Below are 288,358 nucleotides of genomic sequence, written 5' to 3' on the forward strand. Positions count from 1 at the left end.
GGGACACCAGCTGTCGGTATAAAAGGCACTGTTGACTTACCATGAAAGGTAGGAATGATTTTTATATAAATCTGAGAAATGTCCAGTTATGGTCAGGTAGGTCAATAAGTTTGTATATAAGACCATCATGCCATAAGCTATCAAAAGCTTTATGAACATCTCTGGTGGCAATTAGGGCAAGATTGCCCTGATGTTTCAGACTCGCTACAGTATCAAAAATAATAATTATTGCATGATGGGTACCTCTATGTGTCCTAAAGCCAAACTGTTTTTCAGTAAAAAGGTGGTTAAACTCCATATAGTAGTTCAGTCTGTTGGAAATGATCTTCTCAAGAACCTTCCCAGTGACTTCAAGTTCCCTGGTTGATGCATGTCTTTATTGGGTTTAGCAAGAAAGATCATCCTAGCAGTCTTAAAAACCACTGGAAAATGTTCGGAGGCCAAGATGGCATTAAAGATATTAACCAAAGACTGTTTACAATTTCTGGGTAGGAACTTTATTTGTTTCATTGTTATTCCAGAGAGACCAGGGGCTCTATTTCGCATTCTTCCAATAACTTGACTCATCTCAAGTAGTGTGATAGGTCTAGTAAGCGGGTGTGCCTCTTCAAGAGTTGATGTATCGATGGAAGGTAGTGGTTGTAGATCAGCTAAGTTCTCATCTCTTCATTCATTGACCAACTAATAGTGATTATTATTAAATCGACGACTGTTATTGTGAGAGAGAATTTTCTCCCATACATGACCTATCAAATTAGCCTGGTCTTGTGGATCATCAAATTCAATCTCAACCTCTTCATCATCATCATCAGTGAAGGTATGAATTAGGTAGCTAGGAGCCTTGTGCTTTGCACCTAAAAGTTTCCGAATCTTACTCCAAAATTTTGCAGGGAGATTCGAACCGGGTAAGAACCAGAAATAATGGATTTAAGTTAGATCAATTTAGATTTATAAAGGACATAGGTAAGTAATGATTTTCTAACAGAGTTGTGGATGTGTGGAACAATCTTCCCATTAGAGTGATAGAGGCTAGGACCTTGGGTAGCTTTAAGAAGAGATTGGACAAATATATGAGTGGGAGGGGCTAGGTTTGATTGGTGTCATTAGGTACGGGAGTTAATTTTTGGGTTGCTTTGGGTAGAGGTCGTTTTGATAAAGACCTGCCTTGTATGGGCCAGTAGGCCTTCTGCAGTGTTGCTCCATTCTTATGTTCTTATGTCAGCTAGGCCTGTATATCTTGTAAATGTACCTGTAGTGAATAAAGACATTATATTAACTCCGACTAGGATGAAGTTATTCCCCAGACACCGGGAGGCAGGACTCAGTACTGTGTGAGCTCTCGGTGGCCCTATAAACCACAACAAGAGGACTAGTGTTTCTACAAACGGCGAGCAGTTATTGGGACTTGTGTTGCCAGTGCCCTGATAAACCCAACAAAGAAGGGTTTATCCTTCTTTGACGGGCAGTTACCCAGATAAACTCAACAAAAAAAGAAAGAACGGGCAGTTAGTAAGTGTATTTAGGTGCAGGTACACGTACAGTTACACAAATTATCGTACATATGTGTAAATTACATAGGATAACCTAAAAGAGTCAAAATGACTTATATTCATATTCATATAGTTTATTTGAACATGATAAATAGTTGTACAATGAATTATAGTAGTTGGGTGAACATGTCAAAAGCCCCTTGTATGCAGAGCATTATGGGCAGGCTTAAAATTAACTTAAATTAACAAGCAATAAAAGGTTCAGTGTTGAAAATTACAGTAAACAATTTACAATATGAAGTACAGTTGAGTATTTGAAACAATGAAATTTGAGCATATCGATACTGAAGCATTACAGTTGTATAAATTTGTCGCATTACAATGTATAACAAAAGATGATCAGTTTGCTATATGTTGTCTTGAATTTTTAAGATTTAAGTAATTGGGAGAATTATTGGTAATGTTAAATATTGAGTGTTGGTTATTTAGTCCTGGGCGAGTAAGTGGTTTTTTAGAAGAGTCTTAAATTAATTTTCAGTAAGTTTATTTAGTCACAGGTACACATAAATACAATTATCATACATAATGCAATAGGAAACCCGAAAAAGTCAGACAAACTTACTTATTTCCATTGTGGTCCTTGTTAAATAAGTTAATTGGGGTACAATTACACACAAGTACAATTTAAACAGGTTTTGTGTGGTAACGTGTTCATAAATTACCTAGTATAACCCACAGAGTGAAAGTGACATGTCCATTAGGGTCATTGCTATTAGATACAGTAAATCCCTATGGGTTTAGCACTCCCCTGTGATTATAATAATAATATTAGATACAGTAGAAATCAGTCATGAATTATTACAGTGCAAATAAAATAAACTAATAAATCAAGTGCATAAAATCAGTTACAATAAGTAAATAGTAGTTTACATGAACATTAGATAAAGTCAGCTCAGTATACTATAACAGGTACTCGAATGTTAACTATACAATAAATAATTTTCCTCCCTTAAGATGTAAACAAACAGGTTGTGAGGTTTTTAAACCTCTAAGAAAACAACGTATCTTTTTAAGCACATATTTGACTTTAAATTTTGTCAAATACGTAATGCAAAACTAATATTCTGTGTTGAAGGCTGATCTTCAGCAAAACTTGGGACAATTTATTTTTTTATGTTATGAACAACACAAAATAAATTATTTCTTGTGCAAATTATTATTTGAACGTGGCACAGTCCACTTAATACTGGCCATCTTGAATCATAGTTTATTGCCAAAATATGCAGAGGAGCAACATTTAATTACCATCTTGCACACAAGGTTTAAACATATAGTTGATATCAGTTACCCTGTAATTTACTGGCTATTAATGGCAACAGTACTTTATATTCCAGAAGATACACTAGTTACAATCATAGGGTAATAGTGTATTTCTTAAAAGTATAAGCCTTTAGTTATGCATAGCACTTAGACTTAGCATTTTACACATAGCTGGTGATATAATAAGATTTTGTTCGGATTTTTAACCCCAGAGGGTTAACCACCCAAAATAACCCAAGAAAATCAGTGGGTCATCAAGACCTGTCTTTCTTATTTCCATTGTCCCCCAAGATGCAACTCACACCAGTCGACTAATACCCAGGTACCTACTTGCTTGGTAGGTATGCCCAACGTTTCCACCTGGCCGAAGATTAAACTACAGACACTCGGTGTGTGTTTAGTGCCTTTTCATGAGTAACATTTTTAAAAAACGTGCTATACCTTTAGGTTAAACACTTAAGTGTAACTAAAGCCTAACTCAGTGCATCTGATGGAAAAATCAGATTGTCTTTAAATAAATGTTGCCACTACCTTCTTTGTTTCTATGCTATGATGTCACAAGCAACTTCACTTCTGCTGTTCTCTAATTACAGCTGTAGCAAGAGTGTTGCTTGTTAATTCACTATCATTATACAGTATTACCATAATGTTAAGCAATATTGACAAGTAGGTGAGTAAGACACCACTGCAGTATTCCTCAATTCTTATGATCTTTCTTCCATGAGTGTCCTGCTTCCTGTGATGCCATCTTAAACTCTTGCACCTCACTTCTGGTTCTGGTATAAAAGGCTCCATTCTTATGCCTAAGCCTCACATTGATTGAGGAGCTGAACACTTTCTAGGGCTGAATAACAAAAAGGCAGCAAAATACCATGACTGGAACAATACACAAATAAATTAGACACATGTGCAACTCTTGGGTATCTTTATTGAGGAAACGTTTAGCCACACAGTGGCTTCATCAGTCCACACAAAGGAGAAACTTGAAGAACAGGAGGAGAATGAGGTAATCAGTCCCTGAACCTTGAGTCGATGTGATCAGTCCATCAAGATTGATGGACTGACCACATCGACTCAAGGTTGAGGGACACATGTGTCTAATTTATCAACATGTCGGTTCTCTGAACCATTCATCTACAATACGCAAATAACCCGCACATAGGAGAGGGGAGCTTAAGATGACATTTCAGTCCAACTTGGACCATTAGTCCAAGTCAGACCAAAACATCATTGTAAGCTCCCCTCTCCAGTGTGCAAGGCTGAATGATTGACCACCTCAAAATTACTACTGTACTTCAAGACTGAGGGATTGATCACCTCATTTACCTTGCCATTGCTTTTGTTGTCTCCAGTATTTAAGTCACCTTCATATTCAACTGAAGAAGCCTGCTGAGCAGGTTGATAGGTTTTGACAATAAAAATGCCCAATTCTTGTACACATCTTTCTCATCTATCTATTAATTCACTGTACCAGTTCAGTAGTCACACACTAAAAATATAAACATAGCTATAGAAATGATAGCCAGTGCAAAAGTAAAGATACAGTATTTTTTAAATACATTTTTATCATTGCTTGTTTTCAGTTCATTTTTTTTTTTTTTGATCTCCAGTACTATCATTTATCACCTAGTTAATAAGCACAAGAATTACAATAAATAGTAAAGATTTTAGTAATAATAGGTGCTCTATTATATTTGGTAAAAAATAAATATGATAATTTTTCTCTTTCAAACAAATTTTCCAACCCAGTAAATGATGGATGCTACAGACACAGAAGAATTTTCTGATGCTGACAGTGCAGGGGGAGGAGATGTCCGAAATCGTTCCCTAAGTATGTCAGAGAGTCACTGTTCAGATTTTTCTGATGCAGATAATACAGACTCCCGAGATGTAAGTGACTCACAGTCTACTCCTCTTGGCAGTGATCCTCTTGCCCAACTTTTGGCAACTCCAGAACATGCAGGTATTATATAAATACAGTATGATAGTAAAGTATATTAATAAGGTAGTAATACTTTACATTGTAATAAAACAGGAGCTTTCAAAGAATTCAACAATAATTTTATGACTAATTAATTATACATTAATACACGTGGCTTTTCATTATACTGCATTGTATTGTGTGTTTGATTTCTATCTTAATTTAGGCAGAGATAGTACAACACCTGGAAGAGATACTTGTACACCAGGTCAAGATAGCACCCCTCCAGGTAAGTGTCACATAGTGGTACTGGAAGTTTATTTGTAAAGTATCATCAAATGCTTGTTTGTAACCTCCCTGATTATTATTTATTAATGAATGTACCATAATGCCATAAAATACTCAAGAGCACAGGGGTGGCACAAAATGAACTGAACATCGGTAGGTTATTTGCATGTATCCCTTCCTTAGCAACATTAAGGAAAAGCAAATAGATTTCAAATTATGCAAAATGTTAATGGCAACAAAAATCCATTCAGTATCTTGGGAATTTTTGTGATATGGCTGCACATACTACGTACTAGTCTAGTCACTGTCATGACCACATCCTACCAAAGTACACTGTGTCTTCATCATGGTTGCCTGGTGGTGATGTGACTTCCTTCATACCCTTCTCTGTAAAAAATAACTAAGCTTTCTTAATATATAGACCATTTGCACATTTTACTTTGCATTCGATATCTAAAAGACTGATGAGTGCAAATGCTAACTAGCCCTGACCTAAAGCTTTTTTTAGAGCTGTAATAGAGCACAGGCACAATATGCAAATAAGAGAGAAATACATTACTGTGTTACACTAGGAATACATACTGGAGGTTTAGTTCTCCATCGTAGGAACCTTTTTTTTACCATGATACAATACTTATTATTAGTTTTTGTGCAAGCTGTTGCAAGTGAATTACCTTAGTGAACTGCAAATGGTAATAGCAGTGAATTCACTAATTGCTTACCTAGACAGCAAGTAAAAGGAAAACAGTATTAGCCAATAAATCTGGTACATTTAGTATTAACTTAATAACTACAATTTGTGATGTAATTCCAAGTTTGTTGCAAATTTTTGACTATAATAACATGTTGAACTGTTATTTTTGCTAGTGATTGGAGGTTATACTAGTACTGATTCACCATGGCTTCCTATGTAACAATAATAGGGCTAATTATTATACCCTACTTTATGTTGATGTTATGACTAATTTTTTTAAGGCAAAGATTGGACACCAGGGAGGGAAACAGATGTTGATGTTGAGGAGAGTGGAGATATTTTGCTTCCAAAACCAGCCACACCACAACCTGGTTACAATAAAACTGACCGCAAGAAAGAAGGCAAAAGCAAACGGGAGCAAGAAGAAGAGGAAAGAGAACGAATGCAGTCAGTAACAAATTATAAGTTCTCTGTTAACTATATTTCACTTCTGTTTTGAAAGGTTGAGAGAATGTCTTTATGTCTTTAAAGTGGTCCTGACAATAATGGTTGTAAAATTGTGAAAATATGTATAATAGTTTATTTAGCTATACATGTACGTATTACTGGTTGACCATGTTTACTATATTTCTGAGTGATTTTTTAAGATAATTATACTTTAATATCTTTAATTTCAAAAAATATCATAAATTATATAAGACCTTAATATGTGATATGCCCTGTTCATGTTTGTGATACGTACATCCATTCCTTGGTTTGGATTTATAGTGTTTATGCACATCATACTACATATATATAATTTTTTTTTTTTGACGAGTCGGCCGTCTCCCACCGAAGCAGTGACCTAAAAAGAAAGAAAATTTCCAAAAAGAAAATACTTTCATCATCATTCAACACTTTCACCTTACTCACACATAATCACTGTTTTTGCAGAGGTGCTCAGAATACAACAGTTTAGAAGCATATACGTATAAAGATACACAACATATCCCTCCAAACTGCCAATATCCCAAACACCTCCTTTAAAGTGCAGGCAATGTACTTCCCATTTCCAGTACTCAAGTCCAGCTATATAAAAATAACCAGTTTCCCTGAATTCCTTCACTAAATATTACCCTGCTCGCACTCCAACAGCTCGTCAGGTCCCAAATATTATTCGTTTCCATTCACTCCTATCTAACAACCTCACGCATGCTTGCTGGAAGTCCAAGCCCCTCGCCCACAAAACCTCCTTTACCCTCTCCCTCCAACCTTTTCGAGGACGACCCCTACCCCGCCATCCTTCCCCTACAGATTTATATGCTCTCCATGTCATTCTACTTCAATTCATTCTCTCTAAATTACCAAAGCACCTCAACAACCCCTCTTCAGCCCTCTAATACTTTTATTAACTCCACACCTCCTAATTTCCACACTCCAAATTCTCTGCATAATATTTACACCACACATTTCCCTTAGACAGGACATCTCCACTGCCTCCAACCGCCTCCTCGCTGCAGCATTTACAACCCAAGCTTCACACCTATATAAGAGTGTTGGTACCACTATACTTTCATACATTCCCTTCTTTTCCTCCATAGATAATGTTTTTTTGTCTCCACATATACCTCAATGCACCTCTCACCTTTTTTCCTTCATCAATTCTATGATTAACCTCATCCTTCATACATCCATCCGCTGACACATCAACTCCCAAATATCTGAAAACATTCACTTCTACCATACTACCGGTCTCCAATTTGATATCCAATTTTTCTTTATCTAAATCATTTGATACCCTCATCACCTTACTCTTTTCTATGTTCACTTTCAACTTTCTACCTTTACACACACTCCCAAACTCATCCACTAACCTTTGCAATTTTTCTTTAGAATCTCCCATAAGCATAGTATCATCAGCAAAAATTAACTGTGTCAATTCCCATTTTTTATTTGATTCCCTATAATTTAATAAGAACATAACATAACATAAGAAAGAAGGAACACTGCAACAGGCCTACTGACCCATGTGAAGAAGGTCCATGCCACCCACGGCCTAGAATAATGACCCATAGTCAGGTCACTTCCACTTAAGAAAGGAGCACGGCACCAGACCTGGTAGCCCAAGCTAGTCAGATCCAACTCACACCCACCCACACCCACTCATGTATTTATCCAACCTATTTTTAAAACTACACAAGGTCTTAGCTTCTTTGACTGTACTCGGGAGTTTGTTCCACTCATACACAACTCCCACCCCTCTCCCCAACACCCTAGCATTTACTTCTTTTACAGCCCCATCAATAAATATATTAAACATCCATGGTGACATTACACATCCCTGTCTAAAACCTACTTTTACCGGGAAGTAATCTCCCTCTCTTCTACACACCCTAACCTGAGGCTCACTATCCTCATAAAAATTCTTTACAGCATTTAGTAACTTACCACCTATTCCATATACTTGCAACATCTGCCATATTGCTCCCCTATCCACTCTATCATATGCCTTTTCTAAATCCATAAATGCAATGAAAACTTCCCTACCTTTATCGAAATACTGTTCACATATATGCTTCAGTATAAACACTTGATCTACACATTCCCTACCCACTCTAAAACCCTCTTGCTTATCTGAAATGCTACATTCTGTCTTACCTTTTATTCTTTCAGTAATAACCCTACCGTACACTATTCCTGGTATACACAGTAAACTAATTCCTCTATAATTTTTACAATCTCTTTTGCCCCCCTTCCCTTTATATAAAGGAACTATACATGCTCTCTGCCAATCACTAGGTACCTTCCCCTCTTTCATACATTTATTAAACAAAAATACCAACCACTCTAACACTATATCCCCCCCTGCTTTTAACATTTCTGTCATGTTCTCGTCAGTTCCAGCTGCTTTACCCCCTTTCATTCTTCATAATGCCTCATGCACCTCCCCCACACTCACATCCTGCTCTTCCTCACTCCTAAAAGATACCTTCCTGGCCAATGCATGAAATTACCACCTCCCTTTCTTCATCGACATTTAAATGTTCCTCAAAATATTCCCGCCATCTACCCAATCTAGTAACAACCCTACTCTGTTTTTAACTGACAAATTCATTTGTTCCCTAGGCTTTCTTAACTTGTTTAACTCCAAAAAATTTTCTTACTTTCATTAAAATTTCCTGACAGTGCCTCTCCCAATCTATCATCTGCTCTCCTTTTGCACTCTCTCACCACTCTCTTCACCTTTCTTTTACTCTCCATATACTCTGCTCTTCTTATAACACTTCTGCTTTGTAAAAACCTCTCATAAGCTATCTTTTTGTCTTTTATCACACCCTTTACCTCATCATTCCACCAGTCACTCCTCTTTTCTCCTGCACCCACCCTCCTATAACCACAAACTTCTGCCCCACATTCTAATACTGCATTTCTAAAACTATTCAAACCCTCTTCAACCCCCCCACAACTCATACTTGCACTAGCCTGCCTTTCTGCCGATAGTTGCTTATATCTCACCTGAACTTCCTCCTCCCTTTGTTTATATACTTGCACATCTCTCTTATGTGTTGTTGACATTTTCCTTTGTCCCATCTACCTCTTACTCTAACTGTAGCTACAACTAAATAATGATCCGATATATCAGTTGCCCCTCTATAAACATGTACATCCTGGAGCCTAACCATCAACCTTTTATCCACCAATACATAATCTAACAAACTACTTTCATTATGTGTTACATCATACCTTGTATATTTATTTATCCTCTTTTTCATAAAATATGTATTACTTATTACCAAACCTCTTTCTACACATAGCTCAATTAAAGACTCCCCATTTTCATTTACCCCTGGCACCCAAAATTAACCTACTACTCCCTCCACAACATTTTTACCCACTTTAGCATTGAAATCCCCAACCACAAGTACTCTCACACTTGGTTCAAAACTCGCCACGCATTCACTCAGCATTTCCCAAAATCTCTCTCTCTCTCTCTCTCTCTCTCTTCTATGCTTCTCTCTTCTCCAGGTGCATATACACTTACTATAACCTACTTTTCACATCCAACCTTTATTTTACTCCACATAATCCTTGAATTACTTTTCCTGCCATAGCTTATCCTTCAACATTGTTGCTACTCCTTCTTTAGCTCTTGCTCTATTTAAAACCCCTGACCTAATCCCATTTATTTCTCTCCACTGAAACTCTCCCACCCCCTTCAGCTTTGTTTCACTTAAAGCCAGAACATCCAGCTTCTTCTCATTCATAACATCCACAATCATCTCTTTCTTATCATTCGCACAACATCCACGCACATTCAGACTTCCCACTTTGACAATTTTCTTCTTATTCTTTTTAGTAATCATTGGAAACATAAACACATATGCAGTATAATGTGATCCTTTATTGACAATGTTTCACCCACACAGTGGGCTTTTTCAAGTCACACACAGATCTGTGTGTGACTTGAAAAAGCCCACTGTGTGGGTGAAACGTTGTCAATAAAGGATCACATTATACTGCATATGTGTTTATGTTTCCACTGTGTCGGTATTTGATACCATTTATTTCCTTAGTAATCATTACAGGAAAACGGGGTTACTAGCCCATTGTTAGCAGCATATTAATTAATTACAGCACTTTCGTGTTTAAAAAATATTTTCGGGTGTCTGAAATCAGACTAAATGGATATAGATAGATATATATATATATATCCATATATATATACATGTATATATATGTACTCAAGTTAGAGTACATAGGAAAGAGGGAAATTATTTCCCAGTAAAAGTAGGCCTTAGACAAGGATGTGTGATGTCACCGTGGTTGTTTAATATATTTATAGATGGGGTTATAAGAGAAGTAAATGCGAGGGTCTTGACAAGAGGCGTGGAGTTAAAAGATAAAGAATCACACATAAAGTGGGAGTTGTCACAGTTGCTCTTTGCTGATGACACTGTGCTCTTGGGAGATTCTGAAGAGAAGTTGCAGAGATTGGTGGATGAATTTGGTAGGGTGTGCAAAAGAAGAAAATTAAAAGTGAATACAGGAAAGAGTAAGGTTATGAGGATAACAAAAATATTAGGTGATGAAAGATTGGATATCAGATTGGAGGGAGAGAGTATGGAGGAGGTGAATGTATTCAGATATTTGGGAGTGGACGTGTCAGCGGATGGGTCTATGAAGGATGAGGTGAATCATAGAATTGATGAGGGGAAAAGGGTGAGTGGTGCACTTAGGAGTCTGTGGAGACAAAGAACTTTGTCCTTGGAGGCAAAGAGGGGAATGTATGAGAGTATAGTTTTACCAACACACTTATATGGGTGTGAAGCATGGGTGATGAATGTTGCAGCGAGGAGAAGACTGGAGGCAGTGGAGATGTCATGTCTGAGGGCAATGTGTGGTGTGAATATAATGCAGAGAATTCGTAGTTTGGAAGTTAGAAGGAGGTGCGGGATTACCAAAACTGTTGTCCAGAGGGCTGAGGAAGGGTTGTTGAGGTGGTTCGGACATGTAGAGAGAATGGAGCGAAACAGAATGACTTCAAGAGTGTATCAGTCTGTAGTGGAAGGAAGGCGGGCTAGGGGTCGGCCTAGGAAAGGTTGGAGGGACGGGGTAAAGGAGGTTTTGTGTGCGAGGGGCTTGGACTTCCAGCAGGCGTGCGTGAGCGTGTTTGATAGGAGTGAATGGAGACGAATGGTTTTTAATACTTGACGTGCTGTTGGAGTGTGAGCAAAGTAACATTTATGAAGGGGTTCAGGGAAACCGGCAGGCCGGACTTGAGTCCTGGAGATGGGAAGTACAGTGCCTGCACTCTGAAGGAGGGGTGTTAATGTTGCAGTTTAAAAACTGTAGTGTAAAGCACCCTTCTGGCAAGACAGTGATGGAGTGAATGATGGTGAAAGTTTTTCTTTTTCGGGCCACCCTGCCTTGGTGGGAATCGGCCAGTGTGATAAAAATATATATATATATATATATATATATATATATATAATATATATATATATATATATATATATATATATATATATATATATATATTATATATATATATATATATATATATATATAAGAAGAAAATTAAAGGTGAATACAGGAAAGAGTAAGGTTATGAGGATAACAAAAAGATTAGGTGATGAAAGATTGAATATCAGATTGGAGGGAGAGAGTATGGAGGAGGTGAACGTATTCAGATATTTGGGAGTGGACGTGTCAGCGGATGGGTCTATGAAAGATGAGGTGAATCATAGAATTGATGAGGGAAAAAGAGTGAGTGGTGCACTTAGGAGTCTGTGGAGACAAAGAACTTTGTCCTTGGAGGCAAAGAGGGGAATGTATGAGAGTATAGTTTTACCAACGCTCTTATATGGGTGTGAAGCGTGGGTGATGAATGTTGCAGCGAGGAGAAGGCTGGAGGCAGTGGAGATGTCATGTCTGAGGGCAATGTGTGGTGTGAATATAATGCAGAGAATTCGTAGTTTGGAAGTTAGGAGGAGGTGCGGGATTACCAAAACTGTTGTCCAGAGGGCTGAGGAAGGGTTGTTGAGGTGGTTCGGACATGTAGAGAGAATGGAGCGAAACAGAATGACTTCAAGAGTGTATCAGTCTGTAGTGGAAGGAAGGCGGGGTAGGGGTCGGCCTAGGAAGGGTTGGAGGGAGGGGGTAAAGGAGGTTTTGTGTGCGAGGGGCTTGGACTTCCAGCAGGCATGCGTGAGCGTGTTTGATAGGAGTGAATGGAGACAAATGGTTTTTTAATACTTGACGTGCTGTTGGAGTGTGAGCAAAGTAACATTTATGAAGGGATTCAGGGAAACCGGCAGGCCGGACTTGAGTTCTGGAGATGGGAAGTACAGTGCCTGCACTCTGAAGGAGGGGTGTTAATGTTGCAGTTTAAAAACTGTAGTGTAAAGCACCCTTCTGGCAAGACAGTGATGGAGTGAATGATGGTGAAAGTTTTTCTTTTTCGGGCCACCCTGCCTTGGTGGGAATCGGCCGGTGTGATAATAAAAAAAATAAAAAAAAATAATAATTAATAATAATATATATTTATATATATATAAATATATATATATATATATATATATATATATATATATATATATATATATATATATATATATATCCATCCATTTAGTCTGATTTCAGACACCCGAAAATATTTTTTAAATACGAAAGTGCTGTAATTAATTAATATGCTGCTAACAATGGGCTAGTAACCCCTTTTTCCTGTAATGATTACTAAAAAGAATAAGAAGAAAATTGTCAAAGTGGGATGTCTGAATGTGCGTGGATGTTTTGCGAATGATAAGAAAGAGATGATTGTGGATGTTATGAATGAGAAAAAGCTGGATGTCCTGGCTTTAAGTGAAACAAAGCTGAAGGGGGTGGGAGAGTTTCAGTGGAGAGAAATAAATGGGATTAAGTCAGGGGGGCAGGAGGAAAGAGGAGTGATTGGTGGAATGATGAAGTAAAGGGTGTGATAAAAGAGAAAAAGGTAGCTTACGAGAGGTTTTTACAAAGCAGAAGTGTTATAAGAAGAGCAGAGTATATGGAGAGTAAAAGAAAGGTGAAGAGAGTGGTGAGAGAGTGCAATAGGAGAGCAGATGAAAGAGTGGGAGAGGCACTGTCAAGAAATTTTAATGAAAATAAGAAAAAATTTTGGAGTGAGTTAAACAAGTTAAGAAAGCCTAGGGAAAGTATGGATTTGTCCATTAAAAACAGAGTAGGGGAGTTAGTAGATGGGGAGAGGGAGGTATTAGGTAGATGGCGAGAATATTTTGAGGAACTTTTAAATGTTGAGGAAGAAAGGGAGGCGGTAATTTCATGCACTGGCCAGGGAGGTATACCATCTTTTAGGAGTGAAGAAGAGCAGAATGTAAGTGTGGTGGAGGTACATGAGGCATTACGTAGAATGAAAGGGGGTAAAGCAGCTGGAACTGATGGGATCATGACAGAAATGTTAAAAGCAGGGGGGGATATAGTGTTGGAGTGGTTGGTACTTTTGTTTAATAAATGTATGGAAGAGGGGAAGGTACCTAAGGATTGGCGGAGAGCATGTATAGTCCCTTTATATAAAGGGAAAGGGGACAAAAGAGATTGTAAAAATTATAGAGGAATAAGTTTACTGAGTATACCAGGAAAAGTATACGGTAGAGTTATAATTGAAAGAATTAGAGGTAAGACAGAATGTAGAATTGCGGATGAGCAAGGAGGCTTCAGAGTGGGTAGGGGATGTGTAGATCAAGTGTTTACATTGAAGCATATATGTGAACAGTATTTGGATAAAGGTAGGGAAGTTTTTATTGCATTTATGGATTTAGAAAAGGCATATGATAGAGTGGATAGAGGAGCAATGTGGCAGATGTTGCAAGTTTATGGAATAGGTGGTAAGTTACTAAATGCTGTAAAGAGCTTTTATGAGCATAGTGAGGCTCAGGTTAGGGTGTGTAGAAGAGAGGGAGAATACTTCCCGGTAAAAGTAGGTCTTAGACAGGGATGTGTAATGTCACCATGGTTGTTTAATATATTTATAGATGGGGTTGTAAAAGAAGTAAATGCTAGGGTGTTCGGGAGAGGGGTGGGATTAAATTATGGAGAATCAAATTCAAAATGGGAATTGACACAGTTACTTTTTGCAGATGATACTGTGCTTATGGGAGATTCTAAAGAAAAATTGCAAAGGTTAGTGGATGAGTTTGAGAATGTGTGTAAAGGTAGAAAGTTGAAAGTGAACATAGAAAAGAGTAAGGTGATGAGGGTATCAAATGATTTAGATAAAGAAAAATTGGATATCAAATTGGGGAGGAGGAGTATGGAAGAACTGAATGTTTTCAGATACTTGGGAGTTGACGTGTCGGCGGATGGATTTATGAAGGATGAGGTTAATCATAGAATTGATGAGGGAAAAAAGGTGAGTGGTGCGTTGAAGTATATGTGGAGTCAAAAAACGTTATCTATGGAGGCAAAGAAGGGAATGTATGAAAGTATAGTAGTACCAACACTCTTATATGGATGTGAAGCTTGGGTGGTAAATGCAGCAGCGAGGAGACAGTTGGAGGCAGTGGAGATGTCCTGTCTAAGGGCAATGTGTGGTGTAAATATTATGCAGAAAATTCGAAGTGTGGAAATTAGGAGAAGGTGTGGAGTTAATAAAAGCATTAGTCAGAGGGCAGAAGAGGGGTTGTTGAGGTGGTTTGGTCATTTAGAGAGAATGGATCAAAGTAGAATGACATGGAAAGCATATAAATCTATAGGGGAAGGAAAGAGGGGTAGGGGTCGTCCTCGAAAGGGTTGGAAAGAGGGGGTAAAGGAGGTTTTGTGGGCGAGGGGCTTGGACTTCCAGCAAGCGTGCATGAGCGTGTTAGATAGGAGTGAATGGAGACGAATGATACTTGGGACCTGACGATCTGTTGGAGTGTGAGCAGGGTAATATTTAGTGAAGGGATTCAGGGAGACCGGTTATTTTCATATAGTCAGACTTGAGTCCTGGAAATGGGAAGTACAATGCCTGCACTTTAAAGGAGGGGTTTGGGATATTGGCAGTTTGGAGGGATATGTTGTGTATCTTTATATGTATATGCTTCTAAACTGTTGTATTCTGAGCACCTCTGCAAAAGCAGTGATAATGTGTGCGTGTGGTGAAAGTGTTGAATGATGATGAAAGTATTTTCTTTTTGGGGATTTTCTTTCTTTTTTGGGTCACCCTGCCTCGGTGGGAGACGACCGACTTGTTGAAAAAAAAAAAAAAAAAAATTCATGGAAACCGGTTATTTTCATATAGTCGGACTTGCGTCCTGGAAATGGAAAGTACAATGCCTGCACTTTAAAGGAGGGGTTTGGGATATTGGTAGTTTGGAGGGATATGTTGTGTATCTTTATACGTGTATGCTTCTAAACTGTTGTATTCTGAGCACCTCTGCAAAAACAGTGATAATGTGTGAGTGTGGTGAAAGTTTTGAATGATGATGAAAGCATTTTCTTTTGGGGGATTTTCTTTCTTTTTTGGGTCACCCTGCTTCGGTGGGAGACGGCGACTTGTTGGAAAAAAAAAAAAAAAATATATATAAAAAAAAAAAAAATATATATATATATATATATATATATATATATATATATATATATATATATATATATATATATATATATATATATATATATATATTTATTTATTTATTTATTTATTTATTTCTCCATGGGGAAGTGGAACAGAATTCTTCCTCTGTAAGCCATGCGTGTTGTAAGAGGCGACTAAAATGCCGGGAGCAAGGGGCTAGTAACCCCTTCTCCTGTATATATTACTAAATGTAAAAGGAGAAACTTTCGTTTTTCATTTTGGGCCACCCCGCCTCGGTGGGATACGGCCGGTTTGTTGAAAGAAGAATATATATATTATAGGTAGTAGGTTGGTAGACAGCAACCGCCCAGGAAGGTACTACCGTCCTGCCAGGTGTGTGTAAAACGAAAGCCTGTAATTTTTTACGTGATGGGAGGATTGCTGGTGTCCATTTTTCTGTCTCATAAACATGCAAAGTTTTAGGTACGTCTTGCTACTCTGCTTACACTTAGGTCACACTACACATACATGTATGGGCATGTATGTACACACCCCTCTGGGTTTTCTTCTATTTTCTTACTAGTTCTTGTTCTTGTTTATTTCCTCTTATCTCCATGGGGAAGTAGAACAGAATTCTTCCTCTGTAAGCTATGCGTGTTGTAAGAGGCGACTAAAATGCCAGGAGCAAGGGGCTAGTAACCCCTTCTCCTATATAAATTACTAAATTTAAAAAGAGAAACTTTCATTTTTCTTTTTGGGCCACCCTGCCTCAGTGGGATACGGCCGGTTTGTTGAAAGAAAGAAGAATATATATATATTATAGATAGTGGGTTGGTAGACAGCAACTGCCCAGGGAGGTACTACCGTCCTGCCAGGTGAGTGTAAAACGAAAGCCTGTAATTGTTTTATATGCTGGTAGGATTGCTGGTGTCTTTTGTCTGTCTCACAAACATGCAAGATTTCAGGTATGTCTTGCTACTTCAACTTACACTTAGGTCACACTACACATACATGTACAAGCATATATGTACACACCCCTTTGGGTTTTTTTCTATTTTCTTAATAGTTCTTGTTCTTGTTTATTTCCTCTTATCTCCATGGGGAAGTTGAACAGAATTCTTCCTCCGTAAGCCATGCATGTTGTAAGAGGCGACTAAAATGCCTGGAGCAAGGGGCTAGTAACCCCTTTTCCTGTATACATTACTAAATTTAAAAGGAGAAATTTTTGTTTTTCCTTTTGGGCCACCCCACCTCAGTGGGATACGGCCGGTGTGTTGAAATAAAGAATATATATATATTATAGGTAGTGGGATGCTAGACAGCAAGTGCCCCTGGAGGTACTACCGTCCTGCCAGGTGAGTGTAAAATGAAAGCCTGTAATTGTTTTACATGATGGCAGGATTGCTGGTGTCCATTTTTCTGTCTCATAAACATGCAAGGTTTCAGGTATGTTTTGCTACTTCTGCTTACACTTAGGTCACACTACACATACATGTACAAGCATATATATACACACCCCTCTGGGTTCTCGTCTATTTTCTTTCTAGTTCTTGTTCTTGTTTATTTCCTCTTATCTCCATGGGGAAGTGGAACAGAATTCTTCCTCTGTAAGCCATGTGTGTTGTAAGAGGCGACTAAAATGCCATGAGCAAGGGGCTAGTAACCCCTTCTGTACATATTACTAAATGTAAAAAGAGAAACTTTCGTTTTTTCCTTTTGGGCCACCCCGCCTTGGTGGGATACTGCCGGCGTGTTGAAAGAAGAAAGATATATACATACATACATACATTATAAAATTATTCTAAAATTTCAGAGTTCTTGTGTCCAATTTTACTGAAGAACAACTGGACCGTTATGAGATGTTTCGTAGATCAGCCTTTCCAAAAGCAGCAATAAAACGAGTAAGTATTGTACAGTGCCTGTAATTCTATACTGTTTTTACCAGTCTGCCAACATCTCTAGTGATCTTAAGATGGACACATTGCCCATGGTTTATGGTGGGTCCCTCCATTTTGCCCAATAAAGAAATTTTGCAGTTGAATTTTGAACAGCTAGACCATCTTGGCTTTGACAGGTAGACTGTTCCATAGATTATAGTAATATTATCAGGCAGGAGAAAAAACTTGCAAATTTGACTGCAGCTCCTTCTTGCATGTGTCACTTTGGGCCACTTTAGGAGGTGGTTGGAGAAAATGCTGTTTGATTTGTTCAGTATCTTAAATGATTTGTGAGATTATTCCTCTCATGCCTTGTTTAAAGACTTAGCTGTCCAATAGCTCTCAGCCTAGACTGGTAAACAGGGTGACTTTTTTTTCAGTGCCCTATGTTAAACCTTTTCCAGTGATATACATTAATTTTTTTCTGCAGGTGTGGTATCCATGGTTGAATACAGTAAGAATGACAGCATGTAAGGATTTATGTTACAATGAAAGTCTTGCTGTATATATTGTATTTTTCATCTTCAGGCTCACTGTTAGCAAAGAGTTGCTGATCTTTTCTACAAATGTATTTTTACAAGGATTTGTAAAAGTATTGTCAGTCACTTTGCAGGAAATCCTTTTAGCCAAGTAGAAACTGTTTGGTGTATGGAATGAAGCCACATTAATATTTTCATTCTTAAGTTTTGCAAATGGAGGTGGGGAAAAGAAATCAAGGCTTCTGAGACCATAAACTGCAGAAACTCTCACTCTTTACTGATGTTAAACATTGTTATGGAAGAGTACTGTTTGTATATTGAATTGTTTCTACACTGAGGAAGAGGGATTGTCTGTAAAAAAAAATCTACTAAAATGCATGTAATTTTCTATGTGTGTGTTAGACATAACTGATGAAAGTATATCAGTGGTTGATATAGAACTCTGGGGAAAAATGTGTAAGGATAAATGGTCAGGAATAAATTAAATGCATAAAAGAGCAAGGTGATATATATTAGTAAAAGTACAGTGAATAAAAGAGTAATATTTCAGATTTGAAGAAAAGAGCATCCATACACTGGATTCTGATACAGTACCTTGAGTGGATATATCGGTAAACGTGTTGCTGAAGGATGAGGCACTAAGTTAATCACAATGAAAAAAATTTGAAGGAGCATTCAAGAATCTTTGGGAGCAATTAAGTATGGTAATGGATGTGAAACGGGGAGTATGTACATCAGAGCACAGTGCTGGCTCTTCTACCATTAATATGTTAACATTATTTGTGTCTTATTAATTTTTGTAGCTTATAGTGATTCTTTCACCAGTATTGTCACTGTTTCCTCTCATACTCTGTCCCTTTTCCATACTGAGTAGTTTCCTTTCATCTTGAAACTTGGAGACAGGAAGTAGTGCCTGCACCCTGAAGGAAGGGGGAGGAGGATGGAGCAGTTTAGAGAGTCATTTGAATTATGTCTACACATATGTCTAAATATAAATAAGAATAAGGTAATGAGGGTATCAAACAATTTAGGTAAAGAAAAGTTGGATATCACATTGGAGGGATGGAATATGGAAGAAGTAAATGTGTACAGATATTTGGGAGTTGACTTGTCAGCAGATGGGTTCATGAAGGATAAGGTTAACCATACAACTGATGAAGGAAAAAAGGTGAGTGGTGCCTTGAGGTATCTGTAGAGACAAAAAATGTTATCCATGGAGGCAAAGAAAGGAATGTACAAAAGTATAGTGTTTGCAACACTCTTATAGAGGTGTGAAGCATAGGATATAAATGCTGCAGCAAGGGAAAGGCTAGAGGCAGTGGAAATATCATGTCTAAAGGCAATGTATGATCTAAATATTATGCAGAGAATTCGAAGTGTGGAAATTAGGAGGAGGTATAGAGTTACTAAAAGTATTAGAGGGCTGAAGAGGGGTTGTTGAGGTGGTGTGATCATTTTAGGAGGATGGAACAAAGTATAATGACTTGGAAGCATATAAATCTGTAATAGAAGGAAGACGGGGTAAGGGTTGTCCAAGGAAAGGTTGAAGGGAGGGGGTAAAGGAGGTTTTGCATGAGAGGGGACTTGGACTTCCAGCAAGCATGTGTGAGAGTGAATGTAGATGAATGGTTTTTGGGACCTGACAAGCTGTTGTAATGTGAGCAGGGTAATATTTTGTGAAGGGATTCAGGGAAACTGGTTAGCTGGACTTGAATCCTGGAGATGGGAAGTACAATGCCTGCACTTTAAAGGAGGGGTTTGGGATATTGGTTGTTTGGACTGACATCTAAATTGTCTTATCTAAACACCTCTGCAAAGACAGTGACTATGTATGAATGATGGTGAAATTGTTGAATGATGAAAGTTTTTTCTTTCTTTTTTGGGTCACCCTGCCTTGGTGGGAAACGGCTGACATGTTTAACCCTTTCAGGGTCCAAGGCCCAAATCTGGAGTCACGCACCAGTGTCCAAGAATTTTCAAAAAAAAAAATTTGTTATTTTTTTTATGAAATCGTAGAGAATCTTTCTGTGAAGGTAATAAAACAAAAAGTACGAAATTTGGTGGAAAATTGACGAAATTATGCTCTCGTGAATTTTGATGTGTCAGCGATATTTACGAATCGGCGATTTTGCCGACTTTGACTCCCATTTTAGGCCAATTACATTATTCCAATCAACCAAATTCTTAGCTATTTCACTAGTATTACTTCTATTCTATCGATTGAGCACAAGAAATCGCCAAGTCAACTGTTTCAACTACAAAATAAAGTGATCGGAAATTGTTAATTTGGCCAATTTAACACAAAGTTCAAATTATTCCAATTTCAAAATAGGGTCCAGAATGAACAATGTAGGCATTCCTGGCACTAAACTAACATTTCCTCTGTTCATTAGTTATGTTTTGAGGCTTTACAAATAAATTCCATTTTGATTTTTTATTCACATAATGAATTTTTATTCACACCAAAAAATAGAAGATTTACTCTTATGCAATACTGTAATAATTGTATAAATATCATCACCATATTTGTGAATGTATATTAGACCCACCAGCTGACGTGTATTAGATGTGTGAGGTCGTTTGTTTACTCTTGAATATCGGCAAAAATTTAACATTTCCGCTACTTTGAGCTCAGTTTCAAGCCATTTCCAATGCTAAAACTAATCAAAATCATCTCTATTTCTGTAATATGTCTTCCATTCTATCAAATGAGACCAAGAAATCGCAAATACAACTATAAAAAACATACGAAAAAACACTGCAAAGTTGCTGTTTTAATCGAAAAATCATGATTTCATTTTTTTTCTCTCATTATACACAGTGTGCTGCAGGATCTGTTTTATGTGGTGCACACATACCACATAGATGTATTCTCTCATATCTAGGCCCAAATGTACCACTCACAGTTTATCAGAGTGAGCTGAGCTCATGGCGTAGATCTACGGTTTGGACCCTGAACGTAAAGCCGTAGATCTACGGGACGGACCCTGAAAGGGTTAAAAGACAAAAAATTGTTTTGATAAGATGGCTATTGAATGAATGATGGTAATTTTTTTCACATCATCCTATCTTGATAGGAGGTGGCCAGTGTGGTAAAAAAAATTATATTAAAAAGTGTCTTAACATTTTAAATAATTAAACAAATTATTTTAACCGCAAAGCACTTGACAAATGACAGAAAGGCAAAATATTATTTTAGTTACCATTGCTTTTAATAAAAATATATTTCTAGCTGTTATTAACAATATGCTAATCCAAGAATTTAACAATCACTAGGTCATGCAGACCATCACTGGATGCTCAGTGTCACAGAATGTCGTCATTGCCATGTCTGGTATAGCTAAGGTCTTTGTGGGAGAGGTCCTTGAAGAAGGTAATTTATTTTAGTTTTCTCTGTATGTATATATTTATATTACTCTTGCTTTTATTTGTTATGCTCTAGTTATTTTTAATTAAGAAGTCATTTAGTTGTACTGCCTTGAAGATCTCAAATTCCCTTTCCTGCTGTTAATTAGGAGCAATAACAATAATAGCAGTAGCCACCCTGGGAGGTACTGCCGTCTTGCCAAGTGAGTGTAGAGTGTACAAAGGATTTGTTTTACATGGTAGGATTGCTGGTGTCTTTTTTTTTTTTTTCTGTCTCATAAACATGCAAGATTTCAGGTACGTCTTGCTACTTCTACTTACACTTAGGTCACACTACACATATTTGTACACATTTATGTAAACGCACTCATCTGAGTTTTCTTTGATTTTGTCTTAATAGTTCTTGTTCTTATTGCTTTTTCTTTTATATCGATGGGGAAGTGGAATAAGAATCTCTCCTCTGTAAGCCAAGCGCGTTGTAAAAGTCAACTAAAATGCCAGGAACAATGGGCTAGTAACCCCTTTTCCCATATAGCCTACTAAAAAGAAAAAGAAGAAAACCATCAAAGTGGGATGTTTGAATGTGCCTGGATGTTGTGCGAGTGATAAAGAGATGATTGTGGATGTTATGAATGAGAAGAAGCTGGCTGTCCTGGCTTTAAGTGAAACAAAGCTGAAGGGGGCAGGAGAGAGTTTCAGTGGGGAGAAATAAATGGGATTAGGTCAGTGGTTTCAAATAGAGTTAGAGCTAAAGGAGGAGGAGCAATAATTTGGAAGGATAAGTTATGGCAGGAAAAGAAGGAATATAAATGTATAAATTCAAGGATTATGTGGAGTAAAATAAGGGTTGGATGTGAAAGTGGGTTATAAATGTTTATGCACCTGGAGAAGAGAGAAGTGTAGAGGAGACAGATTTTGGGAAATGTTGAGTGAGTGCATAGAGAGTTTCGAACCTAGTGAGAGAGTACTTGTGGTTGGGGATCTCAATACTAAAGTGGGTAAAAATGTTGTGGAGAGAGTAGTAGGTAAATTTGGGGTGCCAGGGGTAAATGAAAATGGAGAGCCTTTAACCCTTTCAGGGTCGAGAGGCCTTCTCCCAAACTTGCTCTCAGGGTCAAAAATTTTTTGGAAAAAAAAAAAAATTTCTTATGAGAAGATAGAGAATCTTTTCCTGATCATAGTGACACCAAAAGTATGAAATTCAATGGAAAATTTAAGGAATTATGCTCTCACAAAGTTAGCAGTCTCGACGATGCTTACGCATCGGCGATTTTGCCCACTTTGAGCCCTATTTTCGGCCAATTCCAGTGTACTAGTCAACGGAAATCATAACTATTTTGCTAGAACTCCATTTTTTCTATCGAATGAGTACAAGAAACCACTCATTTACCGATTTCAACTATCCAATAAAGTGGTCAAAAATTATCAATTTTGCCAATTTCACACAAATTTCAAAAGATGCCAATTTCCAAATAGGGTCCAGAATAAACAAGACAGACATTCCTGGTACTAAAATAGCATTTCTTCTATTCATTAGTCACGTCCCCAGGCCCCTCTTACATTTCTTTTGCTTTCCACTTTGAATTTTTATTCTCAGGAAAAATAGAAGATTTACTGTTATGCAGACTACTGCATTAGTGTAGAAATGGTATAAATAATATCAGCGCACTTGTGAAAGAATATTAGACTCACCAGTTGATGTTTATTGGACGCGTGGCATGATTTGTTTACTTTTGAACTTTAGCAAAAATCTAACATTTCTGCTACTTTGAGCTCAATTTCAAGGTACTTTTCATTGTGAAACCAATCAAAATCATCTCAATTTCTGTAAAATGTCTTCCATACTATAAAATGAGACCAGGAAAACTAGAATACAACCAAAATTACCATACGAAAATACAGTGCAAAGTCGCTGTTTTAAACCAAAAGCACGATCAAAGTTTTTTTTTCTCATTACGCACTGTGTGCTGCAGGATTTTCTTTATACTGTGCACAGTGACCACATAGACTCATTCTTTCATGTGTAGGCCTACCAGCTTTCTCTCGCTAGATTTGAAGGCGCTAGAATTTAGGCGTACTAGTATGTCAATAACCCTGGTGCATAAGCCGTACTAGTACGTTGGAAACCCTGAAAGGGTTAACTGAGCTATGTGTAGAAAGAGGTTTGGTAATAAGTAATACATATTTTATGAAAAAGAGGATAAGTAAGTATACAAAGTATGATATAGCAAGTAATGAAAGTAGTTTGTTAGATTATGTATTGGTGGATAAAAGGTTGATGGGTAGGCTTCAGGATGTACATGTTTATAGAGGGGCAACAGATATATCGGATCATTATTTAGTCGTAGCTACAGTTAGAGTAAGAGGTAGATGGGACAAAAGGAAAATGGCAACAGCAAGTAAGAGAGAGGTGACAGTGTATAAACTAAGGGAGGAGGAAGTTAGGGTGAGATATAAGCAACTATTGGCAGAAAGATGGGGGGGGGGGCTTGAAGAGGGTTAGAATAGTTTTAAAATTGCAGTATTAGAATGGGGTGCAGAAGTTTGTGGTTATAGGAGGGTGGATGCAGGAGGAAAGAGGAGTGATTGGTGGAATGATGAAGTAAAGGGTGTGATAAAAGAGAAAAAGTTAGCTTATGAGAGGTTTTTACAAAGCAGAAGTGTTATAAGAAGAGAAGAGTATATGGAGAGTAAAAGAAAGGTGAAAAGAGTGGTGAGAGAGTGCAAAAGGAGAGCAGATGATAGAGTGGGAGAGGCACTCTCAAGAAATTTTGATGAAAATAAGAAAACATTTTGGAGTGTGATAAACAGGTTAAGAAAACCTAGGGAACAAATAGATTTGTCAGTTAAAAACAGAGTAGGGGAGTTAGTAGATAGGGAGCTGGAGGTATTGGGTAGATGGCAGGAATGTCTTCAGGAACTTTTCAGTGTCGATGAAGAAAGGGAGGCGGTAATTTCATGCACAGGCTAGGGAGGTATAATATCTTTTAGGAGTGAAGAAGAGCAGGATGTGAGTGTCGGGGAGGTGCATGAGGTATTACGTAGAATGAAAGGGGGTAAAGCAGCTGGAACTGATGGGTTCATGACAGAAATGTTAAAAGCAGCGGGGGAATATAGTGTTGGAGTGGTTGGTATTTTTGTTTAATGTATGAAAGAGGGGAAGGTACCTTGGGATTGGCAGAGAGCATGTATAGTTCCTTTATTTAAAGGGAAGGGGGTCAAAAGAGATTGTAAAAATTATAGGGGAATAAGTAGTAGTAGGTTGGTAGACAGCAACCACCCAGGGAAGTACTACCGTCCTGCCAGATGACTGTGAAACAGAAACCTGTAACTGTTTTGCATGATGGTAGGATTGCTGGTTTCTTTTTCTGTCTCATAAACACACTAGATAACAGGGATATCTTGCTACTCCCACTTACACTTTGGTCACACTTCACGGACACGTACATGCATATATATATATATATGTATACATACATTCTAGGTAGTAGGTTGGTAGACAGCAACCGCCCAGGGAGGTACTACCGTCCTGCCAAGTGAGTGTAAAACTGAAGCCTGTAATTGTTTTACACGATGGTAAGATTGCTGGTGTCTTTTTTTATCTGTCTCATACACATGCAAGATTTCAGGTATGTCTTGCTACTTCTACTTACATTTAGGTCACACTACACATACATGTACAAGCATATATATACACACCCCTTTGGGTTTTCTTCTATTTTCTTTCTAGTTCTTGTTCTTGTTTATTTCCTCTTACCTACATGGGGAAGTGGAACAGAATTCTTCCTCCGTAAGCCATGCGTGTTGTAAGAGGCGACTAAAATGCCGGGAGCAAGGAGCTAGTAACCCCTTCTCCTGTATATATTACTAAATGTAAAAGGAGAAACTTTCGTTTTTCCTTTTGGGCCACCCCGCCTCGGTGGGATACGGCCGGTGTGTTGAAAGAAAGAAAGATATACATACATCTAGGTTTTTCTCCTTTTTCTAAATAGCTCTTGTTCTTTATTTCTTCTATTGTCCATGGGGAAGTGGAAAAGAATCTTTCCTCCGTAAGCCATGCGTGTCGTATGAGGCGACTAAAATGCTGGGAGCAATGGGCTAGTAACCCCTTCTCCTGTAGACATTTACTAAAAAAGAGAAGAAGAAAAACTTTATAAAACTGTGATGCTTGAATGTGCGTGGATGTAGTGCGGATGACAAGAAACAGATGATTGCTGATGTTATGAATGAAAAGAAGTTGGATGTCCTGGCCCTAAGTGAAACAAAGCTGAAGGGGGTAGGGGAGTTTCGGTGGGGGGAAATAAATGGGATTAAATCCGGACTATCTGAGAGAGTTAGAGCAAAGGAAGGGGTAGCAGTAATGTTGAAGGATCAGTTATGGAAGGAGAAAAGAGAATATGAATGTGTAAATTCAAGAATTATGTGGATTAAAGTAAAGGTTGGATGCGAAAAGTGGGTCATAATAAGCGTGTAGGCACCTGGAGAAGACAGGAATGTAGAGGAGAGAGAGAGATTTTGGGTGATGTTAAGTGAATGTATAGGAGCCTTTGAACCAAGTGAGAGAGTAATTGTGGTAGGGGACCTGAATGCTAAAGTAGGAGAAACTTTTAGAGAGGGTGTGGTAGGTAAGTTTGGGGTGCCAGGTGTAAATGATAATGGGAGCCCTTTGAACTTTGTATAGAAAGGGGTTTAGTTATAGGTAATACATATTTTAAGAAAAAGAGGATAAATAAGTATACAAGATATGATGTATGGCAAAATGACAGTAGTTTGTTGGATTATGTATTGGTAGATAAAAGACTGTTGAGTAGACTTCAGGATGTACATGTTTATAGAGGGGCCACAGATATATCAGATCACTTTTTAGTTGTAGCTACACTAAGAGTAAAAGGTAAATGGGATACAAGGAGAATAGAAGCATCAGGGAAGAGAGACGTGAAGGTTTATAAACTAAAAGAGGAGGCAGTTAGGGTAAAATATAAACAGCTATTGGAGGATAGAAGGGCTAATGAGAGCATAGGCAATGGGGTTGAAGAGGTATGGGGTAGGTTTAAAAATGTAGTGTTGGAGTGTTCAGCAGAAGTTTGTGGTTACAGGAAGGTGGGTGTGGGAGGGAAGAGGAGCGATTGGTGGAATGATGATGTAAAGAGAGTAGTAAGGGAGAAAAAGTTAGCATATGAGAAGTTTTTACAAAGTAGAAGTGATGCAAGGAGGGAAGAGTATATGGAGAAAAAGAGAGAGGTTAAGAGAGTGGTGAAGCAATGTAAAAAGAGAGCAAATGAGAGAGTGGGTGAGATGTTATCAACAAATTTTGTTGAAAATAAGAAAAAGTTTTGGAGTGAGATTAACAAGTTAAGGAAGCCTAGAGAACAAATGGATTTGTCAGTTAAAAATAGGAGAGGAGAGTCACCGTGGTTGTTTAATATATTTATAGATGGGGTTGTAAGAGAAGTAAATGCGAGGGTCTTGGCAAGAGGCGTGGAGTTAAAAGATAAAGAATCACACATAAAGTGGGAGTTGTCACAGTTGCTCTTTGCTGATGACACTGTGCTCTTGGGAGATTCTGAAGAGAAGTTGCAGAGATTGGTGGATGAATTTGGTAGGGTATGCAAAAGAAGAAAATTAAAAGTGAATACAGGAAAGAGTAAGGTTATGAGGATAACAAAAAGATTAGGTGATGAAAGATTGGATATCAGATTGGAGGGAGAGGGTATGGAGGAGGTGAATGTATTCAGATATTTGGGAGTGGACGTGTCAGCAGATGGGTCTACGAAAGATGAGGTGAATCATAGAATTGATGAGGGGAAAAGGGTGAGTGGTGCACTTAGGAGTCTGTGGAGACAAAGAACTTTGTCCTTGGAGGCAAAGAGGGGAATGTATGAGAGTATAGTTTTACCAACACTCTTATATGGGTGTGAAGCATGGGTGATGAATGTTGCAGCGAGGAGAAGGCTGGAGGCAGTGGAGATGTCATGTCTGAGGGCAATGTGTGGTGTGAATATAATGCAGAGAATTCGTAGTTTGGAAGTTAGGAGGAGGTGCGGGATTACCAAAACTGTTGTCCAGAGGGCTGAGGAAGGGTTGTTGAGGTGGTTCGGGCATGTAGAGAGAATGGAGCGAAACAGAATGACTTCAAGAGTATATCAGTCTGTAGTGGAAGGAAGGCGGGGTAGGGGTCGGCCTAGGAAAGGTTGGAGGGAGGGGGTAAAGGAGGTTTTGTGTACGAGGGGCTTGGACTTCCAGCAGGCATGCGTGAGTGTGTTTGATAGGAGTGAATGGAGACAAATGGTTTTTAATACTTGACGTGCTGTTGGAGTGTGAGCAAAGTAACATTTTTGAAGGGGTTCAGGGAAACCGGCAGGCCAGACTTGAGTCCTGGAGATGGGAAGTACAGTGCCTGCACTCTGAAGGAGGGGTGTTAATGTTGCAGTTTAAAAACTGTAGTGTAAAGCACCCTTCTGGCAAGACAGTGATGGAGTGAATGATGGTGAAAGTTTTTCTTTTATGGGCCACCCTGCCTTGATGGGAATCGGCCAGTGTGATAATAAAAAAAAAAGTTTATTAAGTATACCAGGAAAAGTGTAAATATGTTGGGATTATTATTGAGAGAATTAGAGGTAAGACAGAGAGTAGGATTGCAGATGAGCAAGGAGGCTTTAGAGTGGGTAGGGGATGTGTAGATCAAGTGTTTACATTGAAGCATATATGTGAACAGTATTTAGATAGAGGTAGGGAAGTTTTCATTGCATTTATGGATTTAGAAAAGGCATATGATAGTGGATAGGGGAGCAATGTGGCAGATGTTGCAAGTGTATGGAATAGGTGGTAAGTTACTAAATGCTGTAAAGAGTTTTTATGAGGATAGTAGGGCAGGTTAGGGTGTGTAGGAGAGAGGGAGATTACTTCCTGGTAAAAGTAGGTCTTAGACAGGGATGTGTAATGTCACCATGGTTGTTTAATATATTTGTAGATGGGGTTGTGAAAGAAGTAAATGCTAGGGTGTTGGGGAGAGGGGTGGGATTAAATTATGGGGAATAATGTACAAAATGGGAATTGACACAGTTACTTTTTGTTGATGATACTGTACTTATGGGAGATTCTAAAGAAAAGTTGCAAAGGTTAGTAGACGACTTTTGGAGGGTGTAGAAAGTTAAAAGTGAACATAGAAAAGAGTAAGGTGATGAGGGTATCAAATAATTTAGATAAAGATAAATTGGATATCACATTGGAGACTGGGAGTATGGAAGAAGTGAATGTTTTCAGATATTTGGGAGTTGACATGTCAGCGGATGGGTTTATGAAGGATGAGGTTAACCACAGAATTGATGATGGAAAAAAGGTGAGTGGTGCATTGAGGTATATGTGGAGACAAAAAAACATTATCTATGGAGGCAAAGAAGGTAATGTATGAAAATATAGTGGTACCAGCACTCTTATATGGGTGTGAAGCTTGGGTTGTAAATGCTGCAGCGAGGAGGCAGTTGGAGGCAGTGGAGATATCCTGTCTAAAGGAAATGTGTGCTGTAAATATTATGCAGAGAATTCGGAGTGTGGAAATTAGGAGAAGGTGTGGAGTTAATAAAAGTATTAGTCAGAGGGCTGAAGAGGGGTTGTTGAGGTGGTTTGGTCATTTAGAGAGAATGGATCAAAGTAGAATGGCATGGAGAGTGTATAAATCTGTAGGGGAAGGAAAGTGGGGTAGGGGTCATCCTCGAAAAGGTTGGAGGGAAGGGGTAAAGGAGGTTTTGTGGGCGAGGGGCTTGGACTTGCAGCAAACGTGCGTTAGCATGTTAGAAAGGAGTGAATGGAGACGAATGTTTTTTGGGACCTGACGTGCTGTTGGAGTGTGAGCAGGGTAATATTTATTGAAGGACTTCAGGGAAACCGGTTATTTTTATATAGCTGAACTTGAGTACTGGAAATGAGAAGTACAATGCCTGCACTTTAAAGGAGAGGTTTGGGATATTGGCAGTTTGGAGGAGTATTATATATCTTTATATATGCTTCTAAATTGTTGTATCTGGGCACCTCTGCAAAGACAGTGATTATGTATGAGTGAGGTGAAAGTGTTGAATGATGATGAAAGTATTTTCATTTTGGGGATTTTCTTTTTGGGTCACTCTGCCTCAGTGGGAGACGGCCAACTTGTTGAAAAAAGAAAAAGCAATAATAGACCCTAAAATACTATCTTTCAGATAATGTGTTTTTCTTATTGTTTATAATTGTTACCATTATACATATCAGACAAATTAAAAAACCTAAGTTCTTAGTTTTTTAATGGATTTGTAATTGTTGTAAATTTTCTAGCCAAATTGTGTAAAATTCTTTAGTTGCTTTATAGAAATTGTTAGTTATAATAGTGTGGAAAGTTAGGAAATAGTGTGGTAAGTTTTTTGTGTGCTTTTCATTAACATCTGAGTTGCACCTTAACCATTGCTATAGCCAGTACATGAGCAAGAGCAGCAGCTACTGCAGCCCAGCTGATCAACTTAATTATTTAATTGACAGTTCTTAACCAATCTCTACCAAAAAACATGAATTCTGTTTTTTTTTTTTTTTCATCAAACCGGCCATATCCCACCGAGGCAGGGTGGCCCAAAAAGAAAAACAAAAGTTTCTCTTTTTTAAATTTAGTAATTTATACAGGAGAAGGGGTTACTAACCCCTTGCTCCCGGCATTTTAGCCGCCTCTTACAACATGCATGGCTTACGGAGGAAGAATTCTGTTCCCCTTTCCCATGGAGGTAAGAGGAAATAAACAAGAACAAAAACTAGAAAGAAAATAGAAGAAAACCCAGAGGGGTGTGTATGTATATGCTTGTACATGTATGTGTAGTGTGACCTAAGTGTAAGTAGAAGTAGCAAGATGTACCTGAAACCTTGCATGTTTATGAGACAGAATAAAAAGACACTAGCAATCCTTCCATCATGTAAAACAATTACAGGCTTCCATTTTACACTCACTAGGCAGGAAGGTAGTCTCCCCCCTGGGTGGTTGCTGTCCATCAACCTACTACCTATATGACCTCTATACACATGCATAAAAAAAAAAGATGGAGTACACAAAATATGAATGCATTTGGTGCATTCATATTTTTCTGTCTCATAAACATGCTGGATAACAGGTATATCTTGCTACTTCTACTTACACTTTTGTCACACTACACAAGTATGCACATCATATATATACATACACACAACTAGGTTTTTTCTTCTTTTTCTTAATACAGTGGACCCCCGGTATTCGATGGCATCGGTATTCGATAAATCCGGTATTCGATACATTTTATCACAAAAATTTTTCCTCGGTATTCGATTGAAAACCCGGTATTCGATACGAGACGTGTCCACGTGTGGCCTTAACTGCCCCTTGTGTGCCAGTGTTTACAAGCCAGCCAGTGTGCGCGCATCTAAGGATACATTCGGTACATTCCATATTATCCATATTATCACTGTGTTTGGTGCTTGTTTCTGCAAAATAAGTCACCATGGGCCCCAAGAAAGCTTCTAGTGCCAACCCTTCAAGAAAAAAGTCGCTAATGACTTATGAAATGAAGAAAGAGATAATTGCAAAGTACGAAAGTGGAGTGCATGTGTCAGAGCTGGTTAGGTTGTATAATAAACCCCAATCAACCATCTCTACTATAGTGACCAGGAAAACGGCAATCAAGGAAGCTGTTCTTGCAAAAGGTGCAACTGTGATTACGAAACAGCGACCGCAAGTGTTAGAAAATGCTGAGATATTGTTATTGGTGTGGATAAATGAAAAACAAATAGCAGGAGATAGCATCTCTCAAGCGATCATTTGTAAAAAGGCTAGGCAGTTGCATGACGATTTTGTAAAGAAATTGCCTGCAAATAGTGGTGATGTGAGTGAATTTAAGGCCAGCAAAGGTTGGTTTGAAAGATTTAAGAATCGTAGTGGCATACATAGTGTGATTAGGCATGGTGAGGCTGCCAGTTCAGACCAAAAAGCAGCTGAAAAATATGTGAAGGAATTCAAGGATTACATAGACAGTGAAGACTTGAAACCTGAACAAGTGTTTAATTGCGACGAAACAGGCCTGTTTTGGAAGAAAATGCCAAGCAGGACCTACATTACTCAGGAGGAAAAGGCACTCCCAGGACATAAGCCTATGAAAGACAGGCTTACTCTGTTGATGTGTGCCAATGCTAGTGGTGATTGCAAAGTGAAGCCTTTATTGGTGTATCACTCTGAAACTCCCAGAGTGTTCAGGAAAAACAATGTCCTCAAGGCTAATTTGTGTGTGCTGTGGAGGGCAAACAGTAAGGCATGGGTCACTAGGGACTTTTTCTATGACTGGTTACACCATGCATTTGCCCCCACTGTGAAAAATTACCTAACTGAAAAGAAATTAGACCTTAAGTGCCTCCTGGTATTAGACAATGCCCCTGGTCATCCTACAGACTTGTCAGAGAGACTTTCTGGGGACATGAGCTTCATTAAGGTCAAGTTTTTGCCTCCTAATACCACTCCTCTCCTGCAGCCCATGGACCAGCAGGTCATTTCCAACTTCAAGAAACTGTACACAAAAGCTATGTTTCAAAAGTGCTTTATAGTGACCACAGAAACTCAACTGACTCTAAAAGAGTTTTGGAAGGATCACTTTAATATCCTCAATTGTATAAACCTGATAGGTACGGCTTGGGAGGGAGTGACTAAGAGGACCTTGAACTCTGCTTGGAAAAAACTGTGGCCAGAATGTGTAGACAAAAGGGATTGTGAAGGATTTGAGTCTAACCCTGAGAATCCTATGCCAGTTGAGGAATCCATTGTGGCATTGGGGAAGTCCTTGGGGTTGGAGGTTAGTGGGGAGGATGTGGAAGAGTTGGTGAAGGAGGACAGTGAAAAACTAACCACTGATGAGCTGATAGATCATCTTGAACAGCAAGAGGGCAGACCTGAGGAAACTGCTTCGGAGGAGGGGATAGAGAAATTGAAGAAGTTGCCTACTTCAAAGATTAAGGAAATGTGTGCAATGTGGCTTGAAGTGCAAACCTTTTTTGATGACAATCACCCTAACACAGCTATTGCAAGCCATGCTGGTGACTATTACACTAACAATGTTGTGAAACACTTTAGGGATGTCATAAAGGAACGGGAGGTACAGGCCACTATGGACAGATATGTTGTGTGACAGAAATCCAGTGACTCTAAAACTGGTCCTAGTGGCATTAAAAGAAGAAGGGAAGTAACCCCGAAAAAGGACTTGCTACCTCAAGTCCTAATGGAAGGGGATTCCCCTTCTAAACACTAACACCTCTCCCCTCCTCCCATCCCATCAATCATCACCAGATCTTCATTAAAGGTAAGTGTCAATTATTTTATTATTATTCTATTGCATTAAACTTAATATTCCATGTAGTAAAAATTTTTTTTTCATACTTTTGGGTCTCTTGCACGGATTAATTTGATTTCCATTATTTCTTATGAGGAAAATTGATTCGGTTTTCGATATTATCGGTATTCGATGAGCTCTCAGGAACGGATTAATATCGAATACCAGGGGTCCACTGTACGTAGTTCTTGTTCTTATTTCCCCCCCTCTATTGTCCATGGGGAAGCGAAAAAGAATCTTTCCTCCATAAGCCATACGTGTAGTATGAGGCGACTGAAATGCCGCGAGCAATGGGCTAGTAACCCCTTCTGTACACACTTACTGAAAATGAGAGGAAGGAAAACTTTATAAAACTGGGACGCTTGAATGTGCATGGATGTATTGCGGATGATAAGAAACAGATGATTGCTGATGTTATGAATGAAAAGAAATTGGATGTCCTGGCCCTAAGCGAAACGAAGCTGAAGGGGGTAGGCAAATTTTAGTGGGGAAAATTAGTGGGATTAAGTCACAAGTATCTGAGAGAGTTAGAGCTAAGGAAGGGGTAGCATTAATGTTGAAGGATCAGTTATGGAAGGAGAAGAGGGAATATAAATGTGTAAATTCAAGGATTATGTGGATTAACCCTTTGAGGGTCGACAGCCCCTCTCCGAAACTCGTTCTCAGGGTCGGCCAAATTTAAAAAAAAAAAAAAATTATTTTCTCTTATGAAAAGATAGAGAATCTTTTCCCGATCATAACAACACCAAAAGTTTGAAATTTGATAGAAAACTTACGGAATTATGCTCTCGCAAAGTTAGCGGTCTCGGCGATGTTTACGGATCGGCGATTTTGCCCACTTTGAGCCCCATTTTCGGCCAATTTCACTGTACTAGTCGACAAAAAACATGAATATTTCGCTAGAACTCCATTTTTTCTATCGAATGGGTGCAAGAAACCACCCATTTATAAATTCAACTATCCAGTACAGTGGTCAGAATTTAGCAATTTTGCCAATTTCACACAAATTTCAAAAGATGCCAATTTCGGAATAGGGTCCAGAATAAACAAGAAAGACATTCCTGGCACTAAAATGACATTTCCTCTAGTCATTAGTCACGTCTCAAGGCCCCTCTTATATTCTTTTGCTTTCCACTTTGAATTTTTATTCTCACAAAAAATATAAGATTTACTGTTATGCAGACTACTGCATTAGTGTAAAAAATGGTATAAATATTATTGGTGCACTTGTGAAAGAATATTAGACTCACCAGTTGACGTGTATTGCACGCTTGGCACGATTTGTTTACTTTTGAAGTTTGGTAAAAATCGAACATTTCTGCTACTTTGAGCTCAATTTCAAGGCACCTTTCATTGTAAAACCAGTCAAAATCATCTCAATTTCAGTAATATGTCTTCCATTCTATAAAATGAGACCAAGAAAACTAGAATACAACAATAAATACTATACGAAAATACACTGCAAAGTCGCTGATTTATTAAAAAAAAATGGAAAAAGTTTTTTTTTTCTCATTATGCACCGTGTGCTGCAGGATTTTTTTTAGACTGTGCACACTGACCACATAGACCCATTCTTTCATATGAAGGCCTACCAGCTTTCTCCCACTAGATTTGAGGTCGCTAGAATTTATGAGTACTAGTACGTCAAAAACCCCTACGCGTAAGACGTACTAGTACGACGAAAACCCTCAAAGGGTTAAAATAAGGGTCAGATGTGGAAAGTGGGTCATAATAAGCGTGTATGCACCAGGAGAAGAGAGGAGTGTAGAGGAGAGAGAGAGATTTTGGGAGATGTTAAGCGAATGCATAGGAACCTTCGAACCAAGTGAGAGAGTAATTGTGGTAGGGGACCTAAATGCCAAAGTAGGAGAAACATTTAGAGAGGGTGTGGTAGGTAAGTTTAGGGTGCCAGGTGTACATGATAATGGCCTTTGATTGAACTTTGTATAGAAAGGGGTTTAGTTATAGGTAATACGTATTTCAAGAAAAAGAGGATAAATAAGTATACAAGATTTGATGTAGGGCGAAATGACAGTAGTCTGTTGGACTATGTATTGGTATATAAAAGACTGTTTAGTAGACTGCAGGATGCACATGTTTTTAGAGGGGGCCACAGATATATCAGATCACTTTTTAGTTGTAGCTACAGTGAGAGTAAAAGGTAGATGGGACACAAGGAAAATAGAAGCAGCAAGTAAGAGAGAGCTGAAGGTGTATAAACTAAAAGAGGAGGCAGTTAGGGTAAGATATAAACAACTAATGGAGGATAGATGGGCTAGTGAGAATACAGGTAATGGGATTGAAGATGTATGGGGTAGGTTTAAGAATGTAGTGTTAGAGTGTTCAGCAGAAGTTTGTGGTTACAGGAAAGTGGGTGCGGGAGGGAAGAAGAGCGATTGGTACAATGATGATGTAAAGAGAGTAGTAAGGGAGAAAAAGTTAGCATATGAGAGATTTTTACAAAGTAGAAGTGATGCAAGGAGGGAAGAGTATATGGAGAGAAAAAGAGAGGTTAAGAGAGTGGTGAAGCAATGTAAAAAGAGAACAAATGAGAGAGTGGGTGAGATGTTATCAACAAATTTTATTGAAAATAAGAAAAAGTTTTGGAGTGTGATTAATACGTTGAGGAAGCCTAGGGAACAAATGGATTTGACAGTTAAAAATAGGAGAGGAGAGTTATTAAATGGAGAGTTAGAGGTATCAAGAAGATGGAGCGAATATTTTAAGGAATTGTTAAATGTTGATGAAGATAGGGAAGCTGTGATTTCGTGTATAGGGCAAGGAGGAATAACATCTTGTAGGAGTGAGGAAGAGCCAGTTATGAGTGTGGGGGAAGTTCATGAGGCACTGGGAAGAATGAAAGGGGGTAAGGCAGCTGGGATTGATGGGATAAAGATAGAAATGTTGAAAGCAGGAGGGGATATAGTTTTGGAGTGGTTGGTGCCATTATTTAATAAATGTATGGAAGAAGGTAAAGTAACTAGGGATTGGCAGAGAGCATGCATTGTTCCTTTGTATAAAAGCAAAGGGGATAAAAGAGAGTGCAAAAATTATAGGGGAATAAGTCTGTTGAGTATACCTGGTAAAGTGTATAGTAGAGTTGCTATTGAAAGAATTAAGAGTAAGACAGAGATTAGGATAGCAGATGAACAAGAAGGCTTTAGGAAAGGTAGGGGGTGTGTAGACCAAGTGTTTACAGTGAAACATATAGGTGAACAGTTTTTAGATAAGGGTAAAGAGGTTTTTGTGGCATTTATGTATTTGGAAAAGACATATGACAAGGTGGATAGGGGGGCAATGTGGCAGATGTTGCAGGTGTGTGGTATAGGAGGTAGGCTACTGAAAGCAGTGAAGAGTTTTTACGAGGATAGTGAGGCTCAGGAGAGAGGAGAGAGAGATGATTTCCCACTAAAAGTAGGCCTTAGACAAGGATGTGTGATCGACTGAGTCTCCGAAAATTTTCGGCAAGGATTGCCCGTGGCTGTTCAATATATTTATAGATGGGGTTGTAAGAGAAGTGAATGCTCGGGTGTTAGCAAGAGGTGTGGAGTTAAAAGATAAAGAATCAAACACCAAGTGGGAGTTGTCACAGTTGCTCTTTGCTGATGACACTGTGCTTTTGGGAGATTCTGAAGAGAAATTGCAGAGGTTGATATCAGACTGAGGGAGAGAGTATGGAGGAGGTGAATGTATTCAGATATTTAGGAGTGGACTTGTCAGCAGATGGATCTATGAAGAATGAGGTGAATCATAGAATTGATGAGGGAAAAAGGGTGAGTGGTGCACTTAGGAGTCTGTGGAGACAAAGAACTTTGTCTGTGGAAGCAAAGAGGGGACTGTATGAGAGTATAGTTATACCAATACTCATATATGGTTGTGAGGCATGGGCGATGAATGTTGCAGCGAGGAGAAGGCTGGAGGCAGTGGAGATGTCGTGTCTGAGGGCAATGTGTGGTGTGAATATAATGCAGAGAATTCATAGTTTGGGAATTAGGAGGTGCGAGATTACCAAAACTACTATCCAGAGGGCTGAGGAGGGGTTGTTGAGGTGGTTCGGACATGTAGAGAGACTGGAACAAAACAGAATGACTTCCAGAGTGTATATATCTATAGTGGAGGGAAGGCAGGGTAGGGGTCGACCTAGGAAAGGTTGGAGGGAGGGGGTAAAGGAGGTTTTGTGTGAGAGGGGCTTGGACTTCCAGCAACCATGCGTGAGCATATTTGATAGGAGTGAATGGAGGCAAATGGTTTTTAATACTTGACGTGCTGTTGGAGTGTGAACAAAGTAATATTTATGAAGGGATTCAGGGAAACTGGCAGGCCGGACTTGAGTCCTGGAGATGGGAAGTACAGTGTCTGCACTCTGAAGGAGGGGTGTTAATGTTGCAGTTTCATAACTGCAGTGTAAAGCACTCCTCTGGCAAGAGTGATGGAGTGAATGATGAGGAAAGTTTTTCTTTTTCGGGCCACCCTGCCTTGGTGGAAATCGGCTGATGTGTTAATAAAAAAATAATGAAAAAACGCTGAAAAAAAAAGTAATTTAGCATTTAAAAAAAAAATTAAATATCAAATCTACAGCTCCTGACCAATCTCAACAGAACAAACATCAGTTCTCTATACATGCATAAAATGAACATACATAAAGTATGAATACATTTGGTAAAAGAAATTTAAATTTTTTTAACAAAAAAAAAAAACTTGAAATTTATCTAAATATTAGATTTTCAATTACCATAAATCCAGATCAGTGTTAAGTAAGTAAGTTTATTCAGGTATTCACAAATACAGTTACATAGATTATCATACATAGCAGCATATGTGTAGAGACCCTAGGATAACCCAAAAAAGTCAGAGTGACTTATTCCATTGGGGTCCTTAAAAATTTGTTCTAAAGTGCTAGTATCATAAGTGAAGATCATCATATGTCAGGGCCCTACGTTTTATACTATATTACTCCATATTAGTCATATTACCATAAAAAAATTTGTTTATCTTGTTTTTGTGTGTTTTATAGCATTGGATGTAATGGAAACGCAAGGAGAAACAGGACCAGTACAACCAAAGCACCTTCGTGAAGCTATTCGCCGGATACGTCGCCATCCAGGCCAGCACATACCAACAATGAAACAACATCGAGCACTATTTCTGATATAGCCTTGGTAAAGGAGATACTTAGTCACTTGGGCTGCAGATGTGTTTTTGCAAAGTTAAAAATTGCAAGAAGTATCCTAGCTTGAATTAATTTATTGGGAAAAGGCTTGAATAAGAATGCTTCTAAAAAAAACTAATTCTTGTATCTTTATTTTGCTTAGTTTTCCCTTACAGTACTGTACAGTACATTAAAAAATGTTGCACAATTGATATTAGTTAAATCAAAAAGTTCACTTTTGAACTGATACTCGGATATGTATGATTGTGAAATACTGTTCCCTTAATTTGCAGTGCTGTAGTAAGGAAATGACCTGTGTATTATAGTACTGTACTGTATTTTAGCCAAAAGGTGTTTTCTCTCTACACTCTGATTTTTCTCTTATTAAAGATTAATCTGTACTTGAATTTCTAAGCCAGAAAATTTTGAGGGGTTGAAATTGGAAAAATGTATTTTTTTCAGCAGTATGTTTTCCATATTAAAAATATGAATTTTCATTCTTAATTTGGAAAATGAATGTGTTAGCATGCAGTGCCCAGAAACGGTACTCTATCAGCACATGTTTCTTCTCTGGGGTATAATTTTATTCAGTAAAACCAATGTTAGAAGAATTCTTTCTCTGTAAACCATGCATGTCATTAAGAGGCAACTAAAATGCCGAGAGCAAGGGGCTAGTGACCCCTTTGCCTGTATAAATTACTGAATGTAAAAAGAAGTGTCTCTTCTTTTTCAGGTCACCCTACCTCAGTGGGAGATCGCCAGTGTGATAAAAAAAAAAGTTCTAAGTATAATGCAGATTACTATGATACATTTCAAAGAGGATCCAGATATGGGTCTACTATTTTTATACACTTAGTTTCAATGTCATGGCTATCTGGAATACAGTGACACCAGAATTTTCTGCTGTCATGATAACCATTTTGTTACCAAGGAGCATTACCATTAGTCATATTTAAGCAAATAAATCTTTCTGAGCACTTTATGCTGTTCCTTCTAAATGAAAATTTACACCAGCCATAGAATGTTCCATAAATAACATCTGTTAACACTGTGGGGAAAATTGGAAACCTGTATTATTTATCTTCCACAAAGTTATATGTTGTCAAAGCCAATTCAGTATTAATCTCACTTCAAGCTTTAAACATTTACCATAAAAAAATATTTTCCCTACATACGTATTTGTAATTCTTACAGTAAGCAAGTTGTTTCTTTTTCCAAAGAACATTACACTCTTTGTGCCTTCGGATAGCCAAGATTGAATTGTGCATCTGGTAATATAATAGCATAAACATTGCAAAACAGTGGCAGAATAGACACCATAAAGACATTTTCCTTGGAGATAAAGGTTTTTCAAGTCTATAGTGAATACATGGGAAACGTAGGTATATACATCCTCTCCTCACTTAGCGACGTACTCGTTTACTGATGCCTCGGACTTATGACGGGCTATCTGACCAGTATTCATACTTAAATAATGTATATTAGAGCTGATTTCCTCTATTCTGTTTATTTCAATACAGTAGGGCCCCACTTATATGGCAGGTTAGGTTCCAGGCTACCGCCGTTAAGTGGAAATCGCCGTAAAGTGGAACACCCTTTTTTTCCCCTTATAAATGCATACAAATACTAGATAACAAGTTTACACTAACAAATATTAAGTTAGCAATAGAACTAGGCATCGAACAACAATAAAAAAGTACAATACACACATAGTGCACTCATTACTTACCTTAAAATATTTATAGTCTTAATTTAGGGTGAGACAAGTAGTATTTATAGTAAGAAATCAAGTGTGGTATGTATGGTAGTCAGCCGGGCTACCATACCAGGCCACCTCACCTACACATAATATTCTATTACATTTAAGCATCCCAGAGTGATAAAATGCATATACAGTTTACTCATTACTTTTTTTTTTTTTTTTTTCAACAAGTCGGTCGTCTCCCACCGAGGCAGGGTGACCCAAAAAAAGAAAGAAAATCCCCATAAAGAAAATACTTTCATCATTATTCAACACTTTCACCACACTCACACATTATCACTGCTTTTGCAGAGGTGCCCAGAATACAGCAGTTTAGAAGCATATACGTATAAAGATACACAACATATCCCTCCAAACTGCCAATATTGGCTCATTACTTACCTTAAAATATTTGTAGTCTTAATCTAGGGTGAGATGAGTAGTATTTATTGTAAGAAATCAAGTGTGGTATGTATGGTAGTCAGCCGGGCTACCATACCAGGCCACCCCACCCACACATACTATTCTATGATATGTAAGTATCCCAGAGCGATAAAATGCATATAGAGTTCACTCATTACTTACCTTAAAATATTTGTAGTCTTAATGTAGGGTCAGGGGTGAGTAATCAAGATAAAACGAATAAATTAGAGAGAGAACAGGCGCAGAGTTATGTAAACAAACCAGACGAAAGTATGTTTTGTAAACAAACAAAGTGTACACGTCTGGTTTGTGTACAAGTTGTCTCTACATTGATATGGTAGAATAAATAAAGAAGAACACTCCCATTCTCATGTAACACCAGTTTTAGAAGAAATGACACTCTGAGTGAAGGCAATGGAAATAAGTCACTCTGGCTTTTTTGGGTTATCCTAGGTTCTCTACACATATGCTGTTATGTATGATAATCTATGTAACTGTATGTGTGTATACCTGAATAAACTTACTTACATATGAAAGGAATAATTTTCTACAGTTACCCCAGTAACACATTTTGTCTTATGTTAGACTAGAGAAAATGTTATTCTTGCCATCACTTGTACAAGTTATCTGGCTACCACATCTCATATTTATGTTTATTTATTCTATTGTGGGGTGTATTTATCATCTTTATATGTTATGTATCATGTTTATTATATAATTTTGAAAAAAAGTCATGGATGGATTAATGAAAATGTGTATATTAACATAATGTACGACATTTAACCCTTTGAGGGTTTCGGACGTACTAGTACAGCTTACGACCCAGGGTTTTTGACGTACTAGTACGCCTAAATTCTAGCGCCCTCAAATCTAGTGGGAGAAAGCTGGTAGGCCTCCATATGAAAGAATGGGTCTATGTGGTCAGTGTGCACGGTATAAAAAAAATCCTGCAGCACACAGTGCATAATGAGAAAAAAAAACTGACCGTTTTTTGGAATAAAACAGCGACTTTGCACTGTATTTTCGTATGGTATTTATTGGCAGTTTGGAGGGATATGTTGTGTATCTTTATACGTATATGCTTCTAAGCTGTTGTATTCTGAGCACCTCTGCAAAAGCAGTGATAATGTGTGAGTGTGGTGAAAGTGTTGAATGATGATGAAAGTATTTTCTTTTTGGGGATTTTCTTTCTTTTTTGGGTCACCCTGCCTCGGTGGGAGACGACCGACTTGTTGAAAAAAAAAAAAAATTTATTGTTGTATTCTCGTTTTCTTGGTCTCATTTTATAGAATGGAAGGCATATCATGAGATGATTTTGACTGGTTTTACAATGAAAAGTACCTTGAAATTGAGCTCAAAGTAGCAGAAATGTTTGATTTTTACCAAAGTTCAAAAGTAAACAAATCATGCCAAGCGTCCAATACACTTCAACTGGTGAGTCTAATATTCTTTTGCAAGTGCGCCAATATGATTCATACCATTTTTTACACTAATGCAGTAGTCTGCATAACAGTAAATCTTCTATTTTTTGTGAGAATAAAAATTCAAAGTGGAAAGCAAAAGAATGTAAGAGGGGCCTTGAGACGTGACTAATGAACAGATGAAATGTCATTTTAGTGCCAGGAATGTATTTCTTGTTTGTTCTGGACCCTATTCGGAAATTGGCATCTTTTGAAATTTGTGTGAAATTGGCAAAATTGCTAAATTCTGACCACTGTACTGGATAGTTGAAATTGGTAAATGGGTGGTTTCTTGCACTCATTCAATAGAAAAAATGTAGTTCTAGCGAAATATTCATGTTTTTTGTTGACTAGTACAGAGGAACTGGCCGAAAATGGGGCTCAAAGTGGGCAAAATTGCCGATCCGTAAACATCACCGAGACCGCTAACTTCACGAGAGCATAATTCCGTAAGTTTTCCATCAAATTTCATATTTTTGGTGTCATTATGATCAGGAAAAAATTCTCTATCTTTTCATAAGAAAAAAATATTTTTTTTTTTAAATTTGGCCGACCCTGAGAACGAGTCTCGGAGAGGGCCTGTCGACCCTCGAAGGGTTAATGAGACTCGGTGATTATTATTATTATCATTTCTAATATGGCGTCGTTTGTGCAAGTCGTCTGGCTTCCCGCATCTCATATTTACATGTATGTTTATTTATTCTACTGTGGGGTGTATTTATCATCTTTATATGTTATGCATCGTGTTTATTATATAATTTTGAAAAAAATATCATAGATGGATTAATGAAAATGTGTATATTAACATAATATACGACATTTAAATGAGACTCGGTGATTATTATCATTACTTGTATGAAGTCTCGAGACATAAGACACACTTACTGATATTAATGTGTACCTGCATGCCAGCACAGTATGTAAGTTTATTTAGGTACAGGTATACATAAGTATAATTATCAGAGTATACATAAATATGAAATAACTTTTAAAAAACACTTGAAATTTTGGAGTTTCCAGACATAATGGAGAGATTTAGTGCTTACGGATCTCACAGAGAATGTAAACAAACCGGGTGGGGCACGGTGACCGTATTAGAAAGTCAGGTGGGGGGAGCTGTATAGCGAGTTTTGGTCATAATTTGAAATGGCCGTAAAGCAAAACGCCGTAAAGCGGGGCCCTACTGTATACAGTACATTACTCTATAAACATTTAAAAATATACCTAAAATGTTATAAATGGTGCGAAGGTAACATTAAAACAATATCAAAGATGGTTGACACAAACTCACTACCATTATAGTATGTACCTCACTTAGCAACAAATTAATTTAACAACGTGGTCTCAAGAACAGAACTCCATCATTAAGTGAGGAGAGGCTGTATAGACAGATTGAGGACTGTAGGAGAGTTTAAGGTGACCAGAGTATGTGATGAACTGCCAAGGTCCAGTCAAGGAGTTTGCCAAGGAAGGGGAATTTGGGAAGTTGCAAATTCCTGGTCACTGTATTTGTATGGTGGTGTCCATGATGAAGATTAAAAGTTGAAACTACAGTCTCTCTTCACTTAACGATGTACTCATTTACCAATGCCTCAGACTTATGATGGGCTCTCTGACCAGTATTCACACCTAAATAATGTATATTAGAGCTGATTTCTTGTATTCTGTTTATTTCAGTATACAGTACACTATTATATAAACATTTAAAAATATACCAGAAATGTTATAAATGGTGTAAAGGTGACATTAAAACAATGTCAAAGATGCTCGACACAAACTCATTACCATTATAGTATGCTCCTCACTTAGTGACGAATTCATTTAACGATGCTGTCTTAATAACGGAACTTTGTCGTTAAGTGAGGAGAGACTGTAATAGGAGCAAGAGGTTAGCTCTAGTTTGAACAGCTGGAAACTCCAACAACCATTGGAAGGACATACCACAGATTAGCTTCATGGTACACCACGAACCCCTTCACACAGTTCCAAGAAAGTTTCTAGCAGTCTTGACTCATGAAAAAGGATTTTGTGAATAAACTCTGGAACAGGAACACAGCTGAAAATCATCGCAGTATTTTCAGCACTGCCTGTTCTAAGGATTAATTGTAAAATTACTGCTCTATATTCTGTAGCCATTGAAAGGGCAGTGAGACCAGCAGTCATTAGTTTCAATTTTAACCTTCATTGCAGACACAATCATACAAATACACAGATAAAGGAATTTTCAGCTTGCTAAATCCCTCTTCCTTGACAAACTCCTTGACCTTTACAGTTTTTCACATGCTCAGGTTACCCACACCTCTCCTTATGTCCATGCTCTTCCTATATATACCTCCACATAAACCATAAACTTTTTATAGACTGGCAAAAGCTTAAGTCTCCAAGGAAAAGTGTCTCAATACAGTGTCTGTTCTGTTTTGGAATATTTCTTCTGCAATTTGTCAGTATTTATACCTCTTATGCCCAGCATGAACATTATTGCAGTACAGGTACAACAAAATTACAGTATTTTTAAATTTGAAGTGCTTGCACACTTATATAATAAGCAACAGCTGTGGAACTGCTCTTCTAAACACTTGTTTAGAATTTCTGTGAAGTTGCTAATTTTTATCTATAGTGTTTACCAATATTTTCAGGAAGAAATGTAAGAGAATTTTTAATAAACTTTTATTATAATGATACCCTTAATTTTGCTTCCTCCTACCATGATATTCACTGTGATAATTACTGTTTGTGATGGTTGCACAGCACGTATTTATACAAGGAATGATTTTTGGTTAGCCTACTGGCCTCAGTTAGTTACTGTAATTAGTTTTGCCAGGAAATCCCTTTCCAGTAGAATTATAAGTACTTGGCTTGTCGAGGGAGGCATCTTGATGCCAGTAAGGGGCTCTTGATCCATGGAAATTAATTTATTCATCCTGAATGTCTCCGAGTTAGCCAGGTTATATAACAAACCCCATTCAACCATCACTACTATCTTGGCCAACAAAAAGGCAATCAAGGAAGCTGCTGTTGCAAAAGGTGCAAGTATGCTTACAAAACAGAGATCACAAATACTCAAAGATGTGGAGAGATTGTTGTTGGTGTGGATCAATGAGAAACAATTATCAGGGGATAGGGTTTCTCAGTCAATAATATGTGAAAAGGCAAGGCAGTTGCATGATGATCTAATTAAGAAAATGCCTGAAACTAGTGCTGATGTTAGTGAATTTAATGCCAGCAAAGGTTGGTCTGAGAGATTTAAGAAGCGTAGTGGCATACACAGTGTGATAAGGCATGGTGAGGCTGCCAGTTCTGACAAAAAAGCGGCTGAACAATATGTGCTGGACTTTAAGGGGTACATAGAGGCTGAAAAATTAAAACCTCAACAAGTGTTCAATTGTGACGAAACAGGCCTGTTTCGGAAGAAAATGCCACACAGGACCTACATTACTCAGGAGGAAAAGGCACTCCCAGGACACAAGCCTATGAAAAACAGGCTAACTCTCATGTTTTGTAGTAATGCTAGTGGGGATTGCAAAGTGAAGTCTTTACTGGTGTATCACTCTGAAACTCCCAGGGTGTTCAAGAAAAACAGTGTTGTCAAGCCTAATTTATGTGATGTGGAGGGCAAACAGTAAGGCATGGGTCACTAGGGACATTTTCCACAATTGGTTCTATCAAGCGTTTGGCCCCAGTGTGAAAAAATACCTCCTGGAAACTGGAAAATAAATTGGATCTCAAGTGCCTCCTGGTATTAGACAATGCTCCTGCTCATCCTCCAGACTTGCAAGAGCGAATTGTGGGGGAGTTTAGTTTCATAAAAGTCAAGTTTTTACCTCCTAACACCACTCCTCTCCTCCAGCCCATAGACTAGCAGGTCATTTCAAATTTCAAAAAACTGTACACCAAAGCAGTGTTTCAGAAGGGCTTTGAAGTGACCTTAGATACTGAATTTACCTTAAGAGAGCTCTGGAAACATCACTTCAGTATCCTCACTTGCATAAATAAATCTTATAGGTAGGCTTGGGAGGAAGTGACTTGCAGGGCTTGCATAGGGAGAGATAGACATGAGGGATATCAAAGAGTGTTCTGTGTTGTATTGTAGTTGTGTGTTCTGTTGCAGCTGTCAAGGCAAAGTTTAAGAGGAGGGTATATATTAGAGTGCAGTGACCTATGTATGTAGTAGGCACAATAAAAAGTGTGGGTGTTTTGTATACAGCCTCTCCTCACTTAGCGACGTACTCGTTTACCAATGACTCGGACTTACAACTGGCTCTCTGACCAGCATGCATACCTAAATAATGTATATTAGAGCTGATTTCCTTTATTCTCTTTATTACAATATACAGTACACTACTGTATAAACATTTAAAAATATACTAAAAATGTTATAAATGGTGCAAGGGTGACATTAATTAAAATAATATCAAAGATGATTGACATAAACCCACTACCATTATAGTATGCTCCTCGTTTAGCGACGAATTCATTTATTGATGAGGTATTAGGAACAAAACTCTGTCGTTAAGTGAGGAGAGGCTGTATTCAGTAAGTTAATACTCTTGAATAGTGGCGGAGTATGCTGTCTCGAGTTGGAATTTGTTATCACTCGGACTACCGTTTTTTGCTGGGTTATTAAGGGTCTGAGGTGATTTACTGTAGTTGAGCCACATGCACAGACTCCATAGGTGAGGTAGGGGTAAATGAGCGAGTGATACAGAGCAAGGAGAGCTGAGTGCGGTACATAGTACTGTATCTTTGATAGACTGCCTACTGTCTTAGAAACTGTCTTAGAAATTTGCTGTATGTGTGTCTGGAATTTGAGACTGCTGTCAAGGTGGAGTCCTGGAAATTTACCCTGAAGGAGGTTCCTCGATGCTGGTGAGGGGCTCTTGATCTAGGGAATTGTATCTGTGCTCCAGTTCCCTAAATTAAGCCTGAATACCTTCCATCCCCTCCCCCACAGGCGCTGTATAATCCTATGGGTTTGGCGCTTCCCTATTATGATAATAATATAACATAATAACATAAAAATATGTATAGTAATACTATAATAACAAGTGAGCTTCAGAATGCCACCACTAGATGGCACAGTGAAGACCAAAACAATGCTCATCATCACTAGTGCAGTTAGCCTCATAAACACTCCATTTTCTCTTATAATAACACCTCAGAAGGGTAAGCATGGGAAAATGTTTTCAGAGCGGGAGAAGGAATGGCCGCCACTACTTGTCACATAATGACATATTTTATTCATTCTAGAGTATATATCAGGTTTCTATGTTATTTATATTGTTTATTATGTCATATTAGATGAATTGTGATAGATAAATAACCCGTAGACTTGATATTAGCATTATACTGAAGTATTTGTCCTGCCTCCTGAGAACAGGAATTCTGCTGGAACAGATTAATGGCATTTCAATTAATTTAAATGAAGAAAATTGACTCAGCATACGAACAGATCGGGCTACAAGCAATGTTACGGAACGGATTAAACTTGTGGAAAATTTTGTACATTTTCCAAAAATTATAGTGTATAATTTTTAATACTGTAATTTGTGCATTAAAATGATGTTGATTTGATTCTTGGAAAATCTGAGCCTGCACCAGGGGAGAGGGTAGACGCTGAGTTGAAATTTAGAGTGTGAGACCTGGTCGGAAATTTGTACCAGAACCTAGGCGTTTCCAGAGGCCTAATGGGAAACACCGGCCTCAGTTCATAATAGGAAGTATATTGTAAATGTCCCCTGCGTAAAATATGGGACAAGATATTAACGAAACTACCATAATTAGGTGGTGAGAATGGACAAATAGCGTCAAGTAATAAATCCTAACTAGTCATAAGTTTGCCTATGATACTCCAATATAGACACCTTGTATTGTGCCAAAACAAAAGCAATCACATTGCTAAACTCACAAATTATGATGTAGTCACTTAGCCTTAATACCATAATCTGTAAGGATTTAATGTTAAGATTTAATCTAAGTCTGCTCGAAATGCCTAGCCATGCTAGGTGTCCTAGTGGCCCCCTCTGTAATTAGTATTTTATAACATGTAAACCACACAATACCCAAAATCTGTAAACCCCACACTGTAACCCTTATAGAGAATAAACTTGAATTGAATTGAATTGAAAAAAAGTGGGAGAGAGACGCCAGCTTGGAGAGTGTGAAGGCAGGTGATAACAACCCATCGAATTAAATCAAGCTTCATCAAAGACAAATTGTGGTGAAATGGCCTCAGATGAGCAACAAATAATGCGATGATGCACTACACTGTGAACTGTGAAGAAATTAGTGAAGAAACCACTAAACCAAAAAGGATATATGGTGAAATAAGGAGTTCACCATAGTGACACACTGGAATGCAACCGCATGGTAATTTCGCATTAATTTTCGATGGTTCCGAGGGTTTAATGGGGCTCACACCTCCCAAAGAGGAATAAAGCAAATCAGAAATATCATAAGAACATAAGAACATAAGAATGTAGGAACACTGCAGAAGGCCTACTGGCCCATACGAGGCAGGTCCTTATCAAAACGATCTCTACCTACAGCCACCCAAGAAATAACTCCCGTACCCAATGACACCAATCAAACCCAGCCCCTCCCACTCATATATTTGTCCAGTCTCTTCTTAAAGCTACACAAGGTCCTAGCCTCTATCACCCCACTGGGAAGACTGTTCCACGCATCTACAACTCTGTTAGAAAACCAGTACTTACCTATGTCCTTTCTAAATCTAAATTTATCCAACTTAAATCCATTATTCCTGGTTCTTACCTGGTTCGACACCCTCAGTACTTTATTAATGTCTCCCTTGTTTATGCCCGTCATCCACTTATACACTTCAATGATATCTCCCCTCATTCTACGCCTCTCCAGAGAGTGGAGATTTAAGGCTTTAAGTCTATCTTCATACGGGAGGTTCCTTACACAGTAAATCATTTTAGTCATTCTTCTCTGTATGTTCTCTAATGAGTCTATGTCCATCCTGTAGTAAGGAGACCAAAACTGAGCAGCATAATCTAAATGAGGCCTCACTAGTGATGTATAGAGCTGTAAAATAACTTTTGGACTTCTGTTACTTATACTTCTTGAGATAAATCCAAGTAATCTGTTGGCCTTGTTGCGCACACTAAGGCACTGCTGTCTTGGCTTTAGATTTCTGCTTACCATGACTCCCAAGTCTTTTTCACATTCTGTATGACCAAGCTGTACTTCACCTAGATTATAGCTTCGAGGGTTATTTTCATTACCAAGGGCAAGTACCTTACACTTATCCACATTAAACTTCATCTGCCATTTTTCAGACCAAGACATTAATTTGTTCAAATCGTCCTGGAGTTCATTGATATCCTCCTCAGAGTGAATTATACGGCCTATCTTTGTATCATCAGCAAACTTACTCATGTCACTAGTAATCCCTTCATCAAGGTCATTAATGTAAATTATGAACAAGAGAGGGCCCAAAACCGATCCTTGTGGAACACCACTAGTGACTAATCCCCATTCAGATTTCACTCCATTAATGGTAACTCTCTGCTTTCTATTGGTAAGCCATGCCTCAATCCATGCTAGAACTTTACCTCCTATACCATGAGCTGCCACTTTTCTTAAGAGTCTCTTGTGAGGTACTCTGTCGAAGGCTTTACTAAAATCCAAATAAACAATATCATATTCCTTATCACTGTCAACTGCCTCAAATGTTCTATTGAAGAACGTCAGTAAGTTTGTCAGGCAGGAACGACCTCTCGTGAATCCATGCTGAGATTCATTTATCAAGTTATGCTCTTCAAGGTGACTTCTGATAATGTCAGCTATAATTGATTCTAATAACTTGCCCACTATAGATGTCAGGCTTATTGGACGGTAATTTGAAGGAGTGGACTTATCCCCTGATTTGAATATAGGAACCACATTAGCCATCTTCCACAACTCTGGTACAACACTGGTAAGGATGGACGCATTGAATACACTCGTTAATGGCTGACTAAGCTCCATCTTGCATTCCTTAAGTACCCTTGAAAACAACTCATCGGGTCCCGGGGACTTATTTTGTTTCAGTTTGTCTATCTGTTTAATAACCATGTCCCTCGTGACAGTAATATTAGTTAACTTAAATTCATCAGGAACTAAATAATTGTTAATTACTGGAATCTCATTTACATCTTCCTGTGTAAAAACTGACAAAAAATAGTCATTAAATAAGGAACACATTTCCAGTTCATTATCCGTCAGCTGTCCATTCCCAGATTTCAGAGGTCCTACTTTTTCCTTCACCTTCGTCCTATACACTTGAAAGAACCCCTTTGGATTAGTCTTTGATTCATTAGCAACTCTAATTTCATAGTCACGTTTAGCCTTTCTAATCGCCTTTTTTACTTCTCTTTTAAGCTGAACATATTGGTCAGTAAGGTTAACCTCTCCTCTTCTGATGCGCCTATAAATTCCCCTTTTCTCCCCTAATAGATGCTTTAGCCTCCTGTTAATCCATTTGGGATCGTTATTATTAGACCTAATTTCTCTCTGGGGAATGTATATACTCTGGGCACTGTGTACATTATTAAGAAAACAATCATAAAAGCAGATCCCTTCATATTCATAAGTATGATTATCGCCAATAAAATCATTAGCTAGATAACCCCAATCAAGATTAGACAGATGTTCCCTAAGTCCATTATAATCGGCAGAACGAAAATCAGGGATTTTTACTGTATTATCATTATTCTTGCATTCCCAATTAATGCTAAAGGTGATGGATTTGTGATCACTTGCGCCAAGCTCTTCAGTGATCTCCAGATTATTCACGAGTGTTTCCTTATTTGACAAGACTAGGTCTAGCAAATTATTACCCCTGGTAGGCTCAGTTACACTCTGTTTCAGAAAACAGTCCTGAACTGTTTCCATGAAGTCACTGGACTCTAGATTACCTGTCAAAGAATTCCAGTCAATTTGGCTAAAGTTAAAGTGCCCTACTATGACTATGTTACTGTGTCCAGAAGCCCTAACAATTTCGTCAAAAAAGAAGTCTCCCTCTATCGTGATCCAAGCCTGGAGGTCGGTATATTACACCTAGAATTAGTTTTTCTTGACCCTCCACGAACTCTACCCAAACAGACTCTGTTACTGCTTCATCTATTTTTATACCTGTTTTAATGCAACAATTGATATTTTCTCGAACATACAATGCAACTCCTCCCCCCTTCCCATTACATCTATCCACATTGAACAACTTAAATCCCTGAATATTACACTCAGCAGTCATATCCCGACTCTTTAAATCATACCACGTTTCAGTTAATGCAATGATATCAAAGTTCCCAGCACATGCTACCAAACGTAGTTCATTAATTTTATTTCTTGCACTTCGACTGTTAGCATAAAATACCATCATATGTTTTTTCTTCTGCACATTTTTCCTATTCATCTTTGTTTTTACACAATTTCTGAAATTATCATTACCCAGAGTTAATCCATGACAGTTACTATTAAGATTCTTAATATCAGAGCATAAGTCAATATATCCATACTCATTATTAATCATTTCTAAACCCATACCTCTAACTAATCCTAGTTTAAAGTCCTAACAACCCCCTCAACTGAGTTAGCAAGAAAACCCACACCTGCCCTGGATAAGTGAACCCCATCCCTGGCATACATGTCATTTCGGCCATAGTTGTTGTTCCAGTTGTCAATGAATGGTACTGCATTATCCTTACAGTGTTTATCCAGCCAACAATTAATACCAATTGCTCTGGACAACCATTCATTACCAACACCTCTTCTAGGCAAAATACCACATATAACAGGGCGCCCCCCCCTTCTTCCTAATTATGTCTATAGCTGTCCTGAACTTTCTAACTAAATCCTCACTTCTACGCTTGCCTACATCATTGCCTCCAGCACTGAGGCAAATAATAGGATTGATCCCATTACCGTTCATGATGTTGTCAAGCCGGCTAACAATGTCCTCCATCCCAGCCCCAGGAAAGCATACCCTTTGTCTCCTACTCCTGTCCTTCAAGCAGAATGCCCTATCCATGTATCTAACCTGGCTATCCCCAACAACAACAATATTCTTACCTTCCTTGTTGTCGTTCGTCGTGACGATCCCAGCAGTAGACTCACATTCGTCGGGTAGCACCGAGAATGCGTTGGAGGTTTCCACGGGAGTTTCCACAGCAGTCTCTTTCTTCTTCATCGTTTCTGGCTTTCCATTCGTCTTCTTGATCGTCAACTTCGTCGTCCCCTGCTGTCCAGCCACTGACCACGATCCCTTCTTGACCTGAGGACTCGAAACAGGAGGACTACTACGAATCCTCTTGTTTTCCTCGGTCAATCGCCGTATCTCCATCTTCGCTGCCCTCAATTCTTTCTTAAGTTGCTGGTAAAGTTGCTCGATGGAGGGCATCTTGGTTCAGTCCACGGGAGCAAACAAGACACTTCTTCACAGAGTTAAGTACAGGTCACCACTCGAGTTAAGTACAGGTCACCACTCAAGTTAAGTACAGGTCACCACTAAAGGTATTAACTTGGCAGGACTTCAAGAATGGATGGTGAAGGGGGAAGATAGACGAAGAATGAGGGGAGACATGATCGAAGTGTATAAGGGGAAGATGGGTATTAATAAAGGGGATATTAATAAGGTCTTGAGGATGTCTTTCCAAGAGAGAACCCGCAGTAATGGATTTAAATTAGACAAGTTTAGATTTAGAAAGGACATAGGAAAGTATTGGTTTGGAAATAGGGTATTTGATGAGTGGAACAGTCTACCTAGTTGGGTTATTGAGGCTAGTACTTTGGGTAGTTTCAAATTTAGGTTGGATAAATATATGAGTGAGAGGGGTTGGATTTGAGTGGGGCTTGCAAATGAGTGGATAGAGTTATCAGAGCTTATTTCTTGGGTAGCATTGAAAATTGAGTTAACATAAGAAAGGAGGAACACTGCAGGAGGCCTGTTGGCCCATACTAGGCAGGTCCTTTACAATTCATCCCACTAACAAAACATTTGCCCAACCCAATTTTCAATGTTGTTAGGTAAGACACATATGCAACAGTTAGACAACTTTATTCCGAAACGTTTCGCCTACACAGTAGGCTTCTTCAGTCGAATACAGAAAGTAGGCAGGAACAGTAGAGATGTGAAGACGATGTAATCAGTCCATCACCCTTAAAGTTGTAGAATTTGAGGTTGTCAGTCCCTCGGCCTGGAGAAGTTCAGTTCCATAGTCAGGAACTATCTGAAGATCAAGCGACAGTGCGGAGACTTAAATACTGTCGGAAGGAAACGTTTCGCCACACAGTGGCTTCATCAGTCCATACAAAGGAGAATCTTGAAGAACAGGAGGAGAATGAGGTAATCAGTCCCTCAACCTTGTTCTTCAAGATTCTCCTTTGTATGGACTGATGAAGCCACTGTGTGGCGAAACGTTTCCTCAATAAAGATACCCAAGAGTTGCACAGGTGTCTAATTTATCAACATGTCGGTTCTCTGAACCTTTCATCTACAAACCTGTCAGACATTGCAACTTCTTGGGATCTTAATACTTGGGAATTCTTTGCTTGCCTAATTCTTGGGCACGACCTACTTCAACATTGAACAAATGTTACACCACCTATGAGTGCTGCACCTCTCCTGCCAACGGTTTATAAGCTCCTTCTCAGCACGTATGCCGCATTCTATTCAAGATTGATGGACTGACCACATCGACTCAAGGTTGAGGGACTGATTACCTCATTCTCCTCCTGTTCTTCAAGATTCTCCTTTGTATGGACTGATGAAGCCACTGTGTGGCGAAACGTTTCCTCAATAAAGATACCCAAGAGTTGCACAGGTGTCTAATTTATCAATATCAAGAAGTGTAAGCAACAGAAGTCCAGAGGTTATACTGCAGCTTTATACATCATTAGTAAGGCCTCACCTAGATTATGCAACTCAATTCTGGTCTCCTTATTACAGAATGGACATAAATTCGTTAGAAAACATTCAGCGTAGGATGACTAAATTAATACATAGCATTAGAAATCTTCCTTATGAAGAAAGATTGAAGACTCTTAAATTACATTCACTTGTTAGACGAAGAATGAGGGGAGACCTGATCGAAGTGTATAAGTGGAAGATGAACATTAAAATGGTATAAAATATCGAAGTTGATATATATATAAAATGTCGAAGTTGATTGCAGGTCTGTACCAAGATACCCTTGTGTTGCAGTGTCTGACAGATTGAACATTAAAATGGTATAAAATACCGACAGGTTGTTAGGTAAGACACATATGCAACAGTTAGGTATCTTTATTTCGAAACGTTTCGCCTACACAGTAGGCTTCTTCAGTCGAGTACAGAAAAGTTGATAGAAGCAGAAGATACTTGAAGACGATGTAATCAGTCCATCACCCTTAAAGTTTTGAGGTGGTCAGTCCCTCAGTCTGGAGAAGAGCATTGTTCCACAGTATGAAAAAATATGGAGATGAAGTGACAGGATGGAGCCTTATATAGCCCCAAGAGGTGAGACGTAGGCCACTAGAAGAGGTAAGAACTCAGATGTTGAGAGGTCAGGTCCCTCTCAAATCCAGCCGCTCTCACTAGTGGAGGTTGTCGAAGTTGATTGCAGGGGGTATGGTTTATTTGCAATCGTGTCATTACGATTTCTTGAGTCAGCCCCATGATCTTTGTTTTCTCTACATTTACCGTCATACCTGTCGCCCCTCCAAACATGCAAACCACCCCTCCCAGCTCACTCAATCTTGTTCCCTTCCGGACTAGAAGTGTCGTGTCATCTATGGAACCTACCACATGATGCCTAATCAAGCCCTCCCTCGACCCCTCCCCCCCCCACACACTTTGGTTTCTACCAACCTATAAAATGGATCTTGCACACACGCAAATAATAACTGTGATAGCGGACAACCCTGCCTCAAGCCCCTATCCATGTTCACCACACTTCCCACACGTCCATTGATCTGAACTCTCGCTTTTGCCCCCTTATACAACGTTTCAACCCACCCCACAATCTCATCCCCAAAACCTTGTTTGCTAAGGATCTGTCTTAAACCCTCCCTTTCCACCTGATCATAAGCACCCTGCCAATCAATCGCCACCATACCCTCTCCTTCCTGCGTTCCCTCAAAATTCTCAACAAACCCCTTTAGAATTCCGTGCCCCATTACCATCGACCGTCCTGGCAACCCTAGTTGACCTTTTGAAACTACTCTTCCCACTACACATTTTAACCTATTCCCCAAAACCTTCGCGAACAATTTGTAGTCCGCACACATGAGAGTAATTGCCCTGTAATCCTTAAGTGTACTCTGCACCTTACCCTTAGGCACAAGCACAACGACCCCTGTACTTTGCTTCTCGCCCAATTCTCCCCCCTCTTTCATTCTATTGAACAGCTATACTTAGAAAACCCTTAACTGATCCCAATTTTTTAAGTAAAATTCACTTGGTAGTCCATCAATACCTGGTGCTTTGCCCCTGCGCATGTCTGTAAGCGCTCTCCATATCTCCCCTTCTTCAATATCACCACCCAAAGCTTCCCTGTCCTTTCTCCCCAGAGCTACGGGCTCTACAGCACACACCCCATCAAGATCCTCCCTATTTACCCCTTTACTTTTCCAATATTGCCCATACCACTCGTCCACGAACATACTCATCCCCTCCATTGTTTTTAACACCTGCCCCTCCCTAAAACCTTTCACCTCTGAGTGCACTTCCAAATCCGCTATCGTGGTCGCTGTCCTCCTCCGCTGTTGCCTCCGCAACACACATGCCGATGGTTTGTCCCCCCATAGCACTTCCTCCACTCCCGCCTGCACCCGCACCGCATGAAATCTCTCCTCCTGCACCTCTCTTAACCTTCTCTTCAGATCATCCATTGCCTCTGTTTGGAATACCCCTCCCACCACTCCTTGTTCATGATAGTATCCTATTCTACTTTCCAAATAATTTGTTAATCCATACTTTAGTTGATTTATAAGCTTCCCCTCACCCACGTAAAACCTACAAATCCTCTCCTTGGCCACACTGTCCCACCAACGTACAACATTATCAACCCTTTTTACCTCCTCACTTAGCTTCCTCCACAACGAAGCAAACCCCCCCCCCCTCCACTTCCTCATCCTCAAGGAGTCACATGTTTAATTTCCAGTAGCTTTCAAACCGTTTCACTAAAGAATCCCATGCCACCCCCACCACCACTGCCCTGTGATCTGAATAAATTGCTTCTATGGTATTAAAAGACTCTACTGAAACCCCTTGCGTTATATAGATCCTATCCAGTCTAGCTGCGTATTCCCTCACATACGTATGTTGCACTTCACCTATTCCACCCTAAAATGCATCTCGTACCCCAATATCTCTACATAAATCTCGCAACACGTTTGAGAAATATCCCGTCCCCACTGGCGTCACATCAAATCTCCTTATTATGCAATTCCAATCTCACCCAATTAATGCAACCCTGGGTAGCGCTCTCAAGAAATACACCAGATCATCCCTTACAAATGCCGATTTTACCCTCACATTATTCTCCGCCGGAGCATACACTCCAACAAAAGACACGAGTTCAAGCATCCACCACCCGTCCACTCTCATTATTCTTCCCTCCCCCCCCCCTCAAACCGTTGCAAAACAAACGGACTTGCCTCATGAATTAAAACACCTACTCCGCCTTTTAAACATGTCGTTGGCATTATAAAAGCCCTATATCCATTCACCTCCAGCAATTTTCCCGCTTTCAAGTTATGCTCTTGTATAAAAGCAACATCTACCTTGTAACGATACAACAGTCCTCTCAACCATACACACTTACCACTATTACATAAACCATTAACATTAATTGTCATACACCTTAGGCCTGCTTACGTTTTCCACCCACGTTTCCCCACCTCATTTTTCCACTGTCCTGTAGCCTCATACACACCATCCTTGGCACTCACCCCACCCCCTCCACTTCTAACCCCTTGCTGGCGTTTCTTTTTCTCTTTGCCTCTACACGCACCTTCAATCCCCGCCTTTTTCCCTGGTCTTTGTGCTGGAGTGAGGATGTCATCCGAGTCAAACGTGACTGCTGCCCGCTTCCTCGACACTTCCTCTTCCACCATGCTTGTCTCCTGACCTTCCTCATTGTGCACCTCCACCTCAATCACCTCATGCCCCTTCTCACTACTTGGCAAAACCGACATTTCATTCCTTCTTCCAGACCCGGTACCTGTTCTCCTGTCTTACCTCTGTCAAGGTTTCCTCCGAGTTAGGGAACATCTGCAAAACCGTCTCAAGCACTACGTCAATTTCTACATCATTCGTTACGTGGGTGACAGATTGAACATTAAAATGGTATAAAATACCGACAGGTTGTTAGGTAAGACACATATGCAACAGTTAGGTTGCATATGTGTCTTAGGTTGTACTTCGACAACCTCCACTAGTGAGAGCGGCTGGATTTGAGAGGGACCTGACCTCTCAACATCTGAGTTCTTACCTCTTCTAGTGGCCTACGTCTCACCTCTTGGGGCTATATAAGGCTCCATCCTGTCACTTCATCTCCATATTTTTTCATACTGTGGAACAATGCTCTTCTCCAGACTGAGGGACTGACCACCTCAAAACTTTAAGGGTGATGGACTGATTACATCGTCTTCAAGTATCTTCTGCTTCTATCAACTTTTCTGTACTCGACTGAAGAAGCCTACTGTGTAGGCGAAACGTTTCGAAATAAAGATACCTAACTGTTGCATATGTGTCTTACCTAACATCATTCGTTACGTCCTTGTCCGCCTCGAGCGTCACATCCTCTGCAGACGCACTCAATTGCTTCACAGCACCCTCATGCTCCACCTCACGTTGCCCTTCCTCCACTTCTTCACTCCACAACCGACCACGCCTACGTCCATCCTGGCGGGTCTGATCAGTCACCGTAGATCCTCGCCTCGAAATGTCACTCCTTGGTAGTCCCTGGTCCGTCCTTCGCCTCACACATTCAGCCGCTATGTGATCATAATCATCACACAGTCTACAAGTTCTACGTTGTCCAGCATAAGTTACAAGTATTTGTGTCCTAAATTCCTCTAAGAACACATACGACGGTATTGGTTGCCTCAGAGTCATCTTTAGGCTAAAACTACCTTCTGGATAACCCTCATAAGCCCCTGCCGTCCACTTGCCTTGTTGAGCTACGTGTACAGTTCCAAACTTCCCAAACACACTACGTAGATCAGCTTCATTCGCCTCGAAAGGCACATTACGTAACTTAACATACGTAAATTGGCTCGAAACATCGACCATCTTTACCAGGATGTCCTCATTAACCGCGATAGCCACATCCTGATAATGATCGAGTAGATCCTCATACTCCTGTGATGACAGCAGTTTCACGAACATGCGTTAGTTTCCATTTAAGGCTACACCGTAAAGGTCACAATCCTCAATCCCATATGTCTCTCGAATAATCAGAGGCAACAACGTCAACGCCGATTCTTGATTAATTGTACCTCTCAGTAATTCTATGCCAACAGTGTTAATTCTGCGGCGCACCCCAACCACCATTGTGACAGCCTGGCTAACACTTGCGCCTGTCAGAGGTGTAGCAAACGTCCACCCTCACCAGCAGCTAGGCGAGGAATGTGTATCAAGAGTTATTAGATGGGGAGTGGAAAAGATGACAGAAATATTTTGAGCTGTTAAATGTTCAAAGGAAGCATTGATTTCAGGCGTTGAGCAGGAAGATATAACATCCTTTAGGAGTGAGGAAGATTATAATCAAAGAAAGCGATAAACCGACAATGGTTATACAGAGCTGGGAGTGAGGAATAGCCAGATGTGAGAGTGGTGGTGCATAATGTAATGGGTAAAATGAAAGGGGGTAAAGCAGCTAGGATTATGACAATTATTAATAGCAGATGAGGATATAGTTAATGAGAGGTTGACATTTTTCAATAAATTTACGAAAGCAAAAGACTCGGCAGACGGTGCAACATCTCCCCCCCCCAATGAAAAAGGGGTGCAACTAGCACGATAAGAGACAACATAATAAGTGTCAAGGGCCCAAGACTGATCAACTGCCTTCCAGCATACATCAAGGGGATTACCAATAGACCCCTGGCTGTCTTCAAACAGGCACTGGACAGGCACCTAAAGTCTGTACCTGACCAGCCAGGCTGTGGTTCGTACATTGCATTACGTACGGCCAGCAGTAACATCCTGGCTGATCAGACCCTGATCCACCATGAGGCCTGGTCACAGACCGGGCCACGGGGGCGTTGACCCCCAGAACTCTCTCCAAGTATATTCCAGGCAAAGACGGAAGAGGAGTGACAGACAGCATTAATAGTTAAGATAAGATTTGTTTGTATTTTTAACGCAGACAGTTAGCTACCCCAAATAACCATAAAATAACCATTGGGGTCCTTTAATCTTGTCCCCCTTATGATGTAACCCACAACAGTCGACTAACATCCAGGTACCTAATTACTGCTAGGTGAACAGGGACAGCAGGTGTAAGGAAACACGCCCTTGCTGGGGATTCAACCACGGACATTTAGTGTGTAGTGTGCATGTGCATTGCCTACCAAGGCCACTGGACATCTTAGTTTCTTTGTATAAAAAGGAAAGGGGGACAGAACAGTGTAAAAATGATAGGGGAATAAGCTTGTTGAGTATACCAGGTAAATGTATGGTAGTTGTTGTTAGTAAAAGAACTTTGGGTAGGACGGACAGCAGAATCACAGATGAACAAGGTCAAGGAGGCTTTGGAAAGGTAGGGGATGTGTATACCAAGTGTTTATACTGAGGTATATAAGTGAACAATATTTAGATAGAAGTAAGGAAGTTTTCGTTGCATTCAGGAATTTAGGAAAGGCATATGATGATGTGTATAGGAGAGCAATGCGGCAGATGTTGCAAGTGTATGGATTATTACTATTTATTTATTTATTTATTTATTTATTATAAATTTGTGCACACATACAGAGGTACAAAAAAATACAGATAAGAGCAGTATGCCAAAGCCACTTATACTATGCATAGCATTACGGGCTGGCTTAAAATTAACTTAAGATTAATTAAGCAATGATGAAGTCAGTGATAAAACATTAATGTAAACAGATTACTATAAAGCACAAGTGAGTATTACAAAGACAGGTCATATGAAGGATTCTGTTAGCTAGTGTATTTAAAAAATAATAAAGTTAGATTGGGTTTTAGGTTTAACATTTATGTGATATAATTGTGAGAAACATTTAAGATATACAATTTATAAGGTTCAGTTATTCAGTATTTATTTGGTTTTGGGTGAGTAAGTGATCTTTGAGTAGAGACTTGAATTTATAAACAGGAAGTGTTTCTTTTATATTTACAGGTAATGAATTCCAGATTTTAGGGCCTTTTATGTGCATTGAGTTTTTGCATAGTGTGAGATGAACACGAGGAACATCAAAGAGTGATCTGTGCCTTGTGTTATGGTCATGTGTTCTGTTGAGGTTGGCAAGGAGATGTTTGAGGGGAGGGTTAATATCAGAGTTAAGTGTTCTATGTATGTAATAGGTGCAGTAATAAGTATGGATGTTTTGTATGGTGAGTAGGTTTAGTGTATTGAATATTGGTGGAGTGTGCTGCCTGTAGTGAGAATTTGTTATCATTCTAACTGCAGCCTTTTGTTGGGTAATTAGTGGTCTGAGATGGTTAACTGTTGTTGAGCCCCATGCACAAATTCCATAGGTGAGATAGGGGTAAATAAGAGAGTGATATAGGGCCAGGAGGGCTGACTGTGGAACATAGTACCGTATCTTCGATAGTATGCCTACAGTCTTGGAAATTTTCTTAGAAATTTGTTGTATATGTGTATGAAATTTGAGTCTATTATCAAGGTGGATTCCTAAGAATTTTCCCTCTGTTAGCTTTGTGATAGGTGATCCGTTTATCATTATGTTAAGAGGGACATCTGTAGCTCTGTTACCAAACTGAATGAAGTAGGTTTTGTCAACTATAATCAAAACTAAGCGCTAAACCACTAGTCATAAAGCACTGTCAAGTGTGGAATAGGTGGTAAGTTACTGAATGCTGTTAAGTTTTTATGAGGACAGTGAGGCTCAGGTTAGGATATGTAGGAGAGGGAGATTATTTTCAAGCAAAAATAGGCCTTAGACAGGGATGTATATCACCATGGTTGTTTAACATATTTACAGAATGCTAGTGAATGCCACCGCCCGGCTCCGGCTGGGATACTAATATTTTGGGGAGGTTATATCACCACCCCAAGATGTGAACCAAACGAAATGTAAACTTTGCCTGATGGACAATTGTCACACCTTGCTTCATTATGTGCAGGAATGGAGTTTACCTGGAGAGAGTTCCGGGGGTCAACGCCCCCGCGGCCCGGTCTGTGACCAGGCCTCCTGGTGGATCAGAGCCTGATCAACCAGGCTGTTACTGCTGGCTGCACGCAAACCAACGTACGAGCCACAGCCCGGCTGATCAGGAACCGACTTTAGGTGCTTGTCCAGTGCCAGCTTGAAAACTGCCAGGGGTGTGTGGGTGTAATCACCTAATTGTGGTTGCAGGGGTCATTTCATAGCTCATGGGCCTGCCTCTTCACTGGTCGCTATTAGGTCCACTCTCTCCCTGCTCCATGAACTTCATCATACCTCTTCTTAAAGTTATGTATGGATCCTGCTTCCACTACATCACTCTCCAGATTGTTCCGGTTCCTGACAACTTTGTGACTGAAGAAGTACTTCCTAACATCCCTGTGACTCATTGAGTTTTCAACTTCCAGTTGTGGCCCCTTGTTGCTGTGTCACATCTAAAATGTTCTGTCCCTATCCACCTTGTCAATTCCTCTCAGTATTTTATAAGTAATGTTCCCCCTATCCCTCCTGTCTTCCAGTGTTGCCAGGCTGAGTTCCTTAACATCTTTTCGTAGGACAAACCCCTCAGCTCCGGGACTAGTCTTGTTGTAAACCTTCGCACTTTCTCTAATTTTTTGACGTGTTTGACCAAGTGTGAATTCCATATTGGTGCTTCACATTCTAATATGAGCCTGACGTACATGGTATACAGTGTTGTGAATGACTCTTTACACAGATGTCGAAACGCTATTTTCAGGTTTGCCAGGTGCCCGTATGCTGCAGCAGTTATTTGTTGATGTGAGCGGTATGATGCTCACCCCAAGATCCTTTTCCTTGAGTTTTGCAGCCTCTGACCTCTTAAGCTGTACTCCGTCTGTGGTCACCATTGTCCTTCCCCAAGCATCATAACTATGCACTTGCTGGAGTTTAACTCCAGTAGCCATTTGTCGGACCAGGCTTGCAGCCTGTCTAGATCCTCTTATAGGCTTACCTGATCCTCATCTGCGCGTAATCACCTAGTTGAGGTTGCAGGGGTCGATTCCAAGCTCCTGGCCCCGCCTCTTCACTGGTCGCTACCAGACCAACTCCCTGCTCCATGAGCCTTATCATACCACATCTTAAAGCTATGTATGGATCCTGCCTCCACTACATCACTCTCCAGACTATTCCATTTCCTCACAACTGAAGATCACTTGGACAACGAAATATGGATCCCAGGTTACAACCTATACAGATGTGAGAGTGAACAGGCAAAAGGGGAGGGTTGGCCTGTACATCGCAGAGTCACTTGTTTGCACAGAACTGCTTAATGCCTCAAATGATGTAGTGGAAGTTTTAGCAGTAAAGATCGAGAACCAAAACCTAGTCATTGTGGTAGTCTACAAGCCTCCGGATGCAACATCCCAGCAATTCCAGGAACAGCTGTTAAAAATTGACCACTGTCTGGAAAATCTTCCAGCTCCTGCACCCAACATCTTGCTCCTGGGGGATTTCAACTTAAGGCACCTAAAATGGAGGAATATAGCAAATAATATTGTTGCAGTAATAACACCAGGAGGCAGCTCTGATGAAAACTCACACTCACACGAGCTTTTAAACCTCTGCACAAAATTCAATTTAAACCAGCAAATAATAGAGCCTACTAGAATGGAGAATACACTAGACCTCATCTTCACTAACAATGATGATCTGATAAGAAATGTCACCATATCAAAAACAATATACTCAGATCACAACATAATTGAGGTTCAGACATGTATGCTCGGAGCCCCAGACCGACAAAATGAGATTAGTCACGAGGGAGCATTCACCAAATTCAACTTCAATAACAAAAACATAAAGTGGAACAAAGTAAACCAAGTCCTAACCGATATAAGCTGGGAAGATATACTAAGCAACACAGACCCCAACTTATGCCTAGAACAGATTAACTTGGTAGCACTCGATGCATGCACAAGACTTATTCCTCTAAGAAAAAGGAGGAGTAGATGTAAAATAGAAAGAGACAGGCGCTCCCTTTACAGGCGACGGAAAAGAATAACAGAGCGGCTAAAAGAGGTCAATCTATCTGAAATGCGTAGGGAGACACTGGTCAGAGAAATAGCAAACATCGAACTTAAGCTAAAGGAATCTTATAGGAGTCAGGAATCGCGGGAAGAACTAAAAGCCATAAATGAAATCGAAAGAAACCCAAAGTATTTCTTCTCCTATGCCAAATCAAAGTCGAGAACAATGTCCAGTATTGGGCCCTTACTTAAACAAGATGGGTCCTACACAGATGACAGCAAGGAAATGAGTGAGCTACTCAAGTCCCAATATGACTCAGTTTTTAGCAAGCCACTAACCGGACTGAGAGTCGAAGATCAAAATGAATTTTTTATGAGAGCCACAGAATTTGGTTAACACAAGCCTATCTGATGTTATCCTGATGCCAAATGACTTCGAACAGGCGATAAATGACATACCCATGCACTCTGCCCCAGGGCCAGACTCATGGAACTCCGTGTTCATCAAGAACTGCAAGAAGCCCCTATCACGAGCCTTTACCATCCTATGGAGAGGGAGCATGGACATGGGGGTCGTCCCACAGTTACTAAAAACAACAGACATAGCCCCACTCCACAAAGGGGGCAGTAAAGCAACAGCAAAGAACTACAGACCGATAGCACTAACATCCCATATCATAAAAATCTTTGAAAGGGTCCTAAGAAGCAAGATCACCACCCATCTAGAAACCCATCAGTTACACAACCCAGGGCAACAAGGGTTTAGAACAGGTCGCTCCTGTCTGTCCCAACTATTGGATCACTACAACAAGGTCCTAGATGCACTAGAACACAAAAAGAATGCAGATGTAATATATACAGACTTTGCAAAAGCCTTCGACAAGTGTGACCATGGCGTAATAGCGCACAAAATGCGTGCTAAAGGAATAACAGGAAAAGTCGGTCGATGGATCTATAATTTCCTCACTAACAGAACACAGAGAGTAGTAGTCAACAGAGTAAAGTCCGAGGCAGCCACGGTGAAAAGCTCTGTTCCACAAGGCACAGTACTCGCTCCCATCTTGTTCCTCATCCTCATATCTGACATAGACAAGGATGTCAGCCACAGCACCGTGTCTTCCTTTGCAGATGACACCTGAATCTGCATGACAGTGTCTTCCATTGCAGACACTGCAAGGCTCCAGGTGGACATCAACCAAATCTTTCAGTGGGCTGCAGAAAACAATATGAAGTTCAATGATGAGAAATTTCAATTACTCAGATATGGTAAACACGAGGAAATTAAATCTTCATCAGAGTACAAAACAAATTCTGGCCACAAAATAGAGCGAAACACCAACGTCAAAGACCTGGGAGTGATCATGTCGGAGGATCTCACCTTCAAGGACCATAACATTGTATCGATCGCATCTGCTAGAAAAATGACAGGATGGATAATGCGAACCTTCAAAACGAGGGATGCCAAGCCCACGATGACACTCTTCAGGTCACTTGTTCTATCTAGGCTGGAATATTGCTGCACACTAACAGCACCTTTCAAGGCAGGTGAAATTGCTGACCTAGAAAATGTACAGAGAATCTTCACGGCACGCATAACGGAGATAAAACACCTCAATTACTGGGAGCGCTTGAGGTTCCTGAACCTGTATTCCCTGGAACGCAGGCAGGAGAGATACATGATTACATACACCTGGAAAATCCTAGAGGGACTAGTACCGAACTTGCACACGAAAATCACTCGCTAAAAAAGCAAAAGACTTGGCAGACGATGCAACATCCCCTCAATGAAAAGCAGGGGTGTCACTAGCACGTTAAGAGACCATACAATAAGTGTCAGGGGCCCGAGACTGTTCAACTGCCTTCCAGCATACATAAGGGGGATTACCAACAGACCCCTGGCAGTCTTCAAGCTGGCACTGGACAAGCACCTAAAGTCAGTCCCTGATCAGCCGGGCTGTGGCTCGTACGTTGGTTTGCATGCAGCCAGCAGTAACAGCCTGGTTGATCAGGCTCTGATCCACCAGGAGGCCTGGTCATGGACCAGGCCGCGGGGGCGTTGACCCCCGGAACTCTCTCCAGGTAAACTCCAGGAGTCTTCGACTTCCCATTGCGACCCCTTGTTACTATGTCCCATCTCTGGAACATCCTGTCTTTGTCCACCTTGTCGATTTCTCTCAGTATTTTATATGTCGTTATCATGTCCTCCTCCCCTCTCCTGTCCTCGAGCATCGTCAGGTCGATTTCCCTTAACCTCTCCTCATAGGACGTGCCCCTTAGCTCTGGGAGTAGTCTCACTGAAAACCTTTGCAGTTTTTCTAATTTCTTGATGTGCTTGACCAGGTGTGGATTCCAAACTGGAGCTGCATACTCCAGTAAGGGGCTGACCAACTGTGTACAGAGTCCTCAACGATTCCTTACTGATGTGTTGGAACGCTATTCTTACGTTTGCTAGTCGCCCATATGCTGAAGCAGTTATTTGAATGATAAGCACCTCATTTGTCCTCGGTGTTACTCACCCCAAGATCCTTTTTCTTGAGTGAGGTTTGCAGTCTTTGGCCCACTAGACTGTACTCTGTCTGTGGTTTTCTTTCCCCTTCCAGATTTTCATGACTAAACTTGGTGGGGTTAAACTCAAGGAGCCAAATGCTGGACCAGGTTGCAACCTACTTAGGTCCTTTGTAATCCTGCCTGATCCTCATCAGACTGAATTCTCCTCATTAGCTTCACATCTTCTGCAAACCATTCCATCATGTCACTCATACATACTGGAAACAGCACCAATCCTAAGACTGACCCCTGTGGAACCCTGCTTGTCATGGGCACCCATTCTGACACCTCATCACATACCATGACTCGCTGTTGCCTTCCTGGCAGGTATTCTCTGATCCATTGCATTGCTTTCCCTGTTATACCTGTCTGGTCCTCCAGCTTTTCCACTAAACTCTTGTGTGGAACTGTATAAAAATTATTATTATAATCAAAAAGAAGCGCTAAGCCACAAGGGCTATACAGCGCTGCATTATTATTATTATTATATTATTATTATTATTATAATCAAAAAGAAGCGCTAAGCCACAAGGACTATACAGCTATTATTATTATAATCAAGGGGGAAGCGCTAAACCCGGAGGATTATACAGCGCCTGGGGGGGTGCGGAAGGTATTCAGGCATAATTCGGGGAACTGGAGCACAGATCCAATTCCCTAAATCAAAAGCCCCTCACCAACATCAAGGAACCTTCCTTGAGGGGATACGGCGCTGTAGGGTAGGAAAGGAAGCGAGGGTATTTGGCAGCAGAAGGGGGGAGGGGCGATCAGTAGGTTACAGAAAACAGCAGGGCAGGAACTGCATCAAAAGCCTTCTTAGTCCAAGAAAATGCACACTACCCACCCCTCTCTCTCTCTTGCCTTACTGCTCTCACCTTGTCATAGAACTCCAGTAGGTTTGTGATGCAGGATTTCCCTTCCCTGAAACTGTGCTGGTTGTCATAAGCTCATTCCTTTCTAGGAGTTCCACCACTCTTCTCCATGACTTTGCATACTGTACATGTCAGTGACACTGGTCTATAGTTTAATGCTACGTGTCTGTCTCCTTTTTTAAAAATTGGAACTACATTTGCTGTCTTCCATACCTCAAGTAGTCGCCCTGTTTTGATAGATATGTTGATTGTTGTTAGTGGTACACAGAATGCCTCTGCTTCCTCTCTCAGGAGAGATGTTGTCCAGCCCCATTACCTTTGAGATATCTAGTTCACTTAGCCTCTTCACCTCCTCCTCTGCTGTATGTATGTGTCCAGCACTTCATGGTGTACCCCACCACTCCAGCTGTCTGGAGTCCTCTGTCTCCACTGGAGTATACCTGGAAATACTTCTTTAAATCTCTTGTTGAGCTCTTCACAATCTTCTTGGTTGTTTCATGTGATCTCCCCTCCTTCCTTTCTCAGCATGATTACCTGGTCCTTGATTGATGTTTTCCTCTTGATGTGACTGAACAACAGCTTTGGGTCAGACTTGGCTTTCACTGCTGTCATTTTTGTATTGTCACTGGGCCTTCCTCCTTTTTTTTTTTTCTCTCAACACGGCCGTCTCCCACCGAGGCAGGGCGACCCAAAATAGAAAGAAAATCCCCCCCAAAAAAATACTTTCATCATTCAACACTTTCACCACACTCACACATTATCACTGTTTTTGCAGAGGTGCTCAGAATACAACAGTTTAGAAGCATATACATATAAAGATACACAACATATCCCTCCAAACTGCCAATATCCCAAACCCCTCCTTTAAAGTGCAGGCATTGTACTTCCCATTTCCAGGACTCAAGTCCGACTATATGAAAATAACCGGTTTCCCTGAATCCCTTCACTAAATATTACCCTGCTCACACTCCAACAGATCGTCAGGTCCCAAGTATCATTCGTCTCCATTCACTCCTAACACGCTCACGCACGCTTGCATATTCATTTCTGGCTCTTTGACTAATCTGGTTTTCCTGGTTCCTTTGCCTTCTATACTTCATCCATTCTCTACCACACTTGGTTTTGGCCTCTCTACACCTTTGGGTGAACCTAGGGCTCATCCTGGCCTTCTCGTTATTTCCGTTGCCCTTAGGTATGAACCTCTCCTCTGCTTCCTTGCATGTCACATATTCCATCATATCAATTACTGAATTTTCTGCCAATACTCTTTCCCACTAAACCTTGTGCAGGAAATTCCTCATGCCTGTATAGTCACCTCTTTTATAGTATGGCTTAATTTGTCCTGCTTCCCTCTCCACTTGTTGCTCTACTATGTATTCAAACCTCAGGTCCACGTGATCACTAGCTCTGAGCGGCCTTTTATATGTGATGTCCTCAATATCTGAACTACTCAAGGTCCAGTCTTGCTGGTTTATCCTCTTCCCTCTTTCTCTGGTAGTGTCCCTGAAGTGTTGATGCATAAGGTTTTCCACTACAGCTCCATCATCTTAGCCCTCCACATTCCTGGGCCCCCATGTGGATCCAGGTTTTCCCAGTCAATTTCTTTGTGATTGAAGTCACCAACAACCAGTAGCTTTGCCTTACCCACATGGGCCCTTCTGGCCACTTCAGCCAGTATATCAACCACAGCTCTGTTACTCTCATATTCTTGTCTTGGCCTCCTGCTGTTCTGTGGTGGGTTACACATCACTGCAATCAACACCTTGGGACCTCCAGTCTGAAGTATTCTTATGTAGTCCCTTGCTTCTCTTTCCAACTCCTCAAAATCCTATTGGTTTTTGATGAGCAGTGCCACTCCTCCATCCCCTCTGTCTTTCCTCAGAATCTGATATCCAGTTGGAAAGATGGCATCTGTTATTCCTGTGAGCTTAGTTTCTGCGAGAGCTATGATGTCTTATGGTGCCACTATGATTCTTCCGTGCCACTCCTCCCACTTATTCGTTATTCCATCAGTGTTGGCGTACCATACCTTCAGTGTGTGAGAGAGCGAGCAAATGAACGTCTGCATAAATAGCTCATTACAATTGTGACCGGATATAAACATGTAAGTAGTTCATAACCACTGTCACTTGTTCAGCTATTAAAACTTTGTGATCCAGTCCCTGGACCCATCATGTACCTCTGTAATCCTTTGACTACTGCCCACAGGATGGGTATGGGGTGCATAATAAAGATGTTAAACCAACTGTTAGGGTGGAGCGGAGAGGTGCAGGATTAAAATATGTGCAATCTAATACAAAATGGGAGTTGTCACAGTTGCTTTTTGCTGATGACACTGCCCTTTTGGGAGATTCTGAAGAGAAGTTCCAAAGGTTGGTGTACTAATTTGGAAAGGTATGCAAAAAAAGGAAATTAAAAGTGAAGATGGCAAAAAGAAAGGTGATAAAGGTAACAAATGAATTAGGTAATGCAAGATTGGATATCAGATTAGGAGGGAGTATGGAAGAGGTGAATGTATTCAGATATTTGGAAGTGAACTTGTCAGTGGATGCATTTATAAAAGGGGTGAACCATAGAATTAATGAAGGGAAAAAGATGGGTGGTGCACTGAGGCATCTGTGAAGAAAAAATGCTATTCATGGAGGCAAAAAGGGGAATGAGAATACAGTGGTACCATCAGTCTTATATGGGTGTGAAGCATGGGTTGTGAATGTTGCAGCTAGGAGGAAGTTGGAGGCAGTGGAAATGTCATGCCTGAGGGAAATGTATGGTGTTAATTTTACGCAGAAAATTTGTAGTTTGGATTATAATCAAAACTAAGTTTAGAGATTAGGAGGTGCAGGGTTACTAAAAGTTTTATCCAGAGGGCTGAGAAGAGGTTGAGGTAGTTTGGACATTTAGAGAGGATGGAGTATGTAGTGGAAGGAAGGTGGGGCAAGGGTCATCCTAGGATAAGATGGAGGAAGGGGGTAAAGTAAGTTTCATGTGCATGGGGATTGGACATCCAACAGGCATGTGTGTATTAGATAGGAGTAGATTATTATTATAATCAAAAAGAAGCGCTAAGCCACAAGGGCTATACAGCGCTGCGGATAGGAGTAGAGACAAACAGTTTTTGGGACCTGATGAGCTGTTGGAGTGTGAGCAAGGTAACATTTTGTGAAGAGACTTGGGGAAACTAGTTAGCTGTACTCGAGTCCTGGAGGTGGGTAGTACAGTGTCTGCATTCCAAAGGAGGGGTGAGGATATTTGCAGATTATAGGGGCATCTGAACTGAAGTATTTATGCACCCCTGGCAAGACAGTGATAGTAAATGATGGCAGTTGTTTCTCTTTCAGGTCACCCTACCTTGGTGGGAGATGGCCAGTGTTAAAAAACAAATCAATATTTTAAATTCAGCTTAGTATTTAATATTTGTTTTATAATAAAATCTAAACACTAAGCCAGAAGGGTCATAAAGCTGTTTGTTGTAAGTTTAAACCATTTTAAAGTCATTAAAATAAGTATGATACTTCAATTTTTTTTTAACTCAAGGAAATTGAACTGTATCAGAGTATAAAACAAATTCCAACCACACAATGAAGAACTGATGTGAAGGACCTGGGAGTGATGTCAGAGAATCTCACTTTCAAAGATCACAACAATGCATACCACATCTACTAAGTAAATGATAGGATGGATAATGAGAACCTTCAAAACTAGAGATGCCAAGGCTATGATGATACTCTTCAAATTGCTTGTTCTCTCTAAGCTGGAATATTGCTGTACACTAAAGGCCCCTTTTAAGGCAGGCAAAACTGCAGACCTTGAGAATATACAGAGAACGTTCACAGCACGTATAAATAAGATAAAGCACCTAAATTACTGGGAAATGTTGAAGTCCCTTAATTTGTACTCCCTGGAACACAGGTGAGAAAGCTACATAATATACACATGGAAAACCCTAGAGGGACTAGTCCCAAATCTACACATGAAAATCACTCCCTATGAAAACAAAAGACTCGGCAGGAGATGCAACATACCCCCCCCCCACCCCAATGAAAAGCAGGGATGCCACAAGTACACTAAGACAACACAATAAGTAGCCCAAGAATATTCCACTGCCTCCCTGCATACTCACTGTCTTTAAGGAGCTGGACAGGTACCTAAAGTCAGTACCTGACCAGCCGGGCTGTGGTTCGTACGTCAGTTTACGTGCAGCCAGCAGTAACAGCCTGGTTCATCAGGCCCTAATTCACCCCAAGGCCTGGTCATAGACTGGGCTGCGGGGGCCTTGACCCCCGAAACCCTCTCCAGGTATGTGCCAGGTAGAAAATTATAGGCGATAAAGCCAACTGAAATAGTAAATCTACTTCTAATACATAGTACCATTGAAAGCTTGAATCCAACGAGAAGCAGCATTCTCCATTTATCGACTATTCCAAGTTTTCATTAACTGTATTTGTATATTTAAAAATTCATATGCAAGTTTTAACTTAAGAGGTATAATCAATTTTGGATTGATTATACCTCTAAGTATGGATTGAAGTCAATTAGAATTGTCATTATTGATTTATTGAATGGAAGTCAACTTTAAAATTTATTTAATAAAGGACAAATTGGGACTTAGGCAGCCCATTAACAAGGCAAAGTATGCATTCTGAAAATAAACCAGCACTAAAAAGTTTGAAGTCAATCAGAAGAGGCATTCTCTAGGTATTATTGCACAGATTCCAAGAATTTTAACTAAAAATTTCACACAAAATTGGCAGATGTACACTTACACACTTAAATTTCACTCTCTGTAGTCATCGAATTAGGACTAGTACTTGAGTCTTGGAAATGGGAAGTACAATGCCTGCACTTTAAATGAGGGGTTTGGGATATTGGCAGTTTAGAGGGAGATCTAAACTGTCATATCTGAGCACCTCTGCAAAGACAGTGATTATGTATGAGTGATGGTGAAACTGTTGAATGATGAAAGCTTTTTTTTTCTTTTTGGGTCACCCTGCCTTGGTGTTAAAAAAAAAAAAAAGTTGAATGTTTCTGGCTATGCCACAAGGGGTTTTGCACATTACCTGAGCCATTCCAGAAAGATGAGAATAGGTGCTACAACTTTAATCATTAATTATTTTAAGTACAGTATTTAGAGGGAAGCACTAAACCCACAGGGGTCATACAGTGCTTGTGAATTGAGAAGGAATCAGGTTCAAGGTAAAAACTACTCCAGTTCTTTGGACAGAGCTTCTCACCAATATCAAGGAACCTCCACTGAGGGGATAATTATTATAACCTTGATAAAGTGCCAAACTGAATTTTCAGATACTGAACCAGTGTAAAAATTAACGGACAGAAAATTAATACATGCAACAAGTATGTATTATGCGTGTTGTTTAAATTTTAACAAAAAAGAGTTGAGCCCACCCAACCAAAATGTAGGCATTGTAATTATGATACTGTATTCACAAGAATTTAACAGCTGGCATTGTAGCTCATGTATAGAAATCCAACAGCATAGCAAGTATTCCTTATAATTCTAAAGAAGGCATAAAAAGTCCACGTGTAATGAATAAGACATTTACTGCGACTATATTTTGCTAACCAGGAGCTTTGTCAAGTCAATGCAAACAATACAGTGCATGAATTAACAGTGTTAATGCATTATTCATACTGACTTGATAAATCTCTTGGTGAGTGAAGTGTAGCCACAGAAAATGTGTTATTACTTATGTATGTGTTCATTTACTTAATGTATTGTTGGTACTCTTACCAATATTTAATCAAGTATATTACTGAATGTAGAGGCAGGATAAGCTTTGATTAGAACTACATTTTGCTATGGCTGAACAAAAAGTCCCAAAGAAAACTTGTTATTTATACTCAAAGCATATTATTGCTACATTGCTTGTATCGCTGGTATATACATTATTACATTCATAAGGGAGTTCTAAACCTTCAGGTGTCATACAGCACCTAGGGAAATGGGAGGCATTCAGGTTCAATCCAAGGAAGGGAAGTACATGTCCAATTCCTCTGATCCAGAGCCCCTGATAAGAACCAAGTAATGTCCATTGAGGGGAAGGGGGGTACTGCTGGTATATCAAATGGCTATAAATCATAATCTTAGAAGAAATTTAAACAATCACGCAGTAAAATTAAAGAACTACTTTAGCATAATTGTTGCACTTGACTTAGTCCTACATTGTCACCTTGGTGCCACTGAAATGGTACCAAGGTGACAATGAAAAAGTCACTAACCTAGCATGAGAAGCAGCCTGTGTGTGTGATAACTCTTAGTTCAGTAGTATTGCATTCAGCTCACAACTGAAGGAACCCAAGTTAATCTTCAAGCAAGATGAAACTTACAGGCAATTCATCTTACATTCACTGCCTCTGCTCACTCAACAGCAAAAAAATAAATTGGCTGCTCTGGACTGCAACTTTAATGAGTACTATTATATTCATTGGGGAGCACTAAACCTGTAGGGGGTCATACAGCACCTAGGGGAATGAAAGACATTCAGATTGTATTCAAGGAACTGGAGCACAGGTCCAATTCCTTAGAACAAAAGCCCCTCACGAGCATCAAGGAACCCACCTTGAGCAGTCTTTGAGGAAAGGATCAAATGAAACCTCAACAGAAATACTGTAACCTACACCTCTTTGATATAGTATTGAGCTATCTTGAGCCATTAACTCTCCAGAGCTATTAATTCTCAGAAAGTCTTTTTCAATCAGCTACAATACAACAGGTATGGGATGGTCATCACATTAAATTCACACACACAAAAAAAAAGGGGGGGCTAAGCCTTTATGAGTTGTACAGCACTATAACATCTGCAGATGCATTTAAGATTATACAATACACTACGGTCCTCATCAATAACTATACCTACAGGTGATTTTCTAAAATAAAGAAATGGTAGGACCTGTAGAGAAAATAAGTAAAGCAGTTGATGCATTTGCATGTGAATTACAGTACTAATATCCACACAGAGGCACTAAGGCCACAAGTAAAAACCACAATGAGACTGGTAGAAACAGGTTTGATATGAGGAACAGGGACCTTCAATTCCTCAGATCAAGAGCCTTTTACTGGCATCAAGGCACCCCCTTGAGGCAATATACAAATAGAAAAAGACTACACATCTGTGCCATTCATGTCACAAATGACCTGAAGTACTGCAGGCAGTATCTGCAAGTAATGTATGTGAAAGACGAGGCATCAAGATGTCCATCACAAGTTAGCTTACCGGGTAGCACTGATTACGATTAATGCTGCAACAGACAAGTAATTGAAGGCTTCACCGGACTAAAATGGAAGAACTGTTCCATTCTTTACATGCTCATGACTAAAAAACTATTAAAAAATGGTAAGTAATTATTATATGTAACATTTTGCACTTGCAAGCGGACCCTGAGATATGTTAGTTTTAAGATGGCACTTTTACCATTATAAAACAGTGTTTCATTCACTGCTACTTATCCAGATAATGGCATTAAACAAAAGCACAAGATGATGATAATGAAAACAGTTTCATTGGTATCACAGTAGAAGTACAGCATTACTATATACACATTAATTGAATATTTATTATTACATTCGTAGGGAAGTGCAAAACAAACAGGGGTCATACAATGCCTGGGGAATGAGGTAATGGGTTTGATTAGAGGAAGGAAAGTTCCAATTACTTCAATCAAGAGCCTTTCTCCAACAAGGCACACCTCCTCAAAGAAAAGTAGTTTTATGTCACATGCAATGAGTATGTTCCCAAAAAATTATTCATTAAAGCACCTACCATATATTTAATTTTTCACAAATAAGCAGTAAAGAAAGTGAGAGAGATCTGAAAGAGCTTTGACCTAGAACACTCAGTGAGTTTGGCAATAAAAAAAAATACAAATACACATGAACACCAAAAGTAGACTAACAAAAGTAAAAACCAGCATAAACATGCAACACAAATACTATCACACCATGTTAAACCAGCCCACTTCAATAAAAAAAAAGTGCTAAACTAGTACAACTCATTTAGTACTTTTGCAATCATGCAAGTACTAAAACTACATTTGTTAAACAGTTAAGAGTATTGGGTATTATTATTTTGGATTCATGGGAAAGGGCACTAAACCTGTAAGAGGCAACTGCATCAGGAAATGGAAAGCATCAAATTCAATCCAAGGAAAGAAGTAGCTCAAATTCTTCGGATGAAAAGCCCTTGACTGGTATCCTTTCATTTAAGGGTAAACTGCTGTAACTGAAGTAACACAAGCTCACTCCATAGTGGGCTTGTTTGAGGACTATATTTACACTTCATTGGGGGTAGGGGGTGGGGGGTGGGGGAGGGGGAAGTGTCATCTTCATGCTGGTGAAGGGCTCTTGATTTAAGGAATTGTAGCTACTCTCTTCCTTGGATCATACCACATTACCTTCCAGTCCCCATCACTGCATAACCCTAAGAGTCATCTATAAAGGATTGTAAAGCCTGGCTGGGAAAGTAGTGTCTGTCTCACCACTAGCAGACAAAATGTTGAGCTTCCACCAATCCTTGCACTGAATGACCCACACAGGTTTAGCATTTTATATAAATACTAAAAATAATGGATTGACCAAGTAGGTGTACAAAGCTAGGCTGGATAAGGTATGTACTTAAGATATCTCGGGAAACCAGAGATGCCTTTAACCCTTTCACTGTCCAGACCCCCAAAATTAAACTTCCTTTCCATGTCAAAAATTACCCTCCCTCCCCCCCAAAAAATTCTTCTGAAATGGTAGAGAATCCGATTGGAAACGTACAGAATTACGCAGACTCAAAGTCAAAAGGTCTTCGCGCAGTTTACACACCAGCGATTTCACCCACTAGGAGTCCTATTTTAGGCCAATTCCGTTGTTCCGGTCAGCTAAATTCTTAGCTATTTTGCTAGTATGCCTTCCATTCTACTTGTTGAACTATTTCAACTACCCTATAAACTGATCAGAATTTGTCAATTTGGCCAATTTCACACAAATTTAAAAAAATACCAATTTAAAAATAGTCTATAATAAACAATATAGACCTTCCTGGAACTAATAATGTTCATCAGTCATGTCCTCAGGCCTCTCAATTATTACACTTGCTTTCCATTTTGAATTATTTTTCACACAAAAATAGATTTATTCTATTTCTCAGATAATAAACCATAACCAGGAAAGAATATTTATGGTTTACAGCATCCCAATAATTGAATCAAACCTATTAAAAACCCATAAAACGACAAGGGGATGAAGGGAACCCTTACCCTTCCTCCGGAATATCAGCAAAAATCAAATATTTCTGCCTCTTTGAGCTCAATTTCAAGCTACTTCCAGTTCTTAAACCAATCAAAATCATTTCTATTTCAGTAGTATTTCTTCAATTCTATCAAATGATACCAAGAAACAGATAAAACCATAAAAACCATCCAATAAAACACCAAGGCATCACTACCTTAAACCATTCGCACTCACAGTTTTAATCTACCTGTCATGCATCACAAGGTAGGATTTTTTTTATATGGTGCTGGGGCATTGACCCCCGAAACCCTCTCCAAGTAAACACTCACCGCACAGATCCATTCTCTCATATTTAGGCCAAAATTTACCACTCACAGTTTATCTGAGTAAGCTGAACTCATGATGTACAAACATGCCAGGGACTCTGACCTTAATGACATAGCTCTACATGACGAATAGTGAAAGGGTTAAAGTGGTAGGGGCTTGTTTGAATGTTAGATTGAAGTGAATTTTATGATTTGATGTACTGTTCATGTATAAGAACAGAAGTATTTATTAACCCTTTGACTGTCGCAAGTCCCTTTCTGAAACTGTCATTCTATGTAAAAAAAATTTTGGAGAAAAAAAAAAAAAAAAAAAAAAAAAAAATTATAAAATGACAGGGAATCTTTTCCCTATGGTAATGACACCAAAAGTACAAAATTTGGTCGAAAACTCATGGAGTTATGCTCCTGCGAAGTTAGCGGTCTCGGCGACATACATGCATCGGCGATTTCGCCGACTTTGAGCCTTATTTTTGGCCAATTCCATTGTTCCAGTCGACTAAACTCATAGCTATTTCTTTAGCACTCCATTTTTTCTATCAATTGAGTACAAGAAACTGCCCATTTACCGATTTGAACTACCCAATAAAGTGGTCAGGAATTGGCATTTTGGCCAATTTCATGCAAATTAAAAAAGATGCCAATTTCAAAATAGGGTCCAGAATAAACAATGTAGACATTCTTGGCACTAAAATAACATATCCTCTGTTCATTAGTCATGTCTCTAGGCCCTTCTTACATTACTATTGCTTTCTATTGTGATTTTTTATTCATACAAAAAATAGAAGATTTACTGTTATGCAGACTACTGCATTATTGTAAAAATGGTATAAATAATATCAGTGCACTAGTGAAAGAAAATTAGACTCCCCAGTTGATGTGTATTGGAAGTGTGGTGTGATTTGCTTACTCTTCAACATTGGTAAAAATCGAACATTTCCACTACTTTGAGCTCAATTTCAAGGTCGTTTTCATCGTGAAATTAATCAAAATCATCTCTATTTCTGTAATATGTTTTCCACTGTATCGCAGGAGACCATGATAATGAGAATACAACCATAAATACTATACGAAAATACACCTCAAAGTCGGCGTTTTAATCCAAGAAAATGGTCGGAGTTTTTTTTTTCTCATGCACTGCGTGCTGCAGGATTTTTTTTATATGGTGCACACTGACCACACAGACCCATTCTCTCACATGTGGGTTTACCAGCTTTCTTCTGATTGATCTGAAGCCGCTAGAATTATTGAGTATACATAAGTCCAAAACACTGGCTCGTAAGACGTATAAATACGACCAAAACAGTTAAAGGGTTAAAGGATTCAAGGGAAACTGTTTAGCCAGACTTGAGTTCTAGAAGTGGAGAGTAAGAGTGCCTGCACTCTGAAGGATGGGTCACTGGAATTGTGATAGCCATGCACTTCTGGAAAAACAGCCAGAGACTGAGTGATTGTGTGTTTCCTTCTCTAAGTCACCACATCTTGGTGGGAAATGACTAGTGTTAAAGAAATTAAAAGGACATATTGCATAACCAAACCTAATCATAATGAAACTATTAGGGAGGGGAGCGAATTCAGGCTGATGGCAGCTACCACACTTCATAATGTAATCAATCCAGCCTCTCAGGTGGATGGAAATTAGAACAACCAATAGTGGCTATTACTTTAAATTATACACAAACCATCATGCTGAATGTGTAATGTTATTTACTTTAAAAAAAAAAAAGAAGAAAAAAAAAAAAAGAGTGAATTATAAGCATTATTGTTTTTATCAACTTTATGAAATACAGGTCAAATAAAAGTAAGAAAAAAAAAATGCAGTTATCAGCATTTGTACATTATCCTAAATTTCACTGTAATTACTTGACAGGTTTCATGTACCAAAGTCCATCATTAAGATAATGACAATTCTCAATACCTATGCCTTTATTAGTCTTGGCAATATCTTCTGCAGACAAAGATGTCAAGCCAACACAAAGAGCATGTTGTTTGCCTTCTGCCATCACTGCTACTACTGTGTTCTGATCTACTTTTGACATCTTAGCACCAGGAGAAGTCAGTCCTGGACACATTATATTGGCACCACTGAGAATGAAGCGAATAGCACCCTTATCAACTTGCATCCATGGCAGCATGAAGGGATCTGCAAAATTATAAACACCTTATGAACATTTTATTTTTTATGGATAACAGTGTAGTATACTGTACTTTCCTCACTAACAGACAAGCCAACATGTTGAAACATATATTAATGCCAAAATTTGTTGCTAAATCTTTAGGACATTACTAAAGGAAATTTTTTTTACAAAACATTTGTTCTAGAATTTTACAAATAACACTGCTCAGCTTAGAAACACATGCAGTATACCCCAATATGAAATAATGATAGTTTTTTTAGTTTAGCTGTCATGTGTGTAGCTGGTAACAGCAACTGTGGTGGACAGAGATGAGGTTGTTTTGCCATGATCATGACAATAATAAACAATTCTGTCACCAACAGATTTTGTCCATTGTTTCCAAGTCAAATGACCCAGCAAATTTTGTTCTGTATTTCCAATCCATTAAAATGATGTCTGTTAAACTGAAGGCTTACTGCAACTGTTTTCATTCAAAAACTTATGAACACAGCAATCAATGACCCATATACCTATGACCACTAAAAATAATTCAACTTGTAAATCCATGGAAGTGTGTACTGTCCCAGGAATTTTTGAAATCTCAAATTATATTGCAAATCTCAAATTATATTGTTGGATTAGTTTGTTTAAAAATAAAAATCTTCTTGTTTTTTCTAATCAATAGTTTTTAACATTTTACAGCCCCATTATGCAATATGCATCTTATTCTATTAATCCATCTTCATACAGTATTCAGTCATCTTGATCACTCACTAGTTTCATTTGTGCATAACACTGATCTTGAGCCAAACTTATTAACAAAGTAGTACAACTAATATCCTGTACTACATATCAAAACTGTAGTTACTATACAGCCAACCTTGCTAAGCACATCCTCGGTAAAAAAATAAATGCATGACTGTGCTTATGCAAAATGTTAAACCTCTAGGTAAACAATGATACTGTAATATCAAAGTTCTCCAAGACAATAAATACAGTAATACCTTTTTTTCATGTTAACAGACTTCTCTAAAGTAAGATACCATATATTAAACATATTCAACATACACAGCTAGTCACAGCTGTAGACCCAATAAGAAAAGGGGAAGGTATTACAACCTACTATACAAACAAGATGCAATGTAATGTCATTAACACAAGGAATACCAATGGAAAATAAATATTTGCCTAGTGAAAGGCACCAATTACAAATGGAGCTGCATACAGAATTCCTAACACTAACATCATAAACTTCAATAACAGTAACCTCACAATGAGTAGGAGACTTGACAAAAAATCGCCTGATAAATGCTGGTGACTAATATTATTCTTCCTCAACCCAATAATGCCAAAGTTACAAGCTTCTAGCAACTATCTAATATGCTTGTACTTATCAATCACTACCTCTAAGTAAACTCCATAAGATGTCACTCAAAAATATAGGAAGCAGTCAATCTTAAGTATCACTGACAGTTATATGGCATATACGAAGGCATTGTAAGTACTGTCACTGACCACACAGACCCATTCTCTCACATGTGGGCCTACCAGCTTTCTCCTGCTTGATCTGAAGCCACTAGAATTACCGAGTATATATACGTCCGAAACACTGGCTTGTAAGACATATATATACGGCTGAAACAGTCAAAGGGTTAATAAATGTATGGAAGAGGGTAAGGTACCCATGGATTGGCAGAGAGCATGCATAGTTCCTTTGTATAAAGGCAAAGGGGACAAAAGCGAGTGTAAAATTATAAGGGAATAAGCCTGTCGAGTATACCTGGTAAAGTGTATGGTAGAGTTATTACTGAAAAAATTAAGAATAAGATGGAAAGCAGGTTTGCTGACGAACAAGGAGGCTTTAGGAAGGGTAGGGGTGTGTAGACCAAGTGTTTACAGTGAAACAAGTAGGTGAACAGTATTTAGATAAGGGTAAACAGGTTTCTGTTCTATTTATGAATTTAGAAAAGGTGTATGATAGGATCATAGGTAGTAGGTTGGTAGACAGCAACTGCCCAGGGAGCTACTACCATCCTGCCAAGCGAGTGTAAAACGAAAGCCTGTAATTGTTTTACATGATGGTAGGATTGCTGGTGTCCTTTTTTCTGTCTCATGAACATGCAAGATTTCAGGTATGTCTTGCTACTTCTACTTACACTTGAATCACACTACACATACATGTACAAGCACATATATACACACCCCTCTGGGTTTTCTTCTATTTTCTTTCTAGTTCTTATTCTTGTTTATTTCCTCTTATCTCCATGGGGAAGTGGAACAGAATTCTTCCTCCGTAAGCCATGAGTGTTGTAAGAGGCGACTAAAATGCCGGGAGCAAGGGGCTAGTAACCTCTTCTCCTGTATATATTACTAAATGTAAAACGAGAAACTTTCATTTTTCCTATTGGGCCACCCCGCCTCGGTGGGATACGGCCGGTGTGTTGAAAGAAAGAAAGAAGTATGATAGGATAGATGGAGGGTAGGGGGGAGATGTGGCAGATGTTGCAAATGTATGGAATAGGAGGTAGGTTACTGAAAGCAGTGAAGAGTTTTTATGAGGATAATGAGGTTCAGGTTAGAGTATGTAGGAGAGAGGGAGTCTATTTCCAAGTAAAAATAGGCCTTACGCAGGGGTGTGTGATGTCCAGCTGCTTAGGTATGGAAAGAATGAAGAACTCAAAAGGAATACTATAAACAAAACTCAAGAGGGTCATCAAATAGAACGTAAGGAAAACACAAAAAAAACTGGGAATAATTATGTCAGCTGACCTTTCTTTTAAAGACCATAACAAGACAAAGATCACAACAGCCAGGAAGATGAAGGGAAATAATGCCGAAGATGACACTCTTCAAATCACTAGTGCTCCTTCACTTAGACTATTGCTCAGTGCTGATGGCCCCGTTCAAAGCGGGAGAAATATTGGAGCTGGAAGAAATACAAAGATCATTTATGGCTCACATTGAGCCAGTAAAGCACCTAAACTACTGGGAATGCCTTCAAGTCTTGAACATGTACTCATTGGAGTGGAGGAGAGAGAGATATATGATAATATATACCTGGAAAGTACTTGAAGGCCTGGTCCCAAATCTGCACACTGCCATAACAACATATTGGAGTGAGAGATATGGAAGGAAGTGTAAAAGAAACCCAGTGAGGAGCAGGGGTGCAGTGGGGACAATAAGGGAACACTATCAACATCCGGGGTCCCAGACTATTCAACATCTTACCAGAAGATATCAGAAGCATGACTGGAATAAGTGTAGAAGCCTTCAAGAGGAAACTGGACAAGTATCTTCACCAGGTGCCAGATCAACCAGGCTGTGATGGATATGTGGGGCAGTGGGCCTCCAGCAGCAACAGCCTGGTTGACCTGGCAAGCACCAGACAAGCCTGGCCCATGACTGGGCTCAGAGAGTAGAGAAGCTCTCGAAACTCTTCAAAGGTATATCAAAGGTAAGGTATATACCATGGTTGCACAATATATCTATTCATGGGGTTGCAAGAGAGGTAAATGCTTGAGTGTTGGCAAGAGGTGTGGGATTAAATGATAAAGAATCTAACACAAAGTGAGAGTTGTCACAAACTCAGATTCAGAAAGGATATAGGAAAGCACTGGTTTGGTAATAGAGTTGTGGATGAGTGGAACAAACTCCCGAGTACAGTTATTCAGGCTAAAACGTTGTGTAGTTTTAAAAATAGGTTAGATAAATACATGAGTGGGTGTGGGTGGGTGTGAGTTGGACCTGACTAGCTTGCGCTGCTGGGTCTGGTGCAGTGCTCCATCTTTGAGTGGAGATGATCAGACTGGGTGGGTCATTGGGCTAATCCGGAGGGGGGGGGGGAGTCATTGGTCTAATTCGGGGGGGGGGGACATGGACCAGCTCCACATGGGTCAGTAGGCCTGTTGCAGTGTTCCTTCTTTCTTATGTTCTTAGTTGCTTTTCGCTGATGACACTGTGTTTTTGGGAGATTCTGAAGAGAAGTTGCAGAGGTTGGTGGATGCATTTGGTAGGGTATGTAAAAGAAGGAAATTACAAGCGAACATAGGAAAGAGTAAGGCGATGAAGATAGCAAAAAATTTAAGTAATGAAACACTGGATATCAGATTGGAGGGAGGGAGTATGGAGGAAGTGAATGTATTTAGATATCTGGGAGTGGACTTGTCAGCAGATGAGTTTATGAAAGCTGAGGTGAATCATTAAATTGATGAAAGGAAAAGGGTTAGTGGTGCACTGAAGACAAAGAACGTTGTCCATAGAAGCAAAGAGAGGAATGTATACGAGTATACTTATACCAACGCTCTTGTGTGTGTGTGAAACATGGGTGGTGAATGTTACAACAAAGAGAAGGCTGGAGGCAGTGGAGATATCGTGTCTGAGGATAATGTGCAGTGAGAATATAATGAAGAGAGTCCATAGTTTTTTAAATTAGGAGGAAGTGCAGGTTACTAAAAGTATTATCCAGAGGGATGAGGTTGTTGAGATGGTTCAGATAGTTAGAAAGGAGGAGCAAAATAGAATGACTTGGAAAGCATATAAATCCGTAGTAGAAGGAAGGCAGGGTAGGGGTCGGCCTAGGAAAGGTTGGTGGGAAGGAGTAAAGGAGGTTTTATGTGTGAGGGGCCTGGACTTCCAGTAAGCATGCATGAGCATGTTAGATAAGAGCGAGTGGAGACAAATGGTATTCATGACTTGACGTGATGTTGGAGTGTGAGCAAAGTAACATTTATGAAGAGATTCAGGGAAACTGGCAAGATGGACTAGAGTCCTGGAGATGGGAAGTACAGTATCTGCGCTCTGATGTTGCAGTTTTTTAACTGTAGTGTATGCACACCTCCAGCAAGACAATCATAGAGTGAATGATGATGAAAGTGTTTATTCTTTGTTGGGTCACCCTGCCTTGGTGGAGCACGGCCGATGTATTAATAAAAAAAATTGTGTCTATATGTATATGAAATCCTAGGTAGTAGGTTGGTAGACAGCAACCGGCCAGGGAGGTACTACCGTCCTGCCAAGTGAGTGTAAAACGAAAGCCTGTAATTGTTTTACATGATGGCAGGATTGCTGGTGTCCTTTTTTCTCTCATAAACATGCAAGATTTCAGGTACGACTTGCTACTTCTACTTACACTTAGGTCACACTACACATACATGTACAAGCATATATATACACACACCCCTCTGGGTTTTCTGCAATTTTCTTCCTAGTTCTTGCTCTTGTTTATTTCCTCTTATCTCCATGGGGAAGTGGAACAGAATTCTTCCTCCGTAAGCCATGCGTGTTGTAAGAGGCGACTAAAGTGCCGGGAGCAAGGGGCTAGTAACCCCTTCTCCTGTATAAATTACTAAATTTAAAAAAAAAAAAAGAAACTTTTGTTTTTCTTTTTGGGCCACCCTGCCTTGGTGGGATACGGCCGGTTTGTTGAAAGAAAGAAGGATGTATATGAAATATAATTTTAGTATTACTCCTAGTTTGTTTGCATGAAATACTTTGCATAACTTTTCCATGTAAGAAATCTTTGTAACACAAATGTATCTTCTTTGAAAAATAAATGATTATGATTATAATTATGATTATGATGATGAATGCATCAATGAAACCTGGTCAATGATAATTGTATTTTCTTTAAAACATTTCAGGTCCTAAAGGTTCAAGTTTACCCATTCAGTTTGAAAATTATTAAGTTCTAAAATCTTTGAAGCTTACATTTGTGCAGTAGTTTCAGAGTAGGCATCCATGGCCCATCTCTCTGTCTGAAGAAAAGCAATTCTCCATCACTTCTCACAAGCAACTCAACATGTTCATGGCTGCAGGAAGAGATCATTAAGAATAATAAAATTTACTTATACAAGTCTCCAATGTGAAGCAGTTGAACCTAGGTATGGTATTCTGAAATGTTTAAGTTGATGCATTCATTTGCATTACAATATAAAAGTAACAGAGTTATATAGCAAAGAATTTTACAATCAGCCTTTTCATTAATTTCCACTTTAAATATTTAATCAATATTATTTATCTAAAATATGTATATACAGCATCTTTCAATAGCAACACCTGAAATAAAAATAAAATTAACTGTAATGTAACTCTGGAATACCATTCTCATTTAGAAATTTTGTTTTTGAGGAGCCATAAGGGATTATATTTTAGAAAGAGCAATATCTGTATCTAAAATGTAAACTTGACAGACCCATTTTCTGCATGTATTGTACTGTTTGTGGCTGTTTGCTTTGTAAGCAACTTACATGTTACATGTTATCCTGACGCCAAATGACTTCGAACAGGCGATAAATGACATGCCCATGCACTCTGCCCCAGGGCCAGACTCATGGAACTCTGTGTTCATCAAGAACTGCAAGAAGCCCCTATCACGAGCCTTTTCCATCCTATGGAGAGGGAGCATGGACACGGGGGTCGTCCCACAGTTACTAAAAACAACAGACATAGCCCCACTCCACAAAGGGGGCAGTAAAGCAACAGCAAAGAACTACAGACCAATAGCACTAACATCCCATATCATAAAAATCTTTGAAAGGGTCCTAAGAAGCAAGATCACCACGCATCTAGAAACTCATCAGTTACACAACCCAGGGCAACATGGGTTTAGAACAGGTCGCTCCTGTCTGTCTCAACTATTGGACCACTACGACAAGGTCCTAAATGCACTAGAAGACAAAAAGAATGCAGATGTAATATATACAGACTTTGCAAAAGCCTTCGACAAGTGTGACCATGGCGTAATAGCGCACAAAATGCGTGCTAAAGGAATAACAGGAAAAGTCGGTCGATGGATCTATAATTTCCTCACTAACAGAACACAGAGAGTAGTCGTCAACAGAGTAAAGTCCGAGGCAGCTACGGTGAAAAGCTCTGTTCCACAAGGCACAGTACTCGCTCCCATCTTGTTCCTCATCCTTATATCCGACATAGACAAGGATGTCAGCCACAGCACCGTGTCTTCCTTTGCAGATGACACCCGAATCTGCATGACAGTGTCTTCCATTGCAGACACTGCAAAGCTCCAGGCAGACATCAACCAAATCTTTCAGTGGGCTGCAGAAAACAATATGAAGTTCAACGATGAGAAATTTCAATTACTCAGATATGGTAAACATGAGGAAATTAAATCTTCATCAGAGTACAAAACAAATTCTGGCCACAAAATAGAGCGAAACACCAACGTCAAAGACCTGGGAGTGATCATGTCGGAGGATCTCACCTTCAAGGACCATAACATTGTATCAATCGCATCTGCTAGAAAAATGACAGGATGGATAATGAGAACCTTCAAAACTAGGGAGGCCAAGCCCATGATGACACTCTTCAGGTCACTTGTTCTATCTAGGCTGGAATATTGCTGCACACTAACAGCACCTTTCAAGGCAGGTGAAATTGCCGACCTAGAAAATGTACAGAGAACTTTCACGGCGCGCATAACGGAGATAAAACACCTCAATTATTGGGAGCGCTTGAGGTTCCTAAACCTGTATTCCCTGGAACGCAGGAGGGAGAGATACATGATTATATACACCTGGAAAATCCTAGAGGGACTAGTACCGAACTTGCACACGAAAATCACCCACTACGAAAGCAAAAGACTTGGCAGACGATGCACCATCCCCCCAATGAAAAGCAGGGGTGTCACTAGCACGTTAAGAGACCATACAATAAGTGTCAGGGGCCCGAGACTGTTCAACTGCCTCCCAGCACACATAAGGGGGATTACCAACAGACCCCTGGCAGTCTTCAAGCTGGCACTGGACAAGCACCTAAAGTCAGTTCCGGATCAGCCGGGCTGTGGCTCGTATGTTGGTTTGCGTGCAGCCAGCAGCAACAGCCTGGTTGATCAGGCTCTGATCCACCAGGAGGCCTGGTCTCAGACCGGGCCGCGGGGGCGTTGACCCCCGGAACTCTCTCCAGGTAAACTCCAGGTAAACATGACTAGACATTAGGGGTGGGTATCAGATAATATTGATGGTATCAGTGAAAAATATACCATTACCAGCTGATACATTTAAAATGTTGTTACAAATGTTCTGAAAAATAGTAAAATTAACAATATACAAGACTAACTTTTCATTAATTTACATGTATAATTTAACTGTAGATGAAATGATTAATCTTTAAATAGACATAAAAAAAGGAAAGGAAATTACCTAGTGGTATAAAAAAAAAAAAAGAAGGAAGTTCTTGTATGTAGATAAATGGTTCAGAGAACTGACAGGTTGATAAATTAGACACTTGGTCAACACTTGGGTATCTTCATCTTGGAAAAGTTTCAAAAGTGAAAATACCCAAGCGTTGCACAAGTGTCTAATTTATCATGATAGTTCTTCCATTTCTGGCAAACCTAGCCAGTAAATATCTAAGGTCATCCCTCTCCTCTAATAAAGAGTAATTGTTCAGCACTGGAGGGTACATCTACTCTTCTCAAAGAACAGACCAACTTCCAAAAATGGAGAACTATAGATGTTCCTTGATTTCATTTCAGGAATTTTTAATTTTAGCTACTGTCTTTTATCTTTAATATAAATGACCACATTCACTCATGCTCAGTTCCATATACAGAGACTGACTTCACACATTATTTCATCCTTTCATCTTACCACAGGCAGGCAGTTACAACATTTATCTTTATCAATATTATGCCAATCAATTTGAAACAGCCTTAAATTTCTATACTGTACTTCACAATTTTATTTTTCCAACTGCTGTACATACTGTACTTGCTTTCTTTATTATACAATCCTCCAGCTTGCCCTTTTCAAATGTAAATACAGTATACCAATTTTATCCTACTGCACTCCTATCATTTCTCATTCTTATCTAATCTACTTTCACCTTTTCTGCAAATTGTTCTACATGTAAATTATGAAGATCTTTTATAATACTCCACTTCGAACATGAGAGAATCAAGAGAAAAAACAAAGGTGTGCACCATTTACCATTTAACAATCCTAAACGCATCTTTCTTCGGCAATATTTTTTCTAGGTAATCTCCAAGTGACGGGAAGGACTCTATCAATTTATGGCGAATTCCTTTTTGAACAGATGACTTCAGTTGTTGAGTACCAGACACTGATTCCTTTTCATCGAACCTGTCAAAAAAAACTATCAATTTAGAACCTGTCAAAAAAAAACTATCAATTTAAAAGCATATCAGATTAATTACAATCTTTAAAAATCAATATACTGTATTTAAATTTAAGTAAATGTTTCTCAAAATTTCTCCAGAGTATTGTACCTCATTTTGAAATGCAGACCAAATGTATCTGAGGTGCTTACAACATGATTACTTGTAAAAATTTGGTACTATTACTACATTAACAAGGAGAGTGCCTAACCCATAGGGGCTACACGGTGCCTTGAGGAATGGGAGGCAATTAGGTTTGATGCAGGGAAAGGGAGGTCTGGTTCAATTACTTGGATCAAAGCCCCTCACCAGCATCAAGGAACCTTCCCTAGGGGAGAAATTAATTACATACTTAAAAAATGTCAACTTTCACATTTACTGCAAATGCATTCATCAACTTCTTTATTCAACTAAAACAATTTACATTATTATTATTATAATTACTGCTCACGGGGGAGCACTAATCCCGTAGGAGAAAATGGGAGGCAATCAGGTTCGATCCAAGGAAGAGTTCTGGCACGAGTCCTAAATATCTTTATTTCTACATGTACACGAGCTCCTCATCAGTGTCAAAGAATCTTCCTAGAAGGATAAAACAATCTGCAAGACTACAAAAATGTACATGGTCACAATAACATATCCACACAAAAGCAAATATTCATAAACCTAGTATGCTGAAAACAGCAGTAGATAGAGCCAGTACCTTAATTGATGGAAATGAAGACAATTAGGTCAAAATTTAACAATCATTCATTATATATAGTTAAAAAAATACGTAAGGTGACGCTCGAACACACTCAACTTACTTCTTAAACATAATGAATAATGATTTTCGTGATAACTGTGTAGGAGGTTGAGGAGCAGTGATGACCGTCTGTCAGGGCAGAGACAGCAGCAGCATGAGGCAGCTGGTGTTTACTACTGAGCATTGCGGGTAATGGCGCCCTCTCACACCCACTTTAAAAACCTCCTCTTACCTCCCTCTCAGAATATTGAATATACTTTATTGTTAAGTTCATACCATTTTATTCAATTATCGTGTAACCAACTCATTACTACTGCGACTGTAGTTTAATATCTTTATCATGCACCTAATACCTATCAGTTAGTCTAATATATTTATTATGCACCCATACCCATCCTGTGGCGGTAGTCAAAAGATTACAGAGGTACATAATGAGTTCAGGGACTGGACTCCAAAGTTATGATAGATGAACAAGTTACAAAGGTAATGAACTCCAGGTAGATCTGGTCACAATCATGGCAAGTTACAAAGGTAATGAATCATCCTCACTCCTATGCATAGTTACAATCATGAACAAATTACAAAGTAATGAGCCACTGATACGTCCACACCCGGTCACAATTGTAATGATTTATAAATACAAATATTAAGTGGGTCATACACCCACACGAGCGCGCGCGCGCACACACACATACACATACGAGGGCGCACGCACAGACACATGCACACGAGCGTACACACATGCATACACAGTGTCTAATCGATGTGCACATAGGTCAAAATGGTAATGGTAACAAGCACGCACACCCCCCACACTCCCCCCCCCCACACACACGTGGTAATGCTTTATTTGCAGCTAGCAAAGTCAGGGTGTTTCTCCAGAATGGTCTGTAATATACCACTGTGGATAAAATACTTTGCCATTTCTTGAACATTTCTGAGTGTGGAAAATTGCATTTACTTGGATGTATCATTATTTACATAACAGTAAATGAACAAAGATAATTATTGTTTATCAGTTAGACAAGTAGGAATTTGGGACTCCTACGTCGCAAAAAATGTCCCTCTTCGATACCTACCACTGTCATATCCACAAGTTGCTCTGGACCTATTAATTACAAATGAAAAATACATCACCAGGAATGCTGGTAAATATATAAATTTGTGGACTGTATATTAAATTAAATCAGAGTACAAAACAAATTCTGGCCACAAAATAGAGCGAAACACCAACGTCAAAGACCTGGGAGTGATTATGTCGGAGGATCTCACCTTCAAGGACCATAACATTGTATCAATCGCATCTGCTAGAAAAATGACAGGATGGATAATGAGAACCTTCAAAACTAGGGAGGCCAAGCCCATGATGACACTCTTCAGGTCACTTGTTCTATCTAGGCTGGAATATTGCTGCACTCTAACAGCACCTTTCAAGGCAGGTGAAATTGCCGACCTAGAAAATGTACAGAGAACTTTCACGGCGCGCATAACGGAGATAAAACACCTCAATTACTGGGAGCGCTTGAGGTTTCTAAACCTGTATTCCCTGGAACGCAGGAGGGAGAGATACATGATTATATACACCTGGAAAATCCTAGAGGGACTAGTACCGAACTTGCACACGAAAATCACTCACTACGAAAGCAAAAGACTTGGCAGACGATGCACCATCCCCCCAATGAAAAGCAGGGGTGTCACTAGCACGTTAAGAGACCATACAATAAGTGTCAGGGGACCGAGACTGTTCAACTGCCTCCCAGCACACATAAGGGAGATTACCAACAGACCCCTGGCAGTCTTCAAGCTGGCACTGGACAAGCACCTAAAGGCAGTTCCTGATCAGCCGGGCTGTGGCTCGTACGTTGGTTTGCGTGCAGCCAGCAGCAACAGCCTGGTTGATCAGGCGCTGATCCACCAGGAGGCCTGGTCACAGACCGGGCCGCGGGGGCGTTGACCCCCGAAACTCTCTCCAGGTAAACTCCAGGTATAAACACATATACATAACAGAAGAATATCTTAAAATCAAAACACTCACCAATTTGACTGGAGATTAATGTGTCATGTACAGGACCCCACCTTTTGCCTACATTTATGAAGAATTTACTGGCCAGAAATTAAACATAATTTAGACAGCTTATCTGAGGTTCCTGGAGTTGTCCTGTCCTGTCGCCTGATTCTCAAATTATGCAGGAATGCACATCCAACAATTTCGTCTCCTATTTGAGAGGTGTCAGCCCGATTTTAATCTCTAGAGCACGAAAAATTCTTCCCATTATTCACAACGTGTTATTCAATTCAAACAAAATGGCGACTGTCTGTTCTTTTAAAAATACACTTTTATTAAATACAATATAGGGCATCTATTTACCTATAAATTACCGTATTTCCGGAAAATATACAGTATTTTCCACACTGAGTGAGTTGTCTCTAAATTCATTAATTTGATCGCACTTCAGGACATAATGACGCAAGGTGTGACAATAGTCCATCTGGCAAAGTTTACATTTCGTTTGGTCTACATCTGGTGGTGGTGATTTAACCTGCCAAAGATACTTGTAACCCAGCCGGAACCGGGCGGTAGTGACATCCAAGAGTCGGCTTATCTTGTTGGATGCACCATAGACATATGGCTCCTCCTGCATGGTGGAACGATGACAGATGGACTGACTGGTGTCAATCTCCCTAAGTCTTAATTCAATAAAGTTCAATTGAAGTTCTTTTCGTATTATTGTTCTCAGACTTCTAACTGGCAACCCAAGATTGTAATCTACTCCCTCTTTGAAAGCATACAGCTTAGCCAATTTATCAGTTCTATCATACATCTGAAGACCAATGTGAGATGGAATCCACTCTGACTCCACTGTCCACAATCTTACCATACCTATGTCTGGCTTCTGACACAAGCATGCCACAATTTATACGTAATGAGTTGAGAGCATTTATGGATGACAGAGAATCAGTTTCAATTAAAGTTTCAACCTTAGATACATGGACGCATTTGAGTGCAAGGAGTGTGGCCAACACTTCTGACTGCTTGCAGAGGCAAAGGCAATGTTCGCGGCTTTCACTGAGACCCACATAAAGGATCACTTGGACAATGAAATATGGATCCCAGGTTACAACCTATACAGATGTGACAGAGTGAACAGGCAAAAGGGGGGGGGGGGGTTGGCCTGTACATTGCAGAGTCACTTGTTTGCACAGAACTGCTTAATGCCTCAAATGACGTAGTGGAAGTTTTAGCAGTAAAGGTCGAGAACCAAAACCTAGTCATTGTGGTAGTCTACAAGCCTCCGGATGCAACATCCCAGCAATTCCAGGAACAGCTGTTAAAAATTGACCACTGTCTGGAAAATCTTCCAGCTCCTGCACCCAACATCTTGCTCCTGGGGGATTTCAACTTAAGGCACCTAAAATGGAGGAATATAGCAAATAATATTGTTGCAGTAATAACACCAGGAGGCAGCTCTGATGAAAACTCACACTCACACGAGCTTTTAAATCTCTGCACAAAATTCAATTTAAACCAGCAAATAATAGAGCCTACTAGACTGGAGAATACACTAGACCTCATATTCACTAACAATGATGATCTGATAAGAAATGTCACCATATCAAAAACAATATACTCAGATCACAACATAATTGAGGTTCAGACATATATGCGAGGAGCCCCAGACCGACAAAATGAGACTAGTCACGAGGGAGCATTCACCAAATTCAACTTCAATAACAAAAACATAAAGTGGGACCAAGTAAACCAAGTCCTAACCGATATAAGCTGGGAAGATATACTAAGCAACACAGACCCAAACTTATGCCTAGAACAGATTAACTCGGTGGCACTCGATGTATGCACAAGGCTTATTCCTCTAAGAAAAAGGAGGAGTAGATGTAAAATAGAAAGAGACAGGCGCTCCCTTTACAGGCGACGGAAAAGAATAACAGAGCGGCTAAAAGAGGTCAATATATCTGAAATGCGTAGGGAGACACTGGTCAGAGAAATAGCAAGCATCGAACTTAAGCTAAAAGAATCCTTTAGGAGTCAGGAATCGCGGGAAGAACTAAAAGCTATAAATGAAATCGAAAGAAACCCAAAGTATTTCTTCTCCTATGCCAAATCAAAATCGAGAACAACGCCCAGTATTGGGCCCCTACTTAAACAAGATGGGTCCTACACAGATGACAGCAAGGAAATGAGTGAGCTACTCAAGTCCCAATATGACTCAGTTTTTAGCAAGCCGCTAACCAGACTGAGAGTCGAAGATCAAAATGAATTTTTTATGAGAGAGCCACAAAATTTGATTAACACAAGCCTATCCGATGTTATCCTGACGCCAAATGACTTCGAACAGGCGATAAATGACATGCCCATGCACTCTGCCCCAGGGCCAGACTCATGGAACTCTGTGTTCATCAAGAACTGCAAGAAGCCCCTATCACGAGCCTTTTCCATCCTATGGAGAGGGAGCATGGACACGGGGGTCGTCCCTCAGTTACTAAAAACAACAGACATAGCCCCACTCCACAAAGGGGGCAGTAAAGCAACAGCAAAGAACTACAGACCAATAGCACTAACATCCCATATCATAAAAATCTTTGAAAGGGTCCTAAGAAGCAAGATCACCACCCATCTAGAAACCCATCAGATACACAACCCAGGGCAACATGGGTTTAGAACAGGTCGCTCCTGTCTGTCTCAACTACTGGATCACTACGACAAGGTCCTAAATGCACTAGAAGACAAAAAGAATGCAGATGTAATATATACAGACTTTGCAAAAGCCTTCGACAAGTGTGACCATGGCGTAATAGCGCACAAAATGCGCGCTAAAGGAATAACAGGAAAAGTCGGTCGATGGATCTATAATTTCCTCACTAACAGAACACAGAGAGTAGTCGTCAACAGAGTAAAGTCCGAGGCAGCTACGGTGAAAAGCTCTGTTCCACAAGGCACAGTACTAGCTCCCATCTTGTTCCTCATCCTCATATCCGACATAGACAAGGATGTCAGCCACAGCACCGTGTCTTCCTTTGCAGATGACACCCGAATCTGCATGACAGTGTCTTCCATTGCAGACACTGCAAGGCTCCAGGCGGACATCAACCAAATCTTTCAGTGGGCTGCAGAAAACAATATGAAGTTCAACGATGAGAAATTTCAATTACTCAGATAAGGTAAACATGAGGAAATTAAATCTTCATCAGAGTACAAAACAAATTCTGGCCACGAAATAGAGCGAAACACCAACGTCAAAGACCTGGGAGTGATTATGTCGGAGGATCTCACCTTCAAGGACCATAACATTGTATCAATCGCATCTGCTAGAAAAATGACAGGATGGATAATGAGAACCTTCAAAACTAGGGAGGCCAAGCCCATGATGACACTCTTCAGGTCACTTGTTCTATCTAGGCTGGAATATTGCTGCACTCTAACAGCACCTTTCAAGGCAGGTGAAATTGCCGACCTAGAAAATGTACAGAGAACTTTCACGGCGCGCATAACGGAGATAAAACACCTCAATTACTGGGAGCGCTTGAGGTTTCTAAACCTGTATTCCCTGGAACGCAGGAGGGAGAGATACATGATTATATACACCTGGAAAATCCTAGAGGGACTAGTACCGAACTTGCACACGAAAATCACTCACTACGAAAGCAAAAGACTTGGCAGACGATGCACCATCCTCCCAATGAAAAGCAGGGGTGTCACTAGCACGTTAAGAGACCATACAATAAGTGTCAGGGGCCCGAGACTGTTCAACTGCCTCCCAGCACACATAAGGGGGATTACCAACAGACCCCTGGCAGTCTTCAAGCTGGCACTGGACAAGCACCTAAAGTCAGTTCCTGATCAGCCGGGCTGTGGCTCGTAGGTTGGTTTGCGTGCAGCCAGCAGCAACAGCCTGGTTGATCAGGCGCTGATCCACCAGGAGGCCTGGTCACAGACCGGGCCGCGGGGGCGTTGACCCCCGAAACTCTCTCCAGGTAAACTCCAGGTTTACCCCCTCCCTCCATCCTTTCCTAGGATGATCCTGGTCAAAATCCACAAGGCAGCGAAAATATACAGGTGTACTAGTGTGTCCTGCAACAGTAGGGCTTGGGCCATGAGATAAGATTAACAATCTAAGAACTTCAGCCCTCTTGAAGGGCTGAAGTTCACTGCTTTTATACATGCTACTATATCTGGAAGAACTGTTTGATACAAATAGGAATTTATACCAAGAGCAAGGGGCTAGTAACCTCTTTTCTCATATACATTACTAGATTTAAAAAAAGGGAAACTTTCGTTTTTCTTTGGGTCACCCTGTCTCGGTGGGATATGGCTGGTTTGTTGAAAAAAAAGTTAAGAATTTTTAAGTGTCATTACTAGAGAATATTCTCAATAGGAACAAGATATATAGGAAATAATCAGCTTGGAGGCCCAGCAACTTGGGGTAATCCATTTACTTCTTGCTAAAGAGCAGCATTATTATTATTTTATTATTATTATTTTTATTATCACACTGGCCGATTCCCACCAAGGCAGGGTGGCCCGAAAAAGAAAAACTTTCACCATCATTCACTCCATCACTGTCTTGCCAGAAGGGTGCTTTACACGACAGTTTTTAAACTGCAACATTAGCACCCCTCCTTCAGAGTGCAGGCACTGTACTTCCCATCTCCAGGACTCAAGTCCGGCCTGCCGGTTTCCCTGAACCCCTTCATAAATGTTACTTTGCTCACACTCCAACAGCACGTCAAGTATTAAAAACCATTTGTCTCCATTCACTCCTATCAAACACGCTCACGCATGCCTGCTGGAAGTCCAAGCCCCTCGCACACAAAACCTCCTTTACCCCCTCCCTCCAACCTTTCCTAGGCCGACCCCTACCCCGCCTTCCTTCCACTACAGACTGATACACTCTTGAAGTCATTCTGTTTCGCTCCATTCTCTCTACATGTCCGAACCACCTCAACAACCCTTCCTCAGCCCTCTGGACAACAGTTTTGGTAATCCCACACCTCCTCCTAACTTCCAAACTACAAATTCTCTGCATTATAATCACACCACACATTGCCCTCAGACATGACATCTCCACTGCCACCAGCCTTCTCCTCGCTGCAACATTCATCACCCATGCTTCACACCCATATAAGAGCGTTGGTAAAACTATACTCTCATACATTCCCCTCTTTGCCTCCAAGGACAAAGTTCTTTGTCTCCACAGACTCCTAAGTGCACCACTTACCCGTTTCCCCTCATCAATTCTATGATTCACCTCATCTTTCATAGACCCATCCGCTGACACGTAGATAGATTAGATTTTGCCACCGAAGTGGCTAGTTTATTGTGCACCCCATATCCATCCTGTGGACGGTAGCGCGAGAGCATATGGATACACAAAAGGCCTAGGAACTAGGCCCCAAAGGGTTAACAGGAATACATATGGATTTATATCTACATATCTATAGTTCACTTATCTGTTACAAGCAAATTTAGGAAATTTGCTTAGTATATCTGGTATCTTATTTTCATTAATAAGATATCTTGACATGTCACAGGTTATTATACTGTCTGTCTCTGTATTCCTCAATAAGTGGACAATTAAGCACATAGTGTTCAAGAGAGTGACCATATGCCTGATCACATAATTTACATTTAGTTTGATCATCATCTGTGTGTCTCCCAAACTGCCAGAAGTACTTGTAACCAAGCCTAAGCCTGGCCACTACAACATCAGTCAGTCTGTTCACATTGCAAGTTGCTCCATAAACATACTTATCTACGTTCATGTTATCATAGTGGGTTATAGATCTACTCTGGCTTCTAACTGCATTCCTATAACAATCATTTTCATTATTTACTTCTCTCCTAATATTATTCCTAATGCTAGACACAGTTATACCAAAGTTATATTCTACATTCTCCTTCTGGATACTCTTCTTGGCTAACATATCAACTTTATCACGAAGGAGTAATCCAATGTGTGATGGGATCCATAGCAATTGTACATTAATTCCTTTGTCCCTAATTTTTGAGTATCTATACCTGGCTGACACGTCCACTCCCAAATATCTGAATACATTCACCTCCTCCATACTCTCTCCCTCCAATCTGATATCCAATCTTTCATCACCTAATCTTTTTGTTATCCTCATAACCTTACTCTTTCCTGTATTCACTTTTAATTTTCTTCTTTTGCATACCCTACCAAATTCATCCACCAATCTCTGCAGCTTCTCTTCAGAATCTCCCAAGACCACAGTGTCATCAGCAAAAAGCAACTGTGACAACTCCCAATTTATGTTTACCTGGAGAGAGTTCCGGGGGTCAACGCCCCCGCGGCCCGGTCTGTGACCAGGCCTCCCGGTGGATCAGAGCCTGATCAACCAGGCTGTTACTGCTGGCTGCACGCAAACCAACGTACGAGCCACAGCCCGGCTGATCAGGAACCGACTTTAGGTGCTTGTCCAGTGCCAGCTTGAAGACTGCCAGGGGTCTGTTGGTAATCCCCCTTATGTATGCTGGGAGGCAGTTGAACAGTCTCGGGCCCCTGACACTTATTGTATGGTCTCTTAACGTGCTAGTGACACCCCTGCTTTTCATTGGGGGGATGTTGCATCGTCTGCCAAGTCTTTTGCTTTCGTAGTGAGTGATTTTCGTGTGCAAGTTTGGTACTAGTCCCTCTAGGATTTTCCAGGTGTATATAATCATGTATCTCTCCCTCCTGCGTTCCAGGGAATACAGGTTCAGGAACCTCAAGCGCTCCCAGTAATTGAGGTGTTTTATCTCCGTTATGCACGCCGTGAAGGTTCTCTGTACATTTTCTAGGTCAGCAATTTCACCTGCCTTGAAAAGTGCTGTTAGTGTGCAGCAATATTCCAGCCTAGATAGAACAAGTGACCTGAAGAGTGTCATCACGGGCTTGGCATCCCTCGTTTTGAAGGTTCTCATTATCCATCCTGTCATTTTTCTAGCAGATGCGATCGATACAATGTTATGGTCCTTGAAGGTGAGATCCTCCGACATGATCATTCCCAAGTCTTTGACGTTGGTGTTTCGCTCTATTTTGTGGCCAGAATTTCTTTTGTACTCTGATGAAGATTTAATTTCCTCGTGTTTACCATATCTGAGTAATTGAAATTTCTCATCGTTGAACTTCATATTGTTTTCTGCAGCCCACTGAAAGATTTGGTTGATGTCCGCCTGGAGCCTTGCAGTGTCTGCAATGGAAGACACTGTCATGCAGATTCGGGTGTCATCTGCAAAGGAAGACACGGTGCTGTGGCTGACATCCTTGTCTGTCAGATATGAGGATGAGGAACAAGATGGGAGCGAGTACTGTGCCTTGTGGAACAGAGCTTTTCACCGTGCCTGCCTCGGACTTTACTCTGTTGACTACTACTCTCTGTGTTCTGTTAGTGAGGAAATTATAGATCCATCGACCGACTTTTCCTGTTATTCCTTTAGCACGCATTTTGTGCGCTATTACGCCATGGTCACACTTGTCGAAGGCTTTTACAAAGTCTGTATATATTACATCTGCATTCTTTTTGTCTTCTAGTGCATTTAGGACCTTGTCGTAGTGATCCAATAGTTGAGACAGACAGGAGCGACCTGTTCTAAACCCATGTTGCCCTGGGTTGTGTATTATTATTATTATAATCAAGGGGGAATCGCTAAACCCGGAGGATTATACAGCGCCTGGGGAGAGGATGTGGAAGGCATTCAGGCTTAATTCGGGGAACTGGAGCACAGATCCAATTCCCTAAATCAAGAGCCCCTCACCAACACCTGGGTTGTGTAACTGATGGGTTTCTAGATGGGTGGTGATCTTGCTTTTTAGGACCCTTTCAAAGATTTTTATGATATGGGATGTTAGTGCTATCGGTCTGTAGTTCTTTGCTGTTGCTTTACTGCCCCCTTTGTGAAGTGGGGCTGTCTGTTGTTTTTAGTAACTGTGGGACGACCCCCGTGTCCATGCTCCCTCTCCATAGGATGGTAAAGGCTCGTGATAGGGGCTTCTTGCAGTTCTTGATGAACACGGAGTTCCATGAGTCTGGCCCTGGGGCAGAGTGCATGGGCATGTCATTTATCGCCTGTTCGAAGTCATTTGGCGTCAGGATAACATCAGATAGGCTTGTGTTAACCAAATTCTGTGGCTCTCTCATAAAAAAATCATTTTGATCTTCGACTCTCAGTCTGGTTAGTGGCTTGCTAAAAACTGAGTCATATTGGGACTTGAGTAGCTCACTCATTTTCTTGCTGTCATCTGTGTAGGACCCATCTTGTTTAAGTAAGGGCCCAATACTGGACGTTGTTCTCGACTTTGATTTGGCATAGAAGAAATACTTTGGGTTTCTTTCGATTTCATTTATGGCTTTTAGTTCTTCCCGCGATTCCTGACTCCTATAAGATTCCTTTAGCTTAAGTTCGATGTTTGCTATTTCTCTGACCAGTGTCTCCCTACCCATTTCAGATAGATTGACCTCTTTTAGCCGCTCTGTTATTCTTTTCCGTCGCCCGTAAAGAGAGCGCCTGTCTCTTTCTATTTTACATCTACTCCAGGTAACTCTCTCCAGGTAACTCCTTTTTCTTAGAGGAATAAGTCTTGTGCATACATCGAGTGCCACCAAGTTAATCTGTTCTAGGCATAAGTTGGGGTCTGTGTTGCTTAGTATATCTTCCCAGCTTATATCGGTTAGGGCTTGGTTTACTTGGTCCCACTTTATGTTTTTGTTATTGAAGTTGAATTTGGTGAATGCTCCCTCGTGACTAATCTCATTTTGTCGGTCTGGGGCTCTGCGCATACATGTCTGAACCTCAATTATGTTGTGATCTGAGTATATTGTTTTTGATATGGTGACATTTCTTATCAGATCATCATTGTTAGTGAAGATGAGGTCTAGTGTATTCTCCATTCTAGTAGGCTCTATTATTTGCTGGTTTATTATTATTATAATCAAAGGGGAAGCGCTAAACCCGTAGGATTATACAGCGCCCGAGGGGGGGGGATGTGGAAGGCATTCAGGCTTAATTCGGGGAACTGGAGCACAGTTCCAATTCCCTAAATCAAGTGCCCCTCACCAACATCAAGGAACCTTCCATGAGGGGATTTGCTGGTTTAAATTGAATTTTGTGCAGAGATTTAAAAGCTCGTGTGAGTGTGAGTTATTACTGCAACAATTTTATTTGCTATATTCCTCCATTTTAGGTGCCTTAAGTTGAAATCCCCCAGGAGCAAGATGTTGGGTGCAGGAGCTGGAAGATTTTCCAGACAGTGGTCAATTTTTAACAGCTGTTCCTGGAATTGCTGGGATGTTGCATCCGGAGGCTTGTAGACTACCACAATGACTAGGTTTTGGTTCTCGACCTATACTGCTAAAACTTTCACTACATCATTTGAGGCATTAAGCAGTTCTGTGCAAACAAGTGACTCTGCAATGTACAGGCCAACCCCCCCCCCCCCCTTTTGCCTGTTCACTCTGTCACATCTGTATAGGTTGTAACCTGGGATCCATATTTCGTTGTCCAAGTGATCCTTTATGTGGGTCTCAGTGAAAGACGCGAACATTGCCTTTGCCTCTGCAAGCAGTCCACGGATGAAAGGTATTTTGTTTGTTGCTGGCTTTAGACCCTGTATATTTGCAAAGAAGAATGTCATCGGACTGGTGGTATTGTTGGTACTGGGGGGATGGGATTTTTTTTCCGGCATTAGTATCTGTATCTGTTGGTTTGGAGTGGGGGCCATCGACTGTGGTTCCACTCCAGGAATGACTGGATTTGGTGTACAATTTCTGCCATTTCCTGCCAGTTTTTTTTTCCTTCCTGGCACTAAAAAACCTCTCCCTCTTGAGTGGCTGTGGCTACCCAGGTTTTCCCATGGCCTGTATGTTTTGTATCTTTTTGTCCCCTTTAGATGGTGTGCCTGGCAATTTAAGTTATAGCACAGTCTTTCCTGTACTGAAGAGGTACACATTTCAGGGTGAAAAAGCTTACAGAAAGGGAGTTTGTATTTTCCTGTTGTCACATGGGCACGGCATTTTCTAGGGTGGTCATAGTTGCACGTCCCATCTGTTTTTCCAGATTTCCCATGTCTGCAGATACCAAGTGCATAGTATGTGCACAGGCTTGGTTTCCGTTTGCCTTGGGTTTCTGTGACTGTATTCCCTGTTGGTGCATGTTTACCTGTCTTATTCCTATCTTCCCTAGCACCAACAATGGAGCTCCCACAAGTTGTTTTTTGGTAATATATCCTCACTATTGCTAGTGGAGTCCTCTTGTTTGCTATTTCCTGCTGTATTTCTTGTTTGCAATATTGGTTTTATCTTATCTTTGACTACACTTGTTTCCCCACTATGGCTCCTGTCCCCTATGAGGTCATTTATATGCATTCCTTCCTGTGTGATTCTTTATCTTTTAAGTCCACGCCTCTTGCCAAGACCCTCGCATTTACTTCTCTTACAACCCCATCTATAAATATATTAAACCAGCACGGTGACATCACACATCCTTGTCTAAGGCCTACTTTTACTGGGAAATAATTTCCCTCTTTCCTACATACTCTAACTTGAGCCTCACTATCCTCATAAAAACTCTTCACTGCTTTCAGTAACCTACCTCCTACACCATACACTTGCAACATCTGCCACATTGCCCCCCTATCCACCCTGTCATACGCCTTTTCCAAATCCATAAATGCCACAAAGACCTCTTTAGCCTTATCTAAATACTGTTCACTTATATGTTTCACTGTAAACACCTGGTCCACACACCCCCTACCTTTCCTAAAGCCTCCTTGTTCATCTGCTATCCTATTCTCCGTCTTACTCTTAATTCTTTCAATAATAACTCTACCATACACTTTACCAGGTATACTCAAGAGACTTATCCCCTTATAATTTTTTCACTCTCTTTTGTCCCCTTTGCCTTTATACAAAGGAACTATGCATGCTCTCTGCCAATCCCTAGGTACCTTACCCTCTTCCATACATTTATTAAATAATTGCACCAACCACTCCAAAACTATATTATTACTATTATAATCAAGGGAGAAGCGCTAAACCCGGAGGATTATACAGCGCCTGGGGGGGGATGTGGAAGGCATTCAGGCTTAATTCGGGGAACTGGAGCACAGATCCAATTCCCTAAATCAAGAGCCCCTCACCAACATCAAGGAACCTTCATTGAGGGGACCAAAACTATATCCCCACCTGCTTTTAACATTTCTATCTTTATCCCATCAATCCCGGCTGCCTTACCCCCTTTCATTTTACCTACTGCCTCACGAACTTCCCCCACACTCACAACTGGCTCTTCCTCACTCCTACAAGATGTTATTCCTCCTTGCCCTATACACGAAATCACATTATAATTATTATTATAATCAAAAAAGAAGCGCTAAGCCATAAGGACTATACAGCGCTGCAGGGCAGGAAGCGATGGCATCAGGTGACAAAAGGGAGATGGATGAGTAATAGGTTACGGATAACAGCGGGGCAGTGGATGGTGAAAGGGTAAAGGGCAGCAAGAGACTGAACTAGAAAGGGCTGAGGGGAGTGCGAAAAGTATCATCAGAGTTTGTGGAGTAAATCAGTCGATGTCAAGAAGTCAATGAGAGAGTCAGGATTAAAGGAGGGTCCATCAGCAAGAAGGGAAGGTAAAGAGAGAGTAGTAGAACGAAGACGACGTTGGAGGTAAATTCTGCGTGCTCGTTGATAGAGAGGGCAGTCTAACAGAATGTGGCTAATCGATACTGGAACTTGACACTGCTCACAGAGAGGAACAGGGTGCCTCTCCATGAGATACCCATGAGTAAGACGAGTGTGGCCAATGCGAAGGCGGGAGAGAGTGGTCTCCCAACCTCGGCACTGATGACAAGAAGACGGCCAGTAACCTATGCTCGGTTTAATAGAATGAAGTTTGTTACCGAGCAGAGTTGACCAACGTTGTTGCCAACGGGTGCGAAGGTGGGTAGCTATTGCAGCAAAATAGTCCAGAAATGGAACACCTCGATAGGAAATTGGAAGGTCATGTACTGCTGACCGCGCAGCAGTGTCTGCCTGTTCATTGCCCTGTACGTCAACATGACCAGGGACCCAACAAAAAACAATATCTTTATGTTTGGTAGAGATACGGCGTAGCCAAAGTTGGATACGGAGAACTAGGGGATGAGATGTATCAAATTTTCGTATAGCCTGTAGAGCACTAAGGGAGTCCGAGACTACTACAAATGATGACATAGGCATAGATGCGATACGAATAAGTGCTGCAAGAATGGCAAACAGTTCAGCAGTAAAAATGCTAGCTGAAGATAGTAAATGCCCCCGCACGACGCTGTCCGGAAACACTGCTGCGAATCCGACGCCGTCTGAAGACTTAGAGCCATCTGTGTACACAGCGGTGGCATGAGAATGGGAGTGGAAGTGATCAAGAAAAAGAGAGCGGGAAGCCACCGTAGGCAGTTGAGCTTTCGAGCAAGGGAGTGAGAAAGAACAGACCCGAACAGCTGGAACTTCCCAGGGGGGTAGGGAAAAGTGAGATGCTACATGAACATATAAAGGTGGTAACTGAAGGGAAGACAAGAGTGAATGTAGGCGAAGAGAAAAGGGACAGAGCAAACAGGGGCGGCGAACGAATAAAGAATGTCTACTAATATCGGTGACCATTCTATAAATGGAAGGATTGTGTAGATCGTGAGAGCGTACATAGTAGTGAAGGCAATGGGCATCACGGCGATCAGACAAGGATGGAACATTTGCTTCTGTATAGAGGCTCTCAACAGGGGAAGAGCGAAAAGCACCAAGGCACAAACGTAAGCCTTGGTGATGGATAGAGTTAAGGCTAGAGAGAGTAGCAGGAGAGGCCGCGGAATAAATCTGGTCACCATAATCGAGTTTCGATAAAACGAGGGCTAAATGTAGGCGAAGCAGAGTTCGACGATCAGCTCCCCAGGAAAGATGAGCAAGGGTTTTAAGAAGGTTTAGCCGGCTGTGACAAGTTGCCTTCAGAGAGGTAATGTGAGGTTTCCAGGATAACCGACGGTCAAAGAGAAGGCCTAGAAACCTGACTGTATCACGTTCGGGGATACGGGAGCCATAGAGATACAAAGGATGATCGGAGATAACAGAGCGTCTAGTGAAAGTAATTTGGTGAGTTTTGGTACTTGAAAATTTAAACCCATGCGTGGTGGCCCAAGTGGAAACACGGTCGACCGCATGCTGGAGAGAAACTGCAATAAGGTGACAGTCAGCGCCTGCACAAGCAATAGCGAAGTCATCAACATAGAGTGATGACCAAATATTGGGTGGAAGAACAGAGGCCAAATCATTTATAGCAAGGAGAAAAAGTGTTGTGCTCAGAACACATCCCTGAGGGACACCTTCATCTTGGACGAAGTCCGGGGAAAGAACATTATTGACTCGAACACAGAAATGTCTGTCAGTTAAAAAGTTCTTAAGGAAGGATGATAGATTGCCTTGGAGGCCTAAGGAATGGGCCTGGGCCAAAATATTATACCTCCAAGTTGTGTCATATGCCTTCTCAAGGTCAAAAAATATGGAAATAACCGAGTGATTATTCGCAAAGGCATTACGAACATACGTATCCAAGCGTAGTAAGGGGTCTATGGTAGAACGACCCTTACAAAAGCCATATTGACTAGCGGAGAGACTGTTGCGAGTCTCTAAATACCACATTAAACGTTGATTTACGAGGCGTTCCATCACTTTGCAAACTGCACTAGTAAGAGCGATGTCCTGTAGTACCCGGTTTGCGGAAAGGGAGAACAATGGCAGATTTCCACAGCTGGGGAAGAACTCCTTGTGCCCAAATAAGATTGAAGAGGTGTAAGAGGACTACAAGCGCTGACCGATGTAAATGTTGTAACATACGAATATGAATGTCGTCAGGCCCAGCTGCCGATGATCGGCAAGCTGAGAGCGTTGCCTCCAGTTCTTGAAGTGTAAAAGGCACATTATACTGTTCTTCTTTGAGAGAAGAAAAATCCAAGGGTACTAACTCTCTGGCAGACTTTGAGGAAAGAAACGAGGGGCATAGATGGAGCCCTCAGGAAATACGGACCAGATGTGTGCCAAGTTCAATGGCAACGTCGAGAGGGTTTGCTACATCAACACCAGTGACCCATAGAACAGGAGCCGGGTCAGGAGAGTATTTACCACTCAATTTCCTCACTTTTTTCCAGACTGCACTCATAGAAGAAGCAGAGGTGATGGTGGAAACATAGTCTCGCCAACAAGTGCGTTTAGCTTCACGGATGACACGGCGAGCGATCGCACGCTTCTGCTTAAAATCAACAAGTCTCTCAGCGGTTCTATTGTACCGGTACCTGCCCCATGCAGCACGTTTCAAATGTACTGCACGAGCACAAGCAGGAGACCACCAAGGCACGCACTTCTGAGAATGCCTGCCTGAGGTTTGGGGTATAGAATGAGAAGCTGCGGTATAAACTGATGTCGAGAAGATGTGTAGGAGCTCATCAATGGAGGATGAAGAAGGAACCTCACTAAAAGCAGTGAGGTGTGAGTAAAGATCCCAATTTGCCCGATCAAATTGCTAGCGAGGGCTACGGAAAGGTGGGAATAGGAAGGAGAAGTAAGAATGATCGGAAAATGATCGCTGTCATGTAAGTCTGGTAAAACAGACCAGGTGAAGTCTAGTGCAGTGGAGGAAGAGCAGACTGATAGATCGATGCAAGAGAGAGTATGAGTATGAGGATCAAAATGGGTGGGAGTACCCGTATTTAAAACATGGAGGGGGTGAGAGGCGAGAAAAGCCTCCAACTGAATGCCACGTGAGTGACAATGAGACCCCCCCCAGAGGAAATGGTGGGCATTAAAATCACCAAGTAACAGAAGTGGTGGTGGTAAGGATGAAACAAGAAAGGCAAAGTCTGGGATAGAAAATGCTCGAGAAGGAGAGAGATATAAAGAACATATTGTAAACCACTTATTCAAGTGGATACGGGCTGCAGTGTAATGCAGCGAGGTATGGACAAATAGTTGACAGTACGGAATATCATTGCGTAGAAGAAGGGCACTTTCATTAAAGGTCCCATCTGAGAAAGGATCCGACGAATACAATAAATTATAGCCTGAGATAGGTTGGAAAACAGCCGAGTGTAATTTTGGTTCTTGGAAAGCAACATCTGAAGCTCACCCCGATTACCCCTGAGGCCGCGGATATTCCACTGTAAATAGGCCATGATTGGCGATGAAGAAAATATCAGGATTCTGTAGGTAAAGGCACCTACGGACTAGAGGGGTTAGAAAAGTCAATGTGTGGTGGCATTGGAAGATGTTCAAGTAGCGAAGGAACGGAGCGTTGTGAAGAATGGGGTTGTGAAGATGGAGGAGAGGGAAGAGAAGGAACCGGAAGTGAATCAGTGTCCATTGAAGGTTTAGTCGCTGCAATATATTCTGAAATGGCTTCAAGTGTTTCTGAATTCAAAGATGTATGGGAGACCATATTGGAGATAGGAGGAGGAGGGTGAGTAAAGATTGGGACAGTAATGGACTGTACCAAAGTAGAGGGGGAGGGAAAAGTGTAAGGGACTGGAGATGAAGTGTGGGGGGGGACAGAAGAGGCAGAAACCTGGGAGGTGGCAGAAGAAGGAGAAACTTGGGAGGGGACGGGGGTGGAAGGCATAGTACGAGGAGGAGGGTGAAACTCCACACTTGTAATAGAGCCAGAGAGAGGGGAAGAACTAGGTACAGAGACTGGAAAGGTAAAGTGTGGAGGTGGAAGAAGTTAAGGAAGGGGCAAAGAAGATTTGAGCAATGTGGATTTTTTGGACTTCTGAGAAGTAGAGGGGCGATTGGTATTAGGTGTCGTACGAGGTCTTGTCGATACTGGGGCTTGTGAGGAAGGACGCGAAGATGTGAGAAGAGACTGAGTTGTAGTCGGGACGTCAGAGCCAAGGACAGCAAAAGGATTAGATGCCAGAGTGGCCATGGGAGGGGTAACAACAGAGGAGGCTGCAGAAGATGGGACCCCAGAAGTGGGGGGATGTTTTGAAACACGAGAATAAGAAACACGGTGTAATCTCCCTTGGAGGCGGAGATAAGTAACTGCCATAGCATAAGGGAGACCTTCTGCCTCTTTGAGGCAACGGATTTCACATTCATTTAAGTAGACTTGGCAATGGCGGGAGTACGAAGGGTGAGCTTCATTACAATTAAGGCAAGATGGAGGTTGACTGCAAGATGTATTAGAACGGTCGTCGGCACCACAGACTGGGCATTCGGCTGTAGATCTGCAATATTTCGCTGGGTGACCAAAACGCCAGCAATTTCTACACTGTTGCGGTATAGGTATCACCTTTCGAACCTGCAACCGATGTCCCACAACATATACAGAGGACAGGAGTTCTCGGCTGTCAAAAGTTAAACGAGCCACATTGCAAGGGTAACGTCTCCACCCACGGGCAGGAAGGACATAAGTGTCTACTTTGAGGATTGGGAGATCCTGGAGTTCCAGCTGTTCAAAAATGTCATTGCCACATGACTGGAAATTCTGTTGGACTATGGTATGGGGCAGAATGACAGTACCACTACAAGAATTGAGAGAAAGATGTTTTTCAATATTGATAGTAGTATCGATATTCGAAAGGAGAAAAAGATCATGAGCTTGGGTAGCATTCTGGACAGCGACGATGCGTGTACCGCTCTTGAGAGCATGAAATGAAATATCTCTACCATGACGCAGGAGCGCTTTGCCAATACTATGGTCAGAAAGATAGGCAGAAGAAGAAGTCGGTCTTAAAGTAAAGAATTTAGTTCATTGTGTGGTCCGAAACTGAGCGTGGAGAGGGAGTGCATGACGTGTCAGTCTTTTCCGAGTAGAATGGGAAGGTAACGAAGGAGCATCATCAGGAGATTAACGTTGGCATTTAGGAGTAGGACCGGAGTTGGTCCGGCGTGAAATGGGCTGGCGATTCGAAAATTGCCGTACCGTAGAGGGAGAGGCCGGAAGCATAGTCAAAGGAGAGCGGAGGTTAGACAAATCGAAGGAGTCAGTCGAGGCCCCGGTACCTGAAGCGGGTGAGGAAACAGCACCAGCAAGAGGTACAGGGGCATCAGGAGTGTCCGAAGAGTGGTCCAAAAACAAGGCAGGGTCAGAATGGGGTGCGGTATCAAGAAGGGGCCCGGGGGTAGTGGGTTCATGGATTGGGTTCTCCATGGTTAGGTTACTCCTTTGCTTTTGTTTTTAAGAAAAAAAAAAAGAAAGAAGAAAAGAAAATAAAAATAAAAAAAAGAATAAAAAAAGGGGGGAGCGGGGAGGAATAGTTCCCAGGAGGAATGAAGGGGCCGGAAATCTCCCTCCGTGCCCAAGAGGACCTCAGCACCGCTAGTAGCGCAGATGCAGCATGGAACCCGTGCCATACCCTACCCTTCATGCCAGTAAACCAGCAATCCGGGATAGCAACCTCACATCTGCCGAGCTACCTAGGTGGACAAAAGAGAGGGCGGCCGGATATCCGCCACAAAGCATACCTCCTTCGGCCACCACCCCCGGAATCTGAAAGGTGGCTTCCAGAGATACACCCGTCACCCGAAAGACACCCAAAGCTACTCCGGGATACTGGAGAGGGATCGGGACATCCCCAGGTGATCCAGATTCCACGGCAAACTACGCCACCGCCAAGAACCTCAACGGAATGGGATGGACCCCGGTATCCTTTCCCCTACCTAGGAACTAACGCGCCTGTGGGAGAAATCCCAAAGGCCAAAAAGAGGAAGGGCAAAAGGGAGGGGTGGGGAGGAGGAGGAGGAAAGGAAAAAGGGGAGGATGGGATAGGGAGGGGGGGATTGGGGGGTAATTAGGTTCGGTCTGAGGAAGGAGACCGACAGGTCTGATTCCTCAGACCAAGAGCCTCTTCACCACAACAAGGAGCCCCCCTTGAAGAGGTCCCCATGGACAATAGAAGAAATAAAGAAGAACAAGAGCTATTTAGAAAAAGGAGAAAAACCTAGATGTATGTATATATATATGCATGTGCATGTCTATGAAGTGTGACCAAAGTGTAAGTAGGAGTAGCAAAATATCCCTGTTATCTAGCGTGTTTATGAGACAGAAAAAGAAACCAGCAATCCTACCATCATGCAAAACAGTTACAGGTTTCTGTTTCACAGTCATCTGGCAGGACGGTAGTTCTTCCCTGGGTGGTTGCTGTCTACCAACCTACTACCTACTTAATATCTATCTTATTTTTAAGGGAAGGGGTATGAATTACACCAGTTCCTGTAACACTGCCATATTATTTTCACAGTCTTCATATATACACTATTGAAATCCTACACCTTTTCTGGTATAATATTAGGTACTATCTGATTTATACTTATTGTATTTGCATTTACCCTTGGTAAATATAATTGTATTGCATTGCACTATGACAAAAGGAAAACTGTGGTATGATTACACCAAGGCAAAAAGGAAACACAGCTAAAGCAAGTCAATATCTTATTTATTGCGATCCTTGTTAACAGGACACTGATCCTGGGAAACCATAGCCTCATTTGCTGAAACAGATTCATACTGTATTATTTGCATTAAACCAAACATTCTTACATTACACAAAATAACAATAATAGAGAATCCAGTCATATGAGGTTACAGTGTAGTACTGTACTATATACATGTACTGTAAATGTTATTAGAGGTAAGTATGAAAACACTACTTAACTCTATTCCAGGTACACCAAAACTACATGAATAAATAAAGGAAATTACTGTATATGTATCTGAAATCAAAAACAATTCAAAACACATATACATACTTATTATATATAATACGTATAGTACAGTGGAACCTCGATTTACGAGTGTCCCAACATACGAGTTTTTCGAGATATGAGCAGATGCTCGGTCAATTTTTTTGCTCTGTGTTACAAGCCAACATCCAAGTTACGAGCAAATTTCCCCCACTTCCCCCTCAACCCACAACTGGCACACCTCGCTGGTCGATATTTTGCTCTGAGTTACAAGCCAAGATCCGAGTAACAAGCGAGTTTCCCCCACTTCCCCCTCTACCCACAACAAGCACACCACGCTGGTCGATTTTTTGCTCTGGGTTACAAGCCAACATCCGAGTTACGGGTGAGTTTTTCCCGCTTCCACCTCAACCCACAACTGGCACACCTCGCTTGTTTATCTACGATTTCATGCTTTAATTCCATGGACATCATCCTCTTTTTCTTCTCAGCACTGTCGTTTGCGCTTACTTTCTTTCTTAGGACCCACGGTTAGAAAAAAGAAATTTGGCAAAATAACTGCACAAAATGCAAGCAAAACACAAGAGAAATGCTTCCACAGCGAAGTAAACAGTGCACTGAGCTGGCGGCATTCTGAAGCTCCTCATTATTATTATTATTATTATTAATTGAGGGAACTGAAGCTCACTTGTTATTATTAATAATAATAATATGTAATTATTAATTTAGGGAACTGGAGCACAGATCCAATTCCCTAGATCAATGTAAAGTGTAGCATTAAGAGTGTAGCAAGTTAAGTGATTAAGTGATAGAAAAAGGACGAAATGAAAAGAACTCCTCCAATGTTATTGTTGGTGTTTATAGGGCCACTGACAGCATACACCGCTCTGCCTATCATTTCACACCCTCAACCTCTGCCAGCACCTCTGCCCCAAGGTAAGTTTATTTCTTTACATTGTCTATTATGTTTCAAATAATGTTTTTATACAATATTTCTTATTTATAAAAACACTGTTTCAGTGTTTTCCTTATGAAACTAGTGATCTAGTGCAGTTAGCCTCACAAACACACCATTTTTTCTTATGATAAGAGCATGGGAAGATATAGTCAGAGCGGGAGCAGGAATGGCTGCCACTACTAGTCACATAATGACATGTATTTTATTCATTCTAGAGTATACATCATGTTCCTATGTTATTTATATTGTTTATTATATCATATAAGATGAACTGTGATAGATAAATAAGCTGTAGAGTTGATATTAGTGTCATATTGAAGTATTCTGTTCTGCTCCCTAGAACAGGAATTTCGCCGGAATGGATTAATGGCACTTCAATTAATTTAAATGAGGAAAATTGATTTGATATACAAGAAAACTGAGTTATGAGCAAAGTCACGGAACAGATTAGACTCTAAGTCGAGGTTCCAATGTATATGTATTATACATATATGATAAATTAGAAATACAGTACCACAAAGTACATGAGTAAATATGTTTGAGATTTTATAAATAATAATTTGGCACAAAAAACAATATCAGAATGAAATATATAAAGTAATTTGGGTACAAGAAAACATATTTGAGCAAAACAAAAAATTTCCCACTGTGCTTTGGATAACTTGAGTCTGCATTAATTTTTTTAATGCATTTTTAAAGAGGGGAAGAAAGAGAATATAAAAACCGAACATTGGATTAAAAAAAAAATTGACATTTGGACTTTAATGTGTGCATGCACATCATACCCAAGATAATTAGCAGGAAACTTAATCACAAAATACTATCTCAATACTACAGTATATACTGACTACATGGAGTATGGACTCATCCAAACTTGAAAATAATGCCTGCTATTCCATACTTTTTTTTTTAACACTTTTCTTTTCTTGGCTACATTATTTGTCTTGGGGATGGGCTAAACCCATAAGGGTCATACAGTGCCTGGGGAATGAGAATGAGAGGTAATCAGGTTTGATGCAAGAGGAGAGTAACTCCAATTCCTTGGATCAAGAGCCCTCACCAGCATTAAGGCATCTCCCCCCCATGCAAAGATTCCTAGGCTTTAGCCTCATCAGAGCAGTTGTATCACTAACAGGTGCAGTATTTAATTACTTTAACTAATTGGCATGTACACTGGCAAGCCCCTCTTGCTTTCCTCTTAGACAAAATATATACTGCTTTTATTAAAGAACATATACAAAAATATTTTTAAAGCTTGTCTTCAAAGTTATACTGACTAGCCTACAGAACTTTTTTATATATACCAGTAAATATTTATGTGATCTGTCCAAGCTTTAGAGAAAATAAAGACATTTTAGACCTTTAATTCATTCACTTCATGCATACACATGATACAGTACTCATATGAGCTATCTGAATTAATATCAAAAGAAAAAATTAAATTCTCACTAATTGCAATTACCTTTCTTTCAAATAAACTCCGGAAATTTAAAATAATAAAAAAATGCAAACGTAAATTTTAGCACTATAAATATAGTTCATTATAGTAACTGCATTCTGAATATAATTCTCACTGCTCAAAACCGCAACAGCCAAATGACGAGATAAAATAGATAATTGGTTAATATTTGTTAATGGCTTTTAACAAAGTAAACGTTTATCACCCAAAATTTCTAAGTGTGGTACAGGTTGGTCATCGCTAATCTAGCACAAATTTCAGCTAGCATAATTTCAAATCTCTGGGGTCGCCACACCAACCTGCCACTACTGTTTGGTGGCGCTACTTGCTGCATAAGTAATTCCAATTTCGTTTCTCCATTTGTTATAACCTGCTCACTTTTAACCCTAGCCATGGTTCCAACAAATAAAAGAAATGCTTTTCAAAGTGCAAAGCACATACATTGTACATTGTCCATAAAAGATAAGGTAGCTTTGAAGCCACTGTCGGTTGTCATGAGCTCGGCTCATTCAGATAAGCTGTGACTAGTAAATTTGGGCCTACATATGAGAGAATAGGTCTGTGTGGTAAGTGTACACTATAAAAAACAATCCTGCAGCATGCAGTGCATACTGAGAAAACACAGCGACCATGCTTTTGATGTAAAACAGCGACTCTACTGTGTATTATCATATGGTTGTATTCTCATTTTTTTTGGGTCTCATTTGACAGAATGGAAGACATATTACAGAAATAGATATAATTTTGATTGGTTTCATGTTGGAAAGTACCTTAAAATTGAGCTCAAATTAGCAGAAATGTTGATTTTTCCAGATGTTCAAGAGTAAACAAATGACATCACCGTCCAATACATGTCCAACTGGCCAGTCTAATACGTGGTCACAAATGGGTTGACATTATTTATACCATTATTACAAAAATGCAGTAGCCTGCATAACAGTAAATCTTCTAGTTTTTGTGTAAATAAAAATTCAAAATGGAAACCAAGTGTAATATAAGAGGGGCCTGGAGCCATTACTAATGAACAGAGAAAATGTTATTTTAGTGCAAGGAATGTTTACACTGTTTATTCTGGACCCTATTTTGAAATTGGCATCTCTTGAAATTTGTGTGAAATGGCCAAATTACCGATTCCTGACCACTTCATTGGGTAGTTGAAATAGGCAAGTGGGTGGTTTCTTGTACTCAATCGACAGAATAGAAGGAATTCTAGCAAAATAGCAATCAGTTTGGTAGACTGGAACAATGGAATGGGCTAAGAAAAAAAAAAAAGGGCCTAAAGTGAATGAAATCACCAGTGCATAAATACATTGCCATTATGTTAAGTGTATTCAAGTCTTCAAGTCTTCAAGTCTTCAAGCTGGCACTGGACAAGCACCTAAAGTCAGTTCCTGATCAGCCGGGCTGTGGCTCGTACGTTGGTTTGCGTGCAGCCAGCAGCAACAGCCTGGTTGATCAGGCGCTGATCCACCAGGAGGCCTGGTCACAGACCGGGCCGCGGGGGCGTTGACCCCCGAAACTCTCTCCAGGTAAACTCCAGGTATTCTAACCTAACCACTCTGTATCCAGAAAATCACTAATCTGACATTTTACACGTCCCGATGATGCTGGATTAGTGATGGTCAACCTGTGTTAGTAAATAGTGATGGTAAAGTACTTCATAAAACATGCTTGATGTGATCATAGTTATGAGATAAATAGAAAAGACCATCAGGCAGTACTGTAATGTATACATACAGCTACCACCTCAAATGGAGTTCATCCTAATGGGAAAATCTGAAATAAAGGTAATGTATACTTTAAGAAATTCTCATGAATACCATGGTATTAATACCAGCTCTCAAACAAATTAACCCTTTCAGGGTCCAGACCCCCAATCTGAAACTTGTCCACAGGGTCCAAGAATTTAAAAAAAAAAAATTGTTATTTTTTCTTATGAAATGGTAAAGAAACTTTTTCTGATGGTAATAAAACAAAAAGTACGAAATTTGATGGGAAATTGGCGAAATTACGCTCTTGCGAATTTTGCCGTGACAGCAATATTTACGCATCTGCAATTTTGCCCACTTTTGACTCCCATTTTAGGCCAATTACATTATTCCAGTCGACCAAATTCTTTGCTATTTCGCTAGTATTACTTCTATTTTATCGACTGAGCACAAGAAATCGCCCAGTCAACTATTTCAACTATCCAATACAGTGATCAGAAATTGGCAATTTGGCAAATTTCACACAAAGTTCAAATACACCTGCTCGACATACGACCATTTGACTTACGACCGTGTTTTGTATGCCAAATTTCTGGGAAATAAACAACTGTTTGTGTTGTACACAGTATTTATCCTAAACCTTACAGTATAAAATACAGTACTAACAGCATAAAAAGTAAAGTAAAAAATGAAATACTAAAATAAAACAATAAAATAAAGTCATTACAAAAATGTGATGTTGATATTCAGTAGTAAGGTTCAACTTACGTCCATTTCAATTTCCGACCGGTTGGTCGGAACTGAACTCGGTCGTAAGTCGGATGGTACCTGTATTCCATTTTCAAAACAGGGTCCAGAAAAAACAATGCAGGCACTCCTGGTACTAAAATAACATTTCCTCTGTTTATTAAACATTTCCTCTGTTTATTAGTTATATTTCCAGGCATTGCAAATGAACTCCATTTTGATTTTTTATTCACACCAAAAAATAGAAGATTTATTGTTATGCAGTATTGTAATAATTGTATAAATAATATCAGTGCATTCGTGAATGCACATTAGACCCGGCAGCTGATGTGTATTGGACGCGTGATGTCATTTCTTTACTCCTGAACATCGGCAAACATCGAACATTTCAGCTTTGAGCTCAGTTTCAAGCCATTTTCAGTACTAAAACCAATCAAAATAATCTGTTTCTATAATATATCTTCTATTCTATCAAATGAGACCAAGAAACTGCAAATACAACTGTAAAAAACACATAAGAAAACACCGCAAAGTCGCTGTTTTAATCCAAAAATACGGTCGCAGTCTTTTTTTCTCATCATCCACTGCATGCTGCAGGATTTGTTTTATGTGGTGCACATTTACCTCATAGATGTATTCTCTCATATCTAGGCCCAAATTTACCGCTCACAGCTTATCTGAGTGAGCTGAGCTTATGGCATAGAACTACAGCTTGGACCCTGGCTTCAAAGCCGTAGAACTGCAGGATGGACTCTCAAAGGGTTAAAGAAATAACAATCATCTCATTTAAATACTCAACAAAATACTAATGTACAGAATTTGTAAATGCAAATTCAGGGATCATTCTTTGCATTTATCAGTAAATGTTGATTTACATGTACATCAATTGAGTTTCACGTTATTCTTATACCCAGGCTAGCTACATAATGGAGATGTCTTTTGGCGAAGGTATATCAAAGAGGCTAAAAAAAAAAAAGGGTAAATGCATGGATGTTAAAAATGTTTCTCGATAATAAAAATTTGGAAAGTCCAGTTTAGAAAATTGTAGTGTAAATTACACACTTACATTCTAGCTAGTGAATAACTTTATCCCAATATCACATGCATGGAATTAGTGCAACAGTCTTCAAAAGAACACATGCTCTAATAGTCCCTACTAATGTCAAGTGAAACCTTTATAATACATAATTTAACAACTGTATAAATTCTGCATATATCACCTGTTAGGGAGACTAACTGTTCTATTAAATTTTCCAGTGAATGCTAATACAGGTTGGCCATCACTAAACTGGCAATAAGTAATCCGGCACCAACTTTAGCCAGCATAACTTCAAATTTCCAGGGCCGCCACACCAACTTGCGGCTACTGTTTGGTGGCGCTACTTACTTCATAAGTCATTCCAATTTCTTTTTCTCCATTTATTGTTATAACCTGCTCACTTTTAGCCCTAGCCATGGTTCCAACAAATAAAAGAAATGCTTCTCAACGTGTAAAGCACATACACCATACATTGTCCATAAAAGATAAGGTGGCTTTGAAGCCACTGTCGGTCGCCATGAGCTCAGCTCACTCAGATAAGCTGTGACTGGTAAATTTGGGTCCACATATGAGAGAACAGGTCTGTGTGGTAAGTGCACTATATAAAAAATCCTGCAGCACGCAGTGGACGAGAAAAAACTGCAGCAGTGTTTATGGCGTAAACCTGACTTTACAGTGTAGTATTTATGTATGGTTTGTATGGATGTACAATTGAAGAATTGTGGCACAATTTTATGTAACACGTCGTAAAATTAATTTAACACAGTTCAGTTTGCGGGAAGGAAAAAAAATTCCCATTTTCCTCAAGCAGCTGCCTTGTTGTGGAGCAGCGGGGAAGACCTCCCGCCATCCCCTGCTACCCCCCCGACACCACCCCAACATCCCAGCATTCGTACTTCATATGTGTCCAGTCTTTCTTCTCTGCTACAAGTTAGCTGTGTTTGTGAATTGTGTTTTGATCTTTTAATTACTGTATCTTGTATCTGCCAAGCAATCCTGACACCCAGTAGGCATACCAGTGTTGCGAAAAGTGGCAAGAAAAGGTATAAGCATTTAAGTCTTAGAAATAACCAAGAAAACAAAGATATTAGACAAGAGATAACCTGTGGTGTAATGAAGTGTTACTTTGTACACATAAAAAGAGGTAAACATAAGTTTGTGTGACTGACTTACTGAATGACTTACTGACTTAAATGAATAGCTTACTGACTTGACTGACTTACTGAATGACTTGTAATAAAGTTGATAGAATTACCGACAATATGTAGAGTAAAAGGACACACATGCAACTAGCGTGACATTTTTATTGTGGCAACGTTTTGCTCTTCAGGAGCTTTGACAAGCTGTAATGGCTTGACAAAGCTCCTGGAGAGCAAAACGTTGCCACAATAAAAATGTCACATTAGTTGCACTTGTGTCCTTTACATCAATGACTTGACTGACTTACTAAATGACTTGAATGACTTGAGTGACTGAATAACTTGACTTACTGACTGAATGACTGACTTGAAGTTAGATACTCCGGTACAGCCATTGACTTCAATACCAGAACCACTACCATCTACCTCAGCCCAGTAGGGTCACAGCATAACTTTCCACTCTCTTCACAATCATCCACAAACAAGCACCCACAATTTAAGGTAAGAAATACTCTTATTTCTGTTACATTTGTAGTCTTGAGCAGTAAAAACAACATAATACATCACAAAAATGAACTACAATTACATATTCACTTTTATTTTGGTAAGAGGTGGAGGCCTAAAAAAAGTTGTTTGGCTTTTTGGGGCTCTGAGGAACATAACCCTATTTTTCCCATAAGTTCTTCAGTTCATCTAACACGTTTTTTTTACCTAGCATGGCATTTTCAGGAAAGTAACTACCGTGTTAAATGACGGTCTACCGTATTCTCATTTTTTTGGTCTCATTTGTTAAAATGGAAGATATATTAAAGAAATAGATATAATTTTGATTGGTTTCATGCCTGAAAGTACCTTAATATTGAACTCACAGTAGAGGAAATGGCTGATTTTTGCCAATGTTCAAGAGTAAACAAAATGATGTCACCATCTAATACGTTTCCAATTGCCCAGTCTAACACGCAGTCATGAATGTGTTTACATTAATTATACAATTATTATAATAATGCAGTAGTCTGCATAATAGTAAATTTTCTATTGTTTGCATGAATAAAAATTCAAAATGGAAAGCAAGCATAATACAGTGGTCCCTCGTTTTTCGTAATTAATCCGTTCCTGGAGCCGTTACTATAAACGAAATTTATGATTTACGAATCAATTTTCCCCATAAGAAATAATGTAAATACAATTAATCCGTTCCTGACACCCAGAAGTATTAAAACAAAAAAATTTTTAATATGAAATATACATGTAGTACATAAACAATACAATGGGAAATGATGAATGAAACATTAACAGCATAACACTTACCTTTATTGGAGATTCTTCTTAGTGTATGGGAGACTGGAGGAGGAGAGAGTGGATTGTTTATAGTTTGGAAGGGGAATCCCCTTCCATCAACACCTCAGGTACCAATTGCTTTTCTGGGGTTGCTTGTCTTCTCTGTTTCTTAATGCCACTAGGACTACCTTGAGAGTCAATGGAGTCCTGTCTCACAAAATAACTGTGGAGAGAGCTCTGTTTCTGGCGTCTCTTTAACACTTCCCTAAAATGGCCCAAGACTTTGTCACTGTACATGTTGCCAATATGGCTTGCAACAACCTTGTTAGGGTGATGTTTCTCCATAAAGCTTTCCATCTTACCCCACATAGTAAAAATCTCTTTAATTTCTGAAGAAGGCACCTTCTTCCATCTCTCTTCCTCCTCCTCCTCTGCAGCAAGATTCTGAGCTGCGATGTGTTGCTCTTCCTGCTGAAGCTCTTTCAGCTCCTCAGTGGTGAGCTCTTCGTTGTGGTCTTCCATCAATTCTTCCACATCCTCCAAACTCACATCCAACCCCAAGGAACTCCCCAGTGCCACAATTGATTTTGCAACAGACATAGGCTCATCAGGGTCAGTCCCAAACCCTTCAAAATCCCTCTTGTAGACACAATCTGGCCACAATTTTCTCCAGGCAGAGTTCAAAGTCCTGGTAGTCACTCCCTCCCAAGCCATACCTATAAGGGTAATGCAATGGAGAATGCTGAAGTGTTCTCTCCAAAATTCCCTTAGGGTCAAGTGAGTGTCTGTGGTCACAGTCAAGCACCTGTGAAACATTGCTTTTGTGTAGAGGTTTTTAAAGTTTGCAATGACCTGCTGGTCCATGAGCTGGAGGAGAGGAGTGGTATTCGGGGGCAAGAACTTTACTGTGATGAACCCAAACTCCTCAAAAATTAGGTCATCCAAGTTTAGAGGATGAGCAGGTGCATTGTCCATTACTAGCAGGCACTTGAGATCCAATTTCTTTTCCAGGAGATACTCCTTCACACTAGGGCCAAACACTTCATTGAACCACTCGACGAAAATTTCCCTTGTGACCCATGCCTTACTATTAGATTTCCAAAACACACACAATTTACTCTTCATAACATTGTTTTTCCTGAACACTCTGGGATTTTCTGAATTGTACACTAGTAATGGCTTCACTTTGAAATCCCCACTAGCATTAGCACAGAACATTAGCGTTAGCCTGTCTTTCATAGGCTTGTGTCCTGGCATTGCCTTTTCCTCTTGTGTAATGAAGGTCCTCTTTGGCATTTTTTCCAAAAGAGGCCTGTTTCGTCACAATTGAACACTTGTTCAGGTTTCAGTCCTTCAGCCTCTATGTACTCCTGGAATTCATGAACATATTTTTCAGCTGCCTTGTGGTCCGAACTGGCGGCCTCACCATGCCTTACCACACTGTGTATGCCAGTACGGTTCTTAAATCTCTCAAACCAGCCTTTGCTGGACTTAAATTCACTCACTTCACCACTATTTGCAGGCAATTTCTTTACCAAATCTTCATGCAACTGCCCAGCCTTTTCACAAATAATCGAAGTCATAAGAGTATCTCCTGCTAATTGTTTCTCATTTATCCACACCAATAATAACTTCTCAACCTCTTCCAGTACTGGTGATCTCATTTTTGTCAGCATAGTTACTCCCTTTGCAACAACAGCATCCTTGATTTCCTTTTTCTTGGCCACTATGGAACATAAGGTTGTGTAGGGTTTCTTATACATCCTGGACAGTTCGGCCACACTTGTACCACTTTCATATTGTTCAATGATGGTTTTCTTAAATTCAATCGTATTTCTCACTTCTTTACCACAGGCTTGGCACTAGGAGCTTTCTTTGGAGCCATGGTAGCTTATTTAGCACTTGCAAGCACTAAAATAAATGGAATATTATGAAATATTTCGCTGGAGCATGTGAGGGGACCTTCGCTCACTGGTAAACAATGCCAGACTGGCTGCCGCCACGGCTCACGCCGTGAGTACGCGTCCCAGACGAACTACGACTCGCTAGTCAACCTATGAAAAGCGAGTCTAAGTTTATACGAAAATACCCCTATGATTGGCGAAATTTACGATTGCCGAGAACTACGAAAAGCGAGGGATCATTGTATAAGAGGGGCCTGGAGAAGTGACTAATGAACAGAGAAAATGTTATTTTAGTGCTAAGAATGTCTGCACTGTTTATTCTAGGCCATATTTTGAAATTGTCATCTGAAATTTGTGTGAAACTGGCTAAATTACCAATTTCTGACAACATAATTGTGAGTTTGGTAGACTAGAACAATGGAATGGGCCAAAAATAGGGCATAAAGTAGGTGAAATTGCCAATGTACAAATATCGCCATTGGGTTAAGTGTATTCTAACCTAACCATTCTGTAATCCGGCACCCTAAAGGTCCTGGTGATGCTGAATTACTGATGGCCAACCTGTACTGTATTCCATGCAGGTATTGCACTGTAACGTGTATGATTTCATGATTGGAATATCACAATGATATGTTTTTTGACAGAAGGTAAACAAGGCTCAATATATTACCAATTCAATCTATTTCTAGGCTGAACTGAACTATCTCAAAATCTTTTTTCACAAGATTTATCACAAGTTCATATTGCAAATAATTTGGCCTAAAGATATGACTCCTAATCTATCTAAATTTTTAAGCTACTCCATTATTTTTATTTAATGAGATATAAGTTCTGATTTACCTGTATACTGAAAGCCTATAACTCTTACCCACAAAGAAAAAAATATTCCTAGCATATTTACTTCATGCTTGTGTCTTTACTTGGATTTAAAAATACTTACATTATTGTATAACAACAACTTATTCCTTTCTTATGAAAATGAATGTGTACAAGACACTTAAAAAAAAATTATCAGGTTAGTGTGCTCACTCATTACCTTTTTATTAAATATTACTCAGTAAGAGAGAATTTACAGTCAGTGCAAAATCCCACCCACATTAACAAAACTCTGGTAAAAATCAAATACCACACTAGAGAATACAAAATAAGGTACTACAGGCATACCTCACTAATATGGTGCTTGTCTATTATATTTATGTTTATTATTTTCGGCTGTGATGCTGACTGGCACCATTTTGTTACCCAAGCTGTTTACAGCATTTATGCACTTCGTGAGCATTGCTGAAATGACAACGAAGGATTTAGAACACTACGCTGGCTTACTTGATACAGTAGTGGCAGGCTTTAAAGGACTGATGCCAATTTTTAAAGAAATTCTATAGTGCATAAAATACCATGAAACAGTATACTGTATGTATTATGCTACAGAGAAATCTTTCATGAAAAGAAATGCCAGTTAATGATGCAAACTTCATTGTTGTCTTTTAACAAGAAAGTGCCATAGCCACTCTAACCTTCAACAGCAAGTAGATTTACCATTCAACACCCATCAACATCAAGGCAAGACTCTTCACCAGCAAAGAGAATAAGATTCAGTGAAGGCTCAGACGATGAAGCTCCACTATGCCATTCAGCCTTCCTTCAATATTTACTTCTAAAATGTTCATTCCTTAGTCACCATAAACAAAGGACAAAAATATTTTAAAGTTAGCAAAACAGTACTGTAGCATTCTTATATATGTTTACTTTTGAATCATTTTTTTAGGCCTAGCACTATTGAGCACTTAATAAATGACAGTGTAAACATTTTCTGGGCTTTTATAAGCTCTGGCAAGTGAAGAAAAAGACTGCAATTTGCTTTAAGATAATATCTGCTTTACAGTGATGGTCTGGAACCTAACCCACCATATTAGCAAGGTTGATGAAGTATACCTGTATTATAAAAGCAGTAGTAATAGACAGTTTCTCATTTCAACAAACTGATACAACTTTTCTTCTTTTTAACACACTGGCTGCCTCCCACCAAGGCAGGGTGACCCAAAAGAAAGAAAACTACAACTACAGATACAAAACTACTTCTGAATACCTAATTGATACAGTACAATAAACTGAAGTTTGTATATAGTACAGAAATTTAAATGTACAAGTTACATATACATTCACATGCAATATACTGAGGTAAAATAGATTCAAAGACAAAGATTAAACTTGGCACAAAAAAAAATTAAACTTATTAATAATTTAAAAGGGCAAACAAATGAGAAATTATATACATAGTGACAGTAAGGAATGTCAGGCACACTATTCATGTGAAAAACTTCACTGTATACCTTTCGTGGAATGCAGTCTTCTGAAAATCACCTCAACATCTCTACCTGGTGCTGTACAAAATCTGCATAACACATATTTTTACTACCCAATGACATTCTATTTATTTACAGGACCTATGTTTTCCCATGTGGAAAATGAGCTCTTTACTTTCTATGGTGATAATGTGAAGAAAATTCACCAAATATTTTTCCAATGCTCAAACCCTGGACTAGAATTCCTATATGTTGATAAAATATTTATTATTATTATTACTCAGAAACATATAATAAATCTTTATGGATCATATAGTTTCAAGTTGACCAGTTTCCTTAAAAAAAAGTCAATGTGAATCTGCATTATATGTGGGAATTTCAGCAAGTCAGCCAGTTATACTGAGTACATAATGGTGTAGAATCATTAGTGAATTTTGCATGCTCTCCAGAAGATAGGGTAAGCTATTAAGATTTAGTGAACTGATAGTGAGACTTGGCATTTCTTTGCAGGGATGTACTGGGTGTTATCCCATGTGGTATCCTTGTGCAAGTCACATGTGTCTGATTTATAAATGTGAGTGTAATAACTGTAGTTCTTCATACTGACAATGTTGGAAAGAAGATAGCTAGGAGCCTAACCGAGGCTTGATTAAAAAAATTGTTGACTTCTAACTCTAAATCATTGTTGAGAGAGTACTGGAAAATAGTCTGAAAAGGAACCCTTGTGGAAGACTGGTAGTTTATGAATAGCTGATTAAGTGGCTGAGTCTATAGATTCGTTTTTCTGAGCACTGGCATGTTCAAGGACCCAGCAAAAATGAAAAGAAATTGTGCTTGCTCAAAATATGATGTAACCATTGTTGTATACAAAAAACAATGAGATGTTTGGACTCAAATTATTAGATGGCTCGTAACATGCTGTACAGTGGACCCTCGACCAACGATGGCATCGTCTAACGTTAAATCCAACTAGCGATACATTTTAACGCAAAAATTTTGCCTCGACTAGCGCTAAAAAACTCGACCAATGCGATTCGTTCTGTTCGAGACGCATCCACTTGTGGCCTGAGCGCGCCAGTGTTTACAAGCCAGCCAGCCACCGTGGTCCCATCCAAACATACAATCGGAACATTTCATATTATCACAGCGTTTTTAGCGATTGCACCTGCAAAATAAGTCACAATGGGCCCCAAGAAAGCTTCTAGTGCCAACCCTACAGCAAAAAGGGTGAGAATTACTATGGATATGAAGAAAGAGATCATTGCTAAGTATGAAAGTGGAGTGCGTGTCTCCGAGCTGACCAGGTTGTACACAAAACCCCAATCAACCATTGCTACTATTGTGGCCAAGAAAAAGGCAATCAAGGAAGCTGTTCTTGCCAAAGGTGCAACTATGTTTTCGAAACTGAGATCGCAGGTGATAGAAGATGTTGAGAGACTGTTATTGGTGTGGATAAACGAAAAACAGATAGCAGGAGATAGCATCTCTCAAGTGATCATATGTGAAAAGGCTAGGAAGTTGCATGACGATTTAATTAGAAAAATGCCTGCAACTAGTGGTGATGTGAGTGAATTTAAGGCCAGCAAAGGTTGGTTTGAGAGATTTAAGAATCGTAATGGCATACAGTGTGATAACCTTTTATGATGAAAATCATCCCTGACACAGCTACTGCAAGCCGTGTTGGCAACCTGTACACTGACAATGTTGTGAAACACTTTAGGAATGTCATAAAGGAACGAGAGGCACAGGCCTCTATGGACAGATATGTTGTGCGACAGAGGTCCAGTGACTCTCAAGCTGGTCCTAGTGGCATTAAAAGAAGAAGGGAAGTAACCCTGGAAAAGGACTTGACACCTCAAGTCCTAATGGAAGGGGATTCCCCTTCTAAACACTAACACCATCCACACTCTCCCCTCCTCCCATCTCATCAATCATCACCAGATCTTCAATAAAGGTAAGTGTCTGTAATTGTACATGTCTTCTTCAGTTTGTGTGTATTAAAATTAATATTTCATGTGGTAAAAATTTTTTTTTTCAATACTTTGGGGTGTCAGAAACGGATTAATTTGATTTCCATTATTCCTTATGGGTAAAATTAACTCGACTAATGATAATTTCAACTAACAATGAGCTCTCAGGAACGGATTAATATCATTGGTCGAGGGTCCACTGTACTTTGAAAGTTGGAAACAATGAATGACAAGATGGATTTGGCCTCTTTCTGTATGATAATGATGAGCACTGCATATAACTGAAAATGCTGGCCGACTCTAGTAAATCTCCTTGGATTATTCCATCTGAAAAAAATCAGATTTGAAACCATCAGTATACATGGCTATAACATGAGAATGTAAATGAAAGTGTTCAAGAAAGAATGAGTACAAGTTGGCAGTAGGCATAGGAGCCTTCAGGCCCAAAAGTGGGAAGGAGCAAACTTGAATTGTTGGAACCTCCCGGAGAGGGAAGGAAAAAATAAGACAACAAAAGCGGCAAATGAAAAAGGTAAATAAATTCAGAAATGTTACTAGAGTGAATATAGAAATTATTGAAAAGGGATGCAATAAATGGGCACAACAATTAAATGAATTAGTCCTACTAACAACTGTAATCGTTCTGTATGAGGAAGAATTATGAAGGTCATGGAGGCAGACAAAATAGAGGAGACAAAGGGTACCTCTTCACTCTTGCAAAGAAGGGATTTTTGTCTCTGTATACAGGCTCTCAACTGGAAAACTTGAAAAGCCCATTAGCAGACAAATTAGAAAGTGTGACAGGAGAGGCTAAGGAATATAGTTTGTCCCCACAGTCAAGCTATAAGACTAGGGCCAATTGTAGATGAAGTATCTGGTTATCAGCACCCAAAGATGGGCTAAAGTTTAAAGCAGGTTCAGCTAAGATAGGCAGCTTTTATAAAGAGTGGTTATGAGAGACTTTCATGCTGTTTAACAATCCAAGAGAAGGCTGAGAATACAGGAACTAAAAGGGTACAGCATAGAATGAGAGATATAATGGTGTCACATGAAAGTTAACTTTTTTTTTTTTTAGCAACAGAAAACTTTAAACTATGTGAGGCTGCTCAGTTAGATGAGGAATCAATAGCATACTGAAGTGAGGTTGATATGGGCTAACAGTCTGTGCCTGCATAAGTAATAGCAAAATTGTTTATATGTAGGACTGACCAGAACTTAAAGGAAAAAGAGAAGCAAATTCATTAGTGGTGAGCAGGACCCAGGTAGAGCTAAAAAAAAAAAAAAATGCTGTTTGCTCAAACACTGAATTACCTCTCTTCTAATAAATCTTAAAGGAAAAATAGTTGTTTGCCTCACAGGCCTAACAGTTAATGAAAGACTGTCATAAGCTTTTCTTGATGAAAAATGCAGCCATAAGAGATAAGTCATCAGCCAAGGCATTACAGTGGAAAAGCCCTTTCTACAATCAAACTAATGAAGAGAGTGTTTCATTATTATTTTAACTCACAGCCATCTTCCACCAATGCAGGGTGACCCAAAGAAAAAAAAAAGCATTCACTAACATTCAATTAACTACTATCTTTCCAGAACTGTGTTAATATCACAATCAGATCATTCCCTCTGATTGTAAAATCCTTACCCCTCTTTCAGAGTGCTGGCAATGCCCTTTATGTAATAAAGCTGGTAGAATTACCAACAACATGTAAAATAAAAGGACACAAGTGCAACTAATGTGACATTTTTATTGTGGCAAAGTTTCGCTCTCCAGGAGCTTTGACAAAGCTCCTGGAGAGCAAAATGTTGCCACAATAAAAATGTCATATTAGTTGCACTTGTCTCCTTTTACTTTAAATGCCCTTTATTTTCAGGGCTTGAGTCCAGCCAACCGGTTTCCCTGAAGTGAATCTCTTCATAAAAGTTACCCTGTTCACACCCCACCAGCATGTTCATTAAGAACCATCTAACTTGCTCACACAAGCCTACTGGATGGTCAAGCCTCAAAAACTCAAAAACCTCTTGTACCCCTTCCCTTCAACCATTCCTAGGACAACCCCTCCTCCTCCTACTTTCCACCCCAGATTTATACACCCTGTCCATCTTCTTTGCATGTCCAAACCACATCAACAACCTCTCCCAATCTCTCTGAATTATATCTTCTGTCACCCCACATTGCCTTTTATATCCAACACTCTGCATGATATCCAATATATATTGTTCTCAAACATTACATTGCTGATTCTAGTCTACTTTTCACTGTAACATTCAAAACCCATTCCTCACACCCATATAAAAGTGTTAGTACCCTTATAGTTTAATACATTCTCTTTTTGCTTCCAGAGATAAACCTACTTCTTTCCACAGATGTTTCAACACACCATCTCCTTCCCGTCCCTAATCTACATCTATGGTTCAAGCCATATTTCACAGACCCTGCTGCTGACATATCCACTCCCAAATATCTAAATACATCTGTTTCTTCAGTATTCCATATTAAATTTATTGCTTAGACTTTTTGTTTCCCTCATCACCTTGCTCTAATCTACATTCATTATTAATTTCCTTCCTTTATATACCCTTTTTAAATTCATCCAACTAACTTTTGTAATTTGCCCACTAAATCACACACAGCTCCTTGCTATTATATATAAATACTGCTCACTTATATGCTCTCTTGTCCCCTTTTCCCTTATACAAAGGTACCAGTCCTTTGGTACATTCCATTCTTTTATGTATGTATTTACTAAACACACCAACCACTCCAACTCTATAACCCCACCTGCTTTTAACTTCTCTGTCTTAACCCCATCTATCCCAGACGATTTACCCTTTTCTATCTACCCACACTGCCTCATGCACTTTTCCTACACCTACATCAGGCTCCTCCTCATTCTTATATGATGTTTATTCCATCCTGCTCCAGGCATGAAATCACTGATTCCCCTTCATCACAAACATTCAACAACCCATCAAAATGTCTTCTCCATCTTTCCAGTATCTCCATCTCCTCTCTCTCATTTTAAACTTAGGCTCATTTGCTCTCCAAACCTCCTCACTTTATTGATCTCTCTCTTCAAAACAGCTTTTCATTCTCAACAAAATTTGCTGAAGAGGATTCACTTGTTCTCTCACTAGCTCTTCCTCTGCACTCCCACACAACTCTTTCAACCTCCCTCTTCCTCTCCACATACTCTGCCTTCAGTCTATCATTTTACATTGTAAAAACCTCTCCTATGTAGTAAGTTGGTAGACAGCAACTGCCCAGGGAGGTATTACCGTCCTGCCAAATGAGTGTAAAATGGAAGCCTATAATTGTTTTACATGATGGTAAGATTGCTGGTGTCTTTTTTCTGTCTCATAAACATGCATGAGTTCAGATACATTTTGCTACTTCTACTTACACTTAGGTCACACTATGCATACATGTACAAGCATATATATACATACCCCTCTGGATTTTCTTTTATTTTCTTAACCCCTTCAGGGTCCAAGGCCCAAATCTGAAGTGGTGCCCCAGTGTCCAAGAATTTAAAAAAAAAATTTTTTTTTATTTTTTCTTATGAAATGGTAGAGAATCTTTTTGTGAAGGTAATAAAACAAAAAGTACGAAATTTGATGGAAAATTGACGAAATTATGCTCTTGCGAATTTTGATGTGTCAACGATATTTATGAATCGGTGATTTTGCTGACTTTGACTCCCATTTTAGGCCAATTACATTATTCTAGTCAACCAAATTCTTAGCTATTTCACTAGTATTACTTCTATTCTATCAATTGAGCACAAGAAATCGCCAAGTCAACTGTTTCAACTACAAAATAAAGTGATCGGAAATTGGTAATTTGGCCAATTTAACACAAAGTTCAAAATATTCCAATTTCAAAATAGGGTCCAGAATAAACAATGTAGGTATTCCTGGAACTAAACTAACATTTCCTCTGTTCATTAGTTACGTTTTGAGGCTTTACAAATAAATTCCATTTTGATTTTTTATTAACATAATGAATTTTTATTCACACCAAAAAATAGAAGATTTACTGTTATGCAATACTGTAATAATTGTATAAATACCATCACCATATTTGTGAATGCATATTAGACCCACCAGCTGGCGTGTATTAGACGTGTGAAGTCGTTTGTTTACTCTTGAATATCGGCAAAAATTTAACATTTCTGCTACTTTTAGCTCAGTTTCAAGCCATTTCCAGTGCTAAAACCAATCAAAATCATCTCTATTTCTGTAATATGTCTTCCATTCTATCAAATGAGACCAAGAAATTGCAAATAGAACTATAAAAAACATACGAGAAAACACTGCAAATTTGCTGTTTTAATCGAAAAATCATGATTTCAGTTTTTTTCTCTCATTATACACAGCGTGCTGCAGGATCTGTTTTATGTGGTGCACACATACCACATAGATGTATTCTCTCATATCTAGGCCCAAATGTACCACTCACAGTTTATCAGAGTGAGCTGAGCTCATGACGTAGATCTACGGTTTGGACCCTCAACGTAAAGCCGTAGATCTACGGGACGGACCCTCAAAGGGTTAATAGTTCTTGTTCCTGTTTATTTCCTCTTATCTTCGTGGGGAAGTGGAACAGAATTCTTCTCCTTTGACCCCACTCCTACTACTACTTCCTTTCTTACTACTTTTGCCCCCCTCCACCCTTCACTCTACCTTTCTATATTTTGTCCCATTAAACCACTCTCCCTACTTTTACAACCACCACTACTATTATTACCTCCATTTCCAGCTTTACCTCTATCACTACTACCTCTCTTGGTCCCGTCCCTGTCTGCTCACCTATATATATTGGCTCCTCCTATCTTACGTGCTAGTGTGACTTTGTAAGTGGTCCAGGATGGACCGAAACATCATTGTAAGCTTCTCTCTCCAAGTGCGGGTTATTTGTGTATTGCTACTCTCACTCACTCTTTCTTACACACATACACACACACCAGTAAAGAGGCGGGGTCAAGAGAGTACAATTAGGTGAATACGTACACATGTACATACGCACACAAACACAGCAAGAACACAATACAACACACACAAAATACTGCGAGGAATTGACAAGGTCGACAGAGACAGGATGTTCCAGAGATGGGACACAGCAACAGGGGTCACAATTGGAAGTTGAAGGCTCAGATGAATCATAGGGATGTTAGGAAGTATTTCTTCAGTCACAGAGTTGTCAGGAAGTGGAATAGTTTGGGAAGTGATGTAGTGGAGACAGGATCCATACATAGCTTTAAGAAGAGATGATAAAACTCATGGAGCAGGAAGTGTGACCTAGTAGCAGCCAGTGAAGATGTGGGGCCAGGAGCTGTGACTCGACCCCTGCAACCACAACTAGGCGAGTACACACACACACACACACACACACGGGAGACATGATAAAATATAAAATACTGAGAGGAACTGACAAGGTGAATAGACACTATTTCAGAAATGTGACACAGTAACAAGGGGTCACAACTGGAAATTGAAAATTCAAACGAGTCACAGGGATGTAAGGACGTTTTTCTTCAGCCGAAGAGTTGTCAGGAAATGGAACAAACTGGAGAGTGATGTAGTGGAGGTAGGATCCATACATAGCTTTAGGAAGAGGTATGATAAAGCTCATGGAGCAGGGAAAGAGTGGACCTAGTAGCGACCACTGAAGAGGAGGGGTCAGGAGTTGTGACTCAACCCCCTGCAGCCACAATTAGGTGAGCACATACGCACATGCATACGTGCACACACAAAACCCATACACTGTACCCTCTGCCCCCACCCCCTTCATCACAAATTCCATCCCCATAAACTCCCATAGGTCCCCACCAGGGTTCCTGCTCCCCCAACCCCAACATTCTCCCCAGACCACAGGTTTAGAAAAGAAGTTGAAAGTTTGGTATAAGAATGTGGATGGAATAACATAAATGAAAATCACTGGAATGATAACAGACACAATCTTCCCACCCAGATATCAGATCCTAAGGAAAGACAGAAGGAGCAGGGAAGGGGGGAGGAGTTACATTGCTCATTAAAAACTGATGGGGAATTGAGGAAATGGAAGGAATGGTAGGTACAACTCAGTCTGGGGGACATAAGGTAGTCATTGCAGTGATGTACAACCCGCCACAGTACTGCAGGAGGCCAAGAGAAGAATATGAAGAGAGCAACAGAGCAATGGTGAACACACTAGCTGAGGTGGCCAGAAGAGCTCACACAGGTAGAACAAAGTTACTAGTTATGGGCAATTTCAAGCACAAGGAGATTGATTGGGAAAACCTGGAGCCACATGGGGGTCCCAACACATGGAGAGCCATGATGATGGATGAGGTACTAGAAAAACTCATGCATCAGCACGTTAGGACACTACCAGAGAGAGAGGAGGAGGATGAACCAGCAAGACTGGACTTCATGTTCACCATGAGTAGCTCAGACATTGAGGACATCACATATGAAAGGCCCCTTGAAGTTAGTGATCATGTGGTTCTGAGCTCTGAATACACAGTAGAGTTACAAGTGGAGAGGATAACAGGAGTAGGATGGGAACAGGGTAACAGGAGTAGGATGGGAACAGCCAAACTACAAAAGGGAAGACTACACAGGTATGAGGAACATCCTGCAGGCAGTTCAGTGGGAAAGAGAATTAGTAGGAAAGTCAGTAAACAAAATGATGGACTAGGTAACAACAAAATGCAAAGAGGCAGAGGAAAGGTTTGTTCCCAAGGGCAACAGAATTAATGGGAAGACCAGAATGAGCCCTTGGTTTACCCAAAGGTGTAGGGCGGCAAAAAACAAAGTACACTAGAGAATGGAAAAAGTACAGAAGACAAAGGACCCAGGAAAATAGAGAGATTAGTCGAAGAGCCAGAAATGAGTATGCACAGATAATGAGGGAGGCCCAGTGACTGTGTAAAAAAAACATAGCATCAAAAGTCAAGTCTGACCTGAAGCTGTTGTATAGCCACATCAGGAGGAAGACAACAGTCAAGGACCAGGTCATCAGGCTGAGAAAAGAAAGTGGGGAGCTCACAAGAAATGACCAAGGAGTATGCAAGGAGCTCAACATGAGATTTAAAGAAGTACTTACAGTGGAGACAAAGAGGACTCTGGGAGGCCAGAACAGAGGGGTACACAAACAAGGGATATACCAACAAGTGTTAGATGAAATAGACACAATCAAGGAGGAGGTGAAGAAGCTGCTAAGTGACTTTGATACCTCAAAGGCAGTGGGACTGGACATCTCTCCATGGGTCCTTAGAGAGGGAGCAAAGATGCTGTGTGTGTATCACTAACTACAATTTTCAACACATCCACTGAAACTGGGCAGCTACCTGAGGTATGGAAGATGGCAAATGTAGTCCCCATTTTTAAGAAAGGAGACAGAAACAAGGCACTAAACTATAGACCAGTGTCACTGACGTGTATAGTATGCAAAGTCATGAAGAAGATTATCAGGGGGACTACAAAGAGACCTGGACAGGCTAGAAGCTTGGTCCAGCAACTGGCTCCTCGAATTTAACCCCACCGAGTGCAAAGTCATGAAGATCGGGGAAGGGCAAAGAAGACCACAGACAGAGTACACAGAGTTGTTAGGAAGTGGAATAGCCAAGAAAGTGACACAGTGGAGGCAGGAACCACACACAGTTTTAAGACGAGGTAAAGTTCATGGAGCAGGGAAAGAGAGGACCTAGTAGCTATCAGTGAAGAGGCGGGGCCAGAAGCTATGAATCGACCCCTGAAACCACAAACAGGTGAGTACACACACACACACACAGTCATAGGAATGTTAGGAAGTATTTTTTTTAAGCCTAAGAGTTTTCAGGAAGTAGAACAATCCGGAGAATGTAGTAGAAGAGGCAGGATCCATACATAGCTCTAACAAGAGGTACAATAAGGTTCTAGGAGCTTAGAGTGGACCTAATAGTGACCAGTGAAGAGGTGGGGTCAGGGGCTGTGACTTGACCCCTACAACCACCTACTGGCGAGGACACACCAACAAACATACACACAAACTTTTGTAATCTTTTCAGAATGCTCACAGAGGCAGTGGCAGTGACAATGGACGCCGTAAGTTCGACAATAAATTAGTTTAGTTACCATAGTTCAGCTGTAGGGGCAATGGCCCCATGCAGTATGCTTCAAATGAACTATGTAAGCACAGTTGGGAGATCAAGGAACACATTTTTTATGTTTACCCTAGGTCCAGGAGATTACAAGCGTAGCTGCAAAGACAAGAAAGGTGATGAAGATTTGCAGCAACTAATCTATAGAGGATGAATCATAGAGAAACACCAATTAAAGGTATGGAATGTACATATATGGTGACCAATCTGTACTCTCAAACCAAGATCAACAAGGAGGTAGAGTGTATGAAAGGAAATAGAATAGGAAAATGTTTGCTGTTATGGAGCTCAATGATTGTGTTCTAAATGAATTTGAACACCATGGAGAGATGGTATAGTATATCTATACCATCTCTCCATGTCCATGGACAACACAAGAGTCAGTGCAAATCCTCTCCAGAGCAAATAATGAACACTAACCCTTAAACTGCTGAAGGGTCTAAAATAAATGTGCCCTCAGTGCCACCGATATACTACCAGTAACTCCTCCCCGATTTTAGAAGTGTAGCAAGACAAGAATAAGTGAAAGCTGATTATTAATTCTGGATATTTGAAGGCGACATTGGTGGTCGATTTATGGAAACATGAATGCTTGTCATGTGAATTAAGCTGCTGTTTTAACTTTTATGATTTTGTCCAGTTTTAACTTTTTATGGACCATACAATATTTTCCTGGTTCTAAGTGGAGAGTTTCAGTGGTGAGAATTAAGTGAGATTTGGGCAAGGGTTTCTAAAAGAGTTAAAGCTAAGGAAGGAGTAGCAATAAAGTTGAAGGATCAATTATAGCAGGGAGAGGTAATATAAATGTATAAATTTAAGGATTATGTGGAGTAAAATAAGAGTTGGATGTGAAAGGTGGGTTATAGTAAATGTTTATGAACCTGGAGAACAGAGAAGTGTAGACGAGAGAGAGAGATCTTGGGAGATGCTGAGTATGTGCATGGGGAGTTTTCAACCAAGTGAAAGAATACTTGTGGTGGGGACCTAAATGTTATAAAGTGGGCATAATTTTTTTTTTTTTTTTAACAAGTCAGTTGTCGCCCACTGAGGCAGGGTGACCCAAAAAGAAAATCCCCAAAAAGAAAATACTTTCATCATCATTCAACACTTTCACCTCACTCACACATAATCACTGTTTTTGCAGAGGTACTCAGAATACAACAGTTTAGAAGCATATACATATAAAGACACACAACATGTCCCTCCAAACTGCCAATATCCCAAACCCCTCCTTTAACCCTTTCAGGGTCGAGAGGCCCTCTCAAACTCGTTCTCAGGGTCGAAAATTTTTCAGAAAAAAAAAAAAGAAATCTTATGAAAAGATAAAGAATCTTTTCCCGATCATAATGACACCAAAAGTATGAAATTTGATTGAACACTTACAGAATTATGCTCTCGCAAAGTTAGTGGTCTCGACGATGTTTACGCATCGGCGATCTCGCCCACTTTGAGCCCTATTGTCTGTCAATTTCAGTGTACTAGTCGGCAAAAATCATAACTATTTCGCTACAACTCCATTTTTTCTATCGAATGAGTACAAGAAACCACCCATTTACCGATTTCAACTATCCAATAGTCAGAAATTGGCAATTTTGCCAATTTCACACAAATTTCAAAAGATGCCAATTTCCAAATGGGGTCAAGAATAAACAAGATAGACATTCCTGGCACTAAAATAACATTTCCTCTGTTCATTAGTCACGTCCCCAGGCCCCTCCTACATTTCTTTTGCTTTCCACTTTGAATTTTTATTCTCACAAAAAAAAAAAAAATAGAAGATTTACTGTTATGCAGACTACTGCATTAGTGTAGAAATGGTATAAATAATATCAGCGCACATGTGAAAGAATATTAGACTCACCAGTTGACGTGTATTGGATGCGTGGCATGATTTGTTTACTTTTGAACTTTGGCAAAAATCGAACATTTCTGCTACTTTGAGCTCAATTTCAAGGTACTTTTCATTGTAAAACCAATCAAAATCATCTCAATTTCTGTAATATGTCTTCCATTCTATAAAATGAGAGAAGGAAAACTAGAATACAACCAAAAATACCATACAAAAATACAGTGCAAAGTTGCTGTTTTAAACCAAAAACACTGTCAAAGTTTTTTTTGTCATTATGCACTGTGTGCTCCAGGATATTTTTTTATACTGTATACACTGACCACATAGACCCATTCTTTCATATGTGGGCCTACCAGCTTTCTCTCGCTAGATTTGAAGGCGCTAGAATTTAGGCGTACTAGTATGTCAATAACCCTGGTGCGTAAGCCGTACTAGTACGTCGGAAACCCTGAAAGGGTTAAAGTGCAGGCATTGTACTTCCCATTTCCAGGACTCAAGTCCGGCTATATAAAAATAACCGGTTTCCCTGAATCCATTCACTAAATATTACCCTGCTCACACTCCAACAGCTCATCAGGTCCCAAATACCATTCGTCTCAATTCACTCCTATCTAACACGCTAACGCACGCTTGCTGGAAGTCCAAGCCCCTCGTCCACAAAACTTCCTTTAGCCCCTCATTCCAACCTTTTCGAGGATGACCCCTACCCCGCCCTCCTTCCCCTACAGATTTATACGCTCTCCGTGTCATTCTACTTTGATCTATTCTCTCTAAATGGCCAAACCACCTCAACAACCCCTCTTCAGCCCTCTGACTAATACTTTTATTAACTCCACACCTTCTCCTAATTTCCACACTCCAAATTTTCTGCATAATATTTACGCCACACATTGCCCTTAGACAGGACATCTCCACTGCCTCCAACCGTCTCCTCACTTCAGCATTTACAACCCAAGCTTCACACCTATATAATAGTGTTGGTATCACTATACTTTCATACATTACCTTCTTTGTCTCCATAGATAACGTTTGTCTCCACATGTACCTCAATGCACCACTCACCTTTTTTCCTTCACCAATTCTATGATTAACCTCATCCTTCATAAACCCATCCGATGACTTGTCAACTCCCAAATATCTGAAAACATTCACTTCTTCCATACTCCTCCTCTCCAATTTGATATCCAATTTTTCTTCTAAATCATTTGATACCCTCATCACCTTACTCTTTTTTCATGATCACTTTCAACTTTCTACCTTTACACACTCTCCCAAACTCGTCCACTAACCTTTGGAATTTTTCTTTAGATTCTTCCATAAGGACAGTATCATCAGCAAAAAGTAACTGTGTCAATTCCCATTTTGTATTTGATTCCTCATAATTTAATCCCGCCCCTCTCCCGAACACCCTAGCATTTACTTCTTTTACGACCCCATCTATAAATATATTAAACAATCATGGTGACATTACACATCCCTGTCTAAGACCTACTTTTACCAGGAAGTAATCTACCGGGTAAAACTGTTGTGGAAATAGTAGCAGGTAAGTTTGGGATGGGAAACCGGTTATTTTCATATAGTCGGACTTGAGTCCTGGAAATGGGAAGTACAATGCCTGCACTTTAAAGGAGGGGTTTGGGATATTGGCAGTTTGGAGAGATATGTTGTGTATCTTTATATGTGTATGCTTCTAGACTGTTGTATTCTGAGCACCTCTGCAAAAACAGTGATAATGTGCGAGTGTGGTGAAAGTGTTGAATGATGATGAAAGTATTTTCTTTTTGGGGATTTTCTTTCTTTTTTGGGTCACCCTGCCTCGGTGGGAGACGGCCGACTTGTTGAAAAAAAAAAAAAAAAAAAAAAAAGTTTGGGATGCCAGGGGTAAATGAAAATGGTGGGCCTTTAGTAATAAGCAATACACATTTTAAGAAAAAGAGGATAAATAAGTATCCAAGATATGATATAGAACATAATGAAAGTAGTTTATTAGATTATGTATTGGTGGATAAAAGGCTGTTGGGGAGACTTCAGGATATACACGTTTATAGAGGGGAAACAGATATATCGGATCATTATTTAGTTGTAGCTACAGTTAGAGTAAGAGGTAGAGGGGACAATAAAAAAATGGCAACAGAAAGTAAGAGAGAAGTGAAAGTTTACAAACTAAGGGAGGAGGAAGTTAGGGTGAGATATAAGCTACTGGGAGAAAGGTGGGCTAATGAGAGTATAGGTAATATGGGGGTTGAAGAAGGGTGGGATAGTTTTAAAAATGCAGTGTTAGAATGCAGGGCAGAAGTTTGTGGCTATAGGAGGGTGGGTGCAGGAGGAAAGAGGAGTGACTGGTGGAATGATGAGGTAAAGGGTGTGATAAAAGAGAATAAGGTTGCTTATGAGAAGTTTTTACAAAGCAGAAGTGAAATAAGAAGGGTGGAGTATATGGAGAGTAAGAAAAAGGTGTGAAAAGAGTGGTAAGGGAATGCAAAAGGAAAACAAAGACAGTGATTATGTGTAAATGATGGTGAAAGTGCTAAGTGATGGTGACAGTGTTTCTCTCTCTTTTCTGGGTGACCCTGCCTCAGTAGGAGATGGCTGACATGTCAAAAAAAATATATATTTTACACCTATATATGTTTTCATGTAATATTTCACTTATATTTAATAGATGGGGTTGTAAGAGAAGTAAATGCGAGGGTCTTGGCAAGAGGCGTGGAGTTAAAAGATAAAGAATCACACACAAAATGGGAGTTGTCACAGCTGCTCTTTGCTGATGACACTGTGCTCTTGGGAGATTCTGAAGAGAAGTTGCAGAGATTGGTGGATGAATTTGGTAGGGTGTGCAAAAGAAGAAAATTAAAGGTGAATACAGGAAAGAGTAAGGTTATGAGGATAACAAAAAGATTAGGTGATGAAAGATTGAATATCAGATTGGAGGGAGAGAGTATGGAGGAGGTGAACGTATTCAGATATTTGGGAGTGGACGTGTCAGCGGATGGGTCTATGAAAGATGAGGTGAATCATAGAATTGATGAGGGAAAAAGAGTGAGTGGTGCACTTAGGAGTCTGTGGAGACAAAGAACTTTGTCCTTGGAGGCAAAGAGGGGAATGTATGAGAGTATAGTTTTACCAACGCTCTTATATGGGTGTGAAGCGTGGGTGATGAATGTCGCAGCGAGGAGAAGGCTGGAGGCAGTGGAGATGTCATGTCTGAGGGCAATGTGTGGTGTGAATATAATGCAGAGAATTCGTAGTTTGGAAGTTAGGAGGAGGTGCGGGATTACCAAAACTGTTGTCCAGAGGGCTGAGGAAGGGTTGTTGAGGTGGTTCGGACATGTAGAGAGAATGGAGCAAAACAGAATGACTTCAAGAGTGTATCAGTCTGTAGTGGAAGGAAGGCGGGGTAGGGGTCGGCCTAGGAAGGGTTGGAGGGAGGGGGTAAAGGAGGTTTTGTGTGCGAGGGGCTTGGACTTCCAGCAGGCATGCGTGAGCGTGTTTGATAGGAGTGAATGGAGACAAATGGTTTTTAATACTTGACGTGCTGTTGGAGTGTGAGCAAAGTAACATTTATGAAGGGATTCAGGGAAACCGGCAGGCCGGACTTGAGTCCTGGAGATGGGAAGTACAGTGCCTGCACTCTGAAGGAGGGGTGTTAATGTTGCAGTTTAAAAACTGTAGTGTAAAGCACCCTTCTGGCAAGACAGTGATGGAGTGAATGATGGTGAAAGTTTTTTTCTTTTTCGGGCCACCCTGCCTTGGTGGGAATCGGCCAGTGTGATAATATAAAATATAATATTTAATAACACTAAACAAATGTAAACACTAATGTAAATGGTATTTACTGGCTCCCACAATGTCCTGTGAACACAATTTTTTATATAGAGCACAACCACAACACAGACATGTTCTGTCTGCTTTAGTCCTAACCAGGCCAATCAGGGCCATTTTGGAGACCTTAAAATTTTGGTGAAAATTTAAGTCAATGTCATTTCCCCAGATGGGATAAACTTACATCACTGGCAGCTTAAGGATTAAAAATCACTCAATAACAGAAGTGGTGTAGATAAGGAAAAAATCAGAGAGTACATGTTAGTTACAGACAAGGAGCATAGAGTGAAAAGATAGAGAGAGCAGACAGTGCATCACTTGTCTAAATAGATACTGGCTGCAGTATAAGAGTATGACTGGAAAAAACAAGAATGAAAAACATCATTGCACACACGTGTACTTTCACTGTACGTCTCACCGGGAAAAGGGTCGAGTGAAAAAGTACACAGCCAGAAATAGGAATTCCAACTGTGTTATGTAATGATCCATTAAGTCCTGCTTTTGACGTGCCAAGTTCTACCATGAGCTCTCTCATTTTAACACTGTTTCTTTCAGTTCTTGATAGTGCCATTTACACTTGGCTTATGCTCCCTTCTATCTCTGGTACTGGTCCTTGCTCATTTTACACACACACTTAATAAAGCTCATTGCATAGCCTTTTTATTTCCATCTCTGTTCTTTTTTTGTGTTATCACTTCAACCTTTGTTTTCTTTTTCTTCTGATGTGACTGTGAAAGAGATTTGATTCTCTCAGCCATCTTTCAATGTGCTGGCATCATACTTCTTACCCCCAAAATTGAAGTCCTAAAGTAAATCTCATTCATTCATTCATTTATTGTTGCTACAATATTCATGTATTCCGCTTAGCATGAAAATCCATTTACACATGTATACAAACTATGAGCAAAACACTGAGCATATCACAAAGGTGAGCTTGGGTAAGTTAGAATAGTTCTCAACAAAACAACACTGATATGGAGTACATACTATTTATGTGCCCACAAAATCCTAATACAGGTAATAAAAAACAAAAAAAATCTTAAATAATTCTAATTTAACACTGTTTTGCAATTTTTTTTTGCTTAATTGGTAATTTATAAATTAGATTACTCACCAAAATCTTGGTATACATGCTTAGCAATTTTTAAATTACACTTATACAATCTTGTGGTAATTTTGTGAGTATGTATTTACTTAACAGTTAAGTACAGTCATTAGAGATCTCCCAATATTATAACTAGTACTGAGCAACCCAAATTGCTCACATATCCAAATTTTTCTCTTGAAATAATTTTTGTGCAACAGTGTATATAATATGTACATAAATAATAAAGTAATTTTTTTTAAATATATCCTTATAGTACATTACATAAAAAATATATCTACCATATTTGCATGCTTCATAGTTACCTTAAATCATGCTCTGGTCAAAATGTATTGCCTTCATCAGCATTATGCCATTATATTGGAAAATCCAAATTTTCAACTGTGTGTACACAAGTTAAAAATATAATAACAAGCAAGCCAGGCACTGATATCTCCTGCAGACCAACACTTGGCCCTCATGGATGGAGTTCACTGGAAAATGAACAACTATAATTTAGTTTTTACTATACAATATTATTTACATTAAAAGTTTTCATAATGAAAATAAAAAAATCACTAAAATAATGCTCGAGTAAATAATCTTATAGATACAGTATATTTATATATATAACCATTTATATACACATAATAGCTGCACTGATATAAGTACAGTGGACCCCCGTTTAACGATATTTTTTCACTCCAGAAGTATGTTCAGGTGCCAGTACTGACCGAATTTGTTCCCATAAGGAATATTGTGAAGTAGATTAGTCCATTTCAGACCCCCAAACATACACGTACAAACGCACTTACATAAATACACTTACATAATTGGTCGCATTCGGAGGTGATCGTTATGCGGGGGTCCACTGTACATATATACCATCTCGCCTAGACATTCCCAATATACCTTTTACAGTACTTACTATCTTCTCACAACAAGGAAATGTTGTATAATCACTGTAGTAATAAATAAATAAAGTTCATTACAGTCAAACTGGGTAAAAGTCTTGAACTAAGATTACGACATAAATATAGCAACAGAATTGGACAAGAGAGAGAGAGAGAGAGGTATAATATATATATACAAATATATATATAGTGAAGGAACTCAGGGAAACCGGTTATTTTTATATAGCCCGATTTGAGTCCTGGAAATGGGAAGTATAGTGCCTGCACTCTAAAGGAGGGGTTCGGGATACTGGCGGTTTGGAGGGATATGTTGTATCTTTATATGTATACGCTTCTAAGCTGTTGTATTCTGGGCACCTCTGCAAAAACAGTGATTATGTGTGAGTGAGGTGACAGTGTTGAATGATGATGAATGTATTTTCTTTTTGGGGATTTTCTTTCTTTTTGAGTCACCCTGCCTTGGTGGGAGATGGCCTACTTGTTAAAAATAAATAAATATATATAATGTTGAGGAAGAAAGGGAGGTGGTAATTTCATGCACTGGCCAGGGAGGTACACCATCTTTTAGGAGTGAAGAAGAGCAGAATGTAAGTGTGGTGGAGGTACGTGAGGCATTACGTAGAATGAAAGGGGGTAAAGCAGCTGGAACTGATGGGATCATGACAGAAATGTTAAAAGCAGGGGGGGATATAGTGTTGGAGTGGTTGGTACTTTTGTTTAATAAATGTATGAAAGAGGGGAAGGTACCTAGGGATTGAAGGAGAGCATGTATAGTCCCTTTATATAAAGGGAAAGGGGACAAAAGAGATTGTAAAAATTATAGAGGAATAAGTTTACTGAGTATACCAAGAAAAGTATACAGTAGGGTTATAATTGAAAGAATTAGAGGTAAGACAGAATGTAGAATTGCGGATGAGCAAGGAGGCTTCAGAGTGGGTAGGGGATGTGTAGATCAAGTGTTTACATTGAAGCATATATGTGAACAGTATTTAGATAAAGGTAGGGAAGTTTTTATTGCATTTATGGATTTAGAAAAGGCATATGACAGAGTGGATAGGGGAGTAATGTGGCAGATGTTGCAAGTTTATGGAATAGGTGGTAAGTTACTAAATGCTGTAAAGAGCTTTTATGAGGATAGTGAGGTTCAGGTTAGGGTGTGTAGAAGAGAGAGAGAATACTTCCCGGTAAAAGTAGGTCTTAGACAGGGATGTGTAATGTCACCATGGTTGTTTAATATATTTATAGATGGGGTTGTAAAAGAAGTAAATGCTAGGGTGTTCGGGAGAGGGGTAGGATTAAATTATGGGGAATCAAATTCAAAATGGGAATTGACACAGTTACTTTTTGCTGATGATACAGTGCTTATGGGAGATTCTAAAGAAAAATTGCAAAGGTTAGTGGATGAGTTTGAGAATGTGTGTAAAGGTAGAAAGTTGAAAGTGAACATAGAAAAGAGTAAGGTGATGAGGGTATCAAATGATTTAGATAAAGAAAAATTGGATATCAAATTGGGGAGGAGGAGTATGGAAGAAGTGAATGTTTTCAGATACTTGGGAGTTGACGTGTCGGCGGATGAATTTATGAAGGATGAGGTTAATCATAGAATTGATGAGGGAAAAAAGGTGAGTGGTGCGTTGAGGTATATGTGGAGTCAAAAAACGTTATCTATGGAGGTAAAGAAGGGAATGTATGAAAGTATAGTAGTACCAACACTCTTATATGGATGTGAAGCTTGGGTGGTAAATGCAGCAGCGAGGAGACGGTTGGAGGCAGTGGAGATGTCCTGTCTAAGGGCAATGTGTGGTGTAAATATTATGCAGAAAATTCGGAGTGTGGAAATTAGGAGAAGGTGTGGAGTTAATAAAAGCATTAGTCAGAGGGCAGAAGAGGGGTTGTTGAGGTGGTTTGGTCATTTGGAGAGAATGGATCAAAGTAGAATGACATGGAAAGCATATAAATCTATAGGGGAAGGAAAGAGGGGTAGGGGTCGTCCTCGAAAGGGTTGGAAAGAGGGGGTAAAGGAGGTTTTGTGGGCGAGGGGCTTGGACTTCCAGCAAGCGTGCATGAGCGTGTTAGATAGGAGTGAATGGAGACGAATGATACTTGGGACCTGACGATCTGTTGGAGTGTGAGCAGGGTAATATTTAGTGAAGGGATTCAGGGAAACCGGTTATTTTCATATAGTCGGACTTGAGTCCTGGAAATGGGAAGTACAATGCCTGCACTTTAAAGGAGTGGTTTGGGATATTGGCAGTTTGGAGGGATATGTTGTGAATCTTTATACGTATATGCTTCTAAACTGTTGTAATCTGGGCACCTCTGCAAAAGCAGTGATAATGTGTGAGTGTGGTGAAAAGTGTTGAATGATGATGAACGTATTTTCTTTTTGGGGATTTTCTTTCTTTTTTGGGTCACCCTGTGTCGGTGGGAGACGACCGACTTGTTGAAAAAAAAAAAAAAATTATATATGTATATTATATATATATATATATATATATATATATATATATATATATATATATATATATATATATATATATATATATATATATATATATACACACATACATATATACATACATACATATATATACATATTTATTTTTTTTTTTTTCAACAAGTCGGCCGTCTCCCACCGAGGCAGGGTGACCCAAGAAAAGAAAGAAAATCCCCAAAAAGAAAATGCTTTCATCATCATTCAACACTTTCACCACACTCACACATAATCACTGTTTTTGCAGAGGTGCTCAGAATACAACAGTTTAGAAGCATATACGTATAAAGACACACAACATATCCCTCCAAACTGCCAATATCCCAAACCCCTCCTTTAAAGTGCAGGCACTGTACTTCCCATTTCCAGGACTCAAGTCCGACTATGTGAAAATAACCGGTTTCCCTGAATCCCTTCACTAAATATTACCCTGCTCACACTCCAACAGATCGTCAGGTCCCAAGTATCATTCGTCTCCATTCACTCCTATCTAACACACTCACGCACGCTTGCTGGAAGTCCAAGCCCCTTGCCCACAAAACCTCCTTTACCCCCTCTCTCCAACCCTTTCGAGGACGACCCCTACCTCGCCTTCCTTTCCCTATAGATTTATATGCTTTCCATGCCATTCTACTTTGATCCATTCTCTGTAAATGACCAAACCATCTCAACAACCCCTCTTCTGCCCTCTGACTAATACTTTTATTAACTCCACACCTTTTCCTAATTTCCACACTCCGAATTTTCTGCATAATATTTACACCACACATTGCCCTTAGACAGGACATCTCCACTGCCTCCAACCGTCTCCTCGCTGCTGCATTTACCACCCAAGCTTCACACCCATACAAGAGTGTTGGTACTACTATACTTTCATACATTCCCTTCTTTGCCTCCATAGATAATGTTTTTTGACTCCACATATACCTCAATGCACCACTCACCTTTTTTCCCTCATCAATTCAATTCTATGATATATATCTATAATTTATATATTTATATTTATATATTTATATATTTATATATTTATCTATTTATTTATTTATTTTCAACAAGTCGGCCATCTCCCACCAAGGCAGGGTGACCCAAAAAGAAAGAAAATCCCCAAAAAGAAAATACTTTCATCATCATTCAACACTTTCACCTCACTCACACATAATCACTGTTTTTGCAGAGGTGCCCAGAATACAACAGTTTAGAAGTATTTTTTTTATTTATTATCACACTGGCCGATTCCCACCAAGGCAGGGTGGCCCGAAAAAGAAAAACTTTCACCATCATTCACTCCATCACTGTCTTGCCAGAAGGGTGCTTTACACTAGTTTTTAAACTGCAACATTAACACCCCTCCTTCAGAGTGCAGGCACTGTACTTCCCATCTCCAGGACTCAAGTCCGGTCTGCCAGTTTCCCTGAACCCCTTCATAAATGTTACTTTGCTCACACTCCAACAGCACGTCAAGTATTAAAAACCATTTGTCTCCAGTCACTCCTATCAAACACGCTCACGCATGCCTGCTGGAAGTCCAAGCCCCTCGCACACAAAACCTCCTTTACCCCCTCCCTCCAACCTTTCCTAGGCCGACCCCTACCCCACCTTCCTTCCACTACAGACTGATACACTCTTGAAGTTATTCTGTTTCGCTCCATTCTCTCCACATGTCCGAACCACCTCAACAACCCTTCCTCAGCCCTCTGGACAACAGTTTTGGTAATCCCGCACCTCCTCCTAACTTCCAAACTACGAATTCTCTGCATTATATTCACACCACACATTGCTCTCAGACATGACATCTCCACTGCCTCCAGCCTTCTCCTTGCTGCAACATTCATCACCCATGCTTCACACCCACATAAGAGCGTTGGTAAAACTATACTCTCATACATTCCCTCTTTGCCTTCAAGGACAAAGTTCTTTGTCTCCACAGACTCCTAAGTGCACCACTCGCCCTTTTCCCCTCATCAATTCTATGATTCACCTCATCTTTCATAGACCCATCCGCTGTATAAAAATACACAATATATCCCTCCAAACTGCCAATATACGAAACCCCTCATTAGGAGTGCAGGCATTGTACTTCCCATTTCCAGGACTCAAGTCCAGTTATATAAAATAACCGGTTTCCCTGAATCCCTTCACTAAATATTACCCTGCTCATGCTCCAACAGCTCGTCAGGTTCCAAATACCATTTGTCTCCATTCACTCCTATCTAACACACTCATGCATGGTTGCTGGAAGTCTAAACCCCTCACCCACAACACCTCCTTTACCCCCTCCCTCCAATCTTTTCGAGGACAACCCCTGCCCCTCCTTCCTACCCCTACAGATTTATACTCTCTCCAAGTCATTCTACTTTGATCCATTCTCTCTAAATGACCAAACCACCGTAACAACCCCTCTTCAGCCCTCTGATTAATACTTTTAGTAATTCCACACCTCCTCCTAATTTCCACACTCTGAATTCTCTGCATAACAACATCACACACACTGCATAATATAACTTACAGATAAAGAGTTACTGATAAAGTGATAAAAGAAAATAAAGACATGCTTTTGCTATATAAATTAATTCAGCTAGTTGTATGTAATATGTAGATACATGAGCACTAACTTATTCTCAAACTTAAAACTAAAAATGATCAAAGTTGACTAACTTAAAAATGCACAGCAACTACACCAGAACAGGAGACTAACAAATAAATTGTGCTATACCTTTTATATATAAAATACAGTACTATAACCAACACTGATATGTAATGTTTAAACTTTTTATTGACTAAATTGCCAAGTGTAGCAAACTTGACTACTATATCAACATACTGGTAGTTAACAGTGGTTTTAAGTGATAGAAGATCTTAATGATAGAAAATCTTAAGTGGTTTTAAGTGGTCAATGATCTTAAGAGTGAATTTACAATAATGCAGACTCAACCAAAGAAATATTCATTACAAGCTCTGAGCTACATAACCAAAATCAAACATATCACATGATGGTAGAGAGAGACAAATGCAGTTATATGGAACCTACACTGATGACATTTTGCCCAGAGAGTGGGCTTTATCAAGTGACAAACAGATGAACCTGGTATGGACAGAGAGCTAATAAAGTAGTGAACAGAGGTGAGGCGAAGAAAAAGTGAGGTATATATCAGGTCACATCAATTCCCATTTCTCTCTCTCTACCATTGTGTCAATATCTCACACCATCAGATATCCACATCACATGACGATGCAGCAGCATAAAACAAAACACCTTGTGCAAATTTGACATACTACATACACATATATGCATGCATACATATACAGCAGACCCTCAACAAATGTATGGGTTATGTTTCTGAAAATCAGCAGTGCTTTATCCAATCTGACTTTATTCATAGTAAACAACATATAGCAAAAATGGGTTCTTTCCTTGAAGCTCAAAAAAAAAAAAGAGCAACCATTTTTTTTTTAAATAGGCTAAAAGTTAAAGGAAATAAATTTATATTACCTTAAATTCTGGTTGTTGATGCTCACTGATATGCAAGTGTTAATGTGGCCCTATGCAATACCTGTCAAAACAAACATGTGACTGGTAGTATCACACACCACCATCACCAACTTCCATTTCTAAAGCCAAGGAGAAACGGGTTGTTTGCTCTGTTGAGCATGCAGTCCTTACACAAAAACTGGGAAGCTGGGCTCAAAACCGTACTAATACCACCATCTCTCTATATTTCACTCCATATACGACTCTCTAATATATCTGTCAATAACTACATCTCGATGGCTCTCAGAATGTGTGAATATATTTTTAACACACAAACACACAGAAGACATGATAACATACAAAATACTCAGAGGAATTGATGGGCAGACAGGGACAGGCTATCTGAGAGGCAGTAAACAGGGACTTGGGATACAGCTGGAAACTCAAGACAGACGAGTTGCAATGATGTCAGGAAGTATTTCTTTAGACTCAGACTGGTCAGTAAGTCGAATGACCTCGATGAAGTGGTACCTCTGATATACCTTTGAAGAGTTTCAAGAGTTTATGTACTCTATGAGCCCAGCCATGGGGGCCAGGTTTGTCTGGTGCTTGCCTGGTCAAATAGGCTGTTGCTGCTGGAGGCCTGCTGCCCCACATATCCATCACAGCCTGGTTGATCTGGCACCTGGTGAAGATACTTGTCCAGTTTCCTATTGAAGGCTTCTACACTTGTTCCAGCCATATTTCTGATATCTTCTGGTAAGATGTTGAATAGTCTGGGATCCCGGATGTTGATACAGTGTTCCCTTATTGTCCCCACCACACCCCTGCTCCTCACTGGGTTGATTTTACACTTCCTCCTATATCTCTCACTCCAGTATGTTGCTATGGCAGTGTGCAGATTTGGGACCTGGCTCTCGAGTATTTTCCAGGTATATATTATCATTTATCTCTTTCTCCTCCACTCCAATGAATACATGTTCAAGCCTTGCAGGCATTCCCAGTAGTTTAGGTGCTTTACAGGCTCAATAAACGATCTCCGTATTTGTTCCAGCTCCGACATTTCTCCTGCTTTGAATGGGGCCGTCAGCACTTGAGCAATATTCTAAGTGAGGGAGCACTAACGATTTGAAGAGGCAGGCTCGATACATAGTTTTAAGAATGAGTACGACAGGGCCCATGATTCTAGTTGAAAGAATCTGGCAAGCAGCAGGTTGAGAGGTAGGTCCAGATGCTAAGACTCAACACAACCTCTGCAATCATATATAGGTTCTTCCCATCTCCAAACTCAAGTAAGGTAACTGGTTTCCCTGAATTCCTTTAATTATAGTTACCTTGCTCACACTCCAGCAGCACATCCATTAAAAACCACTTGTCTCAATGCACTCCTACTTAACATGCTCATACAAGCCTGCTGGATGCTGCTCATAAAATACAAAGCCTCTTGTAATCCTTCCTCGAACCATTTCTGGGGTGATCCCTTTTTCCTTGAGTCTTCCACCCTAGATTTATACACCCCTCTCAATCAACCTATCGTTGTCCATCCTCTTCACATGCCTTAACCACCTCAACAACTCCTCCTCAGACCTCTAAATTATACTTATTCATAATCCCATAATCCGGTTGGAGGCAGCGGAGATGTCCTGTTTAAGGGCAATGTGTGGTGTAAATATTATGCAGAAAATTCGGAGTGTGGAAATTAGGAGAAGGTGTGGAGTTAATAAAAGTATTAGTCAGAGGGCAGAAGAGGGGTTGTTGAGGTGGTTTGGTCATTTAGAGAGAATGGATCACAGTAGAATGACATGGAAAGCATATAAATCTATAGGGGAAGGAAGGCGGGGTAGGGGTCGTCCTCGAAAGGGTTGGAGAGAGGGGGTAAAGGAGGTTTTGTGGGTAAGGGGCTTGGACTTCCAGCAAGCGTGCGTGAGCGTGTTAGATAGGAGTGAATGGAGACGAATGGTACTTGGGACCTGACGATCTGTTGGAGTGTGAGCAGGGTAATATTTAGTGAAGGGATTCAGGGAAACCGGTTATTTTCATATAGTCGGACTTGAGTCCTGGAAATGGGAAGTACAATGCCTGCACTTTAAAGGAGGGGTTTGGGATATTGGCAGTTTGGAGGGATATGTTGTGTATCTTTATATGTTTATGCTTCTAGACTGTTGTATTCTGAGCACCTCTGCAAAAACAGTGATAATGTGCGAGTGTGGTGAAAGTGTTGAATGATGATGAAAGTATTTTCTTTTTGGGGATTTTCTTTCTTTTTTGGGTCACCCTGCCTCGGTGGGAGACGGCCGACTTGTTGAAAAAAAAAAAAAAAAAACTCTAAATTCTCTGAATGATATTCAAGTCACATAATGCTCTCAAACATGACATCTCCACTCCCTTTAGCCTCCTTTTCACAGCAGCATTCAAAAGTCATACCTACATAAAAGTGTTGGTACCACTATACTCCATGTTCCCTTTTTTGCCTCCACTGATAAATTTCTCTCTTTCCAGAGATACTTCAACACACCAGCCACATTCCCTTCCCTGTCCTTCATGGTTCACCTCATCTGTCATAGACCCATCTGTTGACATGGCTTCTCCAAAATATTTAAATACATCCACTTCCTTTATACTCCCTCCCTCCAACTCAATATTCAATCTATCATTGCCTAGATTTTTTGTTACCCTAACCACCTTATTCTTTTCTATGTTCACTGTTAATTTCCCTCTTCTTCTACATACCCTCTGACTAACTGGTTACACCTGCATCCCGTCATAAATATTACTTTGCTGAAACTCCAACAGCACATCAAATCATCAAAACTACTTGCCTTCACTCACTTGTATTTAACACGTTCACACAAGCCTGTTGGATGACTAAGCTTTTAATACTAAACACTTCCTTTACCCCCCTCTACAACTTTTTCTAGAATGGCCCCTACCCCCCCTCCCTTTCCTCCACCTTAGATTTATATTACCTCCTATTCAACTTATTTTGCTCCATCCTTTCTCAATGTCCAAACCATCTCAAAACCCCATCCTCATCCCTCTGGATTATACTTTTGGTAACCTCACACCTTTTTCCATTCCCTAAGCTCCGAATCCTCTGCATAACATTCACACCACACATTGTCCTCAAACACATCTCCATTGCCACCAACCACCCCCACATTGCAATGTTTAAAACTCAGGTTTTAGGAGGTTTCCCTGCTAAAATTCACTAGCACAAACATGCTTAGTATTACTGGGTTAACCTTCCAATCTTTATTTCCATGGAACACCCACTAAGTAAGTTTGAAACTGTAATAACTTACATTAAAATGTGAAGGTCTGAATTTATTAAATTTATAAAAATAGCTTCTAAAATAACAAAAAAATTATAGTTTTAATTTGTCATAAGGAACATTCATACTAAATTAGAAAAATGCTTAATATTTATATAAGTCAAATGATGATGAATGCATAAATGTAGTGTCACTAAGTGAGGTTGCCTGTGTTCATGTATGTTATTTGCATCACACCACAAACTATGCTAGCATAGAACAAAAGAGCTTAATAAGCAACACACTGTAACAAGGCTTAAGAGACAGCAAGGGACAAAAGTGATCATTAAATCACCGCCAATGTTGATTTAACACTTGTAAATATAGTAAATACGGGAGGTACCATATTTAATAAAATCATATTTCCTTGATCTTTCACACTATATTATCTCACTACTTTACTTGTTTCTCTATGCTGTTTATAATAATATTCTAAGACACTGGAGTACTACCTCCGAATCACAAACTTTCCAAGATTACCATCATTATAATAAGTATTTTTTAAAGTATTATTCATTTATTATGGGCAATTATGTATACACCTAGGTAGTAGGTTGGTAAACAGCAACTACCCAGGGAGGTACTACCGTCCTGCCAAGTGAGTGTAAAACGAAAGCCTGTAATTGTTTTACATGATGGTAGGATTGCTGGTGTCCTTTTTTCTGTCTCATGAACATGCAAGATTTCAGGTATGTCTTGCTACTTCTACTTACACTTAGGTCACACTACACATACATGTACAAGCATATATATACACACCCCTCTGGGTTTTCTTCTATTTTCTTAATAGTTCTTGTTCTTGTTTATTTCCTCTTATCTCCATGGGGAAGTTGAACAGAATTCTTCCTCCGTAAGCCATGCGTGTTGTAAGAGGCGACTAAAATGCCGGGAGCAAGGGGCTAGTAACCTCTTCTCTTGTATATATTATTAAATGTAAAAGGAGAAACTTTCGTTTTTCCTTTTGAGCCACCCCGCCTCGGTGGGATACGGCTGGTGTGTTGAAAGAAGAAAGAAAGAAAAAGAATTATGTATACTGCAAAATATAACTTATCTACTTAAATCTGGTGCAGATCCTCAGAACCATGGATAAGCTGGTAATGAGCAATAAACTTCTTTTTATGTCACAGGCAGTGTATGAAATTTCTGTTCATTTCTGTATTGTTAATTATATTTTGTCAAGTGTTGAATACTAATATAAAGGATATCTCCCATTTCAGACAAGTAAATTGTTTATACTTTCTTTGAGAGTATCACAATTTCTATTACACTACACTAGAATCTGCCTTTTTTCTACAAAAAAACTGAACATAAAAATATGTGCATTTTTAAGTAGCAGTACCACGAAAGAAGAGTTGGATATACAACAGGTCGAATTAATGCAAGTTCATAATTGTAATGCTTAACTATAAAAAGTAAAAAACTAAAACAATTTTAATCATTCATAGGAATTAAAAAATAAATGCAATTATAGTTTGCTCTGATTAACCTGAGATTTAATTCTCTATATTTTAGGAATAAGATCTTTGTGGTAAGACCAGTTATATATTCTTGAAGTTCTTTAGTCTAATAGCAAACATCAGACAAATGATTACTATTTTAATCTAGCATATTTATAAATCTTTCAACACAAATTTTGTTTAAAAGAACTGTTAATTTAGGAGTCATGAAAACTGCTAAAGTCTATCAAACGATCTTTTCTAATTATGACATGCATACCAGGCACTGAGTTAAATGGCAAATATCAAGGACACTGAGCATGTAGGCTACAGTGGGCAAGAAAAGATAATATGTGACCATTGTTCGTGACAAATATGGATGAAATATATGAAAATCATAACTTATTATACCAATAATAATAATATAGTACTGACGAGACATCTTGTATATTATTCATAACCGCCACTATACAATGATGACTGCATTGTTGAATATCATTAATGCATTATTAACATAAAGTCAAGTAGTAAGCATTAAACAAGTATGTAATTAATGAAATTTCATCCCCTTTCAATTGCTTAATGCTAATCAAGATGTGTATCTATCCAAAATTGTAAGATATTAAAGAGGAAAAAAAATTAAACTGCACAACAGAATACAAAAATAGGCGAAAAACTAATTGCTTCATACCCATATAATTTTTTAAGATGCATTAAGTTGGGGTTCCCCTGTATCCAACACTAAAAGTATCAACAAAATATGCCAAAATACATCAATTTGAAATTTGTTTTGAACAGGATTTTTTCACTCTTATGACTATAAAAGCTATGACTATGATAACAGAGGATACAACATATACAATACTCAAGAGGAATTGATAAGGTAGACAGGGATAGACTTGTCTGAAAGGTGGGAAACAGGTACTCAGGAACACACCTGGATGTTAAAGACATGGATGAACCATAGGGGTGTCAGGAAGTATTGCTATTTCTTCAATCTCAGGGTGGTCAGGAAGTGGAATGACCATGACAAAGAAGTGGTGGAGGCAGGCTCCATAAATAGTTTTAAGAGCAGGTACAACAGGGCCCATGAGGCTAGGAGGGAGTAAATCTGGCAAGCTGCAAGTACATACAGGTGAGTACATCACACATCGTAATTCTCTAAAAAATTTATATTTGCTTGCACAGATGCAAGTCGTAATAAAAAAAAAACTTTAACTAGTGTATATTTATTTATTTTCAATGTTTCTCTCTCCTTGATGATCAACAGGATTTACCACAGCACTAGCTTCATCTTCAGCAGTTGCTTCCTGAAGTAGATAGTGGTCTTCCTCCCTCCTTCTTCCTAAAGCCTCCTCAACTGGTTCTGGTCTTGCATTTGCTCTACATAAACCTCTAGAACCACCACTATTACTTAGTCCAACACTTGCTGCACCTCCACCTACCCCAACTCCTCCCTCAACTCCAGCTGCTGAAGGAGCATCTACTGTTACAACTGCAACTGCTTCTGCTGCTGATGCTGTCCCTCCATCATCATCTTCACTACTATTTGAATGATGAGGCCTTACAGGAGCAACAGCATGATCAAAACCTCTCAGTCTTGGACGATTTTCAGAGCCCACCTGTGAAGGTGTCTCGAAGTGAACACAATGGAAAACCTGGAGAGAAAAAAAAGGCTTCAATTTGTAAAGTCCTAAACTGGAGCTCGGGCTGACTGATCATGATACATGGCAACAGCTGGCATAATCCAACTCTGAAGGATGCAAGTATAGTAAATTATCTTTCCCATTGGTAGATAAAATATCAAGAATTATATCTGAATTACTATATGTATTGAAAGGCCTTATATGCAAAAGTGTAACTGCCTTGGATATGTTGTAAAAAATCTATGCATATTTATTATAGCTATATGGTACTTATGGTTTGTCAAGGATTTTTGTAAATGGCTAGCACATAAATGTAGGTCCACCTTAATCTTTATGGTAATTATTCCCTAAAATCCTTAAACATGAAGTTTTCTCATTTCCTTATTAGTTGTTTCAATGAAAATGCTTGGCTATTTCTGGCCCTGTTCATTCGTAAACACTGAAATTTTGTTAAATTCATTGTAAACTTTCTGGTCATTGGCTGAGTGTTCTCATTTGAGCCTTAAATGTTATTTCTTTTCCTGATGTGGCTGTGAAACATCTATCTCCCCTTTCTGCTACATCCAATTATAAACATATTTTCTGCTTCCCTCCAAACCTAGAGATATTCCTTTCTGGCTCTTCTAAAAGCTTTCATGTTCTTTGGAGTTGGGCTTATTGTACACATTGTTTCATGCTCTTTTGTTCCTAAAGTTTTTTCTTTTTCACTTCAACAGCTATCTCCTGTCATGGAGGGTGACCCAAACTAGAAAACACATTCACCATTATTCACTCAAACTGTTGTTTTGCCAGAAGTGTGCTGAAATCATAATTCATATTACCCTCCAACTGCAACATGCCCCACCCCTCCTGAGTGCAGACACTGCCCTTCTTAACTTCAGAGTGCAAGCCCAGCTAACCAGTTTCCCTGAATCCCTTCATAAGTGTTACCTTGCTCACATGCCAACCGCATGTCCATCAAAAATTTACTTGTCCTCATTCCGTTGTATCTAACATGCTCACACAAGCCTGCTAGAGGCTCAAGCTCCTACAACTCAAATCCTTTACCCCTTTCCTCCAACCATTCCTGTGATGACCTCTACCCCTCCTACCTTCCACCTCAGATTTATGCACCCTCTTCATCATGCTATCCCTCTCCATCCTCTCTACATACCCAAACCAACTCAACAACCACTCCTCAGCCATTTGAATTTCTGGTTTCCCTTGGTGACCCCAAATTGTCTTTATTTCTCTAGCCTCCTGCTCGCTGCAACGGTCAAAACCCATTTCTCACATGTATCTAAAAGTGTTGGTACCACTATACTGCATTCCCCTCTTGTGCCTCTACAATTTTTTTTCCCACAAATACCTTAATACATCACCCACCTTTATTCCCTCATCTATTCTGTGGTCCACATCTGCTCTGATTACTCCCAAATATCTAAATAATCTACTTCCTCCATACTCCCTCCCTCCAATCTGATATTCAATAAATCATTGCCAAGACTATTTGTTACTTCATCACCTTGCTTTTCATAAGTTTATTTTTAATTTCCTTCTTTCACAGACTCTACCAAATTCATCTATAAACCTCTGCAATTAGTCTTCAGAATCCTCCAAAAGAAATGTGTCAACAGCCAGAGCAACTGTGATAACTACCGCTTTGTGTCAGATCCATCTTTGATTCCGATACTCTTCTCAACACCCTAGAATTCATCCTTTTTGTCTCCTAAATTCTTGGATGAGCAATGGTTTCTCCCATAATCTTTCATATATTCCTTGTGATTAAGAAAAAATTTGCCTGTCAGTTCTATGCACATCTGGTTTAAAATTTTCAATTTCCTGGGAGTACTATTTATTGAATTCAGCATTCCAAAGTCATCTTTCTCAAACATCAGCCACCTCAATTCTCCATTCCCTCTTCTTTTTTATGCTGCTGTCTTCCAACTAGAAGCAGAACATCAACACTCGAGGATTACTTACTGAAAGGGAAACTCATATTCATTATGATCTATATCTGTCTCACTGAGATAAAATCAACTTCCAGCATCACCATTTCATTATTCCTTCTTAATCTCTTCAGTTCTTAACCCATTAAGTGTCCAAACATAAAGCTACATTGTCACTGCCAGAGCCCCGAATATTTTGAATAAAAAAAAGGGGGGGGGGAGGGACAATTTTCTGAGCGTCATATGACCAAAAAAAAAAAAATTTTAGGGTCAGTACTTACCGAGATATAAAGACGCAAAGTTGGTGCTGGAGGCTCAGCTGATGACAACATGGAGTCCTGCTGCTTGCAGAAGAGTTGCTGATATACCTTTTTTTTTTTTCTATTTTTTTTTTAATTTACATAATTTTTTTTATAACAAGTCGGCCGTCTCCTACCAAGGCAGGGTGACCCAAAAAGAAAGAAAATACCCAAAAAGAAAATACTTTCACCATCATTCAACACTTTCACCTCACTCACACATAATCACTGTTTTTGTAGAGGTGCTCAGAATACAACAGTTTAGAAGCATATACGTATAAAGATACACATCATATCCCTCCAAACTGCCAATATCCCAGACCCCCTCCTTTAAAGTGCAGGCATTGTACTTCTCATTTCCAGGACTCAAGTCTGGCTATATAAAAATAACCGGTTTCCCTGAATCCCTTCACTAAATATTACCCTGCTCACACTCCAACAGCTCGTCAGGTCCCAAATACCATTCACTCCTATCTAACACACTCACACACGCTTGCTGGAAGTCCAAACCCCTCGCCCACAAAACTTCCTTTACCCCCTCCCTCCAACCTTTTCGAGGATGACCCCTACCCCGCCTTCCTTCCCCTACAGATTTATACGCTCTCCATGTCATTCTACTTTGATCCATTCTCTCTAAATGAATAAACCACCTCAACAACCCCTCCTCAGCCCTCTGACTAATACTTTTATTAACTCCACACCTTCTCCTAATTTCCACACTCCGAATTTTCTGCATAATATTTACACCACACATTGCACTTAGACAGGACAATGCCTCCAACCGCCTACTCACTGCAGAATTTACAACCCAAGCTTCACACCCATATAAGAGTGTTGGTACTACTATACAGTAGATCCCCGCCTAACGTTGGCATCACATAACGTTAAATCCGCCTAGCGATACATTTTATCGCTAAAATTTTGCCTCGCCTAGCGCTAAAAAACTCACTCAACGCGATTCGTCCGAGACGAGTCTATGTGCGGCCTGAGCCAGCCTCACTTGTTCCGCCGGTGGCATTGTTTACAAGCCAGCCTCCACGGTAACATCCAAGCATACAATTGGAACATTTCGTATTATTACAGCATTTTTAGTGATTTCACCTGCAAAATAAGTGACCATGGGCCCCAAGAAAGCTTCTAGTGCCAACCCTACAGGAATAAGGGTGAGAATTACTATGGAGATGAAGAAAGAGATCATTGCTAAGTACGAAAGTGGAGTGTGTGTCTCCGAGCTGGCCAGGTTGTATAGTAAACCCCAATCAACCATCGCTACTATTGTGTCCAAGAAAACGGCAATCAAGGAAGCTGTTCTTGCCAAAGGTGCAACTTTGTTTTTGAAAGAGAGATCGCAAGTGATAGAAGATGTTGAGAGACTGTTATTGGTGTGGATAAACGAAAAACAGATAGCTGGAGATAGCATCTCTCAAGCGATCATAAGTGAAAAGGCTAGGAAGTTGCATGAGGATTTAATTAGAAAAATGCCTGCAACTAGTGATGATGTGAGTGAATTTAAGGCCAGCAAAGGTTGGTTTGAGAGATTTAAGAAGCGTAGTGGCATACATAGTGTGATAAGGCATGGTGAGGCTGCCAGTTCGGACCACAAAGCAGCTGAAAAATATGTGCAGGAATTCAAGGAGTACATAGACAGTGAAGGACTGAAACCTGAACAAATGTTTAATTGTGACGAAACAGGCCTGTTTTGGAAGAAAATGCCAAGCTGGACCTACATTACTCAGGAGGAAAAGGCACTCCCAGGACATAAGCCTATGAAAGAGAGGCTTACTCTGTTAATGTGTGCCAATGCTAGTGGTGATTGCAAAGTGAAGCCTTTATTAGTGTATCACTCTGAAACTCCCAGAGCATTCAGGCAAAAGAATATCCTCAAGGCTAATTTGTGTGTGCTGTGGAGGGCAAACAGTAAGGCATGGGTCACTAGGGACTTTTTCTATGACTGGTTACACCAAGCATTTGCCCCCACTGTGAAAAGTTACCTAATTGAAAATAAATTAGACCTTAAGTGCCTCCTGGTGTTAGACAATGCCCCTGGTCATCCTACAGACTTGGCAGAGCGACTTTGTGGGGACATGAGCTTCATTAAGGTCAAGTTTTTGCCTCCTAATACCACTCCTCTCCTGCAGCCCATGGACCAGCAGGTCATTGCAAACTTCAGAAAACTGTACACAAAAGCTCTGTTTGAAAGGTGCTTTGTAGTGACCTCAGAAACTCAACTGACTCTAAGAGAATTTTGGAGAGATCACTTTAATATCCTCAATTGTGTAAACCTTATAGGTAAGGCTTGGGAGGGAGTGACTAAGAGGACCTTGAACTCTGCTTGGAAGAAACTGTGGCCAGAATGTGTAGACAAAAGGGATTTTGAAGGATTTGAGGCTAACCCTGAGAGGCGTATGCCAGTTGAGGAATCAATTGTGGCATTGGGGAAGTATTTGGGGTTGGAGGTTAGTGGGGAGGATGTGGAAGAGTTGGTGGAGGAGGACAATGAAGAACTAACCACTGATGAGCTGCTAGATCAACTTCAACAGCAAGAGGCCACACCTGAGGAAACTGCTTCGGAGGAGGGGATAGAGAAATTGAAGAAGTTGCCTACTTCAAAGATTAAGGAAATCTGTGCAAAGTGGCTTGAAGTGCAAACCTTTATGGATGAAAATCACCCTCAGACAGCTGTTGCAAGCCGTGTTGGCAACCTGTACACTGACAGTGTTGTGAACCACTTTAGGAAAGTCATAAAGGAACGATAGGTACAGACCTCTATGGACAGATATGTTGTGCGACAGAAGTCCAGTGACTCTGAAGCTGGTCCTAGTGGCATTAAAAGAAGAAGGGAAGTAACACCGGAAAAGGACTTGACACCTCAAGTCCTAATGGAAGGGGATTCCCCTTCTAAACACTAAGACCATCAACACTTTCCCCTCCTCCCATCCCATCAATCATCACCAGATCTTCAGTAAAGGTAAGTGTCATGTAACTGTGCATGTCTTCTTCAGTTTGTGTGTATTAAAATTAATATTTCATGTGGTAAAAAAAAAAAATTTCATACTTTTGGGTGTCTTGCACGGATTAATTTGATTTCCATTATTTCTTATGGGGAAAATTAACTCGCCTAACGATAATTTCGCCTAACATTGAGCTCCCAGGAATGGATTAACCCTTTGACTGTCGCAACCCCCAATCCTGAGGTGTCTCCTGGTGTCGCAAAATTTCAAAAAAAAAAAAAAAAAAATTATTTTTTCTTATGAAATGATAGAGAATCTTTTCCCGATTGTAATGACACCAAAAAACGAAATTTGATGGAAAACTGACAGAATTATGCTCTCGCGAAGTTAGCGACCTCAGCGCTGTTTACAAATCGGCGATTTCGCCCAATTTGAGCCCTATTTTCAGCTAATTCCATTATTCCAGTCGCCCAAACTCATAGCTAATTCTTTAGAACTCTATTTTTTCTATCGATTGAGTACAAGAAACTGCCCATTTACCGATTTCAACTACCTAATAATGTGGTCAGAAATTTGCAATTTGGCCAATTTCACGAAAACTAAAAAATATGACAATTTCAAAATAAGGTCCAGAATGAACAATGCAGACATTCCTGGCTCTAAAATAACATTTTCTTTGCTCATCAGTCATGTCTCCAGGCCCCTCTAATATTACTCTTGCTTTCTATTTTGAATTTTTATTCAAACAAAAAATAGAAGACTTACTATTATGCAGACTACTGCAATACTGTAATAATTGTATAAATAACATCAACCCATTCATGACTGCATATTAGAATGGCTAGTTGGACATTTATTGGACAATGGCATCATTTGTTTACTTTTGAACATTGGCAAAAATCAAACATTTCCCCAACTTTGAGCTCCATTTCTAGATTCTTTTTATAGTAAAATCAATCAAAATCACCTCTATTTCTATAATATGTTTCCCATTCTATCAAATGAGACCAAGAAAACGAGACTACAACAATAAATACTATACGAAAATAGACCACAAAGTCGGCATTTTAATTAAAAAAACGGTCAGTTTTTTTTTTTCTCATTATGCACTGCGTGCTCCAGGATTTTTTTTGTATGGTGCACACTGACCACACAGACCCATTCTCTCACATGTGGGCCTACCAGCTTTCTCCTGCTTGATTTGAAGCCGCTAGAATTTATGAGTATATATACGTCAAACACGGTACCTCGTAAGACGTATATATACGGCCGCGACAGTCAAAGGGTTAATAGCGTTATGCGAGGGTCCACTGTACTTTCATACATTCCCTTCTTTGCCTCCATAAATAACATTTTTTGTCTCCACATATACCTCAACGCACCACTCGCCTTTTTTCCTTCATCAATTCTATGATTAACCTCATCCTTCATAAATTCATCCGCTGACACATCAACTCCTAAATATCTGAAAACATTCACTTCTTCCATACTCCTCCTCCCCAATTTGATATCCAATTTTTCTTTATCTAAATCATTTGATACCTTCATCACCTTACTCATTTCTATGTTCACTTTCAACTTTCAACCTTTACACACACTCCCAAACTCGTCCACTAACCTTTGCAACTTTTCTTTAGAATCTCCCATAAGCACATTATTATTATAATAAAAAAGAAGTGATAAACCACAAGGGCTATACAGCGCTGCAGGGCAGGAAGGAAGCGAGGGTATCAGGAGGCAAAAGGGAGATAGATGAGTAGTAGGTTACGGAGAACAGCGGGGCAGTGGATAGTGAAGGGGTAGAGGGCAGCAAGAGATTGAGGTAGAAAGGGCTGAGGGGAGTGCAAAAGGTATCATCATCAGAGTTTGTGGAGTAAATCAATCACTGTCAAGAAGTCAATGAGAGAGTCAGGATTAAATGAGGGTCCATCAGCAAGAAGGGAAGGTAAAGAGAAAGTAGTAGAGGGGAGACGACGTTGGAGGTAAATTCTGTGTGCTCGTTGAGAGAGGGCAGTCTACCAGAATGTGGCTAATCGATACTGGAACCTGACACTTCTCACAGAGGAACAGGGCGCCTCTCCATGAGATACCCATGAGTAAAACGAGTGTGGCCAATGCGAAGGCGGGAGAGAGTAGTCTCCCAACCTCGGCATTGATCACAAGACGACGGCCAGTAACCTATGCTCGATTTAATAGAATGAAGTTTGTTACCGAGGAGAGTTGACCAACGCTGTTGCCAACAGGTGTGACGGTGGGTAGCTATTACAGCAAAATAGTCCGGAAATGGAACACCTCTATATGAAACTGGTAGGTCATGTACTGCTGACAGCGCAGCAGTGTCTGCCTGTTCATTGCCCTGTACGTCAACATGATCAGGTACCCAACAAGAAACAATATCTTTATGCTTCGTAGAGATACGGCGTAGCCAAAGTTGGATATGGAGAACTAGGGGGTGAGGTGTATCAAATTTTTGTATAGCCTGTAGAGCACTAAGGGAGTCTGAGACAACCACAAATGATGACACAGGCATAGATGCAATACGAGTAAGTGCTGCAAGAATGGCATACAATTCAGCAGTAAAAATGCTAGCCGAAGATAGTAAATGCCCTCGCACGACGCTGTCCGGAAACACTGCTGCGAATCCGACGCCGTCAGAAGACTTACAGCCATCTGTGTACACTGTGATGGCATGAGAATGAGTGGAAGTGGTCAAGAAAAAGAGAGCGGGAAGCCACTGTAGGCAGTTGGGCTTTCAAGCAAGGAAGTGAGAAAGAACAGACCCGAACAGCTGGAACTTCCCAGGGGGGTAGGGAAAATTGAGATGCTACATGAACATATAAAGGTGGTAACTGAAGGGAAGACAAGAGCGAATGTAGGTGAAGAGAGAAGGGACGGAGCAAACGGGCAGTGAACAAATAAAGAATGTCTACTAATATCGGTGACCATTCTATAAATGGAAGGATTGCGGAGATTGTGAGAGCATACATAGTAGTGAAGGCAATGGGCATCACGGCGATCAGAAAAGGATGGAACATTCGCTTCTGCATAGAGGCTCTCAACAGGGAAAGAGCGAAAAGCACCAAGGCATAAATGTAATCCTTGGTGATGAGTGGGGTTTAGGCTAGAGAGAGTAGCAGGAGAGGCCCCTGAATAAATCTGGTCACCATAATCGAGTTTCGATAAAATGAGGGCTGAATGTAGGAGAAGGAGAGTTCAACGATTAGCTCCCCATGAAAGATGAGCAAGGGTTTTAAGAAGGTTCAGCCGGCTGTGACAAGTTGCCTTCAGAGAGGTAATGTGAGGTTTCCAGGATAACCTACGGTCAAAGAGAAGGCCTAGAAACTTGACTGTATCACGTTCAGGGATACGGGAGCCATAGAGGTACAAAGGATGATTGGAGATGACAGAGCATCTAGTGAAAATAATTTGGTGAGTTTTGGTACTGGAAAATTTAAACCCATGTGTGGTGGCCCAATTGGAAACACGGTTGACTGCATGCTGGAAAGAAACTGTAATGAGGTGACAATCAGCGCCTGCACAAGCAATAGCGAAGTCATCAACATAGAGTGATGACCAAATATTGGAAGGAAGAACAGAGGCCAAATCATTTATAGCAAGGAGAAAAAGTGTTGTGCTCAGAACACATCCCTGAGGGACACGTTCAGCTTGGACAAAGTCTGGGGAGACCACATTATTAACTCCAACACAGAAATGTCTGTCAGTTAAAAAGTTCTTAAGAAAGGATGGTAGATTGCCTCGGAGGCCTAAGGAGTGGGCTTGGGCCAAAATATTATACCTACAAGTTGTGTCATATGCCTTCTCAAGGTCAAAAAATATGGCAATAACTGAGTGGTTATTCGCAAAGGCATTACAAACATATGTATCCAAGGGTTATAAGGGGTCTATGGTAGATTGGCCATTACGAAAGCCATACTGACTAGTGGAGAGACTGTTGTGTGTCTCTAAATACCACATTAAACGTCGATTTACCAGACGTTCCATCACTTTGCAAACTACACTAGTAAGAGCAATGGGACGATAGTGGGAGGCATCATGTCCCGTAGTACCCGGCTTGCGGAAAGGGAGAACAATGGCAGATTTCCACAGGTGGGGAAGAACTCTTTGTGACCAAATAAGATTGAAGAGGTGTAAGAGGACTGTAAGGGCTGACTGATGTAAATGTTGTAACAACCGAATATGAATATCGTCAGGCCCAGCTGCCGATGATTGGCAAGCTGAGAGTGTTGCCTCCAGTTCCTGAAGTGTAAAAGGCACATTATACTGTTCTTCTCGGAGAGAAGAAAAGTCCAAGGATACTAACTCCCTGGCAGACTTTGAGGAAAGAAACGAGGGGCATAGATGGAGCCCCTGGGAAATACGGACCAGATGAGTGCCAATTTCAATGGCAATGTCAAGAGGATTTGCTATATCAACACCGGCGACCTGTAGAACAGGAGCCGGATCAGGAGAGTATTTACCACTCAATTTCCTCACTTTTGTCCAGACTGCACTCATAGAGGAAGCAGAGGTGACGGTGGAAACAATCTCGCCAGCAAGTGTGTTTAGCGTCACGGATGACACGGCGAGCGACCGTACGCTTCTGCTTAAAATCATGAAGTCTCTCATCGGTTCTATTGTACTGGTACCTGCCCCATGCAGCGCGTTTCAAACATACTGCACAAGCACAAGCAGGAGACCACCAAGGCACGCACTTCTGAGAATGCCTGCCTGAGGTTTGGGGTATAGAATGAGAAGCTGTGGTTAAAACTGACGTCGAGAAGTGTAGGAGCTCATCAATGGAGGATGAAGAAGGAACCTCACTAAAAGCAGTGAGTTGCGAGTAAAGGTCCCAATTTGCCCAATCAAATTGCCAGCGAGGGCAACAAAAAGGTGGTGAATATGGAAAATGATCGCTGTCATGTAAGTCCGGTAGAACAGACCAGGCGAAGTCTAGTGCAGTGGAGGAAGAGCAGACCGATAGATTGATGCAAGAGAGTATGAGTACGAGGATCAAAATGGGTGGGAGTACCCGTATTTAAAACATGGAGGGGGTGAGAGGCGAGAAAAGCCTCCAACTAAATGCCACGTGAGTCACAATGAGATCCCCCCCCAGAGGAAATGGTGGGCATTAAAATTGCCAAGTACCAGAAGTGGTGGTGGTAACGATGAAACAAGAAAGGCAAAATCTGGGATAGAAAATGCCCGAGAAAGAGAGAGATATAAAGAACATATTGTAAACCACTTATTCAAGTGGATACGGGCTGCAGTGTAATGCACCGAGGTATGGACAAATAGTTGACAGTATGGAATATCATTGCGTAGAAGAAGGGCACTTTCATTAAAGGTCCCATCTGAGAAAGGATCCGAAGAATACAATAAATTATAGCCTGAAATAGGTTGGAAAACAGTAGAGTGTAATTTTGGTTCTTGTAAGCAAACACCAACAGAGGAAAACCTGGAAAGCAACATCTGAAGCTCACCCCGATTACCCGAGGCCGCGTATATTCCACTGTAAATAGGCCATGATTGGCAACGAGGAAAATACCAGGAATCTGTAGGGAAGGGCACCTACGGACTAGAGGGGTTAGAAAAGTCTACGTGTGGTGGCATCGGAAGACGTTCAAGCAGCGATGGAACGGAGCGTTGTGAAGAATGGAGTTGTGGAGATGGAGGAGAGGGAAGAGAAGGAACAGGAGGTGGATCAGTGTCCATTGAAGGTTTAGTCTCTGCAATATATTCTAAAATAGCATCAAATGTTTCTGAATTCAAAGACGTATGGGAGACAATATTGGAGATAGAAGGAGGGTGAGTAAAGATTGGGACAGTAATGGACTGTACTAAAGGAGGGAGGGACGAAAGCGTGTTGGGAACTGGAGAAGAAGTGTGGGAGGGAACAGAAGAGGCAGAAACCTGGGAGGCGGCAGAAGAGGGAGAGACTTGGGAAGGGAGAGGGGAGGAAGGCACAGAACGAGGATGGGGGTGAACCTCCACACTTGTAATAGAGCCAGTGAGAGGGGAAGAACCAGGTACAGAGACTGGAAAGATAAAATGTGGGGGCGGAAGAAGGGAAGAAGGTGTCGTATGAGATCTTGTCGATACCGGGGCTTGTGAGTGAGAACTCGAAGATGTCAGAACAGACTGAGGTGTTGAAGTAGGGAGTCTGAGCCCAGGACAGCAAAAGAATTAGATACAGGAGTAACTATGAGAGGGGTAACAACAGAGGAGGCTGCAGAAGATGGGACCCCCAGAAGTGGGGGGACGTTTTGAAACACGAGAATACGAAACACGGGGTAGTCTCCCTTGGAGGCGGAGATGAGAAACTGCCATAGCATAAGAGAGACCCTCTGCTTCTTTGAGGCAACGGATTTCACGCTCATTAAGTAGACCTGGCAATGGCGAGAGTACGAAGGGTAAGCCTCATGACAATTAAGGCAAGAGGGAGGTTGACTGCAAGACATATTAGAATGGTTGTCAGCACCACAGACTGGGCATTTGGCTATACATCTGCAATATTTCGCTGGGTGACCAAATCGCCAGCAATTTCTACACTGTTGCTGTGTAGGGATCACCTTTCGAGCTTGTAGCCGATGTCTTGCAACATAAACAGAGGACGGGAGTTCACGGCTGTCGAAAGTTAATCAAGCCACATTGCAAGGGTATCGTCTCCGCCCGCGGGCAGGAATGACATAAGTGTCTACTTTGATGATTGGGAGATCCTGGAGTTCCAGCTGTTCAAGAATGTCATTGCCCCCATAAGCACAGTATCATCAGCAAAAATTAACTGTGTCAATTTCCATTTTGTATTTGATTCCCCATAATTTTTATGTTTTGATAATTACACTTTATATTAGTTCTTGTGATTTTATAGCCAATCTTTGTTCTGACACTAATATTAGGTAGTGAAATAGTAATCAGTCACAAACACATTGACAGGTGAACAATTTCTCCTGCCTTGGTCACATTTTACTGTATAAATATATACAAAGTATTTATAGGGCCCAGCAATGTTTTAGACATACTGTAGTATATGAAACTCCTTGAAGCACAGTATAAGACAAGTGTCACTCCACTGCTGACAGTGCAACACTCTGATACTGATGATTGTGCACTGCTCCAGTGAACCTTGGCTTTATTTGTTTTCACTGTTACACAAACATCTCTGTCTCTGCTTATTTCCATCTCTGTTTATCTCTGTCTGCATGTGTATCTGTCTTCCTATCTCTCTGTCTGTTTGTTTCTCTGTCTCAGAGAGAGAGCCGCTCATGAACCAACAGGTATTACACACAATACAGAGTCGTCACTTTTGATTCCTGATCAAGTGAAAATGCTTATTACTTGACAGTCATGCTTATTATGCCTTATGTCTACAAGCACAGTATAGAACTTTATTTGGGTTATCCTAGGTAATTTATACTATGTATACCTGTGAGATAGAGACCTGTGTACCTGTGAGATAGAGACAGAGATAGATAGATATTAAGACAAACAGTCAGAGATAGAGACAGCCAAAGTTAATCAGCCAGAAACCAACCCACCCAGCCGCTAGCTACCTGACCGGAAACCCAGCCAGCTGGCCTGAACACATATTATACATGTTCCAAAATTGTTTCCCTTTACTTAGGGCATAGGTTATAGGACATTCTGACAGGATGACACCACCAGTGGTATCAAAATTGAAAGGATGTGGCACAAATGTTACACATGGGTTATTATATAGGTTTTTGATATTCCCTCAACCACTTGTGGCCACATCCATCTCAAAGCCACTAAACTCAGGGTCACCATCACTTTCCTCTTAAATGGGGAGTGTTAATAATACATTGCATCAGTGAATCCCTGGTGTTTCCCACACCGTTTGCTCTAGCTGGCACTCAAATGAACTGGTGCTCCCACAAGGTACTAAGTGGTCTCAGATTTTTTAATGCTGCACACACCAAGTGTTAAGACCCAATCTATACTGACCAGGCATCTCAGGCCAATCATGCCAAATTTAGAGGCAGGAAAAAATACAACGTGGAGCATTAGCAGAAGAATGTAGATCTACATTTGGACAGTTAAAGGGTTAAACATACTACCTTAAGAAGCTCTGCTTCTTATGGTAGTATATTTCTAATTTAGTCCTGGCTGTTTGTTACCTTTGCAATTTTTTATATTTATTATTTCTGTATTGGTGGCAGGTTGTAAGTGACAGTCACAAATATCCTGAAAGCCTCTGTAACCAAGGTCTTTGAATTCTGATCTGTTTATGATCACATGTGTTACTCCCCCCCCCCCCCAATTATTTTCTCTTTTCTTTCTCTAGGAAAAAATGCATCCATAATCATATTAGTTAACTTATTTCTCATGAGACAGAAGTAAAAGTAAAATAGATGATCCTTACTATCCATAAACTCAAACTCAATAATATAATTAAAAATAGGTAATTACAAAATAAAGCTTAAGAAGATCAACAGATACATCCCACTAAGGTAGTTTCTATTATAAGGGTTTTGAACTGAGGTATGAGGACAAAATGAAAGACCTAAATCTCACAACTGAGAAATGAAGACCAACATACCAGTACCTAATAGCACTGACAAGGTGGATAAAACTGAGCATCTGAAAAGAGCAAGATAATGATGAGCGAGTACAATTAAACACCTAAATGAACCAAAGAAAACTAATTCATAATATAATGATGATGAATAAACAAAGTACTAATGAAATAGTGGAAGAAGCCTCTATAAATACACACACGAGATCAAATTAAAATACAATAAAACCCATAAAGTTTGGGGTGCATTGTGAAATTTCATACATATTGAAATTAGCAATTCTCATTAGATTTACATCACTTACCTCATTAGCAGTATTAAATGTGCCAACTATTTTAAAATAAACTATGGCTCTTGATGGGAAGGTTAAAGTTTGCCATGATCTGCAAGCTTCACGTGTTTTATCAACAATCAGCTCCCAATCTCTATTATTAACTGAGGCTTCGATGTAGTAACTATAAGAGCGATCATCACAGTCCCACAGCAGAAGCCTGGAACAAAACAGCAGATATTGTTTAGAAGTGAAGAAGAACAGGATGTGAGTGTAGGGGAGGTGCGTGAGGCATTACGTAGAATGAAAGGGGGTAAAGCAGCTGGAGCTGATGGGATCATGACAGAAATGTTAACCCTTTCAGGGTTTCGGACGTACTAGTACGGCTTATGCACCAGGGTTTTTGACATACTAGTACGCCTAAATTCTAGCTCCTTCAAATCTAGTGAGAGAAAGCTGGTAGGCCTACATATGAAAGAATGGGTCTATGTGGTCAGTGTGCGCAGTATAAAAAAAATACTGCAGCACACAGTGCGTAATGAGAAAAAAAAATCTTTGACCGTGTTTTTGGATTAAAACAGCGACTTGGCACTGTATTTTCGTATGGTATTTATGGTTGTATTCTAGTTTTCCTGGTCTCATTTTATAGAATGGAAGACATATTACAGAAATTGAGATGATCTTGACTGGTTTTACAATGAAAAGTACCTTGAAATTGAGCTCAAAGTAGAAGAAATGTTCAATTTTTACCAAAGTTCAAAAGTAAACAAATCATGCTAAGCGTCCACTACACGTCAACTGGCGAGTCTAATATTCTTTCACAAGTGCGCTGATATTATTTATACCATTTCTACACTAATGCAGTAGTCTGTATAACAGCAAATCATCTATTTTTTGTGAGAATAAAAATTCAAAATGGAAAGCAAAAGAATGTAAGAGAGACGTGGGGACATGACTAATGAACAGAGGAAATGTTATTTTAGTGCCAGGAATGTCTTTCTTGTTTATTCTAGACCCTATTTGGAAATTGGCATCTTTTGAAATTTGTGTGAAATTGGCAAAATTGCTAAATTCTGACAACTTTTTTGGATAGTTGAAATCGGTAAATGGGTGGTTTCTTATACTCATTCGATAGAAAAAAATGGAGTTGTAGCGAAATAGTTATGATTTTTGTCGACTAATACACTGGAATTGGCCGAAAATAGGGCTCAAATTGGGCAAAATCGCCGCTGCATAAACATCGTCGAGACCGCTAACTTCGCGAGAGCATAATTCCATAAATTTTCCATCAAATTTCATACTTTTAGCGTCATTATGATCGGGAAAAGATTCTCTATCTTTTCAAACGAAAAAATTATTTTTTTTCTTTTTTTGAAATTTTGGCGACCCTGAGAACAAGTCTGGGAGAGCCTGGGGACCCTGAAAGAGTTAAAAGCAGGGGGGGATATAGTGTTGGAGTGGTTGGTATTTTTGTTTAATAAATGTATGAAAAAGGGGAAGGTACCTAGGGATTAGCAGAGCATGTATAGTCCTTTTATATAAAGGGAAGGGGGACAAAAGAGATTGTAAACATTATAGAAGAATAAGTTTACTGAGTATACCAGGAAAAGTGTACGGTAGGGTTATAATTGAAAGAATTAGAGGTAAGACAGAATGTAGGATGGCGGATGAGCAAGGAGGCTTCAGAGTGGGTAGGGGATGTGTAGATCAAGTGTTTACATTGAAGCATATATGTGAACAGTATTTAGATAAAGGTAGGGAAGTTTTCATTGCATTTATAGATTTAGAAAAGGCATATGATAGAATGGATAGGGAAGCAATGTGGTAGATGTTGCAAGTATATGGAATAGGTTGTAAGTTACTAAATGCTGAAGAGTTTTTATGAGGATAGTGAAGCTCAGGTTAGGGTGTGTAGAAGAGAGGGAGACTACTTCCCGGTAAAAGTAGGTCTTAGACAGGGTTGTGTAATGTCACCATGATTGTTTAATATATTTATAGATGGGGTTGTGCGAGGGAAAAGTTAAATAGATAGGAGTAGCGAGGGAGTATATAGTAACAATAGTTTCATTGCCGGCTACTTGTTAAGGTAGGGTAAGTCAAGCTCCCGCTATTCCCGCCTTTTTTCCCCCATCCCGAAAGTGATAGTTTGACTGCCGGCTGCTTGTTAAGGTAGGGTCAGTCTAGCTCCCGCTATACCTTCCCATCCTTCTTCCCCCCCCCCCCCCGAAAGGTGACGTGTGGGGTTCCGGTCCAAACAGTAATCACTAGACTCACAGCTCCCAGCACTACTGTAAGTACATGCCTGCCTTGTATTCTAGTGGATTTATTGGTTAAAAGCTTCACTTTTGACCAATAATAAACTTAGTCCTTTCAGTCTTGCTCTAAGTTGACTGTTGTAATAATCACCACATCTTTTAGGTATTGTACTTATCATGGAGAGTGATTTCTTAAGCAGTGGGTAACCTGTCTATCTTTCCAGCTTGGATGACAGAGAGGGTCACCTGTCAATCAATGAGAACTGATTGAGATGGACTAACGTCCTGAGACTTCCCCTTTTTGGATTTAATTACCTGTGCACCTGTATGAAATTGCAAGACGTAACCCCTCATCATTGCAGCGGTAAAGAACCTGCTTCCTGTCATCGGGATAGAATACTCACGGCTATCCTGTGAAGAACGAACCGGTGGGTTGTAACCAACACCTGCGACCCCCCCCCCCATCATCAGCAACGGCTACGATTTCAACAACACGCAGTGTCACCAACACCAGACACCAAAGTTTTATATTAGCATTGAATTCAGTTATCATTTATATTTTTCATTTTCTTTAATGTAGGATTAATATTTCATATTTAAGTGTTTTATATTTTATATTTTCTAAATAAAGTGTTTATGTTTGTCAGTTTTTATTCTTTTTCTATACATTAATTTTCCTGAGGAGGAGCCAGCTTTGGTAATACGGTCTGAAGTTGTTACAGGGCTGAGTAAACCTTCACAAGTGGCGACCTTGCCAGGATCAAATCTACTGAATCAAGATTCAATTCCATCTCGAATCTACCATTGGAACTTCAACGCCGCATACCACAGACGGTTACCACCAGCCATGAGTAATCATTCTCTATGGTAGGACTACAGTACAGGTATTTAAAAGATTTGGTGATTGTTATAGTCTCAATTTATTGTAAGTCAAGTCAAGGCAGGAATACTAGTTAATTCTGTCATCTATTTTTGTGTGAGCTTGAAACACTTTGGAGGATTAGACTCTAGGGACCAGAGATTTTCCAGTGACAATTTGTTTCATTGAGCTCTTTATTATATCAAGGGAACTGTCATAGGACACTCTTGATTTGTTAATGAGAAGATTGGATGGTCAAGTGACCCCCATTCTACTTACTCTTTGCTCGGAGCCGGCACAGAACCCTTCGTTTTAATTAATACATATTGTTTAATTGAAGCAGGGATCGAGCCCTCTGGTTTATTTACAGTTTGAGCGGAGCAGGAATTGAGCCCTCTGTTTTCTTTAATACCGGTTTCATTTCCCCTGATAGTTTAAGTTATTCTTGCAAGTATGGAGGAATACCAGTTTTGGATGAACGCTGGAAGTAAGTTAGAAATAACAGGGAAAAATTTAGAATCTTTCATTAGTGCTAAGATCCAGGAAAGACTTGAAAGAGAGAGAATTGAGAGAGAAGAGAGACAGAAAGGGAAAGAGAAGAGAAAAAGGAGAGAGAGAGAATTGAGAGAGAAATCCAAGAAAGACAGTTAGAAAGAGAAAGTGAAGACAAAAAGGAGCGTGATAGACTTGATCGTGAAGAAAGAGCTAGAGTACGTGAGGAACAGGCTAAAATACGTGAGGAACAGGCTAAAATAAGAGAACTTGAGGAAAGAGCAAAGGATAGAGAAGTTGAGGAAAAAGCTAGAGAACGTGAGGAAAAAGCTAGAGAACTTGAGTTAATAGAGAGAGAAAAGGATCGCGAGCTCAAAAAAGCTCGCCTTGAATTAGAGAATAAAAAGTTAACTCTTACACAACAACAATTAGAGGAAGGAGTAATTGAACATCATGCAGCTAGTGCACATATTCCAACACCTAATTTACTTCCCTTCACAGAGGGGGAAGACATTACTTCATACATTATCAGGTTTGAAAATACCGCTACCCTCTGTGAATGGCCTGCTGACACCTGGGCTACCAGGTTAGGAATGTTATTTTCTGGTACAGCCTTGAATATCTATGCAACTTTGTCGCAGGATATCCTATGTAATTATAACTTACTGAAGAAGGCAATCCTTAAAGCATATCAAAAAACCACTAATTCTTACAGGAAAGATTTCAGGTATGCCACCTTACAGCCGGGCCAGAACTTTCAGCAGTTACAGGTAGCACTCTTTCGTTTGTTCGACTTTTGGATAGAGAGTTCAGGAATTGATCACAGTTATGAATCTCTTATACTTCATGGTTGCTGACCAGTTCCTGACAGCTCTTCCTCACCAGATACGAACATTCATCAGAGAACGTAACCTGATTAAAGCTGAGGAAGTTGCTGAGGCTGCTGACCTGTATGCTGAGGCTCACAATTCCTATAAAGACCTAAAGGGATCGAACCCTACGGGCAAGGGTTCATCAGACCTTAAGAAATCAAAGCCTCTAGTGGAAAGTAAAATGACTTCTTTTATTCCTGTTTGTCATTTGTGTTGTGTTAAGGGACATAAACGTCCAGATTGTCCTTCTAAGAAGGTCCAAAAAGTTGGAAGATGTTTTAAAGACTGTAATGACCAAGCACCCTTCTGTTCAGGAACAGTTAATGGACTTAATGTATCTACCATTTTACGAGACACTGGATGCACATGTATAGTCATTTCTGATAAGCTGTTCCCTAACCTTAAAGAAACTCATTCCTCTGCTATACTTTCAGACTACTTGGGCCGTACGGACACTTTTCCTACCATTCGCTGTTACATTAGGTCTAAATGGTTCACAGGTTGGTCTGAAGCCGTACTAGCTCCCATCACTTCTTGCTCCGTACTAATAGGTAATGTAAAAGGTGCCATTCTTCCTTCTGAGGTTGACCTTTCATCACCAAAGGTGGACATAGGCTTTTCAGATCCTCTTCCTGTAGAGTCAGAGAAGCCCCTCGAAAGTTCAGATGAGACAATGTCTGGTGAGATTCATGTGGGATTAAAAACCAGTGATAATACTCTCGAAAGCGAGGTAGTAGGATCACCGGTTCACTTGTTAGATGAAAGTGAAGATATCACCTCCGATACCATAAATGTCTTGACTAGGGCTCAGACCAAAGCCCAGGCTTCTCCTACTATCCATCCTTTGGTTTTCCCTGACTTTAAGCCTTTAGATATATCGAAGGACTCCTTTGTCAATTTACAACGTAATTGCCCTTCTCTTCAGAATTGCCATAATGCCGCTAAACAAAATCAAGTTATCCAAAGGAAAAACTTTTCATATAAATTTGAATATATAAAAGGTATCTTGTACAAGTCAGTATTCAAATTAAATTCAGATGAGATAGACTATTCCATCTTAGTTGTTCCAAGTCAATGCAGAGAGACTGTTCTTAAAATGGCTCATGACCTGCCAGTGGCCGGACATTTCTCGCATCATAAAACCTTAAATAAAATTAGGGAAACCTATTTTTGGCCAAAAATGTCCTCAGATGTCACTACTTATTGTAGATCGTGTAAAGTTTGCCAACTGTCATCCTCCCGAGGTACCAGGCGAGTACCTATGGTCAAAATGCCAATCTTTACGGTACCGTTTGAAAGAGTAGCTATTGACATCGTTGGTCCTTTATCTCCACTTTCATCTGGGGGACATAGATATATATTAACATTAGTTGATTATGCTTCGAGTTTCCCTGAAGCCATACCCTTAAAGACCATAACCACTACAGAGGTGGCTGAAGCCCTTTTGTCCATCTTCTCCAGAGTGGGCATCCCTAGAGAAATTTTGTCTGACCATGGGACACAATTCACATCTGACTTAATGCAACATCTATACCAACTTCTGGGAGTGAAGCCTCTCTTCACCACACCCTATCATCCCAGCTGTAATGGGAGGATTGAGCGCCAGCATTCGATTCTCAAGTCCATTTTAAGGAAACTTTGCTCCCTTAAACCTAAGGAGTGGCATCGTTACCTACCCTGTGCTTTGTTTGCCATGAGGGAAGTTCCCAGTGACTCTTTGGGGTTTTCACCTTTTGAACTTCTCTATGGTAGACAGGCCAGAGGCCCATTGTCCATCCTTCATGACTTATGGACTAATGAGGAGGTGAGTGCTGAGGTTCAGTCTTCTTACCAGTTTCTCCTTGACCTTAGATCCAAACTTGAGGAGACCTCTGACATAGTTTCGATAAACCTAAGCTTGTCAATGGACCAGTACAAAACCTATTTGATTCCAAAAGTCAGAGGAGAAGTTTTAAAGTAGGGGATGAAGTTCTTGTACTTTTGCCGATCAAGTCAAATAAATTATTAGTAGCATGGAAAGGTCCATATAAAGTATTAAAAATTTGTGGGAAAGTTGATTACCTCATAGAAGTCAAGGGGAAACCTAAGCTTTATCATATCAACATCCTTAAGAAATATTACCGAAGAAATTCGGTTAACTGCTTTAATAACTTTGACTTAGTTTTTCCACACGAACTTGATAAGACAACTGAAGAATGTAAGGTGTGTGAAATTGACACCTCTAACTTAGACTATGATGAAGAACTACATGACTTGGTGACTCTTGACCAGTCGGGCACAACCAACATTAATATTAATGAATCTTTGGATGACCATAAGAGACATGAACTACTTCAATGTGTGAGTAACTTTTCAGACGTCTTTACTGATATTCCAGGTGTTACCTCCACGGTAGTCCATAAGATTGACTTAGTGACGCACAATCCTATCAAACAAAAATTATACCCAGTTCCAGTTCACCTTAGGGATGCATTTGACCGAGAGGTAGACAAATTATTAAAACTAAAGATCATTGAACCTTCATTATCTTCATATTGTTCACCAGTAGTCATGGTTAAGGAGGATAATTCATATAGACTTGCTATTGACTTCAGAGGCCTTAATGCTATAACTCGGTGGGATGCTGAGCCTATGCCCTTAATAGATAGCGATCTACACAAATTTTATGACTCTTCCTTTTCAGAGATTGATATTGCACAGGCATATCATCAAGTAATGTTAGATCCTTCTTCTAAGCAGTACACCGCTTTTCCTACACACCAAGGACTGAAGCAGTATAGAACTATGCCCTTCGGTTTGGTAACTGCCTGTGCTACCTATGTGAGACTGATGAGAAAGGTCTTGGGTAATATGCCAAATGTTTCAGTTTATTTTGATAACATTTACGTAATGACATCCACGTGGGGCGAACATATCCAAACATTAACATCAGTTTTGCGTATGTTACACTCTCATGGTCTCACTGCCAAGCCGAAGAAATGCTTCCTTGGGTATAACAAGATTAGATATCTTGGACTGATCCTTTCTAATAACTCTCTGCAGCCTCTCCCCAATAAGATCAAAGCTTTATTAGAATTTAAATTCCCCAAAACCAAGAAGCTCATGCGTAGCTTTCTTGGTTCTGTAAATTTTTATGCACCGTTTATCCCGAACCTTACTGATCTTACAGGCATCTTATCCGACTTCCTTAAAAAGTCTGTGAAGGAACCTCTTGAACTTTCCGACGTAGCTCGGGAAAAGTTTAATGAGATTAAAAATATCTTCTCGAAAGACCCTATAGTTAAGATTCCAGATATTAATAAAACATTTTGTTTAAGAACTGATGCCTCCAATACTGGCTTAGGTGCGGTGCTACTACAATACCATGATGGTACTCCCTTCCCTGTATGCTTCCTAAGCCAGAAACTCCTTCCCACAGAAACGAGATACTCCACCATAGAAAAGGAATGTTTGGCCCTTGTGTGGGGTATCTCCAAACTTAAATTTTATTTGCTGGGAAAAGAATTCATTTTAGAAACGGATCACAAACCTTTGATATACCTAGAAACTTTTAAGGGAACCAACAGTCGCCTCTTGAGGTGGACATTGGCACTCCAGGCTTTTAAATTCCACATTGTGTATATCAATGGTTAATCCAATTATTTCTCTGACTGGTTAAGTCGTGACAGTCAGTAGAAGATTTCTTGCCTTACGCGACTTCCATATGTTAGAACTTTTTCCTCGCCTATTCTTCTTATACTCCTTGACTATAAGTCTTGGTATGGGGGAGTGTGAGGGAAAAGTTCAATAGATAAGAGTAGCGAGGGAGTATATAGTAACAATAGTTTCATTGCCGGCTACTTGTTAAGGTAGGGTAAGTCAAGCTCCCGCTATTCCCGCCTTTTTTCCCCCACCCCGAAAGTGATAGTTTGACTGCCGGCTGCTTGTTAAGGTAGGGTCAGTCTAGCTCCCGCTATACCTTCCCCTCCTTCTTCCCCCACCCCCCCCGAAAGGTGACGTGTGGGGCTCCGGTCCAAACAGTAATCACTAGACTCACAGCTCCCAGCACTACTGTAAGTACATGCCTGCCTTGTATTCTAGTGGATTTATTGGTTAAAAGCTTCACTTTTGACCAATAATAAATTTAGTCCTTTCAGTTTTGCTCTAAGTTGACTGTTGTAATAATCACCACATCTTTTAAGTATTGTACTTATCATGGAGAGTGATTTCTTAAGCAGTGGGTAACCTGTCTATCTTTCCAGCTTGGATGACAGAGAGGGTCACCTGCCAATCAACGAGTAGAACTGACTGAGATGAACTAACGTCCTGAGACTTCCCCTTTTTGGATTTAATTACCTGTGCACCTGTATGAAATTGCAAGACGTAACCCCTCATCATTGCAGCGGTAAAGAGCCTGCTTCCTGTCATCGGGATAGAATACTCACGGCTATCCTGTGAAGAACGAACCGGTGGGTTGTAACCAACACCTGCGACCCCCCCCCCATCATCAGCAACGGCTTCAATTTCAACAACACGCAGTGTCACCAACACCAGACACCCAAGTTTTATATTAGCGTTGAATTCAGTTATAATTTATATTTTTCATTTTTCATTTTCTTTAATGTAGGATTAATATTTCATATTTAAGTGTTTTATATTTTATATTTTCTAAATAATAAAGTGTTTATGTTTGTCAGTTTTTATTCTTTTTCTATACATTAATTTTCCTGAGGAGGAGCCAGTTTTGGTAATACGGTCTGAAGTTGTTACAGGGCTGAGTAAATCTTCACAGGTTGTAAAAGAAGTAAATGCTAGGGTGTTCGGGAGAGGGGTGGGATTAAATTATGGTGAATCAAATACAAAATGGGAATTGACACAGTTGCTTTTTGCTGATGATACTGTGCTTATGAGAGGTTCTAAAGAAAAATTGCAAAGATTAGTGGATGAGTTTTGGAGTGTGTGTAAAGGTAGAAAGTTGAAACTAAACATAGAAAAGAGTAAGGTGATGAGGGTATCAAATGATTTAGGTAAACAAAAATTGGATATCATATTGGGGAGGAGGAGTATGGAAGAAGTGAATGTTTTCAGATACTTGGGAGTTGACATGTCGGCGGATGGATTTATGAAGGATGACGTTAATCATAAAATTGATGAGGGAAAAAGGGTGAGTGGTGCGTTGAGGTATATGTGGGGACAAAAAACGTTATCTATGGAGGCAAAGAAGGGAATGTATGAAAGTATAGTAGTACCAACACTCTTATATGGGTGTGAAGCTTGGGTTGTAAATGCAGCAGCGAGGAGGTGGTTGGAGGCAGTGGAGATGTCCTGTCTAAGGGCAATGTGTGGTGTAAATATTATGCAGAAAATTCGGAGTGTGGAAATTAGGAGAAGGTGTGGAGTTAATAAAAGTATTAGTCAGAGGGCAGAAGAGGGGTTTGTTGATGTGGTTTGGTCATTTAGAGAGAATGGATCAAAGTAGAATGACATGGAGAGCATTTAAATCTGTAGGGAAAGGAAGGCGGGGTAGGGGTCATTCTCGAGAAGGTTGGAAGGAAGGGGTAAGGGAGGTTTTGTGAGCGAGGGGCTTGGATTTCCAGCAGGTGTGCATGAGCGTGTTTCATAGGAGTGAATGGAGACGAATGGTATTTGGGACCTGACGATCTGTTGGTGTGTGAGCAGGGTAATATTTAGCGAAGGGATTCAGGGAAACCTAGGTAGTAGGTTGGTAGACAGCAACCGCCCAGGGAGGTACTACAGTCCTGCCAAGTGAGTGTAAAATGAAAGCCTGGAATCGTTTTACATGATGGTAGGATTGCTGGTGTCCTTTTTTCTGTATCATAAACATGTAAGATTTCAGGTACATCTTGCTACTTCTACTTACACTTAGGTCACACAACACATACATTTTTTTTTTTTTTCAACAAGTCGGCCGTCTCCCACCGAGGCAGGGTGACCCAACAAAGAAAGAAAATCCCCAAAAAGAAAATACTTTCATCGTCATTCAACACTTTCACCACACTCGCACATAATCACTGTTTTTGCAGAGGTGCTCAGAATACAACAGTTTAGAAGCATACAGATATAAAGATACACAACATATCCCTCCAAACTGCCAATATCCCAAACCCCTCCTTTAAAGTGCAGGCATTGTACTTCCCATTTCCAGGACTCAAGTCTGACTATATGAAAATAACCGGTTTCCCTGAATCCCTTCACTAAATATTACCCTGCTCACACTCCAACAGATCGTCAGGTCCCAAGTACCATTCGTCTCCATTCACTCCTATCTAACACGCTCACGCACGCTTGCTGGAAGTCCAAGCCCCTTGCCCACAAAACCTCCTTTACCCCCTCTCTCCAACCCTTTCGAGGACGACCCGTACCCCGCCTTCCTTCCCCTATAGATTTATATGCTTTCCATGTCATTCTACTTTGATCCATTCTCTCTAAATGACCAAACCACCTCAACAACCCCTCTTCTGCCCTCTGACTAATACTTTTATTAACTCCACACCTTTTCCTAATTTCCACACTCCGAATTTTCTGCATAATATTTACACCACACATAGCCCTTAAACAGGACATCTCCACTACCTCCAACCGTCTCCTCGCTGCTGCATTTACCACCCAAGCTTCACACCCATATAAGAGTGTTGGTACTACTATACTTTCATACATTCCCTTCTTTGCCTCCATAGATAACATTTTTTGACTCTACATATACCTCAATGCACCACTCACCTTTTTTCCCTCATCAATTCTATGATTAACCTCATCCTTCATAAATCCATCCGCCGACACGTCAACTCCCAAGTATCTGAAAACATTCACTTCTTCCATACTCCTCCTCCCCAATTTGATATCCAATTTTTCTTTATCTAAATCATTTGACACCCTCATCACCTTACTCTTTTCTATGTTCACTTTCAACTTTCTACCTTCACACATTCCCAAACTCATCCACTAACCTTTGCAATTTTTCTTTAGAATCTCCCATAAGCACAGTATCATCAGCAAAAAGTAACTGTGTCAATTCCAGTTTTGAATTTGATTCCCCATAATTTAATCCCACCCCTCTCCTGAACACCCTAGCATTTACTTCTTTTACAACCCCATCTATAAATATATTAAACAACCATGGTGACATTACACATCCCTGTCTAAGACCTACTTTTACCGGGAAGTAGTCTCCCTCTCTTTTACACACCCTAACCTGAGCCTCACTATCCTCATAAAAACTCTTTACAGCATTTAATAACTTATCACCTATTCCATATACGGTGGACCCCCGCATACCGTACGCATCGCATACCGTACAATCCGCATACCGCTCGCTTTTTTCGCAAAAATTTTGCCTCGCATACCGCCTAAAAACCCGCTCACCGCTCTTCGTCCGAGACGCGTCCAATGTGCGCCCTTACCCAGCCTCACATGTTCCGCCGGTGGCATTGTTTACCAGCCAGCCTCCGCGGTAACATCCAAGCATACAATCGGAACATTTCGTATTATTACAGTGCTTTTGGTGATTTTTTCTGGAAAATAAGTGACCATGGGCCCCAAGAAAGCTTCTAGTGCCAACCCTACAGCAATAAGGGTGAGAATTACTATAGAGATGAAGAAAAAGATCATTGATCAGTATGAAAGTGGAGTGCGTGTCTCCGAGCTGGCCAGGTTGTATAATAAACCCCAATCAACCATCGCTACTATTGGTGGTACAGCTGCTGCTGCTGCTGTACCACCGTCAGCTGCTGCTGCTGCTGCTGTAGCATCGTCTGCTGCTGCTGTAGCATCGTCTGCTGCTGCTGCTGCTGTACCACCGTCTGCTGCTGCTGTAGCATCGTCTGCTGCTGCTGCTGCTGTACCACCGTCTGCTGCTGCTGTAGCATCGTCTGCTGCTGCTGTAGCATCGTCTGCTGCTGCTGCTGCTGCTGTACCACCGTCTGCTGCTGCTGTAGCATCGTCTGCTGCTGCTGTACCACCGTCTGCTGCTGCTGTAGCATCGTCTGCTGCTGCTGTAGCATCATCTGCTGCTGCTGTAGCACTGTCAGCTGCTGCTGCTGCTGTAGCACCGTTGTTGGTGTGGCTTATTGAGAATACCAAGAAACAATTAACCCCAGAGGATTTGCCACCCAGGATAACCCAAAAAAGTCAGTGTCATCTAACTTATTTTCATTGGGGTCCTTAATCTTGTCTCCCAGGATGCAACCCACACCAGTCGACTAACACCCAGGTGAACAGGGAAAAATGCCTGGAACTAGTGCTCATATTGGTGAATTTAAAGCCAGCAAAGGTTGGTTTGAGAGATTTAAGAATCGTAGTGGCATACACAGTGTGATAAGGCATGTTCTGGAAGAAAATGCCAAACAGGACCTACAGTACTCAGGAGGAAAAGGCACTCCCAGGACACAGTGTCTCATCAGTCATTGCTGCATCTTCAATAAGGTAAGTGTCATTTATTCTTCATTTAGTAGAGTAGTACATGCACAATATATATTGTGCATGTACTACTCTACTATTGTGCATGTATCCTTCTCTTTGTGTGTAGGAAAATGTATATTTCATGTGGTAAAATTTTTTTTTTCATTTTTTGGGTGTCTTGCACGGATTAATTTGATTTCCATTATTTCTTATGGGGAAAATTCATTCGCATACCGACCATTTCGCATAACAATCAGCCCTCTTGCACGGATTAAAGTCGCTATGCGGGGGTCCACTGTAGTCGGACTTGAGTCCTGGAAATGGGAAGTACAATGCCTGCACTTTAAAGGAGGGGTTTGGGATATTGGCAGTTTGGAGGGATATGTTGTGTATTTTTATACGTTTATGCTTCTAAGCTGTTGTATTCTGAGCACCTCTACAAAAACAGTGATAATGTGTGAGTGTGGTGAAAGTGTTGAATGATGATGAAAGTATTTTCCTCGGTGGGAAATGGCCGACTTGTTGAAAAAAAAAAAAATTTAAAACATCCCAGAGAGGTAAAATACACATACAGTACACTCATTATTTACCTTAAAATATGTGTAGTCTTAATATAGGAAGAGAGGTGAGTAGTATTAATTTGTGGGAAGTCAGTGTAGGTAGGCGGTAGGTGTAGCCCGCCTGGGCTACACCTACCAGCTACGTACACTGTGGCCCAGAGCCATATTATTAACATCGACATGCCTTGTTCACTTAATTTGATCATTCGCGACCTAGCTGCCAAGGAGTGTGGACGTGCCTCATACCTCTCTGCTGACAGTCTAGCAAGCTATCCAGTGACGTCATGGTATTCAGCGTGAGGAGGCGGGTGAATACCGTTGGTATACAGCTTGTTCGGGGGGCGATTACGCCTGAGAATGAACAAGTTTTGCTACCTAAGATTATCTGTGACACTTATGGTATTGCAGACAAGGATTTGTATGGTGTGGCATTAAATGGCGGTTACTGGATATTTGTGAAACTACTCTACGAGCCAGTGTACGAGAAGCTGGTTGAGCAATTCCAAGATCTCTGTGTAGATGTGTCCCCTGAAGTGCATGTGCGTATGGTGGATGTCTCTCAACAATATACGTGGATGAAACTGCGCAAAGTGCCCTTCGAGGCCGATGCAACGGATCTCCGCAGTGTTTTCAGAAGATACGGAGTGGTACACATGGCTAAACAAGGCAATAGGGTGGCTGGGGCATATGCTGGTCTCCCAGACGGTTCGTTTACCCTTAAGATGTCTCTACACCAGGCCATACCATCGTATGTGTACCTTGATGACTTCCGCACACAGGTCATGGTGTCGTATGCTGGTCAACGGCGGACGTGCCGCCTCTGCAGTGACTATGATCATATGGCAGCAGAGTGTGGGCAGCGAGGGCAGACCAGAAGGCCGGCCGGTGGATCAACGAATGACGATGGGCAGGAGGCTCCCATACATGGATGAAATGGAGATGGTGGGCACGGTCGGCTTTGGAGTGAGGAGATTGAGCCAGTGGTGGTGTCGAATCTGGAGCTGTCGTCTCTCAAGTCATCTGCATCGCCGGTGGTACAGCAGGCTTCCGGGGAGGACCAGGTGACGGTGGAAGTGGAGGACTTGGATGCGACAATAGCGTCTGTTTTGCATACCATGTTCTCATCTACGGATGTGGTCTCCCCTGCTGTGCCGACAGCCAGTGCGGAGATTGTGTCCATGGCAGTAGAGCAGCAGGAGGCGGTTGTTGGTGCTGGTGGGGCTGGCGGGGACGTGGTGACCCCTCGTCAGAAGGCTGAGACGAAGGTGGTGGTGGAGGTTCATCGTGTGGACAATCCAGTCACAAACATGGAGAAGGACGCTGGGACGAGGAAGAGGGCGGCAGCAATGTCGGACTCTGACGACGTCCTGACGCCGGCTCAATGAACAGGGAAGAAAGCATCGGTAGATGGGGGCCGGTGCGCTAGTGGAGGTGAGCAGCGACAGCAGGTGGTGCCAGGTGGCACGGGTGTCGTGCGTGGAGAGCGTGGCAAACGTGGCCCCAGGGCCCAAGTGGACAAGCAAAAGTAGTAGTGGGAAGCGAGGGAGGAAACCTTAGCCAGGTGCGAGGGGGGGTTCAGATAGGGGCGGGAATCATCGTGGAAGGTGTGGTGAGGTCTGCTGCTTGATGGCAGCGCCGGTTAATGGCGTGTGTGTCTGGGAGCGTCAGATAGCGTGCGCCTTGAGGGGCATGTGCCCAGTGTTAGGATGAAAGTGACTTGATATGTGCTGTTCAGATGTGTCTACAAATTGTGGAGTATGTGTAGTGTTAGGTTCTGTTTAGAGGTGTTGCTGCCTGCGCCTGTGTGCGCCTAAGGTTAGCTGGTGTGGTTGAGGTGCCGTATGCTGCTGCTGTGTGTGTGAATCTTGGACTATTATGTTGTATAATATTATGGGGTGGGGTCTGTATGGTGGAGGTTTGAGGAGCATCCTTATGTTCTGTGTCAAGTATTGGGTATGTATTTTATACCTATGCATACACAATGTATAAAAACACTGGTAGTGTTAGCTGTGAGGGACCTGCTGTTATGAGGCCTCTTGTATGTACATGGATAGACCCTTTGTAATTACTTGAGGATATTTGTGAACTGGGTTGTGTATATACATGTCCTGTATCAATGTGTTACGATGTTATATTCTTTTTCTTTACTGTATAATTTGTATGTTTGGTTTGGAATAGGTTTGGGTGGGAAATGCAAAGGGGAGGGGGGACGGGGGGTTGAGGCTTTAAACACGTTTGTGTTGGTGATAATTTTTAGGAATAGGTGTCTTTTCCTGTAGTGAATTACTTATGTGTGCTACGTCTCTTTTATGTTGTAGCAATGTACTGTTTGTTGTGATATATATCTAAACCATGACTGTTGTTAGTACACTGTTCAAGCGGTCTTGTGGTCGTTTAATACACTTTGTGGACAAGCATGACAACTGTTATATTAATGTATATATGTCAATATGTCTGTAAGATTAATGCAGGTTGCTGTGGTAAACCTGTTTGATTTAGAATAGGGGGGTAAAGGGGGGGGTGTTGGAAGCCACACGGAGTTGTGTGTGGTTCATTAGGCGATGGAAGGTTATCACATCTGTTGCCGGATAGGTCTTGTATTATTTTTTTATTAACTGTTCTGTACTGTTTTAAATAAAAAAAAATAAAAAAAATTTGATCATTTCTAACAACTACCTTTAGATGCCATCATAAACGAAGGTAGAAGTAACGAATAATTCATGCCGAAAATTGTAAACAAAAGCGGAGTGAGGGAGTGGCTGGGCCAAACGCAGATTCATACATGTTTTCTCTGATGGCTGAGCAGAGAAAATGTAATGTTGTCCCTCCACCCGGCTACCATACAGCTCCACAAGTATTATTATCAGAGCACACACAAAATATGCAATAAATGCCAGACAACAAGTTTACACTAACTTTTATTAAGTTAGCAATAGAAATAGGCATTAAAAATACAATAAAAGGTAAGATACACACAGAGTACACTTATTACTTACCTTAAAATATTAATATTAATGTGTGAGAGGTGAATGGCAGGGAGTTTATTGAATAAAATCAGAATGGCACACCATCATCCTCTAACTTGGCACTTAAAGCAAGAGGCTAACGACTTCTCTTTTTATTACAGCTAAGCCTAGATGCCATCGTCAATGAGAGCCAACTAGTTAACGAAAGAGTAAACGAGAGAGAGAACGAGATACAGAGTTGAGACAATGTAAGAACACAAACTGAACAGGTAGTGGACGATCACTTGGTCAGGCAAAATAAATGCGTATTAATGTGTGTCTACTTTTAGTTCATTCACGTCAATTTGTAAGAGTTTGTAAAACATTTACCTCAATATTTTTTTATTATAATAATAATTACCTCACAGTACAAATACTCTTACATTGTGTACAAGTTGTACAAGTTAGTTCAGAATAAACAAACAGCAACACACCATTTTTAGAGTGAATGAAGATAATAATAATACACCTACCATCCGACTTACGACCGAGTTCGGTTCCGAGAAACCGGTCGTAAGTCGAAATGGTTGTAAGTCGAACTTTACTACTGAATATCAACAAACCATTTTTGTAATGACTATTTTATTGTATTATTTTGGTATTTCATGTTTTACTTTACTTTTTATGTTGTTAGTACTGTATTTTACACTGTAAGGTTTAGGATAAACACTGTGTACAACACAAATAGTTGTTTATTTCCCAGAAATTTGGCATAAAAAACACGGTCGTAAGTCGAGTGGTTGTAAGTTGAGCAGGTCGTAAGTCGGATGGTAGGTGTATTAATAATAATAATAATAATAATAATAATAATAATAATAATAATAATAATAATAATAATAATATTATTATTATTAATAATAATAATATTATAATTTATTATAAAAGCACTAAACCCACAAGGGTCATGAATTGCTATATATACAGTAAAGGCATACGAAAAGAATATTTTTCTACAGTTATCCCCCAGTTTGACTAGAGAAAACGTAATTCTTCCGACGCTACCTACATAGCTGCTTTGTAAACAAATCTCATATTTACATAAATTTTTATTCTGTGAGTGTATGTATCATGTTTACATGCTATATAATGGGTTTCGTATATAATTTTGAGGAAAATATCATAGATGGATTAATGAAAATGCCTACATTGATGTAAAATAAGACATTTAGTGTGCCCAAGAGTGATTATTATTACGTAGTATTGGCGTCATGAGTAGAGAGAGACTTAGCGATTTTAATGTGTACCTGCACACCAGCACAGTGTGTAAGTATATTTAGGTACAGGTACACATAAGTATAATTATCAGAGTACATATAAAATATGCAGTAACTTTAAAACACTTGAAATTTTGGAAAGTTTCCTGACGTAATAGATGTGGTCACGGAAACTGTAAACAAACCGGATGGGGCGCGCCGTATTTGAAAGTCCGCTTGCCGTATAGCAAATTTTGGTCATAATTTGACATCGCCGTATTAGCAGAACGCCGTAAAGTGGGGCCTTACTGTACTCATTATCTTGGTCTCATTTGATAGAATGGAAAACATATTATAGAAATAGAGGTGATTTTGATTGGTTTTACTATAAAAAGAACCTGGAAATGGAGCTCAAAGTAGGGGAAATGTTTGATTTTTTGCCGATGTTCAAAAGTAAACAAATTATGTCATTGTCCAATAAATGTCCAACTAGTCATTCTAATATGCAGTCATGAATGGGTTGACATTATTTGTACAATTATTACAATATTGCAGTAGTCTGCATAACAGTAAATCTTCTATTTTTTGTTTGAATAAAAATTCAAGAGTAATATCAGAGGGGCCTGGAGACGTGACTGATGAACAAAGAAAATATTATTTTAGAGCCAAAAATGTCTGCATTGTTCATTCTGGACCTTATTTTGAAATTGTCATATTTTTTAACTTTCGTGTAATTGGCCAAATTGCAAATTTCTGACCAAGTTATTGGGTAGTTGAAATCGGTAAGTGGGCAGTTTCTTGTACTCAATTGATAGAAAAAAACAAAGTTCTAAATAAATAGCTGTGAGTTTGGTCGACTGGAACAATGGAATTAGCTGAAAATAGGGCTCAAAGTGGGCGAAATTGCCGATTTGTAAATATGGCCGAGGTTGCTAACTTCGCGAGAGCGTAATTCCGTCAGTTTTCCATCAAATTTCGTTTTTTTGGTGTCATTACAATTGGGAAAAGATTCTCCATCATTTCATAAGAAAAAATATATATTTTTTTTTTAAATTTTGCAACACCAAGAGACACCTTAGGATTGGGGGTTGCAACAGTCAAGGGGTTAATGCCATTTCAATTAATTTAAATGAGGAAAATTGACTCGACATACGAACAAATCAGGATACGAGCAAGTCACGGAACGGATTAAACTCGTAAGCCGAGGTTCCACTGTACTGTAGTACTACTACTACTAAATTTACTTCAGCACGATACATAATTGTACAAAGGAGTATAACAATTGGGTGTACATGCCAAAAGCCCCTTTACATGCAGAGCATTTTGGGCAAACTTAAGACTAACTTAAGATTAACCCTTTCAGGGCCGAGAAGACCTCTCAAACTCGTTCTCAGGGTCGAAAATTTTTCGGAAAAAAAAAAAAAATATTTTTTCTTATGAAAAGATAGAGAATCTTTTCCCAATCATAATGACACCAAAAGTTTGAAATTTGATGGAAAACTTACGGAATTATGCTCTCACGAACTTAGCGGTCTCGGCGATGTTTAAGCATTGGTGGTTTCGCCCATTTTCAGCCCTATTTTCAGCCAATTGCAGAGTACTAATCGACAAAAATCATAACTATTTCACTAGAACTCCATTTTTTCTATCGAATGAGTACAAGACACCACCCATTTACCGATTTCAACTATCCAAAAAAGCGGTCAGAAATTAGCAGTTTTGCCAATTTCACACAAATTTCAAAAGATGCCAATTTCCAAACAGGGTCCAGAATAGACAAGACAGACATTCCTGGCACTAAAATATAATTTCCTCTATTCATTAGTCATGTCCTCAGGCCCCTCTTACATTTCTTTTGCTTTCCACTTTGAATTTTTCTCACAAAAAATAGAAGATTTACTGTTATGCAGACTACTGCCTTAGTGTAAAAATAATATAAATAATATCAGCGCACTTGTGAAAGAATATAAGACTCAACAGTTGACATGTATTGGATGCGTGGCATGATCTGTTTACTTTTGAACTTTGGCAAAAATCGAATATTTCTGCTACTTTGAACTCAATTTCAAGGTACTTTTCTTTGTGAAACCAATCAAAATCATCTCAATTTTTGTAATATGTCGTCCATTCTATAAAATGAGACCAGGAAAACTAGAATACAACCATAAATACCATACGAAAATACAGTGCAAAGACGCTGTTTTAAACCAAAAACATGGTCAAAGTTTTTTATTTTCTCATTACGCACTGTGTGCTGTAGGATTTTTTTTATACTGTGCACACTGACCACATAGACCCATTCTTTCATATGTAGGTCTACCAGCTTTCTCTCGCTAAATTTGAAGGCGCTAGAATTTAGGCGTACTAGTACGTCGGAAACTCTGAAAGGGTTAATAAGGCAATAATAGTGCAGTAATTTTGTACATATGGTCATTAGGTGAGTTTACAATGAATACAAGAGAATTGAATATCTTATTAATTCATGCTACATGGCTTTAATAAGTCTGGCAGAGAGGAAATACTGTTTTGATTATTAACCTAAGGCGGACACTATGAAACTGGATACACCTACCATCTGACTTACGACCGAGTTCGGTTCCAAGAAACCGGTCGTAAGTCGAAATGGTCGTAAGTCGAACTTTACTACTCAATATCAACAAAACATTTTTGTAATGACTTTATTTTATTGTTTTATTTTGGTATTTCATGTTTTACTTTACTTTTTATGCTGTTAGTACTGTATTTTATACTGTAAGGTTTAGGATAAACACTGTGTACAACACAAATAGTTGTTTATTTCCCAGAAATTTGGCATAAAAAACATGGTCCTAAGTTGAGCGGTCGTAAGTTGAGCAGGTCGTAAGTCGGATGGTCGGTGTACTTACTGTGTCTACTTTTTTCTTTGAGAGTTCCACCAATACAGATTCTCCACAACATTTTAACTAAAAGTGATTTGCTATATCTACAATAAACTTTTCTCATCTTTGTACTTAGCCTCAATACTGCTTCCTATCTACTCCTAACACTAACCCCTTCTTCCTTTAACCCATAAATGGTCCAAACGTATACATACGTTCTTATGCTAGTGCCCCAAACTTTTGGGACAACTGGCCTAAGATGCCTGGTCAGCTTAGAATGTGTCTTAACTTTTAGTGTGTACTGTATTAAAAAAATCTGGGACCACTTACTACCTTGTGGGAGCACCAGTTAAACTGAGTGTCAGCTAGAGAAAACAGCGTGGCAAACACCAAAGATTCACTGATGTCATGTCTTAAGAGGAAAGTGATGTTGACCCCAAGTTTAGTGGATCTGAGGTGAATGTGGCCACAAGTGGTCAAGGAAATATAAAATACCTCGATAATAACACATGTGCAACATTTGTGCATCACCCTTTCAGAATGTCTTATAACCTATGCCCTAAGTAAAGAGATACAATTCTGGAATGTGTCTATCTCTGTCTGTCTCTGTCTCATAGGTAAACGTAAATACAATTATACATAGTCTAAATTATCTAGGATAACCCAAAAAATCCAAAGTGCTATACTGTGTTTGTAGATATAATGCGTAAGAATACCTGTTGGTTCACAGTGGCTCTCTCTGAGACACAGACACAAGCAGAAAGACAGATAAGCAGAGACAGAGGTGCCAAGCTCATCAAATGTGACCAATTATCTCATCTTATCACTGGACCCTGCCAGCACTCATCAAAATGTCATCCCTTATCTCATCTCATCACTGGCACTCATCATATGTCTTACACATCATGCTTCAAGGGAACTTCTTTTTCTTCTTCCTTTTTTTTTTTTTACACAGGGTTTGACAAGGCTAAGGATCCCTAGGTTTAATGACAAGCTATTACAGGTTAAGGATTCCTAACTTGATTGGCAAGCTAAGAGCTGTTACCTACATCAGCTCATTTGAAAACGTTTTTATTGTTATGAGACATACAAGTAGCAGAATTCTTCCTTCAAAAGCCATGCGTGTTGTAAGAGGCGACTAAAATGCCGGGAGCAAGGGGCTAGTAACCTCTTCTCCTGTATATATTACTAAATGTAAAAGGTAAAACTTTCGTTTTTCGTTTTGGGCCACCCCGCCTAAGTGGGATACGGCCGGTGTGTTGAAAGAAAGACATACAAGTAGGGAACAGGATGAAGTTGGAACCATCTGTGGGCCAGCATTTTCATTTGATCAATTGACTATCTCGTTGACATCATTATGCTGTACAAATATGTTCCATACTCAAGTCATCCTGGGTATATATGATCTCAGATGGAGTGATGTCCTGGAGAAGGGTACAGCCAGAGTGAAGTTGCTGCTTTCTGCCCGTCTTGTGGCATAAAAGCTCGTTTCACGCTGTCCTCGAAGTGGATCCAAGTGTGGTACTTTGACAATATTGGCCTTGTACATAACAGTAAGGCCACCCACATCTCTCCTGTGTTGAAGGCTCTGCTGAAATGACAGATCTATCCAGGATGGGTCAGGTGAGAGATGAGACATCTTGCTCTGTTCTCTACTCTGTCAAGAAGTCGCAGATGAGAGGAGGGCAGGCAAACCAAGAAAGTGGAGCATACTCAACATGTGAGCGTACTTGTGCCTCGTACAGTCTTGCAACCCCTACTGTCACGCAGATGCGAGATATGGCGAAGTGCTGTAAGCTTCCTGGCTGCCTTGTTTGCAAAGATTTACAACATGGTTCTTCATGGTTAGTTTGGAGTCAAATTTCACCCCAAGAATATCAACTTCTTCTCCAGGTGCCAACACTCTCCCATTCATCCTTACTTCTTCCTTCTTCTTTCTTCTTCTTCTTCTTCTTCTTCTTCTTCCTTCCGCTTATCCAAAACATTGCTGGGACTTATAAATTTTTTTTTTTTTTTTTTTTTTTTTTCAACAAGTCGGCCGTCTCCCACCGAGGCAGGGTGACCCAAAAAAGAAAGAAAATCCCCAAAAAGAAAATACTTTCATCATCATTCAACACTTTCACCACACTCGCACATTATCACTGTTTTTGCAGAGGTGCTCAGAATACAACAGTCTAGAAGCATAAACATATAAAGATACACAACATATCCCTCCAAACTGCCAATATCCCAAACCCCTCCTTTAAAGTGCAGGCATTGTACTTCCCATTTCCAGGACTCAAGTCCGACTATATGAAAATAACCGGTTTCCCTGAATCCCTTCACTAAATATTACCCTGCTCACACTCCAACAGATCGTCAGGTCCCAAGTACCATTCGTCTCCATTCACTCCTATCTAACACGCTCACGCACGCTTGCTGGAAGTCCAAGCCCCTTGCCCACAAAACCTCCTTTACCCCCTCTCTCCAACCCTTTCGAGGACGACCCCTACCCCGCCTTCCTTCCCCTATAGATTTATATGCTTTCCATGTCATTCTACTGTGATCCATTCTCTCTAAATGACCAAACCACCTCAACAACCCCTCTTCTGCCCTCTGACTAATACTTTTATTAACTCCACACCTTCTCCTAATTTCCACACTCCGAATTTTCTGCATAATATTTACACCACACATTGCCCTTAAACAGGACATCTCCGCTGCCTCCAACCGTCTCCTCGCTGCTGCATTTACCACCCAAGCTTCACACCCATATAAGAGTGTTGGTACTACTATACTTTCATACATTCCCTTCTTTGCCTCCATAGATATCGTTTTTTGACTCCACATATACCTCAACGCACCACTCACCTTTTTTCCCTCATCAATTCTATGATTAACCTCATCCTTCATAAATCCATCCGCCGACACGTCAACTCCCAAGTATCTGAAAACATTCACTTCTTCCATACTCCTCCTCCCCAATTTGATATCCAATTTTTCTTTATCTAAATCATTTGACACCCTCATCACCTTACTCTTTTCTATGTTCACTTTCAACTTTCTACCTTTACACACATTCCCAAACTCATCCACTAACCTTTGCAATTTTTCTTTAGAATCTCCCATAAGCACAGTATCATCAGCAAAAAGTAACTGTGTCAATTCCCATTTTGAATTTGATTCCCCATAATTTAATCCCACCCCTCTCCCAAACACCCTAGCAATTACTTCCTTTACAACCCCATCTATAAATATATTAAACAACCATGGTGACATTACACATCCCTGTCTAAGACCTACTTTTACCGGGAAGTAGTCTCCCTCTCTTCTACACACCCTAACCTGAGCCTCACTATCCTCATAAAAACTCTTTACAGCATTTAATAACTTACCACCTATTCCATATACTTGCAACATCTGCCACATTGCTCCTCTATCCACTCTATCATATGCCTTTTCTAAATCCATAAATGCAATAAAAACTTCCCTATCTTTATCTAAATACTGTTCACATATATGCTTCAATGTAAACACCTGATCTACACATCCCCTACCCACTCTAAAACCTCCTTGCTCATCCGCAATCCTACATTCTGTCTTACCTCTAATTCTTTCAATTATAACCCTACCGTACACTTTTCCTGGTATACTCAGTAAGCTTATTCCTCTATAATTTTTACAGTCGCTTTTGTCCCCTTTCCCTTTATATAAAGGGACTATACATGCTCTCTGCCAATCCCTAGGTACCTTCCCCTCTTTCATACATTTATTAAACAAAAGTACCAACCACTCCAACACTATATCCCCCCCTGCTTTTAACATTTCTGTCATGATCCCATCAGTTCCAGCTGCTTTACCCCCTTTCATTTTACGTAATGCCTCACGTACCTCCCCCACACTTACATTCTGCTCTTCTTCACTCCTAAAAGATGGTATACCTCCCTGACCAGTGCATGAAATTACTGCCTCTGTTTCTTCCTTAACATTTAAAAGTTCCTCAAAATATTCTCGCCATCTACCCAATACCTCCATCTCCCCATCTACTAACTCCCCTACTCTGTTTTTAACTGACAAATCCATATTTTCCCTAGGCTTTCTTAACTTGTTTAACTCACTCCAAAATTTTTTCTTATTTTCATTAAAATTTCTTGACAGTGCCTCTCCCACTCTATCATCTGCTCTCCTTTTGCACTCTCTCACCACTCTCTTTACCTTTCTTTTACTCTCCATATACTCTGCTCTTCTTATAACACTTCTGCTTTGTAAAAACCTCTCATAAGCTACCTTTTTCTCTTTTATCACACCCTTTACTTCATCATTCCACCAATCACTCCTCTTTCCTCCTGCCCCCACCCTCCTATAACCACAAACTTCTGCCCCACATTCTAATACTGCATTTTTAAAACTATTCCAACCCTCTTCAACCCCCCCACTACTCATCTTTGCACTAGCCCACCTTTCTGCCAATAGTCGCTTATATCTCACCCGAACTTCCTCCTCCCTTAGTTTATACACTTTCACCTCCCTCTTACTTGTTGTTGCCACCTTCCTCTTTTCCCATCTACCTCTTACTCTAACTGTAGCTACAACTAAATAATGATCCGATATATCAGTTGCCCCTCTATAAACATGTACATCCTGGAGCCTACCCATCAACCTTTTATCCACCAATACATAATCTAATAAACTACTTTCATTACGTGCTACATCATACCTTGTATATTTATTTATCCTCTTTTTCATAAAATATGTATTACTTATTACCAAATTTCTTTCTACACATAGCTCAATTAAAGGCTCCCCATTTACATTTACCCCTGGCACCCCAAATTTACCTACTACTCCCTCCATAACATTTTTACCCACTTTAGCATTAAAATCCCCAACCACCATTACTCTCACACTTGATTCAAAACTCCCCACGCATTCACTCAACATTTCCCAAAATCTCTCTCTCTCCTCTACACTTCTCTCTTCTCCAGGTGCATACACGCTTATTATAACCCACTTTTCACATCCAATCTTTATTTTACTCCACATAATCCTTGAATTAATACATTTATAGTCCCTCTTTTCCTGCCATAGCTTATCCTTCAACATTATTGCTACTCCTTCTTTAGCTCTAACTCTATTTGAAACCCCTGACCTAATCCCATTTATTCCTCTCCACTGAAACTCTCCCACCCCCTTCAGCTTTGTTTCACTTAAAGCCAGGACATCCAGCTTCTTCTCATTCATAACATCCACAATCATCTCTTTCTTATCATCTGCACAACATCCACGCACATTCAGACTTCCCACTTTGACAATTTTCTTCTTCTTATTCTTTTTAGTAATCTTTACAGGAAAAGGGGTTACTAGCCCATTGTTCCCGGCATTTTAGTTGACTTTTACAACACGCATGGCTTACGGAGGAAAGATTCTTATTCCACTTCCCCATGGATATAAAAGGAAAATTAATAAGACCAAGAACTATTAAGATAAAATCAAAGAAAACTCAGATGAGTGTGTATAAATAAATGTGTACATGTATGTGTAGTGTGACCTAAGTGTAAGTAGAAGTAGCAAGACATGCCTGTAATCTTGCATATTTATGAGACAGACAAAAGACATCAGCAATCCTACCATCATGTAAAACAATCACAGGCTTCGTTTTACACTCACTTGGCAGGACGGTAGTACCTCCCTGGGTGGTTGCTGTCTACCAACCTACTACTTTGTATATATTCCTAGACAATAGTAAATGACCAAGGCAGATGTAAATGTCCATCTGTCAATGTGTTTGTGACAATTTGAGTACAATTTCAGTATTTAATATTAGTGTCAGAACAAAGATTGGTTATGAAATGACAAGAACTACTATAAATTGTAATTATCAGAACATAAAAATTACATAAAATAATTTAGAAATGAGAAAAAAAGGCATATTGGCAACATTTCTGCAAGCAGCAGGACTCAATGTTGTGAGATGATCACTAAGTGCCAAATTTGTGACCTCGTATCTTGGTAAGTACTGACTTTAAAAAAAAAAATTTATCCCATAACACAAAAATGTGCTTTTCATTTCTATAAAAAAAAAATCAAAATATTCCGGGCATTAGCGGTAAAAACGTATATATACGTTTGGACCGTTTGCGGGTTAATATACTGCACGGAATGACCTCACATGGGTTTAGCACATAATATAAATATAAAAATGGGAATATTCTTCTTGGAATTCTCCCTTCTATGCTACAATGATTTATATTACTGGTCTATCTTTCTTTCAACGCACCGGCCGTATCCCACTGAGGCGGGGTACCCCAAAAAGAAAAACATAAGTTTCTCCTTTTACATTCAGTAATATCTACAGGAGAAGGGGTTACTAGCCCCTTGCTCCCAGCATTTTTGTCAACTCTTACGACACGCAAGGCTTACGGAGGAAGAATTCTGTTCCACTTCCCCATGGAGATAAGTGGAAATAAACAAGAACAATAACTAGTAAGAAAAATAGAAGAAAACCCAGAAGGGTCTGTATATATATGCCCATACATGCATGAGTGAGCAGGGTAATATTTAGTGAAGGGATTCATGGAAACCGGTGATTTTATATAGCCAGACTTGAGTCCTGGAAATGGGAAGTACAATGCCTGCACTTTAAAGGAGGGGGTTTTGGGATATTGGCAGTTTGGAGGGATATGTTGTGTATCTTTATACATATATACTTCTAAACTGTTGTATTCTGAGCACCTCTACAAAAACAGTGATTATGTGTGAGCGAGGTGAAAGTGTTGAATGATAATGAAAGTATTTTCTTTATGGGGATTTTCTTTCTTTTTGGGTTACCCTGCCTCGGTGGGAGATGGCCGACTTGTTAAAAAAAAAAAAAAACATGCATGTGTTTGTGTAGTGTGACCTTAATGTAAGTAGATGTAGCAAGGCCTACCTGAAATCTTGCAAATTTACAAGACATAAAAACAACACCAGCAATCCTACCATCATGTAAAACAATTACAGGCTTTCATTTTACACTCACTTGGCAGGACGGTAGTACCTCCCTGGGCAGTTGCTGTCTACCAACCTACTATCTAGGTTATATTACTTTTTTTTTTTTTTCAACAAGCCGGCCGTATCCCACCAAGGCAGGGTGGCCCAAAAAGAAAAAAGAAAATTTCTCTTTTTAAATTTAGTAATTTATACAGAAAGGGTTACTAGCCCCTTGCTCCCAGCATTTTAGTCGCCTCTTACAACATGCATGGCTTATGGAGGAAGAATTCTGTTCCACTTCCCCATGGAGATAAGAGGAAATAAACAAGAACAAGAACTAGAAAGAAAATAGAAGAAAACCCAGACGGGTGTGTGTATATATATATATATATGCCTGTTGGTTTAGAAAGATACGTAAGCAAACACTGACATATTTATTAGAAAACGTTTCGGTCCTGGGACCTTGATCACTTCTAACATACTTCTAACACCAAGGTTTATGCCATATATGGCTGCACATGTATGTGTAGTGTGACCTAAGTGTAAGTAGAAGTAGCAAGACGTACCTGAAATCTTGCACGTGTATGAGACAGAAAAAAAGGACACCAACAATCCTACCATCGTGTAAAACAATTACAGGCTTCCGTTTTACACTCACTTGGCAGAACGGTAGTACCTCCCTGGGCAGTTGCTGTCTACCAACCTACTACAGTACTTAGGTTATATTGCTGGTACATATACTAAAACTCTTGGGGTGGAGAAAAAGTATCTGACCTGACGATACTGCAGTGATCAGCTAATTAACTAAGAAACAACAAATTAAAGGGAGTGGGAAGAGCATTAAAATTATATTATAACTTAAAGCATGAGATCAATTTTATTTTTATTGAAAATGTAAATAAGGATAATGATAGTGATTTAGCCCTTGCAGCACCCAAGTAAGAAATTCAACTACTCAAAAATTAATTAACTCCTTAAAAAAAGTAGAACACACACTAGAATTAAATACTAGTGACGGTTTCTAAAAACTTGTGAATTGCTATTGGTTTAAGATGTGATACCAAAAAAGTGACAACAAAATTAAATGTTTTAACAGTTTTAATTATTGCAATTATTATATTAAAAAACATGAATCATTCAATTTTATTAATGTAAGTGGAGTAGGAAATATTTTATAAAAAATATATAACAGAAAATGCACCAAGACTTAAATACAGACATATAATGGAGAGAGGAGACATTCCACAATGGTGTACATACTTGCAAGAGGAAAGCCAATAAGGCTGTCCTAGCTGAACACATATGGATCCTGAGCCTAGCTGGTGGCAGGTGTAGCCAGAATCCCAGTCATAATGGTGAATATCTCCATTTAAAAGATTGTTGCGGGCACGACTTACTCCTTCAATTACCAGTGCACTTTTGGTAACAAGTGCAACATTTTCTGTTGGAACTGTGGAAAGAAATGACAATAATAATTACTTAATGAAAAGCAACTATGCAAGTTCAGTAACCCAAGGCATGAAGTTCATGCCTTTACCATTTCTCATTGTCACAACAAACAAAAATGCCAACCACAGCTTTTGTCATCCCTTGTGGATGATACCAGCCCTATCACCTATGACCACCTACCAGCACTAATATCTAGAAATGAGAACATGGAGGGACAAACATGCTAGATAGAATGGTATGAGATGCAGCCACAAACTGACCATATGGGTGGACCATGAGTGTAAACAGGGAAAATGGAAGACAGTGAAGCAGTGCCTCCCTAAAACAATGGAGATGCCTATGGTAGGAGAGAGAAATTTTCCATGTAGGAACCAGCCTGATTTCAATTTTTTCCACCAACTTATCAGTGGAGGGAATTTTCCAAGTGGCAACCAACTCAAATTAAATTTTTTTCAAACTTTAGCTGCATTAAACACAGGCGAGAACTGTGATATAGTAATGTTGCAATATATGTATGATTAGCATTCTAATAAACACATGCTCCCAGAATCTGTGTTATGAGAGGCCTGTCTGTATTTATACAGTACAGTATATTTATTTGTTTACTACAGCTTTTCATTTGTACACAAATAACCTGCACATTTACAAAGTCACACTGACAAAAAGGAGAGAGTATATATAGGCCACCACTTGCTCTTGCTCCCGTCAATGTCTGCCGGCTTATATACATACTCCCGCCTTCCCTTATTTTTGTTTGTGTGACTTTGTAAATGGTCCAAGTTGAACCAAAACATCGTCCTAAGCTCCTCGCTTCTATGTGTGGGTTATGTGTGTATTGTTTCAGTCACAGTATTGTACCTTTTTTTGTTATTTCCATTTGTACACCTCACTTATATCCTCCGTAATGCTACACTTGTTGATCTTCACAAAAAAAATTTCTAGAGCAATTACATCCAGAACTGAACAGCATGATTTAAATGGGACCTTACCAAGGATTTACAGTATAAAGTTGAAGTATAAACTGAGGACTTCTATTATTTATACGTACTTCTTGATTATGAAGTCAAGAATTCTATCAACTTTATTGCAAGAAATTATGTACTATAATCTTGGCTTTAGATGTCTTCTAACCAGAACTTAGAAATCTTTATCACAACCAGTTTGATTAAGATTTACATTATTTAGATTTTAACATACAAGCCATCTTACACTGAGGGAGGGTGACCCGAAATAGGAGAAATTTTCACTGTCACTCATTCAATCATTATTTTACCAGCAGCATGCTGACATCACAGTTCAGATGGCCCTCCAAACTGCAAAATCCCCATCCCTCTTTCAGAGTGCAGGCCATGTACTTCTCACTTCCAGGGCTCAAGTTATTGTAACCATTTTCTCTGATTCCTTCCAAAATGTTACCTTGCTCACATTCCAACAGCATGTCAAGTCATGAAACAAACCACTTGCCCCTATCTAATGCACTCACACAAGCCAGCTGGATATCAATCACCTACCACTTAAAACATCCTTTACCCCCTCCCTTTCAACCTTTCCTGGGATGACCCTACCCCTCCTCCCTTCCACTCCAAATTTTTACACCCTGAGTCATCTTATTTTCTTCCATCCTTTCTAAATATCCAACCAGCTCAAATGTCTATGCTTTGTGTACTGTGTTCATTTTGAGGTCTTTAATGCTCCCATACCAAAGCAGTTGACACTGGTCACCAATGAACATTATGACTGGACCCTTTTGACCACTACCACTCTTTGTAACATGTTTGTTAAAAATTTGAAAATCTATTTCCCTCCTTTTCCCACTATACCTATCCATCTCCTCTTAAGAGCTATTACTCTATGGTCTTAAGGAGCTTGGAGCAAAGGATTTACAAATGACTGACCAGATAACAAGGAGACTCGGGTGTGCAAGTACACAAAGAGATAATGGAAGAGTAATTGGGAAAAAGTAATAATAGTCTATTATGGGTGTTTTAAGAGGTTCACAAAAAGCAGTTTCTCTACTTCAAATAACTGTTTTGAAAATACAGTGGTCCCCAGAGTTTCGGCCATAATTCATTCCAGAAGGCTGTTCGAGTGCCGTTACCGAATGAATTTGTTCCCATAAGGAATAATGTAAATTAGATTAGTCCATTTTAGACCCCAAAAAATACACTTAGAAAAGCACTTACAATAATATTCTTTCCTTTCTTTCAACACACCGGCCATATCCCACCAAGGCAGGGTGGCCCAAAAAGAAAAACGAAAGTTTCTTTTTTAAATTTAATAATTTATACGGGAGAAGGGGTTACTAGCCCCTTGCTCCCGGCATTTTAGTCGCCTCTTACAACACACATGGCTTACGGAGGAAGAATTCTGTTCCACTTCCCCATGGAGATAAGAGGAAATAAAAAAGAACAAGAACTAGAAAGAAAATAGAATACCCAGAGGGGTGTGTATATATATATGCTTGTACATGTATGTGTAATGTGACCTAAGTGCAAGCAGAAGCAGCAAGACATACCTGAAATCTTGCATGTTTATGAGACAGACAAAAGACACCAGCAATCCTACCATCATGTAAAACAATTACAGGTTTTCGTTGTACACTCACTTGGCAGGACGGTAGTACCTCCCTGGGCGGTTGCTGTTTACCAACCAACTACCTAGGCTTACAATAATATACTTACATAATTCTTCGAGTTGGGAGCTGTACGAAACTCGGGGTACCACCGTATTAAAAAATCAGTATATGAATAACAAGAAAAGACACTATCATCTGCGAGAATTAGTAAAAGTATCTTTAGATTACATATAATACAAAATTGTATTTACTTACCAGAATTATAAATTATCATTTATATGAAAACCAAAATAAATTACTGAAATACAGAACCACTTGAAACCATTATTTTTCCCTTGTGTTTTCACAATTTTAAATAGCCTAACTAAAAAAAAAAAAAAACTACCTACCTACAAGTCCTTTATGCAGTTCCACTTCATGTTTAGAGAAATAAGCTTCAAAGGCCACCACATGAAAAACACGATTAACAGTGTTGTTTGTCCCAACAATGCGAATATACCTGACAACTCTTGGACTAAAGTAAAGATACTGCCAAGAGCGGCAGTGATAGCGAGTGTGGTCGACAACTCGAACCCAGTCTTTCTGATCCATTGAGACTTCAATATAATAAGAGTATCCTCTGCAAGACAGAAATAATTATTAATATATTGTGACATGTACATTAACATAAAATACTGTACATAACTAAAAATGACACTAATTCAAACATCATGAAAATATTTAGACTAGGCCATTATAAGATAACTGAATAATGAACAACATAAAAATGGTGAGTATCTGTGTCAAATTAGGGATGTGCCAAATTATCATTATCAGTATTAATGGTATTAGCTAATTTTGATGGTATCAGCATCGGTCTAAAATTGAGTATCGGTAGCAACATCAACAAAAATTTGTAATCATACCAGTACTAGTGTCAGACTAAATTTTTTATCTACCACTAAATTAGCTTCTCTTATAATTTTTTTTAACAAAGTTAGTTAATCTAATATAAACACTGAAGGCCTCACATAAACACATTTCTTTAAGAATATAAAAAACTCTAAGAAAATGTCAAAGTAATAGTCTCCTATTCTGTCAATTATTTTTGCCTAGGATCTGGTCAAATATAGGAATGCAACTGACTTAAAATAGGACTCATTTGGTGAAATTGCCAATGTATAAATTCTGTGCAAATTGCTAACTTTACACTGTAAGCTTTCCATCAAGCTTCATACTTTTAGTGTTATTACATTCAGAAGAAAGAATCCCTACCATAGCATAAGAAATTCTTTTTCTTTTTAAAGTGAATACTGGGAGCAGTATTAATTTTGGGGGTCTGAACAGTGAAAGGGTTAATACTGGGAAATATTAGCTCCTGTCAAAAATTATCTTTGCCTATTATTAATTCACAACTAGGTTTACTACAACCATAAATATAATACCAACAAATCTGAATTCCATCCTTCTATAAAACAAAATCCATTCAAACTTAAAATGAACAATTATTTTTCAAAAATTAAAATTTAATAATTGTATGTTAACTTTTAATGTCTCCCTCCAATATATTTTATCCTTCTGTCTGACTAATCATACCATGTTAACTGTTCAGACAGTAATTCTTACCTTTGATCTTTGTCCCAAAGCATCATTCTCATGTGATTGATAATACATTGCATTCCCAGTTTGATTAGTATACCTTGACCATTATTATCATCTATAGGGTGTCTTGTAAAGCCACGATCCATATCATAAGTTGAAACATTTCCATCTAAAAGATTTGCTCGCATCTCTCCTTGAAGTACATGGGCGCCTTTACTAGGGACAGCTACATTTTCTCCTGGCACTGAAAATATACATATATAAGTGGGTGTGTAAAGGAAGTTGAAAGTGAACACAGAGAAGAGTAAGGTAATGAGGATATCAAACAAGTAAAGAAAAATTGGAAATCAGATTGGAGAGAGGGAGTATGGGAGAAGTGAATGTACATATTCAGATATTTGGGAGAGGATGTGTCAGTGGATGGGTATATGAAGGATGAGATAAACCACAGAAATGATGAAAGGAAAAAGGTAGATGGTGCATTGAGGTATCTGCAGAGACAAAGGCATTATCCAGGGAGGCAACGAAGGAAATATATTTAAGTATAGAGGTACCAACACTCTTATATGGGTATGAAGCATGGGTTGTGATGCTGCAGTTAGGAGGAAGCTGGAGGCAGTGAAGATATCATGTCTGAGAGCAATATGTGGTGTAAATATTATAGAGAATTCGTAGTGTGGAAATCAGGAGGAAGTGTAGAGTTACTAAAAATATTATTTAGAGGTCTGAGGAGGTGGTGTTGAGGTGGTTTGGTCATTTAGAGAATATGGAGTACATCAGGATGACTTGTAGGGTGTATAAGTCTGTAGTGGAGGGAAGGTGGGGTTGGCATCATCCTAGGAAATGGAGGGAAGGGGGGGGTAAAAGAGGTTTTGTGTGCAAGGGGCTTGGACATAAAGCAAGCACATGCGAGCATGTGAGATAGGAGTGAATGGAGACAAGTGGTTTTGGGACTTGACAAGCTGTTGGAGTGTGAGAAGGGTAATGTTTAGTGAAGGGATTCAGGGAAACTGGTTAGCCAGACTCGAGTCCTGAAAATAGGAAGTACAATGCCTGCACTTTAAAGGAGGGGTTTGGGATATTGGCAGTTTGGAGTGACTATCTAAACTGTTGTATCTGGGCACCTCTGCAAAGACAGTGATTATGTATGAGTGATGGTGAAAGTGTTGACTGATAATGAAAGTTTTTTCTTTCTTTTTTGGGGTTTTCTTTCTTCTGGGCCACCCTGCCTTGGTGAGAAACAGCCGTGTTAAAAAAATATTAAATATTAAATATAAAAATATTAAAAATATTAAATGATTAAATTGGAAAGAAAATAAGGAGCACATGTTGATCAGAATAAAGGTGAGATATAAGAAGTGGGGTTATAGTAAGTGTCATGCACCTAAGGGGGAGAGAAGTGTGAGGAGGGTATCATACATTTTATTTTTTCTATTAATGGCTAAATTTCACTGTACTATATTGACTAGAGACCAAAAGCATGACAGTTAAATAAATTTCACATACATACTGAAACTCATGTTTTTAAAGCCAATTCTTTATTATCTTAACATTTCTCAGCCCTCCCTAAACTGAAATTTTGGCTTAAGTCCCTCCCAGAATGAAATCTTGGCTGGACTACTGTTGAGGGGAGAGAGACTTTGGGATGTGTTAAGCAAATGTTTAGGAGTTTTCAACCCAGTGAAAGAATAATTGATTTGGGGAACCTAAATGCTAAAGCGGGAGATTGTTGTAAATGAAGTACATAGTAAGCTTGGAGTGCCAGGAGTAAATGATGATGTGGGGCCTCTAACTGAATTACATATAGAAAGAGGTTTGGTAATAGAAAATACTGTACACATTTTAAGAAAAAGAGGACAAATAAGAACAGTACACAAATGAGGAAATGTTAAAGGGTTGGAAAGAGGGGGTAAAGGAGGTTTTGTGGGCGAGGGGCTTGGACTTCCAGCAAGCGTGCATGAGTGTGTTAGATAGGAGTGAATGGAGATGAATGATACTTGGGACCTGACGATCTGTTGGAGTGTGAGCAGGGTAATATTTAGTGAAGGGATTCAGGGAAACCGGTTATTTTCATATAGTCGGACTTGAGTCCTGGAAATGGGAAGTACAATGCCTGCACTTTAAAGGAGGGGTTTGGGATATTGGCAGTTTGGAGGGATGTGTTGTGTATCTTTATACATATATGCTTCTAAACTGTTGTATTCTGAGCACCTCTGCAAAAGCAGTGATAATGTGTGTGTGGTGAAAGTGTTGAATGATGATGAAAGTATTTTCTTTTTGGGGATTTTCTTTCTTTTTTGGGTCACCCTGCCTCGGTGGGAGACGGCCGACTTGTTGAAAAAAAAAAAAATATATGCAATTATAGTATAGTGGCCAAACCTAAAGAAACAAGACAAAATAAGAAAATCTAAGTGTGCAGCAAAATGGATTCTGCAGCAATCAGCTATAATAAGCAAACAAACATAACAGAAACATTAGTAAACCTTTGGCTAATCGTTTCAACATAGCACGTCAAACTGGCATAGTGCCTGATAAGTGGAAAATGGCAAATGTAATACCTATTTACAAGGCAGGTGACAGGTCCTTACCTTCAAACTATAGACCAATAAGCCTAACCTCCAAAGTAGGAAAATTTATGGAATTAATGAGGACATTAGAGCACTCCAGGATGATTTGAATAGACTGATGCAATGGTCAGAGAAGTGGCAGATGCAGTTTAATATAGACAAATGCAAAGTTCTAAATGTTGGACAGGAAAATAACCATGCCACATATAAAGTAAATAATGTTGATCTTAATACTACTGATTGCAAAAAGGATATAGGAGTTCTGGTTAGTAGTAATCTAAAACCAAGGCAACTGTGCATTACTGTTCACAATAAAGCTAACAGAATCCTTGGCTTCATATCAAGAAGTATAAATAATAGAAGTCCTCAGGTTGTACTTCAACTCTATATAACCTTGGTTAGGCCTCATTTGGATTATGCTGCAGAGATCTCATCACCGTATTACAGAATGGAAACCATACCACAGGCGAGGATAGATCCCGCGATCAGAGTCTCAAAACTCCGGTCAGTTACAGACTGGATATAAATGCACTGGAAAACATACAAAGGAGGATAACAATGTTGATCCCATGTATCAGTAATCTTATCTATGAGGACAGACTGAGGGCCCTGAATCTGTACTCTCTAGACTAGAAAGGCATAGAATTAGGGGGAATATGATTTTTTTTTTTTTTAACAAGTCAGCCATCTCCCACCGAGGCAGGGTGACTCAAAAAGAAAGAAAAATCTCCAAACAGAAAATACTTTCATCATCATTCAACACTGTCATCTAACTCACACATAATCACTATTTTTGCAGAGGTGCCCAGAATACAACAGTTTAGAAGTATATACGTATAATAATACACAATATATCCCTCCAAACTGCCAATATCTCAAACCCCTCCTTTAGAGTGCAGGCATTGTACTTCCCATTTCCAGGACTCAAGTCCAGTTATATAAAATAACCAGTTTCCCTGAATCCCTTCACTAAATATTACCCTGCTCACACTCCAACAGCTCGTCAGGTCCCAAATACCATTTGTCTCCGTTCACTCCTAAATAACACGCTCACGCACGCTTATTGGAAGTCCAAACCCATCGCCCACAACACCTCCTTTACCCCCTCCCTCCAACCTTTTCGAGGACAACCCCTACCCCTACAAATTTATACACTCTCCATGTCATTCTACTTTGATCCATTCTCTCTAAATGACCAAACCACCTTAATAAACCCTCTTCAGCCCTCTGACTAATACTTTTATTAACTCCACACCTTCTCCTAATTTCCACACTCCGAATTTTCTGCATAATATTTACACCACACATTGCCCTTAGACAGGACATCTCCACTGCCTCCAACCGCCTCCTCACTGCAGCATTTACAACCCACGCTTCACACTCGTATAAGAGTGTTGGTACTACTATACTTTCATACATTCCCTTCTTTGCCTCCATAGATAACATTTTTTTGCCTCTACATATACCTCAATGCACCACTCATTTTTTTTCCTTCATCAATTCTATGATTAACCTCATCCTTCATAAATCCATCTGCTGACACATCAACTCCCAAATATCTGAAAACATTCACTTCTTCCATACTTCTCCTCCCCAATTTGATATCCAATTTTTTTTTATCTAAATCATTTGATACTCTCATACCTTACTCTTTTCTATGCTCACTCTCAACTTTCTACCTTTACGCACACTCCCAAATTCATCCACTAACCTTTGCAAGTTTTCTTTAGAATCTCCAATAAGCACAGTATCATCAGCAAAAAGTAACTGTGACACTCCCCATTTTGTATTTAATTCCCCATAATTTAATCCCACCCCTCTCCTGAACACCCTAGCATTTACTTCTTTTACAACCCCATCTATAAATATATTAAACAATCATGGTGACATTACACATCCCTGTCCAAGACCTACTTCTACCGGGAAATAGTCTCCCTCTCTTCTACACACCCTAACCTGAGCCTCGCGTGCTGAAAATTTCCAGCCAAGACAGGACTCCCAGCAATGGTTTCAGGTTGGAAAAATTAAGATTCAGGAAGGATATAGGAAAGCACTGGTTTGGTAATAGAGTTGTGGATGAGTGGAACTCCTGAGTACCGTCATAGAAGCAAAAATGTTGTGTAGTTTTAAAAATAGGTCAAATAAATACACGAGTAGGTGTGGGTGGGTGCGAGTTGGACCTCACTAGCTTGTACTATAAGGTCTGATGCCATGCTCCTTCCTTAGTGGAAGTGACTTGACTAGGTGGGTCATTGGTCTAAGCCAGGGGTTGACATGGACCTGCTTTGCATGGGTCAGTAGGCCTGCTGCAGTGTTCTTTCTTATATTCTTAAATCTATAAGTGCTTTTTTTCGAAAATAAGACACAGAATTATTTCTTTTTTTTAACATGTCGGCTGTTTCCCACAATGGCAGAGTAACCCAAAAAAGAAAGAAAGAACTTTCATCATCATTCAACACACAATTTCACCATCATTCATACTTAATCACTATGCGGAAGATATTTTGTATCAGCAACAGGAACAGTAAGTCACCAATTTAAAAATGGATAAAAAATAATGAAAAATACAGTAAAGGATTTCTTTTAAAACTTCAGTAGATGGCCGGAATGGTCTCCAGAAGAAATGTGTGCTACAACTACTATAAATGAAAAAAATTAATTGTGATTAAAAAACAAAACCACCACAAGCACAGCTTTACTTCTGAAAGTACAAATAAATACAAGACTTACAAAAAAGTAATTACATAGATTTGATCTGCTGGTCCATACATAGTTTTGATTATAGAATTGCTTTATGTTATCAAGTATTTGTATGCAGCTCTGGTACTCTGCCTGTGTTAGAATAAAGCCTTTCCTCATTTAGCTACGTTCTCGTTTACCGACGACTCAGACTTACGATGGGCTCTCTGGCCAGTATGCACACCTAAATAATGTATATTAGAGCTGATTTCCTCTATTCTGATTATTACAATATACAGTACATTACTGTATAAACATTTAAAAATAAACCAGAAATGTTATAAATGATGCAAAGGTGACATTAAAACAATATCAAAGATGGGTGACACAAACCCACTACCATTACAGTATGCTCCTCACTTAGTGACGAATTTGTTTACCGACATGGTTTTAAGAATGGAGCTCTGCCGATTAAGCGAGGAGAGGCTGCAGTATTAAACTTACTTAAATAGCCTCGATACTGGAGGTCCATGTCCCTGGACTCATTTTTGGCTTTTATTGCATCCAAAATTTGATCAGGAGATATTAATGAGGTTGGTCGAACAACATTTAGGAGATCCTGAAAGAAATCATTTGATTACTGTTCAGTATAGTATTGTGATAACTGTTATAAATCCCACAGTAAACATAGTAAACAAACTTTAAAAAATGTATATCCAAATAACAACAATATAGAAAAGATGTAACACATACTATTAGAAACAAATTAACCAACTAGATAAAGCATAAAATAAATAATACCCAATATAAAAATACCTGTTGCAGTGTTCCTTCTTTCTTATGTTATGTTCTTATAAAGGAAAGCAAGCGTGCGTGAGCATGTTAGATAGGAGTGAATGGAGATGAATGGTTTTTGGGACCTGACGAGCTGTTGGAATGTGAGAAGGGCAATATTTTGTGAAGGGATTCAGGGGAACCGGTTAGCATGACTTGAGTCCTGGAGGTGAGAAGTACAATGCCTGCACTTTAAAGAAGGGGTTTGGGATATTGGCTGTTTGGAGTGACATCTAAACTGTTGTATTTGAGTGCCTCTGCAAAGACAGTGATTATGTATGAATGATGGTGAAAGTGTTGAAAGATGATGAAAGTTTTTTCCTTTTTCTTGGGTTTCTCTTTCTTTTTGGGTCACCCTGCTTCAGTAGGAAACAGCTGACGTGTTAAAAAAAAATAAAGGAAAGCCAAAAGAAAATTTCCAGGCATACACCTAGATATCTGGGCTTGGAGATAAACAAGAAGAAACTTAAATCAATTACTACACACCAAAAGTCAGCCATAAGAACCATAAAAAGAAGTTTCTCTATTCAAACTGCTAAACCAAATAGATAAACAAAACCTTCACATATTCCAGTGTATATTTCACATCTTCAGGATCTAGAACTGTAACTTAACCCACACTTAACACTAGTGATGAGACGATTCCAAAATACCAATACTCAAATTTAGGCTCATACTGTTTAGGGTTTTTAAAACAGATTGAACTATCACATTTACTTTCCACCATTGTAGTGGTAGCATAATGCCACTGCCATATATCTGACTATTTTAAAACAGATTGAACTATCACATTTACTTTCCACCATTGTAGTGGTAGCATAATGCCACTGCCATATATCTGACTATTTGTTTTTTATGTTTATGGTAACACGAATACCAGAGTGCTAGTTTTTGGATGCTTCTTTTTGTGATTTGAAGATGGATCCAAAGGCACATGTCTATGACACCTGTCAAAATTAAATTTATGAAATTCTTCAATCCCTGTTACATCTCGACTTTCTTCATCGGACCAGTTTCTGCTTGATGCTGCTAGCAAAACAGTTAGGCTCCCTGAGTTCTTGAGCTGTGGAATTCTCTTCCAGGTTTCTTTTAGTTCATTCTCAATAATGTTATGATTTCTTTTACACAACTCATCCACTGCATTGGCACTGAATAAGTTATTGTTACATCAGTGATCTAGAAATGTACTAAGCAGTGTTGTAGTCAGTGGAGTAACTCTTGAACCCAGACACTTTGAGAGCTGAGAGTATACTACCCAAGCCTGAGACCCTTGGATCACTGAAAGCTTTGGTCATGAAATGTTTCATATATTGTACACAAGGCATTTTTTCTGAAGACTGACAATTTCTTACACTAAGACGTACAGTTTTGTGAAATATTTTCAACAAAGATAATGGGGCAATATGATTTTACTTGCTTCCATTAAATGATGGAATGTGTGTTATTTAAGCAATACATTGCAATAGCTATTTTTTTTTGTTCACAGATGAAATCTATCATTAAGTGCTATTCCAGCAGGTAGGTACATCCTGAATGAGCTTTGGTTTTGGTAGTTCATTTTGTTCTTGAAGAACCTCTAGTTTACTGCCGGCTGGAGGAGAATGACTTAAGTGGCTCACTATCTGTCTACAGCTAACAATGATATCTTTTATTACTCTCTGCTCCAGAATATAATCATGGATAAACAGTTCAAGTGTATGTAGAGAGCATGCCATAGAATTTGTATCCTGTCCTGCAATGGTACTATTATACCATGCTTTCAAATGAATTTTTTAAGTTGGTATACCTTTGATATACCTCTGAAGAATTTCGAGAGTATATCTACTCTCTGAGCCCGGCCATGGGCCAGGCTCGTCTGGTGCTTGCCTGGTTAACCAGGCTGTTGCTGCTGGAGGCCCGCTGCCCCACATATCCATCACAGCCTGGTTGATCTGGCACCTGATGAAGATACTTGTCTAGTTTCCTCTTGAAGGCTTCAACACTTGTTCCAGCAGTGTTTCTGATATCTTCTGGTAAGATGTTGAAAAGTCTGGGACCCCGGATGTTGATACAATGTTCCCTTATCACCCCTGCTCCTTACTGGGTTTATTTTACACTTCCTCCCATATCTCTCACTCCAGTATGTTGTTATGGCAGTGTGCAGATTTGGGACCAAGCCCTCGAGTACCTTCCAGGTATATATTATCATGTACCTCTCTCTCCTCCGCTCCAATGTTGAATAAATAACAAAAAAAGGCACAATACCATGACTGGAATGATACACAAATAACCCGCACATAAAAGAGAGAAGCTTACGACAACGTTTCGGTCCAACTTGGACCATTTACAAAGTCACTTTGTAAATGGTCCAAGTCGGACCGAAACGTCATCGTAAGCTTCTCTCTTTTTATGTGCGGGTTATTTGTGTACCAATGTTGAATTCCTACACTGCCTTAAAAATAATCTCTAGAGTAAACGAATGACCTCACCCGTCTAATACACGTCAGCTGGTGGGTCTAACATACGTTCACAAATGTGGTGATATTATTTATACAATTATTACAGTATTGCATAACAGTAAATCTTCTATTTTTTGGTTTGAATAAAAATTCATTATGTGAATAAAAAATCAAAATGAAATTCATTTGTAAAGCATGAAAACTTAACTAATGAACAGAGGAAAAGTTAGTTTAGTGCCAGGAATGCCAACATTGTTTATTCTGGACCCTATTTTGAAATTGGAATATTTTGAACTTTGCATTAAACTGGCCAAATTACCAATTTACGATCACTATTTTGTAGTTGAAACAATGACTTGACAATTTCTTGTGCTCAATCGATAGAATAGAAGTAACATAATGAAATAGCTAAGAATTTGATCGACTGGAATAATGTAATTGGCCTAAAATGGGAGTCAAAGTCGGCAAAATCGCTGATGGGTAAATATCGCTGCAACACCAAAATTCGCGAGAGCATAATTTCGTAAATTTTCCATCAAATTTCGTACTTTTTGTTTTATTACCTTCAAAAAAGATTCTCTACCATATCATAAGAAAAAAATAACAAAATTATTTTTTGAAATTTCTTGGACCCTGGTGCACACTTTGAAATTTGGCCTCTGGACCCTGAAAGGGTCCAGAGGCCATTGATATCTTACTGAAAGCAATATTATCATATCACAAACCCACAAATTGTAAATGGAAATTGGAAACACTTTGGTCTATCCAGGATTTTTACCAAAAAACACTATGAAAACAAACAGAGAGGAGGGAGATAAGGAGAAAGCAAAGGTCAAGTAAAATCGTGTGTTTGAAGGAATAAAGAATTTGCTAATATATTTGGGTATTGTTGTGCCAAAGTATCTGCAATGGTATTGGCCAATTTTGATGGCACCAGTATTGGCTTAAAACTGAGTATCGGAATCATCAGGTACCAGCCAATATTGATGGTACTGGCATAGGTACTGGTGGGTATTGGCTAATTTTAACCCCTTCAGGGTCCAAGGCCCAAATCTGAAGTGGTGCCCCAGTGTCCAAGAATTTAAAAAAAAAAAAAAAAAAATATTTTTTCTTATGAAATGGTAGAGAATCTTTTTGTGAAGGTAATAAAACAAAAAGTACAAAATTTGATGGAAAATTGACGAAATTATGCTCTCACGAATTTTGATGTGTCAGCGATATTTACGAATCGGCAATTTTGCCAACTTTGACTCCCATTTTAGGCCAATTACATTATTCCAGTCAACCAAATTCTTAGCTACTTCACTAGTATTACTTCTATTCTATCGATTGAGCACAAGAAATCGCCAAGTCAACTGTTTCAACTACAAATTAAAGTGATCGGAAATTGTTAATTTGGCCAATTTAACACAAAGTTCAAAATATTCCAAATTCAAAATAGGGTCCAGAATAAACAATGTAGGTATTCCTGGAACTAAACTAACATTTCCTCTGTTCATTAGTTACGTTTTGAGGCTTTAGAAATAAATTCCATTTTGATTTTTTATTCACATAATGAATTTTTATTCACACCAAAAAATAGAAGATTTACTGTGATGCAATACTGTAATAATTGTATAAATATCATCACCATATTTGTGAATGCATATTAGACCCACCAGCTGGCATGTATTAGATGTGTGAGGTCGTTTGTTTACTCTTGAATATCGGCAAAAATTTAACATTTCTGCTACTTTGAGCTCAGATTCAAGCCATTTCCAGTGCTAAAACAAATCAAAATCATCTCTATTTCTGTAATATGACTTCCATTCTATCAAATGAGACTAAGAATCGCAAATAGAGCTATAAAAAACATACGAAAAAACACTGCAAAGTCGCTGTTTTAATCGAAAAATCATGATTTCAATTTTTTCCTCTCATTATACACAGCGTGCTGCAGGATCTGTTTTATGTGGTGCACACATACCACATAGATGTATTCTCTCATATCTAGGCCCAAATGTACCACTCACAGTTTATCAGAGTGAGCTGAGCTCATGACGTAGATCTACGGTTTGGACCCTGAACGTAAAGCCGTAGATCTACGGGACGGACCCTCAAAGGGTTAATGGTAACAACCTAAAACTGAGTCATCTGTATTGGCCAAAAAATTGGTATTATCCCATCCCTTATATAGGGAAAAGTATCTGGATAGGCATCTGCAGGATATTGCATGGGGTAGTAGCTGCAACCCCATGGATTTTATGACAATATAAAACATTAAAAGCAATAGGGGTCATCATAGAAAAGGATGGAGGGAAGGGGTGAATGAGGTTTTGTGTGCAACGGGCTTGGACATACAGCAGACATGTGTGAGCATTACTCAGACTGGAGTGAAGACAAATGGTTTTGGGGACTTGACAAGCTGTTGGAGCGTGAGAAGGGTAACATTTTGTAAAAGGATTTAGGGAAACTGGCTAGCCAGCCTAGAGTACTGAAGGTGGGACATACAGTGCCTACACTCTAAAGGAAAGGTGTTTGAAATATTTGCTGCTTAGAGTGGCATCTAAACTGTCGTATCTGTGCACCTCTGCCAAGACAGTTATAGTGTGAAGATGGTGAAAGAGTTTCTTTTTCCTGTCACTCTGCCTTGGTGAGAGACACCAGTGTTAAAAAAAAAGTTATTCATATATTTCAATAAAAATTATACTGTACTGCATATATTTTTCTTTAAACAGCCATCCCATAATATAAAATTGCATTTGCATACAAAAAAATTTCCGAATGGGTTCATTTTGTTCAAGACCATATTTGTAAAACATACAGTACATTATTCTAATCTGGTTAATATTATACCGTCATACAAAAGAAATCTTATTGTTAGTTTAGAGGTCATGGGCCAACCCTGAAAAAAAAAAAAATGAACTGCTAGAAAAATCATGGCTTCTCCATTAGTAAAAATACTGTATGATCAAAACTCGCAAATAAAGAAACCATTAGTAAAAATACTGTATGATCAAAACTCGCAAATAAAGAAACCAGAAATCTGTAGGGGTGACAGTATATTCATTTAGTATGTGCTGTACAAAACACAGTGGACCCTTGGATAATGATTTTAATCAGTTCCAGAGAGTTTGTCCTTAACTGATTTTATCATCACCTGTATTAATTATCCCCATAAGAAATAATGGAAATCCAATTAATCTGTTCCTGCTGTCAGGAGGCTTGACAGAATAGTACTTCAATATGATGCTATTATCAACTCTACGGGTTATTTATCTATCACAATTCATCTAATATGACATAATAAACAATATTAATAAAATAGAAACATGATATATACTCTAGAATGAATAAAATATGTGAGGATAAGTGATGGAAGTGTTGTTGTTGGGTTTATAATGGCCACTGGTGGTGGAGGCTTCTGCCATCACCACTATCCACAAACAATATATGTAGGTAATTTATAAATATATAGTAGGTTGGTAGACAGCAACCGTCCAGGGAGGTACTACCGTCCTGCCAAGTGAATGTAAAATGAAAGCCTGTAATTGTTTTACATGATGGTAGGATTGCTGGTGTCTTTTGTCTGTCTCATAAATATACAAGATTACAGGTAAGTCTTGCTACTTCTACTTACACTTAGGTCACACTACACATACATGTACAAGCATATATATACACACCCCTCTGGGTTTTCTTATATTTTCTTTGTAATTCTTGTTCTTGTTTGTTTTCTCTTATCTCCACGGGGAAGTGGAACAGAATTCTTCCTCTGTAAGCCATGCGTGTCGTAAGAGGCGACTAAAATGCCGGGAGCAAGGGGCTAGTAACCCCTTCTCCTGCATATACAGTGGACCCCCGCATAACGATCACCTCCAAATGCGACCAATTATGTAAGTGTATTTATGTAAGTGCGTTTGTACGTGTATGTTTGGGGGTCTGAAATGGACTAATCTACTTCACAATATTCCTTTTGGGAAAAAATTCGGTCAGTACTGGCACCTGAACATACTACTGGAATGAAAAAAGTTCGTTAACCGGGGGTACACTGTATTACTAAATTTAAAAGGAGAAACTTTAGTTTTTCTTTTGGGCCACCCCACTTCGGTGGGATACGGCTGGTATGTTGAAAGAAGAATAATTTAAAAATATATAGCAGGTTGGTAGACAGCAACCGCCCAGGGAGGTACTACCGTCCTGCCAAGTGAGTGTAAAACGGAAACCTGTATTTGTTTTACATGATGGTAGGATTGCTGGTATCTTTTTTCTGTCTCATGAGCATGCAAGATTTCAGGTACGTCTTGCTACTTCTACTTACACTTAGGTCACACTACACATACATGTACATGTTTGTTTATACACACTCATTTGAGTTTTCTTTGATTTTATCTTAACAGTTCTTGGTCTTATTTCTTTTCCTTTTATATCCATGGGAAGTGGAATAAGAATCTTTCCTCCGTAAGCCATGCGTGTTGTAAAAGTCAACTAAAATGCCAGGAAAAATGGGCTAGTAACCCCTTTTCCTGTAATAATTACTAAAAAGAATAAGAAGAAAATTGTCAAAGTGGGAAGTGTGAATCTGCGTGGATGTTGTGCAAACGATTAGAAAGAGATGATTGTGGATGTTATGAATGAGAAGAAGCTGGATGTCCTGGCTTTAAGTGAAACAAAGATGAAGGGGGGTAGGAGAGTTTCAATGGAGAAGAATAAATGGGATTAGGTCAGGGGTTTCAAATAGAGTTAGAGCTAAAGAAGGAGTAGCAATAATGTTGAAGGATAAGTTATGGCAGGAAAAGACGGACTATAAATGTATTAATTCAAGGATTATGTGGAGTAAAATAAAAGTCGGATGTGAAAAGTGGGTTATAGTAAGCGTATATGCACCTGGAGAAGAGAGAAGTGTAGAGGAGAGAGAGAGATTTTGGGAAATGTTGAGTGAATGCATGGGGGGTTTTGAACCAAGTGTGAGAGTAATGGTGGTTGGGGATTTCAATGCTAAAGTGGGCAAAAATGTTGTGGATTGAGTAGTCAGTAAATTTGGGGTGCCAGGGGTAAATGAAAAAGGGGAGCCTTTAATTGAGCTATGTGTAGAAAGAGGTTTGGTAATAAGTAATACATATTTTATGAAGAAGAGGATAAATAGATATCCAAGGTATGATACAGCACGTAATGATAGTAGTTTATTAGATCATGTTCTTTCTTTCAACACACCGGCCATATCCTACCGAAGCGGGGTGGCCCAAAAGGAAAAACGAAAGTTTCTCCTTTTACATTTAGTAATATATACAGGAGAAGGGGTTACTAGCCCCTTGCTCCTGGAATTTTAGTCGCCTCCTACAACATGCACGGCTTACGGAGGAAGAACTCTGATCCACTTCCCCATGGAGATAACAGGAAATAAACAAGAACAAGAACTAGTAAGAAAATAGAAGAAAACCCAGAGGGAGGGGTGTGTGTGTGTGTGTGTGTGTGTGTGTGTGTGTGTGTGTGTGTGTGTGTGTGTGTGTGTGTGTGTGTGTGTGTGTGTGTATGTATGTATGTATGTATGTATATGTATCTATATGTATGTATATATATATATATATATATATATATATATTGTAGGTAGTAGGTTGGTAGACAGCAACCGCCCTGGGAGGTACTACCGTCCTGCCAAGTGAGTGTAAAACGAAAGCCTGTAATTGTTTTACATGATGGTAGGATTGCTGGTGTCCTTTTTTCTGTCTCATGAACATGCAAGATTTCAGGTACGTCTTGCTACTTCTACTTACACTTAGGTCACACTACACATACATGTACAAGCACATATATACACACCCCTCTGGGTTTTCTTCTATTTTCTTTCTAGTTCTTATTCTTGTTTATTTCCTCTTATCTCCATGGGGAAGTGGAACAGAATTCTTCCTCCGTAAGCCATGCGTGTTGTAAGAGGCAACTAAAATGCCGGGAGCAAGGGGCTAGTAACCTCTTCTCCTGTATATATTACTAAATGTAAAAGGAGAAACATTCGTTTTTCCTTTTGGGCCACCCCGCCTCGGTGGGATACGGCCGGTGTGTTGAAAGAAAGAAGAAAGATATATATATATATATATATGGTAGTAGGTTGGTAGACAGCAACCACCCAGGGAGGTACTACCGTCCTGCCAAGTGAGTGTAAAACGAAGCCTGTGATTGTTTTACATGATGGTAGGATTGCTGATGTCTTTTGTCTGTCTCATAAATATGCAAGATTACAGGCATGTCTTGCTACTTCTACTTACACTTAGGTCACACTACACATACATGTACACATTTATTTATACACACTCATCTGAGTTTTCTTTGATTTTATCTTAATAGTTCTTGGTCTTATTAATTTTCCTTTTATATCCATGGGGAAGTGGAATAAGAATCTTTCCTCCGTAAGCCATGCGTGTTGTAAAAGTCAACTAAAATGCCGGGAACAATGGGCTAGTAACCCCTTTTCCTGTAAAGATTACTAAAAAGAATAAGAAGAAGAAAATTGTCAAAGTGGGAAGTCTGAATGTGCGTGGATGTTGTGCAGATGATAAGAAAGAGATGATTGTGGATGTTATGAATGAGAAGAAGCTGGATGTCCTGGCTTTAAGTGAAACAAAGCTGAAGGGGGTGGGAGAGTTTCAGTGGAGAGGAATAAATGGGATTAGGTCAGGGGTTTCAAATAGAGTTAGAGCTAAAGAAGGAGTAGCAATAATGTTGAAGGATAAGCTATGGCAGGAAAAGAGGGACTATAAATGTATAAATTCAAGGATTATGTGGAGTAAAATAAAGATTGGATGTGAAAAGTGGGTTATAATAAGCGTGTATGCACCTGGAGAAGAGAGAAGTGTAGAGGAGAGAGAGAGATTTTGGGAAATGTTGAGTGAATGCGTGGGGAGTTTTGAATCAAGTGTGAGAGTAATGGTGGTTGGGGATTTTAATGCTAAAGTGGGTAAAAATGTTATGGAGGGAGTAGTAGGTAAATTTGGGGTGCCAGGGGTAAATGTAAATGGGGAGCCTTTAATTGAGCTATGTGTAGAAAGAAATTTGGTAATAAGTAATACATATTTTATGAAAAAGAGGATAAATAAATATACAAGGTATGATGTAGCACGTAATGAAAGTAGTTTATTAGATTATGTATTGGTGGATAAAAGGTTGATGAGTAGGCTCCAGGATGTACATGTTTATAGAGGGGCAACTGATATATCGGATCATTATTTAGTTGTAGCTACAGTTAGAGTAAGAGGTAGATGGGAAAAGAGGAAGGTGGCAACAACAAGTAAGAGGGAGGTGAAAGTGTATAAACTAAGGGAGGAGGAAGTTCGGGTGAGATATAAGCGACTATTGGCAGAAAGGTGGGCTAGTGCAAAGATGAGTAGTGGGGGGGTTGAAGAGGGTTGGAATAGTTTTAAAAATGCAGTATTAGAATGTGGGGCAGAAGTTTGTGGTTATAGGAGGGTGGGGGCAGGAGGAAAGAGGAGTGATTGGTGGAATGATGAAGTAAAGGGTGTGATAAAAGAGAAAAAGGTAGCTTATGAGAGGTTTTTACAAAGCAGAAGTGTTATAAGAAGAGCAGAGTATATGGAGAGTAAAAGAAAGGTAAAGAGAGTGGTGAGAGAGTGCAAAAGGAGAGCAGATGATAGAGTGGGAGAGGCACTGTCAAGAAATTTTAATGAAAATAAGAAAAAATTTTGGAGTGAGTTAAACAAGTTAAGAAAGCCTAGGGAAAATATGGATTTGTCAGTTAAAAACAGAGTAGGGGAGTTAGTAGATGGGGAGATGGAGGTATTGGGAAGATGGCGAGAATATTTTGAGGAACTTTTAAATGTTAAGGAAGAAACAGAGGCAGTAATTTCATGCACTGGTCAGGGAGGTATACCATCTTTTAGGAGTGAAGAAGAGCAGAATGTAAGTGTGGGGGAGGTACGTGAGGCATTACGTAAAATGAAAGGGGGTAAAGCAGCTGGAACTGATGGGATCATGACAGAAATGTTAAAAGCAGGGGGGGATATAGTGTTGGAGTGGTTGGTACTTTTGTTTAATAAATGTATGAAAGAGGGGAAGGTACCTAGGGATTGGCAGAGAGCATGTATAGTCCCTTTATATAAAGGGAAAGGGGACAAAAGAGACTGTAAAAATTATAGAGGAATAAGCTTACTGAGTATACCAGGAAAAGTGTACGGTAGGGTTATAATTGAAAGAATTAGAGGTAAGACAGAATGTAGGATTGCGGATGAGCAAGGAGGTTTTAGAGTGGGTAGGGGATGTGTAGATCAGGTGTTTACATTGAAGCATATATGTGAACAGTATTTAGATAAAGATAGGGAAGTTTTTATTGCATTTATGGATTTAGAAAAGGCATATGATAGAGTGGATAGAGGAGCAATGTGGCAGATGTTGCAAGTATATGGAATAGGTGGTAAGTTATTAAATGCTGTAAAGAGTTTTTATGAGGATAGTGAGGCTCAGGTTAGGGTGTGTAGAAGAGAGGGAGACTACTTCCCGGTAAAAGTAGGTCTTAGACAGGGATGTGTAATGTCACCATGGTTGTTTAATATATTTATAGATGGGGTTGTAAAGGAAGTAAATGCTAGGGTGTTTGGGAGAGGGGTGGGATTAAATTATGGGGAATCAAATTCAAAATGGGAATTGACACAGTTACTTTTTGCTGATGATACTGTGCTTATGGGAGATTCTAAAGAAAAATTGCAAAGGTTAGTGGATGAGTTTGGGAATGTGTGTAAAGGTAGAAAGTTGAAAGTGAACATAGAAAAGAGTAAGGTGATGAGGGTGTCAAATGATTTAGATAAAGAAAAATTGGATATCAAATTGGGGAGGAGGAGTATGGAAGAAGTGAATGTTTTCAGATACTTGGGAGTTGACGTGTCGGCGGATGGATTTATGAAGGATGATAGACAGCAACCGCCCAGGGAGGTACTACCGTCCTGCCAAGTGAGTGTAAAACGAAAGCCTGTAATTGTTTTACATGATGGTAGGATTGCTGGTGTCCTTTTTTCTGTCTCATGAACATGCAAGATTTCAGGTACGTCTTGCTACTTCTACTTACACTTAGGTCACACTACACATACATGTACAAGCACATATATACACACCCCTCTGGGTTTTCTTCTATTTTCTTTCTAGTTCTTATTCTTGTTTATTTCCTCTTATCTCCATGGGGAAGTGGAACAGAATTCTTCCTCCGTAAGCCATGCGTGTTGTAAGAGGCAACTAAAATGCCGGGAGCAAGGGGCTAGTAACCCCTTCTCCTGTATATATTACTAAATGTGAAAGGAGAAACTTTTGTTTTTCCTTTTGGGCCACCCTGCCTCGGTAGGATATGGCCGGTGTGTTGAAAGAAAGAAAGAGGTTAATCATAGAATTGATGAGGGAAAAAAGGTGAGTGGTGCGTTGAGGTATATGTGGAGTCAAAAAACGTTATCTATGGAGGCAAAGAAGGGAATGTATGAAAGTATAGTAGTACCAACACTCTTCTATGCGTGTGAAGCTTGGGTGGTTAATGCAGCAGCGAGGAGACGGTTGGAGGCAGTGGAGATGTCCTGTCTAAGGGCAATGTGTGGTGTAAATATTATGCAGAAAATTCGGAGTGTGGAAATAAGGAAAAGGTGTGGAGTTAATAAAAGTATTAGTCAGAGGGCTGAAGAGGGGTTGTTGAGGTGGTTTGGTCATTTAGAGAGAATGGATCACAGTAGAATGACATGGAAAGCATATAAATCTATAGGGGAAGGAAGGCGGGGTAGGGGTCGTCCTCGAAAGGGTTGGAGAGAGGGGGTAAAGGAGGTTTTGTGGGTAAGGGGCTTGGACTTCCAGCAAGCGTGCGTGAGCGTGTTAGATAGGAGTGAATGGAGACGAATGGTACTTGGGACCTGACGATCTGTTGGAGTGTGAGCAGGGTAATATTTAGTGAAGGGATTCAGGGAAACCGGTTATTTTCATATAGTCGGACTTGAGTCCTGGAAATGGGAAGTACAATGCCTGCACTTTAAAGGAGTGGTTTGGGATATTGGCAGTTTGGAGGGATATGTTGTGTATCTTTATATGTTTATGCTTCTAGACTGTTGTATTCTGAGCACCTCTGCAAAAACAGTGATAATGTGCGAGTGTGGTGAAAGTGTTGAATGATGATGAAAGTATTTTCTTTTTGGGGATTTTCTTTCTTTTTTGGGTCACCCTGCCTCGGTGGGAGACGGCCGACTTGTTGAAAAAAAAAAAAAAAAAAATATATATATATATATATATATATTTATTTTTTTATTATCACACTGGCCGATTCCCACCAAAGCAGGGTGGCCCGAAAAAGAAAAACTTTCACCATCATTCACTCCATCACTGTCTTGCCAGAAGGGTGCTTTACACTACAGTTTTTAAACTGCAACATTAACACCCCTCCTTCAGAGTGCAGGCACTGTACTTCCCATCTCCAGGACTCAAGTCCGGCCTGCCGGTTTCCCTGAATCCCTTCATAAATGTTACTTTGCTCACACTCCAACAGCACGTCAAGTATTAAAAACCATTTGTCTCCATTCACTCCTATCAAACACGCTCACGCATGCCTGCTGGAAGTCCAAGCCCCTCGCACACAAAACCTCCTTTACCCCCTCCCTCCAACCCTTCCTAGGCCGACCCCTACCCCGCCTTCCTTCCACTACAGACTGATACACTCTTGAAGTCATTCTGTTTCGCTCCATTCTCTCTACATGTCCGAACCACCTCAACAACCCTTCCTCAGCCCTCTGGACAACAGTTTTGGTAATCCCGCACCTCCTCCTAACTTCCAAACTACGAATTCTCTGCATTATATTCACACCACACATTGCCCTCAGACATGACATCTCCACTGCCTCCAGCCTTCTCCTCGCTGCAACATTCATCACCCACGCTTCACACCCATATAAGAGCGTTGGTAAAACTATACTCTCATACATTCCCCTCTTTGCCTCCAAGGACAAAGTTCTTTGTCTCCACAGACTCCTAAGTGCACCACTCACTCTTTTTCCCTCATCAATTCTATGATTCACCTCATCTTTCATAGACCCATCCGCTGACACGTCCACTCCCAAATATCTGAATACGTTCACCTCCTCCATACTCTCTCCCTCCAATCTGATATTCAATCTTTCATCACCTAATCTTTTTGTTATCCTCATAACCTTACTCTTTCCTGTATTCACCTTTAATTTTCTTCTTTTGCACACCCTACCAAATTCATCCACCAATCTCTGCAACTTCTCTTCAGAATCTCCCAAGAGCACAGTGTCATCAGCAAAGAGCAGCTGTGACAACTCCCACTTTGTGTGTGATTCTTTATCTTTTAACTCCACACCTCTTGCCAAGACCCTCGCATTTACTTCTCTTACAACCCCATCTATAAATATATTAAACAACCACGGTGACATCACACATCCTTGTCTAAGGCCTACTTTTACTGGGAAAAAATTTCCTTCTTTCCTACATACTCTAACTTGAGCCTCACTATCCTCGTAAAAACTCTTCACTGCTTTCAGTAACCTACCTCCTACACCATACACTTGCAACATCTGCCACATTGCCCCCCTATCCACCCTGTCATACGCCTTTTCCAAATCCATAAATGCCACAAAGACCTCTTTAGCCTTATCTAAATACTGTTCACTTATATGTTTCACTGTAAACACCTGGTCCACACACCCCCTACCTTTCCTAAAGCCTCCTTGTTCATCTGCTATCCTATTCTCCGTCTTACTCTTAATTCTTTCAATTATAACTCTACCATACACTTTACCAGGTACACTCAACAGACTTATCCCCCTATAATTTTTGCACTCTCTTTTATCCCCTTTGCCTTTATACAAAGGAACTATGCATGCTCTCTGCCAATCCCTAGGTACCTTACCCTCTTCCATACATTTATTAAATAATTGCACCAACCACTCCAAAACTATATCCCCACCTGCTTTTAACATTTCTATCTTTATCCCATCAATCCCGGCTGCCTTACCCCCTTTCATTTTACCTACTGCCTCACGAACTTCCCCCACACTCACAACTGGCTCTTCCTCACTCCTACAAGATGTTATTCCTCCTTGCCCTATACACGAAATCACAGCTTCCCTATCTTCATCAACATTTAACAATTCCTCAAAATATTCCTTCCATCTTCCCAATACCTCTAACTCTCCATTTAATAACTCTCCTCTCCTATTTTTAACTGACAAATCCATTTGTTCTCTAGGCTTTCTTAACTTGTTAATCTCACTCCAAAACTTTTTCTTATTTTCAACAAAATTTGTTGATAACATCTCACCCACTCTCTCATTTGCTCTCCTTTTACATTGCTTCACCACTCTCTTAACTTCTCTCTTTTTCTCCATATACTCTTCCCTCCTTGCATCACTTCTATATATATTTTTTTTTTTTTTTTTTTTCAACAAGTCGGCCGTCTCCCACCGAGGCAGGGTGACCCAAAAAAGAAATAAAATCCCCAAAAAGAAAATACTTTCATCATCATTCAACACTTTCACCACACTCGCACATTATCACTGTTTTTGCAGAGGTGCTCAGAATACAACAGTCTAGAAGCATACACATATAAAGATACACAACATATCCCTCCAAACTGCCAATATCCCAAACCCCTCCTTTAAAGTGCAGGCATTGTACTTCCCATTTCCAGGACTCAAGTCCGACTATATGAAAATAACCGGTTTCCCTGAATCCCTTCACTAAATATTACCCTGCTCACACTCCAACAGATCGTCAGGTCCCAAGTACCATTCGTCTCCATTCACTCCTATCTAACACGCTCACGCACGCTTGCTGGAAGTCCAAGCCCCTTACCCACAAAACCTCCTTTACCCCCTCTCTCCAACCCTTTCGAGGACGACCCCTACCCCGCCTTCCTTCCCCTATAGATTTATATGCTTTCCATGTCATTCTATTTTGATCCATTCTCTCTAAATGACCAAACCACCTCAACAACCCCTCTTCTGCCCTCTGACTAATACTTTTATTAACTCCACACCTTCTCCTAATTTCCACACTCCGAATTTTCTGCATAATATTTACACCACACATTGCCCTTAAACAGGACATCTCCACTGCCTCCAACCGTCTCCTCGCTGCTGCATTTACCACCCAAGCTTCACACCCATATAAGAGTGTTGGTACTACTATACTTTCATACATTCCCTTCTTTGCCTCCATAGATAATGTTTTTTGACTCCACATATACCTCAACGCACCACTCACCTTTTTTCCCTCATCAATTCTATGATTAACCTCATCCTTCATAAATCCATCCGCCGACACGTCAACTCCCAAGTATCTGAAAACATTCACTTCTTCCATACTCCTCCTCCCCAATTTGATATCCAATTTTTCTTTATCTAAATCATTTGACACCCTCATCACCTTACTCTTTTCTATGTTCACTTTCAACTTTCTACCTTTACACACATTCCCAAACTCATCCACTAACCTTTGCAATTTTTCTTTAGAATCTCCCATAAGCACAGTATCATCAGCAAAAAGTAACTGTGTCAATTCCCATTTTGAATTTGATTCCTCATAATTTAATCCCACCCCTCTCCCAAAAACCCTAGCATTTACTTCCTTTACAACCCCATCTATAAATATATTAAACAACCATGGTGACATTACACATTCCTGTCTAAGACCTACTTTTACCGGGAAGTAGTCTCCCTCTCTTCTACACACCCTAACCTGAGCCTCACTATCCTCATAAAAACTCTTTACAGCATTTAATAACTTACCACCTATTCCATATACTTGCAACATCTGCCACATTGCTCCTCTATCCACTCTATCATATGCCTTTTCTAAATCCATAAATGCAATAAAAACTTCCCTATCTTTATCTAAATACTGTTCACATATATGCTTCAATGTAAACACCTGATCTACACATCCCCTACCCACTCTAAAACCTCCTTGCTCATCCGCAATCCTACATTCTGTCTTACCTCTAATTCTTTCAATTATAACCCTACCGTACACTTTTCCTGGTATACTCAGTAAGCTTATTCCTCTATAATTTTTACAGTCTCTTATGTCCCCTTTCCCTTTATATAAAGGTACTATACATGCTCTCCGCCAATCCCTAGGTACCTTCCCCTCTTTCATACATTTATTAAACAAAAGTACCAACCACTCCAACACTATATCCCCCCCTGCTTTTAACATTTCTGTCATGATCCCATCAGTTCCAGCTGCTTTACCCCCTTTCATTTTACGTAATGCCTCACGTACCTCCCCCACACTTACATTCTGCTCTTCTTCACCCCTAAAAGATGGTATACCTCCCTGACCAGTGCATGAAATTACTGCCTCTGTTTCTTCCTTAACATTTAAAAGTTCCTCAAAATATTCTCGCCATCTACCCAATACCTCCATCTCCCCATCTACTAACTCCCCTACTCTGTTTTTAACTGACAAATCCATACTTTCCCTAGGCTTTCTTAACTTGTTTAACTCACTCCAAAATTTTTTCTTATTTTCATTAAAATTTCTTGACAGTGCCTCTCCCACTCTATCATCTGCTCTCCTTTTGCACTCTCTCACCACTCTCTTTACCTTTCTTTTACTCTCCATATACTCTGCTCTTCTTATAACACTTCTGCTTTGTAAAAACCTCTCATAAGCTACCTTTTTCTCTTTTATCACACCCTTTACTTCATCATTCCACCAATCACTCCTCTTTCCTCCTGCCCCCACCCTCCTATAACCACAAACTTCTGCCCCACATTCTAATACTGCATTTTTAAAACTATTCCAACCCTCTTCAACCCCCCCACTACTCATCTTTGCACTAGCCCACCTTTCTGCCAATAGTCGCTTATATCTCACCCGAACTTCCTCCTCCCTTAGTTTATACACTTTCACCTCCCTCTTACTTGTTGTTGCCACCTTCCTCTTTTCCCATCTACCTCTTACTCTAACTTTAGCTACAACTAAATAATGATCCGATATATCAGTTGCCCCTCTATAAACATGTACATCCTGGAGCCTACCCATCAACCTTTTATCCACCAATACATAATCTAATAAACTACTTTCATTACGTGCTAAATCATACCTTGTATATTTATTTATCCTCTTTTTCATAAAATATGTATTACTTATTACCAAATTTCTTTCTACACATAGCTCAATTAAAGGCTCCCCATTTACATTTACCCCTGGCACCCCAAATTTACCTACTACTCCTTCCATAACATTTTTACCCACTTTAGCATTGAAATCCCCAACCACCATTACTCTCACACTTGATTCAAAACTCCCCACGCATTCACTCAACATTTCCCAAAATCTCTCTCTCTCCTCTACACTTCTCTCTTCTCCAGGTGCTTACACGCTTATTATAACCCACTTTTCACATCCAATCTTTATTTTACTCCACATAATCCTTGAATTAATACATTTATAGTCCCTCTTTTCCTGCCATAGCTTATCCTTCAACATTATTGCTACTCCTTCTTTAGCTCTAACTCTATTTGAAACCCCTGACCTAATCCCATTTATTCCTCTCCACTGAAACTCTGCCACCCCCTTCAGCTTTGTTTCACTTAAAGCCAAGACATCCAGCTTCTTCTCATTCATAACATCCACAATCATCTCTTTCTTATCATCTGCACAACATCCACGCACATTCAGACTTCCCACTTTGACAATTTTCTTCTTATTCTTTTTAGTAATCTTTACAGGAAAAGGGGTTACTAGCCCATTGTTCCCGGCATTTTAGTTGACTTTTACAACACGCATGGCTTACGGAGGAAAGATTCTTATTCCACTTCCCCATGGATATAAAAGGAAAATTAATAAGACCAAGAACTATTAAGATAAAATCAAAGAAAACTCAGATGAGTGTGTATAAATAAATGTGTACATGTATGTCTAGTGTGACCTAAGTGTAAGTAGAAGTAGCAAGACATGCCTGTAATCTTGCATATTTATGAGACAGACAAAAGACATCAGCAATCCTACCATCATGTAAAACAATCACAGGCTTCGTTTTACACTCACTTGGCAGGACGGTAGTACCTCCCTGGGTGGTTGCTGTCTACCAACCTAATAAATAAATAAATAAATAAATAAATAAATAAATAAATAAATAAATAAATAAATAAATAAATAAATAAATAAATAAATAAATAAATATATATATATATATATATATATATATATATATATATATATATATATATATATGTATATATATAATATATATATATATATATATATACACACATATACATATATATATATATATATATATATATATATATACACATATACATATATATATATATATATGTGTATATATATATATATATATATATATATGTATATATATATATATATATATATATATATGCATATATGCTTGTACATGTGTGTAGTGTGACCTAAGTGTAAGAAGAAGTAGCAAGATGTGCCTGAAATCTTGCATGTTTATGAGACAAAAAAAAGACACCAGCAATCCTACCATCATGTGAAACAATTACAGGTTTCCATTTTACGCTCACTTGGCAGGACGGTAGTACCTCCCTGGGCGGTTGCTGTCTACCATCCTACTACCTAGGTTTATTAGATTATGTATTGGTGGATAAAAGGTTGATGGGTAGGCTCCAGGATGTACACGTTTATAGAGGGACAACTGCTATATTGGATCATTATTTAGTTGTAGCTACAGTTAGAGTAAGAGGTAGATGGGACAAGAGGAAAATGACAACAACAAGAGGGAGGTGAAAGTGTATAAACTAAGGGAGGAGGAAGTTCGGGTGAGATATAAGCAACTATTGGCAGAAAGGAGGGCTAGTGAAGTATGAGTAGTGGGAGTGGGGGGAGGGGGGGTTGAAGAGGGTTGGAATAGTTTTAAAAATGCAGCATTACAATGTGGGGCAGAGGTTTGTGGTTATAGGAGGATGGGAGCAGGAGGAAAGAGGAGTGACTGGTGGAATGATGAAATAAAGAGTGTGATAAAAGAGAAAAAGGTAGCTTATGAGAGATTTTTGCAAAGCAGAAGTGTTATATGAAGAGTACAGAATATGGAGAGTAAAAGAAAGGTGAAGAGAGTGGTCAGAGAGTGCAAAGGGAGAGCAGATGATAGTGTGGTAGAGGTGTTGTCAAGAAATTTTAATGAAAATAAGAAAAATTTTTGGAGCGAGTTAAACAAGTTAAGAAAGCTTAGGGAACGAATGGATATGTCAGGTAAAAACAGAGTAGGGGAGTTAGTAGATGGGGAGACAGAGGTATTGGGTAGATGGCGAGAATATTTTGAGGAACTTTTAAATGTCGACAAAGAAAGGGAGGTGGTAATTTCATGCACAGGCCAGGGAGGTATACCATCTTGTAGGAGTGAAGGGCAGGATGAGTGTGGGGGAGGTGCGTGAGGCATTACGTAGAATGAAAGGGGGTAAAGCAGCTGGAACTGACGGGATCATGACAGAAATGTTAAAAGCAGGGGGGATATAGTACTGGAGTGGTGGGAGACAGCTGACTTGTCGAGAAAAAAAAAAATGTATGAAAGAGGGGAAGGTACCTAGGGATTGGCAGAGAACATGTATAGTCCCTTTATATAAAGGGAAGGGGGACAAAAGAGACTGTAAAAATTATAGAGGAATAAGTTTACTGAGAAAAGTGCACAGTAGGGTTATTACTGAAAGAATTAGACGTAAGACAGAATGTACGATTGCGGATGGGCAAGGAGGTTTTTAGAGTGGGTAGGGGATGTGTAGATCAAGTGTTTACCTTGAAGCATATATATGAACAGTATTTAGATAAAGGTAGGGAAGTTTTTATTGCATTTATGGATTTAGATAAGGTATATGATGGAGTGGATAGGGGAGCAATGTGGCAGATGTTGCAAGTACAGTGGACCCCTGTCTTGCGATATAATTTCATTCCAGAAGTATGTTCAGGTGCCGTTACCGAACGAATCTGTTCCCATAAGGAATATTGTGAATTAAATTAGTCCGTTTCAGACCCCCAAAAATACACATACAAAAGCACTTACATAAATACACTTACATAATTGGTCGCACTGGAAGCTGATCGTAAGACAGGGGTCCACTGTATATGGAATAGGTGTTAAGTTACTAAATGCTGTAAAGAGTTTTTATGAGGATAGTGAGGCTCAGGTTAGGGTATACAGAAGAGAGGGAGACTACTTCCCGGTAAAAGTAGGTCTTAGACAGGGATGTGTAATATCACAATGGTTGTTTAATATATTTATAGATGGGGTTGTAAAAGAAGTAAATGCTAGGGTGTTCGGGAGAGGGGTGGGATTATATTATGGGGAATCAAATACAAAATGGGAATTGACACAGTTACTTTTTGCTGATGATACAGTGCTTATGTGAGATTCTAAAGAAAAATTGCAAAGATTAGTCGACGAGTTTGGGAGTGTGTGTAAAGGTAGAAAGTTGAAAGTGAACATAGAAAAGAGTAAGGTGATGAGGGTATCAAATGATTTAGATAAAAAAAAAATTGGATATCAAATTGGGGAGAAGTATGGAAGAAGTGAATGTTTTCAGATACTTGGGAGTTGACGTGTCGGCGGATGGATTTATGAAGGACGAGGTTAATCATAGAATTGATGAATTAAAAAAGGCGAGTGGTGCATTGAGGTGTATGTGGAGACAAAAAAACGTTATCTATGGAGGCAAAGAAGGGAATGTATGAAAGTATAGTAGTACCAACACTCTTATATGGGTGTGAAGCTTGGGTTGTAAATGCTGCAGCAAGGAGGCAGTTGGAGGCAGTAGAGATGTCCTGTCTAAGGGCAATGTGTGGTGTAAATATTATGCAGAAAATTCGGAGTGTGGAAATTAGGAGAAGGTGTGGAGTTAATAAAAGTATGTCAGAGATCTGAAGAGGGGTTGTTGAGGTGGTTTGGTCATTTAGAGAGAATGGATCAAAGCAGAATGACATAGAGAGCGTTTAAATCTGTAGGAGAAGGAAGGCGGGGTAGGGGTCGTCCTCGAAAAGGTTGGAAGGGGTAAGGGAGGTTTTGTGGGCGAGGGGCTTGGACTTCCAGCAGGCGTGTGTGAGCGTGTTCGATAGGAGTGAATGGAGACGAATGGTATTTGGGACCTGACGATCTGCTAGAGTGTGAGCAGGGTAATATTTAGTGAAGGGATTCAGGGAAACCGGTTATTTTCATATAGCCGGACTCGAGTCCTGGAAATGAGAAGTACTATGTCTGCACTTTAAAGGAGAGGTTTGGGATATTGGCAGTCTGGAAGGACATGTTGTGTATCTTTATACGTATATGCTTCTAAACTGTTGTATTCTGAGCACCACTGCAAAAACAGTGATTATGTGTGTGTGCGAGGTGAAAGTGTTGAATGATGAAAGTATTTTCTTTTTGGGGATTTTCTTTCTTTTTTGGGTCACCCTGTCTCAGTGGGAGATGGCCGACTTGTTGAAAAAAAAAAAATTTACATTTTAACTTATAAATAAGTAAGTAAGTTTATTCAGGTATACACAAATACAGTTACATACATAGATTATCATACATAGCAGCATATGTGTAAAGTACCTAGGATAACCCAAAAAGTCAGTGACTTACGTATTTCCATTGGGGTCCTTTCATATTTACACTTCTATATTTACACTTTGGAGATGTTAGTTTAATTAGTTTGATGGAGGAGATGCTAGCAGATTTTTAATGGTGGAAGATACGTAGCAGGCCGGCCCAATACACTTACAACAACATTGGAGAGTTAATTTCGTGTCGTTTTTCTATCGCTTACTCACTTAACTTACTTGCTACACTGTTAATTCTACACTTTATCGCTGGTTGGCACTATAGCCTTTATCGATACCTGCTGCTTTAGTATCGTACATATCGTAGAATCACTGAATCACTGCAAAAGGCACATTCACCCCTCTCTCTTCCTCCTCCACTTTGGTATTTTTGCTACAAGTTTTTTCTTGAATTTTATTGTGTTTCTTTCCTTTTTTATCACAGGGTTGGCACTAGAAACTTTCTTTGGGCCCATGGTGGCTTATTTAGCAGTTACAAGCACTAAGAAAATGGAATAATACAAAATATATCGCATGTATGCATGGAATCATCCTCCCTGGCTTGTAAACAATGGCACTCTACCTTGTACATAGGCTCAGGCCACGCAGACATGTTCAGGACGTATGTCCTTAAATGAGTTTTTCTTTGTTGGCCTAGCCAACATTTTTACGCAAAAACACATCGGTATCCGATTTTATCACCATCTGATGGTATCGTTACCCGAGGGTCCACTGTACTATACAAATTTTCATGTTTAAAAACAAACTCACATATCTTATTTATATTCATTTTTTTTTTTGATGGTTTTCTTCTTCATATTTTTAGTAAGCTGTACGGGAAAAGCGGTTACTAGTCCATTGCTCCCAATTTTAGTTAACTTTTACAACACGCATGGCTTACGGAGGAGGGAGGGGGTAAAGGTGGCTTTGTGGACAAGGGACTTGGACTTCCAGCAAGCATGCGTGAGCGTGTTAGATAGGAGTGAAGTGAGATAAGTGGTTTTTGGGACCTCACAAACTGTTGAGTCTGAGCAGGGTAATACAGTATTCTGTGAAGGGATTCAGGGAAACCAATTAGCCAGACGTAAAGTCCTGGAGGTGGGAAGTACAATGCCTGCACTTTAAAGGAGGGGTTTGGGAAATTGGCCATTTGGAGGGACATTTAAACTGTCGTATCCGAGCGCCTACGCAAGATAGTGATTAGGTATGAATGATGGTTAAAGTGCTGAACGATGATAAAAGTTTCTTTCTTTCTTTTTGAGTCACCCTGCCTCGGTGAGAAACAGCCAATGTTTTAAAAAAAAAATTTTTAATCATAGCTGATAATAGGAAAAATTCTACAAGTATGTGAGTGCATTAGATAAGAGTGAAGGCAAATCAATTTTATGATTTGGCATGCTGCTGGAGTGTGAACAAAGTAACATTTATGAAGGGATTCAGGGAATCTGGTTAGGTAGCCTTGAATCCTGGAGGTAGAAAGTATGGTGCCTGCATTCTGAAGGAGGGATGGGGATGTTGAAGTTCAGAGAGTCATATGAGCTGTGATACTAACAGTGATCTTTCAACTTCTTTCAACTAACCGGCTGTATCCCACCAAAGCAGGGTGGCCCAAAAAGAAAAAACAAGTTTCACTTTTTAACTTTAGTAACGTATTACAGGAGAAGGGGTTACTAATCCCTTGCTCCCGGCATTTTAGTCATCTCTTATGACACTCATGGCTTATGGAGGAAGAATTCTGTTCCAATTTCCCATGGAGATAAGAGGAAATAAACAAGAACAAGAACTACTAAGAAAATAGAAAAAAACTCTGAGGGGTGTGTGTGTATATATATGCTTATACATGCATGTGTAGTGTAACCTAAGTGTAAGTAGAAGTAGCAAGACATAGCTGAAATCTTGCATGTTTATGAGACAGAAATAAGACACCAGCAATCCTACCATCATGTAAAACAATTACAGGCTTCCGTTTTACACTTACTTGGCAGGATGATAGTACCTACCTGACTGGTTCCTGTCTACCAACCTAGGACTAACAGTGATATTAAGCCCAATTAGTATGTTATGTAGATTTAACCTTTAACCTGTAATTTTTTTTTTAAATTTTCCTGCACATAGGAAATTTTATTTCTGGGCTTACTATAGTGTAAAGGTTAAAGTAGGTATGACATACTAGAACCCCTTTGTCCAAATTAATTTCTGCAACAGTCATTTGAAGCACACACACTGCAAACATCCTTGTTAATTTATGATGGACACTAGGTACGGTATTCTACCCATTTTCACATCAAAAGTGAAAGGTGTACAGATTTTAGCATATTCTGGTGCTTCTTGGTTTGTGTGTTGCTAGAGGTGTTGCAGTCATTTTTATATTTGCTTACTGGTGTTGGTCATATATTTTTTTTTTTTTATTTATTATCACACCGGCCGATTCCCACCAAGGCAGGGTGGCCCGAAAAAGAAAAACTTTCACCATCATTCACTCCATCACTGTCTTGCCAGAAGGGTGCTTTACACTACAGTTTTTAAACTGCAACATTAACACCCCTCCTTCAGAGTGCAGGCACTGTACTTCCCATCTCCAGGACTCAAGTCCGGCCTGCCGGTTTCCCTGAATCCCTTCATAAATGTTACTTTGCTCACACTCCAACAGCACGTCAAGTATTAAAAACCATTTGTCTCCATTCACTCCTATCAAACACGCTCACGCATGCCTGCTTGAAGTCCAAGCCCCTCGCACACAAAACCTCCTTTACCCCCTCCCTCCAACCCTTCCTAGGCCGACCCCTACCCCGCCTTCCTTCCACTACAGACTGATACACTCTTGAAGTCATTCTGTTTCGCTCCATTCTCTCTACATGTCCGAACCACCTCAACAACCCTTCCTCAGCCCTCTGGACAACAGTTTTGGTAATCCCGCACCTCCTCCTAACTTCCAAACTACGAATTCTCTGCATTATATTCACACCACACATTGCCCTCAGACATGACATCTCCACTGCCTCCAGCCTTCTCCTCGCTGCAACATTCATCACCCACGCTTCACACCCATATAAGAGCGTTGGTAAAACTATACTCTCATACATTCCCCTCTTTGCCTCCAAGGACAAAGTTCTTTGTCTCCACAGACTCCTAAGTGCACCACTCACTCTTTTTCCCTCATCAATTCTATGATTCACCTCATCTTTCATAGACCCATCCGCTGACACGTCCACTCCCAAATATCTGAATACGTTCACCTCCTCCATACTCTCTCCCTCCAATCTGATATTCAATCTTTCATCACCTAATCTTTTTGTTATCCTCATAACCTTACTCTTTCCTGTATTCACCTTTAATTTTCTTCTTTTGCACACCCTACCAAATTCATCCACCAATCTCTGCAACTTCTCTTCAGAATCTCCCAACAGCACAGTGTCATCAGCAAAGAGCAGCTGTGACAACTCCCACTTTGTGTGTGATTCTTTATCTTTTAACTCCACGCCTCTTGCCAAGACCCTCGCATTTACTTCTCTTACAACCCCATCTATAAATATATTAAACAACCACGGTGACATCACACATCCTTGTCTAAGGCCTACTTTTACTGGGAAAAAATTTCCCTCTTTCCTACATACTCTAACTTGAGCCTCACTATCCTCGTAAAAACTCTTCACTGCTTTCAGTAACCTACCTCCTACACCATACACTTGCAACATCTGCCACATTGCCCCCCTATCCACCCTGTCATACGCCTTTTCCAAATCCATAAATGCCACAAAGACCTCTTTAGCCTTATCTAAATACTGTTCACTTATATGTTTCACTGTAAACACCTGGTCCACACACCCCCTACCTTTCCTAAAGCCTCCTTGTTCATCTGCTATCCTATTCTCCGTCTTACTCTTAATTCTTTCAATTATAACTCTACCATACACTTTACCAGGTACACTCAACAGACTTATCCCCCTATAATTTTTGCACTCTCTTTTATCCCCTTTGCCTTTATACAAAGGAACTATGCATGCTCTCTGCCAATCCCTAGGTACCTTACCCTCTTCCATACATTTATTAAATAATTGCACCAACCACTCCAAAACTATATCCCCACCTGCTTTTAACATTTCTATCTTTATCCCATCAATCCCGGCTGCCTTACCCCCTTTCATTTTACCTACTGCCTCACGAACTTCCCCCACACTCACAACTGGCTCTTCCTCACTCCTACAAGATGTTATTCCTCCTTGCCCTATACATGAAATCACAGCTTCCCTATCTTCATCAACATTTAACAATTCCTCAAAATATTCCTTCCATCTTCCCAATACCTCTAACTCTCCATTTAATAACTCTCCTCTCCTATTTTTAACTGACAAATCCATTTGTTCTCTAGGCTTTCTTAACTTGTTAATCTCACTCCAAAACTTTTTCTTATTTTCAACAAAATTTGTTGATAACATCTCACCCACTCTCTCATTTGCTCTCTTTTTACATTGCTTCACCACTCTCTTAACTTCTCTCTTTTTCTCCATATACTCTTCCCTCCTTGCATCACTTCTACTTTGTAAAAACTTCTCATATGCTAACTTTTTCTCCCTTACTACTCTCTTTACATCATCATTCCACCAATCGCTCCTCTTCCCTCCTGCACCCACTTTTTGTAGGGTTATATAACTTATCTAACTTGAAGAAAATCTCATAAGAAAATTAATGTAACATTAGGATAAACTGAGGCAATTAGTCCTTTATTTCTGTATACAGAATTATGGATTTGGCTTCCTAATACATTTTCAGTTTTCTATACACTAATCTTTGATCATTATATTATAAAGGGAAGTGAAAGTCACTAGACAAATATTAAGAGTATCTGCCATATCTTCATAACACAAAACAGGAATGCTAGGAATGAAATTTAATTTGTAAGCTGTGCAAAAATTAGCTTCTACAATTATAGTACAGTACAGTACAGTACATCATTTACATTTCATCAACATAATCTAAACAATGAAATAAAGCACAATATTATCAAAGAATATTGAATGATAAAAAATTTATAAAAACTTTTATACAAGAAATTATCTATTTCCCATGATGTGGAATAAGATATTAGAAATGGTATTGCACAGAAAGATGCATAAACTTACAGAGAGACTGATGAGAGGCAATCGTATCTTAGCGAGAATCTCTTGTGTTTGCTCCTGAGTCAGATCTGAGTTCCGCTCAACCCATGTGTGAACACCTTGGAATATATGGACTTCTGGTGCACAAAATGAATCCCTCCCAATAATTGCCTTCAATGCCGACTGTAAAAAAAACAAGAAAAATCATAAAAATACATAATAGATAATTTATAACACCTAAAAGTACTTACTGTCTGATATACACTCCACCCCTTACCATGACCATCTCTCTCTCTTGCCCTCCCTCTCCCTCTCTCTCTCTCCCCCCTTTCATTATTTCTTTTTTACACAGGGCTTGACAAGGTTAGGTTAAGGATCCCTAGCTTTATTGACAAGCTATTTACAGGTTAAGGATTCCTAAACTTATTGACAAGCTAAGAGCTGTTACCTACATCAGCTCATTTGAAAGCATTTTTATTGCTATGAAACATACATTAGGGAACAGGATGAAGTTGGAGCCATCTGTGGGCCAGCATTTTCATTTGATCAACTGACTATCTCGTTGACATCATAATGCTGTACGAACGTGTTCCATACTAGTCATCCTGGGGATAAATGATCTCAGATGAAGTGATGTTCTGGAGAAGGGTACAGCCAGAGTGAAGTTGCTGCTTTCTGCCCATCTTGTGGTATAGAAGCTTGCTTCATGCTGTCCTCGAAGTGGATCTATCTCTCTATCTCTCTCTCTCACACACACACACACACAACTGATGAGTGCTGGTTTTATTAGGTCATGAATTAATTTTCAAGTACATACATACCAATATAAAATTACAGTGGACATTTTATAACTTTATCAGTTAACTGCCATTTTGCTATATTTAATTTTATAAATTTTAATTTTCTACAACAATTTCTAAGATAAGATATAATGCATACTATACCACAAAAAAAGGCTGCAACTTATGAATGCAGGGAAACAGTACACATCCCATGAACCCTACAAGTTTAGCACCTCTGCACGAATACAGTATACTGTATATACAGTATTAATAATAATGTCCCAAACAATCCTACTTAATATGGAAATTTCTATTAGCAGTATTAAAAAATGAAAAATATTTTACTTAGGACTCCCACTTACCTTAATGCTTGCCTAAAAATCACTCGCTACTAGTACACTAACTGGAACTCTGAAGATATTTTTTCCCATAGACATCCATAGTATAATCAACGATGTGTTCCCAAGCCATAATACCCTGTATCTTGTTTCACCTATTGTTTAAACAATGAAATTTAAAATGATGTATAGTATTCAGGTAAGTCTCTCTCTTCCTTTCCTCTTTCTCCCATTCCCTCCAATTCCCTTACCTTTCTCCTTCTCTTGCATTCCCTCCCTCCCTCCCTCCTATTCCTACTCTCCCATCATATCCAACACAACACACTTTACATAACTCTCCACCCTTTCACTCTTGTGGTGAGGGTATTAGGTGCCTAGGCATATGGTATGAGAAGAAATGATGAAGGCTATTATGTATGACTGGAGGGTGGTGGGACATCATAAGCAAAGCTTGAGTAGATAGTGGAGAAATAGTCACCTGTCCGTATTGCAATCTAACCCCAACAGCCACCAGCCAGGACAAGGGGGCCTTCCCATCAGGCTCCCTGGTAACCCCCACAGCCACCTGGCATACCAATAGTGTCCCTGTCCTCCCCCACCTGTTAACCACTGACAGGAACTGAGCATGGCAGCAGCCAACCAAGAGAATAAATTAATTTCTTTACCAACTGCTGCTAAAATATGAGATTTAAAACTTAAAAAAAAAAAAAAACTCTCCACACACATATAAACTATCAATACAAATAAAAAAAGTGAAAAAAATGTAAGCTATAATTCATATTTAAAATCTTAACTATTAAATATACAGTTCTTGACTACTCTAAACTAAATATGAGCCCTTCACACATGCATAAAATGAATATAATTTATACAAAATTCACATTTAGTGTTAAATAACCGAAAAACTATTAAAAATAATTTCCATTTTAATACATGTAATTAATAAAAATTACGAAAACATGTGGGGGAGGGGGTATTCATAAGAGAGAAGTAAAGTGACCATGCAGCACCACTTGATTTTTTCCACATTCCCTCAAACCTGCATTTTTTGCTTAACCCATCCTGATTTATTTTTGTAACTGAAGAAAAAGAAATATTATTGGATAAAAGAAGTTGCCAGATGTAGGATATACAGTACTCACTGGTGTAAGGGAGTAAAATGATTCATGATTCAGTATTGGTAAGGCATTTTTATCCATAAAATCTTCACACACTGTCTTCAGGTTTGTAAGGTTGTAAAGAGATGCCATATCATATATAACACAAATATTTGCAATACATAAAGCATCCTTTAAGTATTCACAGACTGCAGATTCTAAATCTTCGAAGCCATACTGGTGAGCAAGCCCAAGGATTTCTAATACAGTCTCTTCCTGAAAAATGCCAATATGTTATATTAGTCCATTTTGTAAACAATAATTACCATTTATATACAGCAGTATCAAGTGCTTAAGGATCAGATAAATTATAAGAATGCTGACCATTTCAAATACAGTATAGCACTGAATTTGAAAACAATAGTAAACCTATATTCAAGGATTTAGAAAAGGCATATGATAGGGTGGATAGGGGAGCAATGTGGCAGATGCTGCAAGTGTATGGAATAGATGGCGGGTTGATGAAAGAAGTTAAAAGAGTTTTTGGGACTAGTGAGGCTCAGGTTAGGGGTTAGGGTATGTAGAAGAGAGGGCAATTATTTTCAATAAAAGTGGGCCTTAGACAGGGATGCACGATGTTACAATGGTTGTTTAACATATTTTTAGATGGGGTTGTAAAAGAAGTGAATGCTAGGGTGTTGGGGAGAGATGAGAGATTAAAACAGCAGAAAATTATACAAAATGGGAACTGTCACAGTTGCTTTACACTGATGACACTGCTATTGGGAGATTCTGAAGCTAAGTTGCAAAGGTTGGTTGATAAATTTGGGAGTATGCAAAAGGAGGAAATTAAAAGTGAACATAGAAGAGCAAGGTGATGAGGGTAACAAACAATATAGGTAATGAAATATCATTTGTCAGAATGGAGGAAGGGAGAATTGAGGAAGTGAATGTGTACAGATATTTAGGAGTGGATTTGTTAACAGATCAGTATGTGAAAAGTGAACCAGGGGCATCATAAGGGGGGGCGGGCAACACCATTTAGGGGGTGACACCATAGAGCCTCTAAAGAAGGTGACACTAATGCACACAACAGTGCTGCACCAACATAAGAAGAGAATCCTTCATTTCTATATAGCCTATTATATGATTACAGAGTACAAATAGGCCTATATAGGGAAAATCATTGATTTTCATGATGTGATAGATGATTTTGCAGGATTGAAGGCAAGGAAATGTAAGATCAGATTCATTGAGATGTTACCTGTACTCAAGGTCACATCGGAACTAGTGTTTCTCTGATATTGCAATGTTTTTCTTTATTTTTCAAGTTTGTTTGTTTTTTTTTTGGCATTGTTGAAGACGAATAAATGTAGGATCTGTTGCCTGTACTCACAGTGGATTTGAGTTGATGTTTTCTCAATATTACTACGATTATTTATTTTATCATTAATAAAGTTGAGAAGTATTCTCAGGTTTGGTTTATGGCCCTTAAACATTCTCATTGCTAAACATTAGTCACTGGTCATGCAGTAGTGATTTAACTGGTTGTGCAGTAGTGACGTAACTGGTCATGCAATAGTGACGTAACTGGTCGTGCAGTAGTGACAAAACTGAAGTTTACTCCCCCCATCCCCCTGCCCTTGGATTTCATGGGGGTGACACCAAAGATGCCGCCCCAGGTGACACCAACCCTAGCGACACCTCTAAAGGGAACCACAGAAATGGCAAGGGATAAAGGTGGGTGGTGCACTGAGGCATGTGTAGAGACAAAGAATGTTACCTATGGAGGCAAAAAGGGAATGTATGAGAGTATAGTGGTACTAACACTGTTACATGGGTGTGAAGCACGGGTTGAGAATGTTGTACCAGGAAGGAGGCTAGAGGAAGTAGAGATGTTGTGTTTGAGGGCAATGTGTGGTGTAAATATTAATCAGATAGCATAATATTTACACCACACATAGCTTGGAAATACAATGCCTGCACTTTAAAGGAGGAGTTTGGGATATTGGCAGTTTGGGGGGATATGTTGTGTATCTTTATATGTATATGCTTCTAAACTGTTGTGTTCTGGGCACCTTTGCAAAAACAGTGATTATGTATGAGTGAGGTGAAAGTGTTGAATGATGATGAAAGTATTTTCTTTCTGGGGATTTTCTTTCTTTTTGGGTCACCCTGCCTCGGTGGGAGATGGCCAACTTGTTAAAAAAAAAAAAAAAAATTAGCTTGGATATTAGAAGGTACAGGGTTACAAAAAGTACTATCCAGAGGGCTGAGGAGTGGTTGTTGAGGAGGTTTGGACATTCAGAGAGGATTTAACAAAATGAGATGACTTGTAGGATGTATAAATCTGCAATGGAGGGAAGGCAGGGTAGGGGTTGCCCTAGGAAAGTTTGGAAGGAGAGGGTACAGGAGGTTGTGTGTGAGGGGCTTGGGCAACCAGCAGGCAAGTGTATGTTAAACAGAAGTAGAGGCAAATGTTTTTTGGGACTTGATGATCTGTTGGAGTGTGAGCAAAGTAACATTCTGTGAAGGGATTCAGAGAAACCAGTTAGCCAGACTTGGGTCCTGAAGGTGGGAAACATAGTGCCTACACTCTGAGAGGGGTGGGGGATATCTGCAGTTTGGAGGGACATCTAAACTATAGTACTGTCATGCCTCTGGCAAGACAGTGACAGCATGAATGTCAGTGAGTGTTTTTTCTTTTGGGTTACCCTACCTAAGTAGATGGCCAGTTTGTTAAAAAAAAGTAAACTCTCTAAAAGCTATTTTTATTATTTAATCATGGAGGGAGCACTAAACTTACATGGGTCATACAGTACCTGAGGATTGGAAGGCAATCAGATTTGATCCAAGAACAGGGAGAGCAGCTCCAATTTCCTGGATCAAGAGCCTTACACTGACATGAAAGCACCTACTCTGAAGGGTTTTAAAAAGTTATTTATTATACGAAACAAAAGATTCTGATACATACAGTATATACCATACAAGTTAACTGATATACAATTCCAAATTCATCTGAACAAGATAAACTATTAGGTAAAGAGGAGGCATGAAACACTACACAACTAACCTTTTCAGAACTGAGACTGACCCATCCAGTATATATATATTTCAAAAGAACGTTGAAAGCTGTTAAATTGGTATCTTTTATTTCTACCTCAGCTTGACGAGATTCACGCAACCCACCAAAAAGAAGCGCTCTGAAATATAAACACTGTAGATGATCACTTTTAATCATACTTGAACAATGTCTCATATTATTTAATTCAGGAAACTGCAACATTCTGCTTGAAGTAAAACATAAATCACTATAATGTATACTGTAGTAATAAACTTCAAATCAATATTGGCCTATTAATTAAGGCTAAACATAATAAAGCACACACCATTAAAAAACAAGTCACTGAAGTAAATAGTGAAATTTACTTTCAAAATAAAAATCTACAAGAAACCATAATAAAAATTTTGAAAATACAAACCTGAAATACTGACTTCTTGCAGCTAATATGACTTTGTGTGCACGAAAAGTTTGTCCATTGACTTGCAGAGTGACATCACTATATTCATCATTAAGATAAAGAGCACCAATGTCATGTGCCAGGTTGCTGGAGTGATCTACAACTCCACCAGGGTAGGGAAGACCCAGGTGGATGTTAGACATGGTTCTCTCACCCTAGAATGATGATCAAGGTTAGGGACTTGTTTATTACCTTGTGTGCTTTTAAGAGGTCCTCTTCATTTCTGAAATTTTAAGAAACTTATTAGCTCAGCTAATTAAGTTAACAAACATAAGAATAATGTTGGTCTGGATAAAATTTTATTACATTATATAGTACTGTAATCAAAACATATCACTGAGCATATACAACAGTTGCATTTATGAGTTTTAAAGTAGCAGTTTACTTCCAGTAGATTTTACTGAACTACATGCAGTAATACATGTACTTATTTTAGCATGCAAGATATGCTTTAGACAATGTAAAATGATGGTTACTGCTCTTGTGAGAAAACTATGTATTCCTTTTTTTAACATACAGGCCATCTCCCTCTAAGGTAGGGTGACCCCCCTCCCCCCCTAAAAAAAAAAAAATTCACTCTCATTCATTCAATTACTGTCTTTTGAGAATCATGATGATATCACAGTTATGATGACCATCCAAGCTGCAACATCCTCACCCCTCCCTCAAAGTGTAGGCACTGTACTTCCCACCTCTTTTTCTGAGGAGAATTTAAGTTTAGAGGTAAAGCTCTATTACCTACATTTTTTATTTTTTTTACTAAACTGGCCATCTCCCACAAAGGTAGAGTGACCAAAGAAAAAAAAAGGAAACATTCACTATCAATCATTCAATATTTGTCTTCTGAGTACAGACACTGTAATTTCCACCTCCAGAACTCAAGTCCTGCTAACCACTTTTCCCTACATGCCTTCATAATGTTACCTTGCTCGAACTCCAACAGCATGTCAAATTCCTAAAATCAGAGGGCTGATCCAATACACTGCTCATATATGCCTGTTGAATGCTCAAGTTCCTACCACTTAATATCTCCATCTATTTTCCTAGTTTTCTGTTATATCTATTGACCTACTTTTTTGGAGTATCACTCTATGATATCTTTTGTTAAATCCCTTAGTAAAATTTATGACGACCACGTCCAAATTTTTTATATTTTTTGCAAAGACTATGGAACTTGACATAATGGGTTAGTAAGCATGAGCTTTCCACTCTAAATACACATTGATTTCAGCTGTGTAGGTTGAGCTATTCCATAAATTTTGTATTTTGGTATCTCGCCACCCTTTCAATGACTTATGATGTCAGTGCTACCTAGCAGTAAGTAGATACCAAGTCAGTTGACTGCTGTTGGTGGTATCCTTAGACAACAATGGAAATAAGCCACACTAATCATTTGGGGTAATCCAAATCATGTCTTCTTTTGGTCATTAATGACTATCACAGCTTACTTCCAAGGGAATGGTCAGAGACGAGTACAAGAAATCAGGATACAGTATTTCTAGAAAATTTATAACTGAAGCAGGTTCGAGTATCAAGAGATACTGTCAACTATATGTTAAAACAACTGAGCAATTATTATTATTATAATCAAAAAGAAGCGCTAAGCCACAAGGACTATACAGCAACAACTGAGCAAGAATTCATTTAGTTTCTGTAACAAAGTTTGAAAACTCATTACATTAGACCCTGATAAATAAGGTTTCCCATATCTTTTTATCTTCCTATTAATTCATTAATTCTGAGTAACATAAATTTGTGTCATCTGATTTCATTTTTGGGGGGGAGGCTGAGGGGACCACTAAACCCATAGGGGTCATACAGCCAGCACCTGAGGAAATAGAAGGTATCCAGGCTTGATTCAAAGAATTGAAGCACAAGCCCAATTCCTTAGCTCAAGGGTCCCCCTCACCAATATCAAGGAGCTTCCCTTGAGGGATGCTGATGGATAAAAGCATATTTTAGTGGTTTTTGACATTTTGTTACTATATTAAACAAAGTGTACCTGTTAATGCAGTGATAGCCACTGCATGACAAACTTCAGATCTAATTTTATTCAGAATATTTTTTTGGGTTAGGTCTGATCAATTTTCTCCATTACATAGGATTGGACAATCTCAGTCCAGGTGCGATCTCAGACCACAGCATCAGATTCGAATAATATAAAATAAATGTCTATTTATGGTTTATATATATTATAGTACACTTCAAATTCCCAATTATGAAGTCAACTGGCACTTTTTATTTTACATAAACAGTGAGTTGAGTAAATAATCTTATGCAAAATTACAGAAAAAATCGAAGCTGAGAATTAATTATAACTTACTAATGCAACTTACAAAAGTAATGCAATTTTGTCTTACAAGGCACGTAATTAAGTTTCTGTATTGGGAGCAGCATGATTACTATAATTTTCACAAGGAAATGCGAAACTCGCAATATTATCAAGAAAAGCGTTAAACCATACCAAGCGTTAAACCCCAAAGGGTCATGCAGTGCTGCTAAACTCGTCATATTGGCTCTTGGGAACGTCAGGCAATCAAGTTTGATCCGCGGAATGAAAAAGTAACGTCGATTTCTTGGATCAAGAGCCATTCACCAGCGTCACATTACCCCCTTGCAGGGACAAACAGGGAATACTTCAGGCTATTACTTTCCCGAACCTATAGAGATCATACAACGCAATACCCATAAATAAATTGTTGTCTTCCCCCCACGTCGAGCAACATGACTTGTTAATGTTGACATTATAACAACATACTACACACAACATATCTACTATGCTGTCCTATGTTTGTCTAGTCTACCCTGCTGGCTTAACATTCCTTATCACAAACATCTTCATAGCACGCTCCTTCCCAGATAGAAATGATACTAATAGCCCTAAAGCTTGAGTATAACAATGTGCATCACCACATGGTAATGCAATGTGTGCCCAAATCTTGGGAATTACCTGCGTAGCTTCTAGAATGTACTACAACCTGCGTCACTAGTGTCAACACACGACAGCCATCATACTGCACTGCTAGACTACACTCTACATTATATACATTTATCATAAAAGAAAAAAAAACAAATTTTAATTCAATATGTGCATAACTGTTACGAAGTTATGCTACATTTACTTCATACATTTTGAAAAGCTCCAGGTTATACAGTACATTTCGGACAGACAGATACTAAACCTTCAACTACTGACATTGACTAGTTATATAGTATGAATGCTAAGGTTATTATAAGTAAGTTGTCTAAATATAAGAGTATTGAATGTAATGATTATTTTTATTAACAAAAATTTATATATTAAAACAGTAATGTTAATTTACAGAGAGTTTTTATATTTTGGAAAGCGAGGAAAAATCATAAATTCAGACAAAACTCACCTACGTTCAAGAAATGTCTAAATATTTTATTCCCAGTGGTATATTATCAGCCATTCTGGAAAAATTCCTTAACTTTCCCAATTTTAAATAACTCGTAACCACTTAAACCTGTCCAGTGTCAATCATACCCTGGTGGCTAAAGCTCCCGCTTCACACACGGAGGGCCCGGGTTCGATTCCCGGCGGGTGGAAACATTTCGACACGTTTCCTTACATCTGTTGTCCTGTTCACCTAGCAGCAAATAGGTACCTGGGTGTTAGTCGACTGGTGTGGGTCGCATCCTGGGGGACAAGATTAAGGACCCCAATGGAAATAAGTTAGACAGTCCTCGATGACGCACTGACTTTCTTGGGTTATCCTGGGTGGCTAACCCTCCGGGGTTAAAAATCCGAACGAAATCTTATCTTATCTTATTATAAATAACATACCAACATGCAAGTTAATTAAATGTTTTCATGTCTGTATAAACAATCAATACGAGTGTTACCAGTTCATAAACTTGTAATATCAGAGAAACTTGCTTAGCTATCAAAAATGATAGAGCCCAATCCTCTGCCTCTGTCATCTTTTGACTACCGCCCAGAGGATGGGTATGGATGCGTAATAGAGATGTTTCAAATTCAAATTCAAATTCAAAGTTTATTCTCTATAAAGATTACAATGTTGAATTTACAGAATTTGGTTGTTGTGTGGTTTACATGTAGTTACATGTAGTTCAAGAAGAGTGCCAAAAGGTGTCTGATGAATGTAGCTACAGAAAGGGAGGGGAATGATTTTCTATTTTTTAGCTAACATACGTGTAAATTTTACCTTATTCCTTGTAATGACCCTCGTATTGTAGATAGTCTTAATGACCTTGGTGTAGCAGATAGTCTTTTTAGTATGATAATAAGATGTTATCTTCATTGTAGAATAATAAGAAAATATTATAACCTTTATACTATAATAATAAGGTAAAAGGACCCCAATGGAAATAAGTCACTCTGTCTGACTTTTTTGGGTTATCCTAGGTTCTCTACACATATGCTGCTATGTATGATAATTCTATGTAACTGTATTTGTGTATACCTGAATAAACTTACTTACTTACTTACTTACTTATTACAGAGTGTACCACTAGAACGCCTAGCATGGCTAGGCATTTCGGGCAGACTTAGTTTAATTCTTTATTTTAAAATATTACAAATTATGAGGTAAGTTGGTATTATGGCTAAGTGACTAAATACTAGTTTGTGAGTTTAGCAATGTGAATGCTTTTGTTTTGGCACAGTACATAGTTTCAGTATTGGAGTATCATAGGATTCATTATTTTAAGATTGAGATTAATATTTCTGTTTATGGGCAAATGGGTGAGTGAGTGTAAGTGTGGACCACCAGGTGGTATTCGTGTAGTTAGTTGATGGGGTTTATCAGGGAGATAAGATGTTTTCTAATGGTAGTTTTGAAGGTGATGAATGTGTCTGCAGTTCTAGAGTTCTCAGGTAGGGTGTTCCAGATTTTAGGGCCTTTGACATACATTGAATTTTTGTGAAGGTTTAGTCGGACATGGGGAATGTCGTAGAGATGTTTGTGTCTGGTGTTATGCCTGTGGGTTCTGTCACAACTATCAAGAAAGCGTTTTAGGTCAAGGTTGATATTGGAGTTTAAGGTCCTGTAGATGTAGATTGCACAGTAGTAAGTGTGGATGTACTGAACAGGGAGTAAGTTTAGGTCTATGAAGAGTGGGGGGGGGGTGTTGCCAGGGATACATAAGGAAATTTACGTGACGCCGCTGAGGAACTCCTAATCTTGGCAAAGTATTGGATTATGAAGAAAGGATGGGAGTAGTTGGTAGTGCGTCATAGAACCTAGTGAAAGTTACACAATAGTATATTAGGATCCTGTTGTTTTGCGCTGCGCCTCACAGGATAATCATGGGATGCACAATATACTAGCCACTCAAACGGTAAAACGAAAAGGATCTTAGGGAATGAAGACGTGATGGTGGAGTTTGCAGGTTGGTAGGAGTTGCACAAAAATCGGGGAAGTGATGACGCTTTGGTTATGCCGCCTAAAGAAAAACATTGGTCATAACTCGGTTGCAATGTCCTCTATAAAAACTATTCATTTATCTAGTAGATGCAAATTGTGGATACAACCTCAAGGTTTCAGATATTTTATCATTAATAATGAGGTTTTAGTTTTTTAGTTGTGCCGCCTGAGAGGCTAGTTTATTGTGCCCCCAGTGCTCACCCTGTGAGCGGTAACGTAATAAAAAGAAGATTGCTAGTTTATTGTGCCCCCAGTGCTCACCCTGTGAGCGGCAACCTAATAAAAAAAGATTACAAAGGTTACACTGGGTCTTTGTCAATACCCAATGAGCACTGAGCACTGTTACATCAGTAGAAAGAAATAGTCGATGAAGAAGTTTCTTGGCGAGTGGTTCAGCTATGTTATAGAAGCCATTGTTCTGGTTGAAATTGTTGGTTATAGAGATAAACGATGATTCCAGGATTCTTCTGTATTGAATCATCGTTTATCTCTATAACCAACAATTTCAACCAGAACAATGGCTTCTATAACATAGCTGAACCACTCGCCAAGAAACTTCTTCATCGCTATCCCACATAAGAACATAGAACACTGCAGAAGGTCTACTCACAACTTGTCCAATACCCCTGCCTAGCTACCCAAGACTCTTTAACCCCACCCGGTAGATCATCAGATGCAGCATTCTCCACCTGACCTCAACATTCTGAACATGACTATAAATACTCCCGTACCTTCCAACCCCAGGTAGATCCGTGTGTGTTAGGTAAGACACATATGCAACTTCCACTAGTGAGAGGGGCTGGATTTGAGAGGGACCTGACATCTGAGTTCTTACCTCTCCTAGTGGCCTACGTCTCACCTCTTGGCGCTATAAAAAGCTCCATCCTGTCACTTCTTCTCCATATTGTTTCATACTATGGAACAATGCTCTTCTCCAGACTGAGGGACTGACCACCTCAAAACTTTAAGGGTGATGGACTGATTACATCATCTTCAAGTATCTTCTGCTTCTATCAACTTTTCTGTACTTGACTGAAGAAGCCTACTGTGTAGGCGAAACGTTTCATAATAAAGATACCTAACTGTTGCATATGTGTCTTACCTAACAACCTGTCGGTATTTTATACCATTTTAATGTTCAATCTGTCAGACACTGCAACACAAGGGTATCTTGGTACAGACCTGCAATCAACTTCGACAACTTCCACTAGTGAGAGGGGCTGGATTTGAGAGGGACCTGACCTCTCAACATCTGAGTTCTTACCTCTCCTAGTGGCCTACGTCTCACCTCTTGGCGCTATAAAAAGCTCCATCCTGTCACTTCTTCTCACAAGAGAGTTGTACAGCACACTCAGGAAGACTCGTATTACGACAATCCATTGACACACTCTCAGTTCACGGAGTTCACTACCTTTTCAGAAGATAGGCACATGGCTTCTGCCGAAAAGAAGAGGTCACGATGCTCCATGAACACGACGGAGGACTCAGATTTGGAAATGTGGGGCGAAATTCTAGCGAAGAAGTTGCGAGAGGAAGAGGAAGATCCTGTTCACATTGTAGCAGATCTGACAGTCCCAACCATGGAGCCAGCGACAATAGAAACAGGTGCGGAAATAAACACCGCACCCCACGAAAACCAAGAGGGATGGAACACTGTGGACAAGAAGAAGAAGCACCGTCCGTCCAAGGAGCAGGCAAACCAGCTCAACCGACCTGGCAAATTCAAGGTGAAGTCTTATGGGGACCACAGAACCCACTATGGGGTTGTTTCATACCTGGAATCACGACACAACCTGAAGTTCAAGATATGGTTCAACTTGAGGGGAGAACCAATATTGACTCCTCTCAACAAGGAAATGTATACCACCTTGAAGAGAGTCATGGAGACAGATCGCTCATTCACCCTGGAGGAACTGGACTCTCGGCAGAAGATCACCAAGGGTGTAGTGATGCGATACCCGCTGATGATGCCCATCGAGGCAGTAGCAGCTCATCCCAGTGTGGTGTCAGCTCAACGTCTCAAGGCAAAGACGGCAGGCAACGCACCGACCCGACAGGTTCTCATTCAGCATGTAGGACCACTGCCATCCCAGCTGGACCTCGGTTCTTGGGGCAGGTACGATGTCAGGACCTTCACAGCAGAACCAGTTCGCTGTTTCAAGTGTCAGCGTTATGGACACCTGGGTGCACTATGTCCGAACAGAGTAATCTGCGGTGTCTGCAGCCAGCACCACCCTACCGAGGAATGCATCACCAAGCTGAAAAATGCATCGCCACCCACTCCACAATGCCCGAACTGCAGGCAGAAACACCATGCCTGGAATCCTCGATGCCCCGAGAGGCTCGCCAGAATTCAAGAAGTCTGGAAGACGCCAAAAACTCGGCAACAGGCTACGACGGATCATCAAACGATGGGTGCAGAGAACCCTGCCATACCGCAGATCTCTCAGCAGCTAAACCAAGTCAATGCCCAGGAATTCCCAACCCTAGAAGCCTCAACCAGGCGTCAAGGTCAAGAACCTCCTGCACCCCTACCTCAACGAAGAAACAGAAACAAGAGGAACAGGAGGCGTCAACAGGGTGCATCGGGTCAATGCGATCAGCAGGCTGCACTAAACGAGCCCCCACCGGCCATAGCACGACAACGCAGGCACTCCTTACCCGGCACAGGCGCTTTGCAGACTCAACTGGCACCTCACCAGCAGATCCCGGCTACTCAACCTGGTATACAGCAACAGACCACGGTGCATACAATAAAGAAATCCAACCCTCAGCAGTCCCTACAGACCACAGCAGCCCAGATAATATCCACTGTTTCGAACCCATCTCCAAAGCAGGCCCTCACCAGGGAGGATCTCGTAGCACTCATCAAGGTGTTCACGGATCTTATTTGCAACACAATCAACTCCACGGAACAACAGAGCGCATTCCGGCAGATGGTCAGTACTCTCCTGAGAGTGTGCTTTCTGACCGAAGAGGAGACAGTGGATGCCATGAATTTGCAGGTTCTCAGAGCGGGCAGGACTCAGTCTCCAGCTCAGGAAACAACAGCGATGGAATAACCTCTGGGCCAAATCACACCCTCAAGGTCCTACAATGGAACATTCAGGGCCTGAGGGGCAAACAGCACCTCTTGCTGGAGGCAGTAATTCGGGATCGGGTTGACATCGTCTTGCTACAAGAAACTCTGACTGTCCCGACTATGTGCCCAAGACTACCCGGTTTTGCTGGGTATTTTCGGCACATGGACCCGGGCATTCACTGCAGAGGCACAGCTGTATTTGTATCCAATACAATACCTCACGAGGTTATAGCCAACCCTGTGGACTGTGGGGAGGATGTCGAGGTACAGGCCATCCTTGTGCACATACCTGGGGCGCCCATTACCATCTATAACATCTACAAGAACCCAAGACACACCCTCGACATTGCAGAGCTCCTCGCACTAGCACGCACTGAGTGTATTATTGTGGGTGGAGATTTCAACGCACATCACCCTATTCTGCACTCTCACTCAGCAACCAATGCTGCTGGCAGACATATAGCAATGCTCCTACACGATATTCCAGAGGTAAAGTTGCTAAACAATGGAGACCCCACACACCTGTTGGGTGGCTGCCTCGACCTTACCTTCGGGTCAAGACAACTCGCAGCAGGAGCCACATGGGAAACTCATCCTCACCTTGTCAGTGACCACTTTGCAGTGATCACCACCTTCAACATCAACAGGCCTCCCACAGTTGTGCTGCCTCCTAGATGGGACGTAAAGAGGGCCAACTGGAAGGTGTTCCAGGATTATCTTCATAACTGGTGGTCCACATACTCTCTATCTGAAGACTGTGATACGGCTGAACAGGAGCTAATCACTGTTCTCATCCAGGCAGCAGAGTGCGCAATTCCAAAGAAGTCCGCAGGACGCACTCACAAAAGAGACTGGTGGTTCTACAACGACGAGGTGCGGGAGCAGAACCACCGCATCAACTCTTTTAGGAAGCTATACAGGCGTAACCCTACGGCAGAGAACAGGAATACTCTGAGAGCCATTGTGCAGCATGCCCGCAGAATCTCTCTCAGAGTAAAAACTGAGAAATGGCTGGAGTGGTGCTCAACATTCGGGCATCACACCACCTTATCTGAGATATGGGGCAAGCTCAACATAGCAACTGGCAAGAGCAAGCCGAGGCCACCAGCACACCCGAACCCATCCCAGGAAGCAGAGAAACTAGTGGAGCTTTTCACTTCCAGGGGAGCCTCCACTCAGCTCCCACAGGACATCCGGAATATACAGACGGATCTTCTGCCACAGCGCCAGCTAACGATACAAGCTGCATGTGAGTCGGAAGATGTGACTGATGTAGACCTCACGGACTTGGAACTCCGACGTGCCATTAAGAACACAGGTGACACTGCCCCGGGCATCGATGGTGTGACGTACTCCATGATTGCACGGGCTGGGCAGAGTGGATGGGAGGCCATACTAGACGTCATTAACAAGTCGTGGAGGGCCAGGACACTCCCAGCAGCTTGGAAGAAAGCTACAATCGTACCAATTCCAAAGCCCAAGGACCCAGGCAGTATGAGACCCATATCGCTGACCAGCTGCTTAGCCAAGACTGCTGAGAGGATGGTGTTAAACCGCCTCCTATGGAAACTTGGACCCTCTCATCATCACATATTTGGCTTCACCAAAGGAGTGGGAACAGCAGAGTGCATAACCACTCTACTAAGCCAGATTGCTGATAGCAACAAAAAACCTAGTATCGTCGTCTACCTCGACCTTGAGAAGGCATTTGAGCTGGCCAGCCCCACAGCAATTCTGGCAATACTAGCTCGGAAGGGAATCAAAGGACGCCTCCTGGCCTGGATAGAGTCCTACCTTAGGGGCAGGCAGGCCTGTGTCAGCTTTCAGGGACACTACTCTTCCTTTAAAACCCTGGAAAACGGTACGCCACAAGGAGGTGTGCTCAGTCCTACCCTGTTTAACATCCTTATGCAGGAACTTGTGAGCCTTCCCTTTCATAGTGGTACACAGCTCCTCAGCTATGCTGATGATCTTGCACTAGTAGTGAATGGGAAAGGCAATTTAGAACGACAGGCTCAGAGAGCTTTGGACCTAATTACGCAGTCTTGCAAGGAACTAGGCCTCAAGATCTCGGCCGAGAAATCTCTTGCAATGATGTTCAAGGGACCAGATCCTATGAATAGATTACGTATTCAGGATATAGAACTTGAGTGGACAGGCTCCTACCTGTACTTGGGAATCTACATTGATAAAAAGCTGACCTTTCAGAAACAGGCCGAGTATGTCAGGTCACGTGCTCTACTCAGACTCAACGCCATGAGAGCCATGACGAGGCACCGTGCAGGGGCAAGCAAAGATGTACTTCGCTTGTACTATATACAAGCTATACGCTCGCTCATTGACTACAGTGCACCGGCTTTAGCTCATCTCTTCCCGCAGAGCAGGCAAAGGGTGGAGGTCGTACAAAACCAGGCGATAAGAACTATGCTTGGTGCCCCCATCTGGACCAACACAGTATGTCTCAGATCTGAGGCCCGGCTTCCTTCCTTGGCTGACAGAGTAAGATACATAAACGCCTGCAAAGTGGCCACGATTCTGCACCGGCAGCAAGGTACCCCACTAAGGAGACGGATATTAACAACCATGTCACAAGATCCCACACTCTTCACGGACTACTCCTGGATTCGTTCGTTTTGTGCTGCTGGGCGGAAGCTGCTGCCTGTACAGCTGCTCTGTGAGAAGAGTTGTGACCTTCCTGTTGCTGGGTACCATCCACCACCTCCCTGGCGCCCAGATCCAGCCGATGTTTTCATCATGCAGCTGCCCATCTCTAAGTGTCTCTGCAGTCGAGACACCCTCAGCAATCATGCTGAGACAAGCATGGCACTGGCAGAGGGAGGCACATGTGCAGTGTATTTCACAGATGGTTCTGTCGACCCTGATAGGAAGAGAGCAGCAGCTGGACTGTACCACAATGGTCACACACAAGGCTGGCGACTCCCTGACCACTGCACGATCCTTCAAGCTGAGCTGGTGGCGATTCAGCAGGCATTGTCACATGCCCTACGACATCGACTCCGACCTGTCATACATGTTGATTCCACCTCTGCAATCAATGCCCTCTCCCATCCTCAACCACAGGATAATGTTCACCTCATCACATCGATCCTGAGCATAATGACAGCCTTAGAAGTTCAGGGTAATAGATCGACATTGAACTGGATCCCCAGCCATGCTGGCATCCGGGGAAATGAGGCGGCAGATGATGCAGCCAAGGCAGCAACAGACTATCCACATGTTGGGATTACTGTCCCAATCAGCCTACGACAGACCAAACTGGTGGCTGCCAGAGCCACGAAACTTATGGGGGAGGTCTTAGGTGATACCCCATCTCAACAGTGGTACCGAGCAGCGACTCAGGGAGAACCCCCTCCATATGATAGAAGCTGGTCCAGAGCGCAGTGTACCGCCATCCATCGGCTTCGTTTGGGCTTTCCCACAGCCAAGATGATGGTAGACAAGGCTGAGGAGGAGATGTGCCAGTACTGTCAGCACGTTGTCCAGCGGCCCCTAACACACTATCTTCTAGAGTGCGAAGCTACTGAGACACTCCGCAGGCAACTAGGGGTGATATTCCCTCCCGAAGAGGACCCAGAGATGACTGCGGCCATGCTAGTGTACCATGGGGTCAACGAACCAGACAAGCTGTTACCTGTAATAATGACATATCCTCCTCCTCGCTAGTGTCCATAGTTACATATGGTGTCGCTTATGAGATGCACCAGTTGAACTGACCAGAGGGGCGCTTGAGCGGCATGCGTCGCATCATTGTGGAAACCTTTCTCCATCGGGAGCCAGAGACGGGTCATCGCAAGATTGGGACCCGTGCCAGGACTATGGTCTTGGCGAACATTATACATACATACATACACTTCTTCTCCATATTGTTTCATACTATGGAACAATGCTCTTCTCCAGACTGAGGGACTGACCACCTCAAAACTTTAAGGGTGATGGACTGATTACATCGTCTTCAAGTATCTTCTGCTTCTATCAACTTTTCTGTACTTGACTGAAGAAGCCTACTGTGTAGGCGAAACGTTTCATAATAAAGATACCTAACTGTTGCATATGTGTCTTACCTAACAACCTGTCGGTATTTTATACCATTTTAATGTTCAGATCCGTGTGTGACTTGAAAAAGCCCACTGTGTGGGTGAAACGTTGTCAATAAAGGATCACATTATACTGCATTTGTGTTTATATTTCCATTGTGTCGGTATTTTATATACCATTTATTTCCACAGTATTCAGAACTACTTAGAGCCGCCACTGCAACCTCTTGGTACTCTAAACCCAACAAACTTCCATAATAATCATACCTCCTTCAAAAACCATGCTTATTACAATGATTCTAAACTTCGTACACTGAAACGTACTGCTCGCAGACTAGGCCTAGCCTATAGAAAACATCGTACCCCTGGAATGCTGAGGCTCTTCCAAACTGCCCTTGTTGCTGCCAGAGAGCGCATGACAGAGCTGCGGCAAACCGACTGGGAAAAATTTGTCAACGGTCTTAATGCTCACACCCCACTTAGCCGGGCATGGAGGAACATAAATAGAATTAAGGGTAACCGAACTGGGCAGATCGCGCACCCTCATCCCTTGCATAGGGCGAATGAGTTAGTCAGTGCTTGGGCTGCTACATCTAGCTATGACAATCTTCCCAGTACCACACAGGCAAAATTAAATGACAAATATGATGCAAGGGAGAGACTTGTTTGCTTTATGCTCAGCAAGGCAGATGATTGCAACATTCCTTTCACTAATTATGAACTTGATGCAGCGCTAACTAAGGGCAACTCCACGTCGCCTGGTGAGGATGGTATTACTTACAACATACTCAGATTGCTGTGTCGAGTACCAGGTAATCCATTACTTGAATTATATAACATGAGCTATGTAACTGGGGAGCTCCCTCAATCTTGGACCAACAGCCTCATCATTCCAATTCCTAAGCCCAATCAACAAAATGCATTTCGCCCAATATCTCTTACTAGCTGCTTGTGTAAAACATTTGAGAGAATGATTCTTAATCGTCTCATGTACAGAATCAAACAATTTTTGTCTCCCCGGTTACATGGTTTCATGCATGGAAGGAGCGTGCATCATTGCATAGCCACCTTTCTCACCCTGCACACTGACAGCTCCTACACTACCTTCCTTGACCTTAAATCCGCTTTCGATGTAGCCAACCGACATGTAATAATTAGTGAACTTGCCAGAATGGATGTTGGAGGATGGCTTCTCCGCTGGATTAAAGGCTACCTGTCCAACAGAAAATCGTCTGTGTTGTTCCAGGGACATAGAAGTGTAACTAAAGACTTTGAATTAGGAACCCCACAGGGAGGTGTGCTCAGTCCCACACTGTTCAATATTCTAATTAATGCATTACTTAATGCTATGCCTAGTCAGCCCCATAATTATGTGATTAGTTTTGCTGATGATATAATGATTCACACCACCGGATTCTCCAACACCCAAAACATTCTTAATCATGTACTAGCCTCGTGTCAGGACCTGGGGTTGATAATCTCTACTGATAAAACAAAGATACTCAACAGGCGTCCTCCTCGACAGAGAGGCACAGTTCGTCAGATCCAATTGCATGATGGGTCTCTTCTAGAATATGTAAGCAGATACAGGTATCTAGGCTTTGAGGTTCCACTACTTGGACCTGTTGTAACAAGACTTTGTCGCCAATACAAAGAACGACTAAGAGCACTTAGAGTTGTGGCAGGGCTTCACCCCAGGTATGGTGCTAATGTTAAAATTGTGAAAATGATGTATCTTGCTTATATTAGATCATTGGTTGATTATGCTGCGCCACTACTTGCTCTTGTGTCTGACTGGAAGCTTGGAGGGCTGGAAAAACTGCAGAACGAAGCAATGAGGATCATCCTAGGATGATGCAAAAAGAACTTGATATTCCAAGCATCAGAGATCGTGTTACTGAAAGAAATATCCTAATTGGGGTTAATATGCTCAGGCAAGCTCATTCAAACCCCTGCACAGAAGCCCTCCAAACTTTCCTCAGCACTGGTGAACACTCCTCCAGATGGATCGAAAAGACTGGAACCGACCTCCGCATGAATCAGATACATGATCTATGTCAAGTAAGGCAACAGCGGCACTTCTCCGCTCCATGGAATATTACCCCATTCCAAACTACCATTCCTCCATTTCCCCCCAAACTACTTTTTAAATCACAACCAAAACTTCGCCTTGAAGCCAAACATGAGGCCTTAAGCTGTATTGATAACTTAGTCACACAGCACACACTCTCGCAAATTATTTACGTTGATGGTTCTGTTCACCAATCCACTGGTGCAGCAGGTAGTGCTGCTGTTGTCGTACAGAGTGATGGCTCTCTTAAAGAAATTGGAGCACGCATCAATAATTGGGCCTCTACCCTTCAGACAGAACTGTTTGCCATACTCCTTGCACTGAAATGCATCTATGTATCAAAGATTGACAGTTTAATTGTAACTGATTCTCTGTCATCCATAAATGCTCTCAACTCATTAAGCATAAATTGTGGCATGCTTGTGTCAGAAGCCAGACACAGGTATGGTAGGATTGTGGAGAGTGGAGTCAGAGTGCACATGCTGTGGATTCCATCTCACATTGGTCTTCAGATGCATGATAGAACTGATAAATTGGCTAAGCTGTATGCTTTCAAAGAGGGAGTAGATTACAATCTTGGCTTGTCAGGTAGTAGTTTGAGAACAATAATACGAAAAGAACTTCAACTGAATTTTATGGACTTAAGGCTCAGGGAGATTGACACCAGTGAGGCCATCTATCATCATTCTATCATGCAGGAGGAGCCACATGTCTATGGTGCATCCAACAAAATAAGCAGACTCTTGGATGTCACTACCGCCCGGCTCCGGCTGGGTTACAAGTACGTATCTTTGGCAGGTTAAATCACCACCACCAGATGTAGACCAAACGAAATGTAAACTTTGCCAGATGGATTATTGTCACACCCTGCGTCATTATGTACTGGAGTGCGATAAAATTAATGAATTTAAAAACAACTCACTCAGAAGTGTTCAAGAAATGGCTAAGTATTTTATCCACAGTGGTATATTACAGACCATTCTGGAGAAATACCCTGACTTTGCTAGCTGTAAATAAAGCATTACCACATATGTGCATGTGCATGTGTGTGTGTGTGTGTGTGTGTGTGTGTGTGTGTGTTTTTGTGTGTATGTGTATGAGTGTGTGTGTGTGTGTGTATGTGTGTGTGTGTGTGTGTGAGTATGAGTGTGTGTGTGTGTATGAGTGTGTGTGTATGTATGAGTGTGTGTGCGTGTGTGTGTATGAGTTTGTGTATGTGTGTGTGTGTGTGTGTGTATGTGTGTGTGTGTGTGTGTGTGTGTGTGTGTGTGTGTGTGTGTGTGTGTGTGTGATTATGTGTGTGTGTTTATGTGTGTGTGTGTATGAATTTGTGTGTGTGTGTGTGTGTGTGTGTGTGTGTGTGTGTGTGTGAGAGAGAGAGAGAGAGAGACTCAGCAATCAACATTTGCACCAATAACTCACTACAGTTGTGACCGGGTGTGGAAGTGTGAATTGCTCATTACTCTAAAATTTGTTCATGATTGCAGCCATGTATACACGTAAGTAACCATTCTTACAGTATTCATTACCTTTGTAACTTGTGAGTTCATTACCTTTGTAACTTGTGAGTTCATTACCTTGTACCTAGTTCAGCCATCAAAACTTTGGAGCCCGGTCCCTAGACCCATTGTGTACCTCTGTAATCTGTAAATACCTTTGTAACTTGTCATGATTGTGACTAGACCTACCCGGAGTTCATTACCTTTGTAAATTGTGAATTCATTACCTCTGTAACTTGCTCAGCTATCAAAACTTTGAGGCCCAGTCCCTGGACCCATTATGTACCTCTGTAATCTTTTGACTACCGCCCACTGGATGGGTATGGGGTGCATAATAAACATATTAAACTAAACATCATTTGAGGCATTAAGCAGTTCTGTGCAAACAAGTGACTGCAATGTACAGGCCAACCCCCCCCCCCCCCTTTTGCCTGTTCACTCTGTCACATCTGTATAGGTTGTAACCTGGGATCCATATTTCGTTGTCCAAGTGATCCTTTATGTGGGTCTCAGTGAAAGCCGCGAACATTGCCTTTGCCTCTGCAAGCAGTCCACGGATGAAAGGTATTTTGTTGTTCGTTGCTGGCTTTAGACCCTGTATATTTGCAAAGAAGAATGTCATCGGACTGGTGGTATTGTTGGTACTGGGGGGGGAATTTTTTTTCCGGCATTAGTATCTGTATCTGTTGGTTTGGAGTGGAGGCCATCGACTGTGGTTCCACTCCAGGAATGACTGGATTTGGTGTACAATTTCTGCCATTTCCTGCCATTTTTTTTCCTTCGTGGCACTAAAAAACCTCTCCCTCTTGAGTGGCTGTGGCTACCCAGGTTTTCCCATGGCCTGGATGTTTTGTATCTTTTTGTCCCCTTTAGATGGTGTGCCTGGCAATTTAAGTTACAGCACAGTCTTTCCTGTACTGAAGAGGTATACATTTCAGGGTGAAAAAGCTTACAGGAAGGGAGTTTGCATTTTCCTGTTGTCATATGGGCACGGCATTTTCTAGGGTGGTCATAGTTGCACGTCCCGTCTGTTTTTCCAGATTTCCCATGTCTGCAGATACCAAGTGCATAGTATGTGCACAGGCTTGGTTTCCGTTTGCCTTGGGTTTCTGTGACGGTATTCCCTGTTGGTGCATGTTTCCCTGTCTTATTCCTATCCTTCCTAGCACCAACAATGGAGCTCCCACCAGTTGTTTTTGGTAATATATCCTCACTATTGCTAATGGAGTGCTCTTGTTTGCTATTTACTGTGGTATTTCTAGTTTGCAATATTGGTTTTATCTTATCTTTGACTACACTTGTTTCCTCACTACGGCTCCTGTCCCCTATGAGGTCATTTATATGTATTCCTTCCTGCGTATAATTCTCGAGTACCTGGACAAAATCTCCAGCTTCACCATTACTGTCTCCCAGGACAGCACCTCCAGCTTCACCATTTCTGTCTCCCAGGACAGCACCTCCAGCTTCACCATTACTGTCTCCCAGGACAGCACTATCGGCCCCACAGTTACTGACTACCAGGACATCACCTCCAGCCTTACAGTTTCTGACTACATGGCCAGTATCAAGGGCAGTACCATTCAGCCCAGACTTTTTTTGTTCCCATCTGTTGTAGAAAGCTTCCTGTTTTTCTATGAAAGCAGCTTTGATGTTATCCTCTTTTAATACCCTTATGATTTTAGTCCACAGATTTATCTCATTTGGGCACACCCAAAAACACTTTTCTGTTTTAATACTGCTTGTAGCTAGTTCTTGGATATCTGCACAAGGGGCGTGACACCAATTTTCAGAAAAATGACAATTTATCCATGTGGAAGCCCGTTTGTTTGATTGACTGCAGACTACACAGAGCTTCATAATGATTTGATACGTATGGAATTGCCAATGAAGACCTTTACGGTGTAGCATTAAATGGCAATACGAGGTTATTCGTCAAATTCAGACAAGGCTGCACCTATGAGAATATGGTTGCTAAATACCAGGATGTGATAAAGACCATTAACCCTGGTGTTACCGTCCGCCTTCGAGATGTCTCCCGTGTTTACACACGGGTGAAGGTGCGCAACGTACCCTTTGATGCAGACGAAAGCGATTTAAGGAACGTTTTTGACCGTTACGGCACCGTGCATCTGGCGGCGTTGGGACACTGGCGTGACGGCCCCCTTGTTGGCATGCCGGAAGGGTCATTTTCTTTGAAAATGTTCCTTAAGCACCCGATACCGTCGTATGTGGTAATGGAGGACTTCAGAACGCAAGTGTATGTGATATATTCAGGCCAAAGGTGCACGTGTAGACTCTGTGGGGTGTATGACCACATTGCAGCACAATGTCCGACGAGGCATGGAATACCAGAGGTCGCAACGAGGACGGAGTTGACAGCAGTACCGCAGTCATACGTTGGGGCTACACAGCGTGGGAAACTGTGGAGTGAGGAGGTAGAGGGGGAGACAGAGGAGTCACCTGCCTGCGTAACTCTACCGGGTGTGGAGGACGTAGGCGTGGTGTCGGCGACGCTGGAGGATGCATACGCACCTGCCCAGGATGACATGGAGGCATCCATTCGAGAGGCTTTAAACGTTTTGTTGGAAGCTTCAACAGCTGATGGACTCCAGGGTGGGCTGGATGATGTCCATGTACAAGAGGGAGAGGGAGGTGTCACAAAACCAACTGTAGAACACCAGGTTGTGACTGTGGAGGTACACAGGGATAATAGATCCGAAGTTGACATGATCATCGATCGTGGCTGTCGCAAAAGGGCTGCGGTGACGACAGATAGTGACGACGTTCTAACTCCCGGACGAAGATCGGGGAAAAAGACATGGCACGATGAGACCCGTAGAGGAGCAGGCGGATCCAAAAATGTTCAGCAAGATAGAGAGGAAGGCATAGGAGGTCGTGGGGGAAGAAGTGGAGAGAATCGCAAAGGTGTTAAGAGTGTTAGGATATCTAAGGGTAAACCATCAATGAAACCTTCAGGTGTATTACTCTAAATGTTAATGGTTTGAAATCAGACAACAAGCATAACTGTCTGGTGGCGTTTTTGAGGAAACATGTTCCTGACGTTTTTACAGGAACACAATCACAAATCTCCCGGGGAATTGATAATTCCTGAATATGTAGTGTACATGGGCTGTTCTAGCAGATTGAAAGGAGGTGTGGCAGTGTTAATAAAAGAGGCCAGCCCATTTTCTTTACACACCTGTGAGGTTGGGGAGTAGGGGAGGGTTGTTCGGGTGGTTGGGGCATGGGGTGGGGTGAAGGTGGGATTCATCGGCGTCTATGGACCAGTGGAAAGTGATATGCGAATAAAAAATGTTTTTTTTTTAGGGATGTTTTGGTGTATCATTTAAGGTCGCTGCCAGCCGTCACGATCATTGGGGGAGATTGGAATTGTCTTGATCGCCGCAAGGATGTTGAACCTAGGGGAAGGGTTTTTTTTCGGGTTTTATAGGGGACTTACTGCGGGGTGTGAATGTCTTTGATGTGGGGGGGATGAGGTAGGGAGGAGTGTGCATACGTTTATTAGGAGGGAGTATGCAGCACGATTGGACCGCATATATGTTTCTAGGGGAATCATGGTTCGAACTGTTTGTGCTCTAAATGTGAGTTTCTCTGACCATAGAGGAGTCATGGTGGACGTGGATTGGGAGGGATTACCGAGGCGGTACAGGGGTTTCTGGAAAATGAATGTTGGGTTAATGCGTAAAAGGAGCGTGAGGGAATCTTTTGCGAGTGTATGGAAGGAATGGTGGGATAACCGTAGGGTAGGGAGTGATATTATTGAGTGGTGGGACACGATTGGCAAGAGGAAGGTGAGAGACTTCTATCAGAGGAGTGGGGTAGAGGAACGAAAAATGCAACTTGGGACTTTGTCTTATCTGGAAAACCAACTGCAGGACTGTTATGTGAATGGTACGGGGGTGTACCTGGTGGCGGAAATTGAAAACTTAAAGTGCATGATAGGGGATATCCATAATCGTAATTTTGATGCGGCGCGGATAGCGAGTGGCATACAGAAGGTATTATGGGGAGATCGCCCTTCGGCGGTTGTCCTGCGGGAGCAGGGCAAACGTCGAAGGGCGACAGAATTAATGGGATTGGAAGTGCACGAGCAAATGGGGGCGTATAGCAGGGGACAGTACATTACGACAACTGAGGGAATGAGTTGCTATGTGGATAAATGGTACGAATCGCAATATGAGAATGTGGGGATCTCTAAGGAGGTGCTAGAAAAAATGGGTGAATGGATATGTTGTGATTTAGAGAATAAGGATCGAATGAATTTGAATGGAAACATAAGTGAGGAGGAGGTTAGGCTAGCGGTAGAGAGTGAGTGCTGGGAAATCACCGGGGATCGATGGTATCCCTTGTGATTTCTATAAGGAAAACTGGGAATGCCTACGCGACTTTCTAGTGGTATTATTTAACGAAATGAAAACAAGCGGATGACTCGGGGAACAACAAAGAACAGGCGTTGTGGTTATGATTCCAAAAAAGGCTACGGGGAACTGTGTCCAAAATTATAGGTCGATAACATTAATGTGTGGTGATTATAAAATATTTGCGAAAATGTTAGGTAATAGAATTAAAAGGGTATTAGAGAAGGTTTTGGATGAAGGGCAATATGGGGTACCCGGAAGATCAATGTGTGTGGGGCAAGGTATTATACGCAGGTTCATTGACGAAAGCTAGTTTTTAGTTTAATATGTTTATTATGCACCCCATACCCATCCTGTGGGCGGTAGTCAAAAGATTACAGAGGTACATAATTGGTCCAGGGACTGGACTCCAAAGTTTTGATAGCTGAGCAAGTTACAGAGGTAATGAACTCACAATTTACAAAGGTAATGAACTCACAATTTACAAAGGTAATGAACTCACAATTTACAAAGGTAATGAACTCCAGGTAAGTCTGGTCACAATCATGACTTGACGAAAGCGGGAAGGGTAATGCAGGGGGAATACTGGCTTTGGACTGGCATGCGGCATACGATTGTGTGGAGCGTGAGGCTTTATGGAAGTTCATGCAGTGGAAAGGATTCGTGAAGGAAATAGTAAGTTGGACGATGGCTTTGTATGAGCAGGCTATGTTCAGGGTACAGATAAATGGCAGGTTAGGAAATTTAATTGGAATGAAACGTGGTTTGAGGCAGGGGTGTCCTGTATCGCAGATTCTTTTTGTGTTACTTCAGGACCCTTTTTTCAGAGCTGTACGGGAGGGTGTGAATGAGGGTGAAATGCGAGGAAGGGTGGGGATAAAAGCGGGAATCGTAGGCTATGTGGATGACACCACGATTTTATATAGGGGATCACGGAATTTACGAAAAGTAGGTGAATTGGTAAAACTTTTTGGGAGAGCAACGGGGATGATGGTCAATAAGGATAAGTCTATGCTTATGCACGTGGGAGATAGCATTAGTGGGGACATAGGTCAGGAGGAGGGTTGGCCTTTAGTAAATCACATCAAGGTATGTGGAATTGTTCATATGAGAAACATTCAGGAAGCGAGGAAGGTTAATTCGAGTGAGGTTGTGGATAGGGTGTTAGGTCGATTGGCGGGGTTGCGTGCAGGAGGCTTAACTTTGCATCAGCGTGTAACTGTAGCGAATGTGCTTTTGTTTGGTAAGTTGTGGTATGTGGTAAGTATGTATCCGTTAGTTGCGTGTGATGAGAAACGTTTATTGAAGCATGTATTTAGATATATATTGGGTTCAGGTTGTGATTGGTTAGCGAGAGATGTTGTGTATTTACCGACTAGTTGGGGTGGACTGGGGTTAATGAATCTGCACATGAGAATATTAGGTATGTACGTTAAACATAGTTATTTGCGTGAGGGTCGGAGGGTTGGTACAGGTTTGAATTGGATTCGAGGGGATTTGGTACGATGGATGAATGGTGGGGATGTTACGAGATGCGAGAACATGCTGAGGGTTTTAATTTATGCAAGGGATCCAAGTCGAATCAGGATTAGAAAACTGGCAAGGGTGGGAGAGAGGGAGGGGGTGGCTAGCGTAGAGGGTATATATCCAATGTATGCATGGCGTGATATTTGGGGTCGCTTGAAGGAGTTACGATTGAGGGCCGGGGTACGGTAGGTCATGTATAAATTCCTTCACAATATATTGCCTTCCGGGGAGGTGTTAGCGAATAGACGTGTGCAAGTGGGTAAGGAGCGTTGTGTGTGTGGGGATATTGACACGGCTTTCCACGCAGTGTATTTTTGTGAGAGATTGGAAGCGGTAAGAGTGTGGTTTAGCAGAGTTATACAGATGGTGGGAGGTGAGGGAATTAGTGTCTTAAGAGCGTTAAGTCTAGATGTGGGGGGGGGGGGGGTAGGGTTGCCGGTACGAAGGGCGATTGGATATCTAGTCACTGACTTTGTATATATTTCATGGGCCTGCAGACACGTATCAGCAAGAGAGAGGATCAGGGCGCTGGCAGCGATTTTTTATGGTACACAGCAGAGGAATAGAGAGATTGCTGGGGGTAGATGGCTTTCGACTTTTTCGGTGGGATATTGTAATTTCCATGTTCGTGATTTATGGGCATTAGTACCATAGAGGGTAGACGTGGCTGGCCTTTTCGTGTGTGAGCGAGAGTGACGGTTGGATTCGAAATGGTGAGGAATAATGATGAAACATTGGGAAGGGGCGGTCATGTAAGGTCTAGAAGGTATAAAAGAGAACGAACCGGGGCTTTGAAAAAAAAATTATGTTATATTGTTTGCCAAGTGAATAGATCGAATAAAATGTACGTTAACCTTTTATAACTTAGAAAAAGATTTTCTGACCTGCATCATAAAGTAACCACTGAATCCATTGATATTGTGTGTCTACAAGAGTGCAGAGTCCCTGAAAAATCCCAACCCCCTAAATTGCCATCGTTTGTTGCATATAACCTCAAATCTACTAATTCTTGTGTTCTATATATTAAAAAATCACTTCCCCATCAACTTCTTGCACATAAGAAAACAGAGGGGCTACAGTATCACGGTGTTAGGATTTATATAGGGAACTCTGCTCTCAACATATTTAACTTGTACGCTCCTGCTGATAAGTTTAATTACTTGGAGCTCCCAACTTGTGCTCATTCTGAGCCTACTCTTATTATTGGCGATTATAATGCAAGACACAAAAGCATTGGAAACTCTCAGTTTGATAATCGTAATGGCAATCAACTGTTGTCACTCTTAAACAGTCATGATAATGTGCAAATTGTAGGTGACCTTGAACCCACACATATCTATGGAGGTGTCCTTGATCTGTGCCTGGGCTTCAACATTACTTCTGCCAGCTGTGAGTCTTCCATTGTAACAGATATAGCGTCTGATCATTTCCCAAGGCTAACCTCTCTAGATATTGGTAATACTATTCTCCCTGGTGGGATATTCAAACGGAAACGTCTTAATGTTTCCCCCGATCAACATGATGACTTTGTTGAACATGTGACTGACTGGTATAATTCCTATGAGTGTACCTCTGTCGAGACTTTTAACAATGACCTTGTGAGCAGTATTCAGAACTTCTTAGAGCCGCCTCTGAAACCTCCTACTACTCTAAATCCAAATGACTTCCATAATAATCATAAGTCTTATAAAAATCATACCTATTACAATGATTCTAAACTTCGAACATTGAAACGTACTGCTCGCAGACTAGGCCTAGCCTATAGAAACCATCGTACCCCTGAAATGCTGAGCCTCTTCCAAACTGCCCTTGCTGCTGCCAGAGAGCGTATGACAGCTGCGGCAAACAGACTGGGAACAATTTGTCAATGGTCTCAATGCTCACACCCCACTTAGCCGGGCATGGAGGGACATAAATAGAATTAAGGGTAACCGAACTGGGCAGATCGCGCACCCTCATCCCTTGCATAGGGCGAATGAGTTAGTCAGTGCTTGGGCTGCTACATCTATCTATGACAGTCTTCCCAGTACCACACAGGCGAAATTAATGGACAAATATGATGCAAGGGAGAGACTTGTTTGCTTTATGCTCAGCAAGGCAGATGACTGCAACATTCCTTTCACTAATTATGAACTTGATGCAGCACTAACTAAGGGCAACTCCACGTCGCCTGGTGAGGATGGTATTACTTACAACATACTCAGATTGCTGTGTCGAGTACCAGGTAATCCTTTACTTGAATTATATAACATGAGTTATGTGTGTGGCCCGGTGGCCTGGTGGCTAAAGCTCCCGCTTCACACACGGAGGGCCCGGGTTCGATTCCCGGCGGGTGGAAACATTTCGACACATTTCCTTACACCTGTTGTCCTGTTCACCTAGCAGCAAATAGGTACCTGGGTGTTAGTCGACTGGTGTGGGTCACATCCTGGGGAACAAGATTATGGACCCCAATGGAAATAAGTTAGACAGTCCTCGATGACGCACTGACTTTCTTGGGTTATCCTGGGTGGCTAACCCTCCGGGGTTAAAAATCCGAACGAAATCTTATCTTATCTTATCTTATCTGTCACTGGGGAGCTCCCTAAATCATGGACCAATAGCCTCATTATTCCCATTCCGAAGCCCAATCAACAAAACTCATTTCGCCCATTATCACTTACTAGCTGATTGTGTAAAACATTCGAAAGGATGATTCTTAATCGTCTTATGCACAGAATTAAGGAATTCTTGTCACCCCGGTTGCATGGCTTCATGCATGGAAGGAGTGTGCATCATTGCATTACCACCTTTCTCACCCTGCACACTGACAGCTCATACACTACGTTCCTTGACCTTAAATCCGCTTTTGATGTAGCCAACCGACATGTAATCATTAGTGAACTTGCCAGAATGGATGTTGGAGGATGGCTTCTCCGCTGGATTAAAGGTTACCTGTCCAACAGAAAGTCGTCTGTGTTGTTCCAGGGACATAGAAGTGTAACTAAAGATTTTGAATTAGGAACCCCACAGGGAGGTGTGCTTAGTCCCACCCTTTTCAACATTTTGATTAATGCCTTACTTAATGCCATGCCTAGCCAGCCCCATCATTATATGGTTAGTTTTGCTGATGACATAATGATTCACACTACCGGATTCTCCAACACCCAAAACATTCTTAATCATGTACTAGCCTCGTGTCAGGACCTGGGGTTGATAATCTTTACTGATAAAACAAAGATACTCAATAGGCGTCCTCCTCGACAGAGAGGCACAGTTCGTCAGATCCAATTGCATGATGGGTCTCTTCTAGAATATGTAAGCAGATACAGGTATCTAGGCTTTGAGGTTCCACTACTTGGACCTGTTGTAACAAGACTTTGTCGCCAATACAAAGAAAGACTAAGAGCACTTGAGTTGTGGCAGGGCTTCACCCCAGGTATGGTGCTAATGTTAAAATTGTGAAAATGATGTATCTTGCTTATATTAGATCATTGGTTGATTATGCTGTGCCACTACTTGCTCTTGTGTCTGACTGGAAGCTTGGAGGGCTGGAAAAACTGCAGAACGAAGCAATGAGGATCATTTTAGGATGCCCTCGTACTGCCAAAATTTTAAATATGCGGAAAGAACTTAATATTCCAAGCATCAGAGATCGTGTTACTGAAAGAAATATCCTTATTGGGGTCAATATGCTTAGGCTAGCCCATTCAAACCCCTGCACAGAAGCCCTCCAAACTTTTCTCAGCACTGGTGAACATCCTTCCAGATGGATCGAAAAATCTGGAACCGACCTCCGCATGAACCAGCTACATGATCTATATCAAGTTAGACAACAGAGACATTTCCCTGCTCCATGGGATATTACCCCATTCCAAACTACCATTCCTCCATTTCCCCCCAAAACTCTTCTTAAATCACAACCAAAGCTTCGTCTTGAAGCCAAACATGATGCCTTAAGCTGTATTGATAACTTAGTCACACAGAACACTCTTTCACAAATTATTTACGTCGATGGTTCTGTTCACCAGTCCACTGGTGCAGCTGGTAGTGCTGCTGTTGTCACACAGAGTGATGGCTCTCATAAAGAAATTGGAGCACGCATCAATAACTGGGCCTCTACCCTTCAAACAGAACTGTTTGCCATACTCCTTGCACTCAAATGTGTCCATGTATCTAAGGTTGACACTTTAATTGTAACTGATTCTCTGTCATCCATAAATGCTCTCAACTCATTAAGTATAAATTGTGGCATGCTTGTGTCAGAAGCCAGACATAGATATGGTAAGATTGTGGACAGTGGAGTCAGAGTGCACATGCTGTGGATTCCATCTCACATTGGTCTTCAGATGCATGATAGAACTGATAAATTGGCTAAGCTGTATGCTTTCAAAGAGGGGGTAGATTACAATCTTGGGTTGTAAGTTAGCAGTTTGAGAACAATAATACGAAAAGAACTTCAAATGAACTTTATTGACTTAAGACTTAGGGAGATTGACACAAGTCAGTCCATCTATCATCATTCCATCATGCAGGAGGAGCCACATGTCTATGGTGCATCCAACAAGATAAGCAGACTCTTGGATGTCACTACTGCCCGGCTCCGGCTGGGTTACAAGTATCTTTGGCAGATTAAATCACCACCACCAGATGTAGACCAAACGAAATGTAAACTTTGCCAGATGGACTATTGTCACACCTTGCGTCATTATGTACTGGAGTGTGATCAAATTAATGAATTTAGAAACAACTCACTCAGAAATGTTCAAGAAATGGCAAAGCATTTTATCCACAGTGTATATTGCAGACCATTCTGGAGAAATACCCTGACTTTGTTAGTTGTAAATAAAGCATTACCACATGTGTGCATGTGCATGTGTGTGTGTGTGTGTGTGTGTGTGTGTGTGTGTGTGTGTGTGTGTGTGTGTGTGTGTGTGTGTGTGTGTGTGTGTGTGTGTGCGTGTGTGTGGGGGTGTGTGTGAGGGTGTGTGTGTGGGTGTGTGTGTGTGTGTGTGTGTGTGTGTGTGTGTGTGTGTGTGCGTGTGTGTGTGTGGGTGTGTGGGTGTGTGGGTGTGTGTGTGTGGGTGTGTGTGAGGGTGTGTGTGTGAGGGTGTGTGTGAGGGTGTGTGTGTGTGTGGGTGTTGGTGTGTGTGTGCGTGGGTGTGTGTGTGTGGGTGTGTGTGTGTGGGTGTGCGTCCTTGTGTGTATGCATATATTTGTACGCTCGTGTGCACATGTCCGTGGGTGCGCCCTCGTGTGTGTATGTGTGTGCGCGCGTGCTAGTGTGGGTGTATGATCCACTTAATGTTTGTATTTATAACTCATTACCTAGGGATTGGCAGAGAGCATGCATAGTTCCTTTGTATAAAGGCAAAGGGGATAAAAGAGAGTCCAAAAATTATAGGGGGATAAGTCTCTTGAGTATACCTGGTAAAGTGTATGGTAGAGTTATTATTGAAAGAATTAAGAGTAAGACGGAGAATAGGATAGCAGATGAACAAGGAGGCTTTATGAAAGGTAGGGGGTGTGTGGACCAGGTGTTTACAGTGAAACATATAAGTGAACAGTATTTAGATAAGGCTAAAGAGGTCTTTGTGGCATTTATGGATTTGGAAAAGGCGTATGACAGGGTGGATAGGGGGGCAATGTGGCAGATGTTGCAAGTGTATGGTGTAGGAGGTAGGTTACTGAAAGCAGTGAAGAGTTTTTACGAGGATAGTGAGGCTCAAGTTAGAGTATGTAGGAAAGAGGGAAATTATTTCCCAGTAAAAGTAGGCCTTAGACAAGGATGTGTGATGTCACCGTGGTTGTTTAATATATTTATAGATGGGGTTGTAAGAGAAGTAAATGCGAGGGTCTTGGCAAGAGGCGTGGAGTTAAAAGATAAAGAATCACACACAAAGTGGGAGTTGTCACAGTTGCTCTTTGCTGATGACACTGTGCTCTTGGGAGATTCTGAAGAGAAGTTGCAGAGATTGGTGGATGAATTTGGTAGGGTGTGCAAAAGAAGAAAATTAAAGGTGAATACAGGAAAGAGTAAGGTTATGAGGATAACAAAAAGATTAGGTGATGAAAGATTGAATATCAGATTGGAGGGAGAGAGTATGGAGGAGGTGAATGTATTCAGATATTTGGGAGTGGACGTGTCAGCGGATGGGTCTATGAAAGATGAGGTGAATCATAGAATTGATGAGGGGAAAAGGGCAAGTGATGCACTTAGGAGTCTGTGGAGACAAAGAACTTTGTCCTTGGAGGCAAAGAGGGGAATGTATGAAAGTCTAGTTTTACCAATGCTCTTATATGGGTGTGAAGCATGGGTGATGAATGTTGCAGCGAGGAGAAGGCTGGAGGCAGTGGAGATGTCATGTCTGAGGGCAATGTGTGGTGTGAATATAATGCAGAGAATTCGTAGTTTGGAAGTTAGGAGGAGGTGTGGGATTACCAAAACTGTTGTCCAGAGGGCTGAGGAAGGGTTGTTGAGGTGGTTCGGACATGTAGAGAGAATGGAGCAAAACAGAATGACTTCAAGAGTGTATCAGTCTGTAGTGGAAGGAAGGCGGGGTAGGGGTCGGCCTAGGAAAGGTTGGAGAAAGGGGGTAAAGGAGGTTTTGTGTGCGAGGGGCTTGGACTTCCAGCAGGCATGCGTGAGCGTGTTTGATAGGAGTGAATGGAGACAAATGGTTTTTAATACTTGACGTGCTGTTGGAGTGTGAGCAAAGTAACATATATGAAGGGGTTCAGGGAAACCGGCAGGCCGGACTTGAGTCCTGAAGATGGGAAGTACAGTGCCTGCACTCTGAAGGAGGGGTGTTAATGTTGCAGTTTAAAAACTGTAGTGTAAAGCACCCTTCTGGCAAGACAGTGATGGAGTGAATGATGGTGAAAGTTTTTCTTTTTCGGGCCACTCTGCCTTGGTGGGAATCGGCCAGTGTGATAAAAAAAAAAATCATTACAATTGTGACCAGGTGTGGACGTATCAGTGGTTCATTACTTTGTAATTTGCTCATGACTGTAACCATGTATAGGAGTGAAGCTGATTCATTACCTCTGTAACTTGCCATGATTGTGACCAGATCTACCTGGAGTTCATTACCTTTGTAACTAGTTCAGCTATCATAACTTTGGGGTCCAGTCACTGGACCCATTATGTACCTTTGTAATCTTTTGACTACCGCCCACAGGATGGGTATGGGGTGCATAATAAAGATATTAAACTAAAGTGTGTGTGTGTGTGTGTGTGTGTGTGTGTGTGTGTGTGTGTGTGTGTGTGTGTGTGTGTGTGTGTGTGTGTGTGTGTGTGTGTGTGTGTGTGTGTGTGTATGTATGTGACTCAACAATCAATATTTGCACCAATAACTCATTACAGTTGTGACCGGGTGTGGAAGTGTGAATTGCTCATTACTCAATAATTTGTTCATGATTGTAGCCATGTATAAACGTAAGTAACCATTCTACAGAATTCATTACCTTTGTAACTTGTGAGCTAATTACCTTTGTACCTAGTTCAGCTATCAAAACTTTGGGGGCCCAGTCCCTGGACCCATTACGTACCTCTGCAATCTGTAAATACCTTTGTAACTTGTCATGATTGTGACCAGACCTACCTGGAGTTCATTACCTTTGTAAATTGTGAGTTCATTACCTTTGTAAATTGTGAGTTCATTACCTTTGTAAATTGTGAGTTCATTACCTTTGTAAATTGTGAGTTCATTACCTCTGTAACTTGCTCAGCTATCAAAACTTTGGAGTCCAGTCCCTGGACCAATTATGTACCTCTGTAATCTTTTGACTACCGCCCACAGGATGGGTATGGGGTGCATAATAAACATATTAAACTAACTAAAAACCTTTTATAATACACATCATTTATGTAGCAGAATCGATACATGCTATAGTAATATTGTCGTCAGTATGATTAGATTTTGAAACTATAGAGGTTTGAGCAATCCCTGGCATACGTCGGCGACCCTCGTCGCTATTAGTTATACACTGATGTACCTTAGGGTCTACATTTAAGATAACTGTATTGTTATTGTGATACTGATAATGGATAAATGTCGAACACCGACGCATGAGATAATCTCAAGCAATGGCCTGTCGTGTATTGCTAATAGGTGAACGTGACGGTCATATGTGTATATATCCTGTTAATGCTTGGCTTAGCTCAAGCATATTCAAAAAAGTATGTACTTGATGTATGGTTCTTTAAAAGGTATCAGCCTTCATATGGTTTATGTAATCTGGGATATATGTATATGAACCTACTATCACAATCTTTAATTATTACGTGTTTTGTATTTTTTCTACGTTAATGTTACTCAATGCCAGATTTAGGCTTGTTATATAACTTCTCATGATGTATTTTTGTGCTTCAAATAGGGAAATAAGGGTTTAATGTACTGTAACTAGATCGTTTTGATACCTTACGATAGGATTTTGTTATTTGTATGGATTGTACTTGTATACATAATGTTAAATCTTTTACTTGTGGATGTGTCTTGCCCAGTGTTTAGGTGGGGGGTTTCATTGTGAAATGCCTTAATGTAATGTTTATTATAGGCTTTGTTTTGCCTAACATTTTAGGTCAATGTTCTGTATTTTTTAAATTTGTAGGTTGTGTGACATTTACAGTGCAACTTGTGCAAGGGGTCTTATTTAACAGAGCAGTGGGGGGTTGGTGTGAGCGCTGACATAAATTGTAAGCTTTGTTTGTGTTAATGGTTTTGTTCCGTGCTGGAGCTCTCGTTATTTTATTCTGTTAGGCGGTTCCAGCACTTTGCGGGACGTATTATGGTGGTGTCTTGGCAATTTTATTGAAGGCTTAGGTTTGCCTTTTGTTTCATTATTGTAATGTATAATGTTTTTATTCCTATGTTTATCATATCTTCTGTGTGCATTGTGCAAGGGAGTTTTATTGTACAGTGTAACAGGAGTGTATTGTAGGTTTAGATTCTGTTAGTGTATTTTCTGAGCAGGTATTATCATGCTCTTTTCATTGTTAGGTGATAGTTTACCCTATAATACGATATGATTGTAACACTTAGGGTCTGATGGGGGTTGAGACTAGATCATTGTATTCGCAAGTGGCTAATTATTGTTCTTTTATGTATTTATATCTTGTTTACCTGGAATTTACCCGGAGAGAGATCCGGGGGTCAACGCCCCCGCGGCCCGGTCTGTGACCAGGCCTCCTGGTGGATCAGAGCCTGATCAACTAGGCTGTTACTGCTGGCTGCACGCAAACCAACGTACGAGCCACAGCCCGGCTGATCAGGAACTGACTTTAGGTGCTTGTCCAGTGCCAGCTTGAAGACTGCCAGGGGTCTGTTGGTAATCCCCCTTATGTACGCTGGGAGGCAGTTGAACAGTCTCGGGCCCCTGACACTTATTGTATGGTCTCTTAACGTGCTAGTGACACCCCTGCTTTTCATTGGGGGGATGTTGCATCGTCTGCCAAGTCTTTTGCTTTCGCAGTGAGTGATTTTCGTGTGCAAGTTCGGTATTAGTCCCTCTAGGATTTTCCAGGTGTATATAATCATGTATCTCTCCCGCCTGCGTTCCAGGGAATACAGGTTCAGGAACCTCAAGCGCTCCCAGTACTTGAGGTGTTTTATCTCCGTTATGCGCGCCGTGAAGGTTCTCTGTACATTTTCTAGGTCAGCAATTTCACCTGCCTTGAAAGGTGCTGTTAGTGTGCAGCAATATTCCAGCCTAGATAGAACAAGTGACCTGAAGAGTGTCATCATGGGCTTGGCATCCCTCGTTTTGAAGGTTCTCATTATCCATCCTGTCATTTTTCTAGCAGATGCGATCGATACAATATTATGGTCCTTGAAGGTGAGATCCTCCGACATGATCACTCCCAGGTCTTTGACGTTGGTGTTTCGCTCTATTTTGTGGCCAGAATTTGTTTTGTACTCTGATGAAGATTTAATTTCCTCATGTTTACCATATCTGAGTAATTGAAATTTCTCATCGTTGAACTTCATATTGTTTTCTGCAGCCCACTGAAAGATTTGGTTGATGTCCGCCTGGAGCCTTGCAGTGTCTGCAATGGAAGACACTGTCATGCAGATTCGGGTGTCATCTGCAAAGGAAGACACGGTGCTGTGGCTGACATCCTTGTCTATGTCAGATATGAGGATGAGGAACAAGATGGGAGCGAGTACTGTGCCTTGTGGAACAGAGCTTTTCACCGTGCCTGCCTCGGACTTTACTCTGTTGACTACTACTCTCTGTGTTCTGTTAGTGAGGAAATTATGGATCCATCGACCGACTTTTCCTGTTATTCCTTTAGCACGCATTTTGTGCACTATTACGCCATGGTCACACTTGTCGAAGGCTTTTGCAAAGTCTGTATATATTACATCTGCATTCTTTTTGTCTTCTAGTGCATCTAGGACCTTGTCGTAGTGATCCAATAGTTGAGACAGACAGGAGCGACCTGTTCTAAACCCATGTTGCCCTGGGTTGTGTAACTGATGGGTTTCTAGATGGGTGGTGATCTTGCTTCTTAGGACTCTTTCAAAGATTTTTATGATATGGGATGTTAGTGCTATCGGTCTGTAGTTCTTTGCTGTTGCTTTACTGCCCCCTTTGTGGAGTGGGGCTATGTCTGTTGTTTTTAGTAACTGTGGGACGACCCCCGTGTCCATGCTCCCTCTCCATAGGATGGTAAAGGGTCGTGATAGGGGCTTCTTGATGAACACGGAGTTCCATGAGTCTGGCCCTGGGGCAGAGTGCATGGGCATGTCATTTATCGCCTGTTCGAAGTCATTTGGCGTCAGGATAACATCAGATAAGCTTGTGTTAACCAAATTCTGTGGCTCTCTCATAAAAAATTCATTTTGATCTTCGACTCTCAGTCTGGTTAGTGGCTTGCTAAAAACTGAGTCATATTGGGACTTGAGTAGCTCACTCATTTCCTTGCTGTCATCTGTGTAGGACCCATCTTGTTTAAGTAAGGGCCCAATACTGGACGTTGTTCTCGACTTTAAACCATACCCCCGACCGGGATTGAACCCGCGGTCATAGAGTCTCAAAACTCCAGCCCGTCGCGACGGGCTGGAGTTTTGAGACTCTATGACCGCGGGTTCAATCCCGGCCGGGGGTATGGTTTATTTGCAATCGTGTCATTACGATTTCTTAAGTCATGTTCTCGACTTTGATTTGGCATAGGAGAAGAAATACTTTGGGTTTCTTTCGATTTCATTTATGGCTTTTAGTTCTTCCCGCGATTCCTGACTCCTATAAGATTCCTTTAGCTTAAGTTCGATGTTTGCTATTTCTCTGACCAGTGTCTCCCTACGCATTTCAGATTGATTGACCTCTTTTAGCCGCTCCGTTATTCTTTTCCGTCGCCTGTAAAGAGAGCGCCTGTCTCTTTCTATTTTACATCTACTCCTCCATTTTCTTAGAGGAATAAGTCTTGTGCATACATCGAGTGCCACCAAGTTAATTTGTTCTAGGCATAAGTTGGGGTCTGTGTTGCTTAGTATATCTTTCCAGCTTATATCGGTTAGGACTTGGTTTACTTGGTCCCACTTTATGTTTTTGTTATTGAAGTTGAATTTGGTGAATGCTCCCTCGTGACTAATCTCATTTTGTCGGTCTGGGGCTCCACGCATACATGTCTGAACCTCAATTATGTTGTGATCTGAGTATATTGTTTTTGATATGGTGACATTTCTTATCAGATCATCATTGTTAGTGAAGATGAGGTCTAGTGTATTCTCCATTCTAGTAGGCTCTATTATTTCCTGGTTTAAATTGAATTTTGTGCAGAGATTTAAAAGCTCGTGTGAGTGTGAGTTTTCATCAGAGCTGCCTCCTGGTGTTATTACTGCAACAATATTATTTGCTATATTCCTCCATTTTAGGTGCCTTAAGTTGAAATCCCCCAGGAGCAAGATGTTGGATGCAGGAGCTGGAAGATTTTCCAGACAGTGGTCAATTTTTAACAGCTGTTCCTGGAATTGCTGGGATGTTGCATCCGGAGGCTTGTAGACTACCACAATGACTAGGTTTTGGTTCTCGACCTTTACTGCTAAAACTTCCACTACATCATTTGAGGCATTAAGCAGTTCTGTGTAAACAAGTGACTCTGCAATGTACAGGCCAACCCCCCCCCCTTTTTTTGCCTGTTCACTCTTTCATATCTGTATAGGTTGTAACCTGGGATCCATATTTCGTTGTCTAAGTGATCCTTTATGTGGGTCTCAGTGAAAGCCGCGAACATTGCCTTTGCCTCTGCAAGCAGTCCACGGATGAAAGGTATTTTGTTGTTTGTTGCTGGCTTTAGACCCTGTATATTTGCAAAGAAGAATGTCATCGGACTGGTGGTATTGTTGGTACTGGGGGATGATTTTTTTTCCGGCATTAGTATCTGTATCTGTTGGTTAGGAGTGGAGGCCATCGACTGTGGTTCCACTCCAGAAATGACTGGATTTGGTGTACAATTTCTGCCATTTCCTGCCAGTTTTTTTTCTTTCCTGGCACTAAAAAACCTCTCCCTCTTGAGTGGCTGTGGCTACCCAGGTTTTCCCATGGCCTGGATGTTTTGTATCTTTTTGTCCCCTTTAGATGGTGTGCCTGGCAATTTAAGTTATAGCACAGTCTTTCCTGTACTGAAGAGGTACACATTTCAGGGTGAAAAAGCTTACAGGAAGGGAGTTTGCATTTTCCTGTTGTCATATGGGCACGGCATTTTCTAGGGTGGTCATAGTTGCACGTCCCATCTGTTTTTCCAGATTTCCCATGTCTGCAGATACCAAGTGCATAGTATGTGCACAGGCTTGGTTTCCGTTTGCCTTGGGTTTCTGTGACTGTATTCCCTGTTGGTGCATGTTTACCTGTCTTATTCCTATCTTCCCTAGCACCAACAATGGAGCTCCCACCAGTTGTTTTTGGTAATATATCCTCACTATTGCTAGTGGAGTCCTCTTGTTTGCTATTTCCTGTTGTATTTCTTGTTTGCAATATTGGTTTTATCTTATCTTTGACTACACTTGTTTCCCCACTACGGCTCCTGTCCCCTATGAGGTCATTTATATGCATTCCTTCCTGCGTATAATTCCCGACTACCTGGACAAAATCTCCAGCTTCACCATTACTGTCTCCCAGGACAGCACCTCCAGCTTCACCATTACTGTCTCGCAGGACAGCATCTCCAACTTCACCATTACTGTCTCCCAGGACAGCATCTCCAGCTTCACCATTACTGTCTCCCAGGACAGCACCTCCAGCTTCACCATTTCTGTCTCCCAGGACAGCACCTCCAGCTTCACCATGAGAGAGCCATGAGAGAGCCACAAAATTTGATTAACACAAGCCTATCCGATGTTATCCTGACGCCAAATGACTTCGAACAGGCGATAAATGACATGCCCATGCACTCTGCCCCAGGGCCAGACTCATGGAACTCTGTGTTCATCAAGAACTGCAAGAAGCCCCTATCACGAGCCTTTTCCATCCTATGGAGAGGGAGCATGGACACGGGGGTCGTCCCACAGTTACTAAAAACAACAGACATAGCCCCACTCCACAAAGGGGGCAGTAAAGCAACAGCAAAGAACTACAGACCAATAGCACTAACATCCCATATCATAAAAATCTTTGAAAGGGTCCTAAGAAGCAAGATCACCACGCATCTAGAAACCCATCAGTTACACAACCCAGGGCAACATGGGTTTAGAACAGGTCGCTCCTGTCTGTCTCAACTATTGGACCACTACGACAAGGTCCTAAATGCACTAGAAGACAAAAAGAATGCAGATGTAATATATACAGACTTTGCAAAAGCCTTCGACAAGTGTGACCATGGCGTAATAGCGCACAAAATGCGTGCTAAAGGAATAACAGGAAAAGTCGGTCGATGGATCTATAATTTCCTCACTAACAGAACACAGAGAGTAGTCGTCAACAGAGTAAAGTCCGAGGCAGCTACGGTGAAAAGCTCTGTTCCACAAAGCACAGTACTCGCTCCCATCTTGTTCCTCATCCTTATATCCGACATAGACAAGGATGTCAGCCACAGCACCGTGTCTTCCTTTGCAGATGACACCCGAATCTGCATGACAGTGTCTTCCATTGCAGACACTGCAAAGCTCCAGGCAGACATCAACCAAATCTTTCAGTGGGCTGCAGAAAACAATATGAAGTTCAACGATGAGAAATTTCAATTACTCAGATATGGTAAACATGAGGAAATTAAATCTTCATCAGAGTACAAAACAAATTCTGGCCACAAAATAGAGCGAAACACCAACGTCAAAGACCTGGGAGTGATCATGTCGGAGGATCTCACCTTCAAGGACCATAACATTGTATCAATCGCATCTGCTAGAAAAATGACAGGATGGATAATGAGAACCTTCAAAACTAGGGAGGCCAAGCCCATGATGACACTCTTCAGGTCACTTGTTCTATCTAGGCTGGAATATTGCTGCACACTAACAGCACCTTTCAAGGCAGGTGAAATTGCCGACCTAGAAAATGTACAGAGAACTTTCACGGCGCGCATAACGGAGATAAAACACCTCAATTATTGGGAGCGCTTGAGGTTCCTAAACCTGTATTCCCTGGAACGCAGGAGGGAGAGATACATGATTATATACACCTGGAAAATCCTAGAGGGACTAGTACCGAACTTGCACACGAAAATCACTCACTACGAAAGCAAAAGACTTGGCAGACGATGCACCATCCCCCCAATGAAAAGCAGGGGTGTCACTAGCACGTTAAGAGACCATACAATAAGTGTCAGGGGCCCGAGACTGTTCAACTGCCTCCCAGCACACATAAGGGGGATTACCAACAGACCCCTGGCAGTCTTCAAGCTGGCACTGGACAAGCACCTAAAGTCAGTTCCGGATCAGCCGGGCTGTAGCTCGTATGTTGGTTTGCGTGCAGCCAGCAGCAACAGCCTGGTTGATCAGCCTCTGATCCACCAGGAGGCCTGGTCTCAGACCGGGCCGCGGGGGCGTTGACCCCCGGAACTCTCTCCAGGTAAACTCCAGGTAATGTCTCCCAGGACAGCACGTCCAGCTTCACCATTACTGTCTCCCAGGACAGCACTATCAGCCCCACATTTACTGACTACCAGGACATCACCTCGAGCCTTACAGTTTCTGACTACATGGCCAGTATCAAGGGCAATACCATTCAGCCCAGACTTTTTATGTTCCCATCTGTTGTAGAAAGCTTCCAGGTTGTCTATGAAAGCAGCTTTGATGTTATCCTCTTTTAATACCCTTGTGATTTTAGTCCACAGATTTATCTCTTTTGGGCATACCCAAAAACACTTCCCTGTTTTAATACTGCTTGTAGCTAGTTGTATTGTGTCTTTCAATAAAAAAAAAAAAACTGAGGTGTTTTATCTCCGTTGTGCGTGCCGTGAAGGTTCTCTGTACATTTTCTTGGTCAGTAATTTTACCTGCCTTGGAAGGTGCTGTTAGTGTGCAGCAATCTTCTAGCCTAGATAGAACAAGCGACCTGAAGAGTGTCATCATGGGCTTGGCATCCCAAGTTTTAAAGGTTCTCATTATCCATCCTGTCATTTTTCTAGCAGATACGATTGATACAATGTTATGGTCCTTGAAGGTGAGATCCTCTGACATAATCACTCCCAGGTCTTTTACATAAGTTTTTCGCTCTATTGTGTGGATGAAATTTGTTTAATAATCTGTGGATTGGTGAACAAAACCATCAACAGACATTAGGATACAACTTAATGCATCCTACTTGGCTTCAAGTGGTTGTGATTTAAGCTCTTGCTAGGGGTGGGGGAAAGGAGGTATAGTGATCTGGAATGGGGTAATTTCCCTGTCTGATGACATGTGTTAGGTAAACATAGTTAACACTTCCTCTAACTTCGTAAAATGTAACCGCGCAATGCATCTCAAACTGGTTAGAAAAATAGGCCTATACAAATCATGAAGGTAAGAAAACTTAGTTATTGTTTTACATTTATAAATTGTCAAACTTATCAGCGTAGCCGCAGAATGCTGCTCTACTAATTTTGTTAATAAAAAACTAAATATAGCATACCAGATATTCTAAAATTTACATTGTGTACTCATGTCGGTGACCAAATAAAAAAAAAGTCAGTGGATTATCAATTTCTGTGGCCCAAGGCACGGTACAACTATTAATTAGCCATGATCTAGAAGTATTTCCCTTCATGTCGTTTAATTTTTAATTTTATTTGTCTCTGTCTCATTTCTGTCTTGATTCTTCTGTTATATCTTATTTGCAGCTATTCAGTCAGCGTTATTAACGTAACTAAATATTTTAGTGGTGAAAAGATCCTCGGTTCAATTTTAAATTAGATTATTTGAGGCAAGTAAATTTCCAATATTATTTCTAGAAGAAAAATATTTTTATAATAATTAGTTGTATATAAGTTTAAATTAAGGAGGAAAGAAAATTGCCAGTTATAAAATTCTTTCGTGAATAATATATCATCTCGAATGTTTGTCCGCGCGTCCCAAATGGCGGCTTTTGTTGTGGAGGCCTCGGCTACGATGTAGTATTGCTGTAAAGTTTTTTGCTTATTGTGCAGTATGCTTGTGACGTTCAACGGCGGACTGCAAATTTCCCATTGATTAAAATATCAGAGAAGCACGTGGTATAATGGAATCCGACTTCCCTTGTAAGTATACAAGCAGTTTGTGAAATTTGTGTTCGCTTTTACTAGCGGTAAGATCTCGACTACGTCATCGACCTTGGAAATGGCGGACACGTTCGTCCTGATCCGATTTCGTGACTGTTGGATTAAAAAGCTGATCAATTAATCACAAACGGGTCTTCACTAAGCATCTTTTATGGCAGTTTTAATATTGTGGAGCAGTATCTATCCCGCGGTAATGTGTTGCGGGGTAAGGCGTCGCTCCATAGGGGTTCTGTAGCAGAGTTTGCATTTGCATTGCAGTAGAATGACTTGGTGGCGTCGCCATTGTGATACGAGGCTGCCTCCCGACACCCGCTCGAGGCTTCCCTTACCTCGGCCGACACTCACCGTAATCGATACATTCGGACAAGCCAAGTCAAATGTCCGAGTTACTTGACATGTTCGTCTGAACTAGTGTCTACCAGGCACTCTCCTCGCTCTTATTACACGCTACAAACGTCTGTAATAAAAAAAATAACAATGTTGATAATGATTACAGTGAGAGTCACTGACATAACTCCATCGGCTCACACATGGTATCCTTTACCAACAATTATGTTAAGAGGAGAGTGCACCACTACGACATTTGTGAAAAGGACAGTGTGAGTTCATGTATTGACGAAACTCGCATCCTTCAATGAATTTTCATTGATGCCGGTGAGAGGGAGGGGGCTCTTGATCCTAGGAATTGAACCTGACTGACTGTTTCTTTTCTTGGATCGAATCCAATTTACTCTTATTTCCCGGTGCTATGTGACCTACGGGTTAAGAGCTCCCAATGAATGTAAGCATGACAGCTCCAAATAAGTGGTGTTTACAAAATAAAAGTTATTTCTGCAATTATCTTACCTTCACACTTTACATATCTCTTTATTGATGAATATTGTCTGAAGTCCCGGTAGTAATACCTCATCATAAGATCCCCTCAAGGAAGATTCCTTGATGAAGGAATCTGTTCATATTGAATCTGATCTTAATGCCTTCCATTTCCCCAAGTGGTGTATGACTCCGGTGGGTTGAGGTTTCATGAATTTAATAAAAATCTTATGACCCTTGTACGATTAGCGCTTTTTTATTATAATAATAATAAAAATAATTTTAGTTCAAATGGAACAGTCGGATTACACTTTTTTTTTTTTTAGGTTTTCCTAGGAAATTTACAAAATGTATGATAATTGTACTTATGTGTACCTGTAACTAAGTAACTTATTTGCTTACTTAATCCAAGGAAGGGGATTTATACTGCCATTAGATCGAACCTAGATTCCTTTCATTCCCCAAGCACTACATGATCATTGGGTTTTTAGATTTCTAATTAAAAAAAAAAAGCGTGAGTATCCTCTCCAAGTTAGGTTCCTTGATGCTGATGTGAAGCTCTTGATCCAAGGAATTGGACCTAATCCACCTTTCCTTGGAACAAAAGTGATTGCTGTTTTCCTCCAAGGACCCCAATGTAAATATCACTTGGGGGGGGGGTTTATTATCACACCGGCCGATTCCCACCAAGGCAGGGTGGCCCGAAAAAGAAAAACTTTCACCATCATTCACTCCATCACTGTCTTGCCAGAAGGGTGCTTTACACTACAGTTTTTAAACTGCAACATTAACACCCCTCCTTCAGAGTGCAGGCACTGTACTTCCCATCTCCAGGACTCAAGTCCGGCCTGCCGGTTTCCCTGAATCCCTTCATAAATGTTACTTTGCTCACACTCCAACAGCACGTCAAGTATTAAAAACCATTTGTCTCCATTCACTCCTATCAAACACGCTCACGCATGCCTGCTGGAAGTCCAAGCCCCTCGCACACAAAACCTCCTTTACCCCCTCCCTCCAACCCTTCCTAGGCCGACCCCTACCCCGCCTTCCTTCCACTACAGACTGATACACTCTTGAAGTCATTCTGTTTCGCTCCATTCTCTCTACATGTCCGAACCACCTCAACAACCCTTCCTCAGCCCTCTGGACAACAGTTTTGGTAATCCCGCACCTCCTCCTAACTTCCAAACTACGAATTCTCTGCATTATATTCACACCACACATTGCCCTCAGACATGACATCTCCACTGCCTCCAGCCTTCTCCTCGCTGCAACATTCATCACCCACGCTTCACACCCATATAAGAGCGTTGGTAAAACTATACTCTCATACATTCCCCTCTTTGCCTCCAAGGACAAAGTTCTTTGTCTCCACAGACTCCTAAGTGCACCACTCACTCTTTTTCCCTCATCAATTCTATGATTCACCTCATCTTTCATAGACCCATCCGCTGACACGTCCACTCCCAAATATCTGAATACGTTCACCTCCTCCATACTCTCTCCCTCCAATCTGATATTCAATCTTTCATCACCTAATCTTTTTGTTATCCTCATAACCTTACTCTTTCCTGTATTCACCTTTAATTTTCTTCTTTTGCACACCCTACCAAATTCATCCACCAATCTCTGCAACTTCTCTTCAGAATCTCCCAAGAGCACAGTGTCATCAGCAAAGAGCAGCTGTGACAACTCCCACTTTGTGTGTGATTCTTTATCTTTTAACTCCACGCCTCTTGCCAAGACCCTCGCATTTACTTCTCTTACAACCCCATCTATAAATATATTAAACAACCACGGTGACATCACACATCCTTGTCTAAGGCCTACTTTTACTGGGAAAAAATTTCCCTCTTTCCTACATACTCTAACTTGAGCCTCACTATCCTCGTAAAAACTCTTCACTGCTTTCAGTAACCTACCTCCTACACCATACACTTGCAACATCTGCCACATTGCCCCCCTATCCACCCTGTCATACGCCTTTTCCAAATCCATAAATGCCACAAAGACCTCTTTAGCCTTATCTAAATACTGTTCACTTATATGTTTCACTGTAAACACCTGGTCCACACACCCCCTACCTTTCCTAAAGCCTCCTTGTTCATCTGCTATCCTATTCTCCGTCTTACTCTTAATTCTTTCAATTATAACTCTACCATACACTTTACCAGGTACACTCAACAGACTTATCCCCCTATAATTTTTGCACTCTCTTTTATCCCCTTTGCCTTTATACAAAGGAACTATGCATGCTCTCTGCCAATCCCTAGGTACCTTACCCTCTTCCATACATTTATTAAATAATTGCACCAACCACTCCAAAACTATATCCCCACCTGCTTTTAACATTTCTATCTTTATCCCATCAATCCCGGCTGCCTTACCCCCTTTCATTTTACCTACTGCCTCACGAACTTCCCCCACACTCACAACTGGCTCTTCCTCACTCCTACAAGATGTTATTCCTCCTTGCCCTATACACGAAATCACAGCTTCCCTATCTTCATCAACATTTAACAATTCCTCAAAATATTCCCTCCATCTTCCCAATACCTCTAACTCTCCATTTAATAACTCTCCTCTCCTATTTTTAACTGACAAATCCATTTGTTCTCTAGGCTTTCTTAACTTGTTAATCTCACTCCAAAACTTTTTCTTATTTTCAACAAAATTTGTTGATAACATCTCACCCACTCTCTCATTTGCTCTCTTTTTACATTGCTTCACCACTCTCTTAACTTCTCTCTTTTTCTCCATATACTCTTCCCTCCTTGCATCACTTCTACTTTGTAAAAACTTCTCATATGCTAACTTTTTCTCCCTTACTACTCTCTTTACATCATCATTCCACCAATCGCTCCTCTTCCCTCCTGCACCCACTTTCCTGTAACCACAAACTTCTGCTGAACACTCTAACACTACATTTTTAAACCTACCCCATACCTCTTCGACCCCATTGCCTATGCTCTCATTAGCCCATCTATCCTCCAATAGCTGTTTATATCTTACCCTAACTGCCTCCTCTTTTAGTTTATAAACCTTCACCTCTCTCTTCCCTGATGCTTCTATTCTCCTTGTATCCCATCTACCTTTTACTCTCAGTGTAGCTACAACTAGAAAGTGATCTGATATATCTGTGGCCCCTCTATAAACATGTACATCCTGAAGTCTACTCAACAGTCTTTTATCTACCAATACATAATCCAACAAACTACTGTCATTTCGCCCTACATCATATCGTGTATACTTATTTATCCTCTTTTTCTTAAAATATGTATTACCTATAACTAAACCCCTTTCTATACAAAGTTCAATCAAAGGGCTCCCATTATCATTTACACCTGGCACCCCAAACTTACCTACCACACCCTCTCTAAAAGTTTCTCCTACTTTAGCATTCAAGTCCCCTACCACAATTACTCTCTCACTTGGGGGGGGGTTATCCTAGGTAATTTACACATGTATGACAATTGTACTTATGTGTACATGTGTCTAAAAGTTAGTTACTCCAGGCACTGTATGCCCCATGCGTTTAGTGAGGCCCCCATGAATATAATAGTTCCAAGTTAATTGTCTTCGGATTATTAATCCAGAGGGCTAATAACCTGGGATAACCCAATAAAGTCAGGATTCTGTTGAGGATTGCCTGTGCTAGTACTTTTTCTAGTTTTTGCTATTTCATTTCTTGTATTTGTGTAGTGTCCCATTTCCCAGTACAGTACCAAGACAAAATACACTTATGTGCCTCTACTCATCTTTCCAGCACAGCTCAGTTTAGCACTTCCCTGTAAATATAATTCCTTTAAGGAATGCTGGGTTATCCTAGGTAATTTGCACATATATTACTATGTATGATTATACTTATGTGTATTAGGTCATATTACTGGGAACAGTTGAAGACCCTGTATTTATATTCCCTTGAACACAGGCGAGGAAGATACTTGATAATATACACTTGGAAAATCCTTGAGGGATTAGTACCAAACTTGCACACAAAAATCACCCCCCACGAAAGAAAAAGATTCGACAGGAGATGCAACATTCCCCCATTGAAAAGCAGGGGTGCCATGAGTACACTAAGAGACAACGCAATAAGTGTCAGGGGCCCAAGACTGTTCAACTGCCTCCCAGCATACGTAAGGGGGATTACCAGTAGACCCCTGTCTGTCTTCAAGGAGGTGCTGGACAGGCAACTCGCTGTATGACCCTAGTAGGTTTAGCGCTTCCTTTTGATTATAATAATAATAATGGACAGGCTGTAGTTCATATGTCGGTTTACGTGCAGCCAGTAGTAACAGCCTGGTTGATCAGACCCTTATCCACCACGAGGCCTGGTTTCATACCAGGCAGCAGGGGTGTTGACCCCTGGAACCCTCTTCAGGTGTCCAGGTATGGGTGAACATAGAAACATCCTAATGTTTTCCAGTTATACTGGGGATCAACCCCTGGACCTCAGTTGTGTGAGCTGAGTGTGCTAGCAATCAAGCTACTAGATACCTGATTGATTTCCATTCCTCTAGGCACAATATGGCCCCCTTGGATTTAGTGTTCCCCATGAATGTAGTGCATAAGTGTTTGCAATAAAACTAATGTATGTACATTGGCTTCATATCAAGAGGGATATAGTATAATTAATGAGTCCTAAGGTTATACTTTATATATTTTTTGTAAGGCTTCACTTAAAATGCTCAGTTCTGGTCTCCATATTACAGAATGGACGTAAATGCACTTTAGAGAAGGATAACAAAGTTGATCCCATCTATCAGAAACTCTTTCCTCTGAAGATAGTCTAAAGCCACTGATTTTGCATTATCTAGAAAAACTGTGTCCCCTTTATTGATTCTGTATGTATAAAAAATATGCTAAAAATATTCAACCAATACAGAGCTCTAAGGAGTGGATTCAGGTTTGCTCAGTTGATAGTATCCTCAGCTCACACACTCAGGGATCAGTCCTGGCACAGATGACACACATGTACGTATTTCTTTACATCAGGTGTACAATACAATAAAAGTTTATTTCAACATAATACATTGTTTATACAGAAATGTGTGATACTTGAGAGCATGTTGAATGGTGACCTCCACGGCTTGGCTGGCAAAGCTCTTGCTTCACACACGAGGACCTGGGTTCGATTCCCAGCGGGTAGAAACATTTTGACGCGTTTCCTTACACCTGTTGTCCTGTTCACCTAGCAGCAAATAGGTACCTAGGTGTTAGTCGACTAGTGTGGGTTGCATCCTGGGGGACAAAATTGAGGAACCCTCAATGGAAATAAGACAAACAGTCCTTGACGATGCACCGCCTTTCTTGGGTTATCCTGGGTGGCTAACCCTCCGGGGTTAAAAATTTGAATGAAATCTTATCTTGAAAACCCATAGTTATGCAGAGCATGTCATGCAAGCCTAACTTAAGACTAAGATAGTATTGTACATGATATTAGAAATAATTTTTGGGTTAAAATGTAGTAAGTTTATAGGTACTATTTTGAACATTAGATGACATTCATTTCAAGATCTCAAGTTTAATTCAGTACAAAAAGCATGAAAAAATAATTTTTGTTACAATCTAGTAAGGTTGTAGATACAATTTTGTACAAGACGTGACAGGACATTCTAATTATGAACTCGAATTCTCAAAGCAGCGACTATATGCATGCCCATTTCACCTGTGCAGGGGGTGATCCATGGTCCCTTAGTGTGTGATTGGGTATAAATTGGACCTACCTAGCATTGATCAGTGGGCCTGCTGCAGTGTTCCACTGTTTTTATGCACATGGGAGTTTGGTGTTTGTGTGATTTACTCATAATTTTTTGGTAAGATTGTCAGGACATTGTTTTTCCCCCTAAATCTCTGTTAATTGTTCTTTATAGGGATTATGATTGAATTTTGCAAGTGTTGGTAAACATTTGTCAAGAAATGTGGAATTTCCAAAGTATATTGGAATGTATCCCTGTGTTTTATGTTATATTGGGTTTACTTTATGCAATTTCACCTCATGCACCATGGGCCAGGAATGCATCTATCGCTTTATGCAAGGGACACTGATGAATATGTTCCTTTTACATGTCTTTCAAAACTCTTCTACCATCCTCTTCATTTTTTCTTCCAAGTCTCCTAGGTGTTGAATGACTTCCATGGATTTGACATTTTTTTGCTATTAGAATAATAATAATAAAATAACTTTCCATATAATAATAAGATAATCTCCCAGATAAGAGAGCTGTGAATATCATTTGCGAAATCTCTCATATGTCATGTTTCTTATACAGTGGACCCCCGGTTAACGATATTTTTTCACTCCAGAAGTATGTTCAGGTGCCAGTACTGACCGAATTTGTTCCCATAAGAAATATTGTGAAGTAGATTAGTCCATTTCAGACCCCCAAACTTACACGTACAAACGCACTTACTTAAATACACTTACATAATTGGTCGCATTCGGAGGTAATCGTTATGCGGGGGTCCACTGTACTGTGTTTCAGGAACACACCTTGTAAGCTTAACTGACATTTACATACCTGTGGCTCAATTGGCTACGTACTCATTTCACACACTGAGTGTCCATGGTTCAATCCCTGGCGTGGGTGGAAATATTGGGTATGTTTCCTTACACCTGCTGTCCCTGTTCACCTACCAGTAAAATGGGAACCTGGGTGATAGTTGACTGGTGTGGGTCGCATTCTGGGAACAAAATTGGCCTAATTTGTCTGGAATGCTTTGCATAACAAGGGGGCTTTCTATATATGTAGTACCGATGCCATCGATGTCATCTAAGCCTGTATACATTGTACATGTACTTTTAGAAAAAAGATTATTATTATAGTGTGGGTCAAGTCTTGGGGGACAAGATGAAAAGACCTTAATGGAAATAAGACAGACAGTCCTCGATGATGCACTGACTCTTTTTTTGGTTATCCTAGGTGCTAACCCTCCAGGTTAAATATCTGAACAAATCTTGTTTTAAGACTCCTAAAATCCCATGAAATGCTCATTTATGTACAGTAGTATTGAAACCATAATGAACCCACATTGAAATGAGCCACATCTATCCTAGTGTTATGAAACCTCGATTTATAATTGAAGTGCCACTGTGTTATACTGTATTTTAGAATTTAGTAATTCACCAAAATCCTTGTATTTTTTATTGCTCGTTTTGTTTATTTGTCAGCTGTTAGTATTCTAAATGCAGTAGAACCCCTTTATTCAATGATTGGGTATCCATGGTTTCAGTTATCCACAGTTTACTGTGGCTCGAAAATATTATTATTATTATTATCACACTGGCCGATTCCCACCAAGGCAGGGTGGCCTGAAAAAGAAAAACTTTCACCATCATTCACTCCATCACTGTCTTGCCAGAAGGGTGCTTTACACTACAGTTTTTAAACTGCAACATAAACACCCCTCCTTCAGAGTGCAGGCACTGTACTTCCCATCTCCAGGACTCGGTCTGGCCTGCCGGTTTCCCTGAATCCCTTCATAAATGTTACTTTGCTCACACTCCAACAGCACGTCAAGTATTAAAAACCATTTGTCTCCATTCACTCCTATCAAACACGCTCACGCATGCCTGCTGAAAGTCCAAGCCCCTCGCACACAAAACCTCCTTTACCCCCTCCCTCCAACCTTTCCTAGGCCGACCCCTACCCCGCCTTCCTTCCACTACAGACTGATACACTCTTGAAGTCATTCTGTTTCGCTCCATTCTCTCTACATGTCCGAACCACCTCAACAACCCTTCCTCAGCCCTCTGGACAACAGTTTTGGTAATCCCGCACCTCCTCCTAACTTCCAAACTACGAATTCTCTGCATTATATTCACACCACACATTGCCCTCAGACATGACATCTCCACTGCCTCCAGCCTTCTCCTCGCTGCAACATTCATCACCCATGCTTCACACCCATATAAGAGCGTTGGTAAAACTATACTCTCATACATCCCCCTCTTTGCCTCCAAGGACAAAGTTATTTGTCTCCACAGACTCCTAAGTGCACCACTCACCCTTTTCCCCTCATCACTTCTATGATTCACCTCATCTTTCATAGACCCATCTGCTGACATGTCCACTCCCAAATGTCTGAGTACATTCACCTCCTCCATACTCTCTCCCTCCAATCTGATATCCAATCTTTCATCACCTAATCTTTTTGTTATCCTCATAACCTTACTCTTTCCTGTATTCACTTTTAATTTTCTTCTTTTGCATACCCTACCAAATTCATCCATCAATCTCTGCAACTTCTCTTCAGAATCTCCCAAGAGCACAGTGTCATCAGCAAAGAGCAACTGTGACAACTCCCACTTTATGTGTGATTCTTTATCTTTTAACTCCACGCCTCTTGCCAAGACCCTCACATTTATTTCTCTTACACCCCCATCTATAAATATATTAAACAACCATGGTGACATCACACATCCTTGTCTAAGGCCTACTTTTACTGGGAAATAATTTCCCTCTTTCCTACATACTCTAACTTGAGCCTCACTATCCTCGTAAAAACTCTTCACTGCTTTCAGTAACCTACCTCCTACATCATACACCTGCAACATCTGCCAAATTGCCCCCCTATCCACCCTGTCATATGCCTTTTCCAATTCCATAAATGCCACAAAGACCTCTTTAGCCTTATCTAAATACTGTTCACTTATATGTTTCACTATAAACACTTGGTCCACACACCCCCTACCTTTCCTAAAGCCTCCTTGTTCATCTGCTATCCTATTTTCCGTCTTACTCTTAATTCTTTCAATAATAACTCTACCATACACTTTACCAGGTATACTCAACAGACTTATCCCCCTATAATTTTTGCACTCTCTTTTGTCCCCTTTGCCCTTATACAAAGGAACTATGCATGCTCTCTGCCAATCTCTAGGTACCTTACCCTCTTCCATACATTTATTAAATAATTGCACCAACCACTCCAAAACTATATCCCCACCTGCGTTTAACATTTCTATCTTTATCCCATCAATCCCGCCTGCCTTACCCCCTTTCATTTTACCTACTGCCTCACGAACTTCCCCCACAATCACAACTGGCTCTTCCTCACTCCTACAAGATGTTATTCCTCCTTGCCCTATACACGAAATCACAGCTTCCCTAACTTCATCAACATTTAACAATTCCTCAAAATATTCCCTCCATCTTCCCAATACCTCTAACTCTCCATTTAATAACTCTCTTCTCCTATTTTTAACTGACAAATCCATTTGTTCTCTAGGCTTCCTTAACTTGTTAATCTCACTCCAAAACTTTTTCTTATTTTCAACAAAATTTGTTGATAACATCTCACCCACTCTCTCATTTGCTCTCTTTTTACATTGCTTCACCACTCTCTTAACCTCTCTCTTTTTCTCCATATACTCTTCCCTCCTTGCATCACTTCTACTTTGTAAAAACTTCTCATATGCTAACTTTTTCTCCCTTACTACTCTCTTTACATCATCATTCCACCAATCGCTCCTCTTCCCTCCCGCACCCACTTTCCTGTAACCACAAACTTCTGCTGAACACTCTAACACTACATTTTTAAACCTACCCCATACCTTTTCGACCCCATTGCCTATGCTCTCATTAGCCCATCTATCCTCCAATAGCTGTTTATATCATACCCTAACTGCCTCCTCTTTTAGTTTATAAACCTTCACCTCTCTCTTCCCTGATGCTTCTATTCTCCTTGTATCCCATCTACCTTTTACTCTCAGTGTAGCTACAACTAGAAAGTGATCTGATATATCTGTGGCCCCTCTATAAACATGTATATCCTGAAGTCTACTCAACAGTCTTTTATCTACCAATACATAATCTAACAAACTACTGTCATTTTGCCCTACATCATATCTTGTATACTTATTTATCCTCTTTTTCTTAAAATATATATTACCTATAACTAAACCCCTTTCTATACAAAGTTCAATCAAAGGGCTTCCATTATCATTTACACCTGGCACCCCAAACTTACCTACCACACACTCTCTAAAGGTTTCTCCTACTTTAGCATTCCGGTCCCCTACCACAGTTACTCTCTCACTTGGTTCAAAGGCTCCTATACATTCACTTAACATCTCCCAAAATCTCTCTCTCTCCTCTACATTCCTCTCTTCTCCAGGTGCATACACGCTTATTATGACCCACTTTTCGCATCCAACCTTTACTTTAATCCACATAATTCTTGAATTTACACATTCATATTCTCTTTTCTCCTTCCATAACTGATCCTTCAACATTACTGCTACCCCTTCCTTTGCTCTAACTCTCTCAGATACTCCAGATTTAATCCCATTTATTTCCCCCTACCAAAACTCCCCTACCCACTTCAGCTTTGTTTCGCTTAGGGCCAGGACATCCAACTTCTTTTCATTCATAACATCAGCAATCATCTGTTTCTTGTCATCCGCACTACATCCACGCACATTCAAGCATCCCAGTTTTATAAAGTTTTTCTTCTCTTTTTTAGTAAATGTCTACAGGAGAAGGGGTTACTAGCCCATTGCCCCCGGCATTTTAGTTGCCTCATACGACACGCATGGCTTACGGAGGAAAGATTCTTTTCCACTTCCCCATGGACAATAGAAGAAATAAAGAAGAACAAGAGCTATATAGAAAAAGGAGAAAAACCTAGATGGATGTATATATATATGCATGTGCGTGTCTGTGAAGTGTGACCAAAGTGTAAGTAGGAGTATCAAGATATCTCTGTTACCTAGCATGTTTATGAGACAGAAAAAGAAACCAGCAATCCTTCTAATATTGCATAATAATGGCCCCAACGAACAAAAGTAAAGAAGCTGGCAGTTCTTCAAAGCCTAAGAGAAGCCGTGAAGTGCTTCCTATCAGTGAAAGTAATAATTCTCTACTTATTTTGCATATGTAAAGTAAAAGGACACAAGTGCAACTAATGTGACATTTTATTGTGGCAACGTTTCGCTCTCCAGGAGCTTTATCAAGCCATTACAAACAATACATGGACACAGAGGGTATATAAAGGCTCAGAGTGAGGTGCAATACTAGTGAGGCACCATGTCGATGTTCACTAGTGGTAGTAGTAGTAGTGACAAAAGTAATACAATACTACTACTACTACCACTAGTGAACATCGACATGGTGCCTCACTAGTATTGCACCTCACTCTGAGCCTTTATATACCCTCTGTGTCCATGTATTGTTTGTAATGGCTTGATAAAGCTCCTGGAGAGCGAAACGTTGCCACAATAAAATGTCACATTAGTTGCACTTGTGTCCTTTTACTTTACATATTGTCGGTAATTCTACCAACTTTATTATTTTGCATAATTTATCAATTAAACTTTACATTAGGTATGTATAGGGCTTATATACAGCCTCTCCTCACCTAGCAAAGTAGTCGTTTACCGATGACTTGGACTTGTGACGGGCTCTCTGGCAAATATGCAGACCTAAATAATGTATATTAGAGTTGATTTCCTCTATTTTGTTTATTACAATATGCAGTACGTAGCTGTGTAAACATTTAAAAATTTGCTAAAAATGTTATAAATGGTGCAAAGGTGACATTAAAACAATATCAAAGATGGGTGACAAACCCACTACCATTGTAGTATGGTCCTCGCTTAGCTATTAATTCATTTA

At 40.3% G+C, this 288,358-nt stretch overlaps 4 protein-coding genes across 18 annotated transcripts in view; 2 read left to right on the plus strand and 2 right to left on the minus strand.

The window, feature by feature from the left end:
- Positions 1 to 1,371: 1,371 nt before the first annotated feature.
- Taf11 (TATA-box binding protein associated factor 11) lies at positions 1,372 to 38,907 on the plus strand. Of its 2 annotated transcripts, XM_070095918.1 has the most exons (9): positions 1,373 to 1,509; positions 3,102 to 3,199; positions 4,560 to 4,773; positions 4,958 to 5,020; positions 5,995 to 6,160; positions 17,557 to 17,644; positions 21,436 to 21,532; positions 37,900 to 38,044; positions 38,768 to 38,907. In XM_070095918.1, exons 3-8 carry the CDS (start codon positions 4,563 to 4,565, stop codon positions 38,037 to 38,039), a joined length of 765 nt encoding a protein of 254 aa, XP_069952019.1. In that variant the 5' UTR covers positions 1,373 to 1,509; positions 3,102 to 3,199; positions 4,560 to 4,562; the 3' UTR covers positions 38,040 to 38,044; positions 38,768 to 38,907. The 2 variants fall into 2 exon arrangements, with proteins under 2 accessions (XP_069952018.1, XP_069952019.1); XM_070095917.1 differs by lacking the exon at positions 3,102 to 3,199 and having other exon boundaries at positions 1,372 to 1,509.
- A 35,010-nt stretch (positions 38,908 to 73,917) lies between these two features.
- MCTS1 (malignant T-cell-amplified sequence 1 homolog) lies at positions 73,918 to 88,190 on the minus strand. The gene is made up of 4 exons (XM_053784775.2): positions 88,033 to 88,190; positions 87,039 to 87,191; positions 83,800 to 83,900; positions 73,918 to 78,119 (listed from the first exon to the last, which is right to left on the minus strand). Exons 1-4 carry the CDS (start codon positions 88,041 to 88,043, stop codon positions 77,836 to 77,838), a joined length of 549 nt encoding a protein of 182 aa, XP_053640750.1. The 5' UTR covers positions 88,044 to 88,190; the 3' UTR covers positions 73,918 to 77,835.
- A 20,235-nt stretch (positions 88,191 to 108,425) lies between these two features.
- BTBD9 (BTB (POZ) domain containing 9) lies at positions 108,426 to 240,298 on the minus strand. 12 transcript variants are annotated; one of them, XR_011393416.1, is made up of 14 exons: positions 240,200 to 240,298; positions 237,211 to 237,472; positions 236,802 to 236,931; positions 233,774 to 234,004; positions 231,536 to 231,694; positions 204,118 to 204,232; positions 198,392 to 198,611; positions 197,176 to 197,405; positions 194,023 to 194,212; positions 165,357 to 165,543; positions 150,632 to 151,352; positions 138,397 to 138,564; positions 120,437 to 131,414; positions 108,426 to 120,203 (listed from the first exon to the last, which is right to left on the minus strand). XR_011393416.1 is itself a non-coding variant. In XM_070095919.1 (12 exons), exons 2-12 carry the CDS (start codon positions 237,390 to 237,392, stop codon positions 138,562 to 138,564), a joined length of 1,860 nt encoding a protein of 619 aa, XP_069952020.1. In that variant the 5' UTR covers positions 237,393 to 237,472; positions 240,200 to 240,298; the 3' UTR covers positions 136,958 to 138,561. The 12 variants fall into 12 exon arrangements, 1 of the variants encoding a protein (XP_069952020.1); XR_011393419.1 differs by having other exon boundaries at positions 108,426 to 131,414; positions 151,140 to 151,352; XR_011393415.1 differs by having other exon boundaries at positions 108,426 to 120,591.
- A 35,384-nt stretch (positions 240,299 to 275,682) lies between these two features.
- Positions 275,683 to 288,358, plus strand: part of LOC128694629 (uncharacterized) — a 316,265-nt gene continuing 303,589 nt past the window's right edge. The window contains exon 1 of one of the 3 annotated variants that reach the window (XM_070095923.1): positions 275,683 to 275,903. In XM_070095923.1, coding sequence (XP_069952024.1) covers positions 275,885 to 275,903 — 19 coding nt within the window. In that variant the 5' untranslated portion in view covers positions 275,683 to 275,884. The remainder of the gene's footprint in view (positions 275,904 to 288,358) is intronic. The other 2 variants (XM_070095924.1, XM_070095926.1) reach the window with 2 other exon arrangements.

Source organism: Cherax quadricarinatus, chromosome 51 (assembly GCF_038502225.1).
Source record: "Cherax quadricarinatus isolate ZL_2023a chromosome 51, ASM3850222v1, whole genome shotgun sequence".
Taxonomy (NCBI): Eukaryota; Metazoa; Arthropoda; class Malacostraca; order Decapoda; family Parastacidae; genus Cherax; species Cherax quadricarinatus.

Bases quoted from the DNA above. Each gene is read 5' to 3' on its own strand.
- MCTS1 (XM_053784775.2), bottom strand. The intron at 83,901-87,038 runs GTAAATGGTGCA...CTCTTCCTGCAG, and splicing joins GCGTTTAGGATTGTTAAATG to CCATGAACATGTTGAGTTGC. The intron at 78,120-83,799 runs GTAAGCTTCAAA...ATAATTTTGCAG, and splicing joins TCTGAAACTACTGCACAAAT to ATCCCTTCATGCTGCCATGG.
- Taf11 (XM_070095917.1), top strand. From the start codon at position 4,563: ATGATGGATGCTACAGACACAGAAGAATTTTCTGATGCTGACAGTGCA. The intron at 17,645-21,435 runs GTAAGTATTGTA...AACAATCACTAG, and splicing joins CAAAAGCAGCAATAAAACGA to GTCATGCAGACCATCACTGG. The intron at 21,533-37,899 runs GTAATTTATTTT...TGTGTTTTATAG, and splicing joins GGGAGAGGTCCTTGAAGAAG to CATTGGATGTAATGGAAACG.
- BTBD9 (XM_070095919.1), bottom strand. From the start codon at position 237,392: ATGTCTAACATCCACCTGGGTCTTCCCTACCCTGGTGGAGTTGTAGAT. The intron at 204,233-231,535 runs GTAAGTTTATGC...GATTTCTTTCAG, and splicing joins TGCCTCTCATCAGTCTCTCT to GATCTCCTAAATGTTGTTCG. The intron at 151,353-165,356 runs GTAAGTGATGTA...TTTTCTCTCCAG, and splicing joins CATTTAATACTGCTAATGAG to GTTTTCCATTGTGTTCACTT.